We start from the raw sequence: 201,953 nt of genomic DNA, 5'->3' as shown, positions 1-201,953 counted from the left end.
AGAGGTAGACAGGACAGAGAGGATGAAAGAGAGATAGAGAGAGAGAAACATACATGCAATAAACATCATGGAGGGAGACCTGCAGAAAGATACAGAGAGAGAAAGAAAGGGAGGGAGAGACACAAAACAACGAGGATAACGGGACACACACTTAGTGACATAACATAATGAATTATATGTTGTTAATGTTCTTCAGTGTGTTACAAGCAAGAATCCATAGCCATTATCCATAAATCTACATACAGTCAAACACATCACCAATACAACAACATAGTTTTCTCCGGGCATGGCGCTAAGAAAACTATTTGCGCTCATCTGCCCAGCAAGACCTGATCCAAAGCACAAAGGTGACTCCTACTGGACCAGTGTGATGCCCTAGAGACCAATATATTACTGGTGATTTGATGCTATATAAATGAATTGAATTGAATTGAATTGAGCATAACATTCTAGTACTCTTCCTATCCATGTTTCCTGAGGGAACTGCAGTAATGGTAACTCATCAAGAAATGTGAACTCAATATAGACAGAAATTATTTTCTTGGCTGAACAAATACTAATAAGGATGTAAGAATGGTTTGCATTATATTTTTGTTCATTATCTGTCGATTAGCTAAATGCCCACTCATGCATTAAACTAAATGATGTGCTGTGAATGAGAATGTGAGAATATCATACCAATTAAGCAGCAGTATTTGCCTGCAGAGTTTTTCAGAACTGTTTAATTAGCCACTTAGACTGATCCAAACAAAGCCGAATATCTTCTCTCCAGCACTTTGTGACACAGTTACATAATGACAGCTGCTTTAGCTCTCATGGTTGTGACTCACTAAATGTGGATTCAGTGAGTCACGCATCATTGACTGAGAAGCCGCACTTTCAGCACCTTCCCTAGTCATTGTTTAACCCTTTTAAACATTTTGCATGACTTTCTGTGATGGACACACACACACACACACACACACATATTTCAAAACAAAAATAACATATCTCACTCTATTTAGGAGCATTTATTTTTCTAAGAATTTTAGTAATTAGTGGGCCAATAGCGCTAGAGGGCTTAATGCAAAGCCTTCGGCATTGTTCGACTATTACTATTGCTCATACTTCTTCTTCTTATGAGTGGGCCAATAGCAAGAGAATGGAGCACTAAATCTGGAGCATTACTAACACATGGAGCCCAATGGACACCCAGTGTATATTAATAAGATACACACACAACAACATGCATATATGTCCACACGCAGACACACACACACACACACATATATACAGATTTTCAAAATGAATTTTCAAATTTCAAACATGTTTTGAGATCTACCAAGGAATGTTTCCAGCCAGCCACGCAGGCAGGGTCCCAGCAATGGGGTCCCAGCCGGCAGCAGAGCCCCGGCGAGCGCCATTGGCCCACACAAAATTTCCAATAGCACGAGAATGGGTGTGCCTTCGGCTTTGCATTAAGCCCCATTCTAGTGCATTGTTCCACTATTACTATTCTATTTGGCTTCTTCTTCTTCTTAATATTATTTTCCTTCTTCCGGACGAAATTTCGGTGCGTAACTAGTCCCGCAGCTTTTGCATGAGCGTCCTGACACTTTTACCAGATGTGCGGCCATATCGGGAATAGTGTGCTATGACTTTTGGTTCCGATCCGATATGATGATGAATGAAAAAGAGAGAGAGAAAAACCCTAAAATCGCAAAACATTGCTCTCTTTGTCGCCCTCAACTCCGCCATAGTTTCACCTAGAGACGTCATTCGTCATTTAAACGGATAAGAAGGGTTGGGGCTAAATTTTCTCTAATACATTTGTGTTTAAATTTGTTTTGGTTTTCGAGCTGGAGCAGCTTAAGTTTTATGAAGATTTTGGAGCAAAAATTTTCCATGATGATGTCACGCACTCTAAATTTCAGCTTTTGAAAAACAGCTGAAAAAAGCTGAACAACTTTCGTCTGTGGCCGCAGTGTGTATCGCACACGCACAAATTATACATCATCCTGGGTAAGATGGTGTGCCACTCGTTGCTGTGTCACTAACGGTATTTGGTCAGGAGCTCCTCAAGCGCAGGGAGCGCGCCTCCCTCCTCTCATTCACTCCCATGTTAAATTAAGTTTTTTCAGAGTTTTTCGATGCCGATCCTGGAAACCAAGGTGTTTCTATCCTGCTCGTACGACCATAGAAAACTAACCAGACTTTTCTTTCACTTTCAGTTGAAGCATCGGTTGTTTCGTAGCAGGAAATTGATCAGTTTCAGGAAATTGATCAATTTCCTGCTGCGAACCAACCGACGAGGCAGAGGTGAGTGAAGTGGAATAAAAGTAGATAAAGAGAAAGAACAAAGTAATGTCAGAGTGTCTCTGTTGTTGCTGCTCAGTGGAGCTGATGATGGAGCTGCAGGAGGTTCCAGGGTCACTTTAGTAATTAACTGATTTGAACCGCTGAAGTGGTCGTCTTCCTGCTGTCAGTGAGTTCAGATCAGATTCACAGTTTGATTATCACAGTCAGTAAACGGATGATTTGTGTGTGAAGCAAGAGCTCCTGCTTTGTTTTCGCTGTTTAATCTCCTAATGTCTCTGAAATGAGGAGGTTTACTGAGACGACTGAGACAAACGTTTGTGTCAGCATTCAGACGGAAGTGAACGATGGAGACGCCATTTGAGATGTGAGAGGAGGAGTCAGTGCAGCTGGACGGACATGTTTGACAGTGTGGACGGCAGGGGGACAGGACATGTTTGACAGTAGGGACAGAAGGGGGACAGGACATGTTTGACAGTGTGGACAGCAGGGGGACAGGACATATTTGACAGTGTGGACAGCAGGGGGACAGGACATGTTTGACAGTAGGGACAGCAGGGGGACAGGACATGTTTGACAGTGTGGACGGCAGGGGGACAGGACATGTTTGACAGTAGGGACAGCAGGGGGACAGGACATGTTTGACAGTGTGGACGACAGGGGGACAGGACATGTTTGACAGTGTGGACGGCAGGGGGACAGGACATGTTTGACAGTGTGGACAGCAGGGGGACAGGACATGTTTTATCTGTCAAGACTTTAGTAACCACACACACAAGCCACAATCTAAAGGTTTTGGAATTATTTTGGGCTTCCAGACTGTTTTAATGACGGTTGTTACTCAGCAGCTCACATCTTTTAGGCGGGATGTAAACATTAATGGCATCCTGGCTGAGTTGTAACATTAGTTAGTACAGTTAGCTGGAGATTTGTTAATGTTTGTGAGTGAGCAGGAGTTTATTTTAAAATAACCTGCCTATAATCTAAGCCTGTTTTCATTTCAGTGTCTGTGCCTCAAGTCAGTCGTCTTATATTATGTCATGTATTATTATGTCAGAGTTAACGGATTCAGAGTTGAACTAATTCTAATCAGCTGTTTGGTTTGTTCATCAGCTTTTAAGTGGTCACTGCTGTGCCTGCACTGTCAGCCTCAGGAAGTTTATTTCATTAAAACAGACGAGGTGTGAGAGTGTGTGAAAAGTGACAGATTGCTACAGTTTTACAGTTTTACAGATTGTCAGAGGACTTTTGAACAGCACAACATCAGTGGAACATTTACTGCGTTTCTGACTAAACACCACCTTCACCAGTCAGCATATTAAAACAAAGCTTTGTCTCCTGCCTCGTCACTTTTTAAAGTTTGAATGTGCTTTGCGTTTCAGTGTGCGGCTCCTCTGGCTGAATCATCTCTTGTGGGCTAACAGCAGAGTGTCAGTATGGCTGAAGCACCTGGTGAGTCCATTCCCTTTCATAGCACGTAAACAGCTGCAGGTATAGAAAACACTTTGCCTCCAGGTCAGCATTGTTTTCCTGCACAGCTTCAGTGCACACCTGAATCAACAGCAGTTTATCAGTTTGTAACGGGACACAAAGCCCTGCTGTGTGTGTGTGTGTGCTGACGATCAGTGTGTGCATATGATTTATTGCACTCATTAACTCATTTTCTACACCGCTCATCTGTCAGGGTCACGGGGGGCTGGAGCCTGTCCCATCCTGGCCTGGTTAACAGCCAATCACAAGACAGACACACATTTAGTTTGATTTAAAAGAGGTTCATGGAGTGTTTGTGGCAGCAGGACAGCGTCTGTCTGGACAACAGTGGAGTCTTTAGCACAGACAAGATGACTTTCTGTCTGATAAAACTTTGGATTATTTTGGATTGATTCATACAGATTTTGATCTTTTTATGGAATCTGATGGCAGTAAGAACCAACAAGATGAAACCCATCATGACAAGGTCTTCTCACATCCTGTTGAGAATATTTAAGATGCAGATGCTGTGTGTGTCTCCAGTATGATGAGGGAATGAAAGCAGGCTGACCTTTCATACTTGTTTTCATTTCTGGTGTCTTTTCAGTGTCTGAGCTGCGGGTTGTTCTGCTGGGGAACAGCTGGTCTCAGAGGAGCTCAGTGGGGAACTTCATACTGAGAAGGACTATGTTCAACACAGAGAAAGAACCAGACTGCTGTCTGACTGTGACAGTACAGTTAGGGGATGAGATAATCCTTCTCATCAACACCCCAGATCTGCTGCATCCCAGCATCCCTGAAAACAAACTGAGAGAACAAGTGAAAAACTGTGTGAGTCTCTCTGATCCTGGACCTCATGTGTTCCTGCTGGTTCTCCAGCCTGAGGAATTCACTGAGGAACACAAACTGAAGCTCTGCAGAGTCCTTCAGTGCTTCAGTGATCGATCATTTGATCATTCACTGGTTCTGATATCAACACCCAGAGAGGAGAGTCCAGGTTTCATGGAAGAATATCATCAGCGTCCACCCTTCAAAGACCTGATCAGAAGATGTCAGAACAGGTTCTTGTGGCAGAAGAATCTTGAACTTCCAGAGCTGTTAACACGCTTTGATCAAATCGTAAAGGAGAACGATGGTCAACATGTCAGCTGTGATGTATTTGAGGACACAGTATCTACTTTACCGGGTGATCATCAAAGGCCAAAAAAGAAGAAAACACACACTTATGTCCTAGATGCTGTTAAAACTTTAGGTGAGTGCAGAAACATTTCTGACAAAAATAAAAAAAACAAATCATCTTTAATCAAATTAGAACATTAATTAGCTAATCTTCTTTTCACAGGGCAGCATGCAGCTACGAAATTCACTGCACAATTCTCTTCACTCTCAGGGAAAACCCCTCAGACTGACAGTAAGTGAACTCATCACAGAGTTTATCATGCAGACTGATAGGATTTAGGAGGTGTCTTTTTCCCAGGATTGACCCAAATGCATCATACAAGTCATTTCTCCTGTCATTTCAGTCTCCTGTCTGTTATGTTCAGATTTAGCCAGTTAGGAAATGTGATGCTGCCTTCTGTTGAAAATATCCAGATCTTCATATCAAAGGGTCCTCCTAAAGGGTCCATGGAGTCTATGAAGGATTTTATACTGAACCTAACTGCGTCTGAGGCATTGTGGAGGTTGTGTGGCTCATTGTAATGAATGATTTCCAGATTCCATCTGAGATCCTTTCACCAAAGTCATCTCTGATGATGAACATCAGAGTTGAACAAAATGTTGACACTCTGAACTGAACCAAATCTGTAGAGGACTGAGGAGATCTCCTCCTGTCAGCCAGCTGTGGTGACTTCAGCCTCATAGTGACTTCATGTCATTTTCTCTTCTCTTATATTACAGCATCACGGACTCAGGATTGTGCTGCTTGGAAAAAGTGAGGATGAACAGACAAAACTTGGTAACTTCATCATTGAGGACCAACCGTTTCATTACCAAAGAACTTCCCCAACCAAACATTGTGTGTCTGCATGTGGAGAGTGGAGAGGAAAACCTCTAACAGTAGTGAAAACTCCAGACATCTTCAGTCTGTCTGAGGAGAAGATGAGGAGCGAGATGAAGAGCTGTGTGAGTCTTTGTGCTCCTGGACCAAATGTTCTGCTCCTGTTAGTGAAGCCTTCTGGTTTCACAGAGAGGAAAAGACGAGCACTGAAGTTCTTCCTGAGTTTGTTTAGTCAAGATGCTTTCAAACACTCAATGGTCATCGTGACACATGAGGGGAAGTTAACAGCTGTTAGTCAGCTTGTTAGAGACTGTGGAGGAGGACTCTACAACATGTCTGAAGAGAACCACACTTCGTTAATGCAGAGGATTGAGAACATTGTGTCTGACAACAAAGGAACCTTCCTCACCTTCACTGAGGAGACCTTCAGACCGAAGCCTGACCCAGTCAGACCAGCTTTAAACCTGGTTCTGTGTGGGAGGAGAGGAGCAGGGAAGACTTCAGCAGCCAAAGCCATTTTACTTCAGACAGACTCTGATTCAGTCTCCACCTCATCACAGTGTGTTAGACATCAGGGAGAGGTGTGTGGACGTCAGCTTTCCCTGGTGGAGCTGCCGGCCTTGTATGGAAAACCTCAGGAGGAAGTGATGGAGGAATCGTTCAGGTGCATGTCCCTCTGTGATCCTGAGGGCATCCATGCCTTCATCCTTGTCCTACCTGTGGATCCCCTCACTGAAGAAGACAAAGGAGAGTTCAGGACCATCCAGAATACGTTTGGCTCTGGAGTCGATGACTTCACCCTGATTCTGTTCACTGTGGACTCAGATCCTACAGCTCAAGAGGTTATTACATTTATAAAGGAAAACAAGGACATCCAGGAGCTCCGTCAGAGCTGTGGAGGAAGACATGTTGTTCTCAACATCAAGGACAAGCAGCAGATCCCAGAGCTGCTGGATGATGTGGGAAGGATGATTCTGGGGCTCTACCAAGACAAACCAGACTGCTACACAACAGAAACATTTGCACTTGCCCAAATAGAAAAGATCGTACAACAACAGAAAAACATCGCCGCACTGCAGGCTGAACTGAAAGGCCCGAAAACACAAAACATAATCAGTAGTAAGTACAGGAAGTTTGACAGATAAAAAAATAACAAATCTAAATATTTCTTTTCTGTGTTAAATGACTTCTGGTCTTAATACTTCACAGGTGATGATGAGGATCAGAGCGGAGAGAGTCTCAGGATGGTGCTGATTGGGAAGACGGGCAGTGGGAAGAGCTCTTCAGGAAACACCATTCTGGGAAGAGAGGAGTTTACGGCTGAATTAGGTCAAACATCAGTCACCAGATGTTGTCAGAAAGCACATGGTGAAGTGAACGGTCGTCCAGTCACTGTGGTCGACACTCCTGGTTTATATGACACAACTTTGTCTTATGAACAAGTGAATGATGAGATGGTGAAGTGCGTCAGTCTTCTGGCTCCAGGACCACACGTCTTCCTGTTGGTGGTCGATATTAAGGCAAGATTTACACAAGAGGAGAAGGAGACTTTAACAAAAATCAAGAAAGGCTTTGGGAAGAATTCTGAGAAGTTCACCATTGTTTTGTTAACTGGAGGAGATATCCTGGAGCATAAGGGGCTATCTGCTAAAGATTTCATTGAAAATAAATGTGATGAATCATTTAAGAAACTGATTGCTGACTGTGGAGGAAGATACCATGTGTTTAATAACCGTATAAACGACGACACACAAGTCAGAGAGCTGATAGCCAAGATCGACTCCATGGTGAAGGAAAATGGAGGCAGCTGCTTCACTAATGAGATGCTGCAAGAGGCTGAGGCATCAATAAGGAAAGAAATGGAGAAGATCCTCAAGGAGAAGGAGGAAGAGATGAAGAAAGAGAGGGAGGAGCTTCAAAGAAAACATGATGAAGAAATGGAAGCAATGAAAAGAACAATAGAGGAACAGAGAGCAAAAGTTCAAACGGAGAGAGAACAGAGAGAAAAACAACTTAAAGAAATGGAGGAGAACATCAACAGAGAACATGAGATGAGAAGGAAAGAACAGGAAATGAGAGAAGAAGAGACCAGGAAGAGAACAGAAGAAGAAGAAAGTCAGCGACAGGAGTGGAAACAAAAAGTTTCAGATTTGGAACAAAAAATTAGATCAGAGTCAGAATCAAAAGAAGTCGTTGACAGGAGGCTGAAGGAAACCAGTGAAAAGATGAGAGAAGAACGAGAGAAGTGGGAGAGAAAACAAGAAGAATGGTGGGATAAACGACATCAAGAAGATGAACTGAGACGACAGGAGGAAGAAACAAAACTGAAAAACCTTCGGGAAGAATATGAAAGGGAAAGAAAAAGTGATGAAATGAAAAGAGAGAAAGAAGATCGAATCAGAAGAGAACAAGAGGAAAGACAGAAAAAAGACATGGAGGAGAACTTTAGGAGACAAATGGAGGACATGAAGAAGAAATACGAAGAGGAAGCCAGAATGAAAGCTGAAGAGTTTAATGAATTTAAACAGGAATTCAAGCAGAAACTTGCAGATCAGAATGAAGAGCATAAGAAACAAATGGGTGAAAAAGATAAGCAATATGACATATTAAAGGCTCTTTCAGATCACAAGGAAAAAGAAAAGAGGAAAAAGCATCAAGCTCAAATTTGTGACTTAGTGAAAAGTGTGAACAGAAAGATGGGAAATAGGAAGAAATTCAAGGATTTACTGGACAAACAGGAACAAGAAATGAAGCAGAGGAAAACTAAAGAGGAAACAAAAAATCTGCAGCAAAAACACGAAAAAGAAATCAGTGACTTGATACAGAAACTGTTGGCTGAAGATGCATTTTGTTCCATTTTATGAGGAGATTTGTTTTCTAACTTCAGCACAGAGCAGTTTGAGTGTCGGCTTCCTTTGTTCTACTTTCATTTGGTTAACTGAAAAGAAGGAAAGATTTCACTGTAGTGTTTTGCAGTGGACTAACTTGTAATCAAACCAAAGCCACACAAACACCTCAGACTGTCAGGTGTTCCAGTCAGCAGCCTCTTCAACATCAAACTGTTCGTAACCATGGCAACAGTACCAATGCTTCAGGCTTTAGCAGTTAGCACAAACTATAAGGCTGTTCGATAAGTACAACAAAGACCACATGTAGTTGTTAAGTATGTAATTCCTTTATTGCTGTTTTCCTTTCTCTTAAAAATCAAAAACGTGATGATGATGATGATGATCTTTGTTTTGTTCTGAATATGAGAAAAAATGTGATGTTTGTGTTGTGAGTTAAATGTTTCAATGTGATTTTTTGTTTTCTCTGCAGATCACAAATATCACAGCAAATGTTAAATATTAAACATATTAAACTGCTCATGATGATGGCACAGATCGACATTATAGAAGGAATAATTCAGATTGATCTTCAGTCTTATGTTCTGTATTTGATCTTTGGGTCCTTTATCATTCTAAAAGATGAATAAAGTGTTTTACTGCTGGCTGTGACTCGTTAAATGCAAACCAAGTCAAACAAACTCCTTCCACAGATAAAGTGATTAAAACAGAGCTCACAGGTTTGTGAGTGGCTTTTATTCAATTTTCAGTTTTATTTATTTATATAGCACCTTATACAATCAAAATTGTCTCTAGATGCTTTACAGAGACCCAGAGCCTGAACCCCCGAGCAAGCAGACAGTGGCAAGGAAAAACTCCCTTTTAACAGGAAGAAACCTTGAGCAGGACCCGACTCACAAGGGAGAACCATCCTGCTGATAGTCAGCTGGGTGAAGGGGGGGAAGAAGAGGTAGACAGGACAGAGAGGATGAAAGAGAGAGAGAGAGAGAAACATACATGCAATAAACATCATAAATTACAAAGGACAAACATGACAGGTTGTTGTAATTGGAATTCTGAAGACTATGTGTTGTATGTATTTGTTTTTTAGCTGATATGTTGTTTAAGTTAGTTCTAATATCACTACATAGAAGAACAACATGGGCAGATGTTGACAGTAGACATTGGGTTTGTCAGAGGGCCGGATGCAGTTCAACATGTAGATCTGGATGGATTGTGAAGAAATCTTTTTCTAGTTAGTGGGCCAATAGCACTAGAAAGGCTTTGCATTAAGCCCCATTCTAGTGCATTGTTCCACTATTACTATTCTATTTGGCCTCTTCTTCTTCAAAATCTGTGTTGTCTTCACTTCCGAGACATCCTCCTCTATCTCTGGTTCAGTTTCAGTGCCCTCTTCATCATGTTCAAAAACCTGGACCAGAACCTCTTCGACAGAGAACCACTTGGTCAGTAGCCTACTCATTGTGCTTAGAGTAAAAGGAGTGCAAGGCAAACATCAAGCTATATATATGGGGTCTGTGTGAAGCTGAAACACTGATTAGTCTGGAAGGTGTGGTTCACGTGGGGGGTAGGCACAAAAGCGTGGGAAAGAGATGGGTTCACATCACAGACACCTGTCTAGTCTGTGTGAAGATATGATACATTGTCTCATCAGGAAGCTGGTTCACGTGGGAGGATCGGCACATAAGCACAGGAAAGAGATGTGTACCTGCAAAAGACATTGTTCAGTCTGAAATGTGTGTGTGTGTGTGTGTGAGTGAGTGAGTGAGTGAGTTGGGGTGGTGTGTATGGGGATGTTTTCTGTCTGATGGATGAATATGGTCTGGATACCCATTCATTTCCTATGGCGGTCACTTTTGACCGGGAACACCACAGGTGTAACAAGGTTGATTAAAACACTCAAAATTTAGAAAGAGGTGATCATCACTTCTATTATGTTCAAGTGCATAGTGTGGAGGATATCATAAGGCCTTGAGGCAATCAGATGTAAAACACAATATTTATGAGTGTTGTAAGTTGTAAATCGGTCAGATTTGACCCGAACACGACAGGAGGGTTAATAAGATACACACACAACAACATGCATAAATGACCACAGGCAGACACACACACGCACGCACACACACACACACACAGATTTTCAAAATAAAAGCTCCTAGCAAATTACAGGAAGTCAGGAAGTGGCTGTCAAAGAGCTTTTCAAAATATTAAAAGCTTCAAACATGTTTAGAGATCTACAAAGGAATGTTTTCAGCCAGGCAGGTAGAGTCCCAGCAATGGGCTCCCGGCCGGCAGTAGAGCCCTGGCGAGCACCATTGGCCTCATTGACTCAAAATTTCTTGTGAAGAAATTTTCTTGTTTCACATTTGATATATCATGTCCACAGTAAAGCAGCTATATTTCAAAACATTTTTCTTAGTTTTGGTCAATCTGCAATAAACTGAACACTTATTAGCCGCATATGACACAGTTTGGCTTCACAGAGACAGAGACTGTGGTTCCAGTGTTGCCATGTTACATAGAAGGTTGTTAATGGTCGCCGGTTTGATTCCCCCACTGGACGGGCAGGAAAAAATTGGGTGTGGAGGAGTGATTAATGGAAAAATGTCTTGTGGTTCCTTATTACAGCTATGGAATATGGACTGTAGTAACTGTAACAAACACTGTACATTTGCTGCCAGACTGACAACTTACCCCTAACCATTTTCTCTCCTCTTCTCCATTTCAGCATAAGTTTTCTGGAGCCTGATCTCTTGATCTCTTGCTCAACCACACACACACACACTGTGCATTACACATTGAGTGACACTGCTTATAACAACAAGAACACAGTGGTGTTTCGTGTCCTTTCTTCTTGTTATGCAGTGATATATTGCAACAAGCAGACAACTTTGTTTGAGAAAAGGCTGAAAGGCAGCAAGACTAAATACAGGAGAGTGTGGGAAATCCACAGTATTATAACTCCACATTTTGGTATTGTCTCAGCACACTCTGAAACTCAACATAGGAGTAATGAGATAATGAGAAAATGAGTGGTTGTGTTGGTAACATCAGCAACTTTTGCCAAGAGAAATGCAAAAGTATTTTAATGTATAACAACAACTGAACTGAATATGACTGTTGTAACAAAAGAGTAAAATAATTGGCATTATACCACAGCAATGCAAGAGACAAATCACAGCCTCTTGATGCGCTTCAAGACCACGGTGTTGAAAACATAATAGAGCTCCAACAAAAACATCAGTGTTGTTGGCCTGTCAAATACATGCATAGTGAATCTAGAAGGAGTGTGTAGATTCACTCTGCAATGTGAAGATACGTATTTGTTTACTGTTAACCTGCCATTACTTAAACTGGACTTCTTGTATCACATCTCATTGGTACCTGAAACAATATGCCTTTTGTCATACCTTGTTGTTGTTCCCGACCTTAGGAGATTGCCTAACTGCTTTTTATGACTTCTCCCAAAGCACTTACTATCCCAAAGAGATGTGCTATTTGATTCCACAAAACAGGTTGAAATAGTCTGTATTATTGCTTTATTACTTTCTGATATATTGCCAGCAGCACAACATAAAGTAATAAAAGACAAAGATAGCATCACAAGCAGTCACCTGTTCAGTTCTAAAGGATGTGGATAATAAAGAATAGTTGAAAATAACAAAGTACGTGTTTAAATTTAATATAAATAAGTTAGTTGCAGAATATCACACTCACTGGTTGCACTCTAAATGAAATAATTCAGACCACAATTAACTGATTCTTATTTCTTTTATTTTTTCAGGAGTTAAAGATCAAGTTTGAAAATGTGATTGGACTGCACATCTGTCACATACGTGGGTTCAGGGATGTCCTGAGCTTTTCGGTGTTAAATATGGGATATCTGCTAAACACATTCACAATCAAAAGGCAATAGGCTCTGCGATATATGTTTATTAGCACTACTACTGATAGGAATAAACTATCAGTATGTTTTTTGTTTCATTCAACACTTTTGTTTTGGTGTTATCAGACTCCATAAACTGCAAGTAGCAGGACCTCTGATTTCACATCTGGTTGATTTCTCTTCAGGATATAGCTAAGCTCATGTCTCTCTTCCAGTGCGTGCAGCTCCTCCTGTCCCTGTCCTTTCTGGGATGTTCTGGAACCCCGATGTAAAGGACGGCCAGATGGAGTGCCCGCTGTGTATGGAGGAACTAGAAATTGATGATGTCAACTCCTTCCCCTGCACCTGTGGATTTAAGATCTGCCGCTTTTTCTGGCGTCAAATCAGGACGGGTGAGAATGGTCTTTGTCCTGCCTGCAGAAAGGTCGACCTCAAGTGGGGTCTTATACTTCTTGCTTTTTCTATCTTTTATAGCACTATACGTGCAAGAAAAATTAGTTACAGACAGGTTGGAATCAAACGTCTAGGTTAACTCCACTTTAATGAGGAAAAAATAAAACTTACGCATAAAGTTCCTTCTTTTTTTTACAAGCCATAACTCAGCTAAGAGCGATTACACTAATGTTATGGTATTGAGGTTCACAATCAATAACAGTAAATATGACTTGACAGTATCTTTAACAAGCCTATCTTAATATCCAGCCATGTCACTGTCCTCATATCAATCTCAAGATTTTCACCAACAAAAGGCTGTCCATGTGTTCTGTTGATCCACAGCTTGAGTTGAATATTCAGCGAGATATGAGATGATCTTGTATGTGAAAGTTTACAACGTAAGTTCATAGAGGCAGTGTAGGCTGCTTGTGTTACAGCTTTCACCCTGTGGTGAGGATGAGACACTGAAGGACCCCACTCAGTGTTGATATTCAGATTTATTTTAATGTATTTTATTTCTAAGGTCATGGTGTCTGTTGCCAGCACATTTATTAGGAAAGGTGAACAGACAAATTCACTACTTTGTAGCAGTTCATATTCAGGAAGTACTTCACACAATGCAGCCAATCAGAATCTAGTATTCTAGACCATAGTGTAAAGTGGTTTAGATAATTAGAACTCTTCACTTGGCCTTTCTGACTTTGTTGCAGTGATGTCACTGTGCTCTCAGAAATAAACTTAATGAATACAGTTTACCAATGGAAATAATTGCACAAACTACAGAAAAACTTAAGACTTGTGTTAAAATGTATTATTCTTTAAGTTAATATTTCAGTCAATTTTTCTCTGACTCACACACACTCACACACACATTCGTCAGGTGCCACATATTGGACATCACATATTTCACGTATCATAATAATCACATATTCATATTATAATATGAATATCATAATGATATATCCTAATAATCACATATAAGTCTGAATTATTGGGCAGTGTAGTAGCAGTTTTGGTCATCAGTAATAACAGCTAATTATAAGGGATAATTATTAATTACTGAACTTATTAACCAAGATGAATAAGACACAGGGCACTACCGAGTTTGGTGCCCCCCAAAAAATAAAGAAAACAAAAAAATAGTGAGTTCAGTCTCAAAACGTGTTACTATGACTTTAATATGATGGGATTTATTAATTGGCAACATTAATCATTAATCAGTATAATTTACTTTGAATCAAAATGATAACTAACTATAGATGAGAAGAAGAATAAGAAGAAGATAAGATAAGATAAGATGAACTTTATTGATCCCACAGTGAGGAAATTCACTTGTTGTGGCAGCTCACAAGAACAGAAAGAGTGCAAAAAGTGTGCAAAACAGTTACAAAAAATATAGAGATAATAAATTAACAATTTACAAGTACAGTAAACACTGACACTGTACAATATATAGCTATATACAAGTCCTCATAAGGGAGGAAAAGAGGACTAAACCATTGAATTACACTGCTCAAAAAATAAAGGGAACACTTAAACAACACAATGTAACTCCAAGTCAATCACACTTCTGTGAAATCAAACTGTCCACTTAGGAAGCAACACTGATTGACAATCAATTTCACATGCTGTTGTGCAAATGGAATAGACAACATGTGGAAATTATGGGCAATTAAGAAGACACCCCCAATAAAGGAGTGGTTCTGCAGGTGGTGACCACAGACCACTTCTCAGTTCCTATGCTTTCTGGCTGATGTTTTGGTCACCTTTGAATGCTGGCGGTGTTTTCACTCTAGTGGTAGCATGAGACAGAGTCTACAACCCACACAAGTGGCTCAGGTAGTGCAGCTCATCCAGGATGGCACATTAATGCGAGCTGTGGCAATAAGGTTTGCTGTGTCTGTCAGCGTAGTGTCCAGAACATGGAGGCGCTACCAGGAGACAGGCCAGTACATCAGGAGACGTGGAGGAGGCCGTAGGAGGGCAACAACCCAGCAGCAGGACCGCTACCTCCGCCTTTGTGCAAGGAGGAACAGGAGGAGCACTGCCAGAGCCCCGCAAAATGACCTCCAGCAGGCCACAAATGTGCATGTGTCTGCTCAAACGGTCAGAAACAGACTCCATGAGGGTGGTATGAGGGCCCGACGTCCACAGGTGGGGGTTGTGCTTACAGCCCAACACCGTGCAGGACGTTTGGCATTTGCCAGAGAACGCCAAGATTGGCAAATTCGCCACTGGCACCCTGTGCTCTTCACAGAGAGGTTCAGCAGGTTCACACTGAGCACATGTGACAGATGTGACAGAGTCTGGAGACGCCGTGGAGAACGTTCTGCTGCCTGCAACATCCTCCAGCATGACCAGTTTGGCAGTGGGTCAGTAATGGTGTGGGGTGGCATTTCTTTGGGGGATCGCACAGCCCTCCATGTACTCGCCAGAGGTACCCTGACTGCCTTTAGGTACCCCTTGTCACCCCTTGTGAGACCATATGCTGGAGCGGTTGGCCCTGGGTTCCTCCTAATGCAAGACAACAACATCCAACCCAGCACAGAGCTGGTCCTCCTGACCAGCTTGTGTAGTCTAGCTTGTTTAGTGAAGGCGGAGAAATGCAAATTCCACGCCAGTTCAGTTACCCTCCTGGGCTATATCATCAAGAGTGGGCAGGTGAAGACTGATCCTGACAAGATCAAGGCACTGGCAGTGCCAATAATAGTGCCAATAGCCAATACCATCCACCCGTAAACAGCTACAGCGATTCTTAGGATTTGCAAACATCTACCACAAGTTCATCTGTGACTACATTAAGGTGGCAGCACTCCTCACTAAACTCACTTCCTCCTCTAATCAGTTAGCCTGAACCCCTGAGACTGAAAGTGCATTTTCTCGATTGAAGACATGGTTCCTGCAACATGGTTCCTGGTCGTCCATGGTCCCACATTGCCCTTGATTTCGTCACTGGGTTGCCTGAGTCACAAGGTAATACTGTCATTCTTACCATATGTGAGAAGGTGAGCACCCCCCTTCTCACGGTCTCCCACGAGGGACGCGTTTTGATAACGTGGCCTGCGAGGCAGCGTCGGACAATTAAAAGTAAAAAGACTTTTCGGACTTTGTGGCGCATGTATACGCGGATGCGTGTGCGCACACACATACACACACTCGCACGCACACGGAGAAATGGACTCTGTCGTCAGTTTATATATGTTTTAAATGCTTGGTGACATGTTTGGCGTGGCGTACGCCATGGACGTTTCGGCGCTATAGAATCAGCCCGCTGCATCGCTCACTCACTACAACCACAACTCACCCGTGTCAGTTTTCTCCCCGGTTTAGCATCCAGGCGTGTGGTGAGGTACCCACTACTCGTCCACGTCTTCATTTCAGTTTGTAAAGACTCTGGTTTGTCATACACTCACAGTCACCTGCACTCCCGGTCCAGCTCCACTGCTCCTCTGCGGAAGCGCGCGCCGCTGCAGGGGCGGACTTTATTGGGCACAGGGCAAGGGGGCACGTCCCATTGCACTCAGGGGGTTTTAATTTTCTTATGGTGTTGGCTATGTGGTGTTTGTGTAAAATTATTGTATGGTGTGTAAATATTTGGTGTGTGGATAAATTATATAATGCAGTATTTATTTTTTTGTATTTATTTATTATGATTAGCATATTGTATGGACCATTATGTCTGCTGGTAATCCCCTCCATAATGGTTTGGACCGTTTGGGCTCAACAAGCAGCCCTATTTAAAGGAGCCTCATTTTGCACTTGTTGTTCCTTGGGAGAACTACCATGTGCTACTGTGAGAGTTTGTTATCGGTGTTTTTGGTTCCTGCATTGTTCCTGTCTGTGAAAACCTTGTGTTCCAGGAGAATAAAAGGGCTTTTCCTGGTACCTGACGCTTTGCTGCCTCCTACTTTCAATCTCTTCTGCCTGAATCCAATCTTGCCGAGATCCCGTTATTCGGGGAGACCACTCTGATCCCTCACACCCTAGTTGACAGGTTTTGACCAGCCTGTTTTCGATCTTCATGGTATTCCATTGGACATAGTCTGAGATCGGGTCCCCCAATTCATATCCCAAGTTTGGAAAACTTTCTGTCAAGCTCTTGGTGCTACTGTAAACCTCACCTCCGGTTTCCATACTCAGACAAACGGCCAGACAGAAAGGGCTAATCAAGACCTTGAGGCAGCCTTGCGCTGTTTGCTGCCACTAACCCCTCATCCTGGAGCTCTCATCTTGCCTGGATTGAATATGCCCACAACTCTCTAACTAGTGCAGCGAGGGGTTTGCCCCCTTTTGAGGCATCACTAGGTTACCTTCCACCTCTGCCAAAAAAATTTGGAAGGACATCGTTCTGCCCTGCTCCGCTCTGCTGATTGCAATCAGCGAATTGCTGACTGCCACAGGACCCCAGCCCCACAATACAAACCGGGTCAGAAAGTTTGACTTTCTTCCAAGAACATGCCTCTCAGAACTGAATCCAAAAAACTGTCTGCCTGTTACATTGGCCCATTTGTCACTGAGCATGTCATAAATCCATCCGCTGTCAGATTAAGGCTGCCCAGAACTATGAGAATTCATCCTATCTTTCATGTGTCTCAGCTGAAAGAAGTTTCTTCCAGTCTGCCCTCCTTCCGACCCCCTGCCACCCACCTGGGTCATTGGTGATGACGTTGTGTACGTTGTGTTGTTCGACAGCTCCTGGATGTCTGCTGGCATGGCAGGGGCTTGCAGTACCTCGTTGACTGGGAAGGATACAGTCCTGAGGAGAGGTCCTGGGTCCCAAGGTCCTTCATCATGGATCCCCATCTCATTAGGGACTTCCATCGGGACCATCCTGACAAGCCTGGTGGGTCGCCTGGAGGCTTCCATGAAGGGGGAGGTACTGTCATAGTTTGTGCCCCCCCCCCATGTGTCAGCTGTTCCCCTTTGTTTCTTGTGAGTTCTTGTTGGTCTCTCTGTGTCCGTGTTCTGGTTGTGGCTCATCAGTCCTGCTGCCAATTTACTCCTGCTGCCAGTCTGGCTGCTCATCTGAAAACCATCCACTAATCATCTCCAGCACTACAAATACCCTGGCTCTGCAGTCTACTCTCTGCCAGATCACTCAGTCTACCTTGTGGTACAAACCTTGGCCTGCTAGTTAGTGTTAGCCTTTTTTTCCCAGAATCACTGAAGACATCCTTTCTCATTTGTTGTTTGAAGAAAATAAAACCACTTACAACCAAACTGTTTTCCAGGTTTCTGGTCCAGTTCTCTCCGCACGCCATCTAACATGTCCAAGAGTTATGGGCTGCGGCACAATAACAGTGGAGAAGAGGTCTCATGGTTGACATCAGGGCTTCACAAGGAGGAGAGGTTTTAGCAATCACCTGAACGTTGGTAACAGTGAAAGTGGAAAGCATGTTAAAATTTGGCACAGATCAGCAGTACAAACAGTTGATTGCTTTTTGCAAAAACTGAAATGGAAATGGGACTTTTACATCAGGGAGAGTCAAAAACAAACCAACTGGTGTGCAGTGGTTAGTTTCACGCAGCTTACACAACTAATCTCTCCCCATGAGGTTGATTGGGCTTGTATATGGAATCAGAAATGAGTGTTTACATCAGCACCTTCAACATTCACATTAGCATTTTGTGAAAACGGTTCAATATGTGGAACACCGAACACACCTACAGTGGTGGCAAATTTATTCATTGGTTTACATGAATGTTGTTCAGCACTCACTGCAGACAGTGTACCACCACTATCAACCAAAATCCAGTGTATTCCCTTTTACTTGAACTAACGACATTGGATCTTTAGGGTTAGTGGAAAGTTACCTACTTGAATTGAAATTGAGAGTTCTGATCCTGTTCGTGGAACGTGTTTTGCATAATATATTGCATAATATCAGATGCAGGGTGATAGTGTGTGCCTTGTGTGTTATCAGGCACCCAGAACAGGGCTGGAGGTGGGGGTGGAGGCCATGTTTGTGCATTCTGTGGAGTGTTCCAATTCTGACTGTGGGCATCTACACTTACAATCTCTGTACCAAAAGCCCGGTTTTCCACAATTCCTGTTATTTGCACTATTGTTACCTGCAGCTGGCAAGGTGTGCTGGAGTATTTGCTTGCTCGCAGAACTGTCAGAGAAAAACACACTCCTTTCTGTGCATTGCCATTATGTTGTTAATAGTTGTCTTCCAATCTAAGTGCTCCAATTACAAACTGCAAGTCTGTAGGCTGATGCAAACCGTGACCTTATATTCTACAGGAGTGTTTGCATGGTGAAGAATTAATTTTCCTCCATTTTACGCCTGTATTAATATCCCATTCTTGTGTGAAACGTTGGTTGATCTCAGGCATGGACTCTCTCGGTTCCTGCATACAGTGAAACACTTTTGAGAAGTCAGTTCTTTGTTGCACACATTTTGTTATGGCTACTCTGGCCTCATTGTTCAACCAGCTCAGGCACCATACAGTTGTACACAGAGCACACCTGTTATAACCATACGCGATAGGCTTCAGGATGCATGATTGGATTTGGAGCTTTGTTTGTTGTGTCTAAAATTTCTGAGGGGGTCCACAGTTTTCAAATAGGAGTACTATCATGATTACTATCATTATTTTGGGTGTACTAAAGTGTGGACCAGACATACTAGAAGTGTGAAGTTTAGCACGATCTCTTCCCCGTGGAGCTCCTTTTCTGCCTGTGTGATCTCAGTGTGCATGTGTTTGAGTGCGCAGCTTCTGTGTCTGTGTGTGGTTCCCCCCTCTGTGCCTTTAGCTCCCACCCCGTCTTGCTCCAATTCTGCATTATCTTTGTCTGTGTCAACATTCTCGTCGGAGTCGGGCTCCTTTGTCTTGCTGCTTCTTTGTTTTCTTGTTTTAGGTTTTGTCGTGGAAAAATAGATCTGCTTGAGTCTGGTGAAGAGAAACAACTGAGACAAAGAAAGTCTTTTTAGTTGGTTTAATTTTGACCGACTGCAGAGTAACACAGAGTCACACTCCTGCAGGAGAGCCAACAGTTCCACACTGACTGACCAAGAGCAATTGAGGGCAAGATATATTTATGTCTCTGTGTGAGGATGAGAGGTGTCTGTGTGAAAGAGGGATGCTGTGGATTCTTAATGAGGGGTGACTGTCTGTCCCGAGAGTGGTAGTTTGTGAATGAGGGCTGCCTGCCATTTCACCCAACCTTAAAGCTTAGCTTTTGGCCTTGCCTTAGTGGTATTTACATGTTTCTGTTTGATCTTCTGTCTGGTCTTGCTGTCTCTAACAGTGGCATCTGGCTTTCAGACACACATTCAGTTATTTGATCTCTAGTGCTTCTCAATTCACATGAACCTCTCCCATCCTACACATTCACTCTACATTTCTGGTGTCAGTGGAAAAAACATTTCCTGGAAATGGGCTCTGCTCTCTGATGTGAGCGTGTATGTAACATACTTATCAATGACAGGTTGACTTTTTACTGCATTTTGTTAAGAATTTTGCTTTTGCTTGCCTTTTTTTTTTGGAGTTTTCCGATTCTGCTGAAGATTCATCTCTTTTTAATAATCTGGACTACCCATTTTATTAACACAACTGAGGCAGACAGGCAGAAACTTCAATAAACTTTCAACAGCATCCAGGTCTCCTCACCCTCTATAGTTGCGTTGGTATGAAGGAATACAACAGCTTACAGTCTGTCTAGTGTACACTATAAATCCTAGTCAGAGCCTCTACAGGTCAACAGGTGCTTCATGTTTCCCCCAGGACACAGAGCAGGTGCTCCCCAATCTTGGTATTAAGAAAACAGCTCTATTTTCAAACTGCTCTAGAAAGTCTTTGCATGAGGTTCAACCCTCAGGGGCTGCTGGTGCTGAGTGTAGCCCAAAGCCCACACAGAAACTCACCAGAGCAGGTGCAGTACCACCTGTCTTTAACCCATGCCTCCGGGGGGAGGCACTGGTGCAACACCATGACCCAAGTCAACCTTTACTCTAAACGGTGAGAAGAGAGACGTTAAAAAAATTCCCTTACATGATGTTCCTTGCCCACTTAGTAGTTCTTGAGGAATATAAGTCCTGGGGGCCAGGCAGAGAAAAGATTTGATGACTGTGGTGTAAAACTGGATCGACAACTCCTGTTACAGAAAGTATATTCTGCTGAGCCTTGTTCTGCATGGAGTTGATGGTGACCTCCCACTTTGTATCCTGTGAAATTGTGGTTCCCAGGAACTTGAAGGATACCATGGTTCTGAGGGCTGTCTCCTAAAATCCACTACCATCTCCACAGTCTTTAAAGTGTTCGGACTGTTCTGACCGCACCAGTGCACCAGCTGTCCACTTTCCTGCTGGTATGCAGACTCATCATTGTTTAACAGCTGGGTTTATTGTCGTGCAGTCGTTAATGTAGAGTGAGAACAGTAGTGAGGATAGGACACATCCCTGGAAAGCACCAGTGCTGAATGTCTGTATCTCTGAGGTCACTTCTTCCTGACTCACCTGTAGAGTACAGTTGGTCAGGAAGCTGACTGACCGTAATGGAAGAAGAGTGGGTCCTTCTTCGTCTGTGGAAGATGTAGAGCAAGTTAGCCACTCTTTCCGCATCTGCAGGCATCTGATAGTCTGAGAGGGAACAATTTGTGGCTCTAGTTGTCGGGACTTTGAATGGTGTGTGTGTTTCTCCACACACATGGCGGTAGGATGTATGCTCCAGAGAACCTTCTTCAGGGACACTGTTCACTTTGTATTAATGCCATTGTACCAAAATTGGTTGCAGTTCACCAAGAGGACACTTTGAAGATAGTCCTCAATAAACATGAGTGAATGAATATAAATGGATAAAATAATCCCATATTTTATTTTATTTTTTGCTAAATATTGTATTATACTAATGATTACAAATAAAAATTGAAATCAAAAAATATTAATGCCCGTTCATTTTTCTGCTTTGGTCATAAAATGCTAGCATTCTGCTAATGTATGTTGACTGGTCAGTTAAACTGATTCCAACAGGATGCCATCCGGAGTCTGTAGAAGTTTTGAATTAAGGCAAATGAATATGTTAAGGAGGACCCGGAAGAGCTTTGTGTTTGACAGTGTATTTGACAGCCAAATGTAGATCTGGCTAATGTAATAGCTGTAGTAACTAGTTATGGTGGCCCTAATAACTTTCCCTTCACACTCACACAAGAATGATCTGATTGCCTTGTTCTTTGCATATAGACAATGCATTAATTAAGAAATGAAAATTCAATAAAGCCGTTTATTTTGTTGTTGTTATTCTGTATCCCACATATAGAAGATATGATTCAATACTATCAGTACCAATAGGACTGCCTTAATAGAAACTGCATCATAGTCCTGCTTAATGATAATAAACAAATAATAACATACAAATAAAAATGCCTCATAAATGTGCAGTAATTAATTGATCAAATTTTGGAAAATGATGGTATTTATTCCTATTAACAAACCCTGTTTCCCCTGGGGATCAATAAAGTATTTCTGATAATGATTGTGGATATAAAACATGCATGTATTCTGTATTACAGATATATGCATTGGAGATGTGCTCTACCAGATGCCAATTGTTCCAGCAGCTGGTTCCAGCTGTGATGTGATCCACGGTGATTATCAGGTGCCTTATAGTTGCGTATTACGTGCAGTCAGGTGTGTGTGCGTCTCCTCCTGTTCTCTCTTGTGTTCCACAGGTGCAAGCTCCATGAGCGGATCAACCTGTGTAGCCAGGCTGTGCTGCTGATTGGTCCATTGAAGCTTGAAGCTGGCTAATCATCATTTGGGGGCCTCTCCATATAAAAGCTAGCACACCTGTCTGTTCTCTCTCTGGACCTTGTTTTTTTTGTCTGTCAGTCTGTGAGGCTTGTGTTCAATTGGCAAATTAATATAAAGGCATGTGGTGGGAGATAAGGTTAGCTAGGTAAGTTCGGGGTACCCTATACATTTTTGCAGCGCAAAAAGTTATTTGTCTACATACACTAGATTTATTGGTTGGTGTCACCCTCTGTATTTCATTTATTTAAGTCTGTTTTTAGATAAAAGAGGTAGGCCTTTTGTTAGTTCTTTCTTACAATCAATAGTAAGTAGTCAGGCCTAGTTTTATTGTACTGTTTTTGATTATTTTGGTGCAACCACACAGTTCCCATTCCTGCCCCATATTCTTTTGGTTTAAATTCCTTTGTTTGTTTGCTATAAAAATAAACATTTTTATTTTCTCCACCACCTTGGCTCCATTAAGTTGTATGGTTGTGGTGTTGCACCCTCCGGTAACCCGTAGGCTGCCCCTCAATGGAGGAGTAACAATACGTGAAAAAAGCCCCCCAAAAAAGGGGGCCATTAATATGCTGGTAGGTTTCTGCCTTCTTACTTGGTCCAGCTCCCCCACTCATTTTTATACCCTTTCTTGAATTTAGAAAAGGCTAACTAGGCTACTCGGTAACTATCTAGCTAGCACTTTATGTGCATGCGTGGGTACCCATGTGTCAAAAAAGGTCAGATGTCAGACTGGCTGCCCTGTATGTCAATCAAGTGACAAATTTCATAGTGAGGGCATTTTTTTTTAATGCCATGCGATCTACCCACATTCAGTCGCTTAGAAACTTGTGCCACGACACTGCCGTGGGTGCAGCGCAGTCCGCGTTCGGTTTGAAACGGGAGAACACTAAACGCTCAGTCAGAATTTGCCGGTAGCAGGAACATGAAAGAACCTGCGGCGCCGGTGTTTCTAATCACACTCAAAATAGTTACATATTATTTCATGTTCAAATGAGCAGTGTTTTTTCTGGTATATACATTGTTATAAATTGTGATGAATAACAGTGACTAACACCCCCCTGTTTGTGCCCTTGAGCAAGGCACTTAAACCCCAATTTGCTCCCCTTGATAGTGGCAGCCCACTGCTCCTGTGTGTTTCACTGCATGTAATTTGCTGTGTGTTCAGCTAAGGATGGGTTAAATGCAGAAGATAAATTCAGTGTGTGTATGTAAAAATATATATACTTCCAATAAAGCAATTCTTAATTCTCTTAATTCTTCTTCTCCTGTTCATCATCATTGCTAGGTTTCTGCTGCCTGAGGAGCAATGGGGACCATTTTGCTAATGTATCCCTGGATCTTTGGACAGTGGTTCTGACTCTCACAAGTCCTTGGCCTTCCACATTCCATTTAGTGTACAATCTCAGGATGCTGGACTCGGTGTGAAACCCTCCGTTCATTGTGATGAGCTTTCTTGTCATGGCCTCTGTCTCCTCCTTGGGGCAACTTATTGTACCAGCAGGATATCTGGCCCAGACCTTGTTCTTCCCATTCAGTTGACTTCTCAGGACCAGCCTCACTGTGTGTAAGTATTTGATTGTGGTTTCAAGAATTTCCCTCCAGGGATTAATAAAGGAATTCTGATTCTGATTCTGATTGACTTTCTGCAACCTTCTCATGGTTTCCATTTGCCTGCTAGATCCTAAGGTATTTGTAGCTGTCCTGAACATCTGTAATGTTGCCTTCTGGTAGTTCAGCCCCCTCGGTTCTGATCATTTTCCCTCTCTTTCTTACCATCCGACCACACTTATCTAGGCCAAATGACATTCTGATATTATTGCTGTAGATCCTGGTGATGGTGGATCAGCGACTGAATGTCTTGCTCTCTTCTGGCATACAGCTTGATGTCATCTGTGTAAGGCAGGTGACTTATGGTTGCTTCACTTCAGAAGGGGTATCTGTATCTTCTCTTTGTGATGATCTGGTTGAGGGGGTTCACGCCTATGCAGAACAGCAGCAGCTTGGTATATGCTGCACTTGATGATAACTTGTGCAGCTGGTTTTGAGTTGACCTCCAGAGCTGTCTTCCATAGCCCCATGGAGTTCTTCATGAAGACCCTTAATGTCCTGTTGATGTTGTACGTTTCCAGACATTCCATTATCAATGTGTGTGGCGCTGAGTCATACACTTTCTTGTAGTCAGTCCTGGCGGTGTACAGGTTGGTCTGCCTCGTCTTGCAGTCACGAGAGACTGCTTTATGGAGGCGAGGCATTCATATCTTTTTTAGCCAGTAGGCGTGGCCTTGTGCTGTATATATAGAATCAGAAATACTTGATATTGAAATATGAAATATGATCTCTGGTGGAAATTGTGTTTGTTACAGTTGCTCCAACCAAGATTAGAAGTCTACAGACCAAAGAATTATGAATAAACAATAGAAGTAAAAATATATCCAAAATATAAAGATAAACACAAAATAAATAACTTACTTTGAGTTTGGAGTCACAGACCCTTAATAATCATTGTACATTTGCTGTCAGAGATGAAAGTAACTAGATACAAGCAGTCACGAGTGGTGGAGTATTGGCTTCAGGACACAGAAAATGTGTCTCACTAAATTCTGTGTCCTGTTTATTTATTTTTATTTTGTTTTTACAGTTTACAGATAGCTTTTCATTTTCTTGAAACCTATTTCTTTGAGTTGAGCAAAAGAAATACATTTATTTCCTGAACATTTAAAGTAAAGTAACAAAAAAAAAAAAATAAAGTAACAAAACAAGATTTTGATCCATGATTGGCATCAGTTGATTCTGATTTCAGAACTTGGTGATTACCTCCAAAATCCTGATCGGAGCACCTGTAGCTGATGCTTGTGTGGATAATTTCATGTTGATTTGGGAGTTTTAAAAGTGCACTGGCTGGCACATGAAACATTTTATTTATCAGAGTATTTTTGATACACGTTATTTTTTCATTTGTACATACACACAGATTTAGTGTGGATTCTCTTAGAGATTTTTATTGAGGCCCCTGGTGGATAAATATAATTACTATTTTTTTTTTTGGTTTGTTTTTATCTTACAGTCCCAGCAACAAACTGCCTGTAATTAGAAGCGATGGCGAAACCTCACAGCTGGTAAGAAATTAGCTCATTTATTTATTGCATATATCACAATAATGCAACAGTACTTTACTTGGACACAGTTCTCGCAAGTTAGGATTTGTTGTCCCTGTCAGCAATATGACAACACTGAACATCTATTAGGTTTAGGCTCAAATGGTTTTGGACTGAGAATGTAGGACACAAATGCGCAGTAGCAGTAGAAAGGATTATGCAAGTCTTAGAATATTTACAAATATAAGAGTCCTTGTCTTGACTTTGTCCTTTAATGGTGTATTTCCTGAGTCAGCACTGAGAAACCACGGGGAGAAAGTGGTGCAGGAGGCAGAGAGCTTTTATGAGGCATTGCTGAGTTGGTCAGCGAGGTAATGGCAGTGTCAGAGGCTGAGTTTCCTGGAGATTTCCTGGGAGCTGAGCGTTGAGCAGAGAGAACAGAGACTAGCTGGACCTTGGGCACAGGGAGACAGAAGTTACCAACAGATAATCAGGCATCTAAAAATAACAAAGATGGGCTGAGACACAAATCTATCTATACAATCTTGCAAGGAATGGAGGAGTGAGCTGGTTTTTAAATAGCACAGGTAGGGGGTGGAGTTGATGAGCAGATCAGACTCAGGTGCAGATCAGACACACACACACACAAATATTCACACTCACACACCAACAGAGAGAGAGAGAAGACAGATCAGCACAAAAGAAAACACTAGGGACATGAAAACAGAGAAGACCAGGAATTGAGGGCATGTAGTAGCTCCTGTGCAGTGACTCACCATCGCCCCCTCCTGGCCTCAGTAAGCCCAGTGTGGTGGTTCACTCCCCAACTGAGGCATCTGCGGTGAATTCTCATTCACTGTTCTCGGATGACAGTAACTTCGGGCATCCACACCCACTCCCCTGTGGACTGAATGGCTTCCCCTGCTCCCCATGGCACACAGCGTCAGAGCTACAGAGCCTGTTCACCTCAGGTGGGCCTGATGAAGGAATAACCGGCTTATTGTGCAAAAAGAAGCTGACTGTCTGCTGTTGGGACAAGCAAGGGTTGCAGATGGTTAATCTTTCTGCTGACAGCATGTTGTATGGTTCTTAACAGTGTCTCAGTTTGTCTTTTAAAAACAGTGTAACAATACAAGGCAATCTTAAAAATAAGCTTAATGTGCTTTAACATGATACTCCACCCAAATTCTTTTGAATATCAACTCCTGGAGGCTTGAATTCTTCTAAGTTACACTAGACTACAATATGGACTGTTATAGTTGTGTGCTGTTAGGTACTTTAAGCATGCTGGGCACATGGTTCAGTTCAGTGATATTTTTAACAAAGTTGGAATGGAAGCAGAGTGTGAATGTACAACCTTTTTAATTCTCCTTAAGTGTAAAATGTACAAAAACTGTTAAAACTAATAAAACAAAACAATGTCTTTACAAGTAGATCTTTATTGACATTAACCCAAACTGAATGTCTAGATTTCCTCAAAAGATGAAGACTTCGTGTCTGATCTTGGTGGGAGCATTCTTCAAACACCGCATTTAGGTAGTACAATGTTTTTTCTATGCTGTAAGTTAGCTTGGAAACCTTATAGGTTGATGACGGTTTGTGTTTTTTTATGACAAGTTGTGTGCTGTTAAGTTCTTGGCGAGTCGGTTCCAGTGGTTTCCTGGAGTAATGGATCTTTGTCAAGACATTGTTTCAACATGTAACTTTCCAAAAAACTACCAATTTTTCTATTTCTGTTTCTGTTTGTAATAAACAAATGGCATGCAATGAATTCATGTATGAGCTTTAGAGGTGTTGATAGGTGTACTTCTGAACTTTAGACATAACCAGGGTAGCTGTTTCAATACAGAAATGCAGCTAACTGTTGAGCTGTATGAACAGCAGCCAACCGGTTTACAGAGACATACTAATATCAGTGTAGTTATTCCTCCAGGCTATTGGTATAGAAATGTGGAATAAGGATTGGAATTGGCAAATCAACAGAGATTAATTTCTGGGCATAAAAACTTTCAGTGTAGTGTCCAGTGTATTAATGATGAATTGTGGATAATGGAACTGTTTGTTTGTGAAGGCCACTCACAGATCATTTCCTGTGTGTGTGTTTATGTACACGCATGGCTTTGGCTCGTCCAAACAGCAGCAGGAGGACGACCTTGGCATTTGACCCCTTCGACATCACTAGCAGGGCTCTGGCTGACCTCACAGTAAAGGGGCTCTCTGTTGAAGACAGCTTCAGTTCCCCCTTCTCACCCAGCTGCTTTCCCCACAGAACTCACAGAGCCTTGCTAAACAAAGGCCTTGGACCCCCAGGAGAGCTTCGACTGCCCAACCACCTCCCATCATCAGCACCCTCACAGTGAGGGTTACAACTCCTTCAGCTCCCCCCTGCCACCCTTCATCAGGCTCATCTTTATCCTCCTCCTCCTCAGCATCTAGTGGGTCCAGCAGCTTCTTGAACTTGACAATACTGCCAGGACATCACAGTACTGGGCTCAGAGGAATCTTCATCTCAGGTGAGACTGCATGAGGAACATCTGTCTATGTGTAATGCTGTCTACCTTAAAGTGGATTACAGGCATAAACAATAGTTGTTGTACTTGTATGCATATGCATAGTTATGTAAAATAGACATAAACAGATAATATAAATATGTACTTAATCAGAATTAGAAAACACACAATGCACTGTATTTTCCTATGTACAGTATTCAGTCTCCAAAGTGACTGTCTCTGCAGAGTGGGTGAAGAACTTTGAACATGAACAACTAGTAATTACTGTGACTAATAGAGTGCATTGCATTGTGGGTAGATATATGCTGACCACTTGGTGGCAGTACATCATTTACTGAAGCAATATTACAGCCAACAGATTTTGAGAAAGCAGCTTGAGTGCCTCCACAGTTGTTATTCCTGTCTGTTTTCGAGCATCTCTTCATATCACCAGACACAGGCCTCTTCTTGTTTATGTTAAACATTTACTTAACACCTGCTCGAGGTGCAAATCGCTCCCCAAGCAGCACTTCAAAACCTGAAACAAACATCCGCTAAATGCCATCTCAAGTAATTATTTTCTTTCAGGACCATGTTGACAAATTTGGAAGGTTCTGCGATCACAAAAGAGGTGGAGAAAGTGTGGAATGTGTGGTGGAGCCAGACAGCAGCTACAGTGAGTGGACTGCCCAGTAGCAGTAACAGTCATCCCATGCTGAATCTTCTTTGGGCTGACTGCAGGAAATGTGAAATGTGCTGTTTTACCAGGGAGGTCAGACAGTGACACAGCTTAATGCTTAATGTATGATCACAGTATAATGCTTTGGTCTGATGATAATTATTATTGATAATTATATCTGAAAATCATTTTCCATTCATAGACTAAGCCTAAAACTTGCAAACCAACGTTTTTCATATTATCCTGGGCAACAGCATGATGTCCATTATCTTTCTTTGATTTCTCCTTGTAACTTTGGTCATTCAGTAACTTATACTAAAAGGCTGGTAGCCTATTGATTTCTTTTTATTTATGTCTCACATACTTTCTCTCTTTTTTTCTTTTCATCTCCCTAAAACTAAAAATAACCTTTTCCATCCATTTTAGTTTTGGCACTTGAGTTTGGTTTAGGTTCATTTATAGGGCCCTGTTTTCGAGGGGATCAATCACCAGTGCAAGTGGCAGTCCACAGTTTAGTATTTTAGTTAGTTAAATTTCGTCTTTTCCCTTTTCGTGGGGTAGGAGAGGGGCAAACAGAGGGAAACATGTCGTCGTCCGCTTATCCAGGTTTGGGTCGCTGCGTCTCAGCAAGGAAGCCCTCTGCCCAGCCACTTCCATCAGGTCATCTGTGGGGATACCGAGGCCTTCCCAGGTCAGATGAGATGTAGTCTTTCCATCATATCCTGGGTTTGCCCCAGGTCTCCTCACGGGTGGACATGCCCGAAACACCTCCCTCCTCAAGCACCTCAACTGCCCCTCTCGATTCATAGGAGCAGCGACTCTACTCTGAATCCCTCCCAGATGTCTGAGCTCCTCACCCTATCGCTAAGGCTGAGCTCAATCACCCTGCGAAGGAAACTCATTTCAGCTGCTTGTATTTGCAATCTAGTTATTTCAGTCGCTATCCACAGATCATGGCCATTGGTGATGGTTGGAAAGTAGATTGACTGGTAAATTGAGTGCTTCACTGCTCAGCTCAGCTCCCTCTTCAACACAGTGGGCCAGAATAGCAACTGCATCACTGCAGATATCACTCAGTCCAAATCCATCTGTTATTTTCCCACACCATTTTTCCCTTACTCGTGAATAAGACCACAAGATACTTGAACTCCTCCACTTGGGGCAGCAACTCTCCTCTGACCTGGGGTGGGCAATCCACCACCACCCACTTTTCCGGTTGAGAACCTGTCACCCTCCACCTAGAAATTCTGTTGGATTTGACTTATTGCCGACAATGTGAACCAAGCTCTTACTTCAACAATACAGAGATTTAATGGTCCTTAACAACATGCCAACCTCATATTCCTGTGTTTGCACCAGTGACCTTCTGACCAAAGCTCCGATTAGCCACCTTGGCAACATGGCCTCAACATGGCCCACTTGGATTCCCTGTCCCTCACCACCCCTGGAATGCAGGCAGATCTCTGCCCTCGTGGGAGGTGAAGACCATCCTGACAGGGTCCTCAGCCAGACGTTCCCAGGAAACCCTCACTGTTCAATAAGGTCTACCAGACCCACCCAGCATCCTCCCCCTCCACCTGATCAGGTGGCGATCAGGTGACAGCTCTGCTTCTCTTTTTACCTGAGTGTCCATAACATATGGTAGCATATCTGGTGACATGATTACATAGTCGATTATTGACCCATGACCTAGGGTGTCCTCATGATAGTGTACTTGTGGATGCCCTTATGTTTGAACTTGGTGTGAGTTATGGTCAACTGTGAATAGCACAGAAGTCCAATAACTAAACATCACTTGAGTTCAGATCAGGCAGGCCATCCCTCCCAGTCACACACCTTCAGGTCACGATGTCATTGCCCACATGAGTGTTGAAGTACCCCAGCGGAACAGTGAAGTCCCCATTAGGGGAACCTTCAAGCACTCGTCCCAAGGACTCCAAGAAGGATGGGTACTCTGAACTGCTGTTTGGTGCATAAGCACAAACAACAGTCAGGACCTGTTCCCTGAAGGGCAGGGAAGCGACCCCCCTTTCACAGGGGTGAACTCCAACATGCAGGCTGTCAGTAAGCCCACACCTGCCCTTTGCCTCTCACCTGTACCAACCCCTGGCTGGTTCTCAAGCCCTTGCTGTGTCCAGAGGTGGGCCATATCTAGCTGTTATCTTTCCACCTCACACACAAACTCAGGCTCCTTACCCAACAGAGAGGTGACATCCCATGTTACAACAGCCTGGTACAACAGCCGGGGATCAAACCACCAAACTGTCTGATCCATACTGCACCTGATCCTTTTCACTCCTCCTGTGAGTGGTGGTGGGTTCACAAACTGATGTCTCTGCTTCAGGCTGTGCCCACCTTGGCCCCATGGGTCAAGGCCTGGCAACCAGGTGCTTGTCCATGAGCCCCTTCTTCAGGTCTGGCTCCATGGTGGGGCCCTGGTAACCCTACGTGCAGGGTACCGCTGTCCTTCTTTTTCTTTATTGGTAAGTTACAAATGTAACAAAATAATGGATTTTAAATTAAGCTAGTTGAAGAAGCTAATGCTGTATTCTCTGACAACCTTCCTCTGATAGCACGTCTTGAAAGATATGGTAAATAATTCCTTCCTGTAAAGGAGTGACATTGGATGACTTGTTTAAAATTGATTTTGAAGTCAGCACTTAGCCTCATGAATTAAGCATGGCAGCACTTATTTATCTGGATGCAAATGGAAACATGGTGATGATGTTAATGCCAGCCATGCTTCCCTATCTGAAAGGGTGATTAAAATGAAAAAAAGGACTTGAGACCAAAGCAAGGATCAGAGGGGAATACTGAAGATTGTTTCTTTTTAATCACTCACGTTTTGGGTTGTTAGCTCTCAGCAGGATTTAATTCAGAAGCTTCATATAATAATAATTAATGACATATTCCTTAGACCTAATGCTTGAAATAATGGCTATGGTAACAACATCTGATGACATACTGTAAGCATTTAAGAACTTTACTTTCTGCTAATGATGAATGATAAAGTTTAAAACTCTATTAGATTTCCCATAGTAAAATATTGAAAACAAAGTATGATTATAGTATCAGTACTTACACTGTGGTAATACATTGGTACTACTGAACTTCGTCAAACAATACTCATTTCTACAGGCTCTAAAGTTTGTCTGTTAGGCCCTAGTCTCACAGGTCCATGTTATTCTGTTACTTGTTAGTGACTAAACCTTTAGATCAGTGTTTTACCTCACCCTAACTTTGAGGCTTAGCATTCACATTTTACACACTCTCAAGAAAACCAAGCCACCTGCTATATTAATTAGGTGCCTTTTGAAGCTGCCAATTCTTTCCTAATTAGATTTACTCTAGCTGTCTTGTCACACTGTGAATTACAGAGGTCGAGTTCAACCGCCAGCAGCCGTGGCCTAGGGTCACCGGTTCGATTCCCCCACTGGACGGGCAGGAAAAATTTGGAGTGATTAATGCGAAAAATGCCCCCCCCCCCTCCATTAGCCAGCTGATGTTCCTTTGAGCAAGGCACTTAACCCCCCAATATGCTCCCCGGGTGCTTGATGTTGCCCACTGCTCCTGTGTGTGTTTCACTGCATGTAATTTGCCGGATGTTGCATGTGTGTGTTCAACTAAGGATGGGTCAAATGCAGAAGACAAATTCAGTATGTGTATGTAAAAATATATATACTGTCAATAAAGCTGATTCTTCTTCAAATGCTCGCTTTCAGTACAAAGTCTGCTGAGTTGTCTGCTGGTGCAGAAATAGGTTCCACATTGTGTTAAGTGTGTATGAAAGCAATACAGACCAACTGCAGGATTTTATAACCGTATATATGTGATGCATGAATTCAAATACTAAACACCTGTTGAAAGCATTTGTTGCCTGTGAACTGTCTAGAAAGTGACCTCCTGATCATTATAAGCCATATATAGCTAGATAAAGATAAAATACCTTGTGACTGGAAACAACCAGTGGTGGGCCATGCATTTGGTACCTGGGCCTTCAGTGGGGACATACCTGACTTAGTCCATCTCTTAATATAACCGCTATCATGTCGCAATTGTAAAAAAACAAAACAAAACAAAAAAAAGATACTATCCAAAAATGCAATATGACAAGGCGTGGCATTAGAGAGAGAGGAATTTTGCGTGTTGAGAAACAGTTAATTCTTAATATAGTCTAAATTGCGTGGACCAGCGCTACTGATTCTGAAGGCCCTGGGCAGATTAGACTGACAAGGCAACACACAGAGGCTGAAATCTGATTGGACAAAAATTGAACATCCACATACATGTACTGGAAGTGGTGCAGCCGAGGGAAATGCTACCAAATGAAGAGAATAAACTGTTGGGAATAAATTAATACAATTTCATGGAACAAATATTAGAATTTAGGTTGTAAATGTAGGTCAGTGCTTCTGATAGTGTTTAGGCTAGCGGAGAAGGCCATGCTGGCCCTGACGGCCTGCCACTGGAAACAACACAAGTTAGCATGGGTTGTGCATGGCCTTGGACAGGAGGTGATCAATGCACATAACATCACTGGTATCCATCTTTCCAGCATCCTAGAAGACAGAATCCAGGCGGTCAGACTACTGGCATTTCATTTTGCAATCCTGTGTTTTACAGTGACAAAGAAATTAACCTCAAACCTTAATTTTTACACCATCATTTTGTAACTATAGTCACCAGAAGTTAAACCAGAGGCTTAAATGACCAGATGAACTGATCTGCAACTTTAAGAGTGATCTAATAGACAAACCATGCTCTCCTTGACTCTAAAATATGGCTAACAAGGCTTGTTGTCAGTACATCTTGGTTGCATCATTCTAATTTGGAAGTTGGTACAAAGTTGTTCACTTAACACCCCATGTTTGTGGGGGCAGGGAGTGGGCTCTTTATAGTCTGCTTCACAGCTCCCCTTGCTCTCAGAAGGCAGCATATTGTACCTGGCTAACTTTGCTCCTCCGCCTGGTCTCCTCTCCCTTCTTTTGTCACTGCTCCCTTATCACCTCACCGGTTCCAAAAATATCTTGCTGAAGGACTGCAGTTAAAAATTAACCAGCTAGTTAACTCTGGCACATTTATAAAAATGTTGATTAATGCGTATTGTTCTTCCTGTAACAGATATGTGAATCCAAGACCGATTTATCCCTATTTACTAAATTGTTTTTATTTTAATATATTTTTGGTTAATATTCTTATACACTGGACACACACTTATACACACTAAGTACTAAATCTCACTATTGTGTGTCTTTGGGACATCAATCAAATATGGTCTGGTCCCCTATATCAAATGACAATATTTGAGTGCTGAGTTCATAATGATCCTTTGATCTTTATTTGACCAGCCCTGGACTGAGGAGCCAAAAAGAAAATTTAAGACTGTGCTTAATATGTCCTGACAGTAACTGTTATCTTTTTCAGACTAATATCATTATCCGTATATTGGTGGGAGAGCTTCTCTCTCCCTGTTTCCATGCAGAAGACAGCAGTTGTATAGAGAGGATAAAAATGAAAGAGTGGCAGGATGACCTCAGAGCCTGTTACCCAGCATTAACATCAGCTTTGAAGGACTGTCTTCCTCATGGTCAACTTACTCCTCATCCAGTGTCTACCACATGGGGGCAGTGGGGGTTCCTGGGGTTCTTCCTAACAGCCTCTGCTGGGACAGTACAGCCAGCTGGATGGACCAGAGGTGAGATTCTGATTCTGCTCAGGGCCACTACATTTATCTAAAATTATGATAATGAGGTTTTAAAATGCTATTTGCACATTCCAGGCTGTATTTTAACAGAAATGGTACTAGTAAGGTACTCCACAACACCTTGCCAACTTATAAACAAGACTCATAACACTAATACTAAAGATCTTATGTAAGTTGGAATGCAGTGCTGATAAACTGAGCAGGGTTATCCATCAAACCATAAACACAGTCTACAAACCAATTTTTCAGTTGCCAAAAAAATAAATAAATTAAAAAAAAGAAGACCTGACAACCAAACATTTTTAGCTAAATAATTTAACAGTCATATCAATGACATTCATCCCATGGCTTGTAAGACTGTAGTTCTGTAAATACAAATAAATATTAAAGTAAATAAAAATTACAACTAAGGCATAGCATTTAGTAGTTACACATTGCCAACAAGTCAACATGAAATTATTTTGTCAAATTAATGCTTGCTCGGACTAGTATCCAAAATGTTTTGTATCTGTCATGAATAATTTTGCAGCTACAGGTTGTTTCCATGTGTGAGTTGTGAGATGGGATCATTGATGTATGAGTGGTACCAGAATGCGCAAATATTTGTTGTGATTGAGCAGTATATTTGTCTTTCCATTAAGTGAATGCACTGCATTCTTCAGCCCCCTCATTCTCTGTGAGAGTGTATTGTGTAGCTGGTAGCTACACAGTCTGCTATTTCCTCCAATCCCAACCTGTGCTGTTCTCTTCTCTGCTGGCCTGAGTCCCACTGGGAAGAACTGATGCTAAACACTGGCCTTTGATCCCAATCCCACTCTGTTGGTGATGTCTTTGTAGTCTAAATCTTGTGTTGCCTGTCAGGATATGTGTCCCAATTTTGAATCTTTCAATTCAATTTCAATTCAGTTTATTTATATAGCACCAATTCACAACAAAAGTTATCTCATGACACTTTCCAATTAGAGCAGCTCTAGACCAAACTCTTTAATTAAATTGTAATACAGAGAGCCCAACATTCCCCCTTGAGCAAGCACTTGGAAAAACTGCCTTTTAGAGGGCAGAAACCTCGGAGCAGACCCCGGCTCAAGATGGGCGGCCATCTGCCTTGACCGGTTGGGCTGAGAGAGAGAGAGAGAGAGAGACAGAGAGAGACAGACAAGGAGAGAGAGGGAGAGGGGGGTGGGGCGTGAGAGAAGATTGTGAAAAAATCTTCAATTTTGTGTGATGATTCATGTTCAAAAGTAGGTGCTACAACTTGTATGGAAGAACTGAGAAGCATAGGATGCCTAATTTTGAATAAAATAATTGTCACTTCCCCAACTAAAACACAATTATTATTTTTTTATATTAATAATGAATCAAATGACTATGTGGAATGTGATCATGCACTCCCATGTTTCCCAACTCTGCAGCTCTGACGGCAGCAGCCTTGTGAAAGGAGAGTTCCATAAGCTACCTAACATAAGAGACTGGCTCGACAAGGTTTAGGTCCTGGGTTTCGGTGAGTATTAAGGGAGGGATCACTTACATGACTGCTCGGTGTTTAGCCTTTCTGTTTACATATTTTCACAGTGTTATTTATATATCTATGTTACATATTTTTATAAGCAGTGTTGGGCGGCACTCGAATCCCAGTCTGGGCCCTTCTATGTGGAGTTTGCATGTTCTCCCTGTGCCTGCGTGGGTTTTCTCCGGGTACTCCGGCTTCCTCCCACAATACCAAAAACATGCACATTAGGTTAATTGGCTACTCTAAATTGCCCCTAGGTGTGAGTGTGAGAGTGTGTGGTTGTCTGTCTTTGTGTGTTGGCCCTGCGATTGACTGGCGACCAGTCCAGGGTGTACCCCGCCTCTCGCCCGTAGTCAGCTGGGATAGGCTCCAGCTCCCCCGCGACCCTGACGGATAAGCGGTATAGAAAATGGATGAATAAGTAGTGTCAAAATAGTATATCCCAAAACATCTTATGAAATTTGAAAAGACAGCTAAAAGGAGGATTTAGCCCTGAAGACTGAATCTCACTGATTTATTAGTATTTTTAAATGATTGTTCTATCTGAATGGACTGTTGGCTTATCTTCTTCAGGTATCCCAGCCCCCGCTGGCAACAGTGTGGACTCCCGGACTTGTGTTTGAAATGTTTGAACATATATAATATTTAGTAGTGTTTAACATGTCTGTGGGAGTTAAATGATGACAGCATTTAACAGCATAAACTATTTCGAGCAGTATTCAGTTCAATTGACAGACTTATTAGAGCAGAATCAAATTTGTGCACAAGGGAGGACAGAACAACGAGATAGAAATGTTACAAATGATTTGACCATGCAATAGGAATTATGTGAAAACATTTAAACCAGTACGCTCATGATGACCAAAGCTATTGATGCTCGCTTTTGGTAGTGTGAATCCCCTGAGAGCAGAATTTCACCTGTTCAAGTAGGCCTGGAGGGGAAGGGTCGTCATGTTCCACCTTCCCTTCTACAGTGGTGAAAAAGCAAAATTAGGTGTATTGTCTTTAAAATCTTATTTGATTTATATTAATGGCTGAAATAATATTCAGTTTTTTATCAAATTAGCTATTTTTCAGTCATTGTAGAGGAGTCATTTTTATTAACTGAAATATATTCCTGCAGTATGGATCCACACGGCCACAATAATTGAAACAGGCTAAACGATAACACTTACAAAGGAGCAAAGTTGAGCCTTTTCATTGTGCAGACTTTACCTTTAACTTTAAGAATGATCCAGATATCTAGATGTTGGTGTGTCCTGTTGCAGCAAGCATCCATCTTTGACTAGCAAGACAAAGATGGTTTTTAAGCAAAGGCAACAAGTGCTCAGAAGCTGCCAAAACAGCTTAAGAGAGCAGACGGAGAAACCAGCTGCACTTATGATCAGAAGCGCTCTCATGAATCTGTGTCTGTGTGCTCTCAAATATCTACTTGTACACTGAGAAGTGCTTAGAACTAGCTTTGTGCTCTCTCAAGTCTTTTGTTGTCAGTACACTTCCATACACTGCGTATAAAAGATTTTGACTGCCAGGGGCCCTCCCATGATGCACTGAGCTCTTTCTTCCTCTCCCTCTCCTTCTGCACACATTCATGTCCCATTAATGCATATTACTTACTCAACTTCTTCCCTGGAGTCCTTGTGCTTTCTCGTCTCGCAGGTTCCCATGGATCGTGGTTGAAGCTCCTGCTGCGGTCCTGCTCGAAACTCACTGTGATTACTACTGTTTAGTCATAATTTATTTTAATTCTGTTACTACTCTGTACAGCTACTACCATTATTACTGTTACTAATACTGCTATCATAATCACCGTTGTACCTCTTGTATACTCCATTATCATTATCTACAGTTCCAGTGTTTCTAGTATTATTATTGCTGCTATGCATCTCTGCTTGTGTGCTCCTTCTCTCACACTCCACCCTCCTCTCCCTCTCACTCTCTCTCTCTCTCTCTCTCTCTCTCTCTCTCTCTCTCTCTCTCTCTCCCTCTCTCTCAACCCAACCGGTCAAGGCAGATGGCCGCCCATCTTGAGCCGGGGTCTGCTCTGAGGTTTCTGCCTTCTAAGAGGCAGTTTTTCCTCGCCACTGTCGCCAAGTGCTTGCTCAAAGGGAATGTTGGGCTCTCTGTATTACAATTTAATTAAAGAGTTTGGTCTAGACCTGCTCAAATTGGAAAGTGTCATGAGATAACCTTTGTTGTGAACTGGTGCTATAACAATAAACTGAATTGAATTGAACTGAATAAAGATATAAACTTTTTTACTTTTCAATTCACTTTGTTCCCCAGTAGTTCTGTTGGTCAAGCTTCAGTGGGTTGAAGGTATACAGACAACAGCAGGATGTGAAGTATCTCGACTTAGACAAGCTTTAGCATAGTCAGTGCCTAAGTTGTAAGTTTTGCATAAGGTCCTGACAGCCTTCATAATTCATGATATTCTTAAGAATTAGGACACTGATGGAGCGAACATGTTTTTGCAATGTTTTCACAAGCATGTCTAGGAACTGAGGGGGATCACACCTCTATACCCCTGTAAGCTAAATATTAAAAGAGAAAATCTAAAATTTGTTGAGTTTGGTCCTTATTTCTCATACTCCTCTGCAGTCGAATTAGGCCTCAAGTTCTATTTTCAGATTTCTTTTTTTTTTTTCTCTGCCAAAGTAAAACCAAGTCCGTGGACACAAAGCATTCACACAAAACCAGTTTTGACTGGTTAAAGTCTGCAGTCTGAGTCAGCTCTATTCATGACTGGTTTGGAGCTCATTTTGTTTCATATAACACCAGCTAAGTTTCCTGTAAAAGCCTTTGAAAGGAAGGAAGTCAAGTGTGTTGCCAGTTACTGTTGTGTTACTCAGGAGGCGGCAACTTGCAGATAATGTTAAGAGCAAATTAAGCGCTCATGCTGTGGTTGGCCATGGTATGCTTATATTTACAATTGTCACACTTTGAACATCAACATTGGCTACCATTTTTGCTAATCAGCCAAGCAAACTGATAATATAAAGGAGAGTTTTCAAAGATTATTTTCAAATTCATTAGACAGATTTGACAGCTGTTTATATATCTATTCATATCACCCGAAAGCCGCCTCAGCGCTGACCATGTTGATGAAGGCAAACATTGCTGAATGATTCTCATTTTGCCTCTGTGAAGGGCTTTTCTCCATTCTCAGTGAACAATTCTTTATTTGCACACTGTTTTCTTAAAACTGTGTATCTTATATCTGCTGTTCTCTCTCTCATGTCACACCTTCCATTCACCAGCATGCATGACAATCAACATTATTAAACACACTGACGAGATTTATTTTGTTCGGATTTTACATTCCACAGTTGAACATTTCCTTTTTTTTTTTTTTCTCCTATGTTATGTTTATTCAACAGACACATTACTTATGTTAAAGGTTGATAGAGCAGTTTTGTTTTTCACATCTGAGCACAATGGAAGCTGCAGTATCTCTGTTCTGAAACGTCTTCAGCTCTGCTGTGTCTCTCTCAGTTAGCTCAGAAAATATGAGGCTTTGATGAGTTGTTATACAGCTGGAATTGAGTCCTGCTGTTTGGAGTGAGCCCGGACTGTTTCTGAAATGTCCACATTCTGACATAAAGTAAATCCATACCTATGTTTGCTTTTTTTTAAATTTATCGATGAGTAATGTTGCTGATATTAACTCAAAAAGTGGGGCATAGTATGATTACAGGGTGGGATGTAAGAAATCTTAAATTGAGGAATAATCTCATTTTAACTATCAAAAATTAATTAATAAATCCTAATAGTGTTCTTCTGCTCTCCCTAACCCAACAGCTATGAAGATTCCAGGCGGATTTAAGGTGTAGTGTTGAGTAAAGCTTCAGCTTTCAGTGAGTTCAGGTTTGGTTATTTATCTGTTACACATTAATAATAATAAATTGTCATGTGAATAAACTATGTCAAAAATATGTATGAAACAATAGTTTATAATATAAACTCATCTCAGTGAAATGTTATTGAGTTGAGTTTTGTCATGATAACAGTTTTATCGGACTTTTACATTTATTCACCTTTATTTTAAAATCCTCAAAAGTCTGTTTTTATTTATTCATAATGGCATTTTTACAGTGACACTTGCATTGCATGTCGCTGTTCAAAGACAGTGGTGTTATCACGAATCTCACTTTTTAGCCAATCATACTAGCCCCACACTTATTAGCAAGCAAGCTCAATAACTGCTACAAAATCTAACCAACTGTAAACCAACTGCTATTAATAAGCAAACATGATGACCACATTTCCTTTTATTTTCTTACTCTTAGAGGTTTAAGAGTCTTGTTAGGCAAAGGTTAGAAAACTGACATTATAAGATAAATCTTGTACAAAACATTAACATTTTTTTTAATGTTTGATTGAGAAAAAGAAAAATTAAATAATAAAAAAACTTTAACTTTGAAGTGCCAATGTGGTTAATAGGTTAATAGTCAGTAATGAAGAAAAATAAAGTAAAAATACAGGCTAAACCAAGTGGTAGCAACAAGCCACCATTACTGCAGTGGCATCTCATTTGTAAAGTAGCTCATTCAAACTGTTATGCATACATATTTATACTTCTATATTTTTGAACAGCATCTGACCAGACATAGAGCCTGTTACTGTACATCAAACATGGCTGAAAAGGTTAGAAGCTAAAGAATATCAAATTATCAGTACAGTTTAGTTCAACTGCCTCAAATATAAACGTAAAATTTGGGGGTGGGGGGTTCACAAACATCTTCATGAAATCATTTTTCACTATTTCATCCCATTAAAGTCGTGTTCCATCTACAAAATGCATTTGGCATTTGCTTCCTGTCTAATGTTCCTTTTTGACAATTTAAAGAAAAAAAAATCAGTCAAAAGCTTGCTAATAATGGCCACTAGGGTTTAATTACTACATAGCACTTTCACATCCAGACTTTTCAGACAAAAAGCAGTACCTTATAATGTTTTTGTTTTTGTTTTGTTTTTACCCCAAAGCCTCTTATGCTGTTTTTTGAAAATAACTTTATGTTTCAGGTCAATTTGTCGGCTTAAATCTAGAAATGGGTGCATGCCAGGAACACCGTCGGCCTCAGTAATTGCTCTCACACTGCTAACGCTTGGGACTTCTCATATTGTTGCTGTCGGTGTGTGGGTGTGTGCAGTTCTTTGTTGAGGAAGGACCGCGTTGAAGTCATTTTTTATGCTCAATGCATCATCACTTGGATAGAAATCTAAGAGAACATCTTTTATTGAGAATTTATAACATGACTGAACTGAGACAGAACATGACCTCATTGAACTTGAATTTGAGAATAGGTAAAATGACCCATTATTAATAAATACATAGGTGTATGCTAAAACAACCAGCCATGGTTGCTGATCATTTTCTGGTCCATTATGTTGAGACAGCAACTTAATAATTTCCTTTTTGTATGTTTTATGTTCATTTTTATGTTTAGAGAAAATTATCAGAGGTAAAGGTTTGATATCTCATTATTTCAAGAAAGAACTTTTAAGCAGATGATGTTACCCTACACACTTTGTGATCTGTCACGTACCGTATGCTCTGGTTTTACCTGAGAAGCTCAGAGGAATGACTTCATGGATCAGACTTGATAAAACATGATTTGTCTGATTATATTAATACTAAAAACTCTGAGTCCGTCCCTGCTGTCTGGTTTATGGTTCAGCTGGATACAGAAGGGTGACTGGTTTTCATTGAACTTTTTGAGGGTGATGTCACTAACTGAAGAAGATGCTAAGCCACAGAGCAACTTTATAGCTGAAACACCGCACTGATTTCCTTTTGTCTCTTTTAGCAGATTATTCTGTACACCCCTAAAGTAATGTGTCACTGTATAATCAATTTGGAGGCAAAACTACTTTATTATTTGTCTGTGACATTACTGAATTTCATTTATCCTGCCCCGGAAATATTACCACATTATGTGCACACAGCCACTTCTACAGCAAGCCACCACTATAAAGGGAGATACTTATTAATATGATTAATATGTAGAATATGGGTTATAAATGCAACCCATGAAGGACACAGAAATGTGTTGCATGAGCGCAGCTAATAAATCAGTTTTTGTTATTAATTTTGGATTAATTTGATGATTAAGCATGTTAATTTCTGAGATTTGGGAATACAGTGACAGTTAATGAGTCTCATTATCAGATAGGTTGCAAACGAGCCAACTGTTGCAGGTGATCTAAACCAGTTTAGGTTTTGTTTCTGGATTTTTGAAACTGGTTTCCAGTGGAGACTCACATCGACTGTGGTCTCACCACCTCTCAGTGTCTCCTTTTTGTATCGTTGGATGTCTGCATGTCTGTGCCTCCCGTCATGGCTTGCACAAATAACTGCTCTGTTTGGTCCTGCTGAGAGATTAAATGGACTGTTTATTGCATTATGATCATCCTCCCGAATGTGCATAGAAGTATTCAAGCCCATGTTATTCTGTATTGTGACTCATGATTGGTGGCCATGGCCTTGAGGACACTGAGCTTTTCTTTTCTTCTAGTCTAGACATCTTTTGACTGAGTAAGGGGACACCTTTTGAATATTGTGCTTTGATACTGTGCTGTTTACACAGAAAGCCTTGCCACATCTTGGTTGTTGGTGAAAGAAAAAATTGGAGCTGGAGGAAAACCTGTGTGCTCTAAAACAGCATATCTTCATAGATTTCTAGGAAGCTTGTACTCATCAGATGTAATAAGTTGCTCAGGGCAGCAGAGTACAAAGTTGAAAATGTTACCCCCTTTAAAAAGACTCTTCATAATCACACTTTATCTGTGTGTCTGCTGTAGAAAAGATGACAAGGCAGAACTCAGTTGGGTTAAACAGGATACTACATCTTTCCATTATGTCTTTCTGTTCATCAAAGCTCATGTCTTTATACATCCACAAGGCAGGGCTCCACTTTGTCATTATGATCATTTTTACAACTTTTTTCGATAGAGACTGCAAAACAGTGCCTCCCACACATACGCACACACAGACACACAGACACACATTTACCTCTATGACTAGAATGGGAAAAATCAAACAAACACAACATTTGCTCTGAAAGAACGCTCAGTCACCAGTTTGTTCACGGCATGATGGGTCCAGTAGAAAGGAAATACACTTTGACCAATAGTGGAATGCATGTATAAAATGCTAAATGGGATCATCAGACACAATGGAATGCACCTACACCTGAATGAAAATGGTCCAACATGAAAGTTCTTGGTTGTCTTTTGTCTGGTATATTCTGTACAGTTATGTACAACAGTGGAGATCTTTCATCTTCTTGCTGCCTGAACGTCCGAACTAACTGGAGGGACCTGAAACACTTGAGGTGAGCAGGTTGCCACAAACATGATCCGAGCTCAGTATGTCACACAGTTTCATGTCTGCTCCGTTATCCCACAGGAGGCTCCAAGAGGCCAACTCCATGAGGAACTTCCACAACATTTTCACTTGATCTTAACAATCTTATAGTTTTACTCCAATAGTGTTGAGTCACTGAGATCTCCACAGTCACAGTTAATAGAGGCACTTCCCATCTGGAGTTCGCCCTCTTTTGTTATAACCACTTACCATCCACAATCTAGTTTTTCCCAAATTTCCTTTACCATTTTATGGTCATGGTCCAGTGTCTGCGTCATAACAATAAAACAATTAGAATTTCAAATTTTTGATAACATTTCTTTAGTTCCTATGTTTTTTTCTGTTATTTTCAAAATAGCAGATCATTAAGACACCCATTTTTAAACACACACACATAAATTTAAAAAAATCTTTAACCAGGAGAGACGGGAGATGAGCGGACAGATGAACAAATGGAGCAGTTTCTCTGTTTGTTTGTGGTTAGTCTATGGGTTCAGTTAGTCTTCTCATGGCTGACAGCTTTAGCAGACGGTGCCGTTCTCCTGTCTGGACTTGGGGCAGGTGGATCGGGGGATCGGCTGAACAGATGGAGCCAGGGTGCAGAAGAAGCCTGCGATGAGGGTGAGGCCCAGGCCTCCCCATGCACAGAACATGGACCAGCCATAGCCATGGCCAATGTCGTCAGGCAGGCCATACAGGTACCGTGGGTAGCGTGAAAGCTCAAAGTTGATGCCGGCAACGCAGGTACAGAGAGAGATAATGCAGAAGGTTCCTGAAATGATAGAACAAGATATTGATGGAAAAAATGTCAATTCATGTTCCTGCACACAAAAAAACCAGGAGATCACAAGGAGAACTTTCCACCAAACCACTGAGTACCATCCACAGGAAATTTAATAATTTTTTAATAATAATCCACTTTATCTCATGAATGGTTTATTTTGGACCAGTGGAAGCACTTAGAGATACAGGCTCATTCAGGGAGCTCTGCGACTCTGTGGGTTCCCTGACCTTCTGTGTGGTTCCGGTTCCTAAGAATGCATACCCCAAAGAGCCAAACCACTACAGGCCTGTCGCCTTGACCTCCCACCTGATGAAGACCATGGAGAGGCTCATCCTCTGCACAGCGATGGACACGCTGCAGTTTGCCTACAGGCCAAACATTGGGGTGGATGATGCTGTCATCTACCTGCTGCACCGGGTGCTGACTCACCTGGAGAGTGCTGGGAGCGCTGTGAGAATCATGTTTTTTGACTTCCCAAGCGCATTCAACACAATTCAACCAGTGCTGCTGAGAAGGAAGCTGGAGAGAGCAGGAATGAATGGACATTTGGCTGCTTGGATCATCGACTACCTCACCAACAGGCCACAGTATGTCAACTGTGTGTCTGAGGTGGTGGTCTGCAGCATGGGGGCCCCAGGGAGCAGTGCTCTCACCTTTCCTCTTCACCCTCTACACCTCGGACTTCACCTACAACACCAGCAGATGTCACCTCCAGAAGTTCTCTGACGACTCAGCCATTGTTGGCTGTGTGTCTGAGTACAGGTCAGTCATCGTGGACTTTATGGACTGGTGTGAGTGCAACCACCTGTGCTTAAACACCAGTAAAGCGAAGGAGATGGTGATTGACTTCCGGAGAAGCCACATACACCGGTAAACTTCCAGGGCTTGGACATTGAGCTGGTGGACAGTTTTGAGTATCTGCGTGTTTACCTCAACAATAAATTGGACTGGTCACATAACACTCATGCCCTGTACAGGGAGGGCCAAATGACAACATTAATACCACTGCGCTGCCAAAACAGCTCTGATCTGTCAGGGCAAGGGACACAGGATCTCTGGGGGTATTGTGTGGTCACTGGCATCAGAGTGTTGGATCTTTTGGGTCCTGTGCATTGAGGTTGGGAGGGTGGATTCGGCTTACTCTGGTTCTTCCAGCAGATTCTCGATCAGGTTGGGATCTGGGAATTCTGCAGGCTGTTGTTGCAGTTCTTGGGACATTCTTGAGCTGTTTTTGAAATTGCTGATTGCTTCAGTCAATATTAACAATTAACACTTTTCTAATTTTAAACAGCATATTACCCATACACTAAAAGAATGATGAAGGCACAGCAGCTATAGACCACTTCATATTTTATTTTTATTCTTGGTCCTGCTTTGCGGCAAAGTCTGTTTTACACTACAGCTACAGGTACTACAGCTAATACAGCCTCACTCAATTGATTAATTTAATTTTTTGGTATTTTTCACAGATAATATTCAATCAATTCAAAATTAATTTTACTTTAATTTGGCCAAAACCTAAAGTGAAATCCACATAGCCTTCATTATGGAATAGTGTCAGACCCAAATGCTGTTCTTGGGTATAATAGTTTAAATCTGCTGGATCTTGCTTAAAGTTTAAGAGTTCAACAACATGCAGTTGTCACATTAGAAATAAAAGGGAGGTGCTGAGGGTGAGCAGTAGAATAACAACATAAACTTAGGAATTTCTAGATCTGCATTTTCCCCAGCATTCCTCACTTGCCACATTTGCAGCAACAGTGTTCCTTTTTGTTGTAATATAATTAGGTTTGTATATATTGAGACAATTAAAAGTTTTTTGGCATTTGGCCTCTGTACACCACCGCGTTGAATTTGAAATGAAACACTCAAGACATGAGCGAAGTGAAGACTTTTAGCTTTAATTCAAAGGGGTTTGATAAGTGTGGCAATAACAATTTAGGAATTACAGCCATTATACAAACACCCCACTTTTGGTGGCTCATAAACGATGGGACAAATGGCTGACAAGCAGATAGCCAGGTGTGGCTTGACATTTCAAGAAGATAAAGGTCTGGAGTTGGTTCTGACTGTTACTTTTGCATTTGGTAGCTGTTTATTGGAACAGAACATGAGGTGTCTATGCAAGTGAAAGAGGCCATCATTAGGCTGAAAGAAAAAAAATCCATCAGAGAGACAGCAAAAAAGGCTGGAAGTGGCCAAAACAACGGTTTGGAACATTCTTTTTTAAAAATAAAAAGTGAATTAAGTGGTAAGCTCAGTAACACCAAAAGGCCTGGAAGACAACAGAAGACAACTAAAGTGGATGACCACAGAGTTCGGTCAATGGTGAAGAAAAACCCTTGCACAATTTCAAGCCAAGTCAAGAACACTCTTGAGGAGGTAGATGTGTCATTGTCAGAGTCTACAATCATGAATCAAGAGAAGACCAATGGGAAGAGAAAAGTATGGAGAAGGAAGGGAATAGCTCATGATCTGAAGCATACCGAGTCAACTGTCAAACATGGTGGAGGCAGCGTGATGCATGGGCATATATGGCTGCCAATGGAACCGAGTCACTGGTGTTTATTGATGACCTGATAAAAGACTGCTGATGACTGCTGATAAAAGAAGCAGGATGAATTCTGAAATGCATTTGGCTATACTCTCTGTTCAGATTCTGTCAAATGCTGCAAAATTGATAGGATGCCACTTCATATTACAGATGGATAATGATCCAAGACATATAGCAAAGGCAACTCAAGAGTTTCTCAAGGCTAAGAAATAAAATATTCTTCACTGGCCAAGTCAGTCACCTCATCTCAACTCAGCAGAACAACCTTTTCACTTACTGAAGACAAGAATGAAGGCAGAAAACAAACAAGCTACAGCTGAAGGCAGCTACTGTAAAGGCCTGGCAAAACATCTCAGAGAAGGAAACTCATCATTTGGTCATGTCCATGGGTTCAAGACTTCAGGTAGTCATTGACTGCAAAGAATTTTCATCCAAGTATTGAAAAACAATATGTATTTGTAATCGTGTTAGTTTGTCCCATCATTTAAGAGTCACCGAAAACGGGGGTCATGACACTCATTAGCTCTGATTTGGGTTTCAGGTTTTGTTCAGCCAGCTCACAATAAGAAAACCTTATATTGCATCTTTGAAAAAAGGTTTAAAGTTAAAATAAGGAGACAAAAAAAATGACAGAAAGTGTAGTGTCTACAGTTCATTATGGTTAATGTTTTAGTAGGGGTCCCCAACTCTACAGAGGTATCAATTGCATGAGGAGAGGGTCTTTTCTCCCCCTCTCTGGGATTCTTGGAAAGCTGAGGTCATTGGATGAGTTCCAGATGTATACTTCTCTTTTGTTGTAAACAAGTACCCTATATAAGCATATGACCAGAGACCTTTCAGTGGTGTGATCTTCATTTGGCCTGGATCCACTCACATGCATGTATTTAATGCTACGCTTCTTGTAATAAACTTCTTATACAAGCAAGACGGCGTCAGCTGAGATCTCCTTCAACATCTTCACATCATCGCTATCGATTATACAACAAAAGCAAAATGTCACTAAAAATAAATACAATTGAAAGGAATAAAAGCATTAGGATGACTATCTTATGTAAAGGCTAAATGGTTTTTTTCGTGTCTTTGGAATGGTCATAAGGACCACACCTAAAGAGCTAAGGTTTAAAAAGGGTAAACATGGGTCAAGCACAGACAAGCTTCGAGTTGGTCAATTCTGAAGTTCAAAGCACACACTTTGAGTGTGTAGAAAATGCACTAAACCATTCCTTTCAAACCATTTAGAAAAAAAAATATTGCTACCAGTTCTAGTAGTAGCAATATATATTCATCCATGTTGAATTATGGGAGCCCATTATCATGAAAGAAATGACTAAAGAATTCAAAATTCACTACATAAATGATAAATAATTTGCTTCTTGAGTCTTCTTAATTTGTATTAGAATGAGCAATGAGGTGGTGAAAATCAGGTTGTACTGTGTGTGTATGTGTGAGTCTCACCTCCCATGAGGAAGAGGAGGCCAGCCACATACTGCATGAGGCCTCTGTTCCAGCAGCAGCCAAGCACACCAATGATCCAACCGAACAGGATGATGGCCACCGCCATGCCCATGAAACCTGCAGTCATTCGCCTCAAGTCTAAGAAAACACAGGATAAACATCAAGTTCATTTTTATTTATCTTATATTTCTATTTTATTCAACTTTTCATTTTCATTTCATTCATTATTCTCAGGATAGAGGAAATGATGTACACATATTTATTCTGTCAGAAAATCTCCTCTCACATCTCATTTTTCTAACACAGCAGATACCAGCCTGCTGAAACATACATTTTTATTCTGTCTTTCCTGTTTGCATTGGTACAACAGGATTCCATTCCAGTACATAAAAACCATAAGCGTTAGTCAGAGACTAAGTGGTCCAGTTCTCATGAAAAGTATATGGATGATGAATTTTGAGACATTGGTTTAGTGTTTAAAAAATCCCACTCCACCAAACCAGCTCCACACATCCAGCTATACTCAAAAGTAAAGAGAAATCTGTTCTGAAAAATCAGAATTAGTCAGTGTTTATTCCAACATGATGCCTGACACTGTTGACCTGATTCCTATTGTTAATGCATTATTCTGTGTGTTCTTCCATTAAGCTGAAAACACACATCTGACATATTATCAGTTCATATAACAACTGTTTTAGTGGGCAGTTGCCTAGAGGTTGGAGAAGCGGCTTGTGATCGGAGGGTCACCGGTTCGATTCCCCCACAGGACGGGCAGGAAAAATTTGGGTGTGGTGGAGTGATTAATCCGAAAAATGCTCCCCCCCTCCATTAGCTGGCTGATGTGCCCTTGAGCAAGGCACTTAACCCCCCAATATGCTCCCTGGGCGCTTGATGCTGCCCACTGCTCCTGTGTGTGTTTCACTGCATGTAATTTGCCGGGTGTTGCATGTGTGTGTTCAACTAAGGATGGGTCAAATGCAGAAGACGAATTCAGTGTGTGTATGTAAAAATATATATACTGTCAATAAAGCTGATTCTTCTTCTTCTTAAACATCCGACACAGAAACATCTGACTGGGTGGCCAGATGTGCCATGAAAACTATAAATAGCAGTGCAGCCTGGCCACTGGCCACAGGTCAGTCCTGGGTCTCAGTTGCTTCTCTATGTTTGGATAATATAAACATGCGGTATTGAGGTGTCCCATACCTGACCTTCATGATGGATTTAGAGCATCCTTTTGACTTCATAGTAAACACATTAAGTCTTCAAAGCAATTTTTTAAAAAAAATCTTGTAATCTTGATGTAACAAAAATGCAAACAGAAACAGCAGAACTTCACAGTAAACAGGGAATGAATGAAAGCAGTTACAAGAATCACAAAAAAACAACAGCTTGTAAAACTTGCAAATCTCCAGCGGGAATGTAAGGCAGTAAAAGTCTGCCAACACCAGTGTGTAAATGAGATATATTTAAGGTTAAATAATTACTGCTTGTGTACTGTAGTTACTAATTTTAAATGAAACTGATACAGAGAACAATGATGATAATGAATACCTTTGAATGAAAACCATTTTTGAATTGTTTCAAAGTCCTGCACTTGTCATGTCTTATAAATCTATTGTACGATTATGTAAAATAAAAGTTATACCAACATAATTCACGCTGCGATTATCACCATCTTTGCTTTTGCGAATGGATGAATGGAGTATGCCGGTCAGTGTCTGGGCTGGGGCGGAGCATGAGATAATTATATATTATATATTATATATATATTATTTGCTTGATGATATGAATTCAAATGAAAGTAACATTAATATACTAGTTTACTTTTTCATAGAAGAACCTATAACATCATGAAAACCAGCATTAGAAACCAAAATTACACAATTACATTGTTAATCTTTTCCCCATAAAAGCACAGATTGTAGTACAATATATAGTATTATTTAAAACTAAATTCATCTATTACCTTGGGGCAGTGAAACAAGCATTAAACACAACTCTGACATAATATGGGGTTCATCTGGTGACACTTTTACATTGCACATTGTCATCTAGCTGATCGTTAAAATAAAAATAATAATTGGAAGTAGCCAAATAGATACTATCCAACATGTTTGATGTCATGGTATATATGACTAACATTTGAGTCAGAGATCCTTGTGTTAAGAAATTGATCATTTATAGCAAATGGTTATACATTTTGTCTGTACTGTCTGAGGGAGTTCTCAAAGAATCAGAGAAGCTACAAGGATCCTGCTCAGAGAAGCAATCTCCTTAATACACACATGCATGAACAGATAGAAAATTAGCCATAACAAAAGCCTAGCAAAGAAGGAGGAGGGTTGGCTGAGGAAGGACGTTGGCATGAGTGTATGAGCTGAGTAATACTGCTCTGCCTGAACTAACAATATGTGTCGTATCTGAGCTTTGGGCTGCAACGCAGTCTGCTTGGAAGCATCAGATCTCTAAATTACTGTAAAACAAAATACAGATATTTAACACTTAAAAGGCTTTCTTGGATATTCTTTATATTTTTAAAGAACAAAATCTGAGTAAAAGCAACACAGACCTACCTTACATGTTTGGTTGTTTTTTTTTTTTTTAAAAAACCCCTTAATGTGAAAATCCATTAAACTTAAGACATTTTACACTATATTAGTCACAATGTCCTTTTTGGTGGGCATGAAAAAAAAGTAATTATGGCGTCAGATACCACCAATCTCCCTTATTGTCTCGTCCAGATGCACAAGGTTCCCCTTTGTTTCTGCATGAGGCACGATGGGCTTTAAACTATCTACAGTGTAAACACATCAGCATCAGAATCAGACGATCACAGCAACCTCATGATGCAATGCAGTTTACGAAACCACAATGGAGTCTGGCAAACCTGCTTTGAAATCTCTGCTAGTGGGTAGCCATAGGTCCAACATATTGTCAGGATTTGGAGTTGTACAGTTTATTTGCTGTTTTATTTTGTAAATCTTTTTCTCTTGTGTCCTGTTTAACTTTTCACTTCCTGTCTTTATCTGTTCCCTCCTTTTTTTGATTGTTTGCCCCACCCAGATTGTTATCACCTGTCCACTCTCCTTTTTGACTGTAAATACTCCCTGTGTGTGTCTTGTCAGTTTATCTGCTTTACCTACTTTTCATGTGTGAGCTCTGTGTTTCCTTTGCGCCCTGCCATTCCTGTGTTCTGCATTTTCCTGCCTATACTGCATTCCCTGCGTGAGCTGTATTCCCTACTGTCTGTATTCTTTGCTGCTCTGTGTTTCTTTAGTGCTCTGTGTATCTCTGCTTTTGCAAGTTTTCAGTGTTGCTGTACAGATTTATCTTTATTTTTGTTGCTCTTTCACTGTGTTTTCCATGTTCTGTTGGCTGTCTTTCTTTTGTTTTCTGCCTTTCGTTTATCCTGTGTTCCCTGTGTTTGGTGTATTCCTGTTTCCCTGTGTTCCCTGTTTTTGGTGTATTCCTGTTTCCCTGTGTTCCCTGTGTTTGGTGTATTCCTATTTCCCTGTGTTCCCTGTGTTTGGTGTATTCCTGTTTCCCTGTGTTCCCTGTTTTTGGTGTATTCCTGTTTCCCTGTGTTCCCTGTGTTTGGTTTATTCCTTGAGTCATTTGTATAGTTTTCTGGGTCCATTTTCCTTGAAACATAACACATACTAACTTTTTCAGAATCAAAATCAGGATTCCTTTATTTATCCCCCAGAAGAAATTGTTTTTACTTACAGACATTGCAATTTGCAATTTTCAATTTTCCAAGAAAATGAAAAACTTATATTACATGAGCTTTCTGTCCTTAGTAGTAAGTATATAAAATTACTGCAGTTGTCCAAAATTAACCATGAAATATTTAATGTGAAAAAATAATATTGCTTAATTCAAGCTTTTTTCACTCCTTCCAATGATTCAGAAGAAATATAATAATCACATGGGGAGGCACTTTTTTCAGGCTGACTGTCATCAAGCTGTCTCTGACTCACTGAGATGCCAATGTTTCTGCATGACTTCATGAGGAAGAAGCCCATATGGAACTCCCTGTCAAGTGGCCTGTCAGTCACACTCTGTAACCATGGTCACCTCTGACCTTTACAGTAAGGCATGAGTATGAACTTGAGAGGGAGAGGGGGATGGGGGGTGGGGGTGGGGGGGTGAGAGAAGAGCACACAAACAAAGATGCGTAGCAGCAGCAATAATACCAGAAGTACTGAAACTGTAGATCAGTGATTCTTAACCAAGGGGTCACAGTCCATTCATTCTGCGCCAACTAGTGAGCTGCAAAAAACTTGGAGTTTGCACCTGTCATGAGATAACTTTTGTTGTGAATTGGCGCTATATAACTAAACTGAACTGAAAATTCTGAGATTGACTGGCGACCAGTCCAGGGTGTACCCCGCCTCTCGCCCGTAGTCAGCTGGGATAGGCTCCAGCTTCCCCGCGACCCTGATGGATAAGCGGTATAGAAAATGGATGGATGGATGAATGAATTGAAAATTTAATTGAATGTGTAACAGTTTTAACAAATATAGTTAGCAAGGCCATTTAAAATAGCACATTTGTCGAATGAAACAAAAAGGTTCAGAGATCCGTAGTAAAGTTTAACCCCCATTCACACTGGCCCTCATGTGAACCCTATCAACTCACACGATGGAGTAGGAAAATGACTCACTCACCTAGGTCATGTGACCCTAACAACTCACATGATGGCAGAAGGTGTCAACGATCCTTGGGACCACCCTCAAGGTGACAACCCCACTAGAGGTTAAATACATCTCAGCTGAAAAGACTCCCCACCAATTTTAGAAATGAAGAAGCTTTTCAGATGAGAGGTGAAACATCTTCAGCAACCTAAAAGAAATCTGGTTGCCTTAGCTTCTAGCACTTTAACTACCATGACCCGGATGACTGAGAACCTACATAGACATTCAGAGATCCATGTTCAGCAACCAGCAGCAGTCCTGGGTTGACAGAGCACAGAGCCCTCTCTCATGTAGGTCACAGATCATGTCCTTGATGCAGCAGCAACCAACCAACAAGGAAAAAAATATATGAAAAGGTAGCATAGTAATTTAATCAATAATGCCAAATGATGCAAATGTACCTTTTGTCACTTGCGGGGCATAATTGTATGGTGGAAAGTGCAAAGAATTAAGGTGCACAAAGGTTAGTGTTATGAACTAATTAAAAGGAAGAAACCATTTTTTACTCCAAAACACCATTTTGTAATCTGCTTTGTAGGATGAATCTGCTAAGACACATGAAAATTTGACTTTACTTAACAAAACAAACTGTGGCAGCATCACTAACAGGTAATGAATGGAAAAACTGGTAAAAGGCTGGTGGCTGAGTCTGACATCCCGTGTTCAAACCCTGCCACAGCATATCTGGTGATGACTGACTCCAACACAACAGCTGACCCGTTGCCCTACATACAGCTTGTTTATGGGTGACTGAACATTGTCAGGTTTGATGTGGATACCTCATTGAGCGATGTGTGAAACCCTGATGCACAGTTTGATGTACTGCTGCAGGTGTCAGCCTGTCTGTCTTGGTCTGTGGATCGCAGATAGGTTCTTGGGGAAGTCAAAATTCAGACAGACAACATAGACAAGTGTGTGTATTGGCTGGAGCTGTCAGACGTCACCAGTGCCTCAGTATCTGACTACATTTCAACTCATGGACGTTTGAAAGGAATGAGTGATGGACATATCCCAGGGTATACGGTTCATCCAGCTGTGCGTGTGCTAACATTCTCTATGAGGAGGAACACAATAGAAAGAAGCAGAGCTGTCAGTATCTTGTGTCTGTTGTATCATTTGGTGCACTGTTTGCAGTGACATGCGGTGAGGATTGTAGCTGGGGAGGCACTGACTTTTATAAAATTGCATAAATTCACAATTCATTGGAAGAATTTTACATTCATAGCATATTTGCTCTTGCAATTCCACAGTTCAGGTGAAAGGGTTCTTAACAGGACTAAATTTTGGAGTAAGTAAAATTTTCTTTTTTTTCTTTTTTATGAAAAAAAAGAAAAAAAGAAGAATGTGCAAATAAATTCAGAGAATCCTTTTAATAAATGTAAATTCGTTTCCATTTCTTTTATCCATGGCCGTGGTTAAAGTCAGCCAGCCCTTTTCTCCAGCGATTAGGAATGTATTTTTGAAACGGGCACCAATTTCCTTCAATAGTATTAGTATGTACTCCACTTATAGGCTTTTTAAAAAAACAACTGATAAACAGTCTGATGCTTGTAACATTTGGGCATGTCTATGTAGCACCTCCACTTATCGGTTCTTATTATTGATCCAGGTACAACATATTTTTGTATGATTTCCATGAGTGTTGCTCTGCCCCCTTTTTTGAAATATTTGTCTCGGCACACCTGGTTTATTTGCTTAATTCGCTTCTTGAGTTTGGTATACTCAGTAGGTAAGGCACAGGCAATAGATTTCAAAGGTGTTGAATAAAATGAATCAATATAAAAACTCTCCAGTCCTTTTTTCAGGAAGGTATTGGCAAAAAGAGACCGTTTCAATTTGCACTTTGACCATGTAAAAACTGTGGTCCAACATGTTTTAGAAACGGGCAAGCTAGCGAAAAAAACAGTGTATTGTTTGGTTGTTGTTTTAACTTTAGCAAAACCATGTATTAAACTCTCAACCTTCAGGCTCACTATCGCCCCCGGCTGTGAGGCAGAGGTACTGGCTGCCTCACGGCAAGCTTTTTACTTGTGGATTTTTGTCTGATCAACAAGATTTAAATATTACACACATATGTGAAATACAGTGAACCCTCGTTTATCGCGGGGGTTGTGTTCCAAAAATAACCCGCGATAAGTGAAATCCGCGAAGTAGATATCTTTATTTTTACTATTATTTTACAATGCAATATTGTACTATAGAATGAAACAAAACATCAAAACTTGTTTTCAGGCCTAAAATGTGTTTAAGAAATACAAATATTAACGTTTTTTTTTTTAACAAAAACTATGATATAAAACAGGATTTATTCTCACACACGCGTATTTCACAGTCCGTCCAGCTGTGCCTCTTCGTCCTGACTCCGCTGCGCTGTAGCGTCTTTTTCCACTGAAGGCTGCGCAGGAGTCTTTCCCCGAGAGAAGAACATCGTTATGGGTAGTTGTCAATATCAACAATATCAACTTTTTCACTTATATACAGTAAAGCCCCGGAGCCAATTAGGATTCACAGCACAATGCACTGTAAAAAAAAGCGTGGAAAATATAAGCACTGTAAAAAAAAAACCCGCGAAGCCGCGATAAGTGAAGCGCGATATAGCGAGGGTTCACTGTATATTACCAAACGCTATGGTAATTAAGATGTATAATAAAAGTGTCTTCAAGCAGGATATTGGAAACAAACAGAGAAATAACAACAAGCATGCGCCAAGTGCACGCGCTCAATCCACTTTGTGAGGGATTGCGCCACCTGAGGGGAGGTGCTGGTGGTGCATGGTGCTGCCTTACCCCTCATCTCTCCATTGTATTTAAACAGGAAATACAGGATTTCAGTGATTTTGACTATTAAAATGATTAAAACTTGTTGGAAACCACACCAAAATTGCATTAAAGCACAGGTCAGTAGAAAAATATTAATGCTTATTTTATTTTCATTTATTATTTCTTTATTTGGCCTCCCCTGATTACACGTCTATTTGTGTTAATTTTTCATGTAATTTTTGCATTCAGCAACTCATTTTGACTCATATCTGCTTTGATCCAAGCTCACTACATTATAAGTTTGATTTGTATATGGATAATAAGAAGAGTATCATTATGACAGAAAGCTAAATGTTGTATTTGGTAATTATTCAGTCTTACTCATTGTAATTGTATAGGTAACAGTGAAATGCAGTAAAACTGTACTGCAAAATGGAGTCTGCCAAAAGCTACAAGTGAAGATGTCTAAAGCTGTCTCATATGAATGATTAACACATGTAGAACACACAGATCAGTGCCATACTTGCATCTGCTATATGAAAGGTGTTAGTGTGTTCTCTATGAAGATGTGACTTGTGGATTTCTGTCCTTTACAGCCACCATTATTGTTGCCAAAGGTTTTTTTTAAAATGCTGCTGAATTTTGTTTTTTGACAATAGAAGACCACTTAATGGTCCTTTAGTGAAACCAGCTGTCATGGTTCTTCTGTCTCATTTAAGTTGTGGCAATTGTTGAGATTCTGTGCTTCTAAGAAAAAAAAGTGGAACTAAACATGAATGACTGAAATAAACAAAAAAAGATACAGACGATCAGAACAATCAGTGACTCACAGTGCATACTGATGCACTGGAAATAACTGTGGATAATAACTGTGCTCATTTGTTTACTGTATCAGCATATAACAGACTGTTGTCTGTCTGCTTTTTTCTGTTGCTTAATAGGTTCCATTGTTCAGCTCTGTACTGCAGTTCCCTTTTAATTATGTTCTCTGCTTCAGGAGCAATGGCCCAGTGAAATTTTATTTCATAAAAGGGAAATGGCTTTTGGAGCCTGTGAGGAAATGTTATTTTCTCAGAGAGAGAGAGAGAGAGGAAAAAGTCATGTCTGTATCAGCTCAAAGATTTCCTGTTAATTTGCAGTTTGCTGGCTTGGATGCTTCCACATTGTTAGATTATACAGTACAGGAGCACAGCACTGTAATTCTGGGACATGTTTTCAGTCGGCAGTGAGTTGAAGGATATTGTCCACCTGAGGCTGGGGACAGTTTACTTTTTAGTGCATTCACATCTGCCTTATCTATTTCTGCTTTAGTTAGTGACCTCAAGTCCTACATTTCCCAGACAGCCTTTCAGCGCAACTCTACATGTCTTGTGGCTGTGCTACACTCCACTGGCCACTGTAGAAGCCACTGTGTGGTGACAAACACAACAAAAGCAGGAAATTTTGGTCCTGACTCCTAACTAACTCTTTAACTTCTGAACCAATCACTGAAACTGATGAAGATCATGAAATATTATTGAAAGCCCCAGAAAAGCAACTTGATAAAATTCGGTTCAAACTGATGGGAGATAAATCTGTACTGCAGGCAAGTCAGTCTAATACCTGCACTCTTTTACTCTTAGCCATGCCGTTGTAATATCTGCAGAATGTGGCGTCTTTGTCTTGCTTGAATAAGCAGCAACGCCCTAAGAAAAGATATTGTCTGGATGGCAGCTTACGTTAGTCCAAAACCTGTCTGTAACCTTCAGCATGCGTGTCACCAGACCCCTTTGTGCCCCAGTATTTATGTGCAGTGTCCCAGTAAAATCTCTACAACTAAATTTTCAACAAAAAAATTGGTAGTGCATTAACTTAGATTCAAAATATTGGAGAAAGAGATTATGTTTTTCCTACTCCAAAGTGTTGCAACATAGTTTTTAACCCAGGAGCACGTAAATTATAATGCGCATATCCATGTGTTGGCAAGCAAAACTGACTGCAGTTTTAAGGTATAGTAACAAGATGTGACAGAAGTACGTTTTTAAATAGAACCATGATCTTATACTCATGAAAACATTAATGAATTACTTTTGTAGATGGATATAAGACAATTCTTTGACAGAAGGAGAGACAGGAGAGATGAGGATGAGGGAGGTAAGATCTGATGATAAATAAGAAAAGGAGCACTTCATCTTCTCAATGTTGACTGACCTGGGCAAATAGTGCTAATTCTCTTATAGCCTGACATGATCTTCTATATGACTATCCTGGTCTGCTCACTGTTTCATTTGTATTCTTCCCGTTCATTTATCCCATATGCATAAAGCCTTGTGGCCACATACATAAGCAACGTAAAACAGATCACCATTATATTTTATTAATGCACATTTACAATGACAATCTGCTGACAAAACTCAACTGTTCAGGTTAATGGCTCGTCACACTGACCTGAATATATTTGTTTGGTGTGAGACAACAACAATGCCACACAGCCACAGGGCATTCAACGCAATTGTCAGAGCGATACATCGCCCAACGATGATTGGCTAACTTTTGTAAGGTGGGAACTTGTGGCATGAAATTAGGTTGGATTCCACCCGGAATATGTGCAGGCATTTTGTAGAGCGAGTTTTGTCAGTTTCACGTTGAAAAGCTTTCCATCCATCCATCCATTTTCTAGATGGCTTATCTGTCAGTATCGCGGAGGTGCTGGAGCCTATCCCAGCTGACTACAGGCGAGAGGTGGGGTACAGCCTGGACTGGTCACCAGCCAATCGCAGGGCTGACACACAGAAACAGACAACCCTGCACGCACACTCACACCTAGGGGCAATTTAGAGTAGTCAGTTAGCCTAATGTCACATGCCACACAGTCACAGGGAGAACATGCAAACTCTGCACAGAGGGGCCCAGACTGGGATTTAAACCTCAAACCCTCTTCCTGTGAGGTGACAGTGCCAACCACTGCATCACTATGCCGCCCTCTGAAAATTAACTTAATTCACCTAATCAGTTCAGTTCCAAGGAATCTAACTTCCACTGGCTTCTGCGAGGAGTGACCATTGCTTGCAAGTTTGTTGAACATAAATGGCTGAATTATATACATTTGTGGAGGGTATAGTCAATCTGATTGCTTTTTTTTTAATGTTGTTGCTGCAGAGAATGAGGAGCATAATGCTGTAGGAAAGGAACAACAAAGAGGAGGAGAGGCTGAGGTGGATAAACAGTCGAGGCAAAATAAGTTTGCTGAATAAGTGGAGAAACACAAGAGAAAGACCACACCATGGAGATGACACTGAGGAGACAGTCTCCACGGAAACACAGGACATTAGACAGGGATCAGTTCTGTCAGTTCTGAACAGAATTTAGAATTTTCTAGATTTCTGCACAAAAATGAGTCAAAACATCAGTGGTCCTGGCCTAGATAATTCAAAACAGGCCCAAACAAGGATAATACCATCTTCCATGTTTCACAGTCGGGATGAGGTTCTGATGCTCGAATGCATGCAGTGGATTTTTTCTTCAAACATGGCCTCTCTCCTTTAAACCAAACAACTCTATTTTGGTCTCATCCTTCGACAACACATTTCCCCAATAATTCTGGCTTGTCCACATGGTGTTTAGCAAACTGCAGACGGGCAGAAATGTTCTTTTTGTAGAGCAGCGGCTTTCTCCTTGCCATTCTGCCAAGAGCACCATGGTTGTTCAGTATTCTCCTGATGGTGGATTCATGAACATCAACATCAGCCAATGTGAGACAGGCCTTCAGTTGCTTGGCAGTTACACTGGGTTCCTTTGTGACCTCTCAGACTATTACATGTGTAGCTTTTGGACTGATCTTTGTTGGTCGACTACTCCTGGGGAGAGTAACAGTAGTCTTGAATCTCCACCATTTGTCACAATCTGTCTAACTGTGGATTTGTCGATTCCAAACTCTTCAGAGATGATTTTGTAATTTTTCCCAGACTGATGTGACCAACAACAGTTCTTTTTCTGAGGTCCTCAGAAAGCTTCTTTGTCTGTGCCATCATACACTTCCACAAACATTTGGTGTGAAGATCAGACTTTGACTCCCCGATTCTAAGAGCGCTGAACGACACCTGAGTCCCATGCAATTGATTGGACACACCTCTGAATGAACTCTAATTTGACCTTCAAATTAAATGCTAATCCTGGAAGGTCACATACTATTACAACTTACACATATGTTTTATTGGGTAATTTGAGTGTGAAAATCTGCTGATGTTTCATGCAGAAATATAGAAATTCTAGCTAAGCAAGGAAAACTAGTATAACACACACCATAGAAGTACAACTCATTTCATACTCATTTCCCAAACCACCTTATTTGGAGGCTATTACCTCTATAGAATATGCAAGGTTAAACTTTTTCCAGATCTCAGCAGCTAAGTGGCGAGTGGTGAAGTGGACTTGGCCAGACCAGCATCATCTTGGTTTCAGGTCTGTTTGGTCATGTTGAGCTAAAAGTGATACAACCTACTGTATTGTCCAATGCATTGTTTCCCCTTGTTAATTTTTTAGGAGAAAGTTTGAGTGAGATTGAGATTTGCTGATGTTTTGCTGCTCTAAGCTTGTAGTCTTGTCACAGAGGCTGCCTGCAGCCATAGCTAGCTGGGGAGGAGGAATAGAGCTTTATTTCATTACCCCATGTCAACAGCTACTACGGGGGAAGACAATGAAGTGGGGAAATCTAATTATGCAAGATAGCAAAGGGGGTGGGGGGTGGAATGAGTTAGCAGCAGCAAGAGTAGAGTAAATGTCTTTAAACATAAGTGCTGTTGCTGAGGAAGCAATCACAATACACCCTGTGGCTTCTATTGAGCCAAAGCCAAGCTATGGGGCGCGGGACCATATGGGTGATTTCATGGTGAGTCAGTTAGTGGCAGTGTGAGCACCCCTGCAGCACACTGGGGCCTGAGGAACAGGCTGAGTGCATATAGAGGAGAGGGACAAGAAGAACGGACAGGGAATTATCTCTGACAGCTGCCTCCTTGAGAACATTGGACACAAGGGTTCCTGTGGAGCTGCTGGTTGGAGCAGGATTGCTGATGTATAGCAGTGTTACTACAGTGGCGTGCTCTTCTCAGCTGTCCATCACTGTGTCCATGGCAACAGGAGATAGAATTCTGACAGACCTTTGACACGGCACTAGAAGAGATCCATAAATCTTCATGTATCATACAATAATCAAAGCCTAGATATTGGCTTAGAGAGTGCTTCACCGCAAAGATATTTAACAGAATTAAGTTTTTATAGCAAGTGGGACACGAAATGTTCAACAAATTTGAGAATATGTCATGAGAATGATGACATTTAGATTAGATTTAGATTTAGATGATCTAAAAATTGACATTTTGGCATGAGGATGAGAAGAAAGCTCACAGTTATGTCAGGTGTCAGGGCTGTATATAACTGTAATGTCTGTAGTGGGAATCGAAACCTTCTGTCTTATTAAGACAACCTGTCATGATTAAGGCTGACAGTGCCTAAAGAAAGTGCTTTTCAGACTGTTGGAAAAAGGTACAAACCTCAGCCTTCTGAGGTGTAGCTTGTGGATGTGAAATAGTAAGCAGGGGCCTCAAAAGCTCTTACTGCATTTCTCACACTTGCCATATTTATAACCAAGTGTAACATGACTTATGTAACCTTTCATGTGCCTTTTGATATATTTGGAATGAAGGGACATACACGGTAAAACACAAGGATTCACAGCATGTTTGACTGAAATCTCATACATTTTACAAAGAAACATTTTATCCTCTCAGGATCAGTATGACAAACCCAGCAACTGTGGTTGTGCAGATATTTTTCTCTGTACCAAAGTGTAGGAATTACAGACAGAACAACACTCTCCTTAGACCCTTACCTTCCAGGCCCCGGAGTGATTGTCAGCACACACACACACATATATACAGTATACTGTATATCCATCCGTCAGGGCCGCGGGGGAGCTGGAGCCTATCCCAGCTGACTACGGGCGAGAGGCGGGGTTCACCCTGGACTGGTCACCAGTCAATCGCAGGGCCAACACACAAAGACAAACAACCACACACTCTCACACTCACACCTAGGGGCAATTTAGAGTAGCCAGTTAACCTAATGTGCATGTTTTTGGGATTGTGGGAGGAAGCCGGAGTACCCGGAGAAAACCCACGCAGGCACAGGGAGAACATGCAAACTCCACATAGAAGGGCCCAGACCGGGATTCGAACCTGGAACCCTCTTGCTTTGAGGCAACAGTGCTAACCACTGCCCCTATATATATATCGCTTGTTTGATTCTCCCGGAAAAGCAGGAAAAGACTTGGGTGGGAGGGGGAGTGAAAGATTAATGCTCTCCTCCTCCATTGGTTACAGCTGATGTGCCCTTGAGCAAGGCACCCAACCCCCCAACTGTTCCCTGGGCATCTGACATGGCAGCTCACTACTCCTGTTGTTCACTGCATGTAGTGTATTGTGTTGCATGTGTGTTAAAATGCAGACAAAAATTTTGGTGCATGTAAAACATACTGACAATAATGTTTGAAGTTTAAGTTTGTAAGTTTTTACTTTATTTTTAGTATCCGATACATCATATTTATGATCATATTTATATATATATGTTACCTGTTTGTTCCTGTCCTCATTCTGTCCTGAGATGCTGCAATACTTAAATTTCTTATCTGAGGTTCATTAAAGTATTATCTTATCTCATTTTATCTTATCTTACTATGATGAATCTGCTCAAAATCACAACAGGATCTTAATCACAGTCATCCAGCACTTCAATTATTTTACCAGCTTAAATGGCTGATAACAACTGTATGAGCTGGGAAATGTTTTCTATTTATCAAGGTCAGAAACTCCAACCAAAGTATAAAGAGATGAAAACCAGCAGCCTCTACTGGATTCATTCATATTTCAGAACATGATGATCATAAGATAAAGACAAAAACCTACTGGCAAAGAGAAAATGGAAATTGTCTCATCTGATGCCCCAGGAAGGTGATCCCTGCCTACCAAACTGTGTGTGACACATTTGACTGCTAACAGACACATTGATTCTCTGCCTGAAAGCTCAGAGGAACAGAGGCGCTGACAGCCAATCACTGTGCAGACGTTGTTGTTTTGCATGGCACTGTGTTAATGGCTGTTGTGGGCCCCTTTGATGGTCCACTCCCCGGCCACTGCCAATAAAACAAGGCTTGTGTGACTCAGCACTTTCTGAGAGAACATTTTCTTAATCTTTCCTGGACTGATGCCAAGTTGAGTGAGCGACACTGTGGTCTGGACCCTGAAAGCTGCTTGAATAATTCAAAGGCAGAACAGGACGATGGCGTAAGGGAGAAACATCGTAAAAGCTCTAAGCCATTATTATCTGCAGTTCGAGATGCCCCAAGAATGGAAATGAGTGTTGATCATTTAGAAGGGATGTACAGGGCTGAGGGTTAAAGCAGAGGCAGGAGTAGAAAGAGGAAATTACGTAATGATTCCTTTCCTCACTTTAAAAACATTAATGAAACCCCAGCTAAAAATTATATCGCCGTCTCAGAGAAACAAAAACTTAATCACCGAAGCTGATGTTTAAGAGAGGTAATCTGCCTCTGGTGCACAAGCAAAGATCAGAGGGTTTATCCTTGTGAGTCTCTGAATATACTGTTAGGGTTAAAGGTATATGTCACTATTTTTTCCCCTTGTTCTCTTGTTTTGCCTCTTCTTCATGTTTTGTTCCTATTTGTCCATTTTCCTTGTTTCTGTGTGTCTTTCTTGTCTCAAGCATGGTGTGGTTTTCCTGATTGAGCTTTCTGCTGACTCACCTGCACAGCTATTACTCATCCACTCAACAACACCCCTTCTGCTTACTTAAAGACTGGATCATTCCTCCACTCTCTGCCAGATTGTGTAGTTCCATGTCCTTTGTACTACGCCTCAGGCCAGTATCTTTGTGCTATCCTCTTGTACCAGTCTTTCTGTGGTGACACTTGTTTCTTTATGCCACAGGTCCATATCCTCTCTCTGTCTCCTCCACCACATCTGGCTCCAGCTCCTCATGAAATTTTACCCTCCTAAGAAGACCATTTCTGAATTTCCACAGGGTGACTGCCTCCTGGAACCATCTTTTAGATATATCTGCCTTCAGGTCTCAGACACAGTGATATTCTGGACTCTATTTCTCGCTACAATATTATCCTACTCCTGTTCACATTAAAGAGACTTGTTTCATTTAGCATTTCTTGTTGTGTGTGTTCTGCATTGTGAGTCCTAGTTCTTGTGTTAGTGTAACATATACACAGAAAATCTGAATTAAATTCAATCATTTGTCATACAACCAAGTTGATAGGAAATCTTGACCAGCAATTAAGAGAATTGCAGGGATAATCTAACCTGATAGTGGGATAGAGAAAAGATCAGGGATAGTGTTGTAGCAAAATTTATTAAGATGGGATTTATTAATATTAATTATAATAATATTTATATGATTTATTAATGATAGTGATACCATCGACGTTTACTTCCCGGTTTAACCAAACCCTCTGTTGCTAAGGACGAGTCTCATACTAACTGTAGTCCCTCTCAAACTGATCTTTTTGTTGACAGTGCTGCAAGCTCACTGAGAACGACACTTGACTTTATTGCCACCCTAAAAAAAAAAATCTATAAAGCAAAATAGATTAGCACCATGCTGTAACCAAACTAGGGGAATCTCGCCTGATCTGGCACGACTCAAATTATATAGGAAGGCCCTACAGAATGCCAGAGTAGCCTATTACTCAGGATTAAGTAAGGAAAATAAGAACAACCCCAGCACTGTAGTCAGGCTGAGTTATAGACAGAGAGTGGTCTAGACCTGCTCTAACTGGAAAGTGTCATGAGATAACTTTAGTTGTGATTTGGCACTATAAAAATGAATTGAATTGAATTGAATTGAGGGATCATATGATCATTGTTATATCCATAATTCCTCTCCTGACAATCTGGTGAGTGGTTTGATTTACTCTAGAGCAACCTATGGCTCGCAAGCCAGATGTGGCTCTTTTGATGACTGCATCTGGCTCGCAGACAAATTTTAGCTGACATTTCTTAACACAATAAGTAATGAATAATTCTGCCGTCGTAAAACATCCATCTTCTACCGCTTATCCCGTTCAGGGTTGCGGGTGACTGCAGCCTGTCAATCACAGGGCTGTACAGGGGGCTCGACACCAAAACTCTATTTTCATTGGGTAATGCAGTAGCCTATGACGCGGGTCGTGTAAGGTCAAGAAGTAAACTTCCCTCTTACTTCCTTATTCATCAAGGCTGAGAAGTGCAAATTTCATGCCTCCACAGTTAGCTTTCTAAGCTATGTTATTGAGAGAGGGCAAATCCGTATCAATCCTGAAAGAGCTCAGGTAGTGGTCAACTAGCCCCAACCTCTGACCAGAAAACAGCGGCAAAGATTTTTAGGGTTTTCAAATTTCCATGGCTAGTTCATAAAAAACGACAGCTGTGGAACAGCTCCTCTAACCAGACTGACCTCTTCTAAAATCACCTTTGGGATTCACCTGACTTGAATAACATTTCACGTCTGCTCCTGTGCTCATCAAACCTGATTGTTCCCTGCAGCTTATTGTTGAAATGGATGCCTCAGACTTTGGGGTTGTCGCGGTACTGTTCCAGTGATCATTATTATGATATTTCCACTCATCTAGAGGTAACACTACTCTTCTTACCATCACTGATAAATGTTCATGTCATTGCTTTGCCCAAGTAATCATCAGCTCAGGAAACTGCTGAACTGCTAAGGCTACTCCATTCACTTTGAGAAAAAGATATATTGGTCTGAAATAATTATGTATCAGGCAAAAAAGGAAGTGAGTGCTAAAGGGCCATAATTTTCTTCCCTCCAAGAGGTCTCCTGCTTTTGCTCTCCATTAACGGTTCACCTGAGTGTTACTGGATAACAGGGGAGTCCAAGTGACACTGCAGCTCAAACTCACATGGAATCATTATTGTGTTGAAGTGTGGCATGGCATGGCATGGGGACTCGAAGTTTCTTTGGCTGGCCTAGCCAAATCAAATTCTTTTTAGAAATATTGAAAATATGTGCACTGCAGGAACAATGCATTCATGTGGAGGTGTATGACTGAAGTTGATACAGTGAAGTGCTTTTGGTACTATACATGTGCAGCCAACTTTATCCAGCATAGATGCCATCTTCACCTGTTAAAATACTTCTAAGACAGTCATAATTTAAAGGCATAATATGCAGCAATTGCAGGAGTGTCCCCAATTCATGGCTGATCTGAACAGATTATCTGTCCAAAAGATCCTGAAGTGTGAGGGGTTAATACATTTTAAATTCAAAACCTTTTTGATATTTACATCTTGAAATCCTGTGGTATGAGAGAAACAGCACTGGGATACTGAAAAGAAACCCATAGCATCCAATGAAAGCAAGCGCTGACCAGGTATCATCACAAATTGGACGGTACATGCATAAACCAAAAATCTCCAGATTGAGTTGGACAATAGAAAAGGAGGACAAAATTATTGCAACAGTATGGGTGTTTGTTTGATGTGTCATGCAAGATGCAAAACAGCACACACAACCAGCTGATGGTGACCATCTGCCTACATGTTTTTGGAGTAATGTTTCATCATGAGAATCACACAATGACATCACATAGTGTGAACACCAAATGTGGTCTTGCATCCTGACTGAATATTCTGGTGTGAGTTCTCATCATATTAAAAATCAGTAAAATTATGTTGTTCTGTCTGTGCTTTCCCAAGTTTTTAAAATCAGTTCAGATGTGAAAATCCTCTAGTGTGGATCAAGCATTCGTTTTGCAGGTATTTAGTCAGTATTTAAAAACTGAACTTTTGACCCAATGATGACGGTACTAAATGAAATGTCAGCAAAGTGATTACAAAAATTCATGCCCCTCTCAGGGTTTTTGTAATCACTTTGTTGATAGTCTAACATTTCATCCTGATAGTCTTTGAGATAGTTTTGATTATATTTTTTTTCCTAATTTATTCAAAACCAAAAAATGTCAAACTGATTGTGGCACTGAGGAAAACTCTATACACCAAATCAGATCACCAAGGTGTTAGGATTCATTCTCTAGGCTCCATGGATGGACCAACGTGGTGGACCAACAGACAAACCTACATTAGCAAGTTAGTAGTTAGTTAGGTTAGTAGGTTAGTAACATATAATGTTTCAAAACATACAAGGTCTCAACAGTGCATACTGGGATAAGTGCCCAACAAAAAGAATAAGTGGTTTAAAAACCAGATGAATGGACTTGAGGTCTCTTCATCTGAGTCTTCAGATTCTGAACTTTGGTCAATAACTTTTACCAGTATTTGAGATATCCTGCTACATAATGTCACAGTCAGACAGCAGTCTGTGGCTGGTTATTGAATCAAAACACTTTTTATGATCGGCAGCAGGATTTTAGACAGTGTGCTAGACAAGGGAGGCTGGACCTCAAAATTCCTGGAAAGCATGACATCTAAGCCTTACCCCAGCCATTACTAACTGAAATGACAAAGGTTAAGGGTGTGGATGCCTAGAGGTGTAGCAAATTTGATGGCATTTAATAAAATCCTTTTGTTTATTTTTGTTGTTGTAAGTGAGACTGAAACAATATTGTTCATTGCATTGCTTGGACCTCCTGCTGCAGTCATGCAGTAGTCGATGTCAAATCCACTACTGTTATTACTTAGTCATATTTCTACTTCATCATTATTATTATTATTTTTTACTACTACTACTGTCATTATTATTAATGTTAATATTGCTTTTCTGAATTTCATGTACACAAGCTCTGATCCAGAGGCATGCTAGAGAGTGGTAACCTGGGGAACATAGTCAACATGCACAAAAAGTAGGTCTAGGTAGGAATGTTAACTTATGGCCATACCACCATGAATACACTTGATCTTGTCTGATCTCACAAGCCGGGATGCTTAGGAGGTAGAACTGGTCGTCCATTTGTCAGAAGGTTGCTGTGTTCTTTAGCAAGACACTGATCAACAAATTGCCCTGATGTTGCAGCATCTTGAGCAATTTTGGAACTGCGTGTCAAAGAACATCCACATGATTTCCAGAACCCAACGTTTCCACACAGAACATTGCATTGGAAACAGATGTATGTTATTCACTTCACGTCAGTGGTTTAAATGTTGTGGCTGATTGGTGTAAGTACAGTCCATTTATTTCAAAATGTCAGGGGAGAATAAAGACTGAAAGTGTTTCTCTATTTAATGAAGCCTTGATATAACTAACAAAGCTAAAAACACAAGTGTCTCTCTCAGCATCCAGCAACCTATGTCAGCACATGGGACAGTCTCTGAGAAAAACCTTCTATTCTCACAAGCCAGAAAAAGAGACAGAGACAGACAGAGGGAAGATGACCTTGTCCCTTTCGAGCTGTGGAGCGGCTACACTGCCCATGTGTACTGAGGAGATAAGCAGCGGTGCTGAGGAGCCAACTTGACAAACCCTGACGCCACAGAACTCTAAAGCTCGACACAGTTTTCCACTGCCGTGAGATAGACTGTGCAAAGGAACACACAGGAACACTGTGGGACTGTCTTATGTGATGCTTCAATTCTATATCTGTCCTCACACACAGCCCCAGCTTATCTGCCCTATATACTGACTGATTTTAAATTACCTTTAATTACAGTTGCATGGTAGTAAATCATGGAGCTTAAGTAGTAGTGACAGAAAATGTACTCAAACAATTTTAGTCTGCAAGGACATTCTTTAATTGTCTGTTAATCCAACTGGCATGGTTCTTGTTGGTAAACAATAAACAGTTGTCAGCAAGGGAACAATGTAAAGCTAATAATGGATATGTTTACCAGCATCCTTCTTAAAACTCCGGCATGAAAGAAAAGAGTAAACAGTCTATTCCAGTCTCAAGTGGTAATCTGATTACAGTTTAAGATATGTGGATTTATAAAACCATGGTCTTTGGTACATACATCTCAGAACCCCAAACTTATCCTAAATTTGTGTTTCCTTTTTGCCACTGTGCTGTAAAAGGTGAGTAAACATTGGTGAGGCTACTTAGTAGCCATATCTTTTAAATACTGTCATGGGATCTTAGCATCTGGGTTTCCCTTCATTCTTTAAGTACATGCAAATATTTATCCGAAGAATAATTTATAAAAAAGCATATTAGAACCTCACTCAGAGGTCCTGCAGAAATATATTGCCAACAAGTCTAAACAAATCTAGAATCTGGCCTTTAGGCCTTTAATATGATGACAGACAACCATGTACCATCACCGGAAAAATTATTAGCAAATGTAATCATAATCATAATTAAACTTAACAAACTGACATTGATATTAGTACCAGTTCTAGAGTCCAAGTGGTGTTGCTGTTGCTCAGCAGAAGCTGTATTTTGTCTGCTATGGACAGGTACAATTAATGTCAAACACAGTCTGCATTACTTTCAAATGCATTAAAAAGTGTAATGTGAGTGTTACTGGGGCTATGTGACTGTTGATTGTGTAAAGTGTTATGAAAATGATAAAATGATGAAAACTGTTTGGAAGAGGTGAAGAAGGGAAGACAGGATGAGAGAAGAAAATGAAAGCACAGCAGATCGTCTGCTTACTTGTCAGATTTGGCTCCCCAGTGTTGCCTCCATGTTTACAGTATTGGATTATATCACTCATATGTAACAGGAGAGCACTGGGGAATCTGAACATGATGATGCCAGAAAGACTGTTTTTGAATGATTCATTACAACGTACTATAAAAGAAAGCTCCAGTAACTATCCTCAAGGTAAGAACTGGACAATGAAGATAATTAACTGAGGTCTGAGAGCACGATTTTACAAACAGTCAGATATGTATGTAGCCACTATGTCTCCTGGCTAGCCTAGCTACTTGTCTAGTCTCGTCTCGTCATCCTCCACTTAGCCTTATCCGGGTCGCAGGGGCAGCATCCTCAGCAGGGAAGCCGAAATTTGTCCTCTCCTTGGCCACTTCCACCAGCTCATCCGGGGGCATACCAAGGTGTTCCAAGGCTAGACAACAGAAATAATACCTCCATCATGTCCTGGCTCTGCCCTGGGGTCTCCTCTCAGATGGACATGCCCGAAACAACTCCCCAGGGTGACATCTGGGAGGTATCCTAACCAGGTGCCTAAACCACCTCAGATCGCTCCTCTCTATGCGAAGGAGCAGTGGCTCTACTCTGAGCTCCCCATGGATGTCTGAGCTCCTCACCCCGTCTCTTAGGCTGAGCCCAGCCACCTCGCGAAGGAACATCATTTCGGCCTCTTGTATCAGCGATCTTGTTATTTTGGTCACTACCTGCAACTTGTGACCATAATTGAGGGTTGGAACGTAGATTTACCAGTAAACTGAGTGCTTTGCCTTTTGACTCAACTCTCTCTTCACCATGACAGACCAGCACAGTATCCGCATCACAGCAGACGCTGCGCCAATCCGACTATTACCTTGTCTTTCCAACAAATTCTCAAAATTATAAAAAAAAAGAAAACTTTGTTCATCATTGTGCACTGCCTGGCCAAAAAAAAAGTCGCCACCAAAAAAAAAAAAGGTCACACACTCTAATATTTCGTTGGACCACCTTTAGCTTTAACAACGACCTACTTACGCGTTTTAATCTTTTCTGATCTGACCCCACACAGGGTGATATAATTTGTCTTTATATGTTCAAAACTGGGCGGCACGGTGGTGCAGTGGTTAGCACTGTCGCCTCATAGCAAGAGGATTCCAGGTTCGAATCCCGGTCTGGGCCCTTCTATGCGGAGTTTGCATGTTCTCCCTGTGCCTGCGTGGGTTTTCTCCGGGTTCTCCGGCTTCCTCCCACAATACCAAAAACATGCACATTAGGTTAATTGGCTACTCTACATTGCCCCTAGGTGTGAGTGTGAGAGTGTGTCTGTCTGTCTTTGTGTGTTGGCCCTGTGATTGACTGGCGACCAGTCCAGGGTGAACCCCGCCTCTCGCCCGTAGTCAGCTGGGATAGGCTCCAGCTCCCCCGCGACCCTGACGGATAAGCGGTATAGAAAATGGATGGATGTTCAAAACTGTTACAAATCACTATTTCTTGCTTAAGTTTTGTTAGGTACAAAAGATTGACCATGGTTAGGGGAAAATCGTTCTTTTTGTTTGGTTATACGAACCAAAATCAACCACTGCCACTGACATTCTGTTCAGCCATCATTCCATCTGTTGACCCACTGCTGCAGAGCTCACACTTCTTCATCTTTGATCCTGACAGACAAGTTGGTGCTATTAATGAGATGCCCTGAGATCTTGGCAATTAATGTCACTGATAAAAAAGCATAACCTAAATTATTTTATTAGGTTATATTCAGTACCAGGTCTCATAGTACAAAGTTTTCAAGAAGTTTCCATGATGTTTCACGTTCCACATTTCCGTCGGATCTGCAGTATCAACAAGCAGCTAATCCCTTGAGCTCCGCCCTGAAAAGAGACTACTAAACAAATAAGTGACTTTAACAGAGGATGAATTATTTGTGCTTGGCACATACGGTATCAAATGATTTAGGGAAAGAAGTGGCTAACTTTGAGCTTATAACAGTAAACTAGGAAGATAGCACCGTACTGTGAAATTTTATGTGGCGGTTGGTGAAAGAAAGCTGAGCTCCCTCGTCTTCTTTTTCTTCTTTTTTAAGTCAAGGTAAATGACTTGAGGAATTCTTAGATAGTGGATACAGAAGCTCTGTGATGTGACTAACCGGATTAATGGTTGGCTAGAACTTCATGGTAGGAAATGCCAAAGTCATCATCCTCTGTTGCAATGGCAACACATGCAGCATTATATGTATCCAAGGTACACTCACACTGAGACTGCATACACAAATCTACTTTTTATGACTGAGGGTGAAGAAAGGATGGGCTCTATTACCCTGAATGGAAATGATCACTGATGCAGCCCAGTGACAATGCAACTTTTCTACTTGGTCTGACCATTATTACAGACATAGGACATCATAATAGTTAAAACCATTATCAAGAATGGTATGTAACACTCTCAAAATTGCAACAAGGACCACTGGGGATATTTAAGGAACCTTGCCTGTTTGGCAGATTCTGGCAGGAAGCTCATTATTAGGTTGTTTTGTTATTTGCAAGAATGACTATCGCATTCCTTCCATGGGTCTATATTTATGGACCATGTTTAGATGTGACTGGTATTCGATAATGATAATATAAGCAACTAGTCTTCACAGTAATGATAACAGTCAGTATTCAGTTTCACAAGAATCTCTTGCACTTGCATGAGAAAGTGAGTTTTTCCTTTGTAAACCCAGGTCTCACAGATCAGCTACCTCAGTGTAATCTATCCTAGTCTGTCCCTGCCGAATATGAGACTAGGTGTATAAGCACCTGTGTTAACAACATTGTGCCCTCCATAGAGGTCAGGAAGTTCCTAAACCGAAAGCCATTGATAAACAGTCAGATATGCCACATGCTGCATGCTCAATTTCTGGTATTTAGATCAGGCAACAAAGTTGAGAAAAACACAGCAAAGAACAGGCTGAGGAAGACCATCAAGAAGGTTAAAAGGCAGTACAGAGAGAAACTGGATGGCCTCTACTCTACACTGCTGATGCTGAACGAATGTGGCAAGGCCTGAAATACATCATGGGCTATAAGAGCACCACAGCAAAGATTGCCAACTCCACCATCTCCCTGCCTGAACAGCTTAACCAGTTATGCCTACTTTAAGACCCCCAGCAGCAGCAGACAGAGGCACCCACACACCAAGACCACACAACTGACATTGACTGTCTCATCAGCTGATTCTCATAAAGCCCTAAGGAGAATTAACCCTTGCAAGGCAGCAGGATCAGATTACATCCCAGGGCAGGCCCTCGGGGCATGTGCCACTGAGCTGGCTGATGTTTTCACCTCCATCTTGAACCTGTTCCTCTCACAGGTCACAGTCCCCATTTGTTTCAAATCTACCACCATCATCCCAGTTCAGAAAAGGAGTCCAATGACCGAATAACTACCGGCTGGTTGCTCTAACTCCAACCATGATGAAATGTTTTGAGAGAGTGGTTCTGGCCCACATTCAGAATAGTATATCAGAGATGCTGGACCCCTAGCATGCCTACCGCCCCAACAGATCTACCTCAGACACCATCTCTGCAGCTCTTCATATAGCCCTCTCCCACCTGGAAAACAAAGATACCTACATTAGGATGCTTTTATAGACTACAACTCTGCTTTTAATACAGTTATCCTCTACAAGCTCACAAATAAACTATTAAACCTCAAACTTAATCCTATAATATGTGTTGACTACTAGATTTCCTCACTGGCATGCAGTGGTTTATCAGAATCTGAAACATAACATGCAGCAGCATCGTGTTGAACACTGGTACCCCTCAGGGACATACTTCAGCCCCAGTCTGGTGACATGGTTTGAGGAGAACAATCTGACCCTCAACACAGAAAAGAGCTAGGAAGTGATTTTGAACATCAGAAAGGAGAAGAGGACTCATCAGCCATCAAACATCCATGGGGTTGAGTTGGCGAGGGTGAGAACCTTAAAATCCTGGGCGTCTATATCAGTGATGACCTCGCCTGGACACTCAGCAGCACCTAGCTGGTCAAAAAGGCACAACAGTGGCTGCACTTCTTGAGGAGGCTGAGGAAATTTGGCAAAATCACCAAAGATCCACGATCTATCATGACCAACAACATTACTGTGTGGTACGGCAAGACCACTGCGGTGCTGATTCTTCTTCTTCTTGAGGAGTGAACTCACTTGTGAACTCATCCTGCAGGTGGAAGACAGACCCATGTTCCTGCTTCGGGCTGGGCCCGGCCAAGCCCCATAGGCAAAGACCCGGCCTCCGACAGGCCTCTTCCTCAGACTTGGCTCCAGGGTGGAGCCCCGGTAACCCTCCAGGCAGGGTACACTTGTCCTTGGTTTTGCCTTTCATAGAGGTCTCTGTGAACAACGCTTTGTCTCACCCTTCCCCCAGGAACAATTTGTCTTGGGAGACCCTACCCTAGGGCTAGACAGCGCATGTGAAACATTAAAAGACTATATAGTGGGTCAGCAGCAGCAAACATGGATGTAAAAGTCAAAGCCAAAGATGAGCAATTTATCTAGACAGAGTTTCAGACAGCACTTCATTGGAAAAAAAAGTGGAAACACATCTAGGAGGTCTACATATTGTCAAGCAACAACAGGGAGATCTTCCTTTAGTCAGGAAGGGAAGGCCTTCAAACCAATTTGCTATTATGTAGCATTTATATTTTCTGTATATAAAGGCAATCCTGCCACCTCCTCATCCGTTTGTCTGGGCTAGCCTAGGAAACCATAAGCAGCTTGAAATAGAGGGACATGATCATTTGGTGTAATCTGGGATCATGAAAAGATCTCGATCATTTGAAAGAATACAACCATTACATAAAAAAAAGATCTGTTGATCAGTGATTTCACATTAAGAAGAACTGCCTGCAAATGCTTGGGCTGAGTAGACAAAAAAGGAAAGGAACTGTGATTAAATTTCATATATCTGGAATTCATAACATAAAAAATAAATAACAGCAAGGCTATTTTGTTTGTTTTTTGATTTTGTTTTTACAGTCAATTGTTTATTACTGCAAAAAGTTATCTTATTTTTTGGTTGAGTTCTGCAAATTGAACCACTCAAACTATCACTCCTGAGATGTTGCCTATACATAGAAAAATTTGAGGATGGGTGACAGAATTTGATAACAGTTGCAGGTGCAGGAAGAAGGTAAACTGGTAGGTTACTTTTCAAAAGACAACTTCCACTTCAACCAGCAAATGAGAGAAAGTGGAGGCCTCTAAATGACAGAACTCAGGCTAGTCCAATATGTATGTATATGTATATATGTAGGTACTCTATATAAGGTTAAGGGTTCCTTTCATGTACAAATCCTCTCACCCGAAGCTCTACTCTGACTGATCCATAGCGTTCCGTGACTCACACACATGACTGTCTGTACTGGATGCATGTGGCACAATTTTTCCAACATCCATTTTGAGTGGAACTAGGAAGAAGGGGATGAAAGTGCTATTTTCAGCAGCCCAAGCAAAAGCTCACATACAGAAAAGGATTATCTACATGGACAAATATAGAGTAGCAAAGAGTGGATTAACACAAGTATTTCATTCTAAAAGCACTACCTAAGACACTGCACCAGTTCTGTCAAATTAAATTTTTTAAAATCCCATATCCATCCTATTTAATCAGCTCAGTTAATATTATCATTGCACTTGTCCGTATTTACCATTTTTGCTCATTAAGGAATCTTTTACTAGTAATTTGATTTAACCAATCACTTAAAGCAAGTTAAAGTGAATATTTGAAAATGAAACAGACTAAGAAAGCATCACATTTCCAATTTCATCATATCTATTTGAAATGCAGTTGGCATATAAATATTTATAGTGGTTGGTATGATGGATGACATAAATTACAACAGAAAGGTCATGTACTGATTATAACAAAATCAATACATTTAGCTACCTTAATAAGTAATGACTTGGTAGACAAATGACATTATAGCAAAGACTAATTTTACTCAGCAGCCAAACATGAATTAGAATAATAAAATAGAATAATATAGAATAGAATAATGCAATGAATCCACTCCCCTCAGTCATATTAATACCAACATTCCTCAAGACACTGGCCTAGGAGTGGGAGTTGCATATTCATACAGACAATAACAACGACAGCCTTTGTATAGCATTTATCTCTTTATTAGATTCTATTGGTTTCTGTCAGTGTGTACATAAACCTACTCATTGTTTGAATCACAGTCTCGACCTCGTTCTCACATATGGCATTGATGTAACCCGTTTAGAAGTCCCACAAATCCTGTTTTATCTGTCCATTGTTTAATAACTTTTGAATTTCTATCATCTAACTACAAGCCACTAGAATCTAAATGTCTATCCGACAGTGCTGTGGCAAAATTTAAGGAAGCGATACCGTCATCATGTATTTCAGTACCACATCTCAGTGCAACCAAACGCTCCCATTCTAAGGAAGAGTTTCATGCAAACTATAGCCCCTCTCAAATTGATCTTTTTATGGACAGTGCTGCAAGCTCATCGAGAAAAAAACTCGACTTACTGACCCCCTGAAAAAGAAAATGATTATGCAAAAAAGATTAGCGCCATGGTGTAACTGGTGAGATCTGCAAATTAAAGCAAAACACAAAATCTCGAAAGGAAATGGCGTTTTATGACCTTTTTAATGATAAAATTAGAGATTAGAGATTAGAGAGAAAATTCAACACCTCCTAACCTCGACTAGTACTGATCTACCTTCAAATGCAGAAGTCTTGGAAGGAACTGTAGGACCATTATCAAGAATGCTTTTCTCCCATTGACCTTCATCAACTAACTTCACTGATCACTTCATCTAAACCAGCAACATGCCTCTTAGACCCCATCCCAACTAAGTTGCTCAAAGAAGTTTTACTCCTACTGAGCACTTAACTACTAGACATGATAAATCTGTCCCTACTAACAGGCTATGTACCACAGTCCTTTAAAGTAGCAGTAATCAGACCTCTTCTTAAAAAGCCTACTCTTGATCCAGAGGTTTTGGGAAGCTATAGACCAATATCTTTCTAATCTTATAGCATCGCTCCTTTCAACTAGGATTCAGTCTCTCATTTTCTTGTGCAGTCTTAGTCCTCAGAGCCAGTCATGAAAGCAGACTGCTACACACTACCTGTCAGAGCTCATGCATCATCTGTTGGCATGAGTCTATCACACACTCACAAAATGATCAGGCAATCAGCAACGAAATAAATAAATTTGATTTGTAATACTAACTTTCTAAAAGAGTTATTTTATTTTTATTTACTCATCTTGTGATGCACTAATTAGTCTTTGACAACAGCATGATGTCTTCTGCAGAAAGGCTTTGTCAAGTCTGAGAAAATGATGGCCACCAATCGGGTGGCAGACAATGACGGAGAACTTGGCAATCTGATCTCCAGTTGTTGAAACTACCTTTTGGGTCATGGAATTTCACCTCACAGGTGGGTAAGGAGCCTGAGCTTGTTGATGAGGTTGAGTGATACCATCTAGATATAATCTGACTCACCTCTATGCACCTCAAGTCGCGGTGGTAATCTTTGAACCTCCTGGTAGACACCAAGGGTGAAAGGTGCTGTCAAACTGAAGAAGGAGTCCTACAGGGCATGGTTGGCTTGTAGGACTCCTGAGGCAGCAGACAACAGCCAGCAGGTCAAACGACATGTAGCCCAGTTGTGGAAGCAAAAACCCGGATGTGGGAGGAGTTCAGTGAGACCATGGAGAGAGACTTACAATTGGCCTTGAAGAAATTCTGGCAAACCGTTGGGCAACTCATGAAAGCGGAAAGGGCACTGTGTCCCCCATCTTCGCTGGGGAGCTGCTGACCTCAACTGACGATACAGTTGGACGGTGAACGATGGAAGAAAAACTTCGAGGATCTCCTTAATCCCACCAACACATATTCCGTGAAGGAAACAGAGCCGGATGACTTGGGGATGGGCTCTCCCATCACTGGAGCAGAAGTCACTAAGGTAGCTAAACACTTTCACAACGGCGATGACCTGGGGATGGATGAGATCTATCCTGAGTACCTCAAGACTATGAATGTTGTAGGGCTGTCATAACTGAAATGCCTCTGCAACATTGTGTGGTCATCAAGGACCATGCCTTTGGAGTGGCTGACTGGGGTGGTGGTCCGGTTTTTTCAGGACAGGTGTGTTCCAACAACAGAGGATCACACTCCTCAGCCTCCCTGAGAATGCCCACTGGTCAGAAAACAGTTGCTGCCCCAAGTGGAAGAGTTCAAGTATCCCAAGTGAGGGTAAAATGGAGGAAGAGATTGACAAGCAGATCAGGGCAGCATCTGGTGTGATGTGCACTCTGTACTGCTCTGTTGCGGTGAAGAAAGAGAGAGCTGAGCAGTAAGGCGAGTCTCACAATTTACTCGTCAGTCTACGTTCCAACCCTCACCTCTCGGTATGCTGAAGCATTAAGATTTCATTGGAAATAAGGGGTCTTAGCCCAAACCCTGAAAAACCCATAAAGAGGTCTGTCTCGATATTTTTGTCTATATAGTGTATTAATAAAGAAGACTGAAAGCCCTCAATGGAAACATTATACCAGACAGCAATGCTTCCATCAAGGGCTTCAGACTGTTCGGGCCAACAGGGACTGCACACAGAGAGGTAAGCGTAAAGGAAGGGGGGCTTGCTGTTCTAGTTAACAACAGATGGTGCAACGCTGGTCACATTACATTGTACTGTGTTTATTGTTCTTGTAAATTATTAATTTATTATCTCTATCTTTTTTGTAACTGCTTTTGTACACTCTTTTTCTGTTCTTGTGAGCTGCCACGACAAGTGAATTTCAGTAAAGTTCATCTTATCTTATCTTCTTACAGTTAAGGAATGTATTTGTTGCCCGGACATTGAACTGTTTGTTGTTAGACTTCATCCGTATTATTTGCCAAGGGACTTTTCGTATGCTATTGTGACTGCCGTTTACATCCCTTTCTCTGCCAATCCAACATTTGCGTGTAATAGTTATTCACACCGCCATAGTTCAAGTACAGACTCAACACCCTCATTATCATTTTCGGTGACTTTAACCATGTTACAATAACAAAAACAATGCCCAACTCACTCAGTATGTGAGCTGCCCAACCAGAAAGGAAAGGACCCTGCACTTCATGTATGCAAACATAAGGACGCATACAGCTGCTCCCCCTCCCCCCACTGGGAAGGTCAGAACACAACATGGTGCACCTCAACCCCTGCTACGTGCCTCTGGTTAAAAGCAAGCCTGCTTTGACAAAGAGTGAGGAGATGGATGGAGAAGACTTATGAAACACTTCAGGATGGCTTTGAGCTGACACACTGGGATGCACTCTGTGAGCCACATGGAGAGGATATTAACGGGCTCACAGAGTGCACCACGGACTACCTCATTTTCTGTTTGGACTGCACTGTCACAGTGAAGATTGTCCTGTGTTATTCAAATAACAGGCCTTGGATAACAAATGACATCCTAAATGCCAAGAAAAGGGCTTTCAGAGCTGGTAATAGGGATGAGGTGAGAAGGATACAGGAGGACTTAAGTAAAAGAGTACAAATCAGGGAGTCCAAGGACAGATACAGGAAGAAGCCGGAGTGGAAACTTCAGCAGAACAACATGGAGTGGCATGAGGAACATCACCGGTTTCCGTTGCCCACTATCAACAGAGGAGCTGAGGGCAGCGTAGACAGGGCCAATGTGTCGCCTCTATTTCCTGAGGAGGCTGTGGCCATTTAACATCTACCGGATAATGCTGAGGATGTTTATGAGTCTTTGGTGGCCAGTGCTATCCTGTTTGCGGTGCTCCAGGAGCAGGTTGAGGGTAGTGGATGCCAATAAACTGATTCGGAAAGCCAGTGATGTCGTGGGGGTGGAGCTGGACTCCCTGATGGTGGTGTCAGAGAGAAGGATGCTGTGTAAATTACATGCTGTCTTGGACTGTGTCTTCCACCCACTCCACAATGTCCTTCAGTGACTGATTACACCATGATGCTCTACAGAGCGCCACAGGAAGTTATTCCTACCTGTGGTCATCAGACTTTACAACTCCTGCCTCTGTCAGACACTCTGAGTCAACAGACTGTGACACTGGTCCTCAGTCATGCCCTCTGTAGTTTTCACTGTATTGTTGCACTGTTTTTTGTTTTTGTTTTTTTGCGCTATTAATGTAAATTCACCAGTATATACCTGCACAATACCTGTACATACCTGCACACAAACTTCATATTTATTTTTAAATTCTGGAAATACTCTTATTTCTATTTTTATTATTCCTCAGCCTTCTGATCTTGGTTGGAGCAACTGTAACAACCCAATTTCCCCCAGGGATCAATGAAGTATTTCTGATTCTGACCGAATAATATTTGTACTGTGACAAATTCAAACTCTCTGGATTAGTGTCAGTGGTTGCCCTGCTGGAATGAGACAGTTCACAGCTCTTCCCTTTGGATTGAAGCCTGATATGGATGAGCAGTGATGAATCACTGGGCCCTTGGGGACTGTGGTCACAGGGCTGGACACAACTGCTTTCTTTTTAATCTGCAGTGTCTGAAATACAGAAAAGTAATGAGGTGCATCCAGGACTGCTAGCTGTGTGATTCTGCAGTGTTTCTGCCCTGTTAATCATGTTTAATTGTACTTTCCATCAATCATTCAGAACAAGAACAGAGTGATTCCACAGCAATGTCTGCTGCTGCTTCATCCATATATCTTCAGATCCACTTCATATTCATGTGCAACGGAAAGACAGTGTATGAGACAGCGTGTTTGTGAGTAATGCTTGTCATGCCAATCAGCAGCCCCTTCACTATGTCTAAATATGGAAACAAATTGATTTCTCCACTAATTATTATCATCATAATTGCCTGCTGTTTAGCATAATTCCTTTAACTCGACATCAGACAGCAGGAGAACATGCAGGAAACTTTTTGAAGTTTTAAAACCCATCCCCATCAATAATACTAGGTGCTTGTTAACATGGAATGTAATGAAATTAAAATGAAATCATTAAGATGCTGATTAGAAAGACTACCTCTGATGACAAAAACAAGCAGAATGTCAGCTAAGCTGATACAGTACATCTTGAAACAGAGATATATGTCAAGTGATAAGTCAAAGTCAGTTGTGGTTCAGAGAGAAAAAACAATAAAAGCAAGTCTACGGAGGATGTGCACCACTCAGCCAAAACATTAATACCACTGACAGGTGAAGTGAATGTTCTTCAGGGAAACCTTGGGTTCTGGCAATCATGTGGATGTTCTTGACACACACCACACACCTAAACATCCCTCAGCGGCAGCCTTCACCTAAATAGACAACGTACCCCATCACATTTCGAAAATGTCTCAGGAACGTCTCAAGGATCACAACAACGGCATGCGGGCTCCCCAGATCCCAATCTGATCAAGAATTTGTGGGACGCATCGGGATAAGCTGAATCCACCCTCAATGCAAAGGACCCAAAGGATCCAACATTTCGATGCCAATGACCACAAAATAGAAGTCCCGTGTCCCTTCCCCTGACAGATCAGAGCTGGTTTGGCAGCACAAGGGGGACCTACAAAATATTTAGCAGATCTGATGTTGTGGCTGATCAGTGTGTGCTTTTAAATGTACAAGATAACAACATTTTACAAGTTTAAATATTTTAAGACCACAATGAAGTATTTTCAGAAAACTTCACATGTAGCACTACAGACAATAGGTGCAGGTTTTGCTTATCATCACCTTGTTCCTGCCTTTTTCTTTGAGTCATTTTTTCTTTGGTCGATGCTTGATTAGCACATACTGAAAATAACATTGCTGTATATGTATTATGGCTACAGAGGTGGCCAGAGGCTGTCAGAGCCCCCAGCCAGGATTTTTCATGTTCATTAGTGCAAAACCAAAAAAATAGCTACAGCCTCATAAAGTGAGTTCAGCAGTGACATAAGCTCTAGCCATTTGCCAAAAATCGCCTTTTATATATCAGCGCGCTCAGTGTCAACTTTAATTTAGGCTGCCTCAAAGATAAATATAGAGTATATTAGTATATCAATTATGTACCTACCAAGCTTCAGATATCAGTATAGAATATCCCAAGGAATTTTGCAGCCTCCCACGTATGATTTCAAGGGCAGATGAATTTTAATTGATATTAATTAACAGGAGAGACTGAAAAATCAAGTCAGTATGTAGATGATCTGAACAAAGTATATCTACATGTCCACCACAGTGCCAGCTACTGTAAGCACTATTTTTGTATGTATATAACTCAAAAGCATTCTTGTTATTTAATAGACCTTTTTTATTTTAGCTCATTCTCAGGTTACAAAGGTAGCTCATTTCAGAGCACCTACTACAACAAAGTTGCATTGCAACTTTAACAATCTAATATTCCCTTGAATTAACCACACTAGGTTTAGGGCATCAGTACAATACGAACCATATCCTCTCTTCTGCCAACTTTTCCCCTTTCATTTCACAGGTGGAACAGATGAAGCAGTCTACCATTGTCACTGATTCGAAAGGACTTAGCACCGTGAACCTAAACCTTTATTCTGAAGGGTGAGAAGACAGAAGTTAAAAGAATTCCCTTACAGTAAGTGCCCCAGCTTTAGCAGCAGCATTTCAAAACCGCTCTCATACAGCTTTCAATCATTTTCTCATCAAGATATTTAAATAAGATTCCACCCTGGAATTTCCATACACTCATCCATCTCTTTTGAATGCCAAAATCTTCAGTCAGCCATAAAAGATGCAGAATCTATGGACTGTCTGCAGAAAATTCTCCTTAAAGAAATGCATTATCATTGATTTTCAGCACCCTATAGCAATACCATCCTCAACATTAATAGCTTGACTGTGAGTGAATACTTCTCAGATAAGATAAGACAATGCCTTAATTGTTATTAAATAGCAACTGTTACAATGAAAATTCAGTGCAACTCCTTCAGTGGTACATAAAAAGCACAGAATAAATAAAAGAATACAAAAAACATGATCAGCCACTCATTGATACATTGATGGTACTGAATAAATTAGTAAAGATTAAGAGAAGGTAAAATATAAGATAAGGTAAAACATGATGTTCATTGACTCGCACATATAAATAGTTATGAAAAGTGATAAATATTACACTGTATATATATATACGGTCCAGTAATTGCACTCAGCCCATGAAGTTAATTTACCGTCCCTATTATTATGATATTATCTAATAGAGTTCAGTTCTTTGATGGCATGTGGGTAGAAACTATTCAAGAGTCTGGATGAACCACTTACCCAGAGGGCAGCAAATAGAAGAGTTGATTGGCTGGGTGAAATGAGTCCTTCAGTATGTTTGTTGCCCATAGTAAGTATCATGTTCTGTAAATGTCTTCAAGAGAACGTAAGTGTGTATCGATTATATTCTGTGCCGATTTAATAATTCTCTGTAGTGCTTTCCCGTCAGCCCCAGTGCAGCTTGCAAACCTGCCGTCAACTTTGCCTATCTATCTATCTATCTGTCTGTCTGTCTGTCCGTCAAAAAATATATCCTGTCAAAAGACTTCTGCTGGATCCTGTCCAACAACCACCACTTAACCAACCAATGATGATTTCAATATTGCTCGCCCATCCTGATTAAAACCAGCTTCTGGCCTTGTTATTCTGACTTCACTTTTCTTCAACCTCAGGGTCTCATTGTGTGCAGAGAAAATCAAAACAAATCCCATGATTCACTCCCCACTGAAAACCTCAACCAAATCAATGTTTTGTTCAAGGATTCAGGGATTCAAGGATTCAAGGAGCTTTATTGTCATTTCACACATGTAGAAACATGAGGTGGAACGAAATTGGTTTCCCCGGTCCTGGTATAAGCCCAATTACCTCACAAAATACCTAATGCAAATAAATATAAACAACGCTATATAAATATAAAAAAAAGCAATCAGAATAAAAGATATAAACATCAGAATAAAGCTTTCCTCCTCATCCTTTACTGTACCAACTGTAATCGTCTCTCCCTCCCCGCCACCTCATCTTCAACCTTTGCATCATTCTCCAAGGGAAAGCCTTTACTACCGTCCCATTATACTCTTGACTTCCATCAAGTCATGCTGAACTTTGGTGAACTTCTCACCAACTGGAACTGGACCACCACCAGAAAAGCGTCATTGCTGCTCCCCAGTAGCTGAAGAAGAAGTGTCCACAACATTGCAACGAAGTGGTTTTCACTATGTACATGTTTTCTTACCTGTAGACATGTAGATGGTGCAACTGAACAACACACCAGTTAAATGACTGGATATTTGTGTGGCACTCATAGCACACAGTATCAAGTATCAACGGATATGCTGGGCTGTTTATGAGCCGGGGTGAGCCAGCCAATTGTTATAGATCAGATTCAGCAGCTGGATTGCTAGTTTCTTGTCTAAAATTTTTGTCCACTTCATACAAATGAACCCTACTACTCATACTCAAACCCTAATGGCTTTCAGAATGTACATACAGAACCCAACCTATATCAGATGAGTGGAGGTGCATACATTAAAAAATCTGCCAGTTTGCTATCTAATCCTAAGATAGATGTGGAAGATCAATATCAGTCTCATATTTGTGTTCTCATCATGGATGTAGCAAAGGTTAGGGAGGTGTTCAGCTTACCTGGAAGGCTGGAAGCAGAGGAAACTGCTAGCTTCTGTTAAAATAGCAATAAAATGCCTTCCAACAACTCAAAAGCTGTTTACACTGTGCACACACTGATCATCATTTGATCTGCCTCACATCTAAGTGATATTCCTCAGGCAAGAGTAACCCCCCCACCCCCGAGTTTGGGGGTTTGTGTTTAATAAAGAAAACTGAAAGGACTGTCAAACATAGATATTATGACATATAAGATATTGTGAAAGCTTATTAGATTATTTACACCCTCATCTCTGTGGGGATATCAGTGCCCTAAAGTTCCCTACCAATCACTGACACATTTTTGTATGACCTACAGGCTCCTCCGCCCCACTGCATTTGTATAGTAACATTGCAAATGTCAGTGCCTGTACTGCATGGGACCAAAGCCATTTACTAACCCTAACTTAAACTGAACAAACTAAACAAACCAAAAGAATAAGCTATACCATTCCATTTAACATATATGGCTTTAAAACATATGGAGTGCTCTAAACAAAGCTCTATGTTATTTCCACAAAAGTTGGTAACTGTAACAAACAATAATAAAATAATAATAATAATAACAATGAAATTGCTTGGAGGACATAAACCAAAGGACTTCTCACTCAGACAAAAACACTTTTTATTACATTATATGGTGATATTTTTGGCGAAAATTATAATATTTTGACTGACTGATTGTGTTTGTTGTTAAGTGTGTTTGTACTTGATTAAAATATGTTTCAGTGTTTGTATCTCTGCAGAACACAGCTGTTGAGTCAAACATTTTTATACATACATTATATCGTCAGGATTTATCTCTTGTGGTTGTTGTTTTCTCTGTCTGTGTTTTTTCCTACCTCCTTTATGAATGAATATATGTTATGCATGTGGGATAACTTTTATTTGTGGGAACATTTTTCAGCTCCTTTTCACAAAGCCATCAAAATCTTTGAACTGGACAGTCTCTGGACAGTGGACTTTATAGACTGTGATATTTGACATTAAAGTGATAGGGAGAGGTATACTCCAGTGAGTCTGTATGTACTCCTGTTAAGCTGACTTCTTGATATTCTGTCTCAATTTAATTCATGGTGTGGGTCAACCTCCCAAAATATTGAATCGTACATTTCCCATATTGCCACTCAGTGCCAGGTAAATGGCCACAGAACTTCCTGTTATGATTTTCATCACCAAGCCCTGACTGAGATATCCATGATTACACCACAATGACATCATCAGGGTTTCCACAGTTTCTCAAACTTGACAAAGCTCCTCCAGAACCACAGAAGACAAGACTAACCATGATGACCTTAAGATGAGGTTGATTTAGGTTATCAAAATATCAAAATGCAATTAGTCTGCTTCTTAGTGTCTAAAAAGTTAAACATGGTTTGCTTTTGCATTTGACATCATTTCTTGCCAAGTCCAGCAAATTCAATATATTACTGTTTCATCAGGTAAAGTATGAAGCATTCATGAGTCCTGGCTGCTTCTTCAGTTGTCATGCCTTTGTACTCTTTCAAACCTTTGAGAAAGAAACTCTTTAATATGACCTACCCCCCAACAGCAAGACACAAACAGACTGTTTGTTTGTGCTGAATATTTTCTGTGGAATGTGAAAGACACTGTGATGGGGTGGAGGGTAGAGGTTCTACCTTTCCAGCTTAACAGGATGAAAGGCTTTTAAATAACAGGGAATTCATGCTTTTCAGTGAGTTAAATCCCTCACATCTTAATGCAGGTCTGCTCACTGCATAATCTACCAACTGCAGCAGCCACATCAGTGTGATGAGATTGAGTGGGATGGGCTGTCTACTGAACAATTAGCCTCAGCCACAACCTTTATCTGCTGCCTTGGATTATACACTGTCACTCATTGACAGCTTTCCCCAGCTAACAACTTGTGCTTCCTTTTGAAGTACCAAAATCTCTAAGCTGAAGTATAAGAAAACCGCCATCCCTGTTTATCCAAAAGCCAGTCAAATTTATGCTGTATGTGTCTGTGACAGACAATGGGGGTGGGAGAAGGGATACTATGTACACTGGGCTATTGCTTTGATGTTCAGCAGTAATAGAAAATGGGGTTTTGATTTCCAGCTGCATGGCAGCTGCAAGTCGCTGCAGCTTTTTAGACTGACAGAAACAAATGAGTACCATGTTCATCTCTGATTCTCTGAATCAGTGTCAGTGCCACCGCACTTCTTCTTCATATCTACAGTCATGGAAAAAATGATTAGACTACCCTTGTTGTCTTCAATTTCTTGTTCATTTTGATGCCTCGTACCACTAAAGGTATATTACCAGAAGTATACAATGAACACGACAAAAAATGCAGCTGATTCCATAATACTTTATGTCCTATTTGACATGCTTCAGCTTAATTGTATTTCCAGAGTATATGAGAGCCCATTTCTTATGTCATAAGCAGCACTGCACATGTAAAGGCCTATAGTGGTTTCCTTGTCAGCTCTCACATAATGCCTGAAACAAAAGAATTATGTGAAGCCACAAAGGCAGCCATCTTGGCACTGCTGGAAATTGGCATGAGTGAGAGACAGGTAGACAAAAAAATGAAGATCTCCAAGACAGCCATTCATTACACCAAGAAAAAGCAAGCCGAACATGGTACTACCAAATTGCTAGCTGGTCGAGGTAGGAAACGTCTTTCTACCCCACGAGAGGACCGTGCACTCAACCTGTGTCAGGAATTGTCGTCACACCTCCAGGGACCTTAAAAATGAGTGGGCACTGTCAAGAAATGTGACTTGTTCAGCAAGGACGGTTCGAAACCAACTTCTCGAAGCTGGTCTGAAGTCACACAGGACACGGAAGAAGCCCTTCATCAATGAAAGGCAGAGGAAGGCCCAGTTACTCTTTGCTAGGGATCACAGGGAGTGGACTGTTGATGATTGGACTAAGGTTCTCTTCAGTGATAAATCCAATTTTGAGTTGAGGCCTACTCCAGCCAACTTACTGGTTATGAGGAAGCCTGGAGAAGCCTACAAACCAGACTGTTGTGCACCTACAGTAAAACATAGGGGTGGATCGGTGATGGTCTGGAGTTGTTTCAGTATGGGTGGAACAGGGCAACTGCAATTGTGTGAAGGGTGAATAAACCAGGTCATGTACAGGGCTACTCTTGAAAACAGTCTTCTTCCATCAGCTGATAAACTCTTTCCTGCCTCGAATGATTGGATTTTCCAATAAGACAATACCTCAAGGTCAGTTAAAGCCTGGATTTTATCAAGAAAACCATGGAACATGGCTAGATAACAGCTCTTAAATTAAACTCTTATGAGCTATTTTTGTTGTTATCATTTTATTTGTCCAAACAAATGTGCCTTTAGTTCTACCAGGCATTAAAATGAACAAGAAATTGAAGAAAACAAAGGTGGTCTAATAATTTTTTTCCGTGACTGTATGTAATGGGCATGTGAGAAATTGTCAGGCCTGCCTAAGCTCAATTTCACAAACTTCATAAAAGTCAAGACTAGGTTGCGTTCTTACAAGGCCTGTGGCACTGGGGTGGATTTGGTTCCCGGACATACCTAAAAACAGCACACTACTAAATTCTGTCTGCTGACCAAACAGCCTATAAGGGCTATACTGGAAAATGGCTCAATAAACTCATCTGTAAAAAGCAGTAGTTAGTCTTCCACCTTCAGTGGGTGGCTGCACAAACACAGAAGAGCTCAAAGACTTAAGTATTGTTTTAACACTTACTTAATGTGCTAAATATTGAAAATGTGTAAATGCATCCATCTCTTCAAGACACACACATGGACATTCTTTACTTATATTGGTGTAATTGCATCACTGTGTGGAAATACTGTGTAGTAGCCTGTGCTAATGACAACAGAAATCATTTTATCAGTCTCATTAAAGCATCGGGAATTATTTCAAATTGTGAGATAACAGAGAACGGGCACCAGTGATGTGATCCTTGTTCAGTTCAACCACTTAATACTGTATGGGTGAGAGAACATTGATTTGTATGGGCGACAGAGCAGTGTGAGTGAGAGCCCACTCCTTATTCTCACACTAAATATGACTCAGTCATGTGACGTTGGCAGATGTTCATTTTTTGAACTGTAAATGAGACTGAAATCATTTCCAAATTACCCACTCTGTCTGTGGCTCAAGACACAATACTGTAGAGAGTAAACCACGTACAAAGTTGAACTTGCAATTCCAAGCTTCAGAGGACTTGATGAGTCAGTATGTTCAGTTTGTAAAGCTTTTGTGCTGACATCAGCAGGTCAGCTGGACTTAAGTGACTGCAATGTCTTCAACTTTGCACCTGTTGTGTACCATTTACTCATATATGCTCGTGAAGGGAACTTCCAGCTAGTGGTTTTTAATTGTTTCAGAAAGTTTTCTCCTTGAATAAACAAAGCTAAGCAGCTTACAGAGATTTTATCAGACTATGGTTTATCAGAGCTGTTAAAGTTTCTAACCAACCCTCAAAAAGTTAAGAATCAGCTTTATGGAACCAATAAAGTTGGTAAGTAAGTGTGACTATTAATTAAATGTGATCCAGACTGTTGAAACCTACATGATTTCTTATTAGCGGGCCATCCAGTGCTGTGATTTAATATAGCAATTGTTATTGATTTGGTAGTGTGCGCAGAGGCTCACTAAAATGGACAGAGATTTTTTTTTTTTTTTACCCTTTTGCTATTTCTGTTTTCATGCTGTTTCTACAGCCTCATGGAAGTGACAGACCATCAGTTAGAGGTGTTATCTCACACTGAAATGGTATGCAGACAGGCCTAGTAATAAGGACATTAAACCTTCCTGTCGTAAATATAAGCTATGTGTTGCTTTGAGTTTACAGAGATAATGAAAATAAAACGTATCCCTCCCATTCCTATGCATATGAACAAAAAGTAGAAATGTCAGTACCTGAAGAAAATATTTTCAGATCATTGCATATGCGGCAACAGCACGGCTCCCTTTTCAGCCCAATAAATGTCTTTTTCCAGAACTAAAAAGCCTGTCCACAAAAGATTAATTGGGGACAATGATGTCCTGGTGGGAACTGCACATTTGTTCAGAGCTGAATATGCTGAATGTAATGCCATGAGCTGAACACCAACTGAACTAACAGATAGATGCAATTCACTGATTTACTAAACAACAGATATCACACATGTGCTTGTCTCTGTAGAAGAGATACTGTATGCCTCAATACTTTGCTCAGACATGTTCATTTCACTGAAGAGTAAATAAAATATACATTGGAACATAAAAAGGCATAGTATACAGCTCAAACATGGTCCTGGGGAGAGTATATAGAATATTTTATTGAAAAAAAGAATTAGCTTGTGAGCTTGTGTAGAAGAGCTGTAGAACCCTAACCCTAACCTAACACATAGAACATATAATTACTTACCCAAAAACTGGGGGGATTAGAGGTTATATAGGGTTATATGTAATTATTATAATTTATTTGAAAGTCTTAAAAGCCTTATTCTTTCACAACCAGCCTGGAAAAGAGTGCAGCAAGTTTTAATTATAGTATACTGTGTTCCTGTTCCATACTGAATGGGAGTTTTTATCAAGTCTAGTTCTTGAAACAAATAAAGCAATTATTGTGGGTGATTTTAATATTCATGTAGACAATAACAACTATAGCCTTTATACAGCATTAATCTCTTCATTAGATTTGATCAGCTTCTGTCAGTGTGTGCATAAATCAACTCATTCTTTGAATCACACTCTCGACCTTGGCATTGAAATTGAACATTTAATAGTCTTTCCACGAAATCCTCTTTTATCTGACCATTGTTTGGCAACTTTTGAATCTCTAAGGGTGGGTGTATCGATCCAAATATCGATAATATCGATACCAACATTGGTATTGGTATCAGATAGATACTAGCATGATGGGATCAATACTTTCTTTTCAGTTGCTCTCCTCTACGTTCAGTATGTTGCACCCATTTCATCAAAAAGTAGACACACTGTGCCAGGGGCGTTACTAGACATAAAGCTGTACCAGGCTGTACCTCACCTCTGTCCCAGCTGACTACAGGGGAGAGGTGAAGTGTACCTTCCAGCACCCCTGACGGATAAGCTGTATAGAAAATGGATGGATGTGAAGCTTTTCAATGTGAAATAACTGAAACTCGCTCTACAAAATGCTTGCACATATTCCGGGTGGAATCCAAGCTAATTCAATGCCACAAGTTTCCACCTTACAAAAATTAGCCAATCATCGTTGAGCAGTGTACCACTCCGACAACAGCAGGAGACAAATAATGCCCTGTGGGTTTGTGGCAGAATCTCACAAAAGTTGATTTCCTCCAAAATATACAATAAAGTCACAAGTGGGCAAGTATGGTAATGCAACTACGTGTTGTCTCACACCAATCACATATGTTCATACCAATATGACAGGCCATTAACCTGAGCAGTTGAGTTTTGTTAGCAGATTGTCACTGCAATTGTACATTAATAAAATATAATGGTGATCTATTTTATGTGGCTAAAGTACCTATGGTCATGAGGCTTTGTGCATAATGTAGAACGGGAAGAACGCAAATGAGACAGCACAACGGCTGTGTGAAAGACAGTGAGCAGCCCAGGATTGTTCAGAATTAGCCTATTTGTCCACCTGGACAAATAGGCTAACTCTCTTGTCAACACTGAGAAGATGACATGCACTGGTTTATTGAACATGTATTTTGATTGTGATGCTTCATGTTGCTTGCAAACTACCTGGGCTAGAAGTAAAAAGAATCCGTTGCTCTGTTAGCAAAGTAGTCAGATGCGCTACTGTTGATGTTCAACACCAGCTAGCTAGAAATTAACCTGGAATATAATCTTTGAATGGCTCTTTTATCATGTATCTGCAATGTAGACAGATTAGATTTATGACATCACTCTAAATTTGTGGCCAACACTCTTACAAACTTAACACCACCACAAACTATTACTAAACCTTAACACTGCGCTCAGTTTTGCTCGCCGACACATGGATAGCTGCACACACATTATAGTTCATGTGCTGCTAAACACACACACATACTGATGTGGTCAGCATAGGCGCACAGAATGCAGAATGTTTGTAGGCTTCTGTTGAGTTGCAATACTTTGGAGTCGAAAAACATAAACTCTTTCCCCAATATTATGAATCTAAATTAATGCACTACCATTTTTCTGTTGAAAATTTCATTGCAGAGATTTTACTGGGACACAGCACATAAATACTGGGCACAAAGGAGTCTGGTGACACGCATGCACTGTGCAAACTAGCTTCATTCCTGTTTTACTTGCGCTCTTTTCTCCTCCTCCTCCTCTTCAGCTCTGCTGTGTTTTGTTGTCATGCCCTCATGTGATTCAGTGCCGCTGAATGAGCAGAGAGACACATGCATAAGGGCATGGCAGGGAGACAGAGGAGCGGAGTGTGGAGATATCATACAGCTATAAATGAAAACACTGCAAAGTTTGTAGGAAGGCTATTTGGTACTGTGGCAATACCACCAAACTATAAAAAAGAGCACTCTGAGCTGGGAAAGAAACGACGAGGAGGGAAATCCCTTAGGCAGACCCAGACCCTCAGCACAGAGGCAGAGGTCACTGGCAGGGTCCTTTCAGAGAGGCAAAGAGTATTCAGGTAGCTTATACAGTGGTGAAAGTAATATTTTAGTCATGTCAACCTCATATTGTTCACCTCTCCTTGGTTTCATGCATCCGTGATAACAACGCTTCTATATTTTAATACCTGTGTGAAGTAATAAGAAACACTTGACATTTCTATAGCAAAAGATTTGGTGGATCAATACCAAAATGTGTATTTATTACACACCTTTGCAACCCATGAGGGAAAAACATCCTGTACTAGATGTCTAATGGATAGTGCTGTGGCAAAATCTAAGGAAGTGACACCATCGGCATTTACTCCAGTATCATATCTCAGATCATCACCGGCTGCAGCTCAAAGCGGGGTGCCACAGTCAAAGGAGATTTGGGGAACCAGAGTGAACCAGCTAAATAACTTCTGAAACAGGTTTGACCACCCCAACTTACTCTCACCTCAGAACACTGCACCCCTCACCCCCCGCTTCTGCTCTCCCACTCGACACCAGCACAGAGGTGAATATCCCCCCCATCCAAGATCACGGCAGCCCAGGTGTGCAGACAGCTGAGGAGGCTTTGTCCCAGGAAGGCAGCGGGTCCTGATGGAGGATCCCCACAACTTCTGAAGGCCTGCGCATTGGAGCTGGGAGACCCCCTACAGCGCATCTTCATCTTGAGCCTGGAACAGGGGAGGGTCCCTCGGCTGTGGAAAACATCCTGAGACCACAACCTGAAGACCTGAATGACTTCAGGCCGGTGGCGAAGTACACCAATCCCTCTCTCACTTGGACAGGGGCAGCTGTGCTGTGAGGATTTCATTCTTGGACTTCTCCAGTGCCTTCAACACCATCCAGCCTCTGCTCCTCAGAGAAAATCTGACAGACATGGGAGTAGTTTCCCACCTGGTGGCATGGATTACGGACTATCGGACTGGCAGACCTCAGTACGCGTGAATGAGGCATAGGACTAACAGAGTGGACTTTACCCGGTCGGTCAAGGCTACCGATCAGTCCCACAATGAAGAATTACTTTCCTAGACTCAGCAAAAGTAGAACAAGAATCAGAGCCTTTAGTTACCAAGCTTTCCTAAGGAGCGATCTTCTGGTTTCGGTCCGGGAGGTGACACCCTCTCTATGTTCAAGAGTAGACTTAAAACTTTACTTTTTAATTAAGCTTATAGTTAGGGCTAGCATAGGCCGGCCTTTAGTTACACTGCTATAGGCTAAGACTGCCGGGGGATCTCCCATGATGCACTGAGCTTCCCTCTCCTCCTCTATTTCTCCATCCATACACATCCATGTCCCATTAATGTGTGTCACTAACTGCACTTCCTTTGAGTCTTTATGCTTTCTTGTCTTGCAGGTTGTCATGGGTCGTGTATGGTATGTCTAACTAAACAGCCTGTATGCATTTGAGAGGCAAAACCCAGGACAAAATAATGAAGAACTCACTTCACCATGTTGACATACTCACCCAAAATGTCTCCAACAAGGTGGTGCTAGTTAACCTACAATACTGAATAGGCACTGTCTGACATGATTGTCTCCTAATGTGTGTGTGTGTGTGTGTGTGTGTGTGTGTTCTCAAAGTAAGAAATCTGATTCTACTAACCGAAACCTGTAACTTACCATTTCATTACACAAAAGACATACATTTATAAAATTGTCTACATTGTCCAACTTGAGGTAATTATACATGTGAAATATTATCAGCTACCGTGGATATGCAATAGCACAGCCTGTAAACAGATACTTTTTATTGTTCTGCTTTATAGGAGAGAGCTGTGAGGAAGGCAGAAGAAAACAGATGACAGGGCACTCCTCTGTGGTTTGGAACAGAGAGGAGCTTTTCCCAATCCTGTCACCTGACAACTGAAGACTTGTCAAACAGAGACGGTGACAGTTTGAGGTCAGAGTGTGATTCCACTCGGCTCAGTGGCCAGACAACTGGAGAGCTACAGCATGCCCAGAGGAACAGCTCGTGAATGGCAGGTAACTTAAAAGGAGACTCCCTCTAGATTCCTCTGATAGTTCTTGTACCCATGCTGATATAATCCAGCAGGCAAACAGGACTGTGGAGAGGTAGCCCTCCAGATACTTTGGTCCTGGATTTACTGACCAAATAAAACTTCAGCATACAATTAGTGTCGCTCAAACTGGATCACATAATTACGTGTTTCAAAAGAAAAGTTTTTATTCCCTCAAGAATATAGTACCTGCATATGTCATAACTGCTGTCACTTAAATGTGTGATGTGACAACTGAAAGTGGGTTTGAACAAAAAGAATGTTTAAAAAAATAAAAGGAGGGATTCATCCTCATGAGTTCATGTCAATGTGTATGTTGAGTTTTAATATTTTTAATGTACAGTACAACCTGATAGTGGCTGCAACAGAAATGTCAGGTGGTCACCAAATACAGCTGGATCTATGGGATATAGACTGCATTTACCTTCAGGGGACTATGAAAATGCATTAGTGTTGATAGATGGATGGACTGACCAGCCAACTGTCCGCATAATGCCATTAGTACATACCTGACAACATCAAACATAATTGACTTTTACCGAGAAATGGTCCAGTGGTTAAAGTGTGTCTGAGTTTACCCAAAAGAGTTGTCAAAATCAATAGCATTCATCCCCGGGCTGCTACTCATGGCCAAATATCATGATGTTATTTCACATACAAATCTAACATTTCACACCTGCTTGTATACACATGCTAGCTAGGAACAGCATAGAGTATGAGTGTTTGAACTCACAAGCAAACAGGAACGTTTATGGAAAGAAACTCTGGTTCTCTTTCTCCACCAACAGACATGCTCCTTAGGTAAAGTTGTTTTTATGTGTCGGCCATGCAATGGGCAGCAGCTGGCAACCCGTCCAGGGTGTACCCTGCCACTTGCCAAATGTGAGCTGCGAGCTGGATTGATGAAAGTGGTAGTAACCTGATGGTGACTTTAAATGACCAGTTACACCAAAAACGCACCAGAAATCACACAGATTTATCGAATCAAACATCAGCAAGAATGCTTAAAGTAACCGCAAGTGTTACAACAAAACACTGAATCTGCTCAAGAGAACACTTTTTTGTTTTATTAATAGCTGGCACTGTGAGCTCAACTGAAGAACTGAATTTAAAGTTGGAGGAGAGCATTCAGTAACTCAAAACCTAATGTGCTGCTATTTATCTTCCTCCGTTCATTAAAAATTATCTATTACCATATACGCACTTTTTAGAGAGTGAAATGAAATTTACTCAGCCTAAAGCATTATTTATACAAATAAAGTGGTATATTTACATAGAATATAGAGAAGATACTGTAGCAGACTTACGGAGGGAGTGCCACTCATCCTGCCTTATTGTCTTGGTGATGTTGTAGGAGAGGTTTTTGGGTATCGTAGCCGAGGAGTAGTGATACTTGATGTAAGAGCACCTGGCAATGGACCCTGCAAAGAAGAAAGAAGAAATAATTAAAAAATGAATCAATTTTCTTTTCTTAATACGGAAACAACATTGACTTGTGGATCATTTTGTGAGATCCATGCTGGTGACATACAGAGCAGGACTGCATGGAACGTTAAGATAACATTGTCTCAGAGAGTCACGATTCAGCCAGAGAGACGATGTCTGCAGTTATTAATTAAACACACAGACAGTGGCTTGTCTTTCCTAAAACAATAGCAATCTGCTGCTGTATGAGACCCTATTGTGAGAATGCTGAAGCAGACTTTGACCATACGTTTCTATTACCGACAACTCTGACAAAATGACTGTCAGAAAAATGATTTATTTTTCAAAAGCTATTAACTAATCAGTCAATGGAGCCATTCAGTGTATTATTATAAATGTCTCTGAAACTCCCCTGGCCTTGTGATGTGTATGGGATTTCCAGATGACATATGACAGTTAGAAAGATTTGAGCTGTAGGAACACTACTACAAAAGGTATTTTCAAGGGTCACAGAATGTTGTGACCACTGTATTCTGGATTCTGTCTCCTGTCAAATCAAGCACAAAAACAAATCCCCCCTAACCTTAACCACATAGTTTTAATTGTCTGAGCTTCACCAAACTAAATTGCAAATTAAAACACAGCAGAAGAAGAGGACACAAGATGATGTATTGAAATGAGCTCCAGTCAATTCAATTCAATTCAATTTACTTATACAGAGTCAAATCATAACAACAGTTGTCTCATGACACTTTCCAAGTAGAGCAGGTCTAGACCCAAGTCTTTAATTTTTAGAGAGACCCAGCGAAACTCTCATGAGTAAGCACTTGGCGACAGTGGCGAGGAAAAACTGCCTTTTAGAGGGCAGAAACCTTGGAGCAGACCCTGGCTCAATGTTGGTAGCCATCTGCCTTGACTGCCATCTTGTGTGCGAGGGGGGGCAAGAGTAGGGGGTACAAGCATTGGTGTCAAACAGGACCACAGCAGGAGGTCCAGACACGATCCATGGGAACCTCAGAAGAGAGACGGAGACTCCAGGGAAGAAGTCAAATGAGAGTTAGAGGAGGAGAGAGAAGCTCAGTGCATCATGGGAGATCCCTGGCAGTCTAAGCCTACAGCAGCATAACTAGGGGCCAGCCTAAGCCAGCCCTAAATATAAGCAAAAAGGAAGGTTTGAAGTCTACTCTTGACTGTAGAGAGGGTGTCTCCCTCCCGTACTGAAGCCGGAGGATGATTCCAAAGGAAGAGCGCATGATAACTAAAGGCTCTGGTTCCTGTTCTACTCTTGCTGACTCACAAGTAACCCTGCATCCTGGAAGCATAGAGTTCTGGCTGGATAATAAGGTACTGTGAACTCTTTGAGATAAGATGGCGCTGACCATTTAGGGCATCGTATGTGAGGAGGAGTATTTCAAAGTCAATTTTGCAGGCAGCCAGTGTAAAGAAGCCAATACGGGCAAAATATGCTCTCAAATACAAGTTTTGTCAGTAAGGCATTGCTAAGGCATTCTGGATTCGCTGGCGAGTCTTGATAACAGAGAGTTGCAATAGTCCAGCTTGAAGATGGGCTAGTTTTTCTGCAGTCCTTGCCATTTGAGTTATGTGAGTTAAAGGACATATCCTGATCAAAAATAAATCCCTGACTTCTTACAGTGGGGCTCAATGCCAAGGTAATGCCATCCAAAGTAGCTATATCACCAAATACTGTTTGTAAGATGCTTAGGGTCCAGTATAATAACTTCAGTTTGGTCTTTGTCTAATTGTGTGTCATCTGCAGTGAAAATGTATGTATCTATGCCGCATGCTAGTTAGCTCATTTAGCTGTGCAGCTAGTGGTCTTGTGAGCTGACTCTATTTGGACTGGGAGATCAAAGCACAGTGAAAAGGAGCTTTGGACTGCAATGAGGAGGCAGCTTTCTGGTCAGCTCATAGGACGGCTAACTACATGACTAACTGAGCTAACGGATGATAATGTTATCAGCAGTTAGCACTTCATTTGGCAGCAAAAAATCTAGCTGTCTTTCAGGAAACAAAGAGTATATCACAAAGAGTTCGTGCAGAGCAGAGCACATCAGAGGAAAAACTGGAAAATGTTTTCTCCATAAAATCTGACCCTTATCAGAGTCCTGGTGGAGCCGTTGTAAATCACCTCCCTATAAATAGACAGGCTGAGAGGGTGGAAGGCATTTCGTTGTACTTCATGGGCACACAGTGTCTAGAGTAGATAACCAATAGAAAATAATGTTGGAAACCTCTCAAAGTAAGCTGAAAGAAAGATGCATGTATTTGATGCTTATTCACATTAACATTTACCAGTCGTAATCAATATTGTCACCCCAATCATTATGCCATCCTATTATACTGGCTGGGATGGATGTGTTGTTGAAGAAGAACATAGGTTGCTGGAGAATGAAGGTATTTTACTGAGAAGTGGTGTGAGGCGATTAAGTCGAGGAATTTTGAGCAGATGAAAGCAGAAAACAACCACTTTCTCATGTCAGTGGCACCACAAGAGGTACAAGAAATGCTCTTGCATACGCTAAATAGACAAAAGTATTGGGATGGGGGTGTTTTTCAGGAGATAGGCTTGATCCCTTACTTCAAATGAATGGAAATCTTAATATTTCAGCATACCAAGACATTTGGGACAATGCTATGCTTCCAACCTTGCACCAACAGTTTGGGGAACACCCTTTTCTATTCCAGGTTGACTGTGCCTCAGTTCACAAGGCAAGATCTTGACTGATCTTAACTTGACTGGCCTTTGGGATGAACTGGAACGAAGACTGTGAGCCATGCCTTTTCATTCAACATCAGTGCCTGTCCCACAGAAACACTCCAAAATCAAGCTTTCCCAGACGAATGGAAGCTGCTTTAGCTGCAAAGCTATGTATTTAGATGTGTGTGATGTCATTAAAGTCTCTGTTGGTGTAGTGGTCAGATGTTCCAATTCTTTTATCCATGTAGTGTATGAACAAGTTTGAATTCCAAAACAGCTTTAATGTACTGACTGAGGTACCTAGTGACAAAGTAGGTACCTCAGTCCAGTACCTTGCAAAACAGCCCATGTCCAAATATTTTCTGATCTTCCCCCTTTGTGTTTGTTTAAGTAATGCTTTACTATGTTTACTACTACCTAGTTAAGGTTAAGGTTCAGCAAATATTGCCTTTATGACACCAACTGCTGGCAGGAGACAGGATGCAATCTGTCAGTTTCACAGTCACAGCCTTTGAGCAACCAGCTACCCATCCTGATTGCTTCCCAAAGACTTTCTGCTGAGGTATCATGTGGTCACACAATTTCTGCCTATGGAACTGAGAGAGTACCTTTATTAATCGCACAAACGCAACATATATTCTCACAAAAGCCCAAACAGTCTTTTTAAGGGTCCTCTGGTGTGGACAATTTGCTGCTACGATATTTGTGTTGAATTGACTTTGTCTGATAATACTGAACATCTATAGCCCCACTAGTGTCCCTTGAAAACTGTATAAAATTGTATTACATCCCATACTACCATACTATTTGCAGGTAGTACACAGATGGTTTTGCAATTTCACTCCATTAGGGGGCCAAAAGTGTACAATTTAAAACAGGCTGTAGAATCACCAAAGATTTTTTATTCCGAGTAGCATAAAGAATGCATATCAGATGTCATAGAAATCTCAAAATTATTCAGCATTGTGTGTGCAGTAAAATATTTTAGTGTGGGGCTGGTGGTAGATGGAGAGCTACGGGATCAAAACGAATGGATATATGCAGCAATATGACCTTTGGGTCCAAAATGAGAGAAACTTGCTCAGGAACAGACAATATGTGTCTACTCTTTTTCATTGTAATCCCAATACATTTTGATACAAATTCTGTCCAACTCGAGACTTTGTCTCTGGCGTGGTCCTCTACATTGTACGGTGACAAGTTGCTGCACTAAATTTTAAAAATTCAAAAATTTTAAATGATTTCATGTAACAACAAAAAATGCAATTAGACACACTCATCTGGTGCAACTTTTATAGTTTTTTAGTATCAAACCTATTTTTTAGAGTATTTATGGGATTGGCTGTCTATCCCTCCTGCAATGTACTGAGATTGCATAACCCTGCTCAATGACTCAATGACATAATGAACTGAGAACAGACGCAATTTGCTGTTCTTCTGATGTATTTCTGACAGAGTAGCTCCCTGACAATACATTGTTATTTTGACTGAAACTAAGACACCTATACTCCTATAAAGCCTCAGATAGTGACAAGTGGTAATCAACTGCAGAGAGAACAAGACCTCCAGTTAAAACTGGCTTGAGAGAAAGAGATGGAAAGATGGGAAGAGATGAACCTCCCCATTTTCTGATTTGCTCCTGTATTCATTTGTTCCACGTTTACGTGTTGTCTTGGTACATTCAGTATTAAGGAGAAATTTAGGATCAGCAAGCACAAAAGTCAGTCAGGATTGTAATCTTACAGTGTTTCAGCATCATGTAGAATTTGAAACACACGATAACCCATGATGTTCACGCTTTGATGATTACTGATGCACAACTTTGGAACAGCCTTCACCATTATGTCATGCATTCATGTCATATTGAGTTTATATCAATTGCCAGTTTCCAACTTATAAATAGCACCCAATCCAAACCATATTTGCACCTCTGCAACTGATAATTCAGAAAGTGTCTGAAGACCAAACTTAATGTTGATTCATCACTACAGACAGATTCCTTTGATAAAAATGATTCAGTTCACATTATTCATTATTCAGACATGGCTAACTCTATAAAGTAAAAAAACAAAAAACAAAAACCTTTTCTGGCCTGTTGTGTCTATGTTTTTGTCTTTTGGTTTCATTTTTTACAACATTTGGTACTACTGTTGTGGTTAGATGTCTTGTATGTAACCCCTTCCCTACATGCTTGTGCAACCCTCATCCCTTTATGAACCACCACTGTGTATTCTGCCTTTTGCTGATTTTCTGGTGTTCCCTTTTATTTTTTACATATTTATTTAGCTGTTAGAAATCTGGCCATATGGACAAAGTGCAAACAAATTTCATATGGGTAAATGATCACATCTCATCAAGCGTCTCCGCTGTTGTGTTCTAACACATCTGATCTCAAAATAAGACACCATTGATGTGCTTTATTGTATATGAAAACAACAAACTAGATAGGTGTTGCCAAGCAACACTTCTTACAAAGAAATGATCAGAATCCTCATAGTTTTATAACAGTAACTAAAATGAAGTAGACTGAATACAGATCACTGTGTGCTTTTGAAGACCATTTCCTAAAATGTATTCACACTTCAAATAATCCAGTCTTCCAATTTAAATATTTATAAAGCGATAAGGCACCACACAGTTCTTTTTAAAAACAATCCAGCATAGTTTCAAAGATTTCCAAATATTTACCTGTTGAGGAGCAATTATGCATTCACTCCAAAACAAAGACATTTGGTCTGGGTCACTGAAGATGTGAACTTACACGAGTCAACAGATTTTTGAACAGCCGTTCCTACAGCAGCAGCAGTGACTCAGTCCTGAGCCTGGCAGAAGCCCAGGAACATGTAATAATGGAAGGAACAGCACAAGAGAACCATGAAAACCTGTTCTTTATACAACTATTTTTCACAGTGTAAGCCAGCCTGACATGTTCAAAACTGTCAGGGTTTGCTCTTGCATAAATGTTGGTGAGTAAATTATTTTTACAGCCAGTACCTCCATATCAGTGACAATTCAGCCTAACTGGATTTTAATTAACCGAAAGGTGCAAAAATAGATTTTTTTGAAAATGAAAATGAACAACGTGGATACATTTTACTATTAACAAATTCAATTAAATTAATTTCCTACAGGTTCACAAAGCTTGATATTTCAGTGGGCACATGGTAGGGACGTCGACCTAAATGAGTGCATCAGCATTTTTTAGAGCTTCTCTCATCTGGATTTTGAAAGTTCGACAGTCAGAGGACTAAGATTTTATTGAGTATGTCAAACTAAAACCAAATATATGGGATAAAAAATACCTGGCTTTTCATCTGCTAGAAAGTGTACAACCAATAGAACTAAAATAATGAACAAAAAGAGACTAAATTACTAGACTACTCCATACAAATGAGGGACTGTGGAGCTGGTGATAATTCTCCATGAGGTGATCATTTTCTGTGAGTTTGTTTTCTTGAACAACACCTCACATTAAAGACATTACTTTTTTTTCTTTTTTTTGTGAATATGAAAAACGAAAAACAAAATTTCCATTTAAGACATACTACATCCTCATAACTAAATTCAACAAACCTTTCATTTGTAACCGTTTGCACTTCAAACAGTGTACGCTTATGCAGCACAACATTTATTTTGGCAACAATAAAAGCTTTTGCTAACTCAATGTATTTACTGAGGGATATTATAATGAGTACATCCTAAATTGAGTATACACATCCAACAACAAATACATACAATACATAGTCTTCAGAATTCCAATTATAACAACCTGTCATGTTTGTCTTTTGTAATTTATGATGATTATTGCATGTATGTTTCTCTCTCTCTCTCTCTCTCTCTCTCTCTCTCTCTCTTTCATCCTCTCTGTCCTGTCTACCTCTTCTTCCCCCCTTCACCCAGCCGACTATCAGCAGGATAGTTCTCCCTTGTGAGTCGGGTCCTGCTCAAGGTTTCTTCCTGTTAAAAGGAAGTTTTTCCTTGCCACTATCTGCTTGCTCGAGGATTCAGGTCTCTGTAAAGCATCTAGAGACAATTTTGAGTGCATAAGGTGCTATATAAATAAATAAATTGAATTAAATTGAAAACATCACAGGTGCATCCAGTGGAATGGGAGCATCTCACGCTGTAAGGATGTAGTTGTGCTTGTGGGAGTAGAAAATAAAAGAGAAAGAAAATGAAGAGGAACCTGATGCCAGGCTTGTGTGATTCATTCAGTATCCTTCTACATCAGACATTATCTGCTTCCCTCGGCCTGAAGCTGCACTGCACTTTCACAGTTTGATTTCCTGACTAGTGAGTGCTGGATTAATGTTTCTGCAGCTTGTCTCTGCTGACGATGACAGCCGAGGAAGCCTAATCCCAAACCTCAGGCATTTGCACTGGGAGACACATCACATTACACAACATTACAGTCCTTCACTGAGAGGCACTTTTTCCAGTGTTGAGATTGGGGCATATTGCTCCAGCTTCCCCAAATGGATTTCTAACTCAGTCATTTTAGCAAAATTGCCCTTCAGCCTTCTACAAACATCTCTGAGCCAGAAACCATTTCCTCTCTGTTACAGATTGCAAATGGAAGTGATTGCACTGAGCGGGCAGTGTGCATCTGTAGAATACCAGTCAATGGTGATGGTAGGTGGTGTAAATGTGTCTTTAGCTCTTTCCTGTCTTGATGATAAAGATGAAGAAGTATGATGTGGACAGTGAGTGTCCTCCAACAGTTTAATCTAACTCAAGGATCATCAAGGAAGAAGCTAATGTTATAATCAAGTATCATGAAGGAATGATATCAGCAGTAAGTTCAGAAACCTACCTCTGACAAAATGTGGAACATCTTCAGTCATTGTCAATAAATTGTGTGTCATGAAGATTTGTTGGAAGCACCTCAGATACAAAATATACAGTTTCATGTCTCCAGGAGCTGTGCTTGTATTGGACAATTCTGGAAGCACTTAATTTATATCCAGTGGCAGTGTTCAATATTGGGAACATCCCAATCAAGTTGTGGGCCTGATCCCAATGAGGGTCCTGTCATGAGTCCAAGATGAATGTGCTATTAGATCTTAAAACTGAAGGCCCTGATTCCAAACAATTAAGTATGTGATCTTGACATATACACATGAATGAAAGTTTTATTGAAACAAATCTGACTCCTGAAATTGCACCCTGGGCTCAGCAAATGGCATATAAATAACACATAAAAGTTTTAAGTCATTTTGCATGTTAACACATCACAATTTTTGCTTCTCAGGTGTCATTTCACACCATTTAATATCTACCAAATGGCAACATTTAAAAATTAAAGAGTTTGGTCTAGACCCACTCTAATTGGAAAATGTCATGATATAACTTCTGTTGTGAATTGGCGCTATATAAATAAGCTGAACTGAACTAAATTGAACACCAACAGCTGAAAAATGAAGCCAATACAGATGTGGCAAAAAACTGCTGTTCCTTGATTGGCCACTTGAGGATGGCTCCATAAGTGAGTCAGTCCCTATGAGAATGCATTTTAAAATGCATCAATTTCAGCAGCATAAAGATAAACATGCTTACAGTCTGTTACAAAAAAATAAATAAATTATATAGAAATTTTTTTTTATATATTTCAAATTACATTAAGATTAAAAGTTATACACAATTAAGAGCATGGCCACCTTGAGTGATAGCCAACCATGAACTGTCTGCTATGCTTAACCTTTGCTAATTAGTTACTGAACTAATTTGGTACCTTTTGGAGAATTTTTCATGTAAATATTGGACAAATAATATGGCTTGCTGTGAAGTTAATTGCACTAACAGACCTGAGCAGAGAGACAGGCGCCAGTGTTTCAGATGAAGGAGCAACCTTGTCAACTGACAGATGCTTCGAGCTGGTGAGCTCTGGTGAACAGAGCCTTAGGCAGAGCCGCGAGCTTCTGGAGGAATAAATACCCAGTGTAGGGGAGAGCACAGAGTTTATTCTTTTAAACTTTTAGGATTAAAAAGAGGATTTATCTTCACTCTTGCCTCTCAGTGTTAGGATTCGTATACTGTGGTGTTTTTGTGTCTCTATTTCCTGTTCTGTTCTCATTGTTTCCTGCTTCCTTGTGATTCATCTGGTTGGTTTTTCTGTTGCCTGTCCAATCCAGAGCAGAGCTGGGTGGAGTCGTTCCAGTGTTTTATCAGTCACCTGCAATCACTCATCACTGCCTGTGGATATTTAAAACCGGCTCTCCCTCTCCACCCTTGCAAGACTGTGCCTTCTACTCTACTACGAGTGGTATTGGGATAAGGTATCAGTATCATGTTCTGGATTTCTCTCGTTGTTCATTTTGGGAAATCTAACTTTGCACTCTTTGTTTAGGTTCACCTCCATACAACAGTTTGCCCTGCTGAGCTCTGTCTCCAGATTGGACCTGATATTCCTCAGCTTTTGGAGTTTGCCTTTGTGTTTTGGATTCCTTATTCTGGACTTCTCGCTTAGACTTTTTCGCTCACCTGCTGCCTGGTTTTCTGCCTGTCTCGTTCCCTGTTCTTGTGAACTATTTCCATTGTGTGTTTTATAATCTTTTTCTTGTCATTTCCACTCTGCTTTTTGGAAACCTCTCTGAAACCAAAACCTCAGCCTCTGTAGCAGTGAGGGCAAAGGTGGCAGGACGAATTGCCTCGCTGTTTCCTAAACCACAACCATATCCAGCCGAAGTGTGGTCACTGCTATATTTTCTAGGAATTTGAGCTGTCTCCCAAAGTGCCAGTCCCGAGCTGAGCTCTCCTGCCTGGCCCTGACAAAGGTGATAGAGTATCTAGATAGATAGATAGACAAATACTTTATTGATCCTGAGGGAAATTCAAGAAATTCATTTTGCAGGTTGCTATTGCCTGCTGAGTAAGATCCCAGTTCTGATGACAGCTGCTGTCACACCTGGTCATGTCACCAGTGGTAGCACCCCTCTCAGGGCTTTTGGACAACAGCATAAGCTGTGCTCCAGCAATCCGCTGCTTTGACGCAGTGGGCATGCTGGGGTTTCTGCCAGGTCCCAGTGAAAGAGATTATATGGGCTGGGGAAGATGTCATAGACCGACTGAATGAGGAATTGAATCCTCTGTGGCTCAGGCTTCTAGAGCTCTGACCAGGAGGTCTTTCAGTCCACTGCCTGCTTCTACTGTGTCCACACTCTCTACTGCCACATCTCCTCTGTCCTGCTAGAGCAGGCGTCTTCCACCCCACTTCGGACCTTGTCCTGGACCAGCTGGCGTCTTTCCTTCCCCTTAAGTCATTGAATATAATCCAGACGTTTTTTGGGGCAACATTTCAATTATTTCTTTCTCTTTTCTTCTTCAAGGGAAAATTAGACAATATAGCATTTAGTCCCTCTATCCTGCTACATAGTGAAAAACAAATTTTACAAGTGGACATGTAGATACACTACCTGGAAACCACCAGAAAATGCAGTTAAACTTACTGTTAGTGTTGACACTAACCGGCACTGCAAACTAACCATAATTCCAGATCATATAAATGAGTTGACTTGCCAGTTTTCAGGTTAGGATTAGCTATTAATCATGGGATTAAAGATGTTTTAGGGTGTAAGGATATACTGTAGTCTTGCAAAACAATTTATGATTAATCCATCTGATAAACAGTTGGGCTAAAGGCATGGTCAGAAATTAGGGGAAATGGCTTCTAAACTGGCTATGGGTTTGTTTAGGATTAAATGACTACTATATCAATGTTTTTTACATACCAGATGACAGATTTTCTTTTGGCATTGAGAGACTGTCACAACACTAAAACTACACACAAAACTATAGAAAAACTAATAACATGGTACTAAGTGCCAGTCCAATCTACAAAGACTACTGTTGTTTTCATCATAAAATGTCAGTCATTAAAAATATCTCAGGGAGTTTCTTAACTTGAAATTATTTGAAGGTAGATGAGGCCGTCAGAGTACGGTCAGCATTCAGCTAACTTAATTCTGTCACACAGAGGATTTTAAAAACTATTTTCCAGTAATAACCAATTAAAGAATGGAAAACCTGGTATTTTTCATCATAGCTGATATCCATTAAAGGTAGTACAGCTGGGTGGAAATGGAAAACTGGAAGAAAACTTTCTCATATATAAGAATGTACAGTATGTATGTGTCTATGTAGGTATGTGTGCATGTATATGCATGTGGGCTTTTTTGGAATGTTAAGGCATTAGATTGTAAGTAGTCTTATTTACTGCACTATAATTACACAGCACAGTATCTCACAATAAAGTTTTAGAAGTGGCACACGTAGTTCACCGAGATTGGCTCCTTATTATTACATAGCTATGGAAAAATTTTCAATTTTATTTTAATTTCAATTTATTTATATTGCACCTTTTACAATCAAAATTGTCTCTAGATGCTTTACAGAGACCCAGAGCCTGAACCACCGAGCAAGCAGACAGTGGCAAGGAAAAACTCCCTTTTAACAGGAAGAAACCTTGAGCAGGACCCGGCTCACAAGGGAGAACCATCCTGCTGATAGTCGGCCGGGTGTAGGAGAGGAAGAAGAGGTAGACAGGACAGAGAGGATGAAAGAGAGAGAGAGAGAGAGAGAGAGAGAGAGAGAGAAACATACATGCAATAAACATCATAAATTACAAAGGACAAACATGACAGGTTGTTATAATTGGAATTCTAAAGACTATGTATTGTATGTATTTGTTTTTTAGCTGATATGTTGTTTAAGTTAGTTATAATAGCACTACATAGAAGAACAACATGGGCAGATGTTGATAGTAGACACTGGGAAGTCTATTTCTTCTTTTAGATTTGGAAGAATGGATTGTCAACTGGATATGTATTTCATTTGTGACCTTTCTTACCTGTAGCTATTCCTGTTAACTATGACTGGCCTTTCCAGTCTTGCCAAGTGCAGCATAGAAATATTTTTAGCAAGTTGCCATGTAGTTCCAAAACTATTAGTCATTAAAGCAGGCTGTTTTATTGTAACATGATGTTTTGTATCACACAGTTTTAAGTATATATAACAAGCCATTTTTGAAGACCTGAAGAAAATGTATTTGCTTTTTACCGCAGTTTGCCTCAGCTATATATTTGAGTACATTAAAGGATGTTAAATTAATTATACAAGAACTACCTACTAAATTCCTCAGAACTTGCTTTTCCTACACAAGTTGCTATTCAAAATTCTGGAAAACAAACATTTGTATAAAAATCATCATTTGAACTTCAGAGACTGGATAACATCCTATCCGCCTTGGCCTGTCTCATGGCAGACAGGGTGGACAGCTCTCTGCCAGATGGGAGGTCTTGCCACAGTTCAAACCCTCTGTGGCCTCATTTTTGTGTGACCCACTTCATCTCTCCCTCTGTCCCTCATTCCTGCTCCCACACCCAGATCCATGGGATTAGAATGGAGAGCAGGCAGAGAGAAAACACAGCCATCCCGATGCTGCTGCATTCTCCCAGCTGGGGCAGATGGGGGCCGGAGGCTTTAGCAGGTTGAAGGCGGTGGGGGTCAGACTACAGCCTAATCACACTGTATTCATAATCACCAGCTGTCTATTCTTTTACCTCTATCAATATGTTCACACAAAAAAGTTCATCTCCTGGATCATAGCAACTGTCAGTTAAGGTAACTGCAGATACACAATGAAGGCGGCAGTGTGGCAAAGTACCTGGAAGCCCCCTTTCTTTCAGCACCTATGTTAGTCAGTTGGGCTGTTTACACAGAACTCAGCAGCCAGCTTGCAATATGTGGAAAGAAAACACAATGATGATCCATTAGTACTAGTATCACTGCATGATTGTGTTTTCACACACTTAGTCCACATTGTCCAATGTGTCTAAACAGAGAGAGAGAGCAGACCCAAACACACAGATACACAGGCTGCAGGCAGGACAGCAGCCCTTTGTCACAGACTTCTGAATAATGCAATGGTCTTTTTAGCTTCACTATTGAAGAAGCCCTGGAAGATATTAAAGGCTATATGTTATCAGTCCATGAACATAGTATAAAGCTCCACATGTGATTAGAAAAGAACAGAAGAGCAGGAGATGGGAAGTCTTTTCATGTGACCATCCACGTGAAGCACAAATTTACCTGTTACAGCACTTTACAGAACTTCAAGCACATCCCCAACATAAGGTTTTGGGTAAGGATTTGTCTCCAGGAAATGACTGTAAGTCAATGTAATGTCCTCTGAAGTGATGGAAATAAAACTGTGTGTGTGTGTGTTGCTGTGAATCCTCATGGTAAGTTTACATACTTGTGAACAGGGTAATTAATTAGAGAATGTTATATTGTTCATACACACACACGCACACACACACACACACACACACACACACACACACACCTAACACTGAAAATTGTGCTTCCAATCCTCTGATGTGTCAAAAATCTCAGAGAATGAATAAAATATAAACAAGGTTAACAAAATATGAAAGGCTCAATTTACCAAAACAAATTATCTTAAAATATTCCATATTTTGTGTGCCACTAATATGTTCAGTATGTTTAGTCAACTTGACACCCCTGACATATATGTTATAGCTCCTGCTGTGGGCCAGGAGCTATAACATATATGTCAGGGGTGGTATGAAACCAATGCTTTATTGGTATGTAACCATCAAGTCCAAATGGTTATAGCTGTATGTCTGAGAGTTATGCCTTCAATCCAGTTCTGATGATGTGAATCCAATTTAGTAGGCTGTTGTTATTTTTTAGCCTTTTGAATGATTTGCCTCTTTAAAGCAGAAGCCCAACAATGGTATCAATTTAGTAAATATTAAATAGCAATCCCTCGCCATGTGTATTTGTGTGTGTGTGTGTGTGTGTATGTTCTAACACCACTGACTGCCTGCCTAAGTGCCAGTCCAATCTACAAAGACTACTGTGGTTTTCATCATAAAATGTCAATCATTAAAAGTATCTCAGGGAATTTCTTAACTTGAAATGATATGAAGGTTAGATGAGGCCGTCAGAGCACGGTCAGCATTCAGTTGGCTTAATTCTGTCACACAGAGGATTATAAGAACTATTTTCCAGTAATAACCAATTAAAGAACAGAAAACCTGGTATTTTTGGTCATAGTTGAAAGAAACAGAAGAGGCACATCAGCTCATCTTTGAAGAAAAAAATAAATATATAACCTCAGGTCATAGATTTGGCAGTACTGGGCAAATCTAGTCTTATGTCTTCAAAATGTGTGTTCAGGTCTCTATTTCAGAGCGGTGAGAGAGTGATAGCAAGTACAGTGTGTCTAGTTACATTGTGGAGAAACTATATTCAAACATACTGAATAAACAGTTCCTCTGCAGACAGGTTTTAGAAACTTTCATTTTTTTTCTGTGACTTTGAATCTCCATTGGAATCCACAATAACTTGTTGTGAATCATTGTTGACTACAGCTGTCCTCCATGAAGGAATTTTCCAGAGCCACCTTTCTAATTCAATTTTATGAAAGTATATACAATCAGATGAGTGATCCAGCAGTCAGGCACATTCATCTCCACGACATTCATCTCCATGTCGTTCTTCTATCTGACTATCAGCAGGATAGTTCTCCCTTGTGAGTCGGGTCCTGCTCAAGGTTTCTTCCCGTTAAAAGGGAGTTTTTCCTTGCCACTGTCTGCTTGCTCGGAGGTTCAGGCTCTGGGTCTCTGTAAAGCATCTAGAGACAATTTTGATTGTATAAGGTGCTATATATATAAATTGAAATTGAAATTGAACACAACAGTAGGAAATCCTCTTTAGTTAACAGGCCGAATCACTGAGGTAGAGCCCTGAAACCACAAGACTATGCTTGGTGATGACATCATTGCTGATTCTACAGTGAGGTAAGTTTTAGCAGATACCGGGGGGGTCGGGGAGAGATACTGCCAGAAATAGGCGCCCAATAACAGGCTTGTCCCAACAGTCCACATCAACTCAGTCAGACTTCTGCAAATATAACAAACCAAAGTAGTTTGTTACATCCAGAGACTGTTGCCAGTATCAAGCAGTTATTCAGATGCAGATGTTTGTTTGCATTTAGCAAAAACAAAAGTAATTTTGCTATGTTCGGGTGGTTGTAGGCAAGTCAAGACAGCTTGTGACTTTGACATGAGAGAACCAAACACAACTACAGTGTTTTCAGTGTTGGGCAGTCTTCTACGCTGTGTATCAAGCATTAGAAGAGAGCGGCAGCAGATCTCAGGATCGTGAATGCAGCTGCCTATAGGTGATAGCTGTTGAGGAGACAGCTATTTCAGTCTTCTTCACTGTAGAGATGACTTGGCAGTATCTCAGTAGAATTCAGTTTGGATTAATAAAATGATTCTTTAGTATCAGTGAGGACAGGTTTCTCCAGCCACAGAAAGCTATTCTCCAGGAGTAGCTGAGTGATTTGGTTCACTTTGATTTATGGTCGTTGAGGAGTTGCAAGGTTGTGGAAGAATTTTTAAGCCTTTCTAAAATATCTGAAGCCCAAGGGACTTTTGTCCAATCCTTTGTTGTGACTGGCACCTTACTGTCAGTAAGTTCCTGGCATTCTAATTGAAATATTATTTCATTTCAATTCAGCGTGAGTTCAAGCAAGGCCCGCTGCTTTTATGGAAACAAATTACTCACTCAACGTGTTTCAATAACCTCGGAGAAGCAGAGATTCTGGTGATTTTACACATCTCCTGATTACTGCACTGTGACTTATCCACATAACCTAATATAATTCCTGTCCAAAGAATGTGCTAATTCTTCAAGAGCTCTGTGATGCTGTCCTGTCAGAAATATAAAAAACAAACAAACAAAAAACATATCAATACATATATAATATCACCAGTCAACATCAATTAGGGAAGAAGCTTTCAGCCATGTGCAACAAGAGCTTTAAACCAGCCATCAGTCCTTTTAGATTGAAACAGCTGGTACGCAATTTGAAGCTTTCAAGAAGAAATGTCAGGGCTAGCCCTAAGGGATGGCTAACCTTTACTTCTTTGGGAACCATGAAACACAGTACTCCACTAGGCCTACAAAGCATGTTCAATGATTGACAAAGGCCTTTGCTGCTTTAGATGAACAACGTGCTAGAATATTTTGCAAGTGATATATTTACAAAATAGTTTTGACTTCACAAGTAAATCTAAGGAAATACCAAATCAAAGCACCACCTCAAATATAAGCCTTTAAAGTAAACTTCTTTTCCATAACCTGTTTTTGGACATTTTGAAGTTAAGAAACTTTTTATTAGACTAGTACTTTAAAAGTTTCCACTATTGGTTCAAGCAGAAGACAGTCATCAACACTGAAGGGATGCAAATGACCGAGGCTTTTGAGGATACCCCATTGTTTGAAATGTCTTACTGCCATGTCATATTTACAAAAATATAAAAGTTTATGAGGTCAAATTTCAAATTTCACTCCAAGGGGAATGAGATGAGGGAAATGAGGCATCGTTCAATTACTGTTACTTTGCCAGAAATCCATCTTTGAACCATGGCTGTCAATTTATAGGCTAGTTTATTATCTATCCACTGAGCAGTGGATAGATACACACTGTGTCCCCACCACACTTTTATTAAGGAGATTGGAGCTGGAGCCAGCCATCATAATTTCCATTGACTTCCCCACCCCCGAAAAATACAACTTTAACAGGGAAAAAAGTACCAGGATGTCTTTGTGTTTGTACTGTAACTCGGCGACCACTGTTTTGTCATAGTTCTGTTTTCTTTTTTCAATTGACCTTTTCTTAAGCAATGGTGCTTTGCTGTTAACCAGTGCTACTCTGCCTAAACTGCCACTTACTGCACTCCCTGAAGAAATATTAGGTAAGTTTTAGAAAAACAAAAAAGTGATTTCAGAGAGAAGCAGACACAAATGCCTACAATATGTGTGTGTGAGGGGTTAAAACCTACAAATGACAGTGTAAAAGTAAGCCACCATATCGCCTGGTGATCAAGACAGAATACAATGTAATTCAAAAAAAATTACCATAATTTTATTCTCTCAAACAATCACCAGCTCTGGTTTGGTCACAATAAACCCTTAATTCACCAAGTTAGGCTTAGGACTTAACAAAGTGTCAATTTATGTTATCTCTGGCCTTAACATCAACTCAACCTTAGCCCTAATCCCAACCAGAAAAAGCAATGCCATGAGAAACACTATTCAAACAGCAGTAGCAACCTGATAAAATATTCATTAAACACTTTTCTCCGGTTTCAGTTGTCCTTTTTTGCAAAGAATATTAGATACCTGTAGCATGAATGGAATGGGATGAAAGGTTCAGTGTGTCGGATTTAGGAGCAATGAAATAAAATCTTTAGAATTATGTTGTCCTTAGTGTAGTGTCCACCATGTCTCTATACAGTATAGCCCAGAGTTTACATTTTTTGTGGCTACCGTAGGTGAGGGTGAGACAAGGGCTGTTGGTTGGTTGTAGTCTGCAACCACTAAATACTGGATCTTAACTGAGTAATCATATTATAAACACACCACTGAATCCTATATTTCTCATTTGAAACCATGGGGTAAATACCATGGGGTTATGTCACTGCCATTGCTTTAAAAGGATTCTAATTCACTTCTGATGATTTGAAATTTGGTTTTTCTTTTTTTCCCCATTGGAATGACATAATTATGTATAATTTAAACATTCAAGCATACCAATGCAAATCACAAATGTCAAATCTTTCTGAGATTCATTTCTCTGGCCAGTCTCCTGAATGTATGTCATGACATGTCTACCCACTGTGAGACAGCTGGAGCCAAGCTAAGACAGCTCTGAGCACTGTGCTAACCTAAAACTATATCTACTAGTACTGACCCACATGCAGATGGCCTACGGTTCATTTTCACTCTGCACTTTTATAACACAGAGCAGAGATGCTACCATCATACAAGTACTCAACACAAGTACTGTGTTCATATAAACAGTGTAACCTGACCTGTTCACTGTGTGCTTCGGGTCTTATTGAGGTTAATCAGTTTCCTTCCTCAACTCTCTTTGGACAACCGTTCATTCTTAATACAGAGGAAACAGATTATGACCACCGTCTTGTACTCTATCGCTGCTTGACAGTGTATTTATGGATGAAATTAAAATGTATTGCTGTGATGCAGCAGTCAGTAGTCAGTAGTGTTTAATCAAAAGTGAAAACAGCATATTGTCACTGCAGCTTGTTTTGTAATTAAAGCTGAGACACTAGTCTAAATTTTGGTGACACTTTTGGCGATAATCATATTTCATACACATACTGTTATTCAGCCGGACAAAAAATGTCAACCAAATGATGGGTACAATTAAAAATAACAAGAGACCAACTTCCAAGTGACTCCCAGGGAATGAAATGTTAATTACAGCCCATGCAGATCAAGAAATGGAGGATTCTGCTATTCATTGAGCAATATGAGGAGGACAAAAGTTTAAAAAGGTTTCATGAGCATGAATGAGTACACTTTGCAAATTTGACATTTTTTGATAATTCTAGAGGAAAAAAAATTGGTGTGATTACAACTCATTCTACAGGGACTAGCAATAACTGCAACCTGTACTCAGAGAACTCAGCTCTGTAAAATAGTTAAGTGAAGGTGAACAATCTAAACCACCGAGAGAATGTGAGGATCATTTCACATATTGATGGAATTGTTTTTCAGGCTTGAGGCCAGAAGTGTAATGAAAGTGCCCTTTGGCATTGGAAAATGACTTTGCATGACGAGAGAAAGCTGGGACTTGGAAGTAAAAACGAATTTGTCTGTGAGAAATGTTTTGTTTCTGTCTCTTAAGGCCTGCTCTGTGTCACTGGCTCTATGTTGATTGGGTATATGTATATTCCCTGTATGTATATGTATGTATATTCCCTTCCCTCAAATGTGGAATCAGTTGGAAGTATGAAATTTGCATCACATTTGAATAATGATGACAGCACACTTCTGCAGGCTGCACTCTTCCCTCTACTCCTTTCTCTCTCTGTTAAGCCTACTTTGTTTCCCTAACTCAGTTACAGTCACTTCTTGATATATAGCCACAGGTAGAATAGGTCTGACTAACTGTTAATCTTTAATCTCTATCATAGCTACGCTGCTATAGGCCTATGCTGTTCCCCAACCTCCCCAATACCACCACCATCTCTACTCCCCCACCTCCTTTCCTCTTCTTCCTCTCCCCTCATCAGATCAACATATAATTCATTATTTTATGTCACTAACTGTGTGTCCAGTTCTCCTCGTAGTTTTGTGTCTCTCCCTCCCTTTCTCTCTCTCTGTATCTTTCTGCAGTTATCTCTCCATCCAGATCTACATGTTGAACTGCATCCGGCCCTCTGACAAACCCAATGTCTACTGTCAACATCTGCCCATGTTGTTCTTCTATGTAGTGCTATTATAACTAACTTGAACAACATATCACCTAAAAACAATACATACAATACAAAGTCTTTCAGAATTCCAATTATAACAACCTGTCATGTTTGTCCTTTGTAATGTATGATGTTTATTGCATGTATGTTTCTCTCTCTCTCTCTCTCTCTCTCTCTCTCTCTCTTTCCTCCTCTCTGTCCTGTCTACCTCTTCTTCCCCCCTTCACCCAGCCGACTATCAGCAGGATAGTTCTCCCTTGTGAGTCGGGTCCTGCTCAAGGTTTCTTCCTGTTAAAAGGGAGTTTTTCCTTGCCACTGTCTGCTTGCTCGGGGGTTCAGGCTCTGGGTCTCTGTAAAGCATCTAGAGACAATTTTGATTGTATAAGGTGCTATAGAAATAAATTGAAACAAATTGAAATTGAAACTCTGTCTCACTGTCTCTTCTTTGTGCTCCTCCTATTTGACTTGTAAAATGAATGATAGGTCTGGACTAGCCCTAGTGTCAGACTCACACTAATATAAACCCTGTAATCCCAGCATGCACCACTCCAAATGGAGACAGAGGAGCAGATCCTGGAAGCTGCTGGCAGAATATGTGACACACAGCTGCTATCACAGGGCTGACAGTGGTTTGAACATTTGACTGAGCGTATGTGCAATGTCTGATTGTCACTTTCAGAGAGTTACAGACATTGTCAGTCCCCCAAAATTCTGAAATAGCTGAAATATGTGGGGGAAGTTGTTTCCGAGGCTATTTGAGCATCTGAGAAACACATCCGCTAACTAACCTTAATCTTCACCCAAACCATGATGTTTCCATGAACGTAGCTAATTCATTTCTGTAAGTAAACCTTAGAACAGAAAGAGAATCCGTTCTTGAATCATTCATTTTTAATATTTCTGAAAGTCACAGACAAATGATGTTCTGCTGATTGGGGTGGTAGATCAGAAAATACTTCAATTTGTCATCCTGGAGTACAGTAACAAAAACTGCAATTTGTTGTTTAATTTGCAGGACTTGGTGACATTGTAATAGGAATAACTTTCATTTTATCATTGGTAGAGTTCATTTCGTTGCTGGAAACTGCTCTCTGTACTACAGGTTTAACTGTATTCTAAGTGGCTGTGTCCAAAATCACTATTTATGTAGTGCACTACATACACTGCAATTTTATTTTAGTGTCTGATGCGTGAGTGTTTAGTTTAGGTACCATGTGTTCACCTCAAAAATTCCACAAGGGAATAAAATGAAGTGCAAAAAAAGACCACTGCTTCCTGCTAACAACCCCATGGTGCAATGTGTCTCATTTTATGAAATTTTAAATTCATTAATTTTCAGTTGAGCCACATCACACCTGTGCATGATGCCAAATGATGATAATTCACAAGTCTGTGACTGTTAAATTTATTACTGTGGTCTCTTTCACACATACTTCCCAGCAAATTACTGGGATGACCTTTCCAGCATTGCCAGTCAGTTTCACTGTTCACACATGCAGGAGCATTTCTGTCTTTAGCTTTTTACACATTTTTACACATATTGAAATAGACAGGGCAAGGGACAGTTCAGCAGATGGCCATAATGCAACACTTATGGATGCTAACTGCTTTGAAGCTCAACAGAGGAGGAAGAAAATGGAGCATGGGCAGATTTAAGTGGGCACACGCAAAGGCGTCTTCACTACATGTATAACTTAATAGTGTAAGTCTGGACAGACATGGATGTACATCGCAAGTTGAATGATTGGCAAGGACACATGGTAAGTCTAATTTGTTGTAGAATTGTTGAAGGAAACCCAGGGATTTCATTGGAATTGGAATTGTGCATATGAAAAATAAAGAATGTAAAGATAACTAAAAATAATAATCAAAATGTCGGTTTAAATCCCACCAAAAACAATTGAATTTGTTTTGATGTAGGGAAGTGATTAAGTCAGTCAGTGAGAAATGCTGTTGTATTAAAGGTGCATTCCAGTAAGTCTAGATAGATAAATAGATACTTTATTGATCCCAAGGGAAATTCAAGTCTCAGTACTCCGATAAGATAAGATAAGATGAACTTTACTGATCCCACAGCAGGGAAATTCACTGGTCAGTTTCAAAAATGAAAAGAGTTATAAATTAACAGTCCGAAAATAAACACTGTACAATATACAGCTATATAAGCTACATATATATCAGCATAGTCATGGAAGGCGATGATTGTGGGTAAGTATTGCACAGTTTTATAGGATAGGGAGGACATGAGGACTAGACTGTTGAGTTGTACAGTCTGACAGCAGTGGGAATGAAGGACCTGCTGTAGCGTAGCGTAGCTGTAGAGAGGTGTTGTCCATGATGGATGTCAGCTTGGCTAACCTCCTCTCACCCACCTCCTCCACGGAGTCCAGTGGGCAGCCCAGGACAGAGCTGGCCCTCCTGACCAGCTTATTTAGTCTCTTCCTGTCCCGGTCCGTGCTGCCCGGTCCCCAACAGACCACAGCGTATTGAGTAGCAGAGGCTACCACAAAGTCATAAAAAGTCCTTAGGAGGGGCCTGCACACTCCAAAGGACCTCAGTCTCCTCAGAAGGTGGAGGTGACTTCTTGTGGGGGCATTGGTGTTATGTGACCAGTCCTGGCCTGGTCGATTACTTGAGTTCACACTGAACTCTTTTCTGCTCCACTCTGTCCCCTGAAATGAAAGCCCTCTTCTTCTGGTTCAGCAGGGCTTTATGCTCAGGGGTCACCCAGGGCTTGTTGCTGGAGAAACACCATACCCTCCCCGTTGGTAAAGTGTTCTCCACGCAGAAGTTAATGTAGTCTGTGATGCAGGCAGTCAGGCCATTGGCCTGGCCTCTTCTCACCCTGGGTGTGTATTCAGGGAGCAGATGAACGAGACAGTGATAGCAACAATCTTTACACCTTGTGAAAGTGACATATTTTGTCATTGGAGGGAACTCACTCCTTGTGTGGTTGATGGTCATTTCTTTCAAATGTATCCCCAGTATGAAGCTCAACATTTCTATGAGAAGGATCTATGTTTTTGTATTGTTCACATGCATGAGGATGCGATTGCACAAGACCAATGCATAAGACATTAAGACTACTGTTGATGGAATGTGTGCTGTGCCACCAGCATACCAACTGGTGGCACAGCACCAACTAAAAAATGTAGTGAAGAAGACTACAAGCAAGCAAAAATGGATCCAAGATTTAAAATATTTTAAAAATCATCAGTCAAGAAGATGCACGCCAGGTTGCACACGATGTGTTATGGTGAGGAACACTTAATGAGCGCATAGGCGTGGGTGATAGAAACCATGACTGGGTCTTGGTAGGAGACAGACTGTGAACTATGATTTCTAGTGTCAAAGTCAGACTCTTGCATATCTGTTCGTGGAGGTTTTTTTAATTGTAGAAAAAATTAAAACAGTTTGTATTAATGGAGCACCAGCCAGATTCAGCAGTTACTACTGACTGGTTATTCAAAGTGTCTCCCAAGAAAAAGCCTCAGTAAATTTTAACAAGGTGGCAGGATACACTGAATTATGACATTTTATAAAAACTGTTTGACGCATGTCAGTATTGAATCTTTTTACTTAGGGATTTAGGTCCCAGCTTGAGTCAAGAAATTAAGTTTGGCATATGTGCTTTCTCTCTTTGTGACATTTCATTTCATTTCATTTCATTTCATAATGGCCTCATGTTGTCACAGCAGGCCATCATAGTGAGAGAAGAGTTCCAGGCAGCCTGTGGTCCCCTGGGGTCCCACAGACAGACAGACGGCAGCTCAGTGAGGGGGAGATGTCCAGGAAGTGGTGGGTGTGACAGACAGGTGGGCCATGTTAAATTAGTCACATTACCCTGTTAGTCGCAGGTCCCTGGAGCTAAAAAGTTAGAACAGCTTTCTCCTCTGAAATGCATACAAGCCTGTCTTATAACAGCTCTGAGGAGCTTCCACTAACTGTACTCCATCAGCTTAGCCCTTATGTTTTACCAAAATATTGACCCTAAAGTCTTTATAACAACTACATTCTGTATTAACTCAATCCATTTCCTAATTGTAGTCCTCACCTTTAATGCAGTGGCCTAAAACTGAAAGCAAAACCCAGCCAGTAAACACGCCTTTAAAATCTAATGAACCTGATTTCCAACAGTGGGACCCAAAATAGACAGAATCTTGAGGTTACATTTTTTGTAACCTTGTTGAGGTAAACACGCAGACACTCAAAACTAAATTCAATTCAGTTCAATTCAGTTTATTTATATAGCGCCAATTCACAACAAAAGTTATCTCATGACACTTTCCAATTAAATGAGCAGGTCTAGACCAAATTCTTTAATTAAATTGTAATACAGAGAGTCCAACATTCCCCCTTGAGCAAGCACTTGGCGACAGTGGTGAGGAAAAACTGCCTTTTAGAAGGCAGAAACCTCGGAGCAGACCCCGGCTCAAGATGGGCGGCCATCTGCCATCAGAACTGTCCACCATCTCAATGTCCGAGCCCGGGATGTTCAACTTAGCCACCTTAGCCATGCTAGCTGACATCATCTGATAGTTGAAAGGTAACGACACTCGTCAGCTAACAGCAGGTCACTCTTCTGCTTTCTTTAGTAACTGATTCTTCTCAGGTCAAAGTGCCTGGAGAGGAACTGGACTCTCCGGTGTCTGAGAGGAGGATGTTGTCCAAAATAAGGACTATACTGGACTTTCCCTCTCACCCTCTCCACAATGTGCTGATCAGATACAGGAGCTTGTTCAGTAAGAGACTCTTACTCCCACGATGCACCACAGAGCGACACAGGAAATCATTCCTGCCTGTCGCCATCAAACTACTGAACTCTGTACTGTAACGGACACATGGACATACATTTCCCTTCAAATGTATATATGTATATATATGTAAATATCTCATATTTTATTTTATTTTTTTTTTATATTTGTTACTATCTTCATTTTCATTTTCTTGGTGAGGGAAAATTGCAAATTGCAATTTCTGTATGGAGAAAGAATTTATAAAGGAATACTGATTCTGATTCTGATTCAGATTCTGCTTTGTGCTTTTTCTCCACAGACTTTGTTTATATCCACATATAGATGTACACGCACACACACACGCACACACACACACACACACACACACACACACACACACACACACACACACACACACACACACACACTATCAAGAATGTTTCTACTTCTCTTGACCAACGTTTCCCAGGTTCCAGCGCAAAACAGGATCTCCATGCATTTAATTAACACCACCAACAACCCTGTGACTGTACTTCCTCCTGCTAAGCTTCTCTAGGGTGTGAAAGGATAGAGGGGAATTTTTTTTTTTTTTTTAATGATACACTTTCTTGTGCTTTTCTAGTACATGCGGCTTTCGTTAATCAACTCACTGTGGCATCACCTTAGACCTTTGGAAGGGACAGGCAAGGAGAAGGGACATGAGGCTGTCTGGCATCAGAATACACATTCATACATCTCCTGCCATGAACTGTAATGCCAGCTGCAGCAATGCAGGGAGGGCTCCCAAAATGGCAGATCACAGCAAACCACAGAAGTCTGGCAATGTGGACTGTTCTGCAAACCACTGATTCTCAGAGAAAGATAAAGCATGATACCTGTGTGTGAGCCTCTGCAATCAAACTTCAATGCACTCATGTGTACTGGTTTGTATTTCGACAATCATGACAAAGCTGGGGCACTGTGTAAACATAAATAAAACAAAAAGCTCATCCTTTTTGACATATAGCCAAATATACATAGAAATACAAAAAATACATTTGTGCTTACACATGAGCCAGTTCCATTTGCTGATGAAGACTGTTATTATTAAGTATGTTGATTTTAGGTTTTTTGCCTCACAGTGCCAGTCATATAGCCAGTGGAATTCAAACATTTTACTCTAAATTAAATATATGATAGACAGATTCTTGGGGGGGCGGCACAGTGGTGCAGTGGTTAGCACTGCCGCAAGAGGGTTCCAGGTTTGAATCCCGGTCTGGGCCCTTCTATGTGGAGTTTGCATGTTCTCCCTGTGCCTGCGTGGGTTTTCTCCGGGTACTCCGGCTTCCTCCCACAATACCAAAAACATGCACATTAGGTTAATTGGCTACTCTAAATTGCCCCTAGGTGTGAGTGTGAGAGTGTGTGGTTGTTTGTCTTTGTGTGTTGGCCCTGCGATTGACTGGCGACCAGTCCAGGGTGAACCCCGCCTCTCGCCCGTAGTCAGCTGGGATAGGCTCCAGCTCCCCCGCGACCCTGATGGATAAGCGGTATAGAAAATGGATGGATGGATAGATTCTTGGGAATTTACCACTGGTTATCTATGGAATGCCCTGACATATATCCAGAATTTGTGCATTCAACCTAAATTTTCACTCATATTTTTACTCTTATTCTTATTCAAACTATTCTGGGAGGTTAATGTTCAGAATAAAACCACAAAACATTATTACTGACCTTTATGGTGCTACTTCAGACAGCAGAAGGCAAGTGAAACGTGCAGTACGATACATATATGACTGGCCTCTTCCTTCCTAAATGCCCTCATTCCTAAACAACTGAAAGTCAATTACCACTGGCTCCCAAAATTACATATACAACCACTTGAGACTACCAGCAACAGACATATCAGACCTTCTTCATCACATAACGGTCACACTTTGTTTAAGATTAAACACCAAAACGTCTTGGTTGTATCTTGAAGATAAGTGTATTTATGGAAAAGTTACATAAGTAACTTTACATAAGTACACTTTTGCTTTCACACAGGATATGAACAATGGTCTCCCAGGTGAAAATCCTGTGTTTGTGTGACCCATCCACATACCCTAACCTCCTCCTCCTCCTCCTCCTCCTGCAGACTTTGTCACTCTTATACTACATCATCAGACTTCCTCCTTTGCTCCCGTCGAGATTACTACAGCCACTAGAGTTTGTCATCGAACAATAAACATAAGTATGGGTCCAAAAAGCTGCTTGCAAAGACAACTATACAGCTGTTCTTCTGATGACAGAGGGCTGAGACAGTGAGACAATGCTCACTTTGAACATCGCTTGTAGATAAACCTGTAGATAAAAGCCGCTAAGCCTTGCTTTCAGGCCTGATACCAGACTAGACTGTGTTATTGATCCACATTTGTGTAACCGAGGCCTGTGCACCTGGCTGAGCTCGGCATGACGTCAATGAACTGCAGCTGCTCTTATGTGTCTGTTTCTGCCTTTCCTGTTTGATATTCCTGTCCATCCCTGTTGCAGGGAGCCACTGACACAAAGATCTGCATACTGAGGTGATGCAAGGTGGAGCACCGCTGCATATCACCCACACTATAATTACTCTGTATAATTCTGTATTGCTCTTCTGTTGTGTTTGATTTGTAGCTCCTGATTTTAACTGGTTGTTAAACACTTTGGGAGCCTGGTTTTTAAAAGGTCTATATAAATATAGTTCTTCTTCTTCTTATTTTTTTTTCTGAAGTGCTAAGTGCTGAACTCACCAAGTGATGGTACAGATGCTGTCTGAATTGGTTGATTCTGTACTCGGTACTCAAATTGTTTTTGTCTCTGACATGGTGTACAAGCAGATTTCAGCTTGATAGTATTACACTTGAACTGGTACAAACCTATTATCATTATGACTGAACAATACAGGAAATGTCATGGCCAGTTGAGGAGAAACTTTCCTCTGGTCAGGGGGAGGGACCTTTTTTTCCTAATCTCTAATTATAAAAATTCTACAGTTACTCCTAAGCTACAATACCGTTGTTAATACATTACAGAATAGTGCATCACCCTTTTTCCTTTTCTCATCTGTGTTACCCAAAAACAATAAAGATGCCAATATGGAAGAGGCCTCAGTAAGTTGTTCATGATATTTAAACTTGTGCTGCATGCAAAGAATTCTTCCTGAGGGCTCCAAATTCCTTAATATCACATTCTGATGCCCATGCCAAGAAATGGAATTCAATCAGAGCAGCAGCATGGTGGAGCTGGCCCAAGCAAATGGCACATTGGCCAGCAGTTAAGGTGAGTGGAATTAATGAGGGGAAGTCTGGAATTTTTTATTTTATTTTATTTTTTTTTTGGATGTGTTTCTTTTCTTAATCAGTCTCAGGATCTGACCAAGTTAAGTTTTCATAAATCACTCCATCACACCCAAATTTTTCCTGCCAGTCCTGAGTGGACCCCCTAAACCCCCTAAAAATCCATTCAATACACTGTCCTTTCATAGAGGTCATATCAGATATTAAACTTACTGCAGTTTTCGGCAGTCATGAATGACCTCTTAAGAAGAAATCTTATCAGCTTTTCAAAGCACTTCACCAAGTCAGGACCTGCAGCAGTTCATGCGACCACTTGTTGATTTTCCATCAGGAGTAATAAAAAGCTTGTTGTTCTCTGAGGATACTATTATCTATTATCTATTATATCTATCTATTATACCATATAACTATTTCATCTCATAACAGTCACTTTATTTCACCATACTGTCACTTTAATGTCATGGTTCACTCCACACTGTCTATTGTCCATATTGTATTGCACAATAATAATAATAATAATAATAACTTTATTTATATAGCACCTTTCAAAAACCAGGTTTCCAAAGCCATCAAAGCATACACGACCAGAAAGCAATAAGCAAAATAAAAATAGACAATTAGTTAACAATAGATGTGGAAGGCTGAAAATTGAAGATTAAAAGGACAGCAAAGACACATAAATAGTAATTGACAATAAATTCAGGAACTACAGAATTTAAGACAAATAAAATAAAAGAGCAATAAAACCAAAGAACAACATCACATAAAAGCCAATCTATAAAAATGGGTTTTCAGAAGTGATTTAAAAGAAGATACTGACCTTGCAAACCTTATCTCCTCAGGCAAGTTGTTCCAAAGCCAAGGAGCCCTGACAGCAAAAGCCCACTGACCTTTAATCTTTAACCTCGACAATTTGGCTGAGTGGCAGCATATAAGTAGAGAATAAAATCGTGCCTAAAACTAAGCCCTGTGGCACACCGCAGGGGGTGCTGGGTTGACTGTGGAAGATGTGTATTCTATGGTGACCGCAATGGGTCTTTCTACAAAAGAAGAACAAAACCACTGAAGTGCAGTGCCCTGGATGCCCACCCAAGATTGCAAATGGTTAATTAAAATGTGATCTACAGTGTCAAAAGCTGCACTAAGGTCTAAAAGAATTAGAATAGGGCTCTCTCCACTGTTGGCTGATAAAAGGAGGTCACTGGTCAAAGGAGGGCAGTTTCTGTACCGTGTAGTGATCTAAAACCAGACTGAAATTTCTCAAAAAGGCCACCATGACTCATGAACTCTAGGAGTAGAAACTACTTTCTCTAAAACCTTAGATAAAAAGGGCAATTAAGAAATTGGTTTAAAATTACTAAGAACACAGGGATCAAGGTTCAGTTTCTGAAGTTGCACTAAGGCATGTTTAAAAACAGAGGGAAAGATACCATTTTCTAAGGAATTGTTTATGATTTGTAAAATAATAGGACCGATAGCATTAAAAACCTCTTTGAGAAAGAGGTATTGTGCCAAACTGTGTTCATTTTCTTGTCTATACTTTTATTTTGTTATACTTAATATGTGTACTTTCTTATGTAGTACCATGTAGCATCCTGGAGGAACATTGTTTCATTAATCTATGTACTCTATGTATTGTCATTACAACCATGTATGTGTATACATAGTTCTATAAAACCTCCTCTTATCCTTGTAGGGAGGCACAACAATTCTTAATTTAACCTTTCCTTTAACCTTTATGCATGTGTCCTATGATATACACTATGTGCTTTTGAGTCCAACACATTAAAAGAAAAAATGAAAGAAGGCTGGCTAAGAGGCAAGTCAATTACCTATCAATGGTTCCCAAACATTTTCACATAAAGGGCATTCGAACAGGCACAAAGACCACTACTTCTGCTCAGTATTTCATGTTATTGTGTGTTTTATTGTTTTCAAATATACCGGGCTGCTAATGACAACCTAATTTCTCCTCGGGGATGAATAAAGTCATCTATCTATTTATCTATTTGATAAGATTTTGTCCCAGGGTCCACTCATCTGATAAGAAATTTGGTATTAAAGGTTTTATTACAGAAGGTTAAATAAAACTCATGACCAAAATAGTCACATACTCCGTCATTGTATAATTATATGGATGGCATTACAGTAAAATTTGGCGTCCTCATTTTGCTGGGACATCCTCAATCATCATCTATTAAGTGTATTAAAGTGTATGTGCAGCAAATATTGAGCTGATATTTTTTTTAACAGACATAAAGCCAGAACTGTTTTTTTTTTTTAATAAAGGGAATAGTAAAGAAAGAAAGAAATTACCTAAATATATAATATGATGAGAAGGTGTAATATATGGTCAGAGATGATAAATTATTATTATTAAAATATTAGATTACAGTTATGTAGTGTAGACCACAAATTATATATACAAATTATATATGAACGATAGTTGAAATGGTCCATCACGTATCAAGCATACGGTGAAGACCTGTTTGAACAATTTGATTAAATTTAACTTCAATTAACAGTTGATTTAAAATATGATATGAACTATTCAAGTGTACTCTTGACCTTTGACAGAGTAGTTTTCCAATGGTCTTGGCTAATTAATCTTGTGTTAATTTTCTTTTTTATGTTTCTAACATTCAGTGTTTCAGCATATTTCAAGAAAATTAAAATGAAAAATGTTATCGATGCCTAAAAAAATGAAATTAAAAATTGAATGTGAAATTGACTTCATTTCAAAATAGGTTAATTAATGCAAAATGACATTCTAACTTTAGTTTGTTTCTAATAAAAATAAATATGACATAGTGGCAGAATTCACTGAGACATAACTTGTGAACCGTGGTTAAGTCCATGAAATAATAATGGATAAGGTTGTTTCCATTGTTATTAGAGAGAAAAACCTTTGGTCTTTGAAGATGTGATGGTGATTTTCAAGGTTAAGTAGATCAATGTCTGCCAATTTGAAAATAGAAAGTTTTTGTTGTTATTATTATGAAAGGATGAAAGGATGTGTGAGACACTGAGCACACTGAAAATTATTTTCCAATCCATTTTTTTTTATTTTAGGTCATGACAAAACAGTAATGTTAGTTTTCGCAAATTAATTTTGAATTTGCCAAATAACTTGCATCCACAAAAGAAGGTGAAATGTCAGTTTGATTAAACGATTTCAATATAATAAGGGCAGCCTCACACCTTTGCAGAAGGTGGCCATCTAGGTGGTAAACCAAAACTTTTCTTTGGTTGGAGGTGAAAGAAAGCTCTATGAGAAGATCTTTAAATATCATTTATTATTTCGTACACACCAGTTGTTTTATTGCGGAGATCTCCTGTTTACAACCATTAATGGAAGCAACAGAAATTCAGATCAGTGTTTGAGCTGATTCAGTTGACTCTGGTGCCACGTTTTGCATAACTGACTTGATCCTTGATCTTCTGAGTTTTGTTTGTTTGGATCCTTGTGATGTTTGATTCTCTGTGGGAAGCAATCTTACTTTTTGCTTCCTTTATTTCACCCTACACACCTGACTGCATCGCTCTCAGCCACAGCCATCTGCGATATAAAGATTATAAGTGGAGCCCAGACAGCTGAATTTCCTCAAGACCTTGATGATATAGCTTTCTTAATCCATTCTGCCAATAAAGTGCATAAGTAGCTGAGCTTACAGAGACAGAGAGATAAGCGGAAAGGAAAACAGGGTGACCTGAAGTCATTTTATTTAACGTTCTGAATATTACCTTAGGCTTGAATGAGCTCGTCCTGATGACTGGGATCTCGAAGATACAGTGGAGTAACACAAGACTGGTTGAAAACGCACTCTTAACGATTCAGCATGTACTATTATTTTAGACAATAGTTTTCTAGCCAACTTTAAAACTTCCTGTCACCAGTCAGCCTGGTGAAGACACTTGGTTAACCACCGTCCTCTCACTTCTCCTGTATTACCACTGACAGACAGACAGCTGACAGCTGAATGGAGGTCACTGTGGACTCAATTGACAGAACACTTTCGCATTGCTCACCTTTTGTTTTTCATATGGATTTCCAGTTAGACCGTTGAAGCCTCTGATTAATCATAGAATGCATTTTGCCTTTAATGAGATCGCGGATGTGCTCCCCATTAATTTACATTTGAATCACATTCAAGAATGGTGAGCTGTGCGGCAATCCAAATTTTTTTCTCCCTATAATTGAGGATTTTTCTCTATAAATTTATACTGTCACTGCTGGAAGCTGTCCTCAGAGAGGAAACAGTAGGTAGTCGTAACAAAGGTTGCATGTCACCAACAGGCCTTTACACCAAATGTGCATGAAAGACATTAGGATAGCATTACACAAAAGCCAATGGGTAGGAATCACTACTGTTCATCCTCTGAGGAACATGAAAGTTCATGGAAATCTATTAGTTTCATGTCTACAGAGGGTGCATTTTCTGGAGAGAAAAAAAAATTGTTAGGTTTTATCCTCTGAATATTTTGAGTAAATTGCTTGGCCCTCAGTTGCCAGAAATTAGAATCTAAAGCTGGAAAATGTTCTGATTTGTCTCCCTTTAAAAAAGTCCTGAGCATTACACAAACCTGTGTCTTGACAGACCGCTGAAAAATAACAGATGTTAATGATCAGAAAAGCAGGCCTAAAAAGCACTACACAAATGTGGAATGACCTTTAAAATGGCACTTGGTGTCAATGAGGCAAATTGGTATCTTTCAGAATGGTGCTTCAGAAATCAAGAAAGTTCAGTAAAAGACTAAAACCACTACTTTGGTCTTACTTAGATCTGAAGGCTGTGGACCTTTGGCAGAGAGAGTCTAAAGACGAGAGGCTGTAGAGGTTTCTGGCGATCGCTGGGGACTAAAAATTTGGACATCTCTGTATTGTTTTGATTACGACAAGTGCAAATACTAAATCATCGTATTAAGCTATTATCTACATTACTTTCACACCACACCCCATTATGTTAAGACAGATCACCCAAACAGATGCTAAACCTCTCTCATATATAAAATGTGTCTCTTTTTCTCATAAATGCATGATTATATGTTCTATATGCCAGCATTTAGTAGTTTATACCCTTACTAACCACTTCATTTGTTGTGTTCCCATCCATCTATGTCTGGCTGAACTTCTAAACAAATTGTCCCTGCCTTGAAATTAGCTGTTTGTTTTCCTGATTTCTCATCAGAAAAGGGTGGAGGTCTAAGCCCTGGATCTTTTTATGCGAGGTCACCACCAATTTCAAGCTCACCGCTCCTTGAAATTACATTATCTTAAGCTTACAAATGAAATCATTAATACTGGACTGAAGGAAATAAAGTTCACATGAAGTGCAGTTAATTGCTATGGGCATACATTGTTTGGATGCACAGCAAAACATTTAAAAAAACATAAGCGCAGAGCAGGTCATACAGCCTTTGATTGTATTAATATCATCACCTCCAGGAGAGAGAATCTTCTTCTATCCCTCTAAGGATTCAACATTAATGTTTCATGTTTATTGCATGTATGTTTCTCTCTCTCTCTCTTTCATCCTCTCTGTCCTGTCTACCTCTTCTTCCCCCCCCTTCACCCTGCCGACTATCAGCAGGATAGTTCTCCCTTGCAAGCCGGGTCCTGCTCAAGGTTTCTTCCTGTTAAAAGGGAGTTTTTCTTGCCACTGTCTGCTTGCTCGGGTGTTCAGGCTCTGGGTTTCTGTAAAGCACCTAGGGACAATTTTGATTGTATAAGGTGCTACATAAATAAAATTGAACTGAATTGAATTGAATTGTTGAGTGTAAGCAAACGCGATGCAGTTGAAACTAAAGCTGGTTAAATAATAATTAAAAAAAATAATGAAAAACAAGAATTATTTATTCTGTTTCCACTGTTCATTTCCATCTGAATCTTTAACCACAACTTTTGTTTAGACCGAGGTCAGACTAGTAGATTGTGGGGTAAAGCTGTGAGTAAGCTTTATAAAGTAAATCATTCGGCAACCAGTTACCATCTGCCCCCTGCTTATTACAATATCTTATTCTTCTAAACCACTTTCGTAATTTGTTGTAAGACTAAAGCAATTTCGGCTTTAGGACAGTGCAAGATTGCTGTGGCTTACAAAGAGATGCAACGTGTCTGTCTCTGTTAATGTATAATAGTCTGAATAAACAAAAGTCAAATAAAAGCAACAAAAGCAGCAAAAGCAATTTCAGAATCAAATGAGGGAGTGAAGAAGATAAGAGAGACAAAGTAGCACGTCCTGAGCTGGGGAGGAAGCTGTTATGGAAGAGTTTTGTTGTGAATGCGGTGTGTGTGTGTGTGTGTGTGTGTGTGTCTAGGTCTGCGTTTAAATTTATTGCCTGTATCTGCTGAAGAGATCCTGATGAGAAGAGGCAGCTTTCTGGAGCTCAACACCTCTCTCAGTTTGTCAGCAGACAGCATTCAGCCAATTATTCAGAGAGAGATGGATGTTATTCAAATGTCAAAGCTATTCCTGTGGCCTGCAAAGCCTCAGCCACATGTCAGGATCCTCAATTAACTGCATCTCAGAGGCTGAATGCTATAATGTACCTGCTCTATATGGTTATGCCACATTCTGTTTATGTTTACCATGCTTCACAGTGGCCATATTAAGTATATTCTAGCCCACTGTTGACAACTGAGACTTGGGTTCAGCTTTAAAGGAATATACCACCTTTTTTTTCCAATGCTATGTAACACAGAATACAAGCAGGAAGATTGGTGGTATGTCAGACATACGGAGGTTATATATACAACTGACCTCCATGCACAGCCAATGTTGAAGACCAGGAAAAAAAAAATCATATTAAATATTTAATATAGAAATACATAATTACATCTATTTGTTTAGATTGTTTTTCATGTTCAATTTGTCCACCTGTTTATTTATTGATCTGTTTTATTTTTGTTTATTTTTTGTTCATTTCACTTTCTGTGATTTATTTATTTTGATTCAGAATAGGGAACATGTACACAACATCAGCACAACGTTTTTACAACAGTCTGACATATCTTCCTCTTCCTTTCCTGCTAACTTTGATAGAAATCTATGACATCTGAGGTCATCATTCTGCAGTCTACTTCTGTAGTAACTACCATCAAATGAGATCCTCTACCTGCACTTAAATCATCTCCCATAATTCTTCATGTTTTAATTATGAACTCAGCTCAAATTAGAAGGCAAAAGGAGATGAAAGAGGCACAACAGAAACTGAGGACTTGTTGATTATGTGAGGAGATGAGCTGTTAAGCAGAATAAGATGAAGCATTAACATGGGTTTAAACTGGGCCACTCAGGGGCAACATATTTTTGCACTTCTTTTTCTAGTGATGAGAAGCAGGCACTGAGTCCTCCATGTCTCAGTACAAACCTAGGTGTTTTAAACCTAAAAGATTATTAAATGATTTTTTAAAAAAAAAAAAAAAAAAAAAGGAACACTATTTACAAAAACTTGGCCTTTGGTTTTCCATGTTTGATGTAATTGAGGTTGGTGCTACAGGAGAGCATTTGGACATGTGTCCAAAATGCAAATTGGGGATCCTCTTGGGAGTACTTCAGGGAACAGTATTGGCCTGCCAGTTGGTCCACAGCTATGGCCTATAACATTTGGTATATATATTAGCATTTAGCTCAGAGTACTGCTGTGCTGAAGAACAAACATTGCAATGGCAGATTAAAAATTATCTCCATGAAACAAATAGAAGGGTTAATGTCTCAATCAACCACAGTTTGTGACTGACTGACTAACTGAGAATGACATGATTCAGAGCATTCAAGCAAAAGTCCAGGACATCATAACGTCTAACTGGTATTATGATTCAGTGCCATATAAAACATTTTATTTTCTATGCCCTCAGCTGGAGTTTTTGCGAGGGATGACAGTTTAACAAGAGGAACATATTTTGTTTATTCCAAGCTAAACCAAGCAAGCGAAATATGTCAACTAGCATTTTAAGCTATATTGGAGGAATTTTGGCTAATGCTAACAAACCAAATTTCTAGTAGCATGCAAGTGTCAATAGATTGCATTAGGTAGCTACTAGCTACTTTGTAGTAATTGGGATCCCATTCAGTGCAAGTGATTTTAATGAACTGAATGGAGAGTGAACTTGAGCAACACTGCACTCAGAGATTTGATTTAAAATTCAAAGACAGAGTTATGAAATACTGGTACGTTGGAGGAAAATGCAGGAGAGGTAGCTACAATTCACTTTAACATCGATCCAAAAAGAATCAGGTGCTGTAAGAAAATAGAAGAGTGAGCTACTGTTAGCTAGTTGGGGGCAGGAGAAACGTTAGCTAACGTTAGAAAGGTTAGCTTGGAATTAAAGACAAGGCTTTCATGAGGATTTACCAGTACCCAAGGTGGGACAAACATAACCGAGTGTCAATAAAAATTATATTAAAAAAGAGTAAATGACTAAATAAAAAAGGAGATATGAGTGATGGGGGCGGCACGGTGGTGCAGTGGTTAGCACTATCGCCTCATAGCAAGAGGGTTCCAGGTTCGAATCCCGGTCTGGGCCCTTCTATGTGGAGTTTGCATGTTCTCCCTGTGCCTGCGTGGGTTTTCTCCAGGTACTCCGGCTTCCTCCCACAATACCAACAACATGCACATTAGGTTAATTGGCTACTCTACATTGCCCCTAGGTGTGAGTGTGAGAGTGTGTGGTTGTCTGTCTTTGTGTGTTGGCCCTGCGATTGACTGGCGACCAGTCCAGGGTGAACCCCGCCTCTCGCCCGTAGTCAGCTGGGATAGGCTCCAGCTCCCCCGCGACCCTGACGGATAAGCGGTATAGAAAATGGATGGATGGATATGAGTGATGGGTGACAAGATGTTTGTGGCTACAAGGGGTTGGCTTCAAGGATTTCCACAATGTAACAGCCTACCATGATGGCAAGGCTAAGAGAAGAACAATGGACAAGACTGCAATATAATTTGGTTTTTCATCTCCTGTGACAAACTGGACAAGTTTGTGGACAGTCTCTAACAATGACAAGAGCTAAGACGACATCATTATTATTCTCATTTTCTATCCTCTTTTTTTGCCATGTCCTTGTTATAGGAATTAAGGTTGTGTGTTTGCTAAGGCTCAGTGACAATGTTGCTAACATTAACTCACAAGTTCAGTAGTCTAATGTGACTGCACTGTACAATGAAATCACATTTAAGATCACATCCAAATTAAATGAGCACAAAATCTTGTTTTTCATTTTATGTCTGGCATCCTCCTTGACATTCTCTCTGACAACATGCACAGAAAACACTCCCAGACAGCAAATGATGACGCGGCAGGCTGGAGACAATGAAGGGGTTGCTGGGTTAACATCTGCCCATACCTGTCGTCCTCTGAAGCAGGAAGCTTTGTTGTCTAAACTCTTGACATTCAGAGAAACCCTCGTTCTGATCCCCTTCTTACCTTGCCTTCAGCTCAACGTGCCTGAACATCATCTGTGATAGTCATCAAATGTTGCCACAATAACACGAACCAGAGGATGAGCTGAGGGTTTCTTCATTGATAGGAAGCAGGTGACGAAGATGATGTTCAGTCCCTCCAGTGGGTGCAAATTAGCAATAACGATGTTATGGGGAAAGATAGCGCAAAACTAAGATAAGTGATACCTTTCACTTAACACTGAGTCTGGATGCTCTACTTGCACAATAATGGTCCCTTTCTAGGACAGAATTCTTGTATCGTCTGTCAATCCTGAGCAGTAAAAAGGCCTTTCTTGTGAGGGAAGCAGCTGTGGACACAAAGCTCCCTTCATCTGCTCTCTCTTCTTACAGGCAGCCAGTCTTTGGGCAGGCAGAACAAGAATCTGATTGATAGAGGCTCTTCCTGTAGGCCTGCAGCACTCTCTTGACTTGATAAGCCGTGGATTAAATGGGGGCTAGAGAGGCACTGCAGGAAAGAGAAAGAGAGAGCTGCCTTCTGAAGTATAGAATTGACCGCTGATCAAACATAGTTTTTATCCCACATGCTTCAGGAAGTCTCAGTGGTGTTTTAGACCTGACTTTCTTTTGTAGGAAATGCACTGTACCCTTTGAACTGTGTGACAATATACTATATTTATTTGTTAGAGTGTATTTACAGCAAGCAGAAAGAATTTCTTCAAAAACATGATATATTTGTCAGGGATGTTTTTTCCACGATGATGAAATACTGATTTATTGAATTTGGTAAAATTTAGTAAACAATAGCCATGACTAAATCTTGCCTGGCTGCATTTCTTTCTTGCTTGCTACACATTAAAATCCTGGTGTCTTTGCACTCTTTGCACTCTGCGTCATGAACAATGCTAAAGCCTGAAGGTAGCTGCATATTACAGCCGTAGGAGATCAGTCGGTCTGAGATGTCATCATGTAGTGCTTGGCCTGAATTTGAATATAGTTCAGCGTAGAGAAAAAGTATGTATAGCAATGCCATGTAAAAAGGAAAGTACTCTAGATACAACTAACACAGAGGTATTTAATTAAATGAATTAATACATTTGGATGAACTGACCCTTTAAGTTGCAGTTGGCTCAAAAAAAAAAAAAAAAAAAAAAATCACAATGGCAGCCTATAAAGACCTTTACACACTGGGGACATAAGAAATAAATGACACAAAATGTGAAATATGGCCTGTGAATATTTTACTTTAAATGGGAGATAGTCTTCATTGTTTTTGCTGTCCTGGTGACTATGCTTATTTCTTCACGCAGAGCTGCTGAGTCTGTGTTACTAATGTGATTTCATGTTTGTTTTTATGTTACGCTTTATGCCGCGAAACAAACAAGAACAAATAAAGTTGAACCTGGCAATTAATATTTTAGATAGATATTTAGATATTTAGATAGATTCGGGCCAGCTCATTTTTCAGAAAAAAAAATGGATTTAGCATCATCCAGTGACAGCCATATTGTACTCCTCCTCACTCGGCAAAAGAAGACAAGACTCTGAGCACATCCCAATTGTGCCAGCAGCAAGCCCCGCCCACATAATACTCACAGAGAGAGAGAGAGAGAGAGAGAGAGAGAGAGAGAGAGAGAGAGAGAGAAGGGAAAAACACAAGAAACACAATAACATGTGTCCTTAAAATACAGGATGTCCTTGTAATACTCATCAGTGTGACTACATAACCACAGGCAGAGGAGATGGAGACAGTTACAGAGAGATGAGGAGAAAGAAGTATGATGTTGTTTGTTTCCACACAGCCACGAAACCAACATAAATGTTTCATGCTCCCTCCCACAGACCAGCCATGCTCCACACAGAGCTTGTGCAGCCTCAGGGCTGATGCGTGTGCACAGTAACACACATAAGACATGTAAACTTACATGGACATATTGTACACGACACATACAGATACAAACAACATGACTTATCCAACATAAATGATAGATGAGGCACTCATTGCTCTTTTTAAATTATATTGTTTCTTGACATGCAATGTGCATGACGTGATACACACACACACTTGAGATGTATGCTGCAGATTCTCACATAATAGTAGATTCAGGCCAGCTCATTCTTCAGAAAGAAATATGGATTTAACATCACCCAGGGATAATCATATTGTTCTCCTCTTCAGTCAACAAAAGAAGACAAGTCTTTGGGTGCATCCCATTTTTGCCAGGAGAGAGCCCCGTCCACATCAACTTCTCTCTTCTCGTCCTTCAGAGCAAACGTTTACCTGGTGTTTACCTCTCCCTCAGAGACAGCTGAGGAGTCGGCTGATACCAAGGCCTTGACAGCAGCAGATGATTGGACGCTCACTGGGCAAATCCTGCCTCTGTGCGTATCTCAAGGAGAGTGAATCAAACGCAACTGGACTTTCTTATATAGCTTTGAAGATGTTTCACTTCTCATGCAAGAGGTTTCATCAGGTCGTGTACATCAAGACTAGACTAGGCTAGTCTGACCAACTGGTGGGGAAACACAGGTATTTAGTCTCTGTAGTTTGAACCTTGTGGCTATCCCAGTGGAACCTTGTGGCTATCCCAGTTGGACCTTGTGGCTATCCCAGTTGGACCTCGCGTCTATCCCAGTTGGATAACATAATTATCCCGTATGGGTTTGGAATGCCTGACTGGCGCATGCAAAAGACTGCACACCACACACCCAGAAAAGCAACCTGGTGTATGCAGTCCAATGCAACAAGGAATGCCCAGACCTGTATATTGGTGAAATTAAACAACCACTGTACCAACATACGGCCCAATACAGAGGGTATAACTCTTCGGGCCAAGACTCAGCTGTTCCTTCCTCCTCTTTCCTAAAGGAGAAGGCACACTCCTTTGAGAACAGAAATGTACACATTTTAGACCGGGAAGACAGATGGTTTGAACAAGGACTAAAGGAGGCCATCTATGTGAAAGCAGAAAAACCATCCCCCAACAGAGGAGGAGGTCTGCGACACCACCTATCTCCCATGTACAACGCCATCCTTTCACGGTGTGCCCCCGACATCTGTAACGACACCAACAATGGTTACAATAGAATGACTGAGAACCTACATCAACATAGAACTGACAAAGGTGACTCCAGCAACCCTGCTAACTACAATGTTGGTTGTTTGCCACACCCTGGAGTGCCAACGAACCAAAGGCCCTGGCCCTGATAACGACTCCACAGAGGCTAAATACCTGTAGTCTATTCTGGGACTTTGCCACGGATGGGCATTCTCTAAGTTGCATAAACGACTAGTGTCAGGATATCTCAGATCAGAACTGGGGGACATCACATGCAGAACTCTGGGCTGATGACTCCTGATTCAGAATCAGAATCAGAATTCCTTTATTAATCCCTGAAGGGAAATTCTTTAAATTCTCCGTGAGTTCAAGTTCTATAAATCTTTCAACATAAGACATCCAGATCCAGCATCATTTCTTCATTACTGCCATGCTGAGATTTTCTTCCTAACAATACTCACACACACACACACACACACACAGAGGGAGAGAGAGAGAGAGTGAGAGAGTGAGAGAGAAAGAGGGAGCACAGGAAACACAATAGCCTGAGACCTTACAATACAGGGAGAGAAATACAAACAACCAGCAGGTCCATTATTGTCGTTAGAAGATGTGATGTGACATTTGTTTCGCACAATGTGATTGAGTGTTGCCTTCACTGATGTAAAGCTAAGAGAAAATAACCTCATTCTGAAACAATGCCGCTTTTTCACCTGGTACTAATTAAAGTGTAAACGAATCACACATAAAAACAAAAATTCAGATAGGCCTTAACATAAAAAATCGACAAGATATTTTCCAGTAAAACAGGTGCAGAATAAGTAAATTCATGCAGTCTCAACGCTAGAGGCAAAATAGTGAGTGAGGGGCTTCACTCCTCTTCACTCTGTCCAACATGTGCCATCTAGTCAAGCCCACTCGTCGCAGTAAAGCCTCTGACTGCCAATCATAAGTCCATTACACCTTTGTTTCCATGGAGACGTCACATTCCCATGACACTGGCAGGCATTGTGGGTTAAACATACTGAATGAAGTCTCTAAAGCTAAAAGTTTGACGTGTGTGTGTGTGTGTGTGTGTGTGTGTAAGTATGCCGTGTGTCACCACCCACAACTTGCATGACATTTTCGTGAAGCAGTGCCATTAAAAAGGAATCTTCTCCATTTTCTGATATATTAAAGTTTGAGTCTCATTGCTCTTTTCTTTGTCTGTAAAAGTCATCTCTGTTGTTGCTGATGTGTTAATAACCAGTTCCTTTATTAAATTCAACTAAAGTAGCACTTCAGTCGGCGTTTACTGTTTCACCTGAAAAGTTTTTAATGGCAGACTGAGATTACTGTAACGCTGATGCTGAGATCACATTCGTTTAGATGAAAATATGTCGCATTACGGTCATTTACTTTGCAAATGATTATCTAAATAAAGTCTGATGTGTTGGACATCATTTTGATTTGTAGCTGGTTTAGCTTAGTGGCGTGGAAATAAAGCAGACTGAGCATGTGGGAGCACTAAGGATGAGGCTGAGACAGGAGACGTACTTCCTGTTATAACATAAAACATTCCATGAAATACGAACGTTACCTTTAACAAGTTCACCTCTGTAATGTGAGATTTCAGTGAACTTAAAGACTTGTTATATGTCCCAATAAAACCCCTTTGAACTGAAAAATTATTTCTGTAAGGTGTTAACATGTACGGCTGCTTCAATCTCAACACTGGTTCTAACCATTTTGTTTGGGAATTGTTCTCGTTCTAGCACAGCACAATGACACCTCCGTTCTTAAATTCTAGCAGTAGAGGAGAATTATTAGTGAGCACTATTTGGATCACTGAAATAACTGGAGATGTAGATGAAGCACGCTCAGTATCTAGAACAAATTTCATAGAAATTTGCCAGGAATCTCATCTTCAATGGGCTCAAAATTGTTGTTACTTTGTTTGGTTTTGATTTCTTGTATTTTTGTTATTCTTGTTGCATTTTCAATATTTACAAATTATTAACTCTCTATCTTTTCTTGATCAGCCGACTATCAGCAGGATAGTTCTCCCTTGTGAGTCGGGTCCTGATCAAGGTTTCTTCCTGTTAAAAGGGAGTTTTTCCTTGCCACTGTCTGCTTGCTCAGGGGTTAAGGCTCTGGGTCTCTGTAAAGCATCTAGAGACAATTTTGATTGTATAAGGTGCTATATAAACAAAATTGAATTGAATTGAATTGAATCCTAAACAGACTACATGAAGTATATTATGGTCATTTAGTAACATGAGAAAGTCTTTTAAAGGAAAGAGAAAGTGTACAAACATGCATATGATGACAGCGGCTTAATACGCAGTGGATACCTTTGATTCTGATGAGCCGGAGAGCAGCTCTGGCTTGGAGACTTACTCATCAGTGTGACTACTATAACCACAGGCAGAGGAGATGGAGACACTTAGAGAGAGATGAGGAGGAAGAAGCATGATGTTGTTTGTTTCCACACAGCCACGAAACCAACATAAATGTTCGATGACCTCATGCTCCCTCCCACAGACCAGCCGTGCTCCACACTGAGCATGTGCGGCCTCAGGGCGGCCACCTTTTACAGCAGTTGCGTGTGCACAGCAACACACGCGACATATAAACTCACATGGGTATATTGTACACAACACACAAAGATCCAAACAACATGATTTATCCAACGTTAATAATAAATGAGGCAGCAAGTGCTCTTCTTATATGATATTTTTTCTTGACATGCAGTGTGCATGACATGATACACACACATACATGAGATGGATGCTCCTGATTCTCACATGACTTGCTAGATGAAACGTAATATGTAAATTGAGCTTAAAATGTTATGATAATTTGGTTTTGTCACTAGTATTGAACCAATAAAGCAGCATAAATGATTGGTTAGCTTAACTGTCAGTTCTGATTCATATAACAAAGTTAAGTGGTTTAGTGCAAAGTGAAGTAAGAGCCTAAAACTAGTCACCCCTAATCATGAATCCAGGAATGCTTTAGATGAAAGAACCCTGGTGTGGTGATGGCTTGCTGGAAAGTTTCTATGAAAAGTTAGCATGTCTTCCAAAACTTGCTTACTCCATTAGTAAAAAAAAACCCACTGACAACAGGAATAAGGACAATAGCTCGCAGGCACACATGATACTAATACTTCATAAGATACAGTGATCAAAATATTCTTCTGTCACATCACAAACACTGAAAATACAGACTGAACCAGAATCCACCTGATCTGAAAACACCATTATTAAAACAAGACAGCAGATATATGAAAGACCAGTTAATGTCACCAGTTACTGGGGAACAGGTTGTATCTTCAGATCCACCTGAGCTATGATGAAGAAATGGAACATGGCCAAACATCCCCGAAAGCCTCAATAGCATTATGATGCATTTTGAAATACTTGAAGTAAAGTTTCAGTCATATTTGGCCTGATGGCATAATTGAACCCTGGTGAAAATACAGTCTGGATTGTATTCTGTCTGTGTTTCACTAGTCTTGAATGGCTACAGTGTAGCAGTAGCTAGCAGGCAGGCAGTCAGTCTGCTCGGCTGGGCTGCACACTGCAGATTCATTAACGAGCTAGAAGTGCTGCCACATGTGTCTGAATAATTTAACTGTTTCCAGGAAGACATGTGAAGCTCTATGTCTGCTGCTGTGGCCGCAACAAACCCTCTCAAACATAAATAAACTCACTCTAATCCCTCTGCTTTACAACCAGACAGACAGGAGTGCATTGTAGTACAACACAAACATGCTCCAGGTACACTGAATTAGTTATTTATTTATTTTACTTTATGAATCCCAAGCTGGGAAATTACTTCTCTGCATTTAACCATCACTGATTGAAACACACACACAATGCAACATGCAGCGAAACACACAGGAGCAGTGGGCTGCATCAAGCACATATATGGGCATATATATTGGGGGTTAAGTGCCTTGCTCAAGGGCACATCAGTTAATGGGGGGGTGGGGACATTATCACTCCACCACACTCAAATGTTTCCTGCCCGTCTGGTGGGGGAATCGAACCAGCGACCTTCCGATCACCGCTTCTCCAACCTCTAGGCCACGCCTGTCCCCAATGGATCACTGTAATAAGTAACTGATAAATCTGTAGAGAAGCTACACAATAAGAGATGGAGGCCACAATCCCAAGTCCTCGCTCGATCGTCAAAATGAATTCTGAAGCCAAAGAGAGAGAGAGACTTTAATTAACTGATTGGTTATCTTCACCCTAATGTACAAGTTTACCGCTGGTGTTTTCTTCCACCAACAAAACTCCCTCCCTCCAATATAGCTCAGCAGGGAAAATGTTTGTGAAAATACAAATATTCAAATAAAAGAACATACCCTACAGTGTTTCAGTCCTGAACAGATTCTCTTTAGTTCTGATCAATTATGGTAGACTCTGCCATTTGCCTAATGGCTTGTGGTTTGCTTGTGTAACTATCACTTAAAGTGTCCTTAAGGCCTCAGCTTGGTGTGTACAACATGGGTGCCCATAAGCAAATCCTACTATACACTGTCTACTAAGGACAAAATACACTCCTATAACACTGTCAGATTCACAATGGACAGTTTCAAGAAAAAAAGGATGCAGCAGAACACTGGGTAATATCTGGCACTTGCCTATATTATCCTGATTCGTGTATGTAAAACTTGTAGTGGCTAAGGACTCAAGCAAGAGATGGAAAGAGGAGATTTTGTTCATTTTCAAACTTCATGTCATTTTTCAGTTCCTTCATCAGCTCAACCAAAACTGACTCAAATGCATTTATTGATTTTTTTGTTATGACTAACAAAAAAATTATGAAATACTGTCCTAATTTCATTGTCACTAAAATTAAACCTTGAAACAATCTGCTATTAGCTAACTTCTAACGATAATTCAACAACCAGTCGAACTAGAATCTTGCCCCCTGCTGTGTCCATGTGTCCATTAGATGAACAGCTTTGCCAACAGGCTCATTGGCAAGAAACCTATGAGGCACCTTTAGCCTCCCATAGCTTCTAATTTAACCCCTCTCCATGACAATGGGCCCCTGGGGACCGAGGTAATCCAATCCAGGGCCCCACCATGCTTGGACAAGACAGTGAAAGTCTTGATCAGGACCCGAGAAGCCTTTTTCCTCACGGAGCAAGAACAGATGGCTCATGATGAGGAAGGCTCACCGCCCCACCCAGCGACTCCCCCACTCCTCTCTGTGTAATCCTCTCCTCTCTGACATCCTCATCTCTGACAGTCATATTTGGCTTTCCTCCCTCCTTTTTACTCGCTTTTCCCCCCTCATTCCCTGTTCCATACCACTTTGTAGCCCGATGTCTCTCTGCTGTTGATTTATCTTTCCTTTCTCTCTCCAGGAGGCTTTCCTCGTGACAAACAGAATGAGAGTCAGCGAGCATCTCATGCAGCAGGAGGTCACATGTGGCACACAGTCACGGAATTCAATTCAATTCATTTCAGTTTATTTATATAGCGCCAATTCACAACAAAAGTTATCTCATGACACTTTCCAATTAGAGCAGGTCTAGACCAAACTCTTTAATTAAACTGTAAATACAGAGAGCCCAACATTCCCCCTTGAGCAAGCACTTGGTGACAGTGGTGAGGAAAAACTGCCTTTTAGAAGGCAGAAACCTCGGAGCAGACCCCGGCTCAAGATGGGCGGCCATCTGCCTTGACCAAAAACAAAAAGTTAATATAAACCAACCGTTGGGATTATCAGCATGAGCTGAACAGAAAATGAACACCAACAAATAGAGGCTGTATGCAGTTACATATTTAGAGGTGAGGTTAATCACATAAAACCCTGAAACTTATGTGTCTTCATGCAAAAGGTGACATGTTCTAGTCGCATCTTGTTAAGAGATCATCTACAGATGTTTTAAGGTTTCTGTAAAATATCCTACTTTATAATAAGTCACTTCTGATACTATAAAATCCTTATAAGGACATTTATTCCTTCTCGCTCACTGAAAATTCCAAATATTGATGACCTTCACAGCTGACCAGGTGAGAAGACAGCTGCAGAGACTCCGTGCAGGCAAAGCTGCAGGCCCAGATGGTGTGAGCCCCAGGGTCCTGAAAGCCTGTGCCCCCCAGCTAAGCGGAGTACTTCATCATGTCTTCAACCTGAGTCTGAGTCTTCAGAGGGTCCCCGTGGTGTGGAAGACGTCATGCCTCGTTCCTGTCCCGAAGACGCCGCGTCCCAGCGACCCCAAGGACTACAGGCCTGTGGCCCTGACGTCACACATCATGAAGACCCTGGAAAGACTCGTCCTGGAGCAGCTCAGGCCCATGGTCCAACCGCTTCAGGATCCCCTTCAGTTCGCCTACCAGCCCCGCCTTGGAGTGGACGATGCCATCATCTACCTACTGAACAGAGTCTACACTCACCTGGACAAGCCGGCAAGCACTGTGAGAATCACATTCTTCGATTTCTCGAGTGCGTTTGACACCATCAGGCCGGCTCTGCTGGCTGAGAAGCTGACAGCGATGCAGGTGGATGCCCCACTGGTGTCCTGGATCGCAGACTATCTGACGGGCAGACCGCAGTACGTACGCCTGAAGTGCTGCCTGTCAGATGAAGTGATCAGCAACACCGGGGCTCCACAGGGGACTGTCCTCTCTCCCTTCCTCTTCACGATTTACACCACAGACTTTACGCACTGCACAGAGTCCTGCCATCTTCAGAAATTTTCTGATGACTCTGCAGTGGTTGGGTGTATTACTGGGGGGGATGAGAGAGAGTACAGGACGGTAGTGGACAACTTTGTCACATGGAGCGGGAAAAACCACCTACAGCTCAATGTGACAAAGACCAAAGAACTGGTGGTGGACCTGAGGAGGACTAAGGCTCCAGTGACCCCTATCAACATCAAAGGGGACACTGTGGAGGTGGTGGAACAGTACAAGTACTTGGGGGTGTACTTAGACCACAAACTGGACTGGTGCAAGAATGTGGACATGGTCTACAGAAAGGGCCAGAGTCGCCTCTACTTTCTGAGGCGGCTGAGGTCCTTCAACATCTGCAGGACGATGCTGAGGATGTTCTATGAGTCGGTGGTGTCCAGTGCCATCACATATGCCGTTGCCTGCTGGGGCAGCTGCCTGAGGGTGAGGGACACTAACAGACTCAATAGAATCATCAAGAAGGCCAGCCATGTTGTGGGAGAGGAACTGGACTCTCTGACAGTGGTGTCTGAGAGGAGGATGTTGTCCAAAATAAGGACTATACTGGACTTTCCCTCTCACCCTCTCCACAATGTGCTGATCGGCTACAGGAGCTCGTTCAGCAACAGACTCATACTCCCACGATGCACCACAGAGCGACACAGGAAATCATTCCTGCCTGTCGCCATCAAACTGTTAAACTCAGCACTGTGATGGACACACTCACTGTATATATACAATGTACATATTGGCTTTTTACACATGTACATACCTGTATTTTAAATTTTCTTAAAAATTTGAATACAGTTTTTTGTAAATACCTGTACTTTGAGATTTTAGTTTTGTTTATCCTATCTTTATTAAGTTTATCCTATTTTTTATACTCTGCACTTTTCTCCTTTCTTGGTCGGGAATACTGCATGTGCAATGTCTGTAAAAACAAGAATTTCCCTCCAGGGATTAATAAAGGAATTCTGATTCTGATTCTGATTCTGATTCTGATATTTTCCCTTTGCAAAGTTTAACTGCTGGATGCAAAGATATCTCCTACTTCACCATAGTAGTTTCCACATCATGCTTGTGTGTACTGAATATTCCAAAATATGAGCGATGTCACTGCTCACAGGCTAAACTTCTTGTACGGTAATTAGATTTTTCGTGAGCTCAGAGAAAATTTACACTTTCAGCAATGAAAGAGCAGACTTCGCCAAGACTCAGACTCCGTATGATCCTACAAAGTTAAGTTCAAGCAATCAACAGGAGAAGAAGATAAAAACAACAACACATATTTGACACATATTCCTGTCTGATCGGATATATTGTACGCATATTTTTTTTCTACATAATACAGCTACAGTAAACCTAATATTGGACCTTTATTAAAACGGGAACACAATTCAAATACGAATGAGAGAAGACATAACTTGCATCACACATTTAATTTAGTGATTTCCAATAATATTATTATATATTTTTTTAGAAATAAACACTTACTTTTTTTAGAAGTGTGCTTTGGGGTAAAGTTCAAATTACACCCAAATTGGCTTTTTAAGCACCCATGCCCCTCATTTCTGTCATGAACGAACAAAAGTGTCATGGTTTTGGTGGTTCTCGTCCGCCACTTTAAGCAAGTTTATGACGCAGATTGCTGAACCCCGATGCAGAGTCCCAAAAAGGCAGGCAGGCGGATGTCCAAAAACAATATTCTTTTGTTTGTTTAACAAAAGAACTCAAAACTGGGACTCACTTTCTGTGGCATAAGGATCAACAAAAAAAACTATGGCAAAATCATGGAACAAGGAAATCCTGGCTTGGACACAAGAGTGACGGGGAAGACGAGGACTAAATAGACAACATAATGAGAGACAGGTGAAACACATTAAGGGAGGAGAAAGCAATCAGGATAACCAAGGCAAAGTTACATGAAACAGAGACACACAGGGGAAGTGACGCTTTCAAAATAAAACAGGACATGACAAAAACCTGAAACATAATACATGGAAACACAAGACACATGTGAAACATGACACATGGATCAAAAATCAACAGACAGAACATAACCAAAACTAACACGGCGTGACAGTTTATTAAAGTTACCTTTTGTTCCTTTTACCGCTCCCATGTGTCTGTCTCTGCATTTTGGGTTCTCAACTTAGAAGTCAACCATGACTAAATGTCCTTTTTTTTATCTTGATGTCGGTGATTCTAGATTGCCACCAGGTGGTATATGTATACTTGCAGGATAGGAATCTGATATTCTCCATCTTTCTTACTGTCAACAACACCATCATCATTATCTCTCTAACAATGTGTGAATAACCTGCGCTCGCCTACTCCACGTTCACAAACACTCTACTGTCACCCTGTAACTGACAAACTGGAGACGGGTGGCTTGTTGTTTTGTTGCTGACCTGGTATCACTGCTTGTTTCCCTCAGCCTTCAGCTTCCATAAATCTACACACTGATGCAGCTTTTGCAAATGGAAAATGCCTTGTAGATAAGGAGATAAGATGTCATTTGGCCAGTTATTGACGATAGAAGGGATGACTGACGATTGCTTCTATCTTACACTGATAGTAAGATGATTTTAACTTAATTTAACTTACTATTAGAACTAAAATATCCGAAACTGCACTTAGAGGTGTTTATGGTGGAGCGGGACGTTAATGTTAATCAGTAGGAGTGACATTTAAATTGTCTTTTTGCCATCTCTTTTCCATGGATCTGACACCTGCATCTCTGTTCTCCATATGCCTGCCCACTTTGCTCTGCGCTCTATAAGAATAGTTAACATTATGGATATTAACTGGATTGTGATATAAGATAGCGATGTTTTTTTTAAAAAAAAATGATGCCATGATATTCAACTTGTTGGATTTTTACCGGTAACAGTGATGACTACTGTGGTACATTTTCTGACTTTCATTGCACATCACTTGGCAGCATTAGGAGCAAGCTAATTTGAGCATAACAACACCACTTGAACTCGTGCCCCATGTGACCCCTGAACTCCATCCATCCATCCATCCATTTTCAATACCGCTTATCCGTCAGGGTCGCGGGGGGAGCTGGAGCCTATCCCAGCTGACTACGGGCGAGGGGCGGGGTTCACCCTGGACTGGTCGCCAGTCAATCGCAGGACCAACACACAAAAACAGACAACCACACACTCACACCTAGGGACAATGTAGAGTAGCCAATTAACCTAATGTGCATGTTTTTGGTATTGTGGGAGGAAGCCGGAGTACCTGGAGAAAACCCACGCAGGCACAGGGAGAACATGCAAACTCCACATAGAAGGGCCCAGACCGGGATTCGAACCTGGAACCCTCTTGCTATGAGGCTACAGTGCTAACCACTGCACCACCGTGCCGCCCACCCCTGAACTCAAAAAATGTAAATTACACCACAATATTGTCAGACCAAGCACAGAGACACTGACTGTTAAATAGGTTAATACAAAATATTAAGCTTTTCTTTGATACTACGACTCATTGATCCAACTCCTGCAGCCCCGCCAATCAGATCGCCTATTGACAAGCTCAAGAACCATGACTGGAGGATATGGAAACAGAATGCCAAGCCATAACTAACTACATGGATGAGCATGGAGAGATTAGAGCTTTAGAATTGTTCAAAATGAAGTTAAATGACAAAAGGAATTAGGATTGATCTGTGTACAAAGATATGAAAAATGCTTATGGGTGATGATTCATTCCTGTCATAGAACATCAGTGTTTATATAAAAACAGTATAATCTTATTCAAACATAAAATAACTCATCAACGTTTAGATATGGTGGCTAACAATTGCATGAACGTTTCCTGTCATTTCACAAGATTCATGTGTCATAAAGAGGATAATAAGAGGATGTAGCTGGACATCATTCATCAGTGTATTCCTATAGTTTAGTTTAGATATTAAACTGTAGTCAAAGTGAAGCAGCATCTGCAGGGATGCTTTGTGGTACCACGCTCTGAAACAAAATGAGAACTATGTTCTTTCCACAACGCATGGCGACAGCAGACAAGGAGTAGTGTAACATTATTTGCTAGTGGAAGCTACTGTAAATTCAAACTCTTGGATAATATGAATACAGTACATAGGTTTAAAGGTTTTAAAAATACTGAAGTCCCCAAATTTGATCCCCAAATGCATCCCCAGTCTCACAAAAATGTGAATAGACATATAAAGTAATATCTACAAAGTTTTTAATTATTCTGATTTTTTTTTAAACAATGGCAGTGGAAGTATCAGTCGAAACTGTAGAGGTCTAGTTTCATCTAATTAAGATACAAAATAAATGTCGCTGTAATCTTTTTAGTCGCACAAGGTCACATTTTTGTTCGTTCATTTCTTGTTTTTGATGTGGTTCTGATGTTTGAAGTTACCCTGCCTCTCATCAGCCAATCCAATGAATATACATTTCTTGCATCGATTTAATTTTGATTTCATTCAATTGTTATCTATGTATGTTCAAGACATTATTTAGGTCTATACTTTCTTTGGTGCCTATCTATTAGGCAGTGGCAATAGCGGTTGCAGTAGTCGCAGTTGTAACAGTGGCAGTGGCAGCTGCTGTACTGCTAATTTTAGTAATAGCAGTAGCACTAGCAGTAACATTAGAAAGGCAGCAGAAGTAGTGGCAGAAGCAGTAAGCAGGATCTGTAGCAGTGGATGTGGCACAGGAAGTAGTCGTAATAAGAGTAGTAGAAGCAATAGTAGCACCATTGGCATTGGTAGGAGCAGTAGCTGGAGCATCAATGGAAGCAGTAAGACAAGAAGTAGATGCAGCAGCAGAGCAGTATTTCAGTAGTAAGAAGTAGGCGTAGTCATAACAATAGTAGTAACAGCAGTACTCGAGATAGCAGCCGGATCAGAAGAAGAAACCTATCAGAAGCAGCAGTGATGGTGGCGGTGGTGGCATTAGCAGTGCAGATGAGCAGCAGTAGTGGCACCTTTGTAGTTTCTGTTGTGGTACTATCAGTAGATTGTTGGGAAGTGTTATGGTTTGGCTGCTGGATGTCACTGCATCGCCATTTAGTAGCTGAATGTGAGCTGTAAGTGCTGTTAGTGCGCCACATTACTGTACCTATAGAGCACACAGAGATAAATAATGTTAATGTACAAAGCTCTGTCCTTATGCACCTAACAATGTGACGTTACTGCCACATGCATCAAGTTGATAAACCGTGCCTACTTCTCCATGCTGCTGGAGCTGAGAGCTGGAATGGATCAGACCCCTCTATAGAGGCATTCATCTGATCACTGAACACACTGACTGGGACTTGGCCATCACTGCAGATGGTAGACCATCAAAGCCACTGAGGCATCCTAAACAAAAGACACAGCTGCAGCACACACATATTCACACAATCCCACAATCATCCAGAGAGTAAACGCATCCACTCCTCTTCCAGTAAGCTCCATCACAAACCTCACCTGCCCTGTCTATTTGACACACGACATTTATTTAGTTTTGATGTTGGTAACAAACATGTCAGCAACAACTAATAACACATTAAACAACCTTCTTCATTTGATGTTAAAAACCACTCGATTAAATATTTATTCACGAAAATGTAATATAATAATAATAATAATAAGGTTGTTGTTTTGTTTTTGTTGGACCACGTTGTAGTAAATGATGTAAACTCGGGTTTGAGGTTATTTAGAAACAGTGTTTTCAAACAGAGCGCTGAAAAGTTGATCTTACATTGCAGAATGCCCAGGTCAGGTTGGATCTCGGTGATAACAGTTCTAATAATAATAATACAGTAGAAGTTCATAAAAACACTGTTTGTACTTGTTACATATTCAAGGTTCACTACAGTGTTATTGGATTACAGTACAGTAATAATAAAATAGATTACAGTGATATCAAACACCAAGAAAAAAAAATCATGTCTTTATTTTTTCTGAACTTGCAACCCCAAAACTTGGATATTGACCAGGCATTAGCCTACTCCAGCATTAGCACCCTGTACCCAATGTGGACAGAATGCGTTTTAGTCAGGGTGCTTTGGTATGGGTTCGATTCCCCCACCAGACGGGCAGGAAAAATTTGGGTGTGGTGGAAGGATTAATGCGAAAAACGCTCCCCCACTCCATTAGCCCGCTGATGTGCCTTTGAGCAAGGCACTTAACCCCCAATTTGCATGGAATTTGCTGGGTGTTGCATGTGTGCATGTATGTGAAAATATATATACTGCCAATAAAGTGATTCTTCTTCTTCTTCGAAATGTGCCATAATTTGCATGGTCAAGTGAGCATCGCTGAAACTACAAGAGAGCTACATTCACACCTGACAACAGGGACATCACGTACGCGCTCGTGTTTAGCGTCATCAAGTTGTCTGCGACAGTCACGTGCAGTAGGGTTGCCAAGGGTTGACCACCAGGACCACCCGGAGACAATCAACCCCCCACCCAACCCCGTGAGTCTCATAGCAGCTAGTCTATCTGAAAAACAACCAACCCGTATGCTACAACATCTCAACCGCTGCAACGTCTCAGTCTTGCTTTGGTTTTGGTGAACTAAACTGAAAACATTTGCGGTGGCCTCGTTTGACCACGCCTGAGAAAACTTTCTGAGGGAGCCACACCGCTAGCATGAAGACGGCGATGTCTATGGACAGCATTTAGCTTGCTCGCAAGACTAACAGCTCAATGCCCTTGAGAGAAAGCTAATTGTTTTATTTTTTCGTGTCGCAGCACATTTCCCCGTCGTGTTAACGTCTGAAATAAACACCGCTGTTTCCGCTACAACTTTAGCCTGTCTGGGTTGTTTATCTCGCTCTTACCTTTCTGGATGAGGGCTTCCATTTCTTGATCGAAGCCAAGCCTGTGGCATTTCCTCCACAGCCCCATGTTGGTTGAGTTATACTGTCTGTTGCACTCATCCGCGGCGCTCATGGCGAACAGCTGTCGCCGGTTCCGGGCCAGCAGCAGCTTCTCCTCCCATCGGGGCAGGCTGCTCCTGCTGGCCCGCAGCGGCAGGCTGTTGTTGGGGATGTAGATGAAGCCCGGGTCCTTGCGGCGGCTGGAAAAGCTTCGGCACCGGTCCCTGTACCTCCTGGCGTCAGTCTCGTACCAGTGGTCTGAGCACATCGCCACTGCTAGCATTCCCAGGGCGCAAAGAGAAAGAGACAGTCCAGCGTAGAGCAGTAACTTCCCGGCAGCCATGCTCGCCTCTGTCACAGCCGCATCAGCACCTCGACAAACGGACAGCTCCTCTGCGGCTTCCCCGCAACTTCAGCTCACATCACCTCTGGAGAACAGCGTCACAATCATTATCGAGGCGGAGAAGTCGGTGCAGACAGGAGGCAAAAACCTGTCCGGGAAACCACAGCTCACTGGCAAAATAAAATGATAATTCCTTTCTTCTGGTGTTTTCGGCTATAAAGTGACAACGTCTCTCTGCTGCGTGCTCGGCGCTGCAGAGGCTCGGCGGAGGCAGAGGATGCTTATCTCATCTCAGCCCCGAATCTTCTGCAGCCATCTGTCTGAGCAGGACGACACCATCACGAACAAAATACATCAGGAGAGCATTCAGGTGTTCAGTCAATACATAAGCTATGTTTTACACAGAATATACCTGCACTGCTTAACCCGCCCAGTAACATAAACGATGGACAAAGGGGTAAAACTATCGCGCTTTAGCAGGAGCCTATTTCCAAATGCAATACCGTCTAAACCAGGACCATCATGTGACTCAAATGACTGGAACGGTTTACTTTAGGCCTAGATGATGTATACGTAGCCTACCTGATGTAGATTGTCCAAATACAGCCCAGGCAGACCACCGCAGTCCATCAGCAGAAGGGGGGCGGGGGGGAGTAGAGGGATCAGTGAGCACAGTCAGCATCACCAGCACGTTTGATAGGATGACGGCAGCTGCTACAGAGCAGGCCTGTCCGTGGACCAATCAGCAGCCGTCTGTCTGGAGGAGCCTCGTGTTAGCTTACAGGCTACATGCTATTCGAATGAACAGCCATCAACTCTAACTTGTGTTATTACTGCAATTTATATGCCAGGTTACACAGTTATTATGTCTCACTTTTGCTTGCACTCAAATCCTGCATGTGACATACATAGCAAGAAATGGCAATTTTTTAATTCAACTTAAAATTACAAGCAGGTCTATTACAGGTAGGATGTACTTAGACAGCGCTGAGATTAACAACCGGGCAAAACATGCAACTGTCCCCGGGCCCAACACCCTCAGGGTCCTGATTGCAATGCTGATCATGGAGCAACTAGTTAGTGGTCTATGGGGGCCATCACCGTTAGTGTGTTTACGAATGTGAGTGTTGTGTGACTGTTAGCCTTTCTCAGTCTGCGAGTGCCCGATCAGATTTGCAAAAGTTTAAAAGAATATAGGGGTCCTGAGATTTGAGAATGTGTTCATGAATTTGGAAACGTGAAGTCGTGTGTGCAGTCAGATGGTTAAATGTGTAAAAAAACAACAAAAAAATCTGTATAGATTTGCAAGAGTATTGAAACTGTAACAGTTGGTATCGTTGGAAAAGTAATTTGCTGAAAGAGCTGGAAATTCAATTTAATTCAATTTATTTATTGCTATAGCACCTTATACAATGAAAATTGTCTCTAGATGCTTTACAGAGACCCAGAGCCTGAACCCCCGAGAAAGCAGACAGTGGCAAGGAAAAACTGCCTTTTAACAGGAAGAAACCTTGAGCAGAATACTGACCATCTATCAGTTACTCTCAGACAGGCCTGTCAATTAGCTGTGTTTTCATACATGGTTTTTACTCAACTTCTGCTAAAAACAAACTTGGACGCATTTTTTAAATCTGATTAGGCACATAAAGATTGTGAACACACATTTGCAAATAAGAGGACACATTCACAAATCTCAGTACACATATCCTTTTGCACGTTTACAAATCCATGACACTATAACGCTACGTAGTGTCCTCAAAATCCAATGGATTGAAAAAAGTAGTGTCTGTGGCATGTAGGCCTATTCCCACAATGCAATGCATCACATTTATACACTCAAAAGTTACATTCATGCAACATTACAGGCAGTGATAACTTAAGATCACCGTTATTTTTAAATGTTGAAAATCTCTACTTTGAGCTAATTGTTTTTGGTATAACAGTCCACAGATTTTCTTTCAGTGTCACAATTCATTTCAAGCTGCAGCTGCCAGAAAGCAACTGTCATCTTAAGAAAAAAAAAAAAAAAAAAAGCTGACAAGGCGAGGGGAGGAGGTAAATAAACCCACTGTACACTCGCTGCCCTGCACTAAAAAGTAGACAAACACAGTTAAAGACTAGCTGGTGGAAGCAGTGGAGCATTTAACAGCTAAAGAGACACATATTTTTCTCAGAAGCTGTTGGAGATTAAAACCTGAAATTAATAAAGTAGGGTGAATATTATACCCAGTATACAGAAACTTCACTACAAATGAATGATAATGTAGTTCTGAGGATGCTGTTTTTATTTATTTATTTATTTATTTTGCTATCCCTTTGACCATAATAACTTTATAAGGTGACATCATTAGTAACGTGTTTACCTCTTGTTCTACTGACCTTTTATGGCCAAAAAGAAAACCCCAAAATAAATAAATACAGCATGTGACCTCATGAGGTTTCCTGTTGTACTATCCTCAGGACAAACTTTTTTTTTTCCCACTACAGGTAGCGGGTAGGGAGTCATCACCGTGCTGTTCATTCTGTCTGATACTTTTAAATTTTGGGGAAAGTAAACACCGGCAAGAATAACAAATCAAACTTACAAATCAAATGCCATATGGAGGCTTCTTCACTGAATGGCTGCTCTGTGAAACTCAAAGGCAGAAACAAACCTGATATCTGATGTATACGTAGCCTACCTGATGTAGATTGTCCAAATACAGCAGAGGGAGACCACCGCAGTCCATCAGCAGAAGGGGGGCGGGGGGGAGTAGAGGGATCAGTGAGCACAGTCAGCATCACCAGCACGTTTGATAGGATGACGGCAGGCCTGTCCATGGACCAATCAGCAACCGTCTGTCTGGAGGAGCCTCGTGTTAGCTTACAGGCTACATGATATTTGAATGAACAGCCATTAACTCTAACTTGTGTTATTACTGCAATTTATGTGTGAGGCTACGGTTGTCATGTCTCACTTTTTGAGTGCTTGCACTCAAATCCTGCGCAAAACACGCACAGCAAAAATGGCAAGTAAACACCGGCAACAATAATTGTGATGTGTTCACACGGCAAAGAAATGCTGTTTACAAATCAAATGACACATGGAGGCCTCTTCATCGAATGGATGCTCTGTGAAACCCAAAGGCAGAAACAAACGTGATATCCGACCCTGTTTTCTCTCTTGTTTGCAGAGGTGCCTCTAATTCATTTTGACCTGGCCCTGTCAGAGCGTGCTCAAAATCTGTGCTCATGGCTCATTTATTACCTGTGTTTCCTGTCAGGCAGTGTCGCTCTGCTGAGCAGGTAAAGCTCTAAAAATGTCCAGAATAATCTGTGGGTGCAGTTTTCTGTTCCTTAATGTCTGGCTCCCCCTTGTGTTAATAAATTGTAAAGACACATTCGATACCGACAATGACTACCGTTCGCATGTGGAATGAACACGTCATTGAAACATAAATGCACATTCCAATTCTGTAAAATAATAATAAAAAGCTAGCCTAATATCCAGGAGAGTATGCTACTATTTAACAAAGTGAATCTTAATTTGCCCTGCTTTAAACATAAAAGCGACAGGTACACCCGCAGACTGAAAATTTTGAGAGTGAAAATGCTTTGATTAACAACATTAGAAGGCAAGTTAACTTAATAACTTTGATTTCAAGGTGTATGAGGACTGAATTGGCGGGCAACGGAGACGGCATCATCTGTGGACCATGCAAAGCGGTGAAAGACCAGGCTGTCAGGGATGTAGACTTTGTTGTGCTAAAGAACCAGCTTCTCAAAGCAGTTATTTAGACTAGTCTAGGCCGGGCGTATGGAAGCAGCTTTTGTCTTCTGTGACAGCGATACATTAAAAATGCAGCAGCAGCAGCAGTTGTTGGGGTGGAGGTCTCTCTCCAGTTTCTGCTGATAGCACTGCTTTGCCTTCCCCGATACCTGCTTTCAGTCTTGCTCTGGTGGACTGATGTGAATCTTTCTCGATTCTCAGGAACTGGACCGACGTTCATTACACAGCACAGCATTGCACGTTGCCACTTCACGCCTCATACTGTTTACAGTGACTGTTCAACCTGCACTTTATACTGTTTATATTGTTTCCATTAACTGGCTTAGCAGCACTCTATGGCTGTCTCACACATTCCACACAGAACCGTGCTCTGGTCGGTGCTGTGCCTTTTGTGTTTACCGTTTTCTTTTGCATTGCGCACAGTCCTTGTGTAGAGTCTTGGGTTGTTTGCACTATGCACAGTTATGTATAGGCTGTATTTAACTTCTTGTATAATGTAGTGTAGCGCCAAAAGGAATGTTGTCTCATTTCACTGTTCGCTGTACTACTGTAAACAGCTGAAATGATTATAAAAGCCACTTGACTTGGATTGACTTGACTCCATCTGTAAACATGTACCAGTCTGTGTTTTGAAACGTCTAATAGAGCCGCTGCAGCTTTATCTGTCCACAGTTTAACTTTTTTCTGATGGGCGACCTTTTTAATCAGTTGGGAATAAGTCGGTAAAAGAAGCAGATAATTATAATTATAAGCAGTTCTTTGTAGCTGCCAGGAGTATTTGCGTAAACATGAGTCAGGGTATTTCTCTCCCTGGTGGACATACAGGTGCAATTTAGGTCACACGGTTATGAGGTTTAATTAACATTACCAGATACAATAAAGATATTAACCTGTTGTTTTGTCATGTAACTGCCCATGACCTCGTACAGTTCCTGTAGTGCATTTTTTTTTCATTTGCATCTGGGGGAATGTTCACAGCAGCAACAAACACACTGATGAATTCTCTGGACATAAATATGTTTGACATCTTAACAGTAAAGACTTGACATGTGGGAAACGTTGTCTATTAACTTGGAGTATATACGTTAGGGCATTAACATAAAGACAGAGCTCACCTCGCCTTGTCAGAGTCCTCTGGTGGTGTGGGACACTGTCTGCCAGATAGAAAGAGAAGTGCAAGGAAGCAGGACGAGAGCTAATGTCAGAGCCAGTGTTGTTGTTAGGTTTGACACTTTGGGAGCCCTTGTGTTCGGCTGCGGTCTTCTCTGTGAGGCAGGTGCTACTGAGGAAAAAAGGGTGGGTGCTTGATTTAGTTGCAGTTACAGACATAGGCCCACCCGTTGGAGGAACACAGGCTGCGTTGTTAATTCAGGCCTGTGGGTTAAGGCAGGGGCACACCTTACTCCACTTCCTCTGTTGGTGTGCAGGGAAAATGACACTGAAGGAAGTAATGGTGAACCTAAGGTTGCATTGTCATTTCAAGATTCAAGATTCAAGAGCCTTTATTGTCATTATGCGAGCACAACGAAATTTTGTAAAGATTCTCGGCTCAAATGCACACATATAAATAGCAGCAAAAAAACCCAGCAGTACAAACAGTTCGTTGCCCGGGTGGGTGGGATCTGTGGCAATGCGTCTTGCCTTCTTCTGGACTCGGGCAGCGTAAACGAGTCCAGATCTGGTAAACTGCAGCCCACAATCCCTGTGCTGTCCTCACCACCTGGGCTAAATCCTTCCTGTCCTGTGCTGTGCAACTGCCATACCACACAGTCACACTGAGACACAGGATGCTTTCATTGTGGCCCTGTAAAGGTTCACTAGCAGCTGAGAAGACAGTCCAGTCCGTTTCAACTTCCTGAGAAAGAAGACCCGCTGTTGGGCCTTTTTCACCAGGTGTGAGGTGTTCACTGACCAGGAGAGGTCAGAGGAAATGTGGATGCCCAGGAACTTAATGCTGTCCAACCGCTCGACTGCCTCCCCAAGTATACAGACGGGAGCGTGATCAGTCTTCCTGGACTTCCTGTAATCCACTATGACCTCCTTGGTCTTGCTGATGTACAGGATGAGGTTGTTCCTGGAACACCACTGTGTCAGGTTCTGGACCTCATATCCGTAGTGGGTCTCATCATTGTTAGATATGAGACCCAACACAGTGGTGTCGTCCGCAAACTTGACGACCATGTTTGTGGAGTGGATAGCAGAGCAGTCGTGTGTGTAGAGTGTGAATAAGGCAGGGCTGAGTACACAACCCTGCGGCGTGCCAGTGTTGAGGATCAGTGGGGCTGATGTAGACTCCCCCTATCCTCACCACCTGGGGCCTGTTGGTGAGGAAGTCCCTGATCCAGGAGCAGAGTGAGTCTGACAAACCCAGGTTGTGGAGCTTCAGGACCAGCATATCCGGGGGGACGGTGTTGAAGGCCAAGCTGAAGTCCACAAATAGCATCCTAACATAGGTGTTAGGATGCTGCAGGTGAGTCAGAGTCGTGTGAAGTGCTAGGACAGCATCCTCCGTAGAACGGTTCTCCCTGTAGGCAAACTACAGACTGTCCAGGCCAGCGGGGATGGCGTCCTTGATGTGTCTTAGGAGGATCCACTCGAAGCACTTCATGATAACCGGGGTCAGAGTGACAGGTCGGTAGTCATTGAGTCAGGTTATCGTTGATTCCTTGGGCACAGGCACAATGATGGAGGACTTCAGGCAAACAGGGGCCGTGGACAGCTGCATGGACAGGTTGAAGATGTCCAGAAAGACTTCTGCCAGTTGGTCCTGCGTGCGTCCTGACACCTTGTCTGGACCTGCAGCCTTGATGATGTTGATCCTCCTCAAAGCGGAGGACGAGAGGCTCCTGCTGCACCTCTGGCTGAGGAAGGTGTGCAGTTCTTCTGCTGCTTGAAGAGTCGAAGCGCGCGAAGAAGCTGTTTAAGGTGTTGGGTCCAACATGAGGAGTGAGGTGAATGACAATGCAGCAGCGAATGGTTGGCCTGAAGTTCTTTTACATGCATAGTGTTATATGTTGTTGAGTTTCATTGTGTGTGATAGTGATTGTTTTCATGTATTTTAGACCTGCTTCTCTGTTGGGTTGAAGATTGCTGGTAGTACGAAAGTAGATTGATGTACCAGGTATTTTATAGTTTAGTCATGTAGTTTTAAACATTTAGTTGGTCTGGTTTTTAATTCTGTATATTTTTTACACTTGAGACTGACTGGTTTCTTTCTTGTATGTTTGTTTATTTGTTTTGTTCTCATTCTAATAGTCTTGGTTCCTTGAAATTGTCTTGTTGTGGCTTTATTTATAGTTAAGATGACGTCCGATGAATAAGAAAAAAAGAAAAGAAAACAAATACAACTAAACATACTCACGCTACTCACGTACCATTCAGAGGCTTTGTAGTCACTAGAACCAACAAAGTCTAGCTAACCGCTAACTGGAACTTTGTACCAAACCTCCCCCAAACCATAGGTCTCTTAAGAGCGACGGACTTCCTGTCAGGGCTTGATCGCATAAAATATAACGCTATATTAAACGCCAACAATAAGGACAGGCTGCAGATAGTCTGCGTTAATTTATAGACAACAAACTGATAAAGCTACTCTTAATTTATAAAATATGTATCGTGTTTGAAATAAAATACCACTTTACAACAAAACAGGAAGTACAAACAACTAACCAATCAGCTCCTCGGGAAATGTGCCACGCTCAATAGGGTCCGTGATGGCAGTATGGTGTGTGAAGGTTAACGTTAGCTGAGACGCAAGTACAATTTATTAAACTCTAATTGTTATTTAACCAGAGTTTAGTGCGTCTGCCAGTGTTTATACTGCGTTTCAGTAAATAACGTTGCGTTCTTCCTCAAAGGCCACAGACTCAGGTAAGACACCATACCGTCACTGTTACGAAGCTAGCTGAGCACATGAAGGCTGTCGCTTAATATGTTGTTGCGCGAAGAGTTTTCGTCAAGGTTTTAGAAAAGAGAAATCTGTTGACACCTAGTTAGTTAACATGACCTCTCACTGTGGCAAATGACAAACGTGGAGAAACAAAGAGGAATATTCATTAGCCTGATAATATGCGTGTGTTTGTGTGTGTATACAAAGAATAGCTTAAATTAGGCTAACATTAATTTTCTGTACAGATGGCCTTCCAGGAGCAGAGCCATAACAAAAGATATTATCAGATATTATTTAAAAATCTTTATATAGATAAAATGATAGATACAAACAATTGGGTGGCATAAGTAAGAAGAATGTCAGTTCAGAAATGTGTAAGGTATATTTAAGGTCATTTAGAATCACTGTCTCTGTTACATAGTTTATCCACTGAGAGCACTGCTAACTTTATTTTTACACTGGAAAACATCTCACTCACTACATGTGTCACTTTGCTTTAATAAACAAATTTCATTTATTATCATCTGTTTTTTTGATACTCCCACTAGGAATTTTGAACATTCTTCAACAAAATCAACACATAGTTTATCTTTACCAATCTGCAAAAAAGTTTGGCTTTGTATGTTCTAAGTAATTTTGAATTTATATGTTTTTATACCCGTTTGAAACCTCTGTCTTTAAGTTACATTAACCTTATGTCAGATAACAGTTGTTTCAAAATGGTGAGCCTGCAGTGGTCACTTCAGTATCTTGCTTCATATGTTACAAAAATTTCTGACAACTCGCCCGAAACTATCAGAATGATTCATGTTCCATTCACGTTTCAAAACTGCCTTTGTCTCACAATCACGGATAATACAAGAATGATAAAAAATGCCATATCTTCTGAGCACTTGGTGCTATTGCGATTAAGTTTGCATGACATACAGATGTGATGTCTGAATTACCATAACGTGGTGCTATTTGGGCAAATAGATGGCGCTGTAGCATCATAAGTTTGTCTTTTTGTTCTGTCAGAGCACGAGAAGGCGCATGACAAAACATTTCTTCATTGTGTTCAGTGTTCAGCTAACCTGAAGATACAAAGGTCTTAGGTTCAAGTCCTTACTTAAAGCTTTTCAAGCTCTCTTATTGTCTCAAACCTTTTCTAGTGCTTACACGCTCTCCCACTTGCAGTTATATTTTATGTTATGTATTTATGTTATAATATACTAAATGTATAACAATCATTGCTGTACAACAGTGCAGTCCTGTGGTGTTTTTACAGTGCTGATCCATTCTGGTCATTAGCTAATAAATACTAAAACTAAAATGCTAAAAATGCTATAAACACAGAACTGACTGTAAAATGGACATTAAAATATCTAGCTAACAGTACAATGAAACAATTGAGTCCCTAATAAATCCATGCTATCCAGTCAAACCACTCCCAATTCTCCATGCTTGGCATAGTGGTGGGACATGGGTTTAAAGGGGTGATGGGGTGGTTGGTGACATAGGCTGCCTCCAAAACATCACCTTCCTCCAGATCAGCCAGTTGCAATTGCGAGATTTCAAGCTGTAGAGGGCAGTCACTATGCATATTTATAACACAAAATATAAAATTCAAATCCTTTGTACTAAAATGTCAGGATTTGGAATCAATTGGTAACACTACTAAACATTTATTTCAATTGATTTTCAGCAGAAAAAAAAGTGGTTTAAGGGTTTAGTTACTTTCTAATGTAATACATCACAGCCTGCACTCTAAATGCAAAGCTCAGTAATGTCTTCTCTTAGATCTGTTCAGCAGTCATGGCCGGTCTGTCTAACTATGCCATGCGCATGGCCAGACTGAGCGCACAGATTTTTGGGGAAGTTGTGCGTCCGACAAACTCCAAATCTATGAAGGTGGTTCAGCTGTTCCAGGAGCCTCCAATGGCCAAGAAGAAGGAGGTGTATGACTGGTACCCACAGCACAAGGTTTACTTCGCCATGACCCAGAAGCTCAGGTTCATGGGGCTGTTCAGGTACTGGAAACGTTTACATTTCCATTGCACTATTTCCATCAAAACTCTTAGTGTATGGTTTGTTGGATTTTTCAGTGGCTGTTAGGCAAATGTCAGTGAAAGTCAGTTCTTCCTGCCAATGTTTCACACTCCAAGCCCACCAGGACAAGGAGATATTATACATTTTGAGCTTCTGGGAGGATGTTAAAGTGTAACATCTATGCAGGAAGTGTTGAGTTTAATTGGAGGTAACTTAACAACAATTGAAAAAAAAAAAGGACAGTAGAATTTATCAGTAAGTGAGAACACCAGTTAAGTTTAGCTGAGTACCAGTGTGGACATAACCCTCAGTAAGCACTGTGGACGTTTGACTAAAAGGTTTTTCCTTCCTTCTCAGAGATGAGCACCAAGACTTCAAGGAGGAGATGCGTCGCCTGAGGAAACTGAAAGGAAAAGGGAAACCAAAGAAAGGAGAGGGAAAGAGAGCTGCCAAGAAAAAATGAGCTGCTTCGACATTTCTGCTCTGGACCTATGTTTATATGGAGGGAGACAGCAGTAGCAGTGGACTCTGTGGGGTGGGGGGTGGGGGGCTCTGTACCGCTGTCATCTGCACTGTATAGAGAAAAGTATTGGGATGGGGCTGTTTTTCAGGGGTTCCAATGAAGGGAAATCTTAATGCTTCTGTATATGAAGACTTTTTGGACAATGCTGTGATTCCAACCGTGGCAACAGTTTGGGGAAGGCCCTTTCCTATTCCAGCATGACTATACCCCAGTGCACAAAGCAAGGTCACTAACGACATGGTTGGATAATTTTGGTGTGGAAAAACATGACTGAATTCAACGCAATCCAACACCTTTGGGATGAACTGGAACAGAGATTGTGAGGCAGGCCTTTTCGTCAAACATTAGTGCCTGACCTCACAAACGCTCTGCCGCATGAATGGCCAAAGAAAAAGTCCACAGATACACTCCGAAATCTTGTGGAAAGCCTTTCCAGTAGAGCGTGGCCTGTTATAGCTGCAGAGCTTTCTATACATTCAGAATGCAATGTCATTAAAATCCCTGCTGGTGTAATGGTCAGGTGGCCCAATATTTTTGTCCATGTAGTGTGTTGGTTGTATTGAAATGAATGTTATCTAATAAAATGCTGAAATATAGCTTTCAATTGGGTACTAATAAAACAGGCTGATTACCTGACAACACATAGAACAATAAAAAGCTTGTGGCCATTTATTTTTTCAAATTGGCAACTATGTTGTACCTCATGTCATCACTGGAGTGACTGTTAGCTGGTGTTTCTTGGAACGGCTGGAAAATGATGTTCACATTCTTCATGTCAAATAAAATAAATGTGAGTAGTATAGTGTTATAGAGCTCTTTCTGTGTGCTGTTTAAAAGGCTTGAGACTATACTGACCTGCAGTGGATCAGGACAGAAAAACTACTGGTGTGGTTTGGTACAGATGTGGCTAGATGACCAACTGCCTGCGAATCCCCACTACATGTCAGATCTGGTAATTCATTGTAAATGTTTAAATGGGATTTTCACCATTGAATTACAGTATTTATTAAGACTGGGCCTTCATTATCACTTTGTCTTCAGGGCCTGCCACATGCATTGGTGGTCAATGTAATAGTTTAGATAAAATATATAAAAAAAAAACCCAACTAGATTCTAGTGAATGATGACTAGCTACACTAGCTATACCGACAACTAGCATGTTGCACTGTGCAATAAACGTCTAAAGTCTCCTCACAGCTTCTTGTGAGGTTTACTGTAATTAATTTTTCCTCATATAAGATATACTGTACACCCATCGGCCACAACATTAATACCAGGCAGGTGAAATGAGTAACATTAACCATCTGCTTACAGTGCAGTGTTCTGCGGGGAGACTTTGAGTTAGGGCAGTCGTGGATGTTCTTTGACCCACACCGCCCACCTTAACACGGCAGACCAGTACAGACGACCCACCGTACGCAATGGAAACTTGGAACTGCGTATTTAATGCATAGTCAGAAAACGATTCCATTAAAGTTCCGTTTTTAAGAGCAGCTGTTTACATTTTGAACCCCAATTATAGCCATAATGTAAGCGTTGTTAATAAATTTCGGAGAAGGAAATTATTATTATCATTATTGTTGTTGTTGTTATAATTACTATTATATGTCAGTCAGTGTTCAGGAGTAGTTATGTGCCACCCATCCAGTTCAGGGGCTTGTGAGCTCTGTCTCCCCCTTCTGTCCTCATCAGCAGACTGCGTTTCCCTCTATTATTTTCCACTCAGTTTCTCGCAGTTTAAAATGGCGGCGTTGAGCAGCGCCGAGTCCCCACCGCCCGTCTTTAACGGAGACACCGCGGAGCGGGAGCCGGGCAGGGAACGGGGCCTGGAGGAGCTGGGTGCCGGTCTGGACTCCTCTTGCACGCCGGAGATTCCCGGAGGTCCACAGGATGAGGAGGTGAGCGGGGTAACGGGGCTAAGCTGGGCAGGGGACACGGGCTCCGAGTGGAGGTAATTGGATGTAAATCTTCAGGAAACACCGGCTGTAACATGGATCGTGGGGGATGCAGTGCAGGGGCCAAGACGACGCATTAATGTAAACGATTAGTTTGAGCGCCGGGCTTTCAAAATCTTCTGCTTCGACTTAGGAAACAAAAAATGCGACAGACTAATGTGAGCAGGAGCGGAAGGTTTTTATTCGGCGGAGCCTGTGTTTATTTCGGGCCTGCTTTATTCCATTCGCTCCTGGTTTGGTTTTCCTGGCTCATTGCAGCTGCAGCTTGGTGCGCAAGCAGAGCACACACACACACACACACACACACACACACGCCGCTGTTGACGCAACAAAGAAAACACTGCTTTTAATGCAATGTAGTGAATTCTGATGTGCCTGAAGTTTCATGTCACCAATCCACCGAGGTTCTTTACCTCAAAGCGGTGATGATGGTGATGGAGGTGGAGGCTAACTGATGTCGTGCTTGTGTTGTTTGAGGTGTAATTTAGCTATACGGGTGGCTACTTTTATTTATATTACAGGCTTTACAGTCACCGCCCCCACGTCCACAGACACACACACACACACACACACACACACACACACACAGAGTGAGAGTGAGAGAGAGAGGGGGAACCGTCAGTCACACACATCATTTAATGCTCAGTGACATGTAGCCTAGCCTTGAATTGTGTCTTCAGTGTGCAGGTCAGCGGCCTCACTGCTGGACCGTGACAGCAGGCTGTGTCACAACTCGTAAGGTATACCATCACTACTAATATCACATGTCCTAGCACTGCCTTAAATCATCGGTGGACGTACGTATATTTATCCAAATCATACTTTAAAAAAAAAAAAAAAAACATTTTTTTTTGCCTTGAGGGTTATCCATTTTGCTTTATCCGTAACAAAAGTTAATACATTAAAAATATAGAGTAATTCAGATCTGTGTTCGTAGTGGTATAGTGACATTGGAATGTGCCTGACGCCTCCAAATTTGGGCTTTTATGACAAATTATTTTCTCTGTTCAGGGGCATGCTCCCATTTCTCCAGAGCTGTCCTGATACTAGGGAGTAAATATGAGAATATCTCAACACCTGAAGCACAGAGTTGTTCAGTTTTTTTGAAATTCCTGTCTTAGGAGTCCCTCAGCTTAGTGGAAGTACAACACCAAAAGCATTTCGTATTTTACGTATGGAACCAATATCTGTTCTGTTTGTGAGATGTCCTTCTGACAGTCATGTGGCCCCATTTTAAGGTGCAAAAACTCTCAGCAGTTAAGAGTTGTCTTATTAGCATGTCAGATTGACAATGGCATTGTATTGTCGTCTATTTTCGGGAACATGGGAGCTGCAGGGGGATGTTGATTGCAGCAGAAATGCTGGTATACATACAAAAGCTGATTACACATTTAAAAGACGTCGCTGTGCTTTCAGTGTTTTACTTCCACAAAGCTGAGGGACTCCTAAGACAGGAATTTAAAAAAAACTGAACAACTCTGTGCTTCAGATGTTGAGATGCTCTCATATTTACTCCCTACTATCAGGACTTTCCACAAAGATTAGCCAGCTCTGGAGAAATGGGAACATGCCCCTGAACAGAGAAAATAATTCGCCATAAAAGCCCAAATTTGGTGGCGTCAGGCACATTCCAATGTCACTATACCACTACGAACACAGATCTGAATTATTGTATATTTTATAGTATTAACTTTGTTACTGATAAAGCAAAAGGGGTTTGCTTAATGTCAGGATAACCCTCAAGGTAAACTATGGAGAAAAAGGTATGAATCTGGAAAAATATATGTAAAAAATATAAGTACTTGATAGTTGGGGACAGTCATGGCCTAGAAGTTGGTAAAATGGCTTGTGATCGGAAGGTCACTGGTTCGATTCCCCCACCAGACGGGCAGGAAAAATTTGAGTGTGGTGGAGTGATTAATGCAAAAAATGCTCCCACCCCCTCCATTAGCCGGCTGGTGCCCTTGAGCAAGGCACTTAACCCCCAATTTGCTTCCCAGGCGCTTGATGCAACCCACTGCTCCTCTTTCTGCCAATACTGCCAATAAAACCATTCTTCTTCCTCTTGTTACTGCTGGAATTTCCTCACAGCTTATTTGTCCTTGAAATCTGATTTTGGTCATTTGACCACAGACTGTCCAAGTCAGTATCTTTGCGCATACAACGCATCCCACCCCCCCTTCACCCGGCTGACTATCAGCAGGATAGTTCTCCCTTGCAAGCTGGGTCCTGCTCAAGGTTTCTTCCTGTTTAAAGGGAGTTTTTCTTTGCCACTGTCTGCTTGCTCGGGGGTTCAGACTCTGAGTCCCTATAAAGCATCTAGAGACAATTTTGAGTTGAAGAGGCTAGCAGTGGAAGAGCGGCTAAAGCTAAAGCTAGCCAGAGCTCAGTGCTAGCCACGAGCCAGCAGCCTCTTAGCCTATCTTTACTTGGTAAGAGCAGTGAAAAGAGCAAAGCAATTATCAGGAAGCTTATGGAATATATGAAATGCATGATCCTTGATGTTCAGCCATTCTCCATAGCTGAGAATAAGGACTTCAAAAATCTGATAAATTACCTCAGCCCTGGTGAATTTATAAGCATACTGTGAAATGATATAAGAAAATGACATTTGCTTTGTTATATAAATCTGTTGCACCTGCTTTTGTTTGCTAAAGTAAAGTATGTTAGATAAAGTTGGCTGTACAGCTCATTTTCAGTTAATTGTTGTTTGTAGCTCTTTCCAGTTGCGGAGCACTTTATTTTGAGAGGAAAATGTAGGTTTAATGATTTCTTTTATTTTGAAAGTAAAATTTTGCATTGAACAAAAGTTGATTTTTGTTTGTATATGCTGTCAGTTGTAATTGTTAGAAAATCGGAATTGGCAGGAATTGGTATCGACAGGTCACACTTACAAAGAAATTGGAGTAGAGTGCTCTTCTAGTTTGCATATTTGGTCAGTGGCAAGAAATACAGCAGCTTTGTAGGACGTTTGAAACTAAAATTACAGTGTGAGGTGGAGGAATAGCCTACATTTTCTTCCTTGCACTTGCTGGTCTGTGTGACATGCACTACCTGTTTTTTATGTCTTCAGTGTGTCTTGGAGATGTCTCCCCTGTTAAAAAAAAAAGAGCACACTGTCAATAAAGATAACTCATTCATTTGTTAATTTGAGAAGCTCAAATATGTGAATATCTTATATGGAAAATGCAGCTCTTGCAGTGGCCTTTAATGCTTAATGCACAATTGTCTGTGTTTTACAAAGTACCCCGTCTAATGAGGATGTCCGTTTGTCAATGCAACTCTTAACGTGTTTTGTCATCAATTATTTTGCTAATATTTAACACCGAACACAAATGTCTGCTCTGTATTTGGATGGACACAACCTATCAGATGAGTGACGCACACATTCGTATTACTGTACTGTCGATCATGTAAGGGTGGGATTGGTACAAACAGAGGCACATCATCTTGCTCACATTGTTTTGAAGTGAAGACTAGTGGTCGTAAAAAGCAGAGCTCGACAGACAGTGTATTTCTTGTGACTGATATAATAATGATAGTTTGGAACAGGAAAAGCTGATTGTCGATAAACCCCCTCAGCCCCAACCCTGTGGGGGTAAATAATGTGCCATTGATGTACAAACTACCCTGTAAAAAAACAAAGTCAAGATGGTAATGATTTAAACTTTTTTGAGCACAACCGCTGGCCATTAACAAAGTCGAGATCCACCTATAGTGATCGGCTGCAGTTAGTACCTCCAGTAAAAGGTACATGTAGAGTGAGACAGCCTGATAATCAAAATTATTTTGTTACAATTAAAAATGAATATGATGAAGTATCTGGCTAGACTTTGAATTAATATTTGGCTCAGTGGTTGGCAGCCCGCACCGTAAGTCTGTTGTATGTCCAAGAACACTAGATCCTGCATTTCCCACAATGCCCCATACCACTTTTCATCACTTTCATGTCGGTCTTAGAAGTCTGTTGTGGCCCTGTGTCCATTTCAAGCTCATGAAATCTTAGGATTGCTGAAAAAAGGTTTGAGTTTTGTCGTCAGAGGGGTCCAGTGTATCGTATCTTCTCTCTTATCCTCTCTGATAAAACCATAGCTCCAGTTATTCAATTAAACACAATTCCAGCTGTTTCCAACCTGTTACGACTGAGATTTCTAACCACCTGCTGCCTGGTTTGTAGGAAAAACACATTCCAAACAGAGGTGCTAGCATGGTCATCTAGGATGAGTAATATCTACTGGTTATTGTACCAGACCGGGGGTGTTCAGTCTGACGATTTTAGAAAAAAGTCATTCTTGAAGGGGTCCACAATCTGTTCTTCGGTTCAGTTGCAGATATTGCGATATTTGATGTCACTTTCACTTCAGTTTCTCAACCTAACATAACCTCAGTGACTAGCAGATCCACATTACGTGAGCAAACCAGTACAGGACAGTGTTTCCCCTAGAATGTTTTCCAGCAGCAGTGCTCAAGTGGGTGAGTTTTATTTTGCACAGAAGACATTTAGTACTTTACTAAATCAAGAAGGGCTTCAGACAAATGTTTTTGCAGTTCTGTTGTAGCTGGTGAATCACATTTAAAAAAAAAAAAAAAAATGCTTCAGTAACCACCCAGATAGCCTGTGTCCCAATCAGTTAATTTATCGCTTATTTTAAAGATGTTTTCTATGACTTGATGAGTTTAACAATGAAAAATAAACACTACAAACTTGTTTTCAATATTTTATTAAGTCATTGTCTCTAAAAGCAAACAAATAATACTAATGTAAAACCTGAAATAGTTAGGACATGGATTTATATAATTATTGCAGTAATACTGCAGTTACAGTTAGCTGCACTTAATTTCAAATGTATTTTTACATCAGTTTTATTGTAATGCATTCTGACTGACAAAAAACACTGCTGGACTTGAGGAATCTCAGTCAGGGGTTCAACCCTCGATGTGATATTGTTTGGTAAATAAAGGTTTGAATTTACGGGTTTTATTTGGTTATTTTCAGATACATTTTCAACTTACGTGATGTATAATTAGACCCATGACCATGAGACTACAGATAAAAAAAAACCTATCAACATCAACATACTTTCTGAGTGAAGAAGATGAGCCGACGAGTCCAGCACATATTGCACAAATAAGCACCTTTGGAAAATCTCTTTCGTATCTCCTGATTTGCGTTCGGTTTATAGGTTTGTTAAATCTTTTATGCGGTATAATCTTTCCTCTACATAGGGAGAATGTAATCTGCTAATCTGAATGAACTGCCATTTACTTTCACTTCATCATTCAGTCTGATTTTTTTTTTGTTGTTGTTGTTCGTCTTAGCTGTTATCTGTTTGGGCGATCCTTACCAGAAGACTTTGATAGGGCTAGTTAACCTTTCACAACTGTCAAAAAATATCTCGCTTTAGCAGTTATTTCCATCGACTTGGAACAACCTGTTCATCTGTGTCATCCTCATACGAATTTGTTGCCATATTTGTTTAAAATACACCGAGGCCCAGTTTCAAAATCCTGGCTCATGCACTTCTGCTTAGAGTTTATCTTCCCTGACTAGGGCAGTGTTGTAGCAAACTTTAACCCTGTTACCAATGTCAGAATCTGACTACATATTAGACCAGTTCTGTACAGTTGTGAAGTGTAATTTAGTGCTGTGACTATGAATTTTAGATTTTTTTTTCTTAGAAAAAAGCAACCTGTCACTGAACTTTGTCGTATAAAAGGCAGCAGTCATCAGTCCGGCAGCAAATGTGCAGTATATGCTGTGTCAGTTAATAAATGCAGCTTCTCAAGACTAATAAAAGTCTTGTCTCTTATTTCCTGACTGCTGGAAATGGAAGTAAAGTCTGGAAGCTAAACAGGAAAGAATAACAATAAAAATAAAATAAAAACAATAAAAAGTTGTGCTGTTCTTGTTAATTCGGGTGTGATCCCTTTCAGAAGCTCTGTAATCCAGCCTTTGAGCTACATTGTCTTTTTGAAGCCTTTGTAAAATACATCCACCGTGATAAATCCAATACTAAATGTCTTCTGTCATTATTTATTCATTTTTCCATGTTGAAATCAGTTGTTTTTGTTGTTGTTAGGTTGTTAGCATGGCTTTGCGCCATCCACTGGGAATGAGATATCAGGCTGAGTTCCCCCAACCAGTCAGAGATTGTTTTACTGACTTGTCAACCAATCAGAAGCCGGGTTCCTCACTGGTCATTTATTGCAACTGACTGTGCAGTCTAATAACATGAGATTAGCCCAGCGAAATGATAGTGATGGTGGTAATGAGCCCATACCGTAGTAGGCATCACATAATTGCGGCGTTAGTGGGGTATTGGGAACTAAACTGAGCGTCAGGAGTGACAAGTGCTTGTTTAATCCTGTGTGATGCGTCACTTCTGAAAGACCTGCTATGCCTCCACTACACTCCACTACCTACTACAGCTCTAGTTAATGAGAATTTGAAAATCCACATTAGCAGCTGTATTACTGTTTCACAGAATTTTCCTTTAAATTCCTTGTCTGGGCCTGTCTCCCAGAAAAAGACAACCAGCAGCTCTGCTCAGATTGTCTGGCTGGAGAAAGACAAGGACACTGTTATACAATTTATATTTATACATTTTTAACATTGTTGTGATTCCCCACAGATCTGGAACATCAAACAGATGATAAAGTTGACACAAGAACACTTAGAGGCTCTTCTGGACAAGTTTGGAGGAGAACATAATCCTCCTTCCATATACCTAGAGGTAAGATGGGTTTGGCTGTAATGAATGTAGTTCCAGCAAAAAATAACCTGTGAATGGCACTTCAGGTGTTAAAGCTGTTGAGTCTGTGCTCTGGTGTGTTGTTCTCTGTCAGGCGTATGAAGAGTACACCAGTAAGCTGGATGCCCTGCAGCAGAGGGAGCAGCAGCTGCTGGAAGCTATGGGCAACGGTACAGACTTCTCTTGTTCTCCTTCTCCCATGCCAGCCCTTCTTGAGGTCAAGATGGAAGGTTGTGGGGTCGGAGGAGGGGCTCAGGCCTTTCCCTCAGCCCCCAATACATTGGCTGTCCTTCAGACTCCCACCGATGCCGGCCGAGCCAACCCTCGATCCCCTCAGAAGCCTATCGTCAGGGTATTTCTGCCCAACAAACAGAGAACAGTGGTATGTCTGACATTTTCTTTGCGGATACATAATACATGTGATTCTACAGTTTTGGCCTTAGGTTAGCGAAAATTATAAGAAACCAAAACTCAGTTTCAAGGCCCCGGACTAACATTTTACACTGATGGTGCTTGTGCGCCTGACTTTTTCATTCAGTATTCAGGTGCACAAACGACCAATTCATGTGCACTCAGTAATGCATTTTAAGCTTTGATCCTCATAAACATTGATAACTTTTTAATACATTATATAAATAATTGATTGATTATCATCACGGCACGCTCAGCAAGGAAGCTGAAGTGTAGTCTGGTTTTTCAGCCAAGTAGGAACTATGATGCATACTGGATTGTGTACTAGCAGACAGAGTGGCTAGGGTTGGGTATTGACCCTGGAATTCAGTATTGATAATGGTACCCTGTTTTGGTACTCTACTCTGTGTGTAATATTAAAAATGTAATTTCACTACAGTATACAGTGTAACACTGGCATTGCTTCAAGGAGAAAGTTGTTCAAAGACCTGGGAGAAGCTGGAGAAACTGTTTTACTCCGCACTCTACTCAGCCTGGATGACAGCACTAAATTGAATAAACTGATGGAATATGTGCACAGTATTGGACGAATATATAAACTGGCAGTAGGCTAACTATGCCAAACAGAATGCCAAACATCCCTGTTCCCCGCAACATTTTCCAGCTCCTCCTGGGTGATCCCAAGGCTTTCCCAGGCCAGATGGGATATGTAATCCCTCCCGTGAGTTCCGGGTCTGCTTCGGGTCTCCTCCCAGTCTTCAAAGGGAGCTGGCAGGAGTCTTCTTAATCGAATGGCTGAACCACCTCTGTTGGCTCCTTTTGACACAAAGGAGCAGCAGCTCTGCTTTGAGTTCTTGCTGGATGTCCAGGCTCCTCACCCTGTTTCTAAGGCTGAGCCCAGCCACCTTATGGAGTAAAAAATCGTTTCATCTGCTTGTATCTGCCATCTCGTTCTTTCAGTCACTACCATAAACTCATAGCCATAGGTGAGGGTTGTGACATAGATTGACTGGTAAATCGAGAGCTTGGACTTCCGTGTTAGCCCGTGTTACCACTGACACCGCGCAAAGCCATCTGTCCATCACATGCTACCTTTTCCCATCACTTGTGAACAAGACCCCAAAACACTTGAGGCAGCAGCAACCCCAGCCACTGGGTTCTGCCCACAAATCAGAGCTCCTCAGCTTGCAGCAGTTGTCTGCCGGCATCTTTCCCTCAAGCCACAGCAGCAAGTCATATTATTTGTTCGATATTTGCATGAAAAATTCTCCAAAAGGCACCAACACAGCTGAGAGTTCAGTAACTCACATTTGTTGAGATGAAGACTAACAGACAGCTCTTGGCTAGCTGACACCTAAAGGGGTCATGCCCTTAATTATGAACAACTTTAAGTTTTAATTTAATCTAAAAATAGTAAAAATCCCCGCAAACGGTTGTCAAGAAAATGAAAATTAGTTACAGAGACCAAAACTGTTTTTGTGCCTCAACACTGGCATGCTCTTAAAACTCGGCACAAGCGTCCACTTGGATTCACGGATGAACTGAAAAAAGTGTTCTGCAAAAACACTTTTGCATCCGTTATTCAGTACCATAACTGAGAAGAAGTGACCCTAACCTGCCATGCCCTCCTTGAAACTGTGCTGATTGCATGGCTCTTCTGTGCCACCGGATGAAGATGTGTGTGAATGTCTTTGCAGCAGAATCTGTATTTGAACCACTGTAGTCAGCCTCAGACTCATTGGTTTTGCTGATGCAGTCACTGCATATGAGCCTGGACAGTCAAGGGTGTAAACTGCAACTTGACTTATGATAACCATGAGGCAGTAATTGGAGTTGAACAGGTTACAAAGAAAGAGAACCGGTTGGTATTGGTAGTAAATCATTGTATGCTGATGGGATTTGATTTTTTTGATGACCAGGGAAATGAATGAGCACAGATGAAAGCCCCAGCACACTTTAAAACCACGATCACTGAGAGTAATGGCCACAAGGAGCATTCAGCTTTGCTGTTGAAAGTTTCAACATACATGTGGTTGTGTCACCTCATTTCCTGTCTGACGATCAGCCTACCATGCTCTACCATGCCAGCTCAGTGAGTGTTGTGCTGTGCTCAGGTCCCGGCCCGTTGTGGGATGACTGTGCGAGACTCACTGAAGAAAGCTCTGATGATGCGAGGCCTCATTCCGGAGTGCTGTGCGGTCTACAGGATACAGGACGGGTATGTCTTTCACTAACATTCTGTACTGAATAGACAGCTCTGTAGAGGAGGCAAACTAATAAGCCATATAAACGCAAATGGATATTCTAGGATGGAATGCTAGAATACTGTACTCAAGTACATGTACTGTTATGGAATTTTAATCTGGGAAAACTGCTATTGTAACTAACTATGCTATAAAAGTAAAAAGCATATCAGTGTACTGAGTAAACCTTGCTGTTCTACATTTCTAAACGGGGAATAGGGAAAATGTTTAATGATAATACATGATACTACGCTTATTTTAAAGAATAGGTGAAAATGTAAATTGCACTTAATGTCAGTGTATACAGTAGTAGCAGAATTAAAGTGGCAAACATGAGCACTATTGTCCAAACGATGAATTCTATTTCCATGGATGGCACTTTGCAGCCTGTGCAGACAAATAATGATCAGTTCCGCAGCCGCCGCCCCCAGCGGTACCCGTAGGTGAAGGTTGGGACTGGAATCAATATAAACTTGACAGCCGCTTGCATATTAAATCAAAGAAAGCTTTCCGTGCACACGTCGCATCACGCGCAGCGCTGCGTTGCCAGGCATCGCAGTGGTTGTTGACGTTCTCATCGCGAGGGGGTGAGTTCGGTGATTTCTGAACAGCATTCGGTGAGTCTGGGTGCATATTGGTTCTCAAAGACCCCTCCACTCAGCACATGTGTTTTGGCGCCTAAACCAAATCAAACCAAATTAGCGCCAAATAAGCTCCATTGTTTTTGTTTAGTAGCTGTAGTACACACAGTCACACAAAACTAAACTGCAGGCGTGTGGTCAAAATGTTCCCAAAACGTTCTAGAACTGTTAGTATTTTAACAGTAATTTAATTCTTTTTTTGCATTGACACTGTTTAAGTGTGAAATGAAAAGTTCATTTTAATTTGCAGCGTCATGAGAGGGTGGGTGTGGGTACTGCGACACAGAAGATGGAGCCGTGATTTGAGATTGAAGATTTTTAAATCAGGTTTATAGTCTGAGTTTCAGAAACTTTACTCCCTTGCAGTCTTGTGTAGTGCAGATTTGTTGTTAGGAACCAGTTATTTACAAAAAACTACATAAACCTGTGCAACTCTTGGTTTTCATGAATGAAATCTCGACGTTGTAGCTGTTAGGGTGGTTTTCTGCTGGAAACCGTCGTGGCCATGTTTGCACAACTTTTAATATAAAGCTTAAACCAACAGTATTATGAGGTGTAAACAGTTCCCCTCACTGTCCCTCTGATCCAGAGAGAAGAAGCCGATTGGCTGGGACACAGACATCTCCTGGCTGACAGGAGAGGAGTTACATGTAGAAGTACTGGAGAACGTGCCGCTCACCACACACAACTTTGTGAGTATTGTCAGACCGAAACCCGAGTCGTGACTCCAGTGACGAGCATTAACCTTTACACACACATTCTGCCCAGCCTTACTTAAGCCTGATTGTGTCTTTGTGTATGTGTTTGACCGACAGGTGAGGAAGACCTTCTTCACACTGGCCTTCTGTGACTTCTGCCGAAAGCTGCTTTTCCAGGGTTTCCGCTGTCAGACCTGTGGCTACAAGTTCCACCAACGCTGCAGCACAGAAGTTCCCCTTATGTGTGTCAACTATGACCAACTCGAGTGAGTCACACACAGGGAAGGAACCGTGATGCTGTAACCAGCAGGAGATCACTGCACTGGACAGCGTTGTGTTGTCATAGTGCAAGAATCCCCTTTGTGATCTTTGATTTTAGTAGCGCTTGAAGTGGGCCATTAGTATTGCATTTTACTTAGTCCCACCTCCTTCTGATTACTGTAAGCATCCGTGATTTAGTGATTGTACATGTTGGACAAAATCGGCCTTTTCACTGCCACAGTGTGTGAGCTAGTCTCTCTTTGTGTGTCACTGGATTGTCTACACTAAATTGAAGACAGACTTTAAGCAGTTTGACGGTTTTGAAAATCGTCTCGTGAACTGGCCTCGATTATCCAAAAAAGCTTTTTATTTTTAGGGGGCAACTCCACATATTTTTGTTGAGGAGTGCTGCTGCATATGTAAAAAAAAAAAAAAAAAAGCCTCCACCATCTGCTAAGGGTGCTGTGTGACACCTGATAAATGTCTTCAAGTCATGTCAATTGAGGGCTTGAGGGTTGTTGGTTGAAACTTAATTTAAAAAACATTGTTTCTGCTGTTTCACTTTATGGGAGGTGAAAATGCCCTTTAAATGTGTAGGATCCCTAAATATCAATAATTTTTTATTATCTAAGCATGTCGGGCAGAGTGACACTTGAGTTCCTAATAACATTTTACATCTTTATAATACAGAGTAATACAATAGGTGCTTGCTTTTTGGACCATGGTTTGCTATTTAGTTTTGGCTCTTGCAGGGAAAAGGTTTAGGCACTCTGATCTTGTCTTCTGATTCAGTTCAATTATATAGCTCCAATTCACAGCAAAAGTTATCTCTTGATGCTTTGCAGTTAGAGCAGGTCTAGACCAAACTCTTTAATTACATTTTGTAATACAGAATTCAGTTCTAAATACAATATCAGTATACCCAAGTTGAATTGTGTTGAGTATTAATTAATTAAATCAAATAGGTAACCTTGATGGTGTGATTTTTGCAGCTTGTTGCTTGTGTCCAAGTTCTTCGAGCATCACCCGTTTACCCAGGAGGAGGTCTCTTCAGAGGGAACCACCCCTGTGTCTGAGGCCTGTCCATCACTTCCACCATCCGACTCCACCGGGTGAGTATCCTTCAACAACTATGTGTGTGTGTGTGTGTGTGCATATATGGATACATGTAATGCCATAACCCAGTGCTTCTCAATTATTTTCTGTTGCGCCCCCCCCCCAGCAAGTAGAAAACAATTCGCGCCCCCCCCCGCCGCGACTATAAATAATAGTAATAATAATATGTAATAATATTTAATAATATGTAATAATAGGATGCTAACAATTCTCGCTGGTTTACTGAAGTAGCATTCACAAAGCGGGATGATTGTTGGCAATATTCGGCACGTTTTGGCTGAAAAAACTCCAGCGGCTTATCAGCATGATTGGGATGTAATGTCTTCAAGTGGCGCCTTAATTTATTTGGCTTCATGCTGTCCGCTGCCAACATTTTTAGACAGTAAACACACTGGTCTTTCCTCGTCTCCAACTGTGGCCACAGTGAAGCCAAGCGCTACATATGCTTCGTCATATTTCCTCGTCTTAGCTTTCGGGTGAGTTACTTTTGTCTCATTATCTTCGTCTCTCTCCGCCTTTCTTCTCATCCCTGTTAAAAATTTCTTCATGTTGTCTCTTAAGGGTTCGCTTACTGCACTTCCTGCTCGGTGCAAAAAAGCCGCTACACCATAGAGCTAATACTCCCTGCGCACACTCTGACAATGAGAGCGCCACTGCCAACTACTGTAGTGGATGTGCAATTACACTTTATTCTAGTACGGCAAAAAAAGCATGTTCCCCAGGGTCACACGCGCCCCCCCTGGCATCGCACCGCGCCCCCCCAGGGGGGCGCGCCCCACTATTTGAGAAGCACTGCCATAACCCAAGTGGATGGCATAGTAAACAGGAACATCTGCACTGAGTATGAGCTGGAAGTCCCAAGGTCAGAATGGACGTCTTGTCGTCACCTCCTAAGGTGGTTGAGAATGACCAAGCTAAGATTCTGTGGGACTTCCAGATCCAGACTGACCATCTGGACATTGTGGTGTTTGAACAAACAGCGGAGGAAGGCAGTTGTGTGATAGATGTAGCCATCCCAAGCGACATTAACATCAAGAAGAAGGAACATGAGAAGCTTGGAAAGAAGGGCTAGAAAAGGTGAGGGAAAGCAACAGTTGGGCCTGTGGTAATTTGGGAACTGGGGGCTGTGAACCCCAAACTGGAAGAGGGGCTTCAGCAGATTCCAGTGGTCTCTGCCCAGAAGAGTGGAGTCCTGAGAACCACTAAGATACTGCACAGAACCCTCAAACTCTCAGACCTCTGGTAGAGGACTCAGGCTTGAGGAAGACACACACACACCACCCCTAGAGTATTTATGGGTATGTATGGTTATCTGTAGAGACCCTGCTTTCCTGCTGTATTTTCTTACACTCTCAGGATGGATCTTATTCTCCTCAGGATGTTTCTGAGCTTCAGCGATTCTGACGAGAGTTAGCTGATTGTTGAGTGTCATTTACAGGTAGCAGTATTTGACTATCTTGGAATGAGACTCGGCAATCACCCATCTTGTACTCATACTGCACCTTTTAATGGTGCAGCAACTGACACATTCTGCAGAGTGAACCTTTAGGTACAGGGAGTAAGTGTGCATAAACATGAGCGGAAATCTGTTTGAACTCTGAATTTTGAATTTGAATTTGAATTTTTATCTTTTCAGGTCGATATGCCACACCACTTTGTCCCCGTCCAAGTCCATACCCATCCCACCCAGTTTCCGGTCCAGTGAGGAAGACCACCGCAACCAGTTTGGCCAGCGGGACCGTTCATCCTCTGCCCCAAATGTCCATATCAATACCATCGAGCCTGTCAACATCGATGTGAGTCTGCTCTCTTGTTCTCTGCTGGATGGCAGCTGATGTCTCTGATTAACATTATTTAACCAGTGGGAGGAGCTAATCAACAAAAACTGCAATTACATTTGTCAGCTGGGAAAGGCTCCAGCCATCCCCGTGACCCTGACGGATAAGCGGTGTAGAAAATGGATGGATGGATGGATGTATTGCACATACCCCACAGTAAAACCACCAAAGTAAAAACACTGTAAAATTATTGCATAGTCTCTACAACCGCAAATAGTATTGTTTAAAAGGTGGATGGATGTAGGGAACAAATGCATTTTTAAAGTGGTTGAGTTTACAGCAGGGAAGGCAAGAGCTCATACTCTGTGTGGAGAATATGGGATGGCTTGGTCATTTTCCCCTGAGCTTGTCTAAGAACAGTTCGTTCATAGATGGACTGGAGGGCCTGGCGATCGTTCCTCCTCATCACCTCCATGACGGTGTTTACCACACGAGCAAGCTTAGTTATTAGTTTTACAGTGAGGTTGCCATACCTGCTGACATCCCGTATCAAACTAAGCTCCCTTGTAGTCAAGTCAAGTCAAGTCAACTTTATTTGTATAGCCCATTTTTACAAGCAGTTTGTCTCAAAGGGCTTAACATAACATCAGCAACATCCCCTGCCCTTCGACCCTCACATCGACTAAGGAAAAACTCCCAGAAAAACCTTTAACAGGAAAAAATGGAAGAAACCTCAGGGTGAGCAACAGAGGAGGGATCCCTCACCCAGGACGGGCAGACGTGCAATGGATGTTGTACAGGCAGGAAAGCAATTTGCAACATGAGAAATGACATTACTAAAAAGATAAGCAAAACAAAATCTCAACGGTTTAGTTTCACTTTTTGCTACCACCTCAATATGATTTTAACATTTCACAAGTTATAGGAAATTTATAGTATTGAAAATTATAATGAACTGCTGTAACATTCATGTATTCTTTTTTTTTTTTTTATGTGATGTTGAGAATCACTATCATATCAGTTCGATTTCGGCCCGTAGGGAGAACCACCCCGCCCATAGTCGGTACATAGAGGAATGACAGGCAGATGTCAACAATACACATTGGGTTGGTCATAGAGCCGGCTACAGTTCAACTTGAAACAGCATGATAAAAGAAAAACATACCTTTGTCTACACCATACACTCTTAAAGTCTACACAAAAAATGAAGTCCCTGCCGTAAATGGGAACGCAAACTTTTGACACATTCATTCCAACTGAAAGTGTTGTCCAAGTGAACTCCAAGATACTTGTATGAGCTGACCTGCTTGATTGGTGTGTTGCATATGACCACAGGACTATGATTCCCCACCCCCACCACCCAGGGCCCCGCTGAAGAGACAGTTGAACAGAATAGTAAAAGACCTGCACCACCTGTCATCGTTTTGCATATGTAAAAACAAAATAGAGGACATCTCACACATCTGCAGACTGTCAGGGTATCCACTTAATAATCAGGCTCAGCACAGACAGAGCGCAAAGGTCTACACACACATTGTTTGTATTTCAACAAGACACCAACCGTGATATCTGCAAGCAGCTGGCTAGCAAAAGTTAGCTAACTGGTTACAAGGCAATAACAGACTGAATTAAGCGGCGCTCTGTTTAGCTGACTGTTGACTTCATCTCAGATCAGTCTGCGGTCTCATTTCGGTCTGTCCCTTTCTCAGATGTGACCGAGATATCGAGAGCAGCTGTCGCATGTAGTCATGACAGAGCCATAAACTGCTAACTTCCCGCATCACAGTTCACATGACTGTCATGACTCAAGGCAGCTAATGTAGCAGCTATCACCTACGTTACCTTTTGAACGACAGCCACCTCCTTTTTGCATGTTTTAGTAAGTCCACTTTGACAATTTATACGCTGTACACATTGTGCAAAATCCAAAATTTGAATTGTATGAATTTAATACATCATCCAACCTTGACTGTGCCTGTTCTTTAAAAGCACAGCCTGTGAGCAGCATGTAGTCAGTAATCTTAAACTGCATTCACTTTGGGTAAATACAAAATTTTAAATTTACCAAGTTGCCTTCACTAAGCCAGAACTTTTTAAAAAAAATTTTTATCCATAAATGAAGCTCAGTAACAGTGGTCTGCAGAGTGCATAACACAATGAAGATGAAAAGGCTAGCCTTGTGTTTCAGTGTGGGAAACACAAGGAATAGCTCTTCCTTGCAAGCCGGGTCCTGCTCAAGGTTTCTTCCTGTTAAAAGGGAGTTTTTCCTTGCTATTGTCTGCTTGCTCAGGGGTTCAGGCTCTGGGTCTCTGTAAAGCATCTAGAGACAATTTTGATTGTATAAGGTGCTATAGAAATAAATTGAAATTGAAAAGCTGAGATTTGGAATGATGGGGAACGATCTGAGTACTGCATTATCTGTGCCCTCAGCAAAGTTGCGCTCAAAGGCCCCTTGTGACATGCCTCTACCTTATACTAACCCTGCCTGATGGCAAATCTGTGCCTATGAATAAATAAAATCAGTTTTATAACGTAGTATAGAATTGTCATACATGTGATACATGTGTTGCATATAAATGAACTGCAACGAAGTACTTGTTTGTATTTGATTTGTTTGAAAAATGACAGCTTTAGTTTGTGCAACAGCTCTGACTGAATCTCTAGTTGTTCGTGATGCTTTCCTCTTCAGTTCTTTTTCCTTTTGTCTCTTGGTGTTCATAAAGTGGAGTCATAAAAGGTGTTTCCAACTCCCACCTTGTGCCGAGCTCTTTTACTCATGTCCGTTTGCGTTATTCCTTTCAGGACCTGATTCGAGATCAGGGATTACCAAGGTCAGATGGAGGTAAGGATCAAAGTAGGAGACTCCTGGTTCATTCTGTGTATTTTTATTTTTTTCCCCCACCATCCCGCATCTGTGTGCTCTTGGTCTTTTGTGTGTGTGTGCGTGTCAGTGTGTGTGTGTGTGTGTGTGTGTGTGGTTGTGTGTGTGTGTGTGTGGGTGGGTGGGGGGGGGGGGGGGGGGGGGATTTCAGACCTGAGAAGTTGAGTCAGTTCTGTTTAGTCTTGCACCCTCACAGTCACTGAGAGCAAAAGCTGACAACACAAATGTGTATTCAGATTTGTGGGTCAGGGTTTCTGGAAGAGCAGAAGGTCCACTTGATCAAACTTTTTTTTTTTTTTTTTGTTAATCTTATTTTGACCTGCTCTGCCAGGCCGCTCCTCAGGATTGTTAGGACATATGCATGTGTCTTATGATTTGTTCAGCTTTTTCGTTTAAGCAAAAAAAAATGAGCAAAAAATAACATGATGAAGAGGTTTGTCAGTGAAGAGGCCCGTGGTGGTCTTGCTGAACTAATTGTAGCCCTGGATTAATGGGAATGAAATAAAGCGCAGAATTAGACGCATCCAGCAAACATATATCTGTTCTCCAAAAGCATCAGTATCTCAGAGACTTTAGCTAGTTTCACTGCTGTGTAGAACTTGATTAAAGAACAAGATACAGGGTGTTAATTTAACAGTGAGCTTTTGAGGCATCAGACTTTTTTTTTTCCATTCAAAACAATCATGGGATTGTTCTCATTTCATTTCTGGAAAGAAAACAAATAAGACTTTTTTTTTCCCCCCAAAGTGTTGATGCTGACATTTAACCTCATATATCGTGAAGTCAAATTTAACCCCATGAAACCTGTAGATATACAGTATGGTAGGATGACTCTCCATCCAGCTCAGCTCAGCTCAGCTAAGCTAAGCTCAGCTGTGGTTGTTTATAGGTGAAAGGGGCAGGGTGAGTAGCAGTGATGGTCTGTCTGTTTCTCTTTGCCCTGCAGCCCCCCCGACCCACCCTGCCCGCTGCTTGAGGAAGCACCGAACACGGACCTCAAGCCCCTTCCCATACTCCTACCCCAATGACATAGTGTTTGATTTTGAGCCCGAGCCTGTTTTCCGAGGTAGTTAGGCCTCTGTGTGTTCCTGTGTCCTTCACCCCCCACCATCTCCCCAACTCCCCACACCAAACCCAGCCCCGTGTCACATCCACCGTGTGTCTCCCTCCTCTTCGTCCTGTTTCCCCCTTCCCCCCCTTTGTATCCTCACATGCTCAGTCGAACACCCATCTGACAGCTCACGGGTTACACAGAGACATCACCACTATTCTGATCGGATACTATTGCTTATGCGGGGGTGTGGTTTGATTCCTGAAATGCTTCTTTTGATTAAGTAATGTTAACTACAGTGAATGAGTAATCAGCATTTGTCCTAACTCCAGGCTTTAATCACTTTCAAAATTCATGAAAATGAAAATAACATTTTTTTAAGATGGCTGCTTAATTTAACAGAGAACACAATCAGCACGATTGACAGCTAAGAGCTTGTTTATTGTTGTTTTTTTACATGTATGTATATATATATATATATATATATATATATATATATATATATATAAACACACACACACATATAAACAGCTGTTTCAGACCCATGTTTTAGACTTATGTGTGTGCAAACAATTTTTTCTTCCTTTTTTTTAAACTTTATTAACAACACAGTAATATAAAATACACCAACAGTGTACACCGTTTTTTTTGAAGTGTTCCTGAAACATGAACCTTCCACCTTATTTCCTAGCTTAACTATAAGGATTGCTACATGTAGAATAACAATTTGTCACCATATGCGTTGTTTGCTCAATCTTAACACAGCAATACCAATCCCTTAATTAATGTTAACTAATTTAGATAGCTTGCACACCTAACTAGGCGGCAACTAGCTTGCAACCAATTAAAATATTTAAACAGGTGGCTAATATGTATAGCTAATATTCCGTAAATGTCTTTGGGAGGGCGGGTGGAGGGTTTCTGAGGTAGATTGCTAATTCTTTTCTTTTTTCCAGCATTGTTTTGCAGAAATGACATACTGAGGATTTCTTTAAGCTATTGTTTAAAGATAAACTCGTCGTGGCTCAGGCAGAAGTTGTATTACAGATATGGCTGACGCCTCCTGGCAGACATGCACAGTGTGTGTGTGTGTGTGTGTGTGTGTGTGTGTGTGTGTGTGTGTGTAAAGGGTGGTGGGGAGGGATGACGGGCGTCAACAAAAATTTAGAGGTTAAATTTGTCGCAGGACGTTTCACACCCAATCACTGTAATGGTGTTAAACAAATAAAATGGACAACGCGCAGGCAATTTAGTGATCCTCTTTATCCTCTTTTTAAATAAAATCCCACTTTGCTTGAGAGCGAGACAAGACCGAAATCTTCAAAAAGTAATCTTTGAGACCCGTCTCAAGACCAAGATGAGTCATGAGTACAAAAACACCAAAGAACCGCTCACCCAAACTATTTCACACTCGACGCTGCGCTTTTAGCTTCCTCAGCGGCAGTAAGATGTCGACGATTGTCCAGACAGACAGGCAGGCAGGCAGGCAGACAGACAGGCAGACATTTCATTTTAGATGGCTGGATGAATTACAGCTGAGTAAATTTGCATGCATCACTTGTCAGCATAACCAGCATGTAACCACCAGTAACATGTTGAAATGATTTCGAAATAATTGTTGTTATGTGTGCTAAGATAAGTTAAATTTGCTTGCGGTTTAGAATCAGTTAAAATCAGGATCCTTAGTAATCGTGACATTAACCGTTAATGATAAACTCTATCTGCTTAGACCATTAAATGACCTCCAACCAAACACCCCATCACTTCTCCTCTGCATGTGACCAAACACACACAACTAATACAGATGGCTCAATCCCTTTCCTCGCCCAAACCTCCTCTTTTCTCTTCAGTTTTCTCTTCTCAACTTTTTTTTTTCTTTTTTAAAACCAGTGTTTCTTATCCACCTCACCTTTTTTATCGTTTCCTTTATTTTCATCCATGATACCCTCCAGGCTCCACCACAGGGCTGTCAGCCACACCTCCTGCCTCTTTACCTGGCTCTTTGACCAATGTCAAGGTGCCACAGAAGTCACCCTGCCAGCAGAGGGAGCGCAAGTCATCATCCTCATCTGAGGACCGCAATAAGATGGTGAGAGGTTGCCGCAGGTAGTACTGTTCTCTTGAGGTTTATTGTTTTTGTGCTTGTGCTGACTGAGTGTCCTGTGGAACAGAAAACCCTGGGGAGAAGGGACTCCAGTGATGACTGGGAAATACCTGAGGGTCAGATTACTCTGGGTCAGAGGATAGGTTCTGGATCCTTTGGAACTGTCTTCAAGGGAAAGTGGCATGGTAAGTGTGCCGGTGTTTTGTTTCGGGACAGATTCTAGTTAAAAGTACTTGATTTAGTAACTGGATTCATCTGCGATGTTTCAGCCATCTTTTGCATTCAGCTCTTGATGAGTAAGTGAGATCATGATACGTTTTTCACCCTGGTCTTATGTTAACATCCTCAAGCTGTCAATCATGAATAAGCCAGTGAATTTCCTGTAGGTTTGTGCTTTCATTAAGAACTTTTGTATCAAGGATCCCCCTTTCATCCCCAATCCTGATGCTATCAGCTGTTATCACTGAACCTGTTTACCAGTGGAATTTTCCAAACGGGTGGTTTATGAACACTCTACAACTTTGAAACATGTTGCTGGCACCATTTTGGAGTGCATATATTTATAACAATTAGTGACGGAGTCAAACAGTAAATATATTGATTTTTATACTGCTTTTAATTGAGTATGTGTCAAAAAGCATTAGCAAATGATCACATTCTCTTTTATTTAGGTGTTACACAGCATCCAGACTTTTTTAAAAACCTTTTTAAATGTGTTTCTGTTTTGTGTTTGCAATACAAAGAAAGGGTAATTAAGAGGCGGTTTTAAATTTGAAGCGCCTCACTAGGCCTGTGAATCACACTGTGGAGAGGGCTCTGGGTATTTGTTGGTGTGTTTTGTTTTGTTTTTTTTATTTTTTTGCCTGTCATGTCCTCTGTCTCCTCCCAGGTGATGTGGCGGTGAAGATGTTGAACGTCACTGCTCCCACACCACAACAGCTTCAGGCCTTCAAGAATGAAGTGGGAGTCCTCAGGTAATGTCCGCCACACATACCGTATTTTCCGGACTATAGAACGCACCTGAGTATAAGCCGAACCCATCCACTTTCCATTTTACTATACCGCTTATCCGTCAGGGTCGCGGGGGAGCTGGAGCCTATCCCAGCTGACTACGGGCGAGAGGCGGGGTTCACCCTGGACTGGTCGCCTGTCAATCACAGGGCCAACACACAAAGACAGACAACCACACACTCACAGAGTATCCATTTAACCTAGCGTGGGATTGTGGGAGGAAGTGGGAGAACCCGGAGAAAACCCACGCAGGCACAGGGAGAACATGCAAACTCCACATGGAAGGGCCCAGACCGGGATTTGAACCTGGAACCCTCTTGCTATGAGGCGATAGCGCTAACCACTGCACCACCGTGCTGCCCATAAGCCAAACCCACCAAATTTAAAAAAAAAATAAAAAATTACATATATAATATACAATAATACATATATAGGCCGCACTTGACTATAAGCTGCAGGTGTCCACATTGTAACATGACATATTCAGACAGAAAGATTATTTAAATATTTATGAACATACCTTAACTGCTTTTTTCCAAACAGTGCCTGTAACACGACAACAGAACGGCAGTAACATGGCTGGTTAAAGAAACCAGAAAAATCATCGTCTTCCTCCTGCGCGCTGAAACCACTGAAGTTGTCTTCTTCAGTGTTGGAGTTGAACAGCCTCAGAAAGGCTCCATCACACACCTTCTTCGAGTGTTTTCCATGATGAGGGTGTGTGTGTGACGCGCAAAAGGACGGTTAAAAGTTACTCTTAAAACTAGCGTCTTCCTCTTCGCATCACCTCTTCCACCTGTCTGTCTCGCTTTTGCGCTTTCTGCTTAGAGCGCCCCCTGGAGGCCGCTAGCCCGTAAAAGTCTATAGATTAGCTGCATCGTTGTTTAGGCCGCAGAGTTCAAGGCGTGGGAAAAAAGTAGCGGCTTGTAGTCTGGAAAATACGGTACCCTTTAAATGAACATACTTACTTATAATATATGTACTGCATCTTCTGTAATGTACTACAAATGAACATCGTATCACTGATGACTGCAGTTCTGTAGTTTGATCAAGCAGTGTGTGTGTGTGTTTGCACCAGGAAAACGCGTCATGTGAACATCCTCCTGTTCATGGGCTACACCACCAAGCCGCAGCTGGCCATCGTGACCCAGTGGTGTGAAGGCTCCAGTCTGTACCATCACCTGCACATCATCGAGACCAAGTTTGAGATGATCAAGCTGATCGACATCGCCCGGCAGACGGCTCAGGGCATGGAGTGAGTCCCTCCTCAAATACAAAAGCAGTTAAATCTCACTATGTGTTCAGTTCTTAGAACTTTTCTCTTTTCCTCCTCAGTTACCTGCACGCCAAATCAATCATCCACAGAGATCTGAAGAGCAACAGTATCCTTTTGAAACATTTTACTCAGTCAGCTCATCTTTGCGTCACCCAAATTAAATTTTACTATAGTAATGATAATCTCTCGTGAGATGTACCTTGCAAACAAGCGAGTTGGGATGAAAACATAATCACCAGTTGGAGAGTGTGCAACCTCCACATGGTTAAGAGCTTACAGGTAGAGGAAGAGAGTGTTGCCTTGACTTGATCTCCTCCAGATATTTTCCTCCACGAGGATCTGACGGTGAAGATTGGGGACTTTGGTCTGGCTACGGTCAAGTCCCGCTGGAGTGGCTCCCATCAGTTTGAACAGCTGTCTGGCTCTATACTCTGGATGGTCAGTGTTCACCTGCTAAAAGTCTTCCTTCATTAAGTTTGCATTTTACTTCTATTGTCATATGTAAATAAACACAGATGTTAATAAATATGTCCTATTAGCATTTACAAAACCAAAGTAAAAGAGATATGAGTGTATAGCTGTCTGTCACTGTAACCTGTTCTCTCCCAGGCACCAGAGGTGATCCGGCTGCAGGACAAGAACCCCTACAGCTTCCAGTCAGACGTATACGCTTTCGGTATCGTGTTGTACGAGCTCATGTCAGGAGCATTGCCCTATTCCAACATCAATAACAGAGACCAGGTAAGAGGAGCTCATTAATACCCCTTTCGCGGTGACAAAAAGCCCATTAGCTTAGCTACGGTCAGTATTCATTTCCTGGTGAAATGACAAGGCACAGGTATTTGTCAGCTCCGGCTCAGATTGGCCGTGATGGAAACAGACATCCAGGTGGACGTCATTTTTGCTCCTTGTCCAGTGCGAAGCTATGACACATGTTGAAGTTTTCATGTTAAAGTTTTTCATGCATCTCCGTTAAAGCAATGCCTGAACATTGTTCAGTCGCTGTTTGGAAGTGAGGCTGACGTAAGAGATATAAAACAGCGACTGCTGTAACTGTGTCACTGGCTTTCATGCTGCTTTTTACTCTTCCCTTTTTTCTGATGTGTTTGTGATGCAGTTGGAGAAGTGTTGATTGCCTGTTTTCAGCAGTTTTTTTATTTTTAAACTACTTATATGTGCTGATTTTGTGGTCCACAGCTTGCCCTAATTCGTCTCTACACTGTGTTTTCCCTTTTAAAAGTAGTCAGAATACAACTCAGTAGGTCTCTGATGAGAAATGTACCAAACTCCTTTACACATGGTTAACTATGCAGTATGAGAGCAGCAAAATGGGGACCCTGCCACTGTGGATCATACAAAGCCATTTTCATATGTGTTTCCACATAAACACCCGAATGCAGCAGCATCTTAAGTGATATATAATTTTAGACCCAGTAAGGTTGTCATACTAGATCAAGCATCCTGTAACTTCATGTCATTTTATTTCACTTTAAATAAGTCCAGTTGTTTGGGTGAAATTGAATTAATCCGTTTTAAATAGCTTATCATTTAGTTATAATCCACACAGAAAACAATTAAATGTCTTAAGTATCCCAGTCAAGACACATTGCTGATTATTAGCATTTGAGCTGTGCTGGAAGCTTCAACTCAACAAAATGTTAACAGCTTGTTCATGCCTGCAACCAGATATTATAAAGCCACATCTCTTCCCATAGATCATATTTATGGTGGGTCGAGGTTACCTGTCTCCTGACCTCAGCAAAGTCCGCAGCAACTGTCCAAAGGCCATGAAGAGATTGATGGCCGAATGCCTGAAGAAGAAGAGAGAGGAGCGACCCCTGTTTCCTCAGGTGACACACAATGATTCCTGTTTCATTGAGAGACGATAGATAGATAGATAGATAAATAGATAGATAGATAGATGGATGACTTTATTCATCCTCGAGCTGAAATTAAGTTGTCATAGCAGTCCAGTATATATTTCTGGTATATATGACACGAAATACTGAGTATAAAAATATAAAAGAGAAAAAATAAAATAAAATACACTAAAGGACACTTTAGTGTGAAAATAAATGCGAGTGTCAAAGGTGACAGGTAGATTTAGTCCAGGTGTGTAACCGTGGCTCTGACACAGATACACATGATTTGTACCTTTAAGACAGAAAAGCACTGGCTTAGTTGATACTGAAAATGTTCATTTTACCTCACAAGAGGCTTGTTTTCATCTGTACTCTTGATGCAGGCAGTGCAGGGGCATAGGTTTGGCAGGGAGCCCAACTCCCCCATCACTTGATTGCTGTGACACATTATGTGCAGTGTGGGCTTTGAAATGGCATGTATGCCTGAATGTGTACAACTTGAAATACTATGAATGGACCTATTAAACACCAGACAGACTTGTCACAGCACGAAAAACGCAGGTTAACTTAATAACAATACTGGCATCTCCGTTTCATTAATTGTCCCATTGACCAATTGGCAGGACCTCCTCTATAATGTATAATACAGCAGTCATTAACACACCTGTGAGTTTCCCGCTTAAAAAGATGCAATTAACTAATCCGTATTAGCCTACATGGTGCTTCAAGCATTGTACGTCTTCACATAAAAATACTGACATTAATTCAATTCAATTCAGTTTTATTTAAAGTGCTAATTCATAACAGAGTTATCTCAAGACACTTTACAGGTGTGTAAACAACACATTCAAAAAGAAGAGAATCAGAGAGAAACAGGTCCCAGGGCAAAACCCCACACTGAGTAAGCATATGGCGACAGTGGAGAGGAAAAACTTCCTTTTAACAGGCAGAAACCTCCAGCAGAACCAGACTCAGTGTAGACGGCCTTCTGCTGTGACCGCCTGGGAGGGAGAGGGGGGAGAGGAGAGACAGGGAGGATAGAGAGAACAGTGCAGAGCAGGAGCAGCAGGATCTGGGCAGGGCAATGTTGAGGGTTCTGGATCCAGCAGCGGTACCAGGCCTCAGGTGGACCTGAGGGGTAGGAGATTCTGGATTCTGGAGGGTTAGGAGATTCTAGCAACATGCTCCGGAAGTGCTAAGGAAAGATGGAGCACAAGAGCTCCGGGGGAGAGGGCGAGTTAGTGCTGTACCAGTGATGGGACATGATGAGTGAGTCCCCCTGCTCTGTCTAAGGATCTCCCCCAGCAATCTAAACCTATAGCAGCATAACTAGGGGTTGGTCTTTTGAGCCCCCACCATTGTAAGGATTAGCCCCACTGCACTGCTGCTGTTGCCAATTGCTTGCTCATGGGGGAAAGTTGGTCCCGTAAATGAGAGAGTACAATCTAGCATGAGGAAGAGCACACAGTTAAAGCAGCCCAAATAACACTCACTACACAGTGAGTCGCACATAAACCAGAGACGTCCACAGGCAGAAACAAATGAGCAGGGCCAGTTAGCAGACTATTAGTTTTAATTACAATTAAAATATGTTCTCTTTTAAAGTAGTGTTGGAACTGATAGGGTCCAATATGAGTATTTAGTTTGAATTCTGATGTAATTCATTAAACACAGGCTCCTAATGCTGCATTGGAGGTCCCAACGTTAATTATTCTTGCCCAGGTCAGCGCTGTGTTCGGACAGGTGGAATACCTTTGATCATCACTTTGAAATGATTTGATCAGGAAAGTGAAACATAAATTTGATGTCTAATGTGATGTTATCTGAAAATAAACTGTACCGCATAGCCGAGATTTTCAAGTTGAGCTGCACGCACAAATCTGCTTCACTGTCAAGTGTTGAACAGGGCTGATGAGAAAAATCATACATACTGCACACTATAGAACTTGTTAAATGAGCTCCAGTGTAGTTGTGTCCATTTCAGAAGCTTCGTAATCCAGCCTTGAACTGGAGTGCCTTTTTGGTCATATAAATCCATAATGCTAAATCTAAATCCAACACTGATTCTTCACTGTCTTCTTCAGTTAGCCATCCAGGGTTTTTTTTTCTTCTCCTTTATTACACTTAATTAACAACACAGCATATTCAAACAGGAACTTTCTGTGAATTTTGACATTTTTAACTTGGACCCTTTAGCTCATAGATTAATCAGAGGAGAATTGATGACTTTGCCGCCAGACGGCCTCAGAGGATTCCATGCTGAAGCAGCTGAATGCAGCAATGACTCACTAGTTACATGCTCCAAACACAGTACACGTCATTGTTGGGTGTATTCGGTTCCGTTTAGTTGTGAATAGTGACCATACTGATTGTGACTTATCACCCCGGTGTTGTACTGTGTGTTCTGTCAGATCTTGGCATCCATCGAGCTGCTGGCTCGCTCATTACCCAAAATCCACCGCAGCGCCTCGGAGCCTTCGTTAAACCGAGCTGGTTTTCAGACAGAGGACTTCAGCTTGTATGCCTGCGCCTCGCCCAAAACCCCCATCCAGGCCGGTGGCTATGGTGAGTTCACACGCACAGGGACGGAGATGGAGAGAGCTGTATTGTTGTCTAGTTGGGTTGCTACACAGGAGACAGCTGCAGAAATGTCCGCTCTCACCACTGGTTTCATTTGAATTGGCAAATACGGAGCGTAACCATAATGACAAGATAAGCAACAGCTAAACCACATGATCGTGGCTGCAGCAATTACCATTAATTCTTATTATTTTCTCTGCGTCTTTATTATCTTTCAGGGGAGTTTTCGGCATTTAAGTAAGTGCTGCAGATCCCACCAGTCCATCTCTCTTCACTTCTCAAAAGTCTTGTGTCCATGCAGTGGATTCATCCATTACTGAAAAAAAAGAAAAAACAAATAGTATCAAAGAATGTGCTTTTTTTTCTTTATCTGTCATCCTGAAGAAGGCAGCCTCATTGGAGTCCTTCCAACAAAAAGCTGTCCAGCAGGCAAATAGCCACACTAACAGAGAAAACTCAATAAGGGAAAAATAAAAAACAAAAAAACAAAAAAGGAACTTAAATGACACACAGGGGGGAAAAAAAAGGAAAAAAAAAAAAGAAAAACGAAACACGAAACACAACGAGATCCATACCAAAAGAGTTTTAGGAGGAGATGACAAACTCCACAGATCGACTTGCCTGTTGGAGGGAAAAGATAAGCGAGAAAATCACAAGGAAGGAGAGACAAGAGAAGTCAAGGCTTTGGGCTCCACTTATCCCTTCATTTCCTGTGCAGGTGAGGAGGGAGGCTGCTTTATCAGCCGGGAACTGAACTGCACTTTTGAGCGATGGCAGAATGGGGCCTGTAGGTGGAGGGAAGGCCTGCCATCCGTCTCTGGAGATGGAAGGCCAGGCCTCATCCCGTTCCCCAGATAAGCTGGAGGACACTGAGCAGGGTTTAACCCCGAAGGATGATGACTTGAAAGACAGATCTATTTTTCTTTTTTTTTTTTTATTTTAATGCGTAATGCTGACCAAATCCTGCAGAATCCTGTATTTTTGCCTTCTTGTTCGCCCCCAACAAATTTGGACACCCATGATGAGACGTCAACAGCTATTAATCTACTGAAAGCTTTGTTCTGCCGTTTTAAAAACATCCAAACCTTCATGTGCATGCAGGAGAAGCAATTCTTTCTTTAGATTTCCTCTAGAAGAGTCTGGGGCTTGCACTGTTCTGCTAACAACATAAGCTGTTTTTTTTTTTTTTGAGGCATTTGTTTGGTGAGGGGTTTCTCATTCCACATAAAAGGCCTGGTCTAAGCCAGCAAATGATATGATGGTAGTTAACGAGATTCTACCCCCAAGATGCTCTGTCTTTTCACGGGATTTCGTGTCTACGTGGAAGGTAGACATGAAGTCAAGAGGCTTAAGCTACACGAGAAGGGTTTCTTAGCGTGTTTAAAGAGCATCAGACACAGCATCAACAAAGCTTTTCCCGGTGCATGTCATGTCTTTTTGGGTTTTTGTTTTTTTCTTGTTTGTTTCACGTTGCACTTGGCGTAAAATCGGACCTTTACTTGTTGCCGCTGCTGACTGATGGGCTGCAGCGTTACCTGCTGAAAGGACCAGCGGATCCTCTGGTTCTGAGTCGTGTTAGTCTTGAAAATTCAGTCATACTTTTTACTTTCTCGGCACACATGTACCTGTACTATTTTCATTCCAGTGTGTGTGTTAAGAGTTGTAGGTGTTACTCTAGGTTATTTTTATTTTATTGTTGATGTTTGCCTTTTTCTGTACAGGCAGGCCTGCAGATACTTACTTATTTATGTGATTTTCTTTCTTTCTTTTTTTTTTTTGTTCATTTGTTTTGGTTTTTTTTTTTGTAATTCATTTGGAGAAATGCTTTATTTGAAGCTATCAGTCTTTCTTTTGACGCTTAGTCGTTTAAGTCTTCGTGACTCGTGTACTTGCACTTTGTAGAGATGGATTGAAGCTAATGAGCGACTTGCCTTTTTTTTTTCTTTTTTTTTCTTTCGTTATATTAAAGAATAAATTGTGACATACAGAGCTGATGACCCAAAATTTAATTTCCAATGCGTGAGTCATCTTCATGGGCTGAACTGTGAATATTTTGCTGGTAAGGCTCAGTTGTGTACACCTGCAGTGATGAGACTGCTGTCCTGTTCAGTGGATGTTGTGGAGGTAGAGACTCACTGACAGACCTGGTTCCTGGTTCTTCTCATTGATCAAGGATCATGTACTTCTTTCCATCATTACCTTAATACCCACACCTGTTGTAACTCTTACTGCACTCATCTAACCCTTCAGTCCCATCTTTGTGCATCCAGAACAGAGATAGGGTTGTGACAAGTTTTGTCCTTGTTTAGCATGAAAGCGGTTAGCCCTGACTCAGAAAACCCTTACAGCTCATCATGGCCCTGGATGAGCACTTCTGTCATATAAACTGTTCAGACATCATTGGAATCTTTTGTAGCGACCTTGCTGTGTTGCTCTTCACCGGGCTCTTTCTCCCACCTCAGAAATGACTGAGAAGATAGCCTCAGATCCGGTCAGTTTTTATTTTTAAAACGTTCTTCTCGTAGCAAACTGTATGAACCATTCCGGGATCACCCCTAACGTCTCAAGACACTCTGTAGCCCTCGGTCAAGACTAATTTGTTACCCATCAATACTGAGATGATACACCTTCAAAAACCTTTGAGCAGTGTATTAGAACTTAAGTTTCTCTGGATGGGACCAACCCCAAGTTTGCATGAAACCTGATCTCTTCTGGTGAAAGCAAGGTGTGTAATGTTCATCTGCTGCTGAATATTAGAAAAATATAGATATAAAATTGTGTTGCGACAGGGTTCATAAAAGGCACTGTCCATCTGGCTATTGGTAATCTACCAGTGCTTTTTTGCTAACTCAGTGTAGAGAAACCTAGCGAGCTATCTGACATCACAGCTGCAAAAAAATAACGAGTTTTAGTTGTTAAAAAGCCTCGGCAGAGCCAGACAAGTTGGACGTAAACTCCTTAGTTGTAAGGATTAAAAAAAATTGAACAGGAATTTTTTTTCCAGGATTGAATGTCGTGAACTGTCACCGCACAATAGCTGCCCAAATACGAGACAGAGTTGGTCAGACCAAAGCAGAGCTAAAAGGAGAAGTTAGATTCCATCCAGTGACCAGACCCACTTCTTCAAATGAATGCAAACTTTAATATGCGTTTGTTGTATGTGTAAATAGATGGATGTGAGTCCACAAGTGAACCATAACTACCATAAGTTAACACAGCTTTAAAACTGCATTAGGTATGTGACAGAAGTTCCTCCCTGTCCACAATTTCACAGAACGTGAAGAAACCTGAGCTGACATCTTAATGGACTTCAGATTGTGAATGAGCACAGACTAGTTATAGAAATATAACTGCTGTGAGCTTCTTGACATCATGAAGTTCTAGTTTTGCAGATAATGAAGACGCTCTGTCATCGGGATTAGATCAGAATTTTTAATAGGGCTTTATTCTGTCAGTGAAGTCAGAATTCAGAGACTTCATTTTTTGCCTTTATGAGAGCAAAATAGACACGGACAAGAACCTACAAGATACAAGCTGTAGATGTTGCCGTTACATCTTATAACATCTTAAACCACTGGACCAATAGGAGTCATTGATTCCATTCTTATTCAGCGTGAAATGGACATGTGGATGTTCAGACTTTTAAAGTCAAACACTCCTCGTCCGTATTGGCTTTAATGTTTAGCTCGACTGTGTGTGCGACTGTTTATGCTTGATGTTGGAAAGAGCAGTAGAGAAAACACAACCTCGTTTCAGGGTTTACTCACTTGCTTCTTCCAGAACTGTGGATCTTGGCATCTGCCATTTCCAAGCTGATGAATGAAACTAAGAGTCCACTTAAAAGCCCACACAGAACAACAGTCCTAGAGGTGCTCAGATCATGGTTGGTTTATAACAAAGAACTATTTCCCAGGTCGAGAATGAACTGTCATCCTAACATAGAAGTAGCACATGTCCTCAGTCCTTACCTACAGGAATCGCTATCATCCTTCACTGTGTAGATAACAGTGACGATCTGCCGTGCTTGGATTTTCACATTGTTCACATGACGGGACCTGATGAAGTAAACAGTAGAGTCTTTCATAGCGCTGTATTTATTTTCTATGAGAATTTTATCACAGATGTATATCTACCAGAGCTTCATGAATCTACAGGAATAAACACTTAGCCCTGTCCAACTCTCCTCTGATCCTCCTCACTATGTCCAGCCTTTCTCTACTTTCATTTTTCTTCTTCAACATTCCTTTCCTCATCTCCTTGCCTGCACCTTAAACCTAATTCCTTTCAACTGAGAACTATCATGAAAAACTTTATGGAGACTTTTTTTGTTTGTTTGGTTTTGTTTTGTTTTGTTTTTTTTTATGCTTTTTTTTCCACCTGTAAATAGTTGTACATAGGAAATACTGCCGGTTTGCTAGGAGGCATGGAGACTACAAATGTAACAAAATGCTCAGAATAAAGAGACAAAGATTAAAAGACATTTTGATAGGCAGACTTCTGAGAAAAATGGTTCAGTGTAAAAATATTTAAGGCTGTATTATAAGGAGAAAGAGCTTAATGTATTTGTTGTGAATATGAAAAAAATGATATATTAAAGATGTGCATGAAAACTGTGGTTTGCCTCCTGTGTCATTTGTATGGGGTTGTGTTATAATCATCTTGTAGTAAATATTTGGACATATAAGCCCACATGGTGGCAGCATCCAACACTGTAATGTACCCAGAAACATCTGCAGCTGCACACAGCAACCGTACAGTCAAATTAGAATGGGTCACCCCCATTTTTTTCATGTTCAATACATATTTGGGCTGTACATAAAAGTGATGTATCTTATTCATGCATGACTGCCTTGGTATAGGGTCCTCACACCACAACTGCCTAACCTACCTCTTCATCGTTCATCGTTTTTATTTATTCAGTCATGATGTTTCTGATTTAACTTCCTGTGGAAGGTAATAATTATATAACATTGTGCATGCTGTACAAATGGATAATAATCAATCCACAGCAATATATAGATCTGTAAATATTTCACCTAAAGATTAAATTGATTAAATGATAAAGAAAATGATAATAGAGATGTAGAGCAAAAAGACTTTAAAGGACCAAACCACCACTGAATAACTTCCATTTACATTATTGCCAAACAGATAGAAGAGCATTTTATCTCACTGTCAAGAGTTAAAATTCTGCATTGGCTGGAAGCTTTTTATGGTTAGTGGCAGAGCACTTTCCACACCAGCAGGTAATGCAGCCAGTCAAGATGCTCTGATTGGTGTACCCATACAAGCTGCAGAAGATCCTTGAGTCCATGTTGAACCGTTGTCTTACTGTGACATTTTTGGTGATGTGTACCCAGAAGAACTTGAGGCTTCATGTTCAGACTCTTACTGCCACGATGCACCACAGAGCGACACAGGAAATCATTCCTGCCTGTCGCCATCAAACTGTTAAACTCAGCACTGTGACCGACACTCACTTATATATATATAAAATGTACATATTGGCTTTTTTTACACATGTACATACCTGTATTTTAATTTTTCTTAAAAATTTGAATACAGTTTTTGTAAATACCTTTCCTTGTTTATCCTATTTTTTATACTCTGCACTTTTTCTCCTTTCTTGGTCGGGAATACTGCATGTGCAATGTCTGTAAAAACAAGAATTTCCCTCCAGGGATAAATAAAGGAATTCTGATTCTGATTCTGATTCTGATGTTCTCTCATCTGTAGACCTTATGTAGACTTATGTCTGTCGTTTCTTTTTGTAGTCCACAGTCAGCCTCTTTATTTTGCTGATGTTAAGATGGAGGTTATTGTGATGGCATCAAGATGTCAGGGATCGGACTTCCAAACTTGTTTCATTGTAGCTGGTGATCAGGCAGATGAGTGTTGTGTTGTCTGTGGTATTGGAGCTGTGGATGAACAGGAAGTAGAGGGAGGCCTTAGCATGCAGTCCTAAGAGAGGTTGGTGTTGCTCTGCATCAGCACTGCCTAGGATTATCTTTCCATGATTTGGTCATTGCTGTTTATGTTCTCCAAAGGATTTCAAGAGTCAATTTCAATTTCAATTTATTTCTATAGCACCTTATACAATCAAAATTGTCTCTAGATGCTTTACAGAGACCCAGAGCCTGAACCCCCGAGCAAGCAGACAGTGGCAAGGAAAAACTCCCTTTTAACAGGAAGAAACCTTGAGCAGGACCCGGCTCGCAAGGGAGAACTAGTTGTCAATCGTAGTCCTGTACTCAGTCTCATCACCCCGTCCAACCATGGCCGAATCATTTAAACACTGTGATGATCTCAGCTGGTGATGTGACAGACAACGGTAAATCATTTTGAGGCAAAATAACACAAGCAGACAATTGTTGATCACTTGTGGCTTGAAAGGCTCCAGTCAATGCTGTCAATGGCAGCCAAGAAGCTGCTACAGGGATACTGTTTAGGTCAAATCTTCAGATGAAATTTAAACTGAGAATGTTACACACTGAGAAGATCTTTAAAGAAGGGCTAGACAGTTCTTTGTTTGGTTCTTTCTACGATGTCATTTTTGACACGTCACATTACAGCTCACAATAAGTGTAAGAACAGTAGCATGCTGCAAACAAAATCACATTCAACATGTTCTCAGTCTCTTGTGGAAAAAAAAAGCCTGCAAGCAAATACCATCACATTGACTAAAGGAGCCAGATGTTTATGAACTTGTGTTTACACAACCCTAATTACATTAGCAAACAAACTGTGTTAACTGACTCACCTCATGCTATATAGCCACAGGTAGAATAGGTCTGACTAACTGTTAATCTTTAAATCTCTATCATAGCTAAGCTGCTATAGGCCTATGCTGCCGGGGGACACAAACATGATCCACCAAGCAGTTTCCCCTCCTCCTTTTCCTCTTCTATCCTCTCCCCTCGTCAGATTAACATGCAGTTCATTATTTTATGTCACTAACTGTGTGTCCAGTGCTCCTCGTAGTCTTGTGTCTCTCCCTCCCTCCCTCTCTCTCTCTCTCTCTCTCTCTCTGTATCTTTCTGCAGGTATCTCTCCATCCAGATCTTCAAGTTGAACTGTAGCCGGCTCTATGACCAACCCAATGTGTATTGTTGACATCTGCCTGTCATTCCTCTGTGTACCGACTATGGGCAGGGTGGTTCTCCCTACGGGCCGAAATCGAACTGATAGGATAGTGATTCTCAACATCACATAAAAAAAGAATACATGAATGTTACAGCAGTTCATTATAATTTTCATTACTATAATTTTCTTATAACTTGTGAAATGTTAAAATCATATTGAGGTGGTAGCAAAAGTGAAACTAAACAGTTGAGATTTTGTTTTGCTTATCTTTTTAGTAATGTCATTTCTCATGTTGTTAATTGCTTTCCTGCCTGTACAACATCCATTGCACGTCTGCCCGTCCTGGGTGAGGGATCCCTCCTCTGTTGCTCACCCTGAGGTTTCTTCCATTTTTTCCTGTTAAAGGTTTTTCTGGGAGTTTTTCCTTAGTCGATGTGAGGGTCGAAGGGCAGAGGATGTTGCTGATGTTATGTTAAGCCCTTTGAGACAAACTGCTTGTAAAAATGGGATATACAAATAAAGTTGACTTGACTTGACTTGACTTGACTGACAACAGTTTTACAGTAATAACCTATATTACAGTCATGAGTTTGAAAAAGTAATGAAAATTGCTCCATCCTTGCTTCTTTGCCTCTGTACCATATATTTCCAAAAGTCATTGATGAGGTAAAACATTAATATATTGTCTTTGCACTGTTTTCACTTGAGCATGCATCAAGAAAGGATTAGCAAATGATCACATTCTCGTTCATTTTTGTTTTACGCATCGCAACTCTTTTGCTGTCAAAACTCTAAAAGCGGAATGTGTGGTGAGATTGTACACACCTCACACATACCTCACACTGGTATAAAAATTCATTTCTAAAATGAGTTGATATGATGAGCAGTAGGTGAAAAATAATGAGACATATATGACACTGGTTCTCACTGGTAGTGCTGCTTCCTTTTTTTAGTATTCCTTTAAAATTCACTGCGAAAACACCTGAAATCCTACTGACTGAAATGGAATTGTGGAAACCTTTGTAGACTCTGCACAGTCCATATGCCCAGTGTCAGGTTGTGTCTTCAGTACAACATAAACAACCTCTTGGGTTTTGTTGCATTCATTTCCAGCAGCAAACTCCTAATCTCCTAATTTCTCCACCTTTTATATATGCATCAGTCTTGTCCCTCTGTCCTTCACCTATGCCACCCACAGTGCATGCTTTGCTGCTCGGGCACTCATGCATTGCCTCTCCTGAGTGATTTCCAGGCTTCTTTGAATGCTGCCAGCTTCTCCATCAGCCTCCCACCTCTACTGACAAGAGAGAAGAGAAAACTTCCACCACTGGGACATCGCTGTACTGTCCACTGGCCTCACATCCACAGATTGCTCTACATTGGACTGAACTGGCTGATAATTGAAGGCTTTCTGGCAGCAGGAATCAAGGTTTGGCAGATGCAGGTTTTTGAAGACTGGCTGATTTCTGCGTAAAAACTCCCAAAATGTATTTTTTCAGCCTACGTTTTTGGTTGTTTCTTAAAGTAGAAAACAACTATATGATATATAGTATATAGATTTATATACATCTGCATAATAATAATAGATTGTTCTTTTTGCAGAGCTGATCAGAGGCCATACAGTAGAAAAACTATGTTTTTAACTGTATGTAACTGTATGCAGATAGTGCTTAACTGAGCACTTTCTGCATACATTATTTACTTACTATTTTTCAGTCTGTAAGTTTCCACACCAGCTGCTTTATTGGGAGAACCTTTTGGTATGGTCAGGGCTTCTACAGATTTCTACCTGTTGGTCCACAGTGGCCAGTGTACATGGGAGGGATCTTCTCCTTCCCAGTGTGCAGCTTCTGTTAGTGTGCAACCTGGACATGCAACAGACGTCATGCAAACATGTTTTTAACTTCAGGAAATGAAGGTATTCCAAATGACCTTTGTAACAAGTTCAGCAACTCTTCCCGTACTATCAAAGTCAACTTTTCCTACTGAATGTTTGTCATTTTTTGTCTTCAATTCTCTGCTTTCATTTTTGCAGCTGGTTTAATGGCACTGGATACTTTACTCTGTAATCACGTTGTCCACACATTGTGCAGGCACAAAAAGCGTGACCTGTTGAAGCCATTTATTTCTTTATCTCTGTTAGCAGGAGCTTCATTCTGTTCGGAGGTAATGGTAATTCTCCTCTAACTGCCCAGAAATGGCCTGAGGAAAGTGCTGATGTCAGACAGAATGGAGAATGAACACTGGCTATTTCCCTCCTCCTCTTCATTCTTTAATTACACTGACAGCAGATGATACTGACATTACTGCTAGGTTAACAATCCTTTATAATGCTTATTTATCTACGCATTGTGTACACATTGTTTGAGGATATGCACACATTGTGAGATGTCGTGTATCTATGTACATATGGTGTTGTGTTTGGGGCAGCAACTCAAGCATTTGAGTTCAAGTTTCACTGGGTCTTCTTTATAAATGAGGCTAGAGCCTGAGGTAAAGCCTGAGATGGTTGGTCCTGTGTCACCAGTATCATCTCCTGTATACTTCATTATCATTATATGCAGTTCCAGTATTTCTAGTATTATTACTGCTGCTATGCATCTCTGCTTGTGTGCCCCTTCTCTCACACCCCAACCCCCTCTCCCTCTCTCTCCTTGTCTGTCTCTCTCCCTCTCCCTCCCTCTCTCTCTCCCTCTCTCTCAACCAAACCAGTCAAGGCAGATGGCCGCCCATCTTGAGCCGGGGTCTGCTCCGAGGTTTCTGCCTTCTAAAAGGCAGTTTTTCCTCGCCACTGAATGTTGGGCTCTCTGTATTACAATTTAATTAAAGAGTTTGGTCTAGACCTGCTCTAATTGGAAAGTGTCATGAGGTAACTTTTGTTGTGAATTGGCGCTATATAAATAAACTGAATTGAATTGAATTGAATCTGGCTTTTTGTTATGAAGAAAGAACTGGGGATGTGATCCAAACCCCAGCTATGGTCATGAGCTTTGGGACAAGGTCGGTCAGTAGCAGTGTGTTTCAGCGACCTGACAAGACAACACACTTTTTATACCTTCACTGTTTGGTCTAGTTGCTGCACATGTTCATACTGTTTACATCCTAGGCATTCATCACACACTGTTCATGCAATTAATAATGTTCATACTGTACATATTTTTTGTACATCTTGTTGTTCATTTTATGCACTGTACTATTTTTTAACTTCTGGTTAAATGCATTTCATCGTCTTAGCAGTTATACTCTATGGTATGATAATAAAGTTGGGTCTAATATAACGCAAGCTGCCATAATAAGTTTCCTCTGCAGACGGGCTGAGCTCATCCTTACATCCAGGGAAAGGAGCCATTTGAAGTAGTGTTGGTATCTGATCAGGAGTGGTTCTCCTACACACATCCAACCGGCAGGAGACCCTCCTCGATGTGAGACACTGGTGCCTTATCTTCACTATCTAAGACTGTTGACGATGGTTGTGTGTCAGGCTCAGAGCCTTCAGAAACACCTGCATGGCTGTTCCATCAGTGTGTCAGTGCATGTGAATGGCTTAGGTTAGAACTAATACAGGACACCTTGGGCAGAAAGCAGTATATCATTTGCATGGCAGTCTCTGCCATCAGGGTATGAATGTCTGTGTGAATGGGTGGATGTGGCAAGAGTTGTAATGTACTTTGAGTAGTCAGTAGACTAGAAAAGCACTATATAAATTCCTGTTCATTTACCCTTTCCTAATAAAACAGTAACTGATTGGGTCAACGGAGATACCTCACAGACATCAGGGTCTTAGATATTTTTCTGCCTGCCTGTGTCTCTTATTGATGAAACAGCAGAGGGCACACCAGGACTGTTATTAACGTTAGTGGCAGACAGAACTCACAACAGGAGAAGATCAGTAAAGAAACCAGTCTCCAGTGAGACATGGGACAAGTAAGAAGTCAGTGCTGAGCAAGTCGAGTGTCACTATTTGACTCTTCCATCCACATTTCTCATAAAGTTAAAAACAACCATAAAGATATGGACAGATCCTATAATGGCATGAAAGACAATCATATTTTCAGATGTTTAGAGGCATTACAGTTCTCTTTTAAATGATTATGCCTCAAGTTCATGATCAGAAATTTAAAACCCAATTCTCAACATTATGATCACCTGCAACGATTTTGCAAGACTGGACTCACCTTGTTCCTTTATGTTCTAAGCCATGTTGTTATGGTAGCTTTGGCGTAATCCTGTTTATTACAATGTTGTCATGTCATGTCAATAAGATGTTTCAACAGGCTGATTATTAAATATGGTTCATGCCATATAGAAGTGCATCATACTACATAAAAATAATTGTAGAAAAAACCCCTGAGTGGTCATCAATCCATTCTGATCTCTCATGTCATGCATTCCAGCCACACTCTCCTGCCCTCCTTCAATCCTGTTCCTGCCAGGAGCATCTGAGCAAGGTGATCATCTGACCTGCTTGACCCACCCCTTGAACTCTTTATTCCCTCTAATTACCTCAGTTGTAGTGAAAGTGTACATGCTCCCACTAGTCCTTTGCGACACTGATACCTGCATTTTTGCTAAACAGTCCGATATTTATTATTCCCCGTTTCCTGATCTTACCTGTTTGAAGTCACGTCCGATTCCCAGATTTTGATTCTTCTCCTGCCTCTTACATAGTTAAATTTCCCTCCTGGGTAGACCTCTGCCTATTTGTGCATTTAACATTTTGGACTTTGCTCCTGACCTGGTCTGCTTTGTAATGGACTTGCTTTCTGCCTGTAGTGAATCAGCACCTTTACATTAGGGACGTCTGTCCACAGTTTTTCACATAAAACAATAGATAAATCAGTGTCGTATTTTGTTCCACATAAATGCATAGATAGATCCACATTAAACCTCATAAAGGGATTTCTAAAATGTCTTTCTGTTCATAAATTTGTTATAACATGCTACAGCTACAAAGACTGACATTTCTAAATGCCACATAGAAATGGACTTGCCATGGGAAATTGTTGCTAAAACCTTTAAAAACTGTTTCAGAGCAGTACCTGGAGAAAAATACATTAAATGTGTAATGTTGAGTCATTGCTATTTAATTAAAATGCGTGTTTTTGTTCTACTTGTTTTTTGTTGTTTTTTTTTTTTACTTCCCATGCACAATTGTATTATAGGTAGTCACACTCGTAAAGAAACGCAAGCTAATGCTAAACTCGTGCCTTACATAGACTGAATTTAACTGAATGGGTCTGAGTGAAACCAGGGAGTTGTATGGACCCAAATGCAACACAAGTCAGTAAAGAGCAAAAACCTTTATTAATTTGATAAGGGAAGCTTTGCAGAGGCAGTTAAACATCCACCATAACAACACACAACAAAAAACCTTCTTCAAAAATCGAAGGGAAAATCCAGAGACTACTTTATCAAAAGGAAAGGCAGGAGGTAAAAACAGAAGCAGGCAAGGTCATCAACAGGCAAGGCAAACTGGAAAACAGAGCACATGAGTCATGCAGAGCAGAGGAACAATCTGGCAATGAGGGAAGGGCAGGGGTTGCATTTGTAACCTGTGTGGAGAACAGGTGAGAGCAGTGAGGCTGATTGAGGTGATAATGAGCTGATTGGCTTGGAAGTGGGGGAGGGATGAAGTATTCAGGGGAAAACAGAAAAACCAGTGGCTCATAGAGAGCAGATCAGGACTCTGACTTTGTCCAACATGCTGTAGTGTAGCCACCCCGCCGAGGTTCTCACTACTGCTGATGTAGAAACACCACAGAGGACCTGAGCAACTTCCTCATTTTAGTTGAGTAGTAAATGGACTGCAAACACACTGATACTATCCATCAAAAAGCATTGCTCTAATCATTTGCACACATTCACACAATGATGGTGCAGCACTGGGAGCAGTTCAGGCTTAGGTGTCTTGCTCAAGCTCACTTCAACATGCAGACTGGAGGAGCCAGGGATGGAACCACCAACCTTCTGATAAATGGACAACCCGCTCTACTCAGTTTTCTGCTTTTCATTCACAGGAGGCTGCTGAGTGAGAGTTTCTTCTGAAGTCCCAGGTGTTAACACTGATTCTGCTGCACTGTCCAACAGTGAGAGAACAGGTTTTCTCACTAGAGGCACGAAATGAGATTAGAGTTCAGCATAAAGGATGACAACATTTCCCATGATGACAAAGGTTATGCTCTGATATACGTTTCTCCGAGGTGACTGCGGTGTGTGTAATGATTCTCAAAATACAGGAAGCATGCAGAAAAACATGCCATGTTCCTGTCAGTGTTTTCAGAATGCCTCTTAGCCTGCTCTGTTATCTGATTCTGATTCTGATTCTGATTATTATTATTATTATTATTATTATTATTATTATTATTGTAGCACATTTCCAAAGTTAAATAAAATAACCAGACTAGATGAGAGATTGTTAATAGTGGCTAATAATAATAATAATAATGATAATCTCTCTCTCTCGCTTTCATCCTTCTCCCCCCTTCACCCAGCTGACTATCAGCAGGATAGTTCTCCCTTGCAAGCTGGGTCCTGCTCAAGGTTTCTTCCTGTTAAAAGGGAGTAAACAAGGTGCTATATAAATAAATTGAAATTGAAATTAATAGTGTTGGGGTATATACTGTATCTGCTTTTGGAGTTGTCAATTGCAGAAGATTATTGGGTTGTTGTTCATAATAGAAATCAGTAAAGAGATTTTTTTTTTTCTATGGTCTTCAGTAAAAATAGCAGCTTCTTAAAACAGAGGAACCCAGGGAGGGCTTCTTTAAAAGGGATTAAACGGTGACGTTTAAAATTGGAGGGACATGGCAGTAGACAGAAAGCAGATAATGGTGTGATATACAGCTTTTAAATACTAACTGGGGATTCAGTCTGAACGGCAGGTGGATGATTATGAAAGTGCAACAGTGAGATCTAGCCTTGATAGAGAGATTTCACTGGTGTGAGTTAATGTTAAAGGTAGGCAGGACTCAGCATTAAGATCTGTGAATTCTGTGCTGCCAAAACCGCTCTTTTGTTGCAAAAGCAATTAGGAAATTCTTCACATGTCTCTGGGGAGGGTCAATGGGCTGACTAAGTGGGTGACTAATCACAGAGTTTATGGTGTTAAGCAGGATTCTTGGATTATGACTCTATTTAGTGATCCATTCTATAAAATTGGAATTCCTAGCTTCTTTGATTGTGCACTAATTAGTGGACATAAAATATTTAATAGAAGAAAAGCCATCATCTCTGACAGATATAACAGACAGTTATAATCTCTGATTTGAAGATAGCTTTTTATACAAACAGTGTGATTCCTGAAATTATGATGTGAAACGGATATAATGATTGCTGTTGGTTGATATGCTTGATCCTTTCAATGAGTTTCAAAAGTTAGGGACCTGTTCAGGTATTTTTTTTTTGAAGAGTCTTAGCACTGTGCTGTAGCTGGTTTCTCTTGTATCCAGAGGTCATAAAATAATTCTCTACAACGCTCTGCACTCCTGAAAACAGACATCTTCAGAAGTTTCCTTGTGAGGGAACCAACTGTTTTAAACGCCAACCGCAAAACAAAATAATAAGGCTCTACTGCATATCACTGATCATTCATGATGTATTTTCAGGTTATTTTG

The 201,953-nt window shown here is 41.1% G+C and overlaps 4 protein-coding genes across 6 annotated transcripts; 3 read left to right on the top strand and 1 right to left on the bottom strand.

Annotated features, from left to right (window-relative positions):
• Positions 1-4,877: 4,877 nt before the first annotated feature.
• On the top strand, positions 4,878-9,254 carry LOC124053923 (GTPase IMAP family member 8-like). Its single transcript, XM_046379517.1, has 4 exons — positions 4,878-5,017; positions 5,108-5,176; positions 5,665-6,883; positions 6,974-9,254. The coding sequence occupies exons 2-4, from the start codon at positions 5,114-5,116 to the stop codon at positions 8,626-8,628; spliced, it is 2,937 nt and encodes a 978-aa protein (XP_046235473.1). The 5' UTR covers positions 4,878-5,017; positions 5,108-5,113; the 3' UTR covers positions 8,629-9,254.
• A 33,627-nt stretch (positions 9,255-42,881) lies between these two features.
• On the bottom strand, positions 42,882-149,129 carry tmem178b (transmembrane protein 178B). Of its 2 annotated transcripts, none has more exons than XM_046379503.1 (5): positions 149,011-149,129; positions 148,047-148,748; positions 94,918-95,031; positions 48,326-48,463; positions 42,882-44,304 (listed from the first exon to the last, which is right to left on the bottom strand). In XM_046379503.1, exons 2-5 carry the CDS (start codon positions 148,426-148,428, stop codon positions 44,054-44,056), a joined length of 885 nt encoding a protein of 294 aa, XP_046235459.1. In that variant the 5' UTR covers positions 148,429-148,748; positions 149,011-149,129; the 3' UTR covers positions 42,882-44,053. The 2 variants fall into 2 exon arrangements, with proteins under 2 accessions (XP_046235459.1, XP_046235460.1); XM_046379504.1 differs by having other exon boundaries at positions 148,047-148,744; positions 149,011-149,128.
• Positions 149,130-155,873: 6,744 nt separating this feature from the next.
• mrps33 (mitochondrial ribosomal protein S33) lies at positions 155,874-159,294 on the top strand. Its single transcript, XM_046379505.1, has 3 exons — positions 155,874-156,067; positions 157,866-158,095; positions 158,472-159,294. The coding sequence occupies exons 2-3, from the start codon at positions 157,881-157,883 to the stop codon at positions 158,575-158,577; spliced, it is 321 nt and encodes a 106-aa protein (XP_046235461.1). The 5' UTR covers positions 155,874-156,067; positions 157,866-157,880; the 3' UTR covers positions 158,578-159,294.
• A 977-nt stretch (positions 159,295-160,271) lies between these two features.
• Positions 160,272-191,872, top strand: braf (B-Raf proto-oncogene, serine/threonine kinase). Of its 2 annotated transcripts, XM_046379501.1 has the most exons (21): positions 160,272-160,535; positions 167,225-167,326; positions 167,439-167,726; positions 169,870-169,973; positions 171,229-171,331; positions 171,455-171,603; positions 172,591-172,710; positions 174,351-174,510; positions 177,295-177,334; positions 178,320-178,439; positions 180,377-180,513; positions 180,596-180,713; positions 181,418-181,502; positions 182,618-182,794; positions 182,875-182,921; positions 183,135-183,253; positions 183,425-183,556; positions 184,531-184,665; positions 187,089-187,242; positions 187,476-187,494; positions 187,976-191,872. In XM_046379501.1, the coding sequence occupies exons 1-21, from the start codon at positions 160,380-160,382 to the stop codon at positions 187,977-187,979; spliced, it is 2,469 nt and encodes an 822-aa protein (XP_046235457.1). In that variant the 5' UTR covers positions 160,272-160,379; the 3' UTR covers positions 187,980-191,872. The 2 variants fall into 2 exon arrangements, with proteins under 2 accessions (XP_046235457.1, XP_046235458.1); XM_046379502.1 differs by lacking the exon at positions 178,320-178,439 and having other exon boundaries at positions 160,279-160,535; positions 187,476-191,872.
• Positions 191,873-201,953: the final 10,081 nt, after the last annotated feature.

This window comes from Scatophagus argus, chromosome 22 (assembly GCF_020382885.2).
Source record: "Scatophagus argus isolate fScaArg1 chromosome 22, fScaArg1.pri, whole genome shotgun sequence".
Lineage (NCBI taxonomy): Eukaryota > Metazoa > Chordata > Actinopteri > Scatophagidae > Scatophagus > Scatophagus argus.
This window is presented reverse-complemented; position numbering and strand designations above follow the sequence as displayed.

Coding starts and splice junctions, on each gene's coding strand:
- LOC124053923 (XM_046379517.1), top strand. CDS start 5,114: ATGCAGCTACGAAATTCACTGCACAATTCTCTTCACTCTCAGGGAAAA. Junction 5,177..5,664: donor GAAAACCCCTCAGACTGACA/GTAAGTGAACTC, acceptor CTTATATTACAG/CATCACGGACTCAGGATTGT. Junction 6,884..6,973: donor AACACAAAACATAATCAGTA/GTAAGTACAGGA, acceptor AATACTTCACAG/GTGATGATGAGGATCAGAGC.
- tmem178b (XM_046379503.1), bottom strand. CDS start 148,428: ATGGCTGCCGGGAAGTTACTGCTCTACGCTGGACTGTCTCTTTCTCTT. Junction 95,032..148,046: donor GGAAGCCCTCATCCAGAAAG/GTAAGAGCGAGA, acceptor TCTTCTTTGCAG/GGTCCATTGCCAGGTGCTCT. Junction 44,305..48,325: donor CCTCCTCTTCCTCATGGGAG/GTGAGACTCACA, acceptor CTATCATTTCAG/GAACCTTCTGCATTATCTCT.
- mrps33 (XM_046379505.1), top strand. CDS start 157,881: ATGGCCGGTCTGTCTAACTATGCCATGCGCATGGCCAGACTGAGCGCA. Junction 158,096..158,471: donor AGGTTCATGGGGCTGTTCAG/GTACTGGAAACG, acceptor CTTCCTTCTCAG/AGATGAGCACCAAGACTTCA.
- braf (XM_046379501.1), top strand. CDS start 160,380: ATGGCGGCGTTGAGCAGCGCCGAGTCCCCACCGCCCGTCTTTAACGGA. Junction 167,727..169,869: donor CCAACAAACAGAGAACAGTG/GTATGTCTGACA, acceptor TGCTGTGCTCAG/GTCCCGGCCCGTTGTGGGAT. Junction 174,511..177,294: donor TCGAGCCTGTCAACATCGAT/GTGAGTCTGCTC, acceptor TATTCCTTTCAG/GACCTGATTCGAGATCAGGG.